This window comes from Podarcis cretensis (genome assembly GCF_951804945.1).
Source record: "Podarcis cretensis genome assembly, chromosome: 16".
Lineage (NCBI taxonomy): Eukaryota > Metazoa > Chordata > Lepidosauria > Squamata > Lacertidae > Podarcis > Podarcis cretensis.
The window spans coordinates 6,066,684-6,322,987 of record NC_137186.1 but is presented as its reverse complement, the minus strand read 5'-3'; the positions used below and the strand labels follow the sequence as shown (position 1 = coordinate 6,322,987).

Here is a 256,304-nt window from a genome sequence, read left to right as displayed (position 1 = left end):
TTTCTATTCTCATCCTGAAGCAAAGTCCTTAACCCGAGGTACTATTTCTGGGTTAGCAGAGTCTGTAACCTGAAGCGTATGTAACCTGAAGCGTATGTAACCTGAGGTACCACTGTATACTGCCACTTGACCACCTCGATCGATGGAACTACTACAGTGGTACATCAGGTTACAGTTACCCCATTCAGGACCAGGGAGTCCTCCATAAATTTCTGTAATGCTCTTATAAAGCCATCCAAGTTGATAGCCATTGCGGCCTCTTGTGGGAGGGAGTTCCAGAGTTTAACTATGCTCTGGGCGGAAAAGGACTTTCTTTTTATCTGCCCCGAGTCAACAAGCTTTGGGCCCCACTCTCTTGGGGGTCCCAGAAAAATGTTAAAGGGGGAAAAAACTGGATGTACATTCCCAAAATATAAGATAAATAAACAAATAAAATAAAACCTACATACAGCAACCGTGTTTTGTGTTGTGTAGGCTCCTATGATGCAAGTCATGGGCCCCACCTGCTAACCTGCTCCCTAAAATATCACTGCTTTGCTCCTTTCTATATATAGGGTGCCTACATTCTGCACGGACTGATTGCATGGCAACATGTGCAAATGGCTTTAGAAGATACCTATTAGGTCCATCACCGGGACGCAGGTGGCGCTGTGGGTTAAAGCCTCAGCGCCTAGGACTTGCCGATCGAAAGGTCGGCGGTTCGAATCCCTGTGGCGGGGTGCGCTCCCGCTGCTCAGTCCCAGCGCCTGCCAACCTAGCAGTTCGAAAGCACCTCCGGGTGCAAGTAGATAAATAGGGACCGCTTACCAGCGGGAAGGTAAACGGCGTTTCCGTGTGCGGCTCTGGCTCGCCAGAGCAGCGATGTCACGCTGGCCACGTGACCCGGAAGTGTCTCCGGACAGCGCTGGCCCCTGGCCTCTTGAGTGAGATGGGTGCACAACCCCAGAGTCTGTCAAGACTGGCCCGTACGGGCAGGGGTACCTTTACCTTTACCTTTATTAGGTCCATAAATTACCATATAGCATATATTCAACACAAAAAACAGCGACAATTTGTTGTTGACAAAGGACAGCTGGACATATAATGGCCCCATTACTTTTGGTAGCTTAGGGCCTCATCAAACCTTAATCCGGCCTGCCCCTGAGTTCTAATCTTCCCAGAGAGGAAGGAAAGAAAACTTTTATCCATCCACTTCCTCTGTATTCGCACCATGAAAAGTCAAATTCACCTCCACTTCATCTCTGGCTTGCCTTTTCTCTAAATTAAAAAGCCCCCAATGCAGCAATACTGTCAGAGAAAGCGGATAGTTTGGACTGGAGGAAATCGCTGCCAGATTAAAGGAGCAGAAAACAGGTTTGGGGCAGTTCTGAGTTCAGGCTTAGAGGCAGGTAGCAGAGAGGGCATTGCGTGGCAGGTTTGTGACGCACAGGGCAGACAAGGAGAGCTGGGGGTCCAAGACGCTTTGGCTATCTTCTTGCGCATGTGGGTCAGTTGCTTCCATAACGGCCACCAAGCCACAGAACAGCTTCCTCCGCTAGTTGCCTGGATTTCATTGGGAAGGAGCTGCTGGGCGAATCCCTCACTTTGCAACTTTAGGGAGTAGATAAGATCAAGGATTAAAAACTAATGGCCTGGTGGCCTTCTCACATCGAGGTATAGTAAACATTTTGTGCCCTGTTTCACCCAGAAGAAATTAGAACTGTTTTGTTTATTCATTTCTTCTTCTTTGGCAATCACCCGTAGCTGAGTAAGATTGACTTCCATAAACTGGGTTTTGACAATGTGTTTGTAAGTGACTGTGGAGGCCAGTTCTGGAGCCTTCCACAGTGGGGATATTGATCAAGTTGATCAAGGTGTGGATTTGCCAAGCGTGCCTTCCTCTTAGCACGTTTCTCCCTTGCATCCTGAGTTCGAGTGTCTGCAAAGCCCATGGCACCTTAGGTAAAGGCTGTTCTCCAATTGGAGCGCTCTCAGGCAAGTGTTTCCCGATCGTTGGTGTTTATACATTTTTTAAAAAATTTGCCATGAGACAGTCTTTAAACCTCTTTTGTTGACCACCAGCATTGCGCTTTCCTTTTTTTTATTATTGCAATTATATCCCACCTTTTCCTCAAAGAAGCCCAAGGTCTGGCATGCAGCACTCTTACCCTCCTCATTTAACCTTCACGACAACCCTGTGAGGTGGGTTAGTCTGAGCAGCGAGTGACTGGCCCCTAAGGTTACACCCAGAGAGTTTAATGGCTGAGTGGGGATGTGAACCGACTGCCTGCTGAGGGCCTGAAGGGCCCTGCCCTTGCCTCTCTCCCCCTGGCTTGGGGCTGTGTTTGTCAGGCTTCACAAGGACTGTGGCTGCTTTTAAATTGTTTTTAATTTTTATCTAGTGGGATGTGGGTGGCACTGTGGTCTAAACCACTGAGCCTCTTGGGCTTGCCGATCAGAAGGTCGGCGGTTCAAATCCTCATGACAGGGTAAGCTCCCGTTGCTTGGTCCCAGCTCCTGCCAACCTAGCAGTTCGAAAGCATGCTAGTGCAAGTAGATAAATAGGTACCACTCCGGCGGGAAGGTAGATGGTGTTTCCGTGCGCTGATCTGCTTTCGGTGTTCCGTTGCACCAGAAGCAGCTTAGTCATGCTGGCCACATGACCCAGAAAAACTGTCTGCGGACAAACGCCGGCTCCCTTGTCCTGTAAAGCGAGATGAGCGCCACAACCCCAGAGTCATCTGCAACTGGACTTAACTGTCAGGAGTCCTTTACCTTTACCTTTTAAAATTTTTATCTGTGTTGTTTTAAATGAGACCATCTTGGCTGTGAGCCCTGGAAGATCTGCACCCTGCCTTGCTGGCCTTTTCCCATCTGGCCTGGGAGAGTGGAGTGCTGACTGACTCCAGCTACAAAAATTGATGCTGTTGAACAGATTCTTGGGCTGGAGTATTGTGTATGGGGGTTGAGAGAGCTTGTTGCTGCAAGCGATATTATTTTTGTATCTTTAGTTTAAGATCTTATGATTTACGTGGGAATTATTTTCATTTGGTTGTGTACTTTTTGATGTGTTTTATTTATTGTTTATAACTTCTGTTATATTTGTAATTATTATGTAAATCCCATCTTGTTGTAAGCCACCTTGAGCATAGTTTCAACTATGGAAAGGCAGCATACAGATAAAATGATGATGATGATGATGATGATGATGAAGGTCTCCGAGGACTTGGGCCAACACTCAAATCACCACACTACAAAAGCTGGGGAGGTCCTGCTTCAGGTGAAAAATAACCCTGGGGAATTTCAAGAGAACTGTAACATTTTGGAAAGATAGGGGCAAATGTTGTTTTTACAGGGGAACTGCTAATCGCACATCACTCTAGAGAACAGAAGCATCATTTTGGAAAATTTGCATGTGGGATCAGTGATACTTCTGACCTTGTATTTTTTATTCCGGAGCCTCCTTCCAGTATTTATTTATTTTTAATCATTTCATGAGAGTTACATCCCATTGCGGATCATTTTGACATCAAATCGGAAGGGGTGCAAATGATTTGTCACCTCGTTCAACAGTGGGCAATCTGGGGGGGGGGGAGCCGTTTCAGTGGGATTTCAGCGTGGGTGGGCCCCCCAATTTGTCCTGCAAAACAAATCAGGGGAGGGAAGAAGATCTAAAATTACGGGAGGGAGGGAGGGCATTTAACGTTCTGGTTTTTCCCCTGGGAACATTTTCTTTTTTTCCTGGGAAGCAAAAATGGCACAAATACATCATCCCCACCAACAAATCCTTCGGAACTTCTATTAGTTATCAGAGCTTTCCTCCCAACCCAGCCACCCCCAAAACTGGGCAGATTCCTGAAGCGAAATGAAATTTATTGATACGCACCAGAAGAATTCTGTTGGCAAATGGAGGGGGCTCCATTAATGACTATCCCCCCCAACCCTACAACACATAAATGCTTTAACTCAGCAATAACAATAAAGCCTTGAATTCTTAACTTTAGGGTTTGTACGTCGTTCCCCATCTATATATGTGATCCGTAACTATAAAGCCTTTAACATGAGGTGGCAGCGGTGCTGTTATTGACAAAGATCATCCGAGGAGGACAAACCAGGCAACTTCTAAGCCCTAGAAGTGGGTCAGGTGGACGGACGATGGCACAAAATCCATTCCATGGGGTTGTTGCCAGCTAAGCCCTACTCAGAGTAGACCCACTGAAATTAATGGACTGGTGCCCATTAATTACAGCGGGTCTCCTCTGTCTTGGGATAGGGCCCACAAGCTGGAGAACTCTGCTGAGAATTTACCACCGACTTTCTCTACTGTCTCTTTCGAGTCTGTTTCTGCTCTGAAATGGTCCTGGGTTCCTACGGTCCTTGGTTACTGGAGAATGAATAAATACTACTTTGTAAGGTCCTTCTACTGGCCAGAGACACCTCTCTCTGTAGGATTAAATGTTTGTCTTGAAAGGACAGTGGGGGTCACACTATGGGCGTCTCTTCAGGAAAATGGGATTAAGAAGTGGAGAGATAGCTCCCTTTCAAAAAATAAAAAACAAACAAACAAGAGGCCAATAATGAATGCTCAAGGCTCTTACCTAATTGAAATAAGTCGCTCTTGGGGCAGAGGGTTTTGTCCAACTATTCAAGAGTAGATTCAGTGAAATTCATGTGCCTAAGTGAGCCCTTTCTATTGTTTTCAGTGAATTTATTTTGAGCAGGACAAAGGCTTGACCTAGCCCAGAATTCCAACAGATATCGTTAATGCTTGAAATAATTTAGGCTGCAACCCCACTTACCTGGGAGCAAGCACGACTGAATTCAGTGGGACTTACTTCTGAGTAGACACAGTTAGGATTCTGCTGCTAGTCTATTAAAAAAAATACATTTATTCCCATCCTCCTTATTTCTCTATCTGCTGTGATTTTTAAATCATGACAGCAGACACATTTTGTCCATCTATAGTTTGATCTTAATGTTTGAAAGTTCTATAGTAGGGACGTGTCGCTGGAGATGATGGGAGAAAGTTTTGTATATGTGTACTGACTATCTGAATTTTTGTGAACATTCTTGTGTGATCACACACACACAGTAATTCCAGATTAATTTAAACAATACTGAATCATAAAATTTCTGTAATGTTGGTTTTGCATATGAAGAATTAACAGTGGTCATATAGGAAAGAAGGAGAATTTAATACAGATGTTGAAAGAGTAAATGAAAGCAGGAGTCCCCGAATATCACCGCATCACAGATTTGGCGTGTGCAGGCAACCCACAATTATGTAGGCAACCCACAATGGAGGAGAAATTTGGCTTGGTTTGTCTCTGAATGCAAAACTGCCCAAGTCTCGCTTCCAGTAACAACATTTGAATTGAAACCACAGCTGCTCTTTGAAAATTTCACTTTGAATTTTGCAAAACAATTCTCCAACAAACAAACGAAACCACCTGCAACCCAAACAACTTTTATAAATGATTGCAGAAATTGTGTGCATGACGGAAAGTGTGCATGAAATACAAAAAATGCATTAAATTAGCAAAAAGCTCTTGCCAAAATATGTGGTTACGGCAAATTTTGTACTAAAGCTGTGATTTTAAATGGAAACAGGTTTTTGTTTTGTTTTTGTTTTATGGAACATATACTTATATACATTATTTTACATGATGAGCTTCTGGTAAAGTACCAAATAACTAAACTGCCTATTAATGTTCATTAGGACTTCTGAACACACAAAGCAAAGTGGAAACTGAAACTGAACTGAACATGGCAAAAATGAGATGCGCAGCAAACCCAAAATTGAGATGATCATCCATTCCTATACAATAATGCAAGCAGTTTCTGGTCATCCATCTAGGGTGTTGTTGTCATCGTCACAGAGCTCGTGATGGAACAGAAAAACAGGTTGATGGAAAATAGCGATAGATAGAGGGAGACGGCAAAGAAAGAAAACCGTTTCACAAGAGTAGACCTCCCGCTGTTCCTTTACCGCCCACCGTTGATGCCGATCAAACAGGTTTTAGAAGCGATACCGAAAACCTGCCTACCCTTTTAGCCACAGGTGGGGAGAAGGATTGGTTCACATGCCCTGGGCGGTGATCCCTCTTTCAAAGCACCTCCAACTCTTTGAAACAATTATTCTCTTTCCTGCAGCTCATTGTTGTTCTTTGTACCTTAGTAAAAAGGCGAGAGAGAGGAGGGGAGGGAACTTCATCAGCTAATGTTATAATAGCAACGAGAGAACTTTGCAGCTACATATATATATTTTTAGCAGAAAAGAGTGGATTCTTTGGTCCATCTGGGGCAGGAGGACAGCAGAGTTTGAGAAATCTCCTCCCATTCTCCATCGATGGCGCCGATCCCCCGGTCGAAGCAGGGAGGAAGATGGCTTAATCGAGATGTTTTGGCCCGTAAAGTGACAGGGCAGTGTGTAACTATTCCACCTCCAAGCCTTTCCGCTAATCCTTCTGCTTCATTTAAAATCGAGTCAAGTAATCCCAGGAGAAGAGGGCTTATCGCTACCCAAAGAACAAGGCGAGAGGCGATAATCCGGTCTCGTTTGCTTATATTATGATTACCCCTAAATCCTACTTAATGGTTTTCACTTTTTTTAAAAAAAAACTGCATCCCCTCCCACCTCCAGGCACCCCCACGTTCAGCAGTACTTAAAAAAAAAAAGATTTTGGTGTGCCTTCCTGCTCACTTAAACACCATTGAACTTGACGGAGTGCCTCTGTGCAATTAGTTTGAGATTAAGACTTGCAACCTCATGTACACACACGCTAGGCATCAGCTCTGGCTAAACACAGCGGGGTTTTACTCCAGAGTAAACATATACAGGACCGGCAGGAGCATGGCACATGTTTTCCTGTGGTTTATATTTGGTTCACCGCTATTTATGAGAACTCACCGTTCCTCTCCGAAAGTGCCAATCTGGTAACATAGCATAAAACGTTGGAAATAGGAAACACGTTAAAACAGCGCCCCAAATTAGTCCTTGTCTCTGCAGAAACTTGCAATGGCTTCTTTTTTTAAAGGAAGGAGTTGACCTTTGCAAGCAAAGAACTAGAATTATTGATTTGTTGGAAGCGATTAGCAATAAACTGTGGTGCGAAGAACAATGTTAAAAAAAAACCAGGCTGCTTTTTTAAAAAAGCTAGTTATGCACTCTTAAGTCTCAAAAAAATTCTCCAGGGTTGGCTTGGGACTTCGGAGTGATTTTGAAAAGAAAAGAAAAACTAACAAAAACCAAGGTGCAAACTGATAGACACATAAAAATGTTGCCTTCCTCGGTCATTAATAACTTGAAACTTGGTTTGAGTTCTTGTTGGCTCGGAAATTATTGTCATGAAGGGAATTAAGAAATATGTTATGTTAAACTCGGACGCAACAGCATGTTTTCATAACAAATGCCAAACTAGAGCAGTTCTTATGAGAGGCAGAATTGTAAAAAAAATCTCTAAATCTCTGCGAATATCACCTTGTCACTTAAATTTGTAATATTTCTTTCCCAGCCAAAACCGCCTTTTTCTGGTCTTACTGTAGGACGTAGAGGATGAAAGGGAATTGAGGAGCTAAAGAGAACTTTAAGAAAGAAAACAAATAATAGGAAAGGAATAAACAGTGCAGAGAGACACATTTTGATAATTTGGGTTGCTAATGAATAATTAGTAGTGAGTCTAGAATGAAGTGTGTTTCTCAAAATCTCCAAAGGGGAGGAACAGCCTTGAAACCGAAATGAAATGTTTGCACAAAATTGCAAATCTTGTTAGTCCTACAGCTGTTTGTGGGCAAACATTCAGGATTTGGGTAGCATTCTTCAGGAACTGAACACAGTGCCCTGTCTTCCCAGAGCATGGTGAAATTTTGATATACCAAATGTTTTAATTAGACAACCATAATTATTGAAAGCAAAGATGGGGGCACTGGGCAGCTACCAAAGTTTTTAGATATGTAAAATGCTATCAAAAACAGAAAACAAAATTTAGGGTGTGGGGGAACCAGTGAAAAACATTACTAGAAAACCGATTTTATTCTATATTACACATTTATTGTATTAATCAACTCAACCAGAGATTTTAACATGTTAGCTTTACAACTCGATCTTTATTGCAAGTGTTCACAGTGGAAAATTCTTCATTATCATCATTTTTAATTTGTATACCGTCTTTCTATCTTACAATACTCGAGGCGGTTTACAAGCTGAAGAAACAAAAAATGTACATCTTATAACAATCTAATGCAATACAAAAAATGTGATGATAAAACAAAACTTTAAAATAAGCAACCTACATCCAGAAAGTAACATTCAACAATTATTAGAATAGTGTAAAATAATAATATCAACATATAAAAGTTAAACAGAAATCCACTCAACAGTTAGAATAAATAGTTTCTAAACTATCATCAATAAAACAACGGCAAGCCACAGTACATAAAATAATATAATACAACTTCAGAATATCAGAGCTGCTGCAATCTATCTTTGGACAACTCTCAGTTTTGGATAAAGGGCTGTAGATTCTTTGCTTTCTATCATCTACGATGTTCAGTCGGGAGAAAAGTAAACCACTTTCTCTCTTGCCCCTGTGTTATCCGATTACTTCTGCTAAGAGCAAGAGCACTCCTCTGATTTTATTTTTATTTATTTTTACTTTTAAGAAAGAACGAAAGTTTTTAAAAGGTTTGTGTGCCCAAGCCCAGACTCCTGACACTGAAATTCGGCACTTGAAAATTAACATTTAAATAACCATCGCTGGAAGGTTTTGAGTCCAAATTGTCCGTTTGGGGATTGAATTTCACCTTTGTGGGGAGAAGAATCTGAGTCCGTAGCAAGCGCGTTGTGGCTCCCTGGAGTCCCGCTGAAATCTATAGGGTTAAGTGAGGCATACTTAACTTGCCCCATTCATTCCAATGGGAAGCATTGAGACTAACCTTCTCTGCTATGTGTGTGCGCGCGAAGATATTATTAAGGGAAGGGCCACACAGCTTGCTGTTAGAGCACCTGTTTTTTGTGCAGAACATCCCCAATTCGATCCCCGGAATCTGCAGGCAGGGCTAAGAATGTCCCAGCTGAAACCCCAGAAAGATGCTACCAGTTGTGGTGGATAATATTGGACCAGTGGTCTGACTGGGAGTAAGGCAGCTCCCTGGGTTTATATTTAAACTAGTGCTTTATTCAGAGCCCCAAAGAGCAGAATCATGCTTCATTTGTAGGAGAAAGGCAGTCGAACACAATGGGTGAGCATCTCTGCCTTACATGCCCTGGAGAGATGCTGCCAGCCCGTGTAGGCAGCACTGAGCCGGAAGGGCCAGGGGTCTGATCCAGTAAAATGCAGCTTCCTTTGTTCCCGTGCGGCAACATCAGCCCTCTTTAACTTGGTGCTTCCCCAAAGTTTTGGATTCCAACTCCTGTAAGTTGGGAGGCAGGCAAGGTATAAATCAGGGGTCAGCAAACTTTTTCAGCAGGGGGCCGCTCCACTGTCCCTCAGACCTTGTGGGGGGCCGGACTATATGGGGGGGTGAACAAATTCCTATGCCCCACAAATAACCCAGAGATGCATTTTAAATAAAAGCACACGTTCTACTCATGTAAAAACACGCTGATTCCCAGACCGTCCACGGGCCGGATTTAGAAGGCGATTGGGCCGGATCCGGCCCCCGGGCCTTAGTTTGCCTACCCATGGTGTAAATGAATAAATAACAGGATGTGCTAATCATCATCATCCCTGGCTGTTGGCTAATTTGGCTGGGCTGAGAGGAGCTGTCATCCAGCACTTATTCTGCAGGGCGTCCCAGGTTGAGGAAGACGGGAGAACATCAATTACTGAAGCTGACCTCTCCGTTTCCAGATTGGTGGACTCGGTGAGGAATTCGGCGTTGAGCTATGATGAAATGTCGTGTCAGTGCGAGAATTTCTGCTCGTCAATCGAAATGGCCCCTCCTTCCTCTGCCCACACACTGTTCCAATTTCTTTCTTTCTTTCTTTCTTTCTTTCTTTCTTTCTTTCTTTCTTTCTTTCTTTCTTTCTTCTTCAAAAAAAAAAACAAAACCTTTATTGTAAAACAATTTACACATGGGTAGGCAAACCAAGGCCCGGGGGCCAGATCCAGCCCAATCGCCTTCTAAATCCGACCCACGAATCAGTGTGTTTTTACATGAGTAGAATGTGTGCTTTTATTTAAAATGCATCTCTGGGTTGTTTGTGGGGCATAGGAATTCGTTCTTCTTCTTTCCCCCCCAAAATATAGTCCGGCCCCCCACAAGGCCTGAGGGACAGCGGACTGGCCCCCTGCTGAGAAAGTTTGCTGACCCCTGAATTTACATATGACATCGACGACACATAACTACATAAACAACATGGACACTCACTAGCAATATATCCATTTCTGATCCATCTCATTATGCTTTTTTACCGTTTGTAGATCTATACGCACTTTATTATTTTACTTTCCCATTATTTATCAACACAATTTTTATTTTATAATTTCTTTATATTTCAGGATTCAGTCTAGGTGTGTCAGGAGTTTGTGCTATCATAATAATTTTTGAGATGTTCTCTAAATATTACCCAATCTTTATTAACTTTCTGATTTGATCTTCCTCTTATTCTCCCAGTCATTTTCGCGAGTTGTAAGTACTCTTATCATTTTTGCTTGCCAGTCTATTTTTGTGGGGATGGTGTCGCCTTTCCAATTCTTTTGCTATTAAAATCCTGGCCGCTGTGGTTGCATACATAAAAAGGGTTCTGTGGAGTTTTATATATATATTTCCATGGACATAATACTTAACAGAAAGGCTTCAGGTTTTTTTTTTTGTTTTTTTTAAATGAGAGTTTAAATATCTTTTTAAGTTCATTATATATAAAGGTAAAAAGACCCCTGACAATTAAGTCCAGTCACGAACGACTCTAGAGGCCGAGGGAGCCGGCGTTCGTCCGCTTCCACAGACAGTTTTTCCAGGTCATGTGGCCAGCATGACTAAGCCGCTTCTGGCGAAACCAGAACAGCACACAGAAACTGCTAGGTTGGCAGGAGCAGGGACCAAACAACAGGAGCTTACCCCATCACAGGGATTCGAACCGCCGACCTTCCGATCGGCAAGCCCAAGAGGCTCAGTGGTTTAACCCACAGCGCCACCCACATCCCTCATGATATACAGTGTCCCAAAATTATCTTCTACACTCCCACCAGATGTGCACAAAGGTTGGAACAGAGTCAATGTTTTCATGGGTGGGGAGAGGGGCTGGACGCCCCATCACACAAGCAGAAATCCCCGCGCTTAAAGGATTCACAAGCTGAATTTTGTCCCTCGGTTGGGACAACACGGCCCAGCCAACATATAGTTCGCATTGAAAGCAAAGGTCCCCGTGACTCATTCTCTTCCCCTTCCTTCAAGGTAAAGTTAGAGAAATCTTACACTTTGATGCACTCAGCATGCGAGTTCCCATTCCCCCACTTGTTCAACAGCCATGACAGAGAACCTCACATTAATGCCTCTTGCTTTTCTGATGTTCACACATTACATTCAGATGAGTTTACACCCTGTGCCCATGTCTGCAGAATGTCTGGGTGCGCACCGTAGCTAAGCCGTACAAACCAACAAGCGTGTACACCTTCACACAAACACTTGTACCCATGTTAACGTAAACGTGTGAAATAGCATCAGATGAGAGGTGTAGGAGGGGCAAATCTCCATGTTTTGTTTTGTTTTATTTTACTTATTAATTTATTTACTCAGTTTATATTCCGCCCTTTATCCAAAGATCCCAAGGTACTGTATTTTTCGCTCAGTAAGATGCACTTTTTCCCTCCTAAAAAGTAAGGGGAAATGTGTGTGCGTCTTATGGAACTAATGCAGGCTGCACAGCTATCCCAGAAGTCAGAACAGCAAGAGGGATTGCTGCTTTCACTGCACAGCGATCCCTCTTGCTGTTCTGGCTTCTAGGATTCAGAATATTTTTTATCTTGTTTTCCTCCTCCAAAAACTAGATGCATCTTATGGTCTCTTGCGTCTTATAGAGTGAAAAATATGGTAACATTAAGGACACGGAGCAATCAATAATAATAATATAATAATAAAATATGTTATCATTGCCCCCCAAAATGGTGGAAGGGATAAAGTCTGATGGGACAGCTTCCGCAGCGAAAGAAAAAGGTGAAAAAATTGAACCAAAGTTCGAGATAAAGGAGTGAGTGACTCAGGATGTTTTGGGGGTGGGAGTTGCCCCAGGATCATACATCCCAAATTACCAGTCATGTTTCCTTCACATAGCTGCCAAAGTAGGACTGATTTGGATGCTTAATTCTCACACCGTGATTGCCAGTTCCATTCCACGTTGAGAAACCGTGACTGAAGAACTGCTGCTTTGCGAGACGGATTGTGAGCATTTACCGCAGAATCGTAGGATGGTACATTGGGAAGGGACACCGAGGGTTATCTTAGGCCCTCAAGAATCCCCAAAATATGGCCATCCAAGCTCTGCTTTTAAACCTCCCAGGAAGGAGAGTCCCCTCCCCCATCATCATCATCATCATCATTAAATAAACCGTGGACACTCAATGCATCTACCCTCCAACCTTTCTCCGATGAAAACAGGGACGTCCCATTCCATTATGATAATCTTATTATTTATACCCCACACATCTTATTGGGTTGCCCCAGCCACCCTGGGCAGCTTCCAACATGTATAAAAACATAATAAAACATTTTTAAAAAAACACATTCGCTGTACAGGATTGCCTTCAGACGGCTCAGGCGTCAGAAAACTCCATACCCTTCAACATTTTTCCAGTGAAAATAGGGACATACCCTCCAACATTTCTCCAATGAAAATAGGGGCATTCTAAGGAAAAGCAGGAAATTCTGGGATCAGATTGGGATGGCTTCTCTAAATCTGGGACGTTCCTGGAAAATAGGGACACTTGGAGGGTCTGTGTCTATTTTGAGTACAGTGGTACCTCAGCTTACAGACGCTTCAGGGTACAGATGCTTCAGGTTACAGACTCCGCTAACCCAGTAATAGTACCTTGGGTTAAGAACTTTGCTTCAGGATGAGAACAGATATCATGCGGCGGCAGTGGGAGGCCCCATTAGCTAAAGTGGTACCTCAGGTTAAGAACAGTTTCAGGTTAAGAACGGACCTCCAGAACGAATGAAGTTCTTAACCCGAGGTACCACTGTATAACCTCACTGGTTATTTTTAACTAATGGTTTGAAAACACAGGCCCATAACAGCACGGGATAACTTGAGTGTTAGTTGAGATTCCGTAGCCTGCAGAGATAGATAGATGATAGATAGATAGATAGATAGATGATAGATAGATAGATAGATAGATAGATAGATAGATAGATAGATAGATAGATGATAGATAGATATAGATAGATAGATAGATAGATAGATAGATAGATAGATAGATAGATAGATAGATAGATAGATAGATGATAGATAGATAGATAGATAGATAGATAGATAGATAGATAGATAGATAGATAGATATGAGAGAATTTGCAGTGAAATGAGAAAAGGAATAGGAAGAGGGAGGAGATTTTAAAACATCATCGCCACTAGGCCTCTGGTGGTCGAAACAGTGGGGTGGATGCGTTTATATATGAGTTCCCCATTAATGTCCATTGCGCAAGAATTTCTACAGTAATTTGCTTATTTCTCCCTCCCTCCCACCCCTCCGCCACCACCTATTTTATGACCCCCTCCCATTCTCCCCTCAATTGCTTTTAAGCCATCAATTCACTAGCGGGGAGAGGGAATCTGGGGTGGGGTTTTTTTTCCCACCCCCAGAAGTAAAGAAAAGCAAAACACACATACACACACACACAAAAAGAGAGAGTGGAAATAATGAAACTACCACACAGGCCCTCCTCCTCCTCCTCCTCCTCCTCCTCCTCTTTTTCTGCTTCGCTGTGTGAATCAACTAACTTTGTTTTCCACCAAAGGCTTTATCCTTAATAGCCTCGCCCCCTCCCCCCCCCTTGCCGGCGTTTGAGCATAAGTGAGGCATGAGGGAGCCTTTGGAATAATGAGGTGTAATTAGCCCTGGCAGCTTTTATCTTCAAAACTCCCTGTTCAATTAGATTGAAATAAAACGAAAGAGGGGGCATTAGAAAGGGAGGGAGGGAGAGAGTATGTGTGTGTTTCGGGTAAGTGGCGATGGGGTAGGAGTACAGGGGGAAGGAATTTGTGTGGTGTTTTTTTTCATTTGCTCTGTCAATTATGGTTTCTCTCTTTCTCTCTCTCCCCCCCACCCAAATCCCAGATCTTCGGTTTGCTCCATTATCACAGCAGTATGCAGGTTTTTTTGCAAAAGAAAAATCCACACATAGATTTGCACAGTTTCCCCCTGATCTTTGTACGCAGTTTTGCCCCTGTATGTGTTTTTAACGTTATATGGATCATATATGCTGGTTTTTTAAAAATTGCATTCTGCAACTTTGCATTACCTTCCCCCATCCCTTGTTACCTGTTGTTGTTTTTCTGTGTCAACACGTTTTTGTATGCAAAAGTATCATAGAATCATAGAATCATAGAGTTGGAAGAGACCACAAGGGCCATCGAGTCCAACCCCCTGCCAAGCAGGAAACACCATCAGAGCACTCCTGACATATGGTTGTCAAGCCTCTGCTTAAAGACCTCCAAAGAAGGAGACTCCACCACACTCCTTGGCAGCAAATTCCACTGTCGAACAGCTCTTACTGTCAGGAAGTTCTTCCTAATGTTTAGGTGGAATCTTCTTTCTTGTAGTTTGGATCCATTGCTCCGTGTCTGCTTCTCTGGAGCAGCAGAAAACAACCTTTCTCCCTCCTCTATTCAATAAAAGGTGTGTGTGTGTGTGTGTGTGTGTGTGTGTGTGTACGTACACACACACACACACACACACACAGTATTTTCTGGCGTATAAGACTACTTTTTAACCCAGGAAAATCTTCTCAAAAGTCGGGGGTCGTCTTATACGCCGGCTACGCAGCAGCTCCTGCAGCAACTCCCCACCAAAGGATAAAACGACAGCAAATTAAATCAGAGGACACCAAGCTCTATAGATGAAGCAGAAATACACTTGAAAATTGGCCCCAGAAGCCCCCGGCAACTGAGAAGTGGAGCAGATTTCCGAGCTGGACTGGAGACTGGTTTTTTTAATTTTTATTTGGTGTGCATTGGAAGAGGGGTAGTCTTATACGGCGAGTATATCCCAGACTCTATATTTTAACTTGAAAAGTTTGGGGGTCGTCTTATACACCCAGTCGTCTTATACGCCGGAATATACGGTATATATGCATGCAGTTGTGTTATAAGAAGCAATTGCTCAGTATGTGGCTTTGGTTAGATTGTGAAGTCACTTTGAGATGCTTTAAAATGATTCATGAAAAAGAAGAAGAAGAAGATAATTATGATGATGATAATGATAATGATAATGAGAAGAAGAAGAAGAAGAAGAAGAAGAAGAAGAAGAAGAAGAAGAAGAAGAAGAAGAAGTTATTATTTATACCTCGCCCATCTGGCTGGGTTTCCCCAGCCACTCTGGGCGGCTTCCAATAGAACACTGAAACACAATAACGTACTTAACATTAAAAGCTTCCATAAACAGAAGAAGAAGAAGAAGAAGAAGAAGAAGAAGAAGAAGAAGAAGAAGAAGAAGAAGAAGAGGTATTAGCCAGCAATTTCCCCCCTAAAACAGCTGTTTCAAAAGTTATTTTCACCAATATTCCCATTTTCCATACAAATTATTGGGTTGGAGAACTTCACTGAAAAGTCCACAGATATAGGGTTTGCGATGCTTTGTTTAAAACTAGGGAACCTTAGATGTTCCTCGTATTGAAATCCAGAGGACTGGAGAATCCCAAAGAAACAAATTTCATTCAGAGAAAAATCCAGAGTGGGGGGTGGGAATCCAAAGGGGACAAGCAGAGGATAACCTAGAGTTTGAAAAATCTGGAATTTTGTTGCACTCTTTATATTGACATCCAAAGAACTGAAAATCAACAGAACTAAAGAACTAAAGAACCCCAAAGAAACAAATTTCATCCAGAGAAAAATCCAGAGGGGGGAATAGTCCAGAGTTTTGAAAACTGAAGTTTTGAAAATCCAGAACATTGGAGCGTTTTGGACACTCTTTGCGTTGGTTTTCTCGCTTTTCATTAAAATACAACCCAAACTAATTTATCACTCATCCCTAGTTGGGAGACGGTTGTTGCAGCTGGGTAGTTGATGCTTCTCTCCAGCACACATCTGTTTAGGCATTTGATCTCTGGCGGCGAATGTTCGTCTCTTGTTGTTGTTTAGTCGTTTAGTCGTGTCCGACTCTTCGTGACCCCCTGGACCAGAGCACACCAGGCACTCCTGTCTTCCACTGCCTCCCGCAGTTTGGTCAAACTCCTGCTGGTAGCTTCGAGAATGCTGTCCCACCATCTCGTCCTCTGTCGTCCCCTTCTCCTTGTGCCCTCCATCTTTCCCAGCATCAGGGTCTTTTCCAGGGAGTCTTATCTTCTCATTAGGTGGCCAAAGTATTGAAGCCTCAGCTTCAGGATCTGTCCTTCCAGTGAGCACTCAGGGCTGATTTCCTTCAGAATGGATAGGTTGGATCTTCTTGCAGTCCATGGGACTCTCAAGAGTCTCCTCCAGCATCATAATTCAAAAGCATCAATTCTTCAGCGATCAGCCTTCTTTATCGTCTCTAGAGAATTAAAAAAGCTGGGTTGTGATGGTTGTGGAGAAGAGGCACCCAAAGTCTATCTCCCATTGTTCTGCCCAGACACTGAGGTCCAGCGCCAAGGGCCTTCTGGCAGTTCCCTCATTGCGAGAAGCAAAGCTACAGGGAACGAGGCAGAGGGCCTTCTCAGTAGTGGCGCCTGCCCTGTGGAACGCCCTCCCAGCAGATGTCAAAGAGATAAACAACTACCTGACATTCAGAAGACATCTGAAGGCAGCCCTGTTCAGGGAAGTTTTTAATGTGTGACATCTTAGTGTATTTTTGGTGGAAGCCTCCCAGGGTGGCTGGGGAAACCCAGCCAGATGGGAGGGGTACAAATAATATATTATTATTATTATTATTATTATTATTATTATTATTATTATTATTGACATCAGAGGGTGACTAAGACATTTTGGTGCCTGGGATAAATTAAAAAACAAACAAACCAAATCGCTTAAATCTTCTGTGCGATCCCCATTGATACAAATCATCAGATGAGGGGTGGGGGCTGCTGATAAAAGAAATTGGCACACTTTTTAACCACTGCTATTTTAAAAGCTCTGTTGCAGTCAGCCCCTTGAAGCCTGTAGTAGTCAAGCACACACACACACACACAACATTAATTTCCCTAATTTTTAACTTCCACCTCTGCAAAGGAATATTACCCCCTGCCCCTCCGCCCGACCTCTCTTGTGTATTCCCAGCTGACCTCCCATCTCTTCTTATTCATGACCCTGATCTTGAGGGATGGCAACTTGATGGATGGTGCGAAGGCCAATGATGTACAACATCCTTAAGGCAGCAGAGAAGGGCAGGACCCCGTGGCGGAGAGAAGAAAGAGGTCAGGGGGCTGAAAGGGGGCAGGCTGGGTGGGTGGAAGGACCTGGCGGATTTGCAAAGCAGGGCGGCAAAAGAGGGCAGGCAAGGGATTTGTCAGCCTTTTGTTGGGAAGGGCGAGTTGGGCGGGCGCTGAGCACCTACGGAATGATTTATGCTGGGTTGCTGCAATTAAATTGACCTTTGCTTACGATAACCAACAAGACCTACTAGTGTGTGCATTGGTGTCTGTGTGCGACTTTTCTGCAATAGCAGAACAACATGCTTGCTCACCTCTTAAGAGTCTGAGCAGTGAAGTGGTACTTAGCTTAGAGGCTGCAACCCTGTGCACCACCAAAATCAAGCCTACTGCGAATAATAATAATAATAATAATAATAATAATAATAATAATAATAATTTATTATTTATACCCCGCCCATCTGGCTGGGCTTCCCCAGCCACTCTGGGCAGCTTCCAACCAAATATTGAAATACAGTAATACATCAAACATTAAAAGCTTCCCTAAACAGGGCTGCCTTCAGATGTCTTCTAAAAGTTTGGTAGCTGTTTTTCTCTTTGACATCTGGTGGGAGGGTGTTCCACAGGACGGGTGCCACTACCAAGAAGGCCTTCTGTCTGGTTGCCTGTAACTTGGCTTCTCGCAGGGAGGGAACCACCAGAAGGCCCTTGGCACTGGACCTCAGTGTCCGGGTAGAACGATGCGGGTGGAGACGCTCCTTCAGATATACTGGACCGAGGCCATTTAGGGCTTTAAAGGTCAGAAATGTACTGGGAGCCAATGTAGGTCTTTCAAGACTGGTGCTATGTGGTCTCGGCGGCCGCTCCAAGTCACCAAACTAGCTGCTGTATCCTGGATTAATTGTAGTTTCTGGGTCACCTTCAAAGGTAGCCCCACGTAGAGCACATTGCAGTAGTCCAAGCGGGAGATAACCAGAGCATGCAGTCTGCGGGCAGGGAGGGGCTCAGCCTGCGTACCAGATGGAGCTGGCCAAACACACATTTTTGCAAAGCCATTTCCCCCAATCTAATGCATCTTATTTTCACTAATATATGCACACCTTTCCTTAGTATGTGCATTTTGGTACACATTACTTCACCGGGAAACTGCCTTGCAAGATTTGGAGAAGTGTGAATTTGGAAAGAAGACTTTCTAAAGAATTGGTGTGTTTCAGTTTTTTCATTGTTTCAGAAAGTACAAATTAGGTTTATTCTCCTTTAAAGATGAATGGAATCGACATTCTCTCCCCATTCCTAGCTTGGTGCCAATGATTTGAGCAACAGAATTATTACTACTACTACTCCTCCTTTATGTGCCCATAAGCATGTGTGAAACACGTGTAGGATTGTGTGCCTGGTGTTGGAAGAAAACATTCCCCCTTCTGCATCTAAATACAGCAGGGACAGTGAGGAGAGTTTGGTGCAAACTTCAGCTGACAAGTCATCATGCCTAATCAATACATTCATGTACTTGAGAGAGATGGTGGTGAGTTTTTAATTTAAATGGAGGGTCTTTGTATGAAGGGCAGTATACATATGTTATTGTTAATAATAATAATAATAATAATAATAATAATAATAATAATAATTGTCCTGCATCAGTAGGAATCTTCTGTTTCAGAAGAAATGTTAAAGACATTTGCTACTGGCATCCATCTATGTCAGCTTTCTCAACCTGTGGGTCCCCAGATGTTGTTGAACTACAACTCCCATCACCCCTAGCTAGCAAGGCCAGAGCTCAGGGATGATGGGAGTTGTAGTCCAACAACATCTGGGGACCCAGAGGTTGAGAACCACTGATCTATCTCAAGAGACAATGAAAGAGTTTGCCATTGGGGATAAAGGCAGCATTGTGGATTATAAAATATTTCTATTCTGTGGGTGGGGGAGAAGTTGCGCTGTGGACAAGCAGCTCTCCATGACTCCAGGCAGCAATTTGTTGTTGTTCAGTCATTTAGTCATGTCCGACTCTTCGTGACCCCATGGACCAGAGCACGCCAGGCCCTCCTGTCTTCCACTGCCTCCCGCAGTTTGGTCAAACTCATGCTGGTAGCTTCGAGAACACTGTCCCACCATCTCGTCCTCTGTCGTCCCCTTCTCCTTGTGCCCTCCATCTTTCCCAGCATCAGGGTCTTTTCCAGGGAGTCTTCTCTTCTCATGAGGTGGTCAAAGTCTTGGAGTCTCAGCTTCAGGATCTGTCCTTCCAGGGAGCACTCAGGGCTGATTTCCTTCAGAATGGACCAGGCAGCAATGGAGAATGAATAAATTAAAACTTTTAAAAGAGATCACAACTAAGGAGTTTTTATTTTGGCTAGGATAGGCAGGTTAAGAAGAGCCTGCTTGTTCCGGCCAAAGGGGGAGCCTTCTAACCCAGAATCCTGTTCTCACAGTGGCCAGCCAGAAACCTGTGGGGAACCCACAACCCGAAACTCAACATAAGAGCAGACCTCTCCCCTTCTGTGGTTTCCAGGAACTCATGTTCAGAAGCATCGCTGCCTAATATCTTTATCAACGACTTGGATGATGGACTCAAGGGCATCCTGATCAAATTTGCAGATGACACCAAACTGGGAGGGGTGGCTAACACCCCAGAGGACAGGATCACACTTCAAAATGACCTTGACAGATTAGAGAACTGGGCCAAAACAAACAAGATGAATTTTAACAGGGAGAAATGTAAAGTATTTCACTAGGGCAAAAAAAATGAGAGGCACAAATACAAGATGGGTGACACCTGGCTTGAGAGCAGTACATGTGAAAAGGATCTAGGACTCTTGGTTGACCGCAAACTTGACATGAGCCAACAGTGTGACGCGGCAGCTAAAAAAGCCAATGCAATTCTGGGCTGCATCAATAGGAGCATAGCATCTAGATCAAGGGAAGTAATAGTGCCACTGTATTCTGCTCTGGTCAGACCTCACCTGGAGTACTGTGTCCAGTTCTGGGCACCACAGTTCAAGAAGGACACTGACAAACTGGAACGTGTCCAGAGGAGGGCAACCAAAATGGCCAAAGGCCTGGAAACGATGCCTTATGAGGAACGGCTAAGGGAGCTGGGCATGTTTAGCTTGGAGAAGAGGAGGTTAAGGGGTGATATGATAGCCATGTTCAAATATATAAAAGGATGTCACATAGAGGAGGGAGAAAGGTTGTTTTCTGCTGCTCCAGAGAAGCGGACACAGAGCAATGGTTCCAAACTACAAGAAAGAAGATTCCACCTAAACATTAGGAAGAACTTCCTGACAGTAAGAGCTGTTTGACAGTGGAATTTGCTGCCAAGGAGTGTGGTGGAGTCTCCTTCTTTGGAGGTCTTTAAGCAGAGGCTTGACAACCATATGTCAGGAGTGCTCTGATGGTGTTTCCTGCTTGGCAGGGGGTTGGACTCGATGGCCCTTGTGGTCTCTTCCAACTCTATGATTCTATGATTCTATGATTCTATGATTCTAATACTGTGGAGCGTATGCCATCGTGGCTAGTAGCCATCGGCTACAAGCTTTTCGAGCGGAAAATGGGGGTGCTCGTTTAAATAACGCCATCAACAATATATTCTAAGAGAAAGGGGTAGTGTGTGTGTGTGTGCGCGCACACACACACACACACACAAAAGAAGAAAAGATGTTAAAAGGAACCTTTTTCTCCCAGGCATCTGATACACACATCAATATCCCCGTCCCAAGTGAGGATGCAATTCACACGGGCAAAATGTATTAGCCGCTACGGCTAAGAGCTGGTCAAGTCTGACGAGGACTGCGCCTTTACAGTAACACAAACTGTAGAGCTAGTGTGTCGGCCGTGACCCCGGGGGTTAAAGGTGAAGGGTTTCCCAGGAGCGTCTTTGATGGAGCCATCTCGGATGAGAAAGGGCCCTCTATACAGATGTCCCCATCATTACCATTAGAATGTGTTTCAAAACGCAGACCCCGAAAGCAAGATTTAATGGAATGTAATTAAAACTGCACTGTTTAGATTTCTCTCTCCGCGACACCCCCCACCTCCCCTCGTTTGCACACACCCTGCATCTCCAAGCCTCTCACTTTCTCTCTCTCTCTCTCTCTCTCTCTCTCTCTCTCTCTCTCTCTCTCTCCCCCCCCCCACCCCGCCAGTCCCGTTTAGACCCTTAACCCTCCACACTGCATTGCTCCGTGACTAGCGTTACGGAGAGGTATCTCCCCCCCCCTTCCCCAATTCTCTGTCCCCATATTGAATTCCCCTTTTTAAAAAAAAAAAAAGAAAGGAAGGGGGGAGAGGGAATATTGTGCCAGCACCTTTGCTTTTCAGAACCAACAAGATCTGGGGTATAGGAGGGCAGCGAACCCATCTTCTCTTTCTGAAATGTACTCCTCACCAATGGCTAAGGCGCTGAAGTATAAACTCTTTAGGAATAGGTTGCAAACTTTGGATGTGTGTTGCTGTTTTTCAGTTTAGAGGAAAGACGAGTAAGAGGCAACCTGATAGAAGTTTATATAATTATGCATCGCGTCGCGAAAGCGAACAAAGTTTCCTTTCCTTTCTCATAATGCGAGCTTGCGGGCCTCCCATGAAGCTGAATGTTGGAAGGTTCGGGGCAGAAAAAAAGAGAATGTTTCTTTGCTCAAAGCGTGCTTATGTACTATCATCCAGTGCTATACCAGCTGCACTGGCTCTCAGTGGAGTACAGGATCAGGTTTCAGGTGCTGGTTTTAACCTTTAAAGCCCTATACGGCCTAGGACCCTCGTACCTACGGGACCGCCTCTCCTGGTATGTCCCACAGAGGAACTTACAATCTTCAAACAAAAACATCGTGGAGGTCTCAGGCCACAGAGAGGTTATGTTAGGCTGGCCTCAACCAGAGCCAGGGCTTTTTCGGCTGTGGCTCCGATCTGGTGGAACGCTCTGTCCCAAGAGACTAGGGCCCTGTGGGACTTGACATATTTCTGCAGGGCCTGCAAGACAGAGCTGTTCCACCAGGCCTTTGGTCAGGGCACAGCCTGACTCCCTTCTTTGGCAATATTCACAGAACTCTAGCCCAATGGTTGCCATCAATTTGATTTGAATTAATTTTATAATGAAATGATTTTAGAATGTTGTATTATTTTATTGTTGTTAGCCGCCCTGAGCCCGGCTTCGGCTGGGGAGGGCGGAATATAAATAAAAATTTATTATTATTATGAAATTTGCTCCCTCGGGAGGCAGTGATGGCTTTAAAAGAGTATTAGAGAAATTCACGGTGGGTAACGCCGCCGATGGCTACCAGCGTCAATGGCTATGCTATGCCTCCACAGCTGGAGACCCTAATGTTTCTGAATACCAGCTACTGGAAGCCCAAGGATAAGAGGCGGCTCTTATGCTTGAAACCTGCTTGCTGGTTTCTCCCAGGCATCTGGTTGGCCACTGTAAGAACAGGATGCTGTGCTACATATGTGGCCTAATCCACCAGGCTCTTCTTAGGTTCTTATGTTCTTAGGGTGTGGTCCAGGCAAGCGGCTTCAGAATTGTCTACTCAACTCCCATTGTGATGTGTGATGGTGAAGTCATCGGTATGGGTTTGAAGGTGAGGGCGCCACCCCGCTGAGCCCATAGGAAAAAATCCCAACTGCCCAGCTATAGGCAAGGGAGAAGATGCCATCACCCCGAGAAAAAATCTAAGTCCTGGTCAGCCAACTTTTTGGTCTTGAAGAGAGGGGAGAAGGCAAAGCAAGACAGAGACACACAGAGAGAGAGGCCAGCAAATCTCTCATGGGATCATCTATCCCCTCCCATTTCTTGGTCAACCTCAACCAAAAAGGAGCCTGACGTAAACAACCATGCCTAAGCAGAATGCCCTGGCCATAGGGATTGACCTCGGCACCACCTACTCCTGCGTGGCTGTCTGCCAGCACGACAAAGTGGAGATTATCGCCAACGACCAAGGGAACCGCACAACGCCCAGCTACGTGGCCTTCACCAGCAGCGAGCACTTGGTCGGGGACCCAGCGAAGAGCCAGGCCTCTCTCAACCCCCAGAACACAGTGTTCGACGCCAAGCGGTTGATTGGCAGGAAATATGAGGACGCCACAGTCCAGGAGGACATCAAGCACTGGCCTTTCACCGTGGTCAGCCACGAGGGCAAGCTCAAGGTCCAGGTGTCCCACAAGGGGAAGCAGCGGACCTTCTACCCTGAGGAGATCTCGGCCATGGTGTTGGTCAAGATGAAGCAGACAGCCGAGGCCTACCTAGGTTGTTCCATCTCCCAAGCCATTGTCACAGTGCCGGCCTACTTCAACGATGCCCAGCGGCAGGCCACCATTGACGCCGGGGCCATCGCCGGCCTCCAGATCCTGAAGATTATCAATGAGCCCACGGCCGCCGCTATCGCCTACGGCCTCGATGTGAGGAACCAGGAGGCAGGTTGCCGGAACATCCTCATTTTCGACCTGGGCGGGGGCACCTTTGACATCTCCATCCTCTCTGCTGAGGACGGCATCTTTGAGGTGAAAGCCACGTCAGGGGACACTCACTTGGGTGGCGAGGACTTCGACAAGAGGTTGGTGAGCTACCTTGCAGAGGAGTTCCGGAAGAAGTACAAGAAGGACATCCGCCAGGACAAGAAGGCCATGCAGAGGTTGAAGATTGCGGCCGAGCGCGCCAAGTGCACACTGAGCTCCTGCAGCAATGCCAGCGTATCCATCGACTCCCTCTACCAAGGCATCGACTTTCACACGGCCATCACGAGGGCACGTTTTGAGGACCTGTGTTCTGACCTCTTCCGGGCCACCCTGAAGCCCTTGGAGAGGGCTCTGAAAGACGCCAAGATGAGCAAGGGTGACATCAAGGACATCGTGTTGGTCGGGGGCTCCACCCGCATCCCCAAGATCCAGAAGATGCTGAAGGACTTCTTCAACGGGAAGGAGCTATGCAAAGGCATCAACCCTGATGAAGCAGTGGCTTATGGAGCAGCCATCCAGGCCGCTGTCTTAACAGGCAACCGGACCCCGAAGATGCAGAATGTGTTCCTCCTGGATGTCACCCCGTTGTCTCTGGGGATCAACACCCAAGGTGGGGTCATGGCGACGATCATCAAGCGCAACTCGCCTGTCCCCACAAAGGAAACGATGGAGTTTACCACCACGGAGGACGACCAAGACACCATCTTCTTCATGGTGTACGAAGGGGAGAGAGCCCTAACCAAGCACAACCACCTCCTGGGCACGTTCACCTTGAAAGGCATCCCTCCGGCCCCCTGCGGGGTCCCCGTCATTGTCGTCACCTTCGCCATTGACGAGAACAACATCCTGACCGTCTCCGCCAAGGACGTGGAGACGGGGAACACCAGCCACCTCACCATCTCGGACACTCAGGGCCGCCTTGGCAAAGAGGAGATAGAGAAGATCATTCAGACGGCGGAAGAGTTCAGGGTGAGCGACGTTTCCCAGAAGGAGAAGATTGAGGCCATGAACTCCTTGGAGTCCTGCACCCTTGAGCTGAAGAGGGTGGCCGAGGAGCAGGTGCTGGATGTGAAGGCCAAGAGGAGGATGTTGGAGATGTGCAACAGCACCACCTCCTGGCTTGAGGGCAACCCTTTGGCCGAGAAGGTGGAGTGTGAGCAGCGTCAGAAGGACCTGGAAGAAGCGTGGGATTCGATCTGCACTTCCCTCACCCAGAGCGAGAGAACAGGAGGGACATCTGGGGAGGACCAGAACGTGGCAGTGGAGAAGAATAATGAGGACCCCAGTGAGGGGATGGAATGAAATCGCCGAAACTGCCAGAGGGCATTGTTCCACCTACAGGGCACATTAAAAAAAAAAAATAAGGGTTGAAAGGAAAAGAAGGAAAGTTGTCCTGCTTCTTTGATGCATGCATTCAGGGTTTGCTTTATTTTTGTATCCCACTTTGCTTATTTAAAAAAAAAATGGGAAAAAGTACCGTGGAACTTTGGTTCTCGAACAGCTTAGCTGACGAACAAAACGTCGAAAACCCAGAAGTAAGTGTTCCAGTTTTCAAACGTTTTTTGGAAGCTGAACGTCCAATGCGGTTGTCGGCTATTGTTTCCGGGGCGCCTGCACCAATCAGAAGCCGCTCCTTGGTTTTCAAACGTTTCGGGAGTCAAATGGGCTTCTGAAACGAATTTTAGTTTGAGAACCAAGGTTCCACTGTTTCCAAAGCAGCATTTGAACAAAAGATGGGGGGAGGTCCATAGTTCAGTTGCTAGAGCACCTGTATTGCATGCAATAGGTCCCAAGTGGCATCTGCTGGAAGTGCTCAGAACATCTCCAGTTTGAAACCCTAAAGAGCTGCTGCCAGTCAGTGTTGGCTGTTCTGAGCTAGATAGATATAAGAAGTAGTCTTATACTAAGGTCAGTTCTATATTCAGAACCATAAGGTGGGCGGGGAGTGAGTTCCCCAGGAAGGGCATCCAGCTGGCCATCTGGGTCAGGCCAGTGGTCCATCTAGTCCAGCATTCTGTTCTCACAAGGCTCTTGCTGTGTTCTTAAGTTTCCAGAACGTTTTACAGGGAACTGTGCTGGGCCCGGGGGTAACTCAAGAACCACGGTCCAGGTCTGGTCCAGAATCCATAGGTTCTGCTAGGCATCAGTCCGACAGGACACAAGGCAGGAAACCAGGCAAGGACAGGTGCAGGATCTCAGGCAGGGCCTGGCATACAGCAACGTTGCTCCCGCAACCTGGGGCAGGGTCTGAAAGCCTTTTATCTTTGCCGGGGTAATGGCCAGTCCTGATCCCCCGGCGGCTCACCTCCCTGTTTTGCCTGAAGGCGAGCACTCCTCCTGCAAGTACTCAGGTCTCTCCTTCTCTCAGACCTCAGTCTCTGCAGCTCGGGAGACGTCAGTGGGTTACTAGACCCAGGGGCTGCCTCAGCCTCCCCTGACCCAACCGGTAGTGGAGCAGCTGTATGTGATGGCCCAGCCGGAGGCAACAAGGTCATCCCTGCATCTGGAGCCAGTGCAGGCTCAGGCCCCGGACTCGGCCCAGCTGGTGCTTGTTGCAGGGGAACCTGTGCAGACGGGGGCTCTTCAGGATCAGGCCCCAGACTTGGTTCAGATGATGCCTGAGGCAAAGGATCCAGTGCAGACTGAGACTCCTCTGGTTCCGAGTCTGAGCCCAAGTCTCAGACCATCACAGGAACTGTCTCAATCAGCTTGCCCCAAGGGAGGGAGTTCTAGAGTCTCTGGTGCTTACAACCAACCATGTACTTACCAAAGCGATGCCAGACCTTGTGTCTCCCTGTCTCCCCAAAGATCTCAATGGGCGGGAGGTCTGAAACTCAGGTTAAGTATGAATAGGAGCTCTGCTGAGGCCCTGAGGCAGAGTTAGTCCCCACAGGGCCTATTGTGACATATGCCGTGATGGGCAGACCACTTGTCCTCTTTGAAGAAAATATCAAGGGCAGAGACAGAGGAAATACCTCCCACAGGAGCCAAGAGCTCTCCCCCCAACCCGGCTTCCCCAGGGTTGCCAATTTTCCATCTTTGGCAGAAGGGCTGGGGGCCTGGGGGAAAAGATCCACTGATGGGAGCAGACCTCAGCCATGAGAAAGTTCAAGACATCACCAACAGCAGCAATGCCTCCCCGCCACAGTCTACCCCCAGGGTTAAAACAGCAGCATGCAGAACTCGCCCCAGGGGCCCAGCCGTGGGCATAGACCTAGGCACCACCTACTCCTGCGTAGCAGTCTGCCAGAAGGGTAAGGTGGACGTCCTCGCCAACGACCACGGCAACCACACCATGCCCAGCTGCGTGGCTTTCACTGACAAGGAACGCCTGGTGGGGGAGCCGGCCGAGTTGCTGCGGGGCCTTAACCCAGAGAACACCATCTTTGGTGCCAAGCGGCTCATCGGCCGCAGGTACGAAGACCCGTCGGTGCAGTCCGACCTGAACCACTGGCCTTTCCGGGTAGCTGCTGGCGGTGGCGGCGAAGCCAAAGTCCACGTGTTGCACAGAGGGCTGGAGAAGTCCTTCTACCCGGAGGAAATCTCTGCAATGGTGCTGTCCAAGCTGAAGCAGGTGGCGGAGGCCCACCTGGGCCGCCCAGTCACTCAGGCCGTCATCACCGTCCCGGCATACTTCAACGACGCCCAGCGCCAGGCAACAATTGACGCGGGTGCGATTGCAGGGCTCAAGGTCCTGAGACTGATCAACGAACCCACGGCAGCTGCCATCGCTTACGGCCTGAACGACAGCAGGCAGTGGAAGGAGAAGAGGAACATCCTCGTATTCGACCTGGGCGGGGGGACCTTTGATGTCTCCGTCCTCACTGCCCAGGATGGCGTCTTCGAGGTGGTGGCCACGGCTGGGGACACCCACTTGGGTGGGGAGGATTTTGATCAGCGGCTGGTAGACCATCTCACCCAGGAGTTCAAGAGGAAACACAAGGAGGACCTCAGCCAGTGCAACAAGGCAAAGCAGAGGCTGAAGGTGGCCTGTGAGAAGGCCAAGCGCGTCCTGAGCTCTAATATCACGGCCATCGTGTCCGTCGACTCCCTCTACAAGGGGATGGATTTCCACACAACCATCACCAGGGCCAGCTTTGAGGACCTGTGCTCTGACCTCTTCCAGTCCACCATGCTCTATGTGGAGAGGGCACTGGAGGAGGCTGGCATCAAGAGGACCCAGATTGACGACGTTGTCCTCGTCGGGGGTTCCACCCGCATTCCCATGATCCAGAGGCTCCTCTCGCAGTTCTTTGACGGGCAAGACTTGTGCAGGGTCATCAACCCAGATGAGGCGGTGGCCCATGGAGCGGCCATCCAGGCTGCCATCTTGACTGGCCACCGGTACCAAAGCTTGCAGAACCTGCTCCTGTTGGACGTGACTCCCATCTCCTTGGGGCTGGAGACGGTGGGAGGCGTGATGGACGTCGTGGTCAAGCGCAACTCTCCGATCCCCACCAAGGAAACCAGGAACTTCTCCACCACGGAGGACAACCAAAACAGCCTCTTCTTGCAAGTCTACGAAGGGGAGCGGACGTTGACCAAACACAACCGGCTCCTTGGAACGGTCACGCTGGGCGGGCTCCAACCCGCCCCTCGGTGCGTGCCGGTAATCGTGGTCACCTTCCACATCGACCACAACAACATTCTCACCGTGACCGCTACGGAGAGGTGCACCGGCAACCAAAACCAGCTGACGATCACAGACACCCGTGGCCGGTTGGACAGAGAGGAGATGGAGCGAATCATCCGTGAGGAGGAAGAGTACTGGGCTCAGGAGAAGGCCGAGCAGGAGAAGAACGAAGCCCTGAACTCTTTGGAGGCCAGCACTCTGCAGCTGAAGAGGGTGGCTGTTGAGGAGAAGGCTCTGGATGACCGGGCGAAGAGGAGGGTCCTAGAGATGTGCGAGGAGACGGCTGCGTGGATGGAGGGCAACCGGAGAGCCCCGAAGAAGGAGTACGAGGAACGGAAGAGGGAACTGGAGGACGTCTGCTATTCCATCATCACGCACTTCAGCTCCGACGGAGGGGATCTGTCGCAGACGAAGGGAAGAGGGAAATCCTAGCTGTGGGCTTAGATCGGGGTAGATGGTGAGGCACATTAAAAGGAGAAGAAAGTGGATGGGTGGGTGGAGATGTTTCTGCTTCTTGGGAGTGTAAAGAGTGTGGTGCTGCAGCAAAGTGTTGCAGCATATCCATCACCCTCCGCCCTGCCCCCAACATTCCAGGTCACAAGTTCCACTAAGGAATCCTTGGAATGTAAGGAGCCTGCTGTATCAGGCCAGTGGCCCCTCTAGTCTAGCATCCTGTTCTCAAAAGTGGTCAACCAGTGGCCTGTGCAATCAGGATCTGAACACAAGACCCTCTCCTTTCCTGCAGTTTGCAGCAACTGGTATTCAGAAGCAATGCTGCCTCCAAGGGGTGCTGTAGAATTGCTTCCAGAAACCCTTAAACCCTCCCCTGTTTCCTGGCGCAGCTTCAATTTCCTACAATTCTTTTGAGGTGCGTTTAGAAGTTCCTGGTCTCATTCGCTGGCCTTCTCTTCATGCTCTCCATGACATTCAGAATGTGTGACCAGGTAGGGCTACCAAATGGGCTTCCAGGCTAGGAACTTTGACTCCTTTGGGTTGATAGGGCTGTGGCAGGAGACGAGAGAGGGGCAGGGAAAAGGCTTCCCCTCCCCTCCTTATGCTCTCAAGCTGGCTGTTTTGCCGAGGGGGAAATTGCCCCAACCACGTCCACCGCACGATCTAATGATATTTAGCAAAGTGATAGTAATGGGCTAATTGCTTGGAAAATGTGAATTAGCCAGGCTGCTGTGGATTGCGTGTCAAACGTTATCTTTCAGTGTTTCTCCTTCAAGGCTGCTCTGAAACAGATTCTGGGGGCGTAATTTGGGATAAGGGTCCTAGCTCATTGGTAGAGCGTCTGCTTTGCATGGTTCAATCCCCGACGACATCTCCAGGGAGTGTTTGGAGAGATTCCTTTGTCTGAAACGCTGGACAGCTGCAGTCGGCCAGTGTCAGCATTACTGAGAGACATGGACTTGGTATACAGTGGTACCTCTGATTAAGAACTTAATTCGTTCTGGAGGTCTGTTCTTAAGCTGAAACTGTTCTTAACCTGAAGCACCACTTTAGCTAATGGGGCCTCTCGCTGACGCTGTGCGATTTTTGTTCTCATCCTGAAGCAAAATTCTTAACCCGAGGTACTATTTCTGTGTTAGCAGAGTCTGTAACCTGAAGCTTCTTCAACCTGAGGTACCACTGTGTAAGGGACGTGGATGGCGCTGTGCGTTAAACCACAGAGCCTAGGACTTGCCAATCAGAAGGTCGGTGGTTCGAATCTCCGCGACGGGGTGAGCTCCCGTTGCTCGGTCCCTGCTCCTGCCAACCTAGCAGTTCAAAAGCATGTCAAAATGCAAGTAGATAAATAGGTACCGCTCTGGTGGGAAGGTAAACGGCGTTTCTGTGCACTGCTCTGGTTCGCCAGAAGCGGCTTAGTCATGCTGGCCACATGACCCGGAAGCTGGACGCCGGCTCCCTCGGCCAATAAAGCGAGATGAGCGCCGCAACCCCAGTGTCAGCCACAACTGGACCGAATGGTCAAGGGCCCCTTTACCTTTACCACTGTATAAGGCATGCTGCTACTTAAATCAGCCCTTTGTTGAGAACAATGAGGACTAGGAAACTCAGCTAGCACAGAATTCAGCCACCAGGTTGCTCACCGGGGCAAGACGGTTTGAGCATCTTACACTGATCCTGGCCCGACCGCACTGGCTGACAATTAGTTTCTGGGTCCAATTCAAAGTGCTGGTTTTGACTTAAAAAGGTAAAGGTACCCCTGCCCGTACGGGCCAGTCTTGACAGACTCTGGGGTTGTGCGCCCATCTCACTCAAGAGGCCAGGGGCCAGCGCTTTCCGGAGACACTTCCGGGTCACGTGGCCAGCGTGACATCGCTGCTCTGGCGAGCCAGAGCCGCACACGGAAACGCCGTTTACCTTCCCGCTGGTAAGCGGTCCCTATTTATCTACTTGCACCCGGAGGTGCTTTCGAACTGCTAGGTTGGCAGGCGCTGGGACCGAGCAGCGGGAGCGCACCCCGCCGCAGGGATTCGAACCGCCGACCTTTCGATCGGCAAGCCCTAGGCGCTGAGGCTTTAACCCACAGCGCCACCTGCGTCCCAGGTTTTGACTTAGAAAGCCTTAAATAGCTCAGGACCGCAATACCTTAAGGACCACCTCTCCCCATATGAGCCAACCCAGACCCTGAGACCCCAGATGCTTCTTCATATGCGCTCCTGCACGAGAGGTCCGGATGGTGGCAACATGAGAACGGGGCCTTCTCTGCAGTGGCTCCGCATTTGTGGAATGCGCCTGGTGCCTTCATTGTAAACCTTTGGGCGCCAGGCAAAAACGTTCCTCTTCAACCAGACCTTGGGCTGATTGACATTCAATGCCCTTTTAAAATGTTTTGGGGAGGGGCGTTATTGTCTGCTTTTGTTCGTGTTTTTATTATGCATTGGGTGTTTATTATTATTAATAATAATAATAATAACAATGTATTTTTATGCTATGAACCACCCTGAAAGCTACGGGTATAGAGACAAAATAAATAAATAATAATAAAATAAATATAATAATAATCTCCAGGTAGGTGTCGCTTGCCAGCAAAGGAATGCACAAGGCAGATAGTTAAGTATTTATTGTCAGAGGTAACACCAGACGCCCCAAGTGTCCCTATTTTCCAGGGAAATCCCTGATTTTGGGAAGCCATTCCAGTTTTCTGATTTGATCCCAAAATGTCCCACTTTCCCTTAAGATGTCCCTATTTTCTTTGGGAAAATGTTGGAGAGTACGGTGGGAGGTCCCTATTTTCTTTTTTATATATATTATATTTTTATTAGTTTTCAAATACAAAAACAAATTTATACATTCCATACATCTTAATTACATCTTACTTCTCTTTTTTTGACTTCCCTCAATTTGTCGGCCATTCCTTCCTTTTGTTACCTTTTACACATTTCTGCCCTTTTAACCCTTTCCCCTCACAGAGCTTCCTTAAAGCTTACAAACGTAATTTTATTATCACTCAGTTTTTGCATATATTGGATAAACTTTTCCCAATCTTCTGTAAATCTTTGATCTCGTTGATTCCGGATCCTTCCTGTCATTCTGTCCAATTCTGCATAGTCCATCATTTTAGTTCTCCATTCTTCTATCGTAGGTAATTCTTCCTGTTTCCATTTCTGGGCCATCAATATTCTTGCTGCTGTCACTGCATATAAAAATAACTTCTTTTCTTTCTTATTTATCTCATTACCTGTAATGCCTAGTAAAAATGCTTCTGGTTTCTTAACAAATGTATATTTCAACATTTTCTTCAATTCATTATAAATCATTTCCCAAAAGCATTTTACCTTCTTACATTCCCACCACATATGAAAAAAGGTACCTTCTTTTTCTTTACATTTCCAACATTTGTTACTTATCTTATACATTTTTGCTAACTTCACAGGTGTTACATGGGAGGTCCCTATTTTCACTGGAGAAATGTTGGAGGGTATGGAGTTATCCGACCCCCAAGCTATCTGAAGGCAATCTTGTATAGGGAAGGGTTTTTTTAAAAAAAAATGTTTAATGATTTATTATGTTTTCATATATGTTGGGAGCTGCCCAGAGTGGCCAGTAAAATTATCGTTAAGGAATGGGGCGTCCCTATTTTCATCAGATAAATGTTGGAGGATATGCAACACTTAACGGTTGCTTTCGCAGCTCTGGACATGGGCGCACATCAATTTCGCCTAGCGCCTGGGCAGCTATTTCCAGGTCCATTTTCTGTGGAGCAGTTGCAGCAACAGGGGGTCACTCTCCACCCCCACCCGTATATGTAGCTTCTCCTAACAGACTGCATGCACACAATCAGAGACTACACCTGTGTGACAACTTCCTCTGCTGCTCTTTTTACAATTCCCTCCTGGTTCTACCTTAAAGGTAAAGGGACCCCTGACCATTAGGTCCAGTCGTGACCGACTCTGGGGTTGCGGCGCTCATCTCGCTTTACTGGCCGAGGGAGCTGGCGTACAGCTTCCGGGTCATGTGGCCAGCATGACTAGGCCGCTTCTGGTGAACCAGAGCAACATACAGAAACACCGTTTACCTTCCCACCAGAGCGGTACCTATTTATCTACTTGCATTTTGACATGCTTTCGAACAGCTAGGTTGGCAGGAGCAGGGACCGAGCAAGGGGACCTCACCCCGTCGAGGGGATTCGAACCGCCAACCTTCTGAACAGCAAGTCCTAGGCTCTGTGGTTTAACGCACAGCGCCACCCACGTCGCAGTTCTACCTTACACGGCGTTTAAAACGAAAATCGCATTTGAATAGAAACTGTTTCTCAGGCAGCTTCGTGACCCCAGGGACCAGAGCAGGCCAGGCACTCCTGTATTTGGACCAAAAGCATGCCCTTTTTTTCCTCCAAAAGGGAACTCAGCTTTGAGGACTAGAAATTTGCTTTTTAAAAACAGAGACAGAGCCATGCTTAAAAGAAAAAAGAACACCTAGCAGAAGTGGCGTAGCGTGGGGGGTGCAGGGGGGGCGGCCGCACTGGGCGCAACATCTGGGGGTCAGGGTTAGGGGGCGCAAATCCACGGGTTAAAAAGGTAAAGGTAAAGGTACCCCTGCCCGTACGGGCCAGTCTTGACAGACTCTGGGGTTGTGCGCCCATCTCACTCAAGAGGCCAGGGGCCAGCGCTGTCCGGAGACACTTCCGGGTCACGTGGCCAGCGTGACATCGCTGCTCTGGCGAGCCAGAGCCGCACACGGAAACGCCGTTTACCTTCCCGCTGGTAAGCGGTCCCTATTTATCTACTTGCACCCGGAGGTGCTTTCGAACTGCTAGGTTGGCAGGCGCTGGGACCGAGCAGCGGGAGCGCACCCCGCCGCAGGGATTCGAACCGCCAACCTTTCGATCGGCAAGCCCTAGACGCTGAGGCTTTAACCCACAACGCCACCTGCGTCCCAATCCACGGGTTAGGGTGCGCAAATTACTTGCCTTGCCCCGGGTACTGACAACCCACGCTACGCCACTGCCCAGCAGCGGTGAGGGCTACAAAAGAGGACTTATAAACCCATCGGATGCTCAATCCTGAAGCGGGGACCATGTTCTGCACTCTCATCTCCTACCCGCACCCGGTGCCTGGGGCAGATGTACCAGAGCTCTGCTGGCAGCCCACGAATCCTTTGCCCCCTCACCCCCAAATGCGCCAAGCCTGCTATTAGCACAGGCTGCTTCCGCCCCCCCCCCCCCCTGGAGAGATTCCAACCAGCCATATTTCTGGCAATCTGCGCCTGAGCTCACTCCAAACGTTAATTCATCTTCTCGACGTCAAAAAGGAGAGGAAGGGGAAAGGGGGGGGGGGGAGAGAGAAAGGAGATCCCACCCTAAGCACACAGCCTCCCCCCTCTTTCCCATTCCCGTAAGTGACCATTAATTAAAGCCGAATTGTGGTACAGGGAAATCAAATGACTTTGCAGTGATTAAAGCCTATTACCAGCGGGGAGCGAACAGGCACGCATGATAATTTGCGGCTTATAGGAAACGGCGGCCGAGGTTGCCAGCTCGTTCCGCTCCTTCGCTGGCTCCTCCGACCTTCCTCCTCCTCCTCCTCCTCCTCCTCCTAGCCGAGACGCCCCTGGGATCGGGGCCAGCCCTGGGCACGTGTGCCCCCTCCGAGCTGACCTTGCAAGAAGAAGAGGAGGTGGTAACACTCGAGACCCCTAGCAGCCCAAAGCAAGGAGACTGGAGTGTAGACTGCTGTCTTATACAGAGGCAGGGCGCAGGGAGACGGAGCGGCAGCAGCTGTCCAGCATTCAGAAGCTGGCCAGTGAAGGAAGAGGCTGGAGTCTGACTTGGGACAGAGGAGCAGTGGTTTGCAGGAACCCGTAGCAGCCAGGAGGCTGGGGCAGGTTTAGATCGAGAGGGGTGGAGCCCAGGATGGGTCAGAAGATAAAGGTAAAGGACCCTGGAGGGGACGCGGGTGGTGCTGTGGATTAAACCACAGAGCCTACGACTTGCTGATCAGAAGGCCGGCAGTTCGAATCCCGCGACAGGGTGAGCTCCCGTTGCTCAGTCCCTGCTCCCGCCAACCTAGCAGTTCGAAAGCACATCAAAGTGCAAGTAGATAAATAGGTACCACTCCGGCAGGAAGATAAATGGCGTTTCCGTGCGCTGCTCTGGTTCACCAGAAGCGGTTTAGTCATGCTGGCCACATGACCCGGAAGCTGTACGCCGGCTCCCTCGGCCAATAAAGCGAGATGAGCGCCACAACCCCAGAGTTGGCCACGACTGGACCTAATGGTCAGGGGTCCTTTAAGGTAGTCTCTATGGGAGTATATTGTATTTAATTATGGGGTATCAGAGTTTTTAGGGGGCTAACCAGGCTGGGATAGCTGGGATAGCAGGCTTGTTGGTTTCTGAATGTCTGGTGCAGATTTTCAGTTTTGTTGTTCTGTCTGGGACAATGACAATAAAGATTATCGTATCGTAAGAGTCGGACACGACTAAACAACAACAACTTGTATTATTTATTTATTTATTTTCGTTTTAAGTAAGATTCTCATTCTCACAGCTAAGTTCCTTTTTTAAACAAAAAATGGCCCATCTAGTCCAGCATACTGTTCCTCCAACCAGATGCCTGGAGGAGACTGGCAAGCAGGACCCAAGCACAAGAAACCGGTTTCCAAAAACTGCTATTCAGAAGCTGGAGGCACAGCACAGTAGCCACCGATAACCCCTCCTCCATGAATTTGCTGAATCCTCTTTCAAAGGTGTCACCCAGAGTGGCTGGATCAACCCAGCCAGATAGGCGGGGTGAAAATAATAAAATAAATAAAAATAAAGCCCTCTAAGTTAGTGACCGTCACTGCCTCCTGCAGCAGGGAGTTCCATAGTTCTAAGTATGCGCTGCATGGAAAATACCCCGTCTTTTATCTGTCCCAAGTCTTCCAGCATTCAGCTTCTGTTTCTGGTGGTACGAGAGAGGGAGAAAACCTCTCCTGTATCCACTTTCTCTACGCCAGGCGTGATTTTATAAGCTTCCATTGTTGACTCGCCGTTCCCCCAAGCTCAAAAGGCCCAAGCAGCCTTTCTTCATAGGGGCTCATCCAGATGGTTGGGCCTCCCAGGACAGGATGTTTATGGAGGCCAAAGGGAAGGAGAGGGCCTGTTTGGGAGTTACTGGGGCATGCTGTTGAGTCAACAAGAGGTTAGGTTTATTAAATTCCTCCAGAGGACTGTAACTGGGGACACGAGAGACATAGATGGATTGGGGGGAATTGAAGAGTTCCTCCTTCTGAGCTCCATGGATACTTTTTAAAAAATGTGCGCGTTCATAGATCTGCTTTCACCATGAACGTACAAAGAGGCTGGCTGCGGAATCATAGAATCAGAGAATTGGAAGGGACCCCAACGGTCATCTAGCCCAACCCCCTACAATTTAGGAATCTCAACTAAAACATCTGTGACAGATCACCACCCAACCTCTGCTTAATAGCCTCCAAGGAAGGAGAGTTTACAGCCACCAGTGCAATTAGATAATAATAATAATAATAATAATAATAATAATAATAATAATAATTTATTTCTAACCTCCCCCCCATCTGGCTGGGTCTCCCCAGCCACTGGGCGGCTTCCAACGAAGATTAAAAATACATTCAAATGTCTCACATTAAAAACTTCCTTCAGATGTCTTCAAAATGTCAGGTAGTTGTTTATCTCTTTGACATCTGATGGGAGGGCGTTCCACAGGGCGGGTGCCACCACCAAGAAGGCCCTCTGCCTGGTTCCCTGTAGCTTTGCTTCTCGCAGTGAGGGAACCACCAGAAGGTACCACTCTGGCGGGAAGGTAAACAGCATTTCTGTGCGCTGCTCTGGTTTCGCCAGAAGCGGCTTAGTCATGCTGGCCACATGACCCGGAAAAACTGTCTGTGGACAAACGCCGGCTCCCTTGGCCTGTAAAGCGAGATGAGCGCCGCAACCACAGAGTCGTCCACAACTGGACTTAACTGTCAGGGGTCCTTTACCTTTACCTTCAAGGAGTCTCAAAGCAGCTAACAATCTCCTTTCCCTTCTTCCCCCACAACAAACACTCTGTGAGGTGAGTGGGGCTGAGAGACTTCAGAGAAGTGTGACTAGCCCAAGGTCACCCAGCAGCTGCATGTGGAGGAGCGGAGACGTGAACCTGGTTCACCAGATTACGAGTCCACCGCTCTTAACCACTACACCACACTGGCTCTCAGAGAGGAAAGATCAGGACCTAGGCAGTGACAATCACTTTTTCGTTTTGAACTGGCCCGCCTACTTCATACCTTCCCAAGGTGCACCCCATGCGTCGGCCAAACATCACAGCCTGCCTGGGTGGGTGTGACAAATGAGGATTCTGCCATCCCAGCAAGGCAGCGGAACTCCACTTTTTCATGTCCAGGGTGGGGAAGCAGGAGCTCTTTGCACAACTGTGTCAGCTCACGAGTTTTAAAAGTGAGTGGCGGCCCCCAGTAAGCAGTTAACTGGTCGCAACTTGGCATTTCCTCTCTTTTTAGCTAATTGGACTGTTCTCTATTTGTGTGAATGCTGAGATCAGATGGGGAAGGGGCTGCTCAGTCGAGATCTTAGAGTTTTCCACGCCTCCCTCCCTCTGCTGACGAAACCCCATGCTGCCCCCGACCCAAGCTGTGAGGTCGACAGCGGAGCCTCGGGAGGGAAGGTGTTAATGGTCATCTTGAGGTTGTCAGGCTGCCTTAACTCTCCTTCCTCCGTGATTCGAAGCGATGGGCTAGACCGCTGACCTCGCCTTCACCTCCCCTTTGCACAAAAAGCACAAAATCTTGCTTTTAAAAAAGGGGGCGGGTTTCAATCATGAGGCCTAGAAGCTTAATTTTCAAAAAACAGAATGAGGACTAGAACTTTGTTGCTGTTGTTTTAAAGGAGTTCAGCCACAAAGCCTAGAAGCTTACTTTTCAGAAAAGAAAAGGGGAATTCAGCTATGAATTGCTTTTCAAAAACAGAATGAGGGCAAGAACCAAAATTTTGATTTTAAGGAATGTGTTCATATGGACTAGAAACTAGCTTAAAATGAAAAGTAATGGTCGCAAGGGTAGCACCTTACTGTGTGTATGGAACACAACACTGAATGTTGGAAACTTGTTGTTGTTGTTTTAGAAAAGAAATGCAGCCATGAGCAGTAAAGTTAAAGGTAAAGGGACCCCTGACCATTAGGTCCAGACGTGGCCGACTCTGGGGTTGCGGCGCTCATCTCGCTTTACTGGCTGAGGGAGCCGGCATACAGCTTCTGGGTGATGTGGCCAGCAGGACTAAGCCGCTTCTGGCAAACCAGAGCAGCTCACGGAAACGCCATTTACCTTACCTATTTATCTACTTGCGCTTTGACATGCTTTCGAACTGCTAGGTTGGCAGGAGCAGAGACCGAGCAATGGGAGCTCACCCCGTCACTGGGATTCGAACCGCCGACCATCTGATCAGTAAGTCCTAGGCTCTGTGGTTTAACCAACAGCGCCACCCGCGTCCCCTCCATGAGTGCTAGAAACTGGCTTAAAAGGGGGGGGGGGAGATGGCCACAACATCTTGAACCTTGTTCCTCACACTTCAAAATACATACAGCCATGAGGACTAGGAACATGCTTTTAATAGTAAAGGAACATGGATATGAGACCTAGAAGCCTTTTCTGGTAGGGATCCTCCAACCTTTGGAGCTGCAGAAATTCAACAGGTACAGCTTTGCCGTTTGGGTAAAATGCATGGAAGTAAGTTGGTGGGCGGGTGTTGCCTCGATGCCCTCCTGCCTGCTCCGAAGGGATTGCAAGCTATTAAAAGCAGAAAACATCACTATTTACTGTTTTAAAAATAAGATCAAACACAAACAGCATGTTCTCAAAAGCAGACTTGCTCCTCTAGGGTGTCACAAGGCAGAAATCTCACCGTTTCTGCACGCAGCAAAAACAGGCACTTCTGAGTACTTCTAAATCATCACCCACACTAGAAGGACCCAGAGAGAGAGAGAGAGAGAGAGAGATATCTCACTGAGGAACTCACATTGCATTGACGACAAATTATCAACCGATTTTTGTGAAGAGGGGAAACAGTGGCAGGGAGAGGATTTTATTTTATTTCTTGAAGAAGCCATTCTTGTCTGACTTAATTGCATAGTAGGTATTTCCATTCAGGCAGCAAGCACGCCTCCGTGAAAATACGAAGACACTGGTATTTTTATTTTAAAAATTAGGGGTGGGGTGGGGAGGAAAGGAACTTAACTGACAGAACAATAAAGGCTCGGTGCCGAACATTCGTAGAACGAGAGAGAAAGGAGCACCTGGAATATACCAAGCAGGGAAGGCCCCACACACCCAAGAGGGACAGGACACGATCCTACCATTTTTGTGGCGTGTGAATGGTGAGAAGGCTATGCTGCTGGAGAGCGGGGAAAATAAAGCTTTTATTTATTTTGATGCGTTCCTTCTTCTTTCCAAAGAGTTTGAGGCGGCGTTACAAAGTTCTCCTCCCCTTGTTATCCCCACAGCAACAACAACCCTACGAGGAAGGATAGGTGGAGAGGCAGTGAACCTCGTAGCCAACTGGGAGGATTGAACTCTGGTCTCTCCCAGGTCCTAGTCCAACACCCTCACCATTACACCACATCGTGGGTGTTAAGTTGTGGGCGAACATAGCAGACGACACAGTGATTTCTCCAGAGCAGCTCTTTACTTGCAAGCTAGACATAACTGAACAGCAAACAGCTCAGCCGGCCTGCTTTTATAGGCAGCCGGCTGTCAACATTGTAGCAGCAACAACCCAGAGTTTCCCACCTAAAATAACTGACGTGGACCTGAGTGAAAACTATCTACAGACCTGAGTGAAAACTATCTACAGTATCCCCCTGCTGGCCCAGGGTGAAACTTCACTACATAACAGTGGGAATGTTCAGGGTGGCAGGAGAGGATATATTGTTTATTAATATCCTTCCTAACTTGCTCTAGCAAGTTCCTTTACTTAGCAGAGTTAACATTCCGCTTTCTTACGCACAGCAGGTAGCTGGTTGCAGCCTTGTGTGAGCCTCTCACTATTATACAATTCAGTCTGTATCAGATTGAATTGTAAATTCCCTTTAACCCCTCTTAAAAAGAATAAAGACACGACAGTCTTATTCAAAGTGAATAAAATAAGTTTACTCACATCACAGTTCACAGTTGAATCCCTGAAGGCAGACTTAGTTACAAATATGTACACGTGGATCTACCCCATATGGGGGAATAATCTCAGTGACTGCAGACTGGAAGTCACTGTGGTTCACAAGATGAAAGAAAGATGGAGACGATGGGAGGGGGGCTGCATACCTTGTCCTTTTGTTACCTGGACAGGTAAGGTCACACCCACTTGTAGTCACATGCAAAAGGAAGGATGCTCCAGCTAGAAGACGACGAGGAGGAGGAGTTTGGATTTGATATCCCTCTTTATCACTACCCAAAGGAGTCTCAAAGCGGCTAACATTCTCCTTTCCCTTCCTCCCCACAACAAACACTCTGTGAGTTGAGTGGGGCTGAGAGACTTCAAAGAAGTGTGACTAGCCCAAGGTCACCCAGCAGCTGCATGTGGAGGAGTGGGGAATCGAACCTGGTTCACCAGATTACGAGTCTACCACTCTTAACCACTACACCACAGGTTTTCAACTGGCTGGACGACATATTCCCCTGTATGTCTTCGCTAGCATTACAAGGAATGTTGTACTTGACTGCTCTCAGTAGATTACATCCCCCACACATAACAACAACAACAATGTTGTTGTTTAGTTGTTTAGTCATGTCTGACTCTTCGTGACCCCATGGACCAGAGTACGCCAGGCACTCCTGTCTTCCACTACCTCCAGCAGTTTGGTCAGACTCATGTTCGTAGCTTCGAGAACACTGTCCAACCATCTCGTCCTCTGTCGTCCCCTTCTCCTTGTGCCCTCCATCTTTCCCAACATCAGGGTCTTTTCCAGGGAGTCCTCTCTTCTCATGAGGTGGCCAAAGTCTTGGATCCTCAGCTTCAGGATCTGTCCTTCCAATTAGCACTCAGGGCTGATTTCCTTCAGAATGGAGAGGTTTGATCTTCTTGCAGTCCATGGGACTCTCAAGAGTCTCCTCCAGCACCAGAATTCAAAAGCATCCATTCTTTGGCAGTCAGCCTTCTTTATGGCCCAGCTCTCACTTCCATCCATCACTACTGGGAAAACGATAGCTTTGACTATATGGACCTTTGTCGGCAAGATGATGTCTCTGCTTTTTAAGATGCTGTCTAGGTTTGTCATCACTTTTCTCCCAAGAAGCAGGCATCTTTTAATTTCATGGCTGCTGTCACCATCTGCAGTGATTATGGAGCCCAAGAAAGTAAAATCGCTCACTGCCTCCATTTCTTCCCCTTCTATTTGCCAGGAGGTGATGGGCCCAGTGGCCATGATCTTCATTTTTTTGATGTTGAGCTTCAGACCATATTTTGAGGTCTCCTCTTTCACCCTCATTAAAAGGTTCTTTAATTCCTCCTCACTTTCTGCCATCAAGGTTGTATCGTCTGCATATCTGAGGTTGCTGATATTTCTTCCGGCAATCTTAATTCCGGCTAGGGATTCATCCAGCCCTGCCTTTTGCATGATGAATTCTGCATATAAGTTAAATAAGCAGGGAGACAGTATACAGCCTTGTCGTACTCCTTTCCCAATTCTGAACCAATCAGTTTTTCCATATCCAGTTCTAACTGTAGCTTCTTGTCCCACATAGAGATTTCTCAGGAGACAGATGAGGTGATCAGGCAAAGCATAACCTTGCTAGCATGTGAAATGAGTGCACTTTTACACCACTACAATGTGGGATGAAGCGGGGATGGGGGCTCCCACGTTTGAGCCCACCCCCCACTTTAGAAATCAGCCAGCTCCCTCACCGGTCTTCCTCCCGTTAAATCAGAGGTTCGCCCATCAATTCTCCCGGAGCAGTTTTGGCACAGGCCCTTTCGGCGTGGCTCCCTGCTGCCCCGCCGGGTGGCGTGAGTGAAGCCGGCCGCTGTCAAAGGGCCGTTCTGCGGAGCATCCATCACTGCTAATACCCTTTTCATCTTCCCGTCCGAGGAGGGAGCCGTGCGTCAGAGGGGGGAGTCCATATCGCAAGGCCGTAACTCAAAGGAGAAGAGAAGGTTATATCGCTATTAAATCTATTAAATAAATAAATTAGAGGAAGTAGCCTGTTTATAGACGACTCGGGAGCCAGATCCATGGCTTGGGAGGTCTGCTTGCTGCTCTTCATCTGGTCTCCAATATATTTTTTTATTTATTGGTTTTATTTATTTACTGCGTGGTTCACAAACACACTCACTCACCCATTTAATCCCCACGACAACCCTGTGAGGTAGGTTAGGCTGAGAGGCTGTGACTGGCCAAAGGTCATTCCTAGTGAGCTTAATAGCCAAAGGGGAGGATTTGGACAAAGGTCTGTATAGTTCAAGCTATGGTTTTCCCAGTAGTGATGTATGGAAGTGAAAGCTGGACCATAAAGAAGGCTGATCGCTGAAGAATGGATGCTTTTGAATTATGGTGCTGGAGGAGACTCTTGAGAGTCCCATGGACTGCAAGAAGATCAAACCTCTCCATTCTTAAGGAAATCAGCCCTGAGTGCTCACTGGAAGGACAGATCCTGAAGCTGAGGCTCCAAGACTTTAGCCACCTCATGAGAAGAGAGGACTCCCTGGAAAAGACCCTGATGTTGGGGAAGATGGAGGGCACAAGGAGAAGGGGCCGACAGAGGACGAGATGGTGGGACAGTGTTCTCGAAGCTACCAGCATGAGTTTGACCAGAATGCGGAAGGCAGTGGAAGACAGGAGTGCCTGCCGGGCTCTGGTCCAGGGGGTCACAAAGACTAAACGACTAAACAACAACAGCTCTCCCAGGCCCTCGTCCGACGCTCTAACCCAGGGGTCAGCAAACTTTTTCAGCAGGGGGCCAGTCCACTTTCCCTCAGGCCTTGTGAGGGGCTGGACTATATTTTGAGGGGGGGGGAGTAAATTCCTATGCCCCCACAAATAACCCATTTTAAATAAAAGCACACATTCTACTCATGTAAAAACACGCTGATTTCCAGACTGTCCGTGAGCCAGATTTAGAAGGCGATTGGGCCGGATCTGGCCCCCGGGCCTTAGTTTGCCTACCCATGCTCTAACCACGCTGCCACACTGCCTGTGCCCCAAGGCATTTTCCTTTTGCCTCTGGCCCTGCCCACCTCTGACGTGCGACCCCCACCCTCGAACAGAAGATATCACTGCTGCTTCAGGCCCATCTGGAACTGGGACCTGAGCAGAACAGCAACTCTTCCCCACCAATGGTTTCCAGCAACTCTGATTCAGAAGCATTGTCGCCTCTGAAAGTGGAGGCAAAGGACCACCATTGTGGCCAGCAGCCATTGATGACCCTTTCCTCCTCCATCAATATGTCCGATCCTCTTTTATGGACCACCGGTATGAAGTTCACGGCATGCAATGCCTTAAGAGAGAATATTATGAAAATGATGTACAGGTGGTACATGACTCCAGTCAAGCTTGCAAAAATCTACCATTTGCCCGATAATAAATGCTGGAAATGTAAAGAGACTGAAGGTACATTCTTTCACCTTTGGTGGACGTGCCCAAGGATTAAGGCTTTCTGGGAGATGATCTATAATGAAATGAAAAAGGTATTTAAATATACTTTCCTGAAGAAACCAGAGGCCTTTCTCCTGGGCATGGTCGGCCAACTGGTGCCAAAGAAGGATAGAACTTTCTTTATGTATGCTACAGCAGCAGCAAGAATACTCATCGCAAAGCATTGGAAGACACAAGACCTACCCACCTTGGAAGAATGGCAGGTGCAAGTAATGGACTACATGGAAATGGCGGAAATGACTGGCAGAATCCGAGACCAGGGAGAAGAGTTGGTGGAAGAAGATTGGAAGAAATTTAAAATCTATCTACAGAAACACTGTAAAATTTTTGAATGTTAATGACGTTGAAATGAAATGAAGTTGTTCTAGTAATAAGGTAAAATAAGAATATGCAAGAATGGATTGATATTAGACGAAAATTTGAAGTTATAATATGTGAGGATAAATAATTAAGGGTAAATTAAGAGGGTATGAATTTGCTGAACGAATTTTTAAATGGAATACAAAAAAGGGAGGTGTGAGGAAGTCAGGAAAATAAGTAAATGAGCGGTAAGATACTAAAAAGAGGGATTTTTATTTTTTCTTTCTATGTTAAATTCTGGTTTTTGTATTTTTCTTGTGTTTTTTGTTTATTGTTTTGTAACTTTTTTCTTGTTAAAAATTTAATAAAATATCATGTAAAAAAACAAAACATGTCTGATCCTCTTTTAAAGCCATCCGAGTTGGTGGCCTTTTTTTTTTTTATACCCCGCCCTCCCCGGCCAAAGCTGGACTCAGGGCAGCTAACACCAATAAAATCACAGTAAAAACATAATAGGGGAAAAAGAGGGGAGGAAACCAATTTAAAATACGAGTTAAAATGCAATTTAATATGCAGCCTCATTTTAAAATAGCTGATAAATCAAGACCATAAGGGGAGGGAAACATAAGGGTCAGACTGAGTCCAAACCAAAGGCCAGGCGGAACAGCTCTGTCTTGCAGGCCCTGCAGAAAGATGTCAAGTCCCGCAGGGCCCTAGTCTCTTGTGACAGAGCGCTTCCATCAAGTCGGGGCCAGTACTGAAAAGGCCCTGGCCCTAGTTGCAGCCAATCTAACCTCCTTGAGGCTCAGGACCTCCAAAGAGTTGCAACGAGGAGAGGAAAACATTTCTCTAACCATGCTCTCCCGGCCTCCTCAAAATGCGGTTCGTGAATTTGGGAGGTGCGTCATGTCTGTGCATATTTGGAACATAGTCTGGAGATAGGGGCCCGGGGGCCATGTGGCTCTCACTTCAAACGTCTGAGGGTGTGGCGTTAGCATTTTGAGAGAGGTTCGGGGGGGGGCGGCCTGCGTTATCGGCTCTGACGAAACCCAGATTCGTCCCGCAAAAACAAAGCCCCCTTTGCCACTGTGATTGTTTCATCCGAAGGACGCCGAGCGAGCCTGTCAGTCTCTGCTCGCGTCTGATGGGCTTGTTTCACGGGGGGTCAGCCGCCTGCGTCGCTAGGCAACCCCAATGACAACGCTTTCTGCTGCCCACCCACCACAACCCCCCCCCCCCAAAAAAGTCCGCCCACTCATTTTGCAGGACCCGACGGGCGTTCCTTAACTGGCTTGTCTCTGTTGACATCCCTGTTGTTCAACGTGAACCCAATTAAAACCGGGGTTACACGGGCAGCTACCGCCTGTTTCCCCACCCCCACCCCAAACCCGTTTTATTAACAGCCTGCTTCAAATCCTCCTCTTCTTCTTCTCCCTTTCCCTTCCCTCCTTCTCTGCCCACCTCTGCCGAAATCTGCGTTCATTCACCTCTCCTGGGTGATAAAATTCGAGTTTTGGAAATGTTTTGCCTGGTCCTCCTTTTGCAAATGCCAGGATTGCAAATTAGCTGGCCGAGAAGCGGGTCACCTTAGATGACCCCCATGTCAGGGGAAGATCTGTCTTTTGGAACAACCCAAAAGATTCCTCCTCCCGCCGTCTCCCCTTTCTAGTGAATTATTGGTTTGTGGTTGTTATTTATTAGCAATGAGATGTGAGCGCAATCGTTTTAATTGTGCTCCTTGGGTTTTTGCATCGGCTATTGTTAAGGTAAAGGTAAAGGGACCCCTGACCATTAGGTCCAGTCGTGGCTGACTCTGGGGTTGCGGCGCTCATCTCACTTTATTGGCCAAGGGAGCCGGTGTACAGCTTCCAGGTCATGTGGCCAGCATGACTAAGCCGCTTCTGGCGAACCAGAGCAGCGCACGGAAACGCCGTTTAGCTTCCCGCCGGAGCGGTACCTATTTATCTACTTGTACTTTGACGTGCTTTCAAACTCCTAGGTTGGCAGGAGCATGGACTGAGCAACGGGAGCTCACACCGTTGCGGGGATTCGAACCACCGACCTTCTGATCAGCAAGTCCTAGGCTCTGTGGTTTAACCCACAGCACCACCCGCGATGCCATTAAAAGTCAAGATAGAAGTGATGGTGGCGACAGCATTTAACACACATGCTTAATTTTGCCTCATCCCATTCAGCCAGTTTTCCTTTCCTTCACTTCTCAGTTGCAACAGGTGTTGCCACACAACTGGCAGGTGGCTTATGCCTGGGAGCTGAACTCTGAAGTGTGGAACTAGGCCAAAGCCCGGTGGGATGAGAAATGCACTTTTCACATGCTCATGTATGCTCTTATCTTTCATTCTCTCAACATAGATTTTTACCCATTTTCTTTTAACTATATAAATATTCAAAGGGGCTAACAAAAAATTGAATGTAACTATTTCAATTATTAAACTAATTATCATATATACCGTATTTTTCCGTGTATAAGACGAGGTGTTTTTTTACTAGTTGTGTCTGTGGCAAGGCATGCAATTGGCAGCGACGGTCAGGCAGGTGAGCGATTGTCGGCCATCTCCCCCCCCCCCAAAAAAAAAAGCTTAACTCTGGGAAATCTCCCCCCATTTCCTTAATTTTGAGTCCCCAAAAATAGGGGTCATCTTATACATGGGGGCGTGTTATACACGGAAAACTACGGTATATTCATATATTCATATACACACATATATGTATATAGAAAGCAAGCAGAGAGCAGGCCAGCAGATTTTAAACAACTCTGTACGTAGCTGTTAGTCAAAGAAGAAATTGCTGCAGAAAGGGAATGATGTTTGAGTGGTTATTATTATTATTATTATTATTATTATTATTATTTATACCCCATCCAGCTGGGTTTCCCCATCCACTCTGGGTGGCTTCCAACAGATTAAAACAGAATAAAACATCCAAGATGATGATGATGGTGGTGATGATAATAATAATAATAATAATAATAATAATAATAATAATAATTTATTATTTGTACCCCACCCATCTGGCTGGGTTTCCCCAGCCAGTCTGGGCGGCTTCAACAGAGACCAAAAATACACTAAAATGTCACACATTAAAAACTTCCCTGAACAGGGCTGCCTTAAAATGTCTTCTAAATGTCAGGTAGTTGTTTATCTCTTTGACATCTGATGAGAGGGCGTTCCACAGGGCGGGCGCCACTACCAAGAAGGCCCTCTGCCTGGTTCCCTGTAGCTTTGCTTTTCGCAATGAGGAGTGATGTGGGAATCTCCCCTGAATGAAGACCGATGTAAACCAGCCTTTCATCGCCATGGTGCCTTTCAGATCTTATACACTAGCTCCTAGAGGCTGGTGCATTTTTGGACTCCCACAAATGTATTTTTTTGAGAGGGGCCTGAGCTCCAGCATCTCTTTGGAGACCATACCCTCAGACTTCAGACCACTGCCTCTGAATCTTATTCGCTGTGGCTTGACACTGGTAAGCAAGTCACTCTGTACATGTGCAGAGACACTCACTTTGTTGTCATTTGGTAAAACTGGAGGGTGCTCAAGCAAATAGCTGAACTTTAACACCAGGCGGCTCTTTTTAAAAAATTACACCACCACTGCAATATCCGCAGCCTTTCTGGTTTGTGAAGAGAGCCAAGAAAATGTGCGTGAACAACTGGTACAGCAAAGGGGGTCACTGAACAAGGTGTCCAATATTTGGGAGGGAGGGTGTCTGCGTCCCAAGATGCCTTGCAGCTCTGTCCATCACAGCATATAGATTTGGGGGCCCCTCTCGAGCAAAGTACATTTCCGAGCACAATTCAAAGTGTTGGTGTTTACCTTTAAAGCCCTAAACGGCATCGGCCCAGTATATCTGAAGGAGCGTCTCCTCCCCCATCATTCTGCCCGGACGCTGAGGTCCAGCGCCGAGGGCCTTCTGGCAGTTCCCTCATTGTGAGAAGCAAAGCTACAGGGAACCAGGCAGAGGGCCTTCTCGCTGGTGGCACCCGCCCTGTGGAACGCCCTCCCATCAGATGTCAAAGAGATAAACAACTACCTGACATTCAGAAGACATCTTAAGGCAGCCCTGTTCAGGGAAGTTTTTAATGTGTGACGTATTAGTGTATTTTTGGTCTTTGTGGAAGCCGCCCAGAGTGGCTGGGGAAACCTAGCCAGATGGGTGGGGTACAAATGAATTATTATTATTATTATTATTATTATTATTATTATTATAAAAAAGGTTGCAGGTTTCTGTTCTTGATGCTGCAGAATTTTCCGTTCTTCTGCTGGAGAATAAATGACCATGCAGAAAACCTAGCAGACCTGAAGATCATGTCTCTGCATCTTCACTTTGTGTTTCAGAACCGTCTTCAGCACCGATTTCTACAGCCCAATAAGCCGCTTTTTGACTCTGGGAGCGGCGACCTCTCGCTCAATGCCGGCCCCCGAAGAGTTAAGCTCCTGCGCCTGGTTCCCCCTCGCCGCCGTGGAATAACCCTTTTTGCATAGCATGTGGCTACTGACCGCAAACTTACCCCCAAATTATCGATCCCTCTCTCCGGCACCCCACTTGGAGCGCTGCGGCCAACTCATTAGGAAAGAGAATCCCCTGTTTCTCCACCCCCCGGCGCGTGTTTTCTCCCAAACAGGAACCTTCGCGCAGATCTCATTAAGAGCTGGATTGCCTTGATATCTGTGGAAAGCAAAAAAAAAAAAGCGGGGTTTGACGCTCCAAGGCTGGGAGCGGAGAGGTGGAATCGGACTGGTCGCAAGCAGGGTTTAACTTTTTCTGCAGTTCATGTAGGACCGTAGGGGAATTTGGTAATCAGTTGCCAAAGCCAAATCGGATGAGAGCATAAGGACATGAAAAGAGACCGCAGGATCAGGCCAATGACCCGCCTAGTCCAGCGTCCTGTTCTCACCTTGGTCACCCAGATGCCTGTGGGAAGCCAATAGGAGTAGTAGTAGTAGTAGTAGTAATAGTAATAATAATAATAATAATAATAATAATAATAATAATAATACTTTATTTGTACCCCGGTCACCTCATGAGAAGAGAAGACTCCCTGGAAAAGATCCTGTTGTTGGGAAAGATGGAGGGCACAAGGAGAAGGGGACGACAGAGGACGAGATGGTTGGACAGTGTTCTCGAAGCTACCAGCATGAGTTTGACCAAACTGCGGGAGGCAGTGGAAGACAGGAGTGCCTGGCGTGCTCTGGTCCAGGGGGCCATGAAGAGTCGGACACGACTAAATGACTAAACAACAACAACAACCCCACCCATCTGGCTGGGTTTCCAACAAAGATTAAAAATACATTAAAATGTTGCACATTAAAAACTTCCCTGAACAGGGCTATCTTCAGGTGTCTTCTAAATTTCAGGTAGTTGTTTATCTCTTTGACATCTGATGGGAGGGCATTCCACAGGGCAGGCACCACCACCGAGAAGGCCCTCTACCTGGTTCCCTGTAGCTTTGCTTCTCGCAATGAGGGACCTGCCAGAAGGCCCTCGGAGCTGGACCTCAGCGTCCGGGCAGAACGATGGGGGTGGAGACGCTCCTTCAGGTCTTCTTGGCCGAGGCCATTTAGGGCTTTCAAGGTCAACACCAACACTTTGAGTTGTGCTCAGAAACGTACTGGGAGCCAGTGTAGGTCTTTCAAGACCGGTGTTATGTGGTCCCGGTGGCCGCTCCCAGTCCCCAGTCTAGCTGCCGCATTCTGGATTAGTTGTAGTTTCCTGGTCACCTTCAAAGATAGCCCCACGTAGAGCACATTGCTGTAGTCCCACAAGCAGGATTCAACCACTAGAGACCTCCTACAGTTTTCAGGAACTGGAATTCAAAAGCTTTACTGCTTCCATGAATGGAGACACAGCATCGCTATCCATCCAGCTATCATCCGTCTGGTACTGGGCGTTTTCTGGATCAGGAGAACATGGCCTCTGTGGCCCATGCTTTGGTAATCTCAAAAGTGGATTGCTGCAATGCGCTTTATGTGGGGCTGTCTTCAGGCCTGGTCTCAAAGCCCCAGCTGGTGTAGAACGCAGCAGTCAGATAGGGGACAGAGGAGCTGTGTGTGACAGCTCTATTGAAACATCTGCAATAGTTGCCCTTAGGCTATGGGGCCAGCTTCAAAGGTCTTGGGGTGATCTACGAAGCCCTGGACAACTTGGGTCGAAGACCCATTAAGAACCAGACTTGCGTTTCCTGAAACAATTCGCAAATTGAAAAGTGGCTCTCCAAGTGAAATTTGCACTCGGAGATTCTCCAGTGTCCAATACAGATTCTCCCATCCTTCCCCCCAAAAAAGTACAGAAATGTGCACATTATGAGGAAATGTGCCTTTAAAATGCATGCGTCAGTGAAAACTAACATGTAAAGAATATTATAACATGTTATAATAGGGAAAGTTGCTTTCCAAAAATCCCTGTTTGGCAAAATAACATATGACGATGCGTACAGTGATACCTCAGTTTACAAACTTAATCCATTCCTGAAGTCCGTTCTTAAACCAAATCCATTCTTAAACCGAGGTGCGCTTTCCCTAATGAGGCCCCCTACCGCCAGTGCCCTTCCACCGTTCGGCTTCCGTTCATAGACCAAGGTAAAGTTTGCAAACCGGAACACTACTTCCAGTTTGGCGGAGTTCGTAAACCGAATAGTTCGTTAACAGGGCTGTTCATAAAACGGGGTACCACTGTATATGAGCATAACAGTGCATACAGTCGTACCTCAGCTCCCGAACGCCTCAGGAGTCGAACATCCCAGCTCCTGAACAATTGAAAACCGGAAGTGAGCGTTCCGGTTTTTTAATATTCTTTTTGAAGCCAAATGTCCAATGGGGCTTCCGCAGCTTCCGATTGGCTGCAAGAGCAGCCAATCAGAAGCCACGCTTTGGAAGTCGAACATTTTGGAAGTCAAAAGGACTTCCGGAATGGATTCCGTTCGACTTCCAAGGTACGAATGCATTTTATTTTAGTGAAAATAACTTGTAAAAATTCATAGGGATGGATTCTCCTACAGAGCGCTCACAGAAGAAGCCTTTTGCAAGGACGTCCAGTTTGTGACAGGGATTTCCCCCTCTCCTCCCTCCACAGGCCCCCACACTGTCCAAAATTGGCTTGTGGGGAGTCAAGAGAACCCCTGTAACAGCCTGCAGGGGGAGGAGCGGGGAATTGTTCCATCTGGCAATCCGAAATGCTTTTGTAGGCAGAGCGTTTCATCATAGCGCAACGCTGAATTCCTCCCGTTATAATTGCGGGAAACAGCTTTTGAAAACCGACTATATTAAAAAAGTTCACATACAAAACAAAATGTCCATAATTGAAGAAGGATGCACTGAGGTGTTGATTCTAATTTTCATGAGGACTTCTTTTAAAGTTTTTTTTTTTTTAATTTTAAAAATTGTATCACAAACCAATGCGGAAACTCGATGAACCGAATTTCCGATTGAAGAAAAGGTAAACTGAAACAGAGATTTGCCCATCTCCAGCACCTTGGTGATGGCGACTGGGGAAATAGCAGCTGGTGGACTCCTGTTGTACTGAAAAGGTTGAATGTGTGGCGCCCACGCCTGTTGCAATCTTGGGTGCATTTCACATGGGAACAGAGGAAACAGCCTGATCCAGAGTCCATCCACAGCCCTTCCCTTTCAGATAAAGCATACCCTCCAATATGATGAAAATAGGGACGTCCTCTTCAGTAATAATAATAATAATAATAATAATAATAATAATAATAATTTTTTATACCCTGCCCATCGGACTGAGTTGCCCCAGCCACTCTGGCCAGCTTAAACCTGTACAAAAACATAGTAAAACATTAAACCCTTCCCTATACAGGATTGCCTTCAGATGTCTTCTAAAGGTTGTATAGTTACTTATCTCCTTGGCTCTGGTAACTCTATACCTTCCAACATTTCTCCAATAATAATAATATAATAATAATTTATTATTTATACCCCGCCCATCTGGTTGGGCTTCCCCAGCCACTCTGGGCGGCTTCCAACAAAATATTAAAATTCAGTAATGCATCAAACGTTAAAAACTTCCCTAAACAGGGCTGCCTTCACATGACTTCTAAAAGTTGTTTTTCTCTTTGACATCTGGTGGGAGGGCGTTCCACAGGGAGGGTGCCACCACCGAGAAGGCCCTCTGCCTGGTTCCCTGTAACTTGGCTTCTCGCAGGGAGGGAACCACCAGAAGGACCTCAGTGTCTGGGCAGAACGATGGGCGTGGAGACGCTCCTTCAGGTATACTGGACTGAGGCCGTTTAGGGCTTTAAAGGTCAGCACCAACACTTTGAATTGTGCTTGGAAACGTACTGGGAGCGAAATGTATGTCTTTCAAGACCAGTGAAAATCGGGACATCCTAAGGAAAAGTGGAACCCTTCAGGATCAAATCAGAAACTGGGACTGCTTCTGTAAATCCGGGACAGGCCCTGGGAAATAGGGACACTTGGAGGGTCTGCTAAAGTAAGATTCCAGTCCACATTGTTCTGAATAAAGGATTGATTTGGACAGGGACATGGCAAACTGATCTTCTACTCGCCTTGCCTACTGATAAGTCTAGCTCAGTATTGCCCACACGGGTTGGCAGTGGCTATCCAGGGTTTCAGGCAGGGACCATTCCCAGCCCTACCTGGAGGTGCCAGGACTTGAACCCGGACCTTCTGCTTGAGAAGCACGTGCTCACCACTGAACGGCAACCCTTCCCCTCCGAGTTGGGCACCACGGGAAGCAAAGGAGGGCAGCGTGGGAAATAGGTAGGTGGAAGGGCACAGCCTTATAGACCCTTAAAAAATATAACCCGCCGCACTGAAATGAATGGGAGCTGCGTGAAGGGTTATCGGCGGCTCCTAGCCATGGTGGCTGTGCTCTGCGGTGCCTCTGGATCCCAGACCCTGGAAACCACAGGAGGGCCTGTGTTCGAATCCTGTTTGCAGGTTTCTCGTGAGCAACTGGCTGGCCACTGTCTGAACAGGGTGCTGGTGCAGATGGGCCAGATCCAGACTCTCCTTGCGTTATTACAGGAGCATCTTTAAAAAAGGGCAATGACATTTCCCCCCAGACAAAGAAGGGTCATCGTTTGTCAACAGTTTGCATGCTTTGTCGGTCGTCGGTTCAATCTCCAGGTACACAACCTTGGCATATGGAGACTTGGTTTAGCTTCGAGCCTCGAGGCAGGAGGTTGCAAAAATGGAAACTGAATTTTCCTTTGGATTTGATTCCCGAAGGATGGCTAGCGTTAAACGTTTTCTCGCCGCACCCCAATTCTCGGTTTCTCTTTCACCCCTCACTCTTTCTTTCGCTCTTTCTCTCTCTCCATGCGAGGCTGGGTGGTTCCCCCCCCCCTTTCGCTTTTGGATTTTTCTCACAGATGGTGCCTCTAATTATCTGCCCGTAACACCCCCACCCCCACCCGCTTTCCCAGAATAAAACCAAATGGGTAATGTTTGAAAAGAGTTGAGAAGGGGAAGGAGAAGAGTGGGGGGGGGGTGATGGGGGGGACCAGCCTGCCCTTCCGTAAGGTGTTATACAGAGCCCACAACTATCTCCACTGATTTTCATTTTATTTTAAGTGGAGGCACTGCGGATCGGGAAAAGGAATGGCGGCAGAGCCTCAGAGTGGGCTGCAAAAAAAACCATATTAACCCCCCCCCCAAAAAAATAACCACTATTTCATTCTGAGGTGCCCGCCTGGGTCACTCTCTCGGATCCGTCCCCCCCCCCAGTCAATTTCGCATGCAAACACCTCCCACATATGGTGTTGACACTCTAAGTGTCATTGCCAAGGGCCTTCTATTGAATCCCCCCCCCCTCTTCTTTTTTAAAAAAGCCCCCCCCCTCAAGTGGGTCTGAGACCAACAAAGGAAGGATGAGAACACAACGGGTTTGATTTAAGGCCCCCTTCTCCCTTCTTTCCTTGTTTTTTAAAAGTAAAAATAAACTCTCACAAATATTTATTTTTAACTGACTTTTACTGACAGGCGATGTTTCACTTAGAGATATATATATATTTATAAATGCTCGAACGTTCGCAGACTCTCTGCAGACTTGCCAGCGGGTTCTGATCAAAGGGAGAGGGCTAGAGGGAGAGAAAAGTGTGTGTGTTAAGAGAGATAAAGGTAAAGGTAAAGGTACCCCTGCCCGTACGGGCCAGTCTTGACAGACTCTGGGGTTGTGCGCCCATCTCACTTAAGAGGCCAGGGGCCAGCGCTGTCCGGAGACACTTCCGGGTCACGTGGCCAGCGTGACATCGCTGCTCTGGCGAGCCAGAGCCGCACACGGAAACACCGTTTACCTTCCCGCTGGTAAGCGGTCCCTATTTATCTACTTGCACCCGGAGGTGCTTTCGAACTGCTAGGTTGGCAGGCGCTGGGACCGAGCAGCGGGAGCGCACCCCGCTGCAGGGATTCGAACCGCCGACCTTTCGATCGGCAAGCCCTAGGCGCTGAGGCTTTAACCCACAGCGCCACCTGCGTCCCCAGAAGAGAAGAGAGAAGGCTTGGGCTTCTCTCTTGTTCCTCCTTTTCCCAGATTTCAGTCGCATTTTCCCTGGTACAGTGGTACCTCGATTAAGAACTTAATTTGTTCCGGAGGTCCGTTCTTAATCTGAAACTGTTTTTAACCTGAAGCACCACTTTAGCTAATGGGGCCTCCTGCTGCCGCTGCACCGCCAGAGCACAATTTCTGTTCTCATCCTGAAGCAAAGTTCTTAACCCGAGGTACTATTTCTGGATTAGCAGAGTCTGTAACCTGAGGCATGCCTGTTGTCTTTGTCCATGGAGTTTTCTTGGCAGGGATACTGAAGTGGCTTGCCGGTTCCTGCTCCTGGTGGATCACGTTTGGTCAAAACTCTTCACTATGACCTGTCCATCTTGGGTGGCCCTGCACGGCATAGTTCATAGCTTCTCTGAGTTATTCAAGCCCCTTTGCCACAGCAAGGCAGTGATCCATGATTCTTAAGGAAATCACGATTCTTAAATGATCCATGATTCTTAAGGAAATCAGCCCTGAGTGGTCACTGGTAGTGATGTATGGAAGTGAGAGCTGGACCATAAAGAAGGCTGATTTCCGAAGAATTGATGCTTTTGAATTATGGTGCTGGAGGAGACTCTTGAGAGTCCCATGGACTGCAAGAATATCAAACCTCTCCATTCTGAAGGAAATCAGCCCCGAGTGCTAATTGGAAGGACAGATCCTGAAGCTGAGGCTCCAAGACTTTGGCCACCTCATGAGAAGAGAAGACTCCCTGGAAAAGACCCTGATGTTGGGAAAGATGGAGGGCCCAAGGAGAAGGGGACGACAGAGGATGAGATGGTTGGACAGTGTTCTCGAAGCTACCAGCATGAGTTTGACCAGACTGCGGGAGGCAGTGGAAGACAGGAGTGCCTGGCGTGCTCTGGTCCATGGGGTCACGAAGAGCCGGACACGACTAAACGACTGAACAACAACAAGGCATGCCGTTTTTGCCTAAAAGACAGGCAAACCGTTTTCTCTAGTGCAACACAAGTCTTGCCCATTCATTTTCATTCGTGTACATTTTGTGCTTGGAGAGATGCACGCGCCAAAATCCAGAGAAGGCAGTGATGCTTCCGAGTGACAGGAGAGGAGAGTTGTGCTTGGGAGCTGCTTGCCAGCTTTGCCCCTGGGGCATCTGATTGGCCACTGTCACAGCAGGAGGCTGGACTAGATGGGCCCCCATTGGCCTGACCCAGCAGCCAGGCTTTTCCTTGTGGAACCTCCAGCTCCAGCTGCAGTCTATCTAGATGATTATTGTAACTCACTCTACGTGGGGCTGCCCTTGAGACTGACCCAGAAACTCCAGTGGGTGCAGAATGCCGCGGCGAGACTCCTTATGGGGTCCATGCCGCAGGATCACATTCACCCAGTGCTATACCAGCTGCACTGGCTCCCAGTGGAGTACAGGATCAGGTTTAAGGTGCTGGTTTTAACCTTTAAAGCCGTATACAGCCTAGGACCCTCGTACCTACGGGACCGCCTCTCCTGGTATGTCCCACGGAGGGGTCTTCAAACAAAAACATCTTGCAGGTCCCGGGCCACAGGGAGGTTAGGCTGGCCTCAACTAGAGCCAGGGCTTTTTCGGCTGCGCCTCCGATCTGGTGGAACGCTCTGTCCCAAGAGACTAGGGCCCTGCGGGACTTGACATCTTTCCGCAGGGCCTGCAAGACAGAGTTGTTCCACCATGCCTTTGGCCATGGCACAGTCTGACCCCCTCCTTCTGTAATCCTCATAGAACTCTAGCCCAATGGTTGCCATTAATTTGATTCTGAATTGATTTTAGAATGAATTGATTTTAGAATGCATTTCAATTAATTGATTGTGATTTTATGCAAACTGTGTGCGGAATAAATTATTATTATTATTATTATTATTATTATTATTATTATTATTATCACCATCACCATCATCATCATCCCCAGGTCCTTAGGGATATTTGGCCATTGTGGGAACAAGATGCAAAACTAGATGGGCCATTGGTCCAATCCAGCAGCCCCTTCCTATGTCCTTATAGAGAAGTGCAGGTGTTTCGGTGTCAGATGAGGCATAGCTGGAAGGAAACTTCTCTTCCTTTCCCAGGTTTAAAAGGGCACCTGGTTGTCAATTGTCCTGGATCAAAAGGCACTGGTGAAAGGAGGAAAAGTAAAGTTACATTATATTAAGATAATTTACAGGACTAAAATTTTAAAAGAGGGAAAGGATTTGCTGAAATGGATAATTGATCTAGAATACAAAAAAGGGAGGTGTGAGGAGGTCAAGGAAATAAGCTAATGAAAGATAAGTAATGAGAAGATTTGCTGTATTTTTCTTTGCGTTTTTGTTTCTGTTTAATGGATTTTATTTTTCTGTTTTTTCATATTGTGATGTGTTGTTTTGTTTTTGTTTAATGTGGTATTTTCACATTTTCTTTCTGTAACCTTTAAAATTTTAATAAATATTATTTTTTTAAAAAAAGGCACTGCAGAGATGCAGTCAGGAGACTTAGGCCCATGATTACCCTTCACACACACACCCAAGAATGAACATCATAGCCAGGAGGAAACCAACTTGCCCCCATCCATTGGCCAATGAGAGAGCAGTTCCTCCAATGGTTGCTTTCCTCTTCCCTCCATGTTCCTTTTTCCTTTTGTGCCGTGCCTGTTAAGGTTGCAAGAAGGGTCCTGCTGGATCAGAGCCAAGTCCTGCATCCTGCTCTCACAACCAACCAGATGCCCCAATAAGCCCAGAAGCAGAACCTGAGCACAACGACAACAGAAAAATAGCCACCATGATTAGCAGCCACAGAGAGCCTTGTCCTCCATTAGTTTCTCCAGTCCCCTTTCAAAGTTGGCATCTTGTGGAAGTGAGTTCCGTAGTTCAATTAGCCCTCCCAAAGGAACCCTCCCTTTTCTCCGTCATAATCTCCCAACATTCAGCTTCACTGGATGTGATCTCATTGGGCTCACGGATTATCAAGATGGGGATTCAGAGCAGACAGAAAGGAAGGGCTGCTTCACACAGTGCATAGTTAGAACTGTGGGACTCACTGCGGCATGATATAATAAACAAGGCCATCAAGTAGGACAGCTTTGAAAGGCTTTTTAACATATGTCCGACACTTAGAGAAATGTTGGACACTGTGAGTTTATTGTTATTGTTGTTACACGCTTGTTGTCTTATCGTAATTGTTCTTAGGAATTATAGGCAACTCGCAACTTATGTGCATTTAACTGGAGTGCATTCAGCCTTAGAGATTTGGCAAATTTGTTTGTTTGTTTGTTTGTTTGTTTGTTTGTTTATTATTTAGGGGAGGCAGGCTTCTGGGGAAAAAGACTTTCGCAATTCCACCCATCCTTGAACCTATTGTGTTTTGACCAGGGGTCAGCAAACCTTTTTCAGCAGGGGGCCAGTCCACTGTCCCTCAGACTTTGTGGGGGGCCTGACTATATTTTGGAAAAAAATAATGAACAAATTCCTATGCCCCACAAATAACCCAGAGGTGCATTTTAAATAAAAGGACACATTCTACTCATGTAAAAACACGCTGATTCCCAGACCGTCCACATTCTGGATTTAGAAGGCGATTGGGCCGGATCCGGGCCCCGGGCCTTAGTTTGCCTACCCATTGTTTTGACTGTACACAATTTTGGCTTCACGCACGATCCCCAGAATGTAACCCCAACCTAAGTTGAGAGCTCCTATAGAAACAAGAGGAAGAACATTCGGAAGGGAAGAGATGTCCGACAGTGGAATGGATGACATCAGAAAGTGGTAGAATCTCCTTCATTGGAGGTTTTCAAATGGAAGTTGGGTGGTCGTCTGCCAGCGATTCCCTAGCTGTGATTTCTGCATTGCAGGGTGTTGGACTAGACACCCCGTTGCGGTCTCATCCAACAGTACCATTCAATTATTCTGTTTCATTTTTCGATCCTGCAAAATGGCAACAACCTGCACACAATTTGGGGGACACACACACACACACACACACACACACACACACACAGAGGCAGCCAATCAGTCCTTATCGTTTCTTGCAAGGGGAGAGGAAATAAATTCCTCCATTTTACTAAAAGCCCCACGCAGACAGACAGACAGACAGACAGACAGACAGACAGACAGACACACCTCCCTGAAGGCTTCACATTCCGCCTGTCCACTGGGAATAGGGTGGGATTTTAAAGTGACACTTTTATCCGATAAACGACTCTTCGCAATATTCCTGGTGGCGCGGTTTTAGGCTGCATTCCATCCATTAGCACTTTAAAAAAAGAAACAGAGGAAAAAAACATGCGTCTTGTTCTTTCATATCAATCTTTCCCCCCAACCCTACCTTAAAAAAAGGTAATTGCTGAAGACACACCTCTTTAAACCCAGACGTTTGACAACTGAGGTGTGCCATTTTATTTCTGTAACTGTTATATATATATGGATGGGTGTGATATGTATGTATGCTGAAAATATCCCAGAACTAAGGTGGGTAAAGAAGGAGACTTCCTAGGTCTCCCATCCATTTCCTGACCTGGCCTGTTCCTGCTTAGCTTTAGCAAAACACAAGTCTCTTTTGCCTCCCGAGCACACCTGGGGAGATAGAGAAGGAACCCTCCCCTGTCTTTAAACCCCCTCTTTTTCCCCCCTTTAAGGCTATTTGTGGCTTAGGGCCCTCATATTTACGGGACTGCCTCTCCTGGTCTGCCCCGCAGAAGACCTTAAGGTCCATGAATAATCATAGTTTAGAGGTCCCGGGCCCTAAGGAGGTCAGACTATCCTCCACCAGGACCAGGGCCTTCTCAGTGATGGCTCCGACCTGGTGGAATGCTCTGTCCCATGAGACCAGGGCCCTGCAGGATTTAACTTCCTTCCACAGGGCCTGTAAGACAGAGCTATTCCGCCTGGCTTTCAATTTGAACTTAGCCTGATCTTTTATTCCCCTTCCTTCCCTCCCCCTCCCCTTTTTATGAAGATTACCCGCTCTGGGATCCCACAGCTCATTCTCCCCTGGTCTCCTCGCTGGCCCAAATAGGACTAACTTAGCCAGCTAGCCCTGATGATCATCTAATGTTTATTGGATGGATTTCCACCCTAAATTGATTTTTGAATTCTGAATTTATTGTTATTCATGTTTTATACTGTATTTTATGCTATTTTTGTTGCATCGATTAAGTTTTTTAAATTTGTTGTTAGCCACCCTGAGCCAGGTTTTCTGAACCGGGAAGGGCGGGGTATAAATTAAAAATTATTAATTTATTATTATTTGGACTTGAAACATTAGTTCCAAATAGGTCCTTTCAAAAACTGGAATGTCTCAGTGGGGAGAAGACCCTGGTTTCAGAGCCAGAGTCTTCGAGATCCAACACGCACTCATGCCTCCCAGGAAAATGGGCTAGCTGGCTGGGGAACGGCGCTGCAAAAAAATTCAGAGAAGCACAGATTTCAAAGGACAGCTGCGTTCCAATTTCCTTCTCGTTTCGGGAACTGCAGATTGGATCGCCTCCCTTCTAACTGTAAACTGAATCAAATTTTGCAAAAAATAATAATGCAAAAATTACTCACAAAAATGGAAAAATTGCAGCAAAATGTAGATGACTTTTCACGAGGGTTTCGTGGGGGGTGGGAGAGAATTGCAAACGGATGTGGAAATGCAGAGAAATGAACTTAAGATTTTTGGAGGGAGGGATGACAAAATGAAATAGATGGATTTGCTCACGCTTAGTTCTATCACCTCGTTCCACTGCGTGGGAAAACCCTGTGCGAGTCCCGGTTCCAGAAGATCTCTAACATATGCAAATCCCTGAGCAAATGGCAGCACAAATCGGATTTAAATTATTATTTTGTTTATTTGTTACTTGTATCCCACCTTGTTCTCCAAGGAGCTCAAGGTGGCCTTTTCATGGATCTGCCCCTCCTCATTTCATCTACACAAACCACCCTCCGATGGAGCTTAAACTGAAAGAGGTCCAATGTCACCCAATGAACTTCTGGGCCAAGCGGGGATTCGAACCCTAGTCTAACACTCTAACCACTACACCACACTGGCTCTCAAATCAAAGTTTTTATTATTATTATTATTATTATTATTATTATTATTATTATTATTATTACCCTGCCCGTCTGGGTGGGTTTCCCCAGCCACTCTGGGGGGCTTCCAACAGAATATTAAAATACAGTGGTACCTCGGCTTAAGTACTTAATTCATTCCGGAGGTCCGTTCTTAATCTGAAACTGTTCTTAACCTGAAGCATCACTTTAGCTAATGGGGCCTCCTGCTGCTGCTGCGCCGCCAGAGCATGATTTCTGTTCTCATCCTGAAGTAAAGTTCTTAACCCGAGGTACTATTTCTGGGTTAGCGGAGTCTGTAACCTGAAGCGTATGTAACCTGAAGCGTAAGTAACCCGAGGTACCACTGTACAATAACCTATTAAATATTCAAAGCTTCCCTAAACAGGGCTGCCTTCAGATGTCTTCTAAAAGTCTGGAAGTTGTTTTTCTCTTTGACATCTGGTGGGAGGGCGTTCCACAGGGCGGGTGCCACTACCAAGAAGGCCCTCTGCCCAGTTCCCTGTAACTTGGCTTCTCGCAGGGAGGGAACCGCCGGAAGGCCTTCAGAGCTGGACCTCAGTGTCCGGGCAGAATGATGGGGGTGGAGACGCTCCTTCAGATATACTGGGCTGAGGCTATTTAGGGCTTTCAAGGTCAGCACCAACACTTTGAATTGTGCTCGGAAACGTACTGGGAGCCAGTGTAGGTCTTTCAAGACCGGTGTTACGTGGTCTCGGCAGCCGCTCCCAAGTCACCAGTCTAGCTGCCGCATTCTGGATTAGTTGTAGTTAAATTATCTTGTGGCTTTGGAAGTCAGGGAACTGGGAGCTAGTTCTCCCCTCCCCCCCCAAAAAAAAAAAAAATGTTCACGAAGCCCTCCTTCTTCTTTCTGACAATACAAATGATATTGTGCCACACAAGATGGACAGATTTGGGGACTGGATACTTCTTAAATGCCTTCCTCCCCCCCCCCCCAAAAAAAATGCTATTTTCCTTTGGCAGACACCGAGGGCTGAGTCCTTCCTTCTCTCCCCCCCCCCCTTCTTTCCATGCCTAAAAATGTGCAGAAATTTTGATGCAAGGCATTGAGGCATCTCCAAAATTACACCTGCTTCCTTAGTCGTCTTTTTTTAAAAAAAAATCTTGCCAATGTGTTAATTAGCCCCTCAAGCAAGCCTGTTCTCATTTGACAGCGCGAGCCAGCGCACTTCAGGAATATTATGGGCTGCACGAAAGCTTGTGACAGGGGACATGTGTGCACCTGCGATGCTGTTAGCCAAGCCCCATGCTGAGCTCGGACTCTCTTGCGGCATAGGGCGGGCGAGTATCTGAAGAGCCCTGCAGGATCGAGGCCACGTGGCGGTCTAGCTCGGTGCTCCGCCAAATGCCCTCAAGCAGGGCTTGAGCGCAGCAGAAACACTTTCCACTCTTGTGGTTTCTGACAGCTAAAATTCAGAAGCCTTTCTGCCTCCAAGTGTGGAGCTGGACCATACAGGTCAGATGACAGCCTTCACCTCCACGCATTTGTCAACTCCTCTTTTATAGCTTAGAAGTAGCGAGTTGACCTGCACACTGTGTGAAGAAACCCTTCCTTTTGTGCAGAGGCATTGTCCTTGATGAGAGACAAAGGGGCGATTTCTAGCTCAGGAGGAAATCATTCGTTCCGTGCACAGAAAGTCCGCGAGTTCAATCTCCAGTTAGGGATGAGGAAAACTTCTCTATCTGAAACCCGCTGCCAGCTAGCGAACGCTATTATGCTGAGCCGGATGAACCAGGCTCTGACTCAGAATAAGACAGCTTCCTATGTTCCCAATTGAAACATGAGGACTAGGGCCTTACTTTATTTTAACAGGGAGATCTCCGGCTCAGAATGCGGCAGCTAGACTGGTGACTGGGAGCAGCCGCCAAGAGCATATAACCATAGTCCTGAAAGACCTACATTGGCTCCCAGCACGTTTCTGAGCACAAATCAAAGTGTGGTGCTAACCTTTAAAGCCCTAAATGGCCTCAGTCCAGTATACCTGAAGGAGCGTTTCCACCCACATTGTCCAGCCCGGACATGGAGGTCCTGCTCCAAGGGCATTCTGGTGGTTCCCTCCCTGTGAGAAGTGAGATTACAGGGAATCAGGCAGAACCAGGGAACCAGGGCCTTCTCGGTGGTGGCTCCCGCCCTATGGAATGCCCTCCCATCAAATGTCAAAGGAATAAACAACTATCTGACATTTAGAAGACATCTGAAGGCAGCCCTTCAGGGATGTTTTTTAATGACTGATGTATTAATGTATTTTTAATCTCCTGTTGGAAGCCACCCAGAGTGGTTGGGGAAACCCAGCCAGATGGGCGGGGTATAAGTAATTCAAGGAAATAAGCAACTATCTGACTTTTAGAAGGCATCTGAAGGCAGCCCTGTTTAGGGATGTTTTAAATGTCTGATGTTTTATCATGTTTTTAATATTCTGTTGGGAGCCACCCAGAGTGGCTGGGGAAACCCAGCCAGATGGGCGGGGTATAAATTATTATTATTATTATTATTATTATTATTATTATTATTATTATGTGGCTGCTACCACAAGGTCTACTGACAGCCTCTAGAATGGATGCTTCCGAAAGAGGGCCAAGCTACCAGTGGTTATGTGCGATATTAACAATGCAGTCCAACCAACAATGCACATTTGCTAGATAGGCAATGATATTAGCCGAAGCTCAAAGTTTTCTTCTAAATTTGCTAGAGAACACTCTGAGCGCCACTCCCACCTGTGCCCTGGCAGCGGGAGGGTATAGCCACATATAAAATCATCTCACCTGGTTGCACACTCTTCTTCTTTGCTCTTCCACCTCATTCCATCTTAAGACAGACTTTGAACTAGCTGAATTACCATTTTAAGCCTGCCTGAACCAAACTGCTGTGTCTGTTACTCTTCAGCAGGCATTCTGGGCGAGTAAACGTTATTTTTTACCTTTTACAGGATTGTTTGTGTGGTTTTTGTTTTAAGGGGGGAGAAAAGAGGGAAATACCAGGAGACTCCAGCCTGCCTTAAAACATCTTGGATTACTTGAACTGAAAGGCTAAAACTCACCTACCTAAGCTTCCCTTTTCAGCTAGAAAGTGACGCATTCTGCTGAACACAAAAATGCGAGAAAGGAAGGATAATATCTAATAAATATATCCTCTCCTAGCATTTATGCACATCCCTACAGGTTAGTTCATGGGTAGGCAAACTAAGGGGGCTGGATCCGGCCCAATCGCCTTCTAAATCCGACCCGCAGATGGTCTGGGAATCAGCGTGTTTTTACATGAGTAGAATGTGTCCTTTTATTTAAAATGCATCTCTGGGTTATTTGTTGGGCATAGGGATTCGTTGTTTTCCCCCCAAAATATAGTCCGGCTCCCCACAAGGTCTGAGGGATAGTGGACCGGCCCCCTGCTGAAAAAGTCTGCTGACCCCTGGGTTAGATGGCTGTGCACCTCCTCCCATATTGGAAAATAGGAACATGTCTTACATCAACTCAGACCATTGGGTTCATCTAGCTAGTATTGTCAACACTGGCTGGCAGCAGCTCTCCAGGGTTTCAGGCAGCGGCCTCTGCCAACTCTGCCTGGAGATACCCAGGGATAGACCCTGGGACCTTCTGCATGCAAAGCAGGTGTTCTATCAGTGAGCTGCAGGGCTCTCTGCCAAAATCTCTTTTTTAAAAACACTGAGTTCTTTGGAGCAGGGTCTCTAGATTTCACCGGTGATGACCCAAGTGGCGGAAATTTTATTCCGGTATCTGCAGAGTGTGCAGGCAGCCTGAAATACGCAGCATCCTTCCAAACCACCCGTAAAGAAGTAGATAACAAAGGCCACCTTTACCGCTGTGTAGACAAGCAACTGCCGTGTGAAAACCAGCTGGCAACTTCTTCATACACCCCCCCAAAGATTGTCCTTGATGGAAATTGTCCTGACCGCCCTCCCTCCCTCAGCCTCAGAGATCTTCTTCTGGTATATAACTCAAAGCCAGTCCTGGACATATTTAAATGATTCCTCCACTTTGGAAGATATTTATAGGCAGGTCAAATGCAAACTTGCCCCGTTCCTTCACTGGGAAAAGGCCATTTTTGACGGCTCTCTAATGGGCTTTTGCAAAAAGAGTCGTAAACCAAAGCTCTCCCCGTCGCAACAGCACTGCAAGCGAGAGATCTCTCAAAGCATGGAGGTGATCTCAAGAGTAGTGTTCTGTCCTTGTATTCTCAGCACGCAGCGCCGTTTCCATTCTGCTGCAGCCCGCCTTCTGTGGAAAAAACTACATTATTTATCTCCCTGTCCCGTACAAAGAAAGGTCGCATCGTTTGGAACTTACGTGCCTTTTCTCGAAACGGAAGAGGTGGCACGAGAGGGGTTTATAGAATCCGGCATGCCGTGAAGGAAGTTAGAAAAGCCTTTCCCAGCTCTCTCGTAACACTGGAACTTGCAGACAATAAAGCTGAACATTCAAGAGTGATGGAAGAAAGCCCTTTTTCACACAGCACATAGTTAAACTGTGGAACTCGCTGCCACAAGGCACAGTGACGGTCGCTCACCTGGACGGCTTTAAAAGGGGATTGGGAAAATTCATGAAGAAGGCTATAGTACGTTTCCGAGCACAATTCAAAGTGTTGGTGTTGACCTTTAAAGCCCTAAACAGCCTCAGCCCGGTATACCTGAAGGAGCATCTCCACCCACATCGTTCTGCCCAGATGCTGAGGTCCAGCACCAAGGGCCTTATGGCCGTTCCCTCATTGCGAGAAGCAAAGCTACAGGGAACCAGGCAGAGGACCTTCTTGGTGGTGGCGCCCGCCCTCTGGAACACCCTCCCATGAGATGTCAAAGAGATAAACAACTACCTGACATTCAGAAGACATCTTAAGGCAGCCCTGTTCAGGGAAGTTTTTAATGTGTGACATTTTGATGTATTTTTAATCTTTGTTGGAAGCCGCACAGAGTGGCTGGGGAAGCCCAGCCAGATGGGCAGGGTACAAATAAATTATTATTATTATTATCATCATCATCATCATCATCATCATCATCATCATCATTATCATCTCTGGAACTCACTGTCACAAGACGCAGTGACAGCCGCCAACTTGGATGGCTCTAAAAGGGGGATTGGGGAAATTCATGAAGGAGAAGGCTACTAGCTCTGCCCACCACAACTTCTACCAAGTTACAGGGAACCAGGCAGAGGGCCTTCTCAGTAGTGGCGCTCGCCCTGTGGAATGCCCTCCCACCAGATGTCAAAGAGAAAAATAACTACCAAACTTTTAGAAGACATCTGAAGGCAGCCCTCTTTAGGGAAGCTTTTAATGTTTAATAGGTTATTGTATTTTAGTGTTCTGTTGGAAGCCGCCCAGAGTGGCTGGGGAAACCCAGCCAGATGGGCGGGGTATAAATAAATAAATTATTATTATTATTATTATTATTATTATTAATTAATTATTATTATTATTATTATTAATACCTATCGCTGGAAACCACAGAAGGAGAGAATGCTCCTGGATTTGGGTCTTTCATGTGCATCTGGTCGGCTACTGTGAGAAGAGGGTACTGGACTAGACGAGCCATTGGGCCTGATCCAGCAGCAAGCCTCTTATGTTCTGAAAAACCTCATCCAAGCTCGTAACAGTCCCTGCGCACACCGCCTCCGTGGACCAGCTTCTGACGTGAGCATCACTCCATATGGTGGCGACTGAACACGTTTTGAGCCCATTTGTATGTCGAGGAGGGAATAAACAGCAAAAATGCACAAGCGACACCCCCCCCTTCCTTTCCCTCACGCCTGCCTGCCGCTCCCCCCCCCCCTTTGATGGAAAACATTTAACAGCTACGTTGAGGTTCCATTTCCTGAAACTACATACGCGCACACACACACACACACACACACACACACACATTGTCTTGCTTTACCTCCCGCAAACCATCTTCCTCCTACTTGGCCACACCATCTGTCCTAATCGTCCTGGGCAAATGTTTTCTGAGAAAAAAACCGGGGGGGAGCTCATCTTTCCCCAAACCCACAGATTCTGGGGCATCATAGATAGGGAAAAGGTGGAGAAAGGGAGGGAAGTGAATTTAAAAAAAAAATAAAAAATCTGGAAGGAGTTCAGCAATCATCAGTTTTAATTATAATGCCAGCTCCATCATTTTTTAAAAAAAAAATTAAATCTACTTGATGGATGCTGCAATTTTCCTGGTTTTTGTTTTTTTTTTCATCGTCTCCCCTCATCCCCCCATCCAAGGAAGGAACCCACAATCCATAAGATGAGATCTTCCGCCGCTGCACTTACAAAGAAACCATCCAAAATTAAAAAAATTATGGGTGTTGAAATGTATTTAAGTACATTTAGCTGGGCAACGGGGGTAGGATATAATCTGAGTTTATTTTATTTTATAAATAGCATGTTTCCCCCTCCAGGTTAGAGACATCCCAAATCATTTTGCCCCTCCTTTAGATTAAAAAAAGAAGTAGTAGTCGTCTCGCCCCTGTCTATCTCCTCTTTTTTGCACATGAATGGAATCAACTGCCCCCCCCCCCCGACTCCAATTCTGGGTTTGTTCGTTTTTTTTCTGTATCTCTTCCGCTTCAGTTCATGTATAGGGTATGATAGTCACCATCACTCCCAAACATCATAGATTGTAGACAGTTCCCTAGGCTGTAAAGGCCCACGGGGAAGGAGTCTTGGAAGATATGTGGGCTTTTTGCAGTATTGTAAAGGACACTTTCACACATATTGGCCTGAAGAAGGAAGTCCTTGTTATAAAAAGAAAAAGAAAAGAAAAGCAGGCTGAGGAGGCAAGTCTTTTCTTTTTGATCGGTCTGAAGAGGCAAGTCTTTTTTTTCCCAATTGCCCCAGCCCTTTTCTCCCTCTTTACACATTTATGCACAAACGCAAAAGGGAAAGTTTGAGGATTGTTTGAGGTGCCATTGCACAACTGAGGCTCAGCAAGCCACATGTGTTTTTGCGCGTCGCCAAGTTTGTATCGCAATCCACTGCAAACCTTCTCCTAGGCGGGCCGTTCAGCCGACACGCTGTCAACAAAACATTCACCAGTTGAGAAGGTGGGCCCAAGGAAGACCCACCAATGAAACTATAGAAATCTCTTAGACATGGGACAACGAAAGATCTCAGGTTCTCGATCCATAATGCCATTGTTCCAGTATAATTCCTTGAGGGGCAAGGACATTCTTGTAGAAAAAGCACATTTTTAAAAATAATCATCCAAGGATCAAGCTCATTTTAAGAAAACGGCTGCCATTTTGTTTTGTCTGCGATATAAATATGGAAGGGCAGGCTTTTCCAAAGTCACTCCCACCCCCCTTGGGGGATTAGAAGGAACCAGGAAAGCGACCTCAAGCTCCACCTCCTTGATGTCATTTCCTGGTTGTCTCGAGGGCCGCCATTTTGGAGGGAGCACAGGTGAGACGCTCTGGCTCCCTGAGTGACAGCCCACCGCTGTCTGCGCACCAATAAGGCCCCCGTCGCCCAGTTTGGGGGGCAAAGGCAACGGCAAGGCTGCAGTCACGGCCTCCAACCCCCGGCTGCTTTCACTGCATGGAGATGTAGGGCCAGTTGAAGCTGGACCCGGAAAGCAGCATGTCTCGAATCAGCGTCTCGATGGGGGTCTTGCCTACCAAGCGCACAAAGAAAAGCTGCTCAATCACAGGGGCGGAGACGATGCGCAGCGAGGGGAGGCGAAGGAGGAGGCGCCCAAATCGGCTGGGCTGGTTGGGGTACTGGTTCCGGACATACTCCTCCAAGGCACACTGGGACTTCTCCTGGACGTTCTCCACGTGGCACAAGTCCGTCAGCCCCACCGCATCTGCAAGGGGGAGAAGGAAAGAACATTCGCAGGGGAGATCAACTGATCGGTGTGAGAGCCAGCTGATGGATCTGGCTAGAGAAGATCCCATCTGGGCCAGCACCCTATTCTCTTTTTTATATATATAATAATTTATTATTATTTTCCTTATACATACTTTTACACTACAATACAATAAATCACAGGGACGCGGGTGGCACTGTGGGTTAAACCACAGAGCCTAGGACTTGCTGATCAGAAGGTCTGCGGTTCGAATCCCCGCGACGGGGTGAGCTCCCGTTGCTCGGTCCCTGCTCCTGCCAACCTAGCATTCTGAAAGCACCTCAAAGTGCAAGTAGATAAATAGGTCCCGCTCTGGCAGGAAGGTAAATGGCATTTCTGTGCGCTGCTCTGGTTCGCCAGAAGTGGCTTAGTCATGCTGGCCACATGACCTGGAAGCTGTACGGTGGCTCCCTCGGCCAATGAAGCAAGATGAGCACCGCAACCCCAGAGTCGGCCACGACTGGACCTAATGGTCAGGGGTCCCTTTACCTTTACAATAAATCACATAGATACTATTAGCTCTGCCGAGCTTGCGACTTCCCTCCATCCCTTCAGCAAGTACCCCTTATTTTCTTATATCGCGAATTCCATTTATAAACCTTGTATCTGCCGTACATTGTAAAAGCTATTTCAGTCCTGCCAGTGTTTTTAAAGTTTTGCATTTATCCTTTATATACACCATAAATTTACTCCAATTTTCTTGAAACCTCTGATCGTCCTGGTCCCGAATTCTTCCCGTCAGTTTGGCTAACTCCGCATAGCTCATCATTTTCGTCTGCCACTCCGCAATGGTGGGAACTTCTTGCAATTTCCAGTTTGGGGCAAGCATGTTTCTTGCCGCTGCTGTGGCGTACATAAAAAGTCTTTGGTCCACTTTCTTAATTTCCTTCCCCATCAAACCCAATAAAAAGGCTTCTGGTTTTTTTTTGGGGGGGGGGGGAGGTATATTAAATATTCTCTTGAGTTCATTGTAAATTAACTCCCCAGAATTCTTAACTTTATCACAAGCCCACCACATGTAGTAAAAGTCACCTTCCGCTGGCAGTTGAAGATGATGGAGTTTATGAAGCTGGCTGATCTCACCAGGAGAATCCGCGACCAGAAAGAAGAGGAATACCAAGAAGATTGGAAGAAATTTTAAGAGTATTTGAATAAATATTGTAATATTAAAGATATGTAATCACCTGAAAGAATCAATTAGGCCTAGGATTAAATTGGGATTAAATAAATAAATAAGAAAATGTACGATAAGAAAAGTTAGGAAATATGATTTTGACTGTGATATAGTTTTATGAAATAATGATATTGGAAACGGCTATATATAATTACTAAGAAACTCAGATGGAAGAGATTTGAGGAAGTCAAGTAATTTTTTTATAAAGATGGATTTTGATTGATTAATTTTTAGCTTATGTGGTGATTTGATGTATTTTATGTTTTATGTTCTTTTTCCTTTTTCCGTTTCATTCTTTTTTCTTTATTATTGTTGGCTTTTTCTTCTGTTATGTTTATGTATGGAAAATAATAAATATTATTTTTAAAAAAAAAAAAAAAAAAAGTCACCATCCGCTAGGCCAACATCCTATTCTCACAGAGGGCAAAAAAATGCCCAAGGGGAAGCCCACACCAGGGCCACAGCACAATCGAAACTCCGGCTCCTCCAGCCCTGGACAACCCTGGATTTACAGAAGCCGTCCCAGGGCCAGGGAGAAAAATACCGTATTGGCCCGAATATAAGCCGCACCTGAATATACGCCACACCTTTAAAATTTCGCAGGCACTCACACCCATTCCATTTTACCGTATGTCTGTTTCAGCAGCGATATCGCAAAAGTCAGTTTTTGTAAAGTCGCGAATTGAAGCAGCACTTTAACTTTTCACGGTCGGAATTTGGAGGGGGGAAATGTGCGGCTTATTTTCGGGCCAATACGGTAACTTTACAACCTTCAGAAGACATCAGAAGACAGCCCTGTACAGTGGTACCTCTGGTTACGTACTTAATTCGTTCTGGAGGTCTGTTCTTAACCTGAAACTGTTCTTAACCTGAAGCACCACTTTAGCTAATGGGGCCTCCCGCTGCCGCCGCACGATTTCTGTTCTCATCCTGACGCAAAGTTCTTAACCCGGGGTACTATTTCTGGGTTAGCGGAGTCTGTAACCTGAAGCATATGTATCCCGAGGTATCACTGTATAGGGAAAGTTTTTTCAAATGGTTCAAGTTTTATTATGTTTTTATATATGTTGGAAGCTGCCCAGAGTGGCTGGAGCAACCCAGTCAAGATGGGCAGGGTATAAATAGTAAAATAACAACAGCAACAATAAGGGAATAGAGCATCTCTATTTTCACAGGAGAAATGTTGGTGGTTATGCAACTTTCCCCATCTGTGATTCCTAGCCCCTAGTATTAAGAGACATACAGTCATACCTTGGTTCTCGAACGCCTTGGTACTCGCATGTTTTGGCTCCCAAATACCGAAAACCCGGAAGTAAGTGTTCCAGTATCGAACGTTTTTCAGGAGCCGAATGTCCAGTGCAGCCTCCACTTAAGCTCCTGTAGCCAATCGGAAGCTGCGCCTTGGTTTTTGAACAGTTTCGGGAGCCGAACGGACTCCTGGGACGGATTAAGTTCAAGAACCAAGGTTCCACTGAACTACCCCTAACAATGGAGGTCAAATATATCCATCATGGTTAGCAGCCGTCGATAGCCCTAGTATGCGCTATGAATTATAAAAACCATACAAGCTGGTGACCACCATTGCCTAGAGTCTGGCTGTGCACTGTGCGATGGTATCCTTCCATTTTCCCCACCCTGAGTCATCATTTCATCATTCAGGACAGACAAAAGGAAACCTTTCCTGCAGAGCATAGGGGAACTATGGAACTCCACAAGAGGCAGGGATGGCCACCAACTTGGATGGGTTTAATAGAGGATTGGCACATATCAGCCTAACATCAATCTATAAATGGCTGTCACTGAAACTGCTCCCCCGTGGTATAGCTCCACTGATCCTTTGCGACCAGTTCCAGTCAGGCTGGCAGACAGCAGCCCTGAACACACTTCAGAAACTGGGTTTTGCCCCTCAAGCCCTTCTAAGTCTGGGCTCGGGCCAAGCAAAAGCAATGGATAGGCAAAGAATTATAGACACCGAGAGACAACAGGACTACTTAAGGTGCCCCGACTACAAAATTGTAGAAATCGAGAGAGATATAGATGCACCAGCAGCAAATCTCTTTTTTCTTGTATCCAAAAATGGAAGAAGGGCTTTTACACTTGCCAGAAAGCTCGGCTCTGCCCTTGCTGGTCTTGGAAGGATCCTTTAAAAAAGTCCCATATGACCAGAGAATTTGCGCCTGTCCTTTGGGGAATATAGGTAAAGGTAAAGGGACCCCTGACCAATGGGTCCAGTCGTGACTGACTCTGGGGTTGCGGCGCTCATCTCGCTTTATTGGCTGAGGTAGCTGGCGTACAGCTTCTGGGTCATGTGGCCTGCATGACTAAGCCGCTTCTGGCGAACCAGAGCAGCACACAGAAACACCGTTTACCTTCCCGCCAGAGCGGTACCTATTTATCTACTTGAACTCTGACGTGCTTTTGAACTGCTAGGTTGGCAGGAGCAGGGACTGAGCAACGGGAGCTCATCCCGTCACAGGGATTTGAACCACCGACCTTCTGATCGGCAAGTCCTAGGCTCTGTGGTTTAACCCACAGCGCCACCCGCGTCCCAATGGGGAATATATAGGAAGCCCTGAACACATATTTTTTAGATGTTCCTTTTACAATGAAGCACGTAGAGAAACCTTTGACCCCCTGCTGGTGAGGCTTGCTGACCTCCCGGTAAAGCAAAAATTTGATCTTTTCCTCTTAGGCAAAGACCCCAAGACGACCCGGATGGTTGCCAGATTCTGCGCACAGATCTGTATGCGCAGACCATAGCCCGATTCAATCTAGTTTGAAAATTCCCAACCCGGATCCACAGGCGATTTTGGGTCATTTCTCTAAGGTAGTCTATTTTAAAGTTTTTATGTGTTTATATGCCTATCTGTGTTTATATGCCTATATGTCCCCTATAGGGGACGTGGGTGGCGCTGTGGGTTAAACCACAGAGCCTAGGACTTGCTGATCAAAGTGCAAGTAGATAAATAGGTACCGCTCTGGCGGGAAGGTAAACGGCGTTTCCGTGCGCTGCTCTGGTTCGCCAGAAGCGGCTTAGTCCTGCTGGCCACATGACCCGGAAGCTGTATGCTGGCTCCCTCGGCCAATAAAGCGAGATGAGCGCCGCAACCCCAGAGTCGGTCACGACTGGACCCTAACAGTCAGGGGTCCCTTTAAGAGAATGAGGGACCTTTGTCCTTTGTACCCCCAGACGGTGCCTTTAACCTTATGAGCTTGCAGCCTTAGCAAGAATAGGTTGGAGCAGAACCTGCATCTCATGTCCCCATATCTGCTCTGGTCATCTAGCATTTGCTAGGGGGCGAGTTCACAAAGGTGCTGGAGAAACTTTTTGCTTTGATTCCCGGAGTAATGCACCACGACTGGCAGATAAACACCCCGCCTCTCTTTATCTCTGTTTTTTTTTTTTTAATTAACCAAATCTAGCTGCCCCCCCCTTTCTCTCCCCACAAGCACACATCCCGGTGCTCCTTTCATCCCTTTGGTGGCCTGTGACACAGCATGCCCAGAGTAAGCGTTTTCAAGTCCCGGCTATTGACGCCGGCGACGGGCGGCCCATTCTCCCCACGCAGCTAAATGTCTGTTGCGTTAGGCATGCCGCGTTAGAAAAAAGCGGCGGCTGTGAATGGATTCTTGGTGAGGTCCCTTTTGGGGGCCTCTGTCAATAGCGGCGGCGTTCGTGGCCTGAATAGCCACGGCGCTCATTTGAGGGGCTCTGAATGGAGCTGTTTTGTGGCTCCCGCAACGGGGGAGAGGGATGAACTCAGCTTGAGGGTTGCGTTCAAGCTGGGAAACAGCAGCCCTCGGAGACGTATTTCACTGGAGTGCTGGGTGTGTGTGTGAATGCTTCTCAATAGGCATGGGGGGGGGGGAAACACAACAACCCTCAAATGTATATTCTCTTAATTGAATCCTGGAATTATGCTCTGTGGATTTTTTTTTGGGGGGGGGGGGGAGGTGATGTTAAAAATAAGTAAATAAATACCGTATTTTTCGCCCCATAGGACGCAATTTTCCCCCTCCCAAAATGAAGGGGAAATGTGTGTGCGTCCTATGGGGCGAATGTAGGCTTTCGCTGAAGCCTGGAGAGCAAGAGGCATCGGTCGGTGCGCACCGATCGCTCTCGCTCTCCAGGCTTCAGGAAGCTATCCGCAAGCCTTGCAAGCCCGGGGGAGTTCCCATGGGCTCACAAGGCTTGCGGGCCGCAGCCTGCCGCCCGAAGCACGGGGAGCCCTCCGGAGGACTCCCCGTGCTTCGGGCGAGTGTCCGCAAGGCTTGGGGCGGCAGCCGCAGCTGGGGGGGGGGAAATAATTTTTTTTATTCATTCCCCCCCCCCAAAAAAACGAGGTGCGTCCTATGGGCCGGTGCACCCTATAGGACGAAAAATACGGTAAATATTATTTATATCCCGCCCTCCCCAGCCGAAGCTGGGCTCAGAGTGGCTAACAGCAGTAAAATAATACAGCATTCCAAAATCAATTCATTATAAAATCAGTGGAAATCAAATTCATGGCAACCATTGGGCTTCTGTAAAGATTACCAAAGGAGGGGGTCAGGCTGTGCCTTGGCCAAAGGCCTGGCGGAACAGCTCTGTCTTGCAGGCCCTGTGGAAAGATGTCAAGTCCCGCAGGGCCCTAGTCTCTTGTGACAGAGCGTTCCACCAGATTGGAGCCACAGCCGAAAAAGCCCTGGCTCTGGTTGAGGCCAGCCTAACTTCCCTGTGGCCTGGGACCTCCTTTGAAGACCGTAAGGTCCTCCGTGGGATGTACCAGGAGAGGCGGTCCCGTAGGTACAAGGGTCCTAGGCCGTATAGGGCTTTAAAGGTTAAAACCAGCACCTTAAACCTGATCCTGTACTCCACTGGGAGCCAGTGCAGCTGGTATAGCACCGGGTGAATGTGATCTCGCGGCGAGGACCCCGTAAGGAGTCTGGCCGCGGCATTCTGCACCCGCTGGAGTTTCTGGGTCAGTCTCAAGGGCAGCCCCACGTCGAGGGACTTACAATAATCCAGTCTGGAGGTGACCGTCGCATGGATCACAGTGGCTAGGTCAGGGCGAGAGAGTAAAATGACTGAATTTGGCAAAGTGAGGCTCACTTCAAGAATCACCTAAGACAGAAGAAAGGAAGAAGACCCTCAGTCTAGCATCCTGTTTTCACTGAGGCCAATACCTGAATGGTAAGATCACAAATAGGACTTGAGCACAAGAGAATTCTCTCCTTTCCTGTGTTTTTCGGCAACTGGAATTTAGAAACATTGCTGTCTCTGACCACAGAGGCAGAGCGCAGCCATCGTGGCTACAAGCGATCAGTGGCACTCATGAACACGAAATTTATTATGGTCAGAGACCAGCTTGAGAAACACAAATGGAACTACAATCCCAATATATACAACAATGGATTTTGAGTTTAAAGTGCGATAGGCATAGTAAAGGAGGTAAAGGGACCCCTGACCATTAGGTCCAGTCGTGGACGACTCTGGGGTTGCGGCGCTCATCTCGCTTTATTGGCCGAGAGAGCCGGCGTACAGCTTCTGGGTCATGTGGCCAGCATGACTAAGCCGCTTCTGGCGAACCAGAGCAGCACACGGAAACGATGTTTACCTTCCCGCCGGAGGGGTACCTATTTATCTACTTGCACTTTGACGTGCTTTCGAACTGCTAGGTTGGCAGGAGCAGGGACCGAGCAACAGGAGCTCACCCCGTTGCGGGGATTCAAACCGCCAACCTTCCGATTGGCAAGTCCTAGGCTCTGTGGTTTAACCCACAGCGCCACCCGCGTCCCTCTCACTCTCTTAGCTCTGTGCAAAGGCTGTGTGCCCAAACTTCCGACAGTTTCCATCTTGCGATAGCAAAGGCAAACTGGCCTGGGGGTGATTTCAGAAACCGACGTACATTTTGGCAAGGCGAGCTCACTTAAGACGCAAGCAAAAACCCCACACACGCGCCCTGCCATCGCAAGCTCAGCTACCTGATGCCTTCAAGAAAATAGCCGGCAGTGGTCGATGGCAGGAAGGAATCAAGGAGGTTGCCATTGAGATTCAACAAGTTTATAGACCACTTTGCAAGACAATGGCGTGAAAGCCATGTACATGGTTGAAACAGAATGCAAACAAAACACATGCTCAGAGGGCAGATAGAAACATAAGAAGGCTCTGCTGGATCCTTCTAGCCCAGACTCTTGTTCTCCCAGCGGCCACCCAGATGCCCTAATGGGAAACTCAGAAGCAGGATTCGAGCACAAGAGCAAATGTCTTCTCCTGCAGTTTCCAGGAACTGGTCTTCAGAAGCATTGCTGCCTTTGACTGTGGAGGCAGAGCATAGACAACATGGCTAGTAGCCCTCAATAGCCCTCTCCCGCTCCATGAATTTGTGTCATTCTTTTTTAAAGCCCCCAAGGCTTTTGCCCATCGCTGCTTCCTGCAGGAGGGAGTTTAACTATGTGCATTGCAAAGAAGCGCTTTCTTCTCTCTCCCCCGAACCTTCCAACATTCAGCTTCGTAACACGGCTTCCAGAACTTTGGGAGAGGGAGAAAAACTCTTCTCTATCCCCTTTCTCCTTGACATGCATGCAGTTTATTAAGCTCTGCTTCTGCAGAGGCCAGCTCTAGGTAGCGGGTGCCAAGAGAAAGGTGAAGGGGAGGGTCACAGCTCACAGCACCTGCTTGGCATGCAGAAGGACCCAGGTTAACACACACACGCCCAGCAGCATCTCTAGGGAAGCTCCTGGCCTGAACTCATGGAGAGCGGCCACCAGTCGGTGTGGACAACACTGGGTTTGAGGGATATACAGTGGTGCCTCGCAAGACGAAATTAATCCGTTCTGCGAGTCTCTTCGTCTTGCGGTTTTTTCGTCTTGTGAAGCACGGCTATTAGCGGATGAGCGCTATTAGCGGCTTAGCAGCTTAGAAAAAGGGGGGGAAGGGAAAAAACTCGCAAGAACTCGCAAGACGTCTCGTCTTGCAAAGCAAGCCCATAGGGAAATTCATCTTGCGAAGCACCTCAAAAGACGGAAAACTATTTCATCTAGCGAGTTTTTCGTCTTGCGAGGCATTTGTCTTGCAGGGCACCACTGTATAATAAATTTATTATTATTATTATTATTATTATTATCATTATTATCATTATTATCATTATTACTATTACCCTGCCTATTATTATTACTATTACATTGGTGTCCCGCAAGACGAATGCCTCACAAGACGTAAAACCCGCTAGACGAAAGGGTTTTCCGTTTTGGAGGAGCTTCACAAAACGAATTTCCTATGGGCTTGCTTCGCAAGACGAAAATGTCTTGCGAGTTCCTGCAGGTTTTTTTTCCTTTCCCCCCCTTTTTCTAAGCCGCTAAGCCGCTTATCTGCTTATCCGCTAAGCCGCTAAAAGCCACTAAAAGCCGCTAATAGCGCTAATCCGCTAAGCCGTCAATGGGCTTGCTTCGCAAGACGAAAAAACCGCTAGACAAAGAGACTCGCGGAACGGATTAATTTCCTCTTGCGAGGCACCGCTGTACTATTACCCTGCCTACCCTGCCTATCCACTCTGGGTGGCTCCCAACAGAATATTAAAAACACGATACAACAGCATCCTGTTCTCACCGTGGTCAGCCTGTGGGAAGCCAATAAAATAATTATTATTATTATTATTATTATTATTATTATTATTTATTGTTTGTACCCCGCCCATCTGGCTGGGTTTCCCCACACCACTCTGGGCGGCTGCCAACAAAGATTAAAAATACATTAAAATGTCACACGTTAAAAGCTTCCCTGAACAGAGCTGCCTTCAGATGTCTTCTGAAAGTCAGATAGTTGTTTATCCCCTTGACATCTGATGGGAGGGCGTTCCACAGGGTGGGAACCACCACCAAGAAGGCCCTCTGCCTGGTTCCCTGTAATCTCACTTCTCGCAGTGAGGGAACCACCAGAAGGTCCTTGGTGCTGGACCTCAGTGTCTGGGCTGAATGATGAAGGTGGAGATGCTCCTTCAGGCCTACCGGGCCGAGGCCATTCAGGGCTTTAAAGGTCAGCACCAACACTTTGAATTGTGCTCAGAAACGTACTGGGAGCCAATGAAGATCTTTCAGGGCTGGTGTTATATGGTCTTGGCAGCCGTCCCAGTCCCTAGTCTAGCTGCTGTGTTCTGGATTAATGGTAGTTTCCGGGGGGGTTGATCCCCCAGGTCTGATTGGCCGCTTGGCCTGGTTCACAGCAGCAGACTGGTGGTTGTGGGAGGCAGGTCCTTTAGTTCAGAAATGGATTGTGCTCTCCTATTCTTCCCAAAGCGGCAAGTCGCTTCTGTTTCCCTCCAGCAGGAGGCGAGAGGGAGTCACTCCTCCACCCTCTGCTGGCATAACACAGAATGACTCCAGACCTTGGTGGCTATTTTGGCCATGCAGGTGTTCATTAGTGTCCCAGGGGTCACTTGTCTCACCTCCCTCCAACTCAGATGTAGGCAGGTGACCACCCCAAACTCTGCTTGCCAGCAAAAGGGGCCCCATGTATGCTCTCTTCATCCAGTGGGCCAGGAATTGGCCCACCGACACCAGGATAGCAAGCCCACCTTGGCTTGGTAACTTGTTCGAGCTCCTTGCTTGAACCTCTTGAGGAGCTTCCCCCATGCCTTTCTGCAACCTCCATACCTTCCTGGGGCATGGATTCCTTCATTAGAGGAAAAATCAAGCAAGAGGGGGAAGAAGACTTTCTCATAGGTCATCCTGGGACAGAATATGGCAGCTAGACTGGGGACTGGGAATGGCCACCGAGACCACATAACACCGGTCCTGCAAGAGCTACATTGGCTCCCAGGACATTTCCAGGCACAATTCGAAGTGTTGGTGCTGACCTTTAAAGCCCTAAACGGCCTCAGCCCAGTAGACCTGAAGGAGTGTCTCCACCCCATTGTTCAGCCCAGACACTGAGATCCAGCACCGAGGGCCTTCTGGCTGTTCCGTCCCTGCGAGAAGCAAAGCTACAGGGAACCAGGCAGAGGGCCTTCTCAGTGGTGGCGTTCCCCTGATCTCCCCTAACAACCGCTCGCCAGGAAAGGAAGGTGTTCCTGAAGCCATTCAGCATTGCAGCCACCTTTGAATTAATTGCGCAATCAGATCCAACACGATCAGAAGAGACCGGTATCCTGTTCTCACTATGGCCAGCAAAGAGCTGCCCCCTGCCCCCGCCTCCATGGCAAACCCACGGGCAGGATCCGGGCACATGAATCCTGTCTCCTGCTGCTGTTTCCAACAACTGGGTATTCAGAAGCATTGCTTCCTCTTGACTGTGGAGGAAGATCACAGCCATTAACCAACGACAGCCTTCTGTTCAGGCCATCCAAGATGGCAGATGTTATGTATTGAAGTTCTCACCCTGGCCACCAGGGGTATTGTGTATACAGTGGTACCTCGGGTTACAGATGCTTCAGGTTACAGCCGCTTCAGGTTACAGACTCCGCTAACACAGAAATAGTACCTCGAGTTAAGAACTTTGCTTCAGGATGAGAACAGAAATCGTGCTCTGGCGGCAGCAGGAGGCCCCATTAGCTAAAGTGGTGCTTCAGGTTAAGAACCGTTTCAGGTTAAGAACAGACCTTCGGAACGAATTAAGTTCTTAACCCAAGGTACCACTGTATAGTTTTCACTCAGGTCCACGTAAGTTAATTTAGGCAGGAAACCCTGGGCTGTTGTTGTTAAAATGTTGACAGCTGGCTGCCTATAAAAGCAGGCCGGCTGAGCTGTTTGCTGTTCAGTTCAGTTCCAGCTTACTTATAAAGAACTACCGTATTTTTCGCTCTATAAGATGCACCCCCCAAAAAAGTAAGGGGAAATGTGTGTGCGTCTTATGGAGCGAATGAAGGGTGCGCAGCTATCCCAAAAGCCAGAACAACAAGAGGGATTGCTGCTTTCACTGCACAGCGATCCCTCTTGCTGTTCTGGCTTCACTTCACTGGAGAGGCACTGCACAGCTTTCCCTCTCTGCACAGTGCCTCTTCAGTGAAGCGGGAGGAGAAACGGAGCCCCTTCCATTTCTCCTCCTGCTTTGCTGGAGAGGCGCTGAGAGAGGGAGAGAATATTTTTTTTCTGGTTCTCCTCCTCTAAAACTAGGTGCGTCTTATGGCCGGGTGTGTCTTACAGAGCGAAAAATACGGTATTTGGAGAAATCTCTGTGTCGTTTGCTATGTCCACCCACTACTTAATAGCAGACATCGCTGCCTCCTGCAGCACTGAGTTCCATAGTTTAACAATGCCCTGCATGAAGGAGGACTTTCTCTGGCCTGCCCCGAATGATGAAATGGTGAGTCAGAGCATGGCCATCATGGCCACCGATAGCCCTCTCCTCCTCCAATCCGGCAGCGCGCGATGCTCACCTGGGGTGAAGAGGACAATGGCCTTCAGGCAGGAGTACTCGGCCGAGTCGACGTGCAGAGCCTTCAGCTTCTCCACCTGCTCCTGGAAGACGCGGATGTGGTCCATGAAGGCCACCACGCGGTCGGCGGACATGGGCGAGGCGTGGAGGCCGGCGGCGGCCAGGAGGGGAGCCACGTGGAGAGGCATGGAGCACTGGGCGGCGTTGAGGACGAAGAGCTCGCTCCAGGTCATGCGCAGAAGGCAGACCTGGTCGGCCAACTGGAAGTCCGGGAAGAAGGGGATGTTCTTGGCCCACTCGATGGCACTGAAGAGGAGGCGGGCAGCCAGCTCACAGATGTTCTCGATGCCCATGATGTTGTTGGGCTGCAGGCACTGGGCCCCATAGCGGGAAGTGGGGTAGGGCTCTGCCCGGAGGAGGAGGGAGATGAAGCCCGTCAGGTAGGAGTGGCAATTGTAGGGGTCTCCGTTGGTGAAGGGGTACTGGCCCGGGCTGGGCTGCGCGGGAGCCATGCGCCCCCGTTGCACGGCTGAAGGGAGACAAGAAGGGAGGGAGGGAGAAAATGATGTATAGGTTGTTTTTATATGCAATGGCGGCAGAAAGAAGAACGGAGGATGAAATGGATGGACTATGCAGAATTAGATAAACTAACAGGAAGGATTCGAAACCTGCGGGACCAGAGATTCTCAGAAGGCTGGAGTCAATTTACGGACGATTTGAAAAGTAATTGTGATTAACAGATTGCGCTAGCAGGTCGGCAAGAAGTTTTGTAAGGTGAATTATTTGAAATATTGCAAAAAAAAATAAAAAGACAATGAGGAGAATTATTAGTTAAGGATAATTAAAGGTAATATGGAATTAAGAAATGCATAATAAGTGATAAAGAATAGAAAATCATCAGAGGCGTTGACGGAAGTCCAAAAATATTGTATAAGATGAGGTTATGTTGTATGAATGTTGGAATTAATATGTTAAAAAAATTATAAAAATGTATATAAAAAAGAGAAAATGATGTATAGATAATAAATAATAATAATAATTTATTATTTATACCCTGCCCATCTGGCTGGGTTTCCCCAGCCACTCTGGGCAGCTTCCAATAAAATATTAAAATACAATAGTCTATTAAACATTAAAAGCTTCCCTAAACAGGGCTGCCTTCAGATGTCTTCTAAAGGTCTGGTAGTTGTTTTTCTCTTTGACATCTAGTGGGAAGGCGTTCCACAGGGCGGGTGCCACTACCAAGAAGGCCCTCTGTAACTTGGCTTCTCATAGGGAGGGAACCGCCAGAAGGCCCTCGGAGCTGGACCTCAGTGTCCGGGCAGAATGATGGGGGTGGAGATGCTCCTTCAGGTATCTAACTGGTTAAACTAGCAAAAAATGTACAAAACTAGAGAAAACAAGTGTAGGAAATGTAAAACAAGAGAAGGTACATTTTTTCATACGTGGTGAGACAGCAAAATTGTTAAGAATTATTGAGAAATGATTTATAATGAAATGAAGGTGTTTAAAATAACCTTTGCCAAAAAAAACCCTGAGAAGCTTTCCTGTTAGGTATTACAGGAATGGACTTACCAAGATCACAAAAGAATTTGTTTATGTATGCAACCACGGCTGCACAAACAGCACAACATTGGAAAGAAGAAAGCGTCGCGGCTAAAGAAGGTTGGCAAGTTAAATTAAAAGAATATGCTGAAACGGCAAAGTTGGCAATGAAATTAAGAGGAAGAGACGACAATTTAAGGAAGAATGGAAGGACTTTATTGGATATGTTCAGAAGCAATGTACACAGGTTAATACATTGGCAGGGTTTTGAGAATACATGTAAATTTATTATGAGTGGACAATAAGTAATTCAAATGGTTAAAACTTTATAATGGATATATAGTACATTGATATACAATGGAACCAAGGAAGGGATTGGGGGAAAGTCAATTTGTTTTGTTTTGGTTTTTATTGTTGTTTGTTTTGTTTCTGTTATTGTTGGAAAATTAATAAAATGTTATGGGGGGGGAGAAGGGAGAAAGCACATGATTCTCGTCTCAGCATTTATTTCGTGAAACCAATATGCCGTTACGTTGTCCTGGGGTGGGGAAAATTTTATTTCCTGGGCTTCTGACTTAAGATTCTCTGTACTCACCACCCAAGCCTACTCGGGAAACGAAGGATGCATATGTTTCTATTTCATTTCCTTATTATTATTTTTCCATTGTGATTGCCAGTATGTGGTCTTTTTAATCGTTTTTATTTGGTTTTAAAAATGAAGAGTTGTAACAATACCAAATATACATTTCTCTGAATCTATTGTCAACATTTCCAACTGCGTATTATTTCAGTCTATATTTTGTATCACCTTGCCAACAAAGGTCCGTATAGTAAAAGCTATGGTTTTCCCAGTAATGATGTATGGAAGTGAGAGCTGGACCATAAAGAAGGCTGATCGCCAAAGAATTGATGCTTTTGAATTCTGGTGCTGGAGGAGACTCTTGAGAGTCCCATGGACTGCAAGAAGATCAAACCTCTCCATTCTGAAGAAAATCAGCCCTGAGTGCTAATTGGAAGGAGAGATCCTGAAGCTGAGGCTCCAAGACTTTGGCCACCTCATGAGAAGAGAAGACTCCCTGGAAAAGACCCTGATGTTGGGAAAGATGGAGGGCACAAGGGGAAGGGGACGACAGAGGACGAGATGGTTGGACAGTGTTCTCTAAGCTACCAGCATGAGTTTGACCAAACTGCGGGAGGCAGTGGAAGACAGGAGTGCCTGGCGTGCTCCGGTCCAGGTGGCCACGAAGCGACGGACACGACTAAACAACAACAATATTTTGTACCTGTCCATATTATCCATCATATTTGTTCCATTACAAGCATTATTAGAATCCTGGTAATGTTTTCACCTGCTTTACGATGGTGTCCTAAATAAATTATAATTTCCACCCCCCCCCCCCATTCTTTCTTGAAGTTCACGTCTTCTTGATTCCTGAGCTTCCCAGTCAGTTTTGCCATTTCGGCGCAGTCCATCAGCTTAGTTTGCCATTCCTCTGTCGTAGGGAGATTGCCAGTATGTTTTTAACAGAATTGTAAAGTTGGAAGGGACCCTTCTGGGGCCATCAAGTCCAACCCCGTACAACACAGGAATCTTATAGACAGATAGGTAAAGGTAAATGGACCCCTGACCATTAGGTCCAGTCGTGACCAACTCTGGGGTTGCAGCGCTCATCTCTCTTTACTGGCTGAGGGAGCCGGTGTACAGCTTCCGGGTCATGTGGCCAGCATGACTAAGCCGCTTCTGGCCAACCAGAGCAGCACACGGAAATGCCGTTTACCTTCCCGCCGGAGTGGTTCCTATTTATCTACTTGCACTTTGATGTGCTTTCGAACTGCTAGGTTGGCAGGAGCAGGGACCGAGAAACGGGAGCTCACCCCGTCACGGGGATACAAACCGCCGACCTTCTGATCGGCAAGTTCTAGGCTCTGTGGTTTAACCCACAGCGCCACCCGCGTCCCCTATAGACAGATAAGTAATTTTAATTACATTGTAATTGTTTTTTTAATGGTTGCGCCCCTCAAAAAATAATAATAATTAGCAGTTCTTATTTTATTTGTAAGCCGCCTTGAGTCCCTGTCAGGGAAAAAGGCAGGATATAAATTGACCTATTATTATTGTTATTATTATTGCTATTATTATTATTACTTTGTTTGCTTTGTATATAGTATGATGCAATACCATGCCCTTGGGGTTGTTAGTAATCACAATGAAAAAGAAAACTGAAAATTAAGTAAGTAAGAAGCGTCAAAATCAAGATGTGGAAAATATGGAAACAATGAGGAGAAACAGGACTAAGATGTGGAGATATGCTTCAGAGATCCAGACCCTGGGGAGCCCCGAGAAATTAATAATTATAATTTGGACTATAATATGGTCTCGTTTTATTTTAGTTTTTTATTTTAATTGGAATATTTTGATTGGATATATTAACTGGATGTTTTTTATTGGAAAATCAATAAAAATGATTGAAAAAAACTTGTGTCTAGGCAAAGGGAACCTGCCCTGCATGATTGGCAGGGCCAGCAGATCAGAGGGCGCTCAGCTCTGGCCCCACAAACAAGGCCGCTGGATCACGCCAAGGGCCCATCTTGTCAGAAACCCATAAGCTGGACTTCAGCACAAAAGGCCCTCTCCTCTCCTGCAGTTCCTGCAGCAACTTGCATTCAGAAGAATTGCTGCCTCTGACTGTGGAGGAAGAAGCACAGCCATCGTCGCTAGTAGCCACCGATAGCCCTCTTCATGAACCAGCCCAGTCCTCCTTTAAAGCCATCCAAGTTGGTCGCTGTCCCTGCCTACTGTGGCAAGGAGTTCCACAGGTTGCGCTGCGTGAGCAAGCTCCGAAAACGCTGTCTCAAATCTTCCCGCATTCTCTCTCCTCCAAGGAATCCTTTGCCCCCTCCAGACAACTTTTTTTTTAATCATCTAGCCATGATTATTTGGGTCTCTACCTGCTACTGGGGCGGTCAGACACCGTGCTGCTTTAACACTGCTGGGGGCTCAGTTTAATTCTGCCAAGATGTTTCCTTTTACTCCATAGTTTTCTAAATTTGTAGGGAGGAGGTAAAAAGAAAGTATAGAAGTAACTGGGCGGTATAACGTAATGGATAGACAAAGTACAGCGAGATTAATTGGAAGTCAGTTTTAAATTTCTTTTCTACAAATTTTATAATTGTGTTCAATACCAGGAGTATATATGATGATAATTATATTAATCTTCTTATAGTGCGGTGGTTTGTTTGATTTTTCTGTTATTTGTTTGATTGTATGTTTGTTTACTTATATGCACGTCTGTTTTTCATAAATGTATTTATTTTAAATTAATAAAGATATATTAAAAAATAAAAAAGTTTTTAAAAAACACTGCTGGGGGCCTGCAAATATTTTGAGGCAGCTGCACTGGTTTCCTTTCTAATCTGTGCACTTTTTGACACCTGTCCCAGAAATCCTGTACCTTTTTATCCTGCAAATGTTCCCACAATGGCCAAGCAGATGCCCACAAGCCAGACCCAAATGCCATGGCACTTTCCCCCCCATGGTTTCCTGGAACTGTTATTATTCAGCGGCTACTGCCTCCAACATCAGGGACGCGGGTGGCGCTGTGGGTTAAACCACAGAGCCTAGGACTTGCCAATCAAAAGGTCAGCGATTCAAATCCCCACGACGGGGTGAGCTCCCGTTGCTCAGTCCTTGCTCCTGCCAACCTAGCAGTTTGAAAGCATGTCAATGTGCAAGTAGATAAATAGGTACTGCTCCGGTGGGAAGGTAAACGGCGTTTCCGTGCGCTGCTCTGGTTCGCCAGAAGCGGCTTAGTCCTGCTGGCCACATGACCCGGAAGCTGTACACCGGCTCCCTTGGCCAATAAAGCGAGATGAGCGCCGCAACCCCAGAGTCGGCCACGACTGGACGTAATGGTCAGGGGTCCCTTTACCCTTTACCTCACTGCCTCCAACATGGAGGCAGAAAATAGCCATTGCAGTTAGCAAATATTGGTAGCCTCATCAGCCATTAATGTGTCCAATAGTCTTGCAAAGGAGCCCCTCTGCTTAAATGTGGAGAGGAAGAAATCGGACGTTAAGAAGCGATTCCTTAAAAAAAAAAAAAAAAAAAAAAAAAAAGAGGAGAATAAAACGCAGAGGGAGGACAGAGAGAAGGAAAGGGAAAAGGTAAATAACTTTGAAGGGCAAAGATGAAAAGGAGGAGATGCTGTCCTACCCTGGGAGGTTCTTGGGAAGACAAAGACGGGCATGAATCAAGGGGAACGAGGGATGAAATTGCAGGAGCAGAGAGGAGGATGATTCAGCAATGGGAATGTGGTTGGGCACGGCTAGATAATCAAGATCTCCCTTTGCAAAAGCGTTGCAGAGGAAGAGGAAGGCAAAGAAAGGGAGAAAAGGAGGAGAGAAAGCAAAGAGTAGGGAAGAGGAGGCGTGGAGGGAATTGGGTGAAATGGAGAAATGGGGAACTGGAGGAAAGCAGGATAGAAAAGGGAAAGTCACAAAGGAAAACGGAAGGCAGGAAAAGCAGAAGAGGGATGGAAGGAAGATGAAGAATTAGGGTCCCCGCATAGGCACTTTTTATAGCGCTCTCGTAAGAATGCAATGGGACGCGGGTGGCACTGTGGGTTAAACCAAAGAGCCTAGGACTTGCCAACCAGAAGGTTGGCGGTTCGAATCCCTGTGACGGGGTGAGCTCCCGTTGCTCGGTCCCTGCTCCTGCCAACCTAGCAGTTCAAAAGCACATCAAAGTGCAAGTAGATAAATAGGTACCACTCCAGCGGGAAGGTAAACGGCGTTTCCGTGCGCTGCTCTGGTTCGCCTGAAGCGGCTCAGTCATGCTGGCCACATGACCCGGAAGCTGTACGCCGGCTCCCTCAGCCAGTAAAGCGAGATGAGCGCCGCAACCCCAGAGTCAGCCATGACTGGACCTAATGGTCAGGGGTCCGTTTACCTTTACTTTTAAGAATGCAATAAGAGCCCGCAGGATCAGGCCAAAGGGGTCCAGTCTAGTCCAACATCCTATCCTCACCAAGGCCAAATACCTGTAAGGAACTAGGGATGTAAATAGACTTCCTCCGGACCGTAAGGACATCAGAAGAGCGCGGCCACTGGGTCACGTCAAGTGGAGGCCTTGTGGTCCTGCCTCCTCTTTTCACAGTGACCATTCACATGCCCCTTTGGAAGCCCAAGAGGGGGTCTGGGTGCAACAGCAGTGCTCTCCACGCTTGTGATTTGCAGTAACCGGCTTTCAGAAGCTTGGCTGGGGCAGAGCAAAGCCACAGCAGCTGGTAGCCAACAGGGGCTAGTGCTAGCGATAAATAGCTCTCTCCCCTCCATCAATTTGCCCAGTCCTCTTTTCAAGCCTTGGTGGCTGCCTCTGCCCTCATGTGGGAGGGAGTTCCAGAGTCTAGCTATGTGTTGTGTGAAAAAGCTCTGGCTCTGGTTATCTCCCGATTGGACTACTGCAATGTGCTCTACGTGGGGCTACCTTTGAAGGTGACCCGGAAACTACAACTAATCCAGAACCCAGCAGCCAGACTGGTGACTGGGAGCGGCCGCCGAGACCACATAACACCGGTCTTGAAAGACCTACATTGGCTCCCAGTATGTTTCCGAGCACAATTCAAAGTGTTGGTGCTGACCTTGAAAGCGCTAAACGGCCTCGGCCCAGTATACCTCAAGCAGCGTCTCCACCTCCATCGTTCTGCCCGGACGCTGAGGTCCAGCACCGAGGGCCTTCTGGCGGTTCCCTCACTGCCAGAAGCCAAGTTACAGGGAACCAGGCAGAGGGTCTTCTCGGTGGTGGCGCCCTCCCTGTGGAACACCCTCCCACCAGATGTCAAAGAGAACAACAACTACCACACTTTTAGAAGACATCTTAAAGCAGCCCTGTTTAGGGAACCTTTTAGTGTTTGATGTATTGCAGTATTTTAATATTTTTTTGGGAAGCCACCCAGAGTGGCTGGGGAAGCCCAGCCAGATGGGCGGGGTATAAATAATAAATTATTATTATTATTATTCTTTTATCTGTCCCGAAGCTTCCCCGCATTCAGCTTCAGGGCAGTGGCAGGGCAGCTATTTCCCTTTCGACAGAGTTTGCTGCTGCAAAGGTTTCGGACCAGAAACTCTGCTTTGTGCCCAGTCGCTGCAAGTCCCAGAACTCCCTGCTGAAATCCTCCTCACTTTTAATGCCACAAATAAATTGAAATTAAACCAGGTTCACCCAGAGAGCAGAAATAAATTAAATCAGGCCAGGGGTGGAAGTAGCCGGTGCGCAAATCTGTCGGTTTTAGTTTATCCTTTTCTCAGCCTTTAACTCAAATGGCCTGATTTAATTATTTGCCCTGCTTTTCATAGAATGGCAGAGTTGGAGGGGCACCCCCAAAGGTCATCTAGTCCAACCCCCTACAATGTAAGAATCGCAGTTTGCCCCTCTGGGTGGCAATAATACACGGACATTGAGGAAGCACTGCAGAACGCAACTAATAAGGCAGAATGATGTGCGGATGGTTCAGGAAAAGGCTGTAGCTCAGTGGCACAGCAAGGACCCTGCATGCACAAGGTCCTGAGTTCAATCCCTGCTATCCCCAGGTACCACTGGGAGAGACCCCTTGCCTGAAATCCTGGAGAGCTGCTGCCAGCCAGTGTAGACAACACAAAGCTAGATAGATCCAAGGGGCTGGCTTGGTGTAAGGCAGCTCCCAATTAAAACCAACCCTCTATTCAGAACCATGAGGACTAGCGTCTTCTTTTTTAATGGAATGACAGTAGCTCAGGAGTAGAGCGATTGCTTGGCATGCCAAAGATCCCACATTTAATCCCTGCTTGAAACCCCAGAGGGCCTCTTCCAGTCAGCGGAGACAATAGTGAGCTAAATGGATCAATGGTTGGACTCTGTATAAGACAGATTATTATGTTCCTATGCACAAATCTGCCATTAACGCACCATTGGCCACTAAGGCACCAGTACCTTTTTAAAAAGCACCTCTCCCAGTATCAAGCATTTCAGACCAGCAGAGGAGGCCGTGGTAGTAAGGGTGCCACCACTGGAGGCTGCCCAGTTGGCATTGACAGGGCCTCCTTGGTGGTGGCTCCCCATTTGTGAAATGCCTTCCCGAGCGAGTTGCGCCCACCTGCCTCGTAATTGACTTTCAGGAGGGATTTTAAAAACACCCCTCTTTATCTAGGTTGCCATTTGGTGGCTGAAAGACGACTGTTTCTGGCGACCCTCAGATCCCTGGACAGAGAAAAGGGGGAGACTTTTTCACCCAGTGCATCATTAAACTGCAGAACTCCCTCCCACAGGAGCCACTGGTGCATCTGATCGGCCACTGTGAGAACAGGATCCTGGACTACATGAGCCATTGGCCTGATCCAGCAGGCTCTGCTTATGTTCTTTCTCTTCTCAAATGCTTTTCTACATGATTGATAGGTTTTCCACCCTGGGCTCCTTCGAGAGGAAGCGTGGGCTATATAAACTGAATGAAGTGCTTTTGACACTCAAGCCGTATCCTTTTAGGATCCACGTTATTTTTGCGATTGTTAGCCGTTTCAATACTGTGTTTTCGTTGGTAGAACCTGCCCTGGGAACTTAGGTTGAAGGGCAAGGTAACAGATGAATACATAAATAATAGGACTATTGATGCACCGATGACATTTCGCAGAATACATCCAGAGAAAAAGAAAAACCAGGATTCACAGGAAACTCAGTACTTTTGGCACTGACTGGCAGTCGCTCTCCAGGGTTTGGGGCAAGAGAGCCTCTGCCAGCGGGGATGGAACCTAGAACCTTCTACATGCCAAGCAGGTGTGCTGACCACTGAGCTACGCGATATACTCAAGTTAAGACATTAGCAGGATTTTAAAAAAACACTTGTAATGTTATAGACAATGTTTAAAATTGGAAGCTTTTAATGTTTAATAGACTATAGTATTTTAATATTCTGTTGAAAGCCGCCCAGAGTGGCTGGGGAAACCCAGCCAGATGGGTGGGATATAAACAATAAATTATTATTATTATTATTATTATTATTATTATTATTATTATTACTCTCCAGAGGAGCCCTAAGGCAGCAGGGAGGAGGCGAGCAAGAAAAGGGATGTCACAACTTCCACAAAAGGAAAGAGTAAGAGAGATCCGAACAGGAAAAAACAGGGGAAGAAGAAGAAATGGAAGACTGGCCTCTGGAGAGCGAAGGGAGGAGAGGGAGATTGCAAGAAAGCAGAGAGAAAGAGAGAGAGGAGGGCGAGATGCATGGGACACCCGCCCCCCTCCTCGGGCAACCCACCTTCACGGCGCATGCCGACCTTGAGGCACTTGGTGAGGCGGCAGTGCTGGCACTGGTTGCGGTGGTGTTGGTCGACGGGGCACTGGCGGCTGGCACGGCAGGTGTAGCTGAGGTTGCGCCGCACGGAGCGCTTGAAGAAGCTCTTGCAGCCCTCGCAGGTGAACTGGCCATAGTGCTTCCCGCTGGCCTTGTCCCCGCACACCAGACAGTCCATGGCCGACGCCGACGCCTTGCCCTCCCCGCTGCTGCCCCCGCTGGGCTCCTGGGGGGCTGGGGCTGGCACCTGCGGGGAGACCCCCGGGGGAACGCCAGGAAGCTCTTCCTGCCAGGGGGTCACTACCAGAGCCATCCTGGGAGAGGGGTGGTAAGGGAGGGGCAGGAAAGGAGGGGTGTGGGTGGGGAGAAAGGGGGTGAGAATTGCAGGGGGGCTAGAGAGAGATCTAGCTAGGGGGGTTGGTTGGAGGAGGTATGGGGCTGGCTGCAGAGGCTGGGAGGTCAAGAAGGGGCAGCAGTGGGCAAGAGAATGACGGCTAGGGAGAGAAGGAAAGGATGAGATGGGCAGGAAGGCTGGGGAACGGGTGGACTGGAAGCGGACAAGAGGAGGAGAAAGGAGGGAGAGAAGGAAGGAAAGGAGGAGGAGGAGGAGGGAAGAGGAATGGAGAAGGGCAGGGGGTGAGCGGCTGAAGTTTGGGAAGGAGGAGAGGGTGGAAAGGACCAGCCGTGAAGGAGCGAGAGAAAGAGGAAGCAGGTAGAAAGGAGGAAGAGGAAAATGAGGATGAAATAGATCCCAAAGAAAGCGGGGTTATAAATCTACTTTCCAGCAGAAGAGCAAACAACTGCATGCTTTGCAGGGTGGGGGGGGGCGGGGTAGGGAGAAGAATAAGGAATGAAAGGAGGGGCGTCTTTGGCAGCTTCTCCCCCCACTCCTCGCCCCACAAGACCGAGCAGGCAACTGTAAACGAAGGTTTTCTTCCAGGAAAAGCGGCAGAGGGAATCCCAAAATCCCCACTAGTAAGAATCAGTGCCGGGAGGGGAAATTGCAGTCGCCTCCCTCCATTTTCCTCCCCGTGCGTCTGTCTTCCCAAAGAAGCGGTCTGCCTTCTTTGCTGGAGAAAGAAGATCACAATGCCTCGATTTGGCAGAAGCCCAGCAGAGAGAAGGGAAGGAATCTCGGGTCTTCAGTTGCCAGAGGATGGAAAGCACACAGGGTTATAACGACTCCGAAAAAGGTGCCCATAACCAGAGAGAAAACTTCTTCCAGTGAGGCGGCAGCTGCTAGCAGGCATTCAAATCCTGACAGATCTGTGCATGGGGGTTTTATTTTTTTAAGGAGAGGAAGGACAGGGAGAGAGAAAAGGTGCGAGAGGTTAGTTTATTTTTAAGAAGAGAGCTCAGCAAACATTGTGCAAGAAAGGCGAAGGAAAAACCAGAAGCCACACAACTCCCATCCCGGTTGTCTAAAGTTCACATTCCCATCGAGTGTAAAATATACGACATCTTAAGATAGCCTTTTGGGGCTGTTCATCTGCCTTTTAAGGCAGTGGCGTCCCAAAAGGAACAGAAAATGCAACTAACAAGTCTTTGAGAGGTAGTTCAAAGTCAGTCCTCCCCAAAAAAATATTCTTTTAAAAAATGATGGTGGCTCCAAAGGAACGATCCATCAGATTTTGATGGGCTTCCGAAAGAGAGGGAGAGCCTTCATCCTAAACTGTCTCTGGGATGGGTGTTTCATCACCAGAAATGCCCGTCTCTGGGGTTTTAGGGTGCTTCTGCCTTTGGGGTGTGGGCAAATTGAAGCCATCTAAGCCAGGGCAAAGACTCCAATCGATCCTCTGTTTCTCTCCCCATTCTGTCCTTTCTATGATCAAAATCAACAGGCAACAGAGAAAGAAAGTAGCTTGCATGAATGAGACAGATCTATTCCGGTGAACTATTTTTAGGATCAGGGAGCATGTGGGTTTAACTCTGAACCCCTGTATATATCTTTATTCTCCTATTGACCCCTGATCAAGGTATTAAATACAGCTGATGAAGATCATCTACAGATCAATGAGGGATTTGGGGGGGCGAGAGAATTTGTCTTTTTCCAAGCGTAGCAAGAATTAAAATGATATTCCTTTTTCCAACCCTCTGAAGAATTTATTATCTCCAACCATCTCCTAATAATATATTTATGAATAAATGTCATTTCCCACTATAGCAAGGAATGTCCATTGAATAATAAATAATATTTCTTAAAAGCTTTATGCAAGAAGAAATGGCATGCAATTGTATTGATATTGCTACCTGCAAAATCTGTAATATCAGTAATGCAATACTGTTAAAAGCAATACTGTACATTATTAGCAATATATTCCTATTAATACGCTGCTATTTTTACAGGTAATGGTAATTGATACATCATGATTAACAGCATTAGATTGCTGTTAATAAAATTACTAGTGATTACTGTTGATAACACTATTGTTTCTAATATTATTAGATCCTGTTTCCTTCTCTAGACATTAACGGTCATTAGTAACAACAGTCAATATTTAATAAATATTCATGCCACTGTCTATACACAATTGTGTTAAGCTTTCACCCTATTACAATTAAAGCAACTTTATTAGCATTAGTAATATTTTTAACAGATGCCAAATCCTGCTACCGAAATTACATATAATTATTTCTTTAATTATAACAGAATATTTAGTACAATTAAACTCGTTTTGAATTACCATAATTTCATCCCACAGAAATAATAATTAATAATCCTAGAAAGTGATGCCAGTACAGATGAGTGGGCAAGTTTTTTGTTTTTCAGCTGAACACCAAAAGCCATCCTTAAACATCATTGCTGCAAGCAGCTAACATCAAATCTGTACTGTTTAAATCGTGTTGTTTTTTTTTAAAGAGAGCAAAAATCAATTTGTGAAGTTTCTGCTTGTTTTGCAAATTCTCATACATTTTCCCCCAACGAAAGTTCTTTCTTTTTAATTTTTCTTTTCCGGGAGTCCTCCTTATCCCGGGTTGCGGTGGGGATAAACCTCTCCTGACACGGCACAAACCTTCACCCGTTTACTCAGGAGTAAGCGCGCGCCCCTGCAGTCAGCGGAGGAGCCCGCTACTTTAGGAGGGAGTAAAACTCACAGGTAGGTGTGCCTATAGCATGATGTTGCCTCGTGTCACTTGCTACCTGAAAAGGGGAAAGTACCCCAAGAAATAAGGGAAAGCTCTTCTTCTCCAACAGGAAGACACAAAAAATAGGCGCGCTCCTTTGACTTACCACTGCACCCCCGAATAAATTCAAAAACAAACTCCTATCTGTCAGAGTGGGCAGCAATGACTTAACCACAAGCAAAACCACAAAGATAAAATATGGTTTAATAATAATAATAATAATACCCCAAAGCGGGGAGGGGAGGGGCATCTCCTTTATCGGAAAGGAAGAGGAATAAGGAGGGCAGTACCCAGACCTGCTCGAAAATCGCTTTTAATTCTCCTTCGGAATCCTGGAGAAGAAATTGGTGGTTTTCTCTCTTTTCTTTTCTTTGAAGCAAATTCCGCCTGGGGGGGGGGAAGGGGGGGCTCTCGAGGCTGCTCCTTGCGCTTCTCCCTCCAGCGCAAAAAAAAAAAGCAGCAGTTTCTTCTTTTTGCGCGCAACGCGGCGGCCCCGATCCTGAAGTTGCGCCCGCGCGCAGCTCCCGCCCGCGCAACAATGCTTCGGAATTTTTTATTTTATTTTTATTTTTTCCTCCCCCGCTTCCCTCAAAACTGGCTTTTTTAAAAAATAAATAAATAAATTTAAAATCCTAGGGACAAGGGAGAGGCGGAGCGGGCGAGGAACTTTTCTTTCCCGAGAGATGCGGCGGCGGCAGCAGCAGCAGCAGCAGCAGCGTCGCTCCTCCGTCTCCGCTTGTCAATTTCGCTTCTCCGCCGCCGCCGCTGCTTCTCCTGCTGCCTCGGGTCACGTGCTCCGCGGGAGGGACGCGGGAGGGGTGGGGGTGGGTGGGTGTGTGCAGAGATAGAGACCCATTGACAACGTGGCCATGGCGACGAGGCGGCGCCTTATAAGGCGCGGCGCTCCATATAAGGAAGCGAATGTAGCGCTCCGGTGAAAGGGGCGCCGCTGCCATTGGCTGGGGCGGGGAAGGAGGGGCGTGGCTCCGGCCGGGAATGGTTTTTAAAAGGGAGAGCGTGTTCCTCGCGTTCCGTGCCCATTGCCTCAGTTTCCTCTCCGTCTTTCTTTATTCTTATTTAGTCATTCATTCATTCTATTATTGTTATTACTATTATTATTAATTACCCAAAGCATTACAAAGTATCGCGGGGGTTCGTTCTTATTTATTTATTTATTTATTTATTTATTCTTATTATTATTATTATTATTATTATTATTTGTTGTTGTTGTTGTTTTGTTGTTGTTGTTTAGTCTGCTTGGTGTAGTGTCAGACCAAGAGCTTGCAGACCAGGGTTCAAAACCCTGCTCAGGCATGAAGCTTGCTGGATGTGTGTCCTTGGGCCAGTCACAGTTGTTGTTGTTGTTTAGTCGTTTAGTCGTGTCCGCCTCTTCGTGACCCCATGGACCAGAGCACGCCAGGCACTCCTGTCTTCCACTGCCTCCCGCAGTTTGGTCAAACTCATCTTCGTAGCTTTGAGAACACTGTCCCACCATCTCGTCCTCTGTCGTCCCCTTCTCCTTGCGCCCTCCATCTTTCCCAGCATCAGGGTCTTTTCCAGGGAGTCTTCTCTTCTCATGAGGTGGCCAAAGTCTTGAAGCCTCAGCTTCAGGATCTGTCCTTCCAGTGAGCACTCAGGGCTGATTTCCTGAAGAATGGAGAGGTTTGATCTTCTTGCAGTCCATGGGACTCTCAAGAGTCTCCTCCAGCACCAGAATTCAAAAGTGTTAGGTTGTGGGTTGACATAGCAGACGACACAGCGATTTCTTCAAAGCAACTCTTTATTTTGTAAGCTGGGATAGAACTGAACAGCAAACAGCTCAGCCGGCCTGCTTTTATAGGCAGCCGGCTGTCAACATTGTAGCAACAACAACCCAGAGTTTCCCGCCTAAAATAACTGACGTGGACCTGAGTGAAAACTATCTACAGACCTGAGTGAAAACTATATACAGTATCCCCCTGCTGGCCCAGGGTGAAACTTCACTACATAACAAAAAGCATCCATTCTTTGGCGATCAGCCTTCTTTATGGTCCAGCTCTTACTTCCATACATCACTACTGGGAAAACCATAGCTTTAACTATACAGACCTTTGTTGGCAAGGTGCTTTTTAAGATGCTGTCTAGGTCTGTCCTTGCTTTTCTCCCAAGAAGCAGGCGTCTTTGAATTTTGTGGCTTATTATTATTATTTATTACCCAAAGCATTGCGGGGGTTATACTAGATGACCTCGAGGATCCCTTCAAACTCCTCAGTATACTATGAGCTTATAACAAAAGTAAGTTGCGTTCTAAAAAAAAAAGTTACATTTACATCTCACCTTTTCATGCTCCAGGTGGCAGACACGGCTGGGTGGAGGAACTTGAACCCAGGGCCCCCAGATCCTGGTATAGCAACTCTAACCACTACACCGCACTGTCTCTTTCGTTCGTTTCCCCCTCACTTTCCTGCTGTTTCTTCCTCCCTGCCTCATTCCCCCCATTTCTTCCCCCTTTCCTCTCTCGGCACTCGAAGTGCATATTTATGGACCCGCCTAAGTGTAAGTTGCTTTTAAACTCATCTTCGTATTGTGGTTTAATTGCTGCAATCCACCTGAGGATCTTTAGGGTGAATGGCAGGCGGAGCAGGCCCAAGATATTTTGGCACCTGAGGCAAACACCGAAAAACGAGGCCTCCCCCAGCAGGGGAGAAGCAGGGACTGAAGATCTACATCGGGAATAAGCATGGGGGGGGTATAAAAAACTGCATATGATGCATTCCTTGGAGGTCAAATCGGCTGCCCCTGTGGGTCTTGCCACTTGAGGAAACCTTACCTTGCCTCATGGACAGGCCGGCCCTGAGAGTGGACAATAAGGTAAAGTAAAGGTAAAGGGACCCCTGACCATTAGGTCCAGTCGTGGCTGACTCTGGGGTTGCGGCGCTCATCTCGCTTTACTGGCCGAGGGAGCCGGCGTACAGCTTCCGGGTCCTGTGGCCAGCATGACGAAGCCGCTTCTGGCGAACCAGAGCAGTGCACGGAAACGCCGTTTATCTTCCCGCCGGAGCGGTACCTATTTATCTACTTGCATTTTGACGCGCTTTCGAACTGCTAGGTGGGCAGGAGCAGGGACTGAGCAATGGGAGCTCACCCCGTCGCGGGGATTCGAACCACCGACCTTCTGATCAGCAAGTCCTAGGCTCTGTGGTTTAACCCACAGCGCCACCCGCGTCCCTTGAGAGTGGGCAATACATTATGATAAATTATTATTAATTATAAGATTTTCTCTTTCCGTCTGTGTTTTTTACCCTGCCTGTTCTTTCTTTTTTTCTTTTCATTTCTCTTGTCTTCATTTCATTGTTCTTCTCTGGCCTGCCTCAGTTTCCCCACCGTCCCCCTGCCTCCATTTCCTTCCATGCCTGCCTTATTCTTTTTTTGGTCCCTCCTCCCGCCTCAGCACCCCCCCACCCCGCTTTTCTTTTGCTCTACCTCCCCCCTCCCCATTCAGCTGTCATCCGCCTTCAGATCAGCGATTCACTCAGACACAGACAAAGCAAGATCCTCCATTTGATCTACCTTCTTGTTGTCACCACTAGATTTGCGGTTTTTTGGTTTGTGTTTTTTTTTTTAAAAAAAAAGCAAGCTGGTGGTTGTTTCTTTCTTCCCTTTTTTAATCTGTAAACATTCCAGGTGGCTTTAGAATGATCCGATTTACAATACAATGCAATAAAAGCAACATGTGATAATATTCACTGATCCGATTGAATAAGGAATCCTATGCGGTGATCCAATTATGTAATAATGTTCAGCGATAAGATCATGTAATAATATTCCGTGAGCCCAAGCTGTGAGGGAGGTTAGGCTGAGAGAGGCTGTGATTATCCCTCAGGGTCATACCCATTGAGCTACATGGCCAAGTGGGAAGATTCGAACCCTAGTCTCTCACAGATCCTCCTCTCCTCCTTCTTTGGCGATCACTCGTAGCCGAGTAAGATTGTCTTCCATAAACACGGTTTTAACAATGAGCCCATAAGTGACTGTGGAGGCCAATTCTGGACCCACACGTCCTTCCACAGTGGGGACATTGGTTTCCAGGCGGGAGTTGATAACGGTGTGGATTTGCCAAGCGTGCCTTCCTCCTAGCACATTTCTCCCTTGCGTCCTGAGTTCGAGTGACTTCAGAGCCCACAACACCTTTGGTAAAGGCTGTTCTCCAACTGGAGCGCTCGCAGGCCAGTGTTTCCCAGTTGTCAGTGTTTATACTACATTTTTTTAGATTTGCCTTGAGACAGTTTTTAAACCTCTTTTGTTGACCCACCAGCATTACGCTTTCCATTTTTAAGTTCGGAATAGAGTTGTTGCTTTGGAAGACGATCATCAGGCATCCACCAGCCCAGCAAAGTTGATGTCGAAGAATCATTGCTTCAACACTGGTCATCTTTGCTTCTTCCAGTACACTAATATTAATCGCCTTCTAAACCACTGTCTCAAGGCATTTTACCCGCAAGATAATTAAAAACAGCCCAAATCACAAAAGCGAGGAATGCATTTAAGACTGTCGCTCGTGGGGAAAGCCCCTTATTGCTGGAAGCCGCTGAGAGATGTTTTGTATTATGTAGGCCTCGGATGCATCAAAATAATGAAAAGGATCGATAATAGTTAAGTGTCCTTTTCGAAATAAGATTTGTGGGGGCTGGAATCCCCAGGCTTGGAAAACACAGATGCAGCAGGCTTTGCAGGCTGATAATAACCTGGTAAAGTTGGGGAGGAGAAGGAGTGGAAAAAACAATAAAGCATGATTCCTGGCTCAAGGTAACGGGCTGCTTTGTTTAAAGAGAGACACCCCATTGTTAAGGCAAAGGGAATAAATCTGTGCAAAGGCTTGTCAAAAGCTGTGACAATCTGAATTGTAAAAGAGGGGGAAACGGGGGGGGGGGGGAGAGAATGATTGAGAGGAGCTAATTGTAAAAAAAAAGGATGTGTCACGTCAAGTAGGAAGCAGCGGCTCTAAGAGGATACGGAAAAAAATCCGCTTGATAAAGGATTGAGGCGTAACGGTGAGCCAACCGTGTGATGCAGCAGCGACAAAAGCTAATGCCTTTCTAGGCTGCATTGACAGAAGTCTAGGGTCCAGATCAAGTACTGCTCTCTTCTGCCTTGGTCAGACCCCACCTGGAGTCCTGGGTCCAGTTCCCAGTATCGCAGTTTAAGAAGCGTTTTAATCACAGTTCAAGGCAGCAATGCCAATTACTGGGAACGGCAGGAGGTGAGAGTTGCTCTTGTGTTCAAAACCTGCTTGCTGGTTTCCTACTGGGGGCAACTGGGGGGGCGATGACGGACTAGATGGGCCCCCTGTGGCCTGATCCAGTAGACACTTATTTTGTTCTTATGACACGCTGGAAGGTGTGCAAAGGAGGGCAACTGGAATGATCAAGGGTCTGAAAACCAAGCCTGATGAGGAACGGTTGAAGGAGCTGGGCATGTTTAGCCTGGAGGAGACTGAGATCGTCACGTATCTCAAGGGCTCTCCCGTGGAAATTGGATCAAGTAAGCTTTCTGCTGCTCCGCAGGGTAAGACCCAAACCAATGGATTCCAACTAACAATAAAAGGGGATGACCCCAGTACGTTTCCGAGCACAATTCAAAGTGTTGGTGCTGACCTTTAAAGCCCTAAACGACCTCGGTCCAGTATATCTGAAGGACTGTCTCCACCTCCATCGTTCTGCCTGGACACTGAGGTCCAGCTCTGAGGTCCTTCTGGTGGTTCCCTCACTGCGAGAAGTGAGTTACAGGGAACCAGGCAGAGGGCCTTCTCGGTGGTGGCACCCGCCCTGTGGAACGCCCTCCCACCAGATGTCAAAGAGAACAACAACTACCACACTTTTAGAAGACATCTGAAGGCAGCCCTGTTTAGGGAAGCTTTTAATGTTTAACAGACCACTGTATTTTAATATTTTGTTGGAAGCCGCCGAAAGTGGCTGGGGGAAACCCAGCCAAATGGGCGGGGTATAAATAATAAATTTATTATTTTGTATTATTATTAGGTTATGGTGCTGGAGGAGACCCTTGAGAGTCCCATGGACTGCAAGAAGATCAAACCTCTCCATCCTGAAGGAAATCAGCCCTGAGTGCTCACTGGAAGGACAGATCCTGAAGCTGAGGCTCCAAGACTTTGGCCACCTCATGAGAAGAGAAGACTCCCTGGAAAAGACCCTGATGTTGGGAAAGATGGAGGGAACAAGGAGAAGGGGACAACAGAGGATGAGATGGTGGGACAGTGTTCTCGAAGCTACCAGCATGAGTCTGACCAAACTGCGGGAGGCAGTGGAAGACAGGAGTGCCTGGTGTGCTCTGGTCCATGGGGTCACGAAGAGTCAGACATGACTAAACGACTAAACAACAACAACGTTATTATTAGGAATAATTTTCCAACATTAAGAGCTGTTCAACAGTGGAATGGGCTCCTCTGGGAGGTTGTGGAGGTCTTCAAGGAGAGGTTGGGTCATGGATGCTTCAGTTGAGATTCCTGCATTACAAAGGGTTGGACTAGATGACTCTAGTGTCCCAGGAGGAAGAGGGTAGGCCAGATGGTGGGGTTCTGTCAGGGCAGAATGGAAATCACAAAAGATGGAGAGGAGGACCCCAAACCAAAGACCCTCCTCCCAAATGGCCGTGAGCTAACCCACTGGGGTCTTTGGCTAAGTTACGATCTGCCTCCGTCCCAGCTCAGCTATGAATAGAATCCCCTTGGCCTAGACCTCTCTGGAAAAGGGCCTTCTCAGTGATGGCTCCAACCTGGTGGAATGCTCTGTCCCATGAGACCAGGGCCCTGCAGGATTTAACCTCCTTCCGCAGGGCCTGTAAGCCAGAGCTATTCCGCCTGGCTTTCCATTTTGAACTTAGCCTGATTTGAACTTACCCGCTCTGGGATCCCACAGCTAATTCTCCCCTGGTCTCCTCGCTGGACCAAATAGGACTACCGTAATTTAGCCATCTAGCCCTGGTGATCATCTAATGGTTATTGGATGGATTTTCCTCCTGAATTGATTTTTGAATTCTGAATTTATTGTTTTATACTGTATTTTTTGCTGTTTATTGTTGCATCAATTAAGTGTTTTAAATTTGTTGTTAGCCGCCCTGAGCCCGGTTTTCTGAATCGGGAAGGGCGGGGTATAAATAAAAATTTATTGTTTATTATTATTATGAAAATCTGGAAGACGTCCCCTGCAGATGGGGCACTCGGAGCACAGGGTGGAGGAGGGAAGGGTCAAGAGATGTCCCACCTGTCCCTATGTCCTTTCCGCAGAGCCAAAAGGAACACAAAGACCTTGGAGGGATGGGTTTTGGCTCGCAACCCAGGTGAGGATGGATGGACGGCCAGCCGTCGTGGGCCTGTCACAGAGACATTAAAAAAAGAGGGAGCGGAATGGGGGAACGACAAGCAGTGTGTCAAGATCAGGTCAGGCTCCAACAGGAGAAGGGGAATTGGGAATAATTTATGGCCCGACCTGAGGCTGACACTTGGCTTTCGGAGTCCTGAGGAAGATGGGGTTTTTTAAAATAAAGGGGATGGGAGGAGAGACGCAGGAGAACGTCAGGAGAGCTGCTGGATCAAGCCCGAGGGGGCCCGACTAATCCGGCATCCTGTTCCCACATTGGCCAAACAGTGGCCCCAAAGGGAAGCCCAATTTGAGCAGAAAAACCCTCCCATCTCCAGCAACTGGTATTCCAAAGCGTTGTTGTTGTTTAGTCGTTTAGTCATGTCCGACTCTTCGTGGCCCCCTGGACCAGAGCACGCCAGGCCCTCCTGTCTTCCACTGCCTCCCGCAGTTTGGTCAAACTCATGCTGGTAGCTTCGAGAACACTGTCCCACCATCTCGTCCTCTGCTGTCCCCTTCTCCTTGCGCCCTCCATCTTTCCCAGCATCAGGGTCTTTTCCAGGGAGTCTTCTCTTCTCATGAGGTGGCCAAAGTATGGGAGCCTCAGCTTCAGGATCTGTCCTTCCAGTGAGCACTCAGGGCTGATTTCCTTCAGAATGGATAGGTTTGTTCTTCTTGAAGTCCATGGGACTCTCAAGAGTCTCCTCCGGCACCAGAATTCAAAAGCATCAATTCTTTGGCGATCAGCCTTCTTTATGGTCCAGCTCTCACTTCCATACATCATTCCAAAGCATTGCTGCCCCCAAATGTATAGGGCAGAGCACAGCCAATAGCCCTCTCCTCCTCCTCCATGAACTTGTCCAATCCTCTTTTAAAGCCACTTGGCCATGGCTGCCTCATGTGGGAGGGAGTTTCACAGGTTAACAATGCACCACATGACGACAGAGTTTCTTGTCTTTGTCCTGAGTCTCCCAGCATTCAGCTTCTTTTTCGTTTCGTTTTTGTTTTGTTTTGTTTTTTTGATACAGCAAGAAAAAAGGAAAAAAAACACAAATACCAAATTACACACAGGAATAACCATGGACACATAATTTTCTTAACAAACAATAAAACAAATATTGGTCTTAACACTAAAGACCCATCTATTCCATATTTCGATTTCATATTACTTATTGCTAATAATTAACATAATAATTAACATAAAAGTTTAACATAATTTAACTTTTTCTTAATATATCTAATTTCTTATATCTACCTTGCAACCATTACTGAAGTTCCTCGAATGCTGCAACAGAATTTAAACTACTATATTTATTTTTCAGATATTCTTTGAAAACCTCCCATTTTGAGACAAATTCCTGTTTTGGTTTATTCTTTATTTTTTCTGATAGACCGTCTAATTCAGCATATTCTCTCAGCCTTTGGATCCAATCTTGTATAGAGGGGATTTCATTACTCTTCCATTTTGCCACAATCAGAACTCTTCCAGCATTCAGCTTCATTGGAGTTAGGAGAGAGAGGAAGACGACCTGTATCGTTTTATGTTGTGGTGCCTTTTCTCTAACCTTAATATCTCCATCTACTGCAACCTTTCCTCATAGGAGACTCCATAGCGATGGAGCGGAGGGGAAGCTCCCCTCGTTTTGTACCTGGAACCCCTGGAAGAAAGTTAAGGAACAAACACACACACCCAAAAAAAAAAATACCCCAGGAGCCTGGGATTCTTAACTGTGGTTCCCGCATTGCAAGGGGCTGGCCTAGATTCTGGTTCCAAGATTCTCTGACCTTGGAACTCTCCGCCACTGGAGTTTTTAAAGCAGCAGCTGTGTGGCCATCTAAAAGTAAAGGGACCCCTGACCGTCAGGTCCAGTTGTGGCCGACTCTGGGGTTGCGGCGCTCATCTCGCTTTCTTGGCCGAGGGAGCCAGCGTACAGCTTCCAGGTCATGTGGCCAGCAGGACTAAGCCGCTTCTGGCAAACCAGAGCAGCGCATGGAAACGCCGTTTACCTTCCCACCAGAGCGGTACCTATTTATCTACTTTCACTTTGAGGTGCTTTCGAACTGCTAGGTTGGCAGGAGCTGGGACCGAGCAACGGGAGCTCACCCTGTCACGGGGATTCGAACCACCAACCTTCTGATTGGCAAGTCCTAGGCTCTGTGGTTTAATCCACGGCGCTACCAGGACTTATTTAGCTTGCGATCCCTGCATTGCAGCAGGGGGTTGAGCTAGATGCCCCCTGGGGGACCCTACAGTTCCCGTGTCCCAGATGGAGTTAGAGCAAGGAGGGGGGCTACCGCCTGTGGCCTGGGAATCCAGGAAGTGAAGGCGAGAATGTGGCTCCATCCAGCCGCGGCCACGTCCGCGCAAAAGAGCCGGGTCCGGGTGACACGCGACCCTCCCATTTCCTCGTCCGGGAAGGAGTTAATTATCCGCATAAAATTATGGCCGGGCCTGGCGTCACGCAGGCAGATTAATAAGTTCCTGCGTTGACCTTGTGTTCTTGTTTTTTCGAGTCTGGAGGCCCAAGAAGAGTCTGGAGGGAGGGAGGTCTCGCTCCCACCCCCCCTCAACGCTGCTGCCACCTCCTTGCACCCCCCCCCCATAGTATTGTTTGGGAACATCCTACTCTTAACCCCTTGCTGGCTGGCTGCCTGACGTCCGCAAGGAGAGGTCTCAGGAGGTTAGCCCAACTGGGATTTGAGACCCTGAGAAAAAGACAGGGAACTGCGCACAGCACATTTTTCGGCACAGCTGTCGTCTCCGGCGCACAAGGAGGAAGGCCACCAGTTGGGAGGGAGCCAGAGAGTTTAGCCAGAAAGCATCAAGGTTCTAGCCCTCATCGGAGAGCAGGGTCGAGCAGTGGGTTTTCTTCAGCAATAATAATAATACAGTGGTACCTCAGGTTACATATGCTTCCGGTTACAGACTCCGCTAACCCAGAAATAGTGCTTCAGGTTAAGAACTTTGCTTCAGGATGAGAACAGAAATTGTGCTCCAGCGGTGCGGCGGCAGCAGGAGGCCCCATTAGCTAAAGTGGTGCTTCAGGTTAAGAACAGTTTCAGGTTAAGAATGAACCTCCAGAACGAATCAAGTTCTTAACCCGAGGTACCACTGTAATAATTTATTATTTGTACCCCACCCATCTGGCTGGGTTTCCCCAGCCACTCTGGGCAGCTTCCAACAAAGACCAAAAATACACTAAGATGTCACACATTAAAAACTTCCCTGAACAGGGCTGCCTTCAGACATCTTCTGAATGTTAGGTAGTTGTTTATCTCTTTGACATCTGGTGGGAGGGCGTTCCAGAGGGCGGGTGCCACCACCGAGAAGGCCCTCTGCCTGGTTCCCTGTAGCTTTGCTTCTTGCAATGAGGGAACCGCCAGAAGGCCCTCGGCGCTGGACCTCAGTGTTTGAGCAGAACGATGGGGGTGGAGACGCTTCTTCAGGTATACTGGGCCAAGGCTGCTTAGGGCTTTAAAGGTTAGGGTTAGGGTTAGGGCAAATCACACCTGTTACAATGTTGAAAGGCAGCTTTCATTGGCTAGAACGGCGACTGCTGGGGGAGCAGAGCACATTCCCTTCTAGGCAGCTTGGTGGGGGGAGCAAAGGAAAAGTGTGCGGGGTTGTGAAGTTTGTCTTGTGTACAGAAGATGAAATACACCCCTCTCTGTTCTCTATCCAGGTAAGCAAGAGGTGCGGAGGAAGGCAACACAGTGCCTTCTCTGCAGTGGCTCCCTGCTGGTGCGATGCTCTTTGAATATCTTTAGGGGGCAGGTAAAAACATTCCTCTTCTCCCAGATCTTTGGCCGATTAAAAAAATCTATGGTGTTTTAAACTGTGTTCATGGGGGGTGGGGTTTATGGGTTTGCTTTTCTTTCATTATGAATTTTGTATTTTTATGTTGCAAACTGCCCTGCGATCTTTGGATGAAGGACAATGTACAAATCTCATTTATCATAGGGTTGCCATATTTCAGAACGTGAAAACCAAGCTCGTTGGGGTTTTTTTTTGGGGGGGGGGTTGGCAAAGCTGTTTGAGCTGTTTTCAAGGAAATTCGCCAAAATCTACATGCATCTAGATTTCTCCAGACATCTCAGCGATTTCCACCGGCTATATCTGCGAAATTACGGGCACATGGCAACCTTTACATTTTACCAAGCATGCATTTGGGGCAATCAAAAAACACTCAAGAGGGGCTGGCTTGAGGAGTCGCTTGGGGAGAGGAGGCGTGGTCTAGGGGAGTGGGTGTGGCCTGAGAAGAGTTCCAAGGGCCTGATAGGTCTGGAGGGCCACATTTACTTCCTGGTCCTGAAATGTGTATGTGTCGTCTGATCTAGAAGCTGTCAATCACACACACTTTTAACATGCCATTTAATTCTGCATCATTATCTCAAAATTGCAGGTTTTGTTTATATTTAAACTCTCTTTTATCGGTTTTTTTAATGAAGGTTTTGGAGTTGCGAACTGCTCAGGGGACTCATATCAAGCATTTTTACCAGCTAAGCAATTAACTAGTGGAGGGGCACTGTGCATGCTCAGAGGTACCTGTCACCCTGAAGAACCGGCCCAGAAACGAAGGTCTACGCAAGACCAGCCTTGGTTAAAAATGGCCTGAATGCGTCTCAAATCTGCAATGCAGCCACACAGACAAATTAAGATTTCCTCGATTTTCACTCTCCGAGAGAGGGGAAAATATTTGGCAGGCCCTTACATGATATTTTTAAAACGAGGAGCTCCTCAGCTGTCTTGGAAGAGGCTGGGAGGTTGTGGGGAGCAGGAGAAAAAGGCGTCTTTCCAGAAACTGCCCCCTCTGACCTCTTTGCCTCTAGGTACGCCCTTGGTGACCCTCGAAAGACCACCCGGAACAGGTGAGGTCAGAGGCAAGCGAGGGGCTGTTTTAAAATGTCGGCTGAGCAGAGATTTCCATGGACAGGTGGTGTGGTCATTAATCAGAGCTTGGGAAACCAATTTCTCCAAAGTCAGCTCCCCTTAGAGGGGTACAGCTCTCTCTCTCTGTGTATGTTGGTTTGTTTGTTGGTGGTGCTCTGCCAACAGCCACGCGGGAGGGGTGATACAAGCCATCCCACTAAAAAAAATCTAAGTCCTCATGGGCTGAACTAAAATGCAAAGCTGTCTCACACTGAGGCAATCGGTCCTTCGAGTTCAAATCTTTCCCATCTCCCCAGTACTCCCAGAGGTGGAAACTCTGGCCGCATTAACACCATCCATTCTGTTATATACTGAAGTTCTCACCCTGGGCCAGCAGGGGGATACTGTAGACAGTTCAGGTCCACATATGCAAATAAGGGATTGAAAGCGACGTTCAGTGATTGGATAGTTACAGAAAGTTGTTACAGTTACATTGTACTGGAGCTCTATATAAGCAGGCTGGCTGAACCCTTCAGTTCAGTTCTGTTCTGGCCTATGAATAAACAAGAAGAATCGCTGTGTCGTCTGATATGTTCACCCACAACTTAACACTGGCGATGAGGATGGGATCGATGGACATCAGAGCACAGCCAGATGCGCCCACTCTCTGAGATTAGCTAAATCACTGAACTGAAACACCGAGCGAAATCACTGAACAGAACCAATTCAGAGCTGACTGTTCTGGCTAGAGCACTGTGTTCCATCCATCGCCCTCTATGCCGGCATCGGAATCATGGCTTCACTTGTGCCTCTACCGCCGTTTGCGCCAGCCTCTGAATCATGGGACTCCTACCTCGCTCAGTTTGACTGCTACATCCAAGCCAACGAGCAACAGCCACGCGGGAGGGCTGATACAAGCCATTCCACTAAAAAATCTAAGTTTCTAGTCCTCATGGGCTGAACTCAATGCAAAGCTGACAATCGGTCTCTCGAGTTCAACTCTTTCCCACCTTCCCAGCACTCCCTAAAGGTGTAAATTTTGGCCGCATTATCACCATCCATTCAAAGCACTGTGATACTACTTTAAATGGCCCTCGCTTCTTCCCCCCAAAGGATTATGGGAGCTGTAGTTCAAGACTTCTGAGATTTGTTAGGAAACCCCTCTATCCCTTGCTCCCCAGAACTACAATTCCCAGAGCTCCCTGTGGAAAGGGATTGCTTGCTAAACCCCTCTGAGAATTATAGGTCTGTGAAAGGAATAGGGATCTCCAAAATAACTCTTCGCACCCTGAAGAAACTACAGCTCCCAGGATACTTTGGGGGACTGTTTAAAGTGGCAGCATGGTTCATTAAACACGCAGGGTGTGAATGTGGCCTAGAAAATGCACTCGATGGAAGCTTTCATAAAAATGCAGTTACTGTATATTAGGGGAAATTTGCTTTTCAAAAATTTGCTTTTCAGAAATGTCAAAAATAAGCAAAATTGCATATACTTGGAACTTTGTTAAACTGGAAATATTAAGTCGCATTGGGATTTTGCTTCTTAGTTGTTTATCGGTCCTGTTTATAATGATTTTGTCATTTTTGCACATTGTTTCTCTCTCTGTTTGTTTGTTATTGCTTTGTTCCCTCTCTGAGGTTGAAAACTTTCAAGGAAGAGCAGCTTAGAAATAATGTACCATATTTTTCACCCTATAGGACACACTTTTTCCCCTCCAAAAATGAAGGGGAAATGTGTGCGCGTCCTATGGGGAAATGCAGGCTTTCGCTGAAGCCTGGAGAGCGAGGTCAGCGGTTCGAATCCCCACGACGGGGTGAGCTCCCGTTGCTCGGTCCCTGCTCCTGCCAACCTAGCAGTTCGAAAGCACCTCAAAGTGCAAGTAGATAAATAGGTACCGCTCTGGCGGGAAGGTAAACGGCGTTTCCGTGCACTGCTCTGGTTCGCCAGAAGCGGCTTAGTCATGCTGGCCACATGACCCAGAAGCTGTACGCCGGCTCCCTCGGCCAGTAAAGCGAGATGAGCGCTGCAACTCCAGAGTCAGCCACGACTGGACCTAATGGTCAGGGGTCCTTTTACCTTTTTTTATGTTAGAGGAAAGTGTTACCCAAATACTGATGGATTTTCACAGAGACTTTAATAATAACTGCAAATTGTGGTGGGAATACAGGCAACTGAACAGAAAAGTGGAAAAATGAGAACTGAAACCAACCGGTACGCTAATACCTTCTTAGACCACTGTCCTGATGCCTTTATTTCCACGCTCCGTTTCCTGGGCACCTGGTCAATTTCAAATCTCTATTTCTCAATTTATATCAGTTTATTAACCATAGCACAGTAATCTCCCTTCTTTCTCAGTCACAGCAGTCACTAAAGAGAAATTATCTTAATGCTCTAGATATAAGTGGAATATAGTACTTATGGAGGCACTTAACTCACCATCGGACGGTGATCAGAGGAAAAACAAAGGACGATGGGTTTGTTGTCATCCTGAAGCAAAGTTCTTAACTTGAGGTACTATTTCTGGGTTAGCGGAGTCTGTAACCTGAAGCGTCTGTAACCTGAAGCGTATGCAACCCAAGGTACCACTGTAATCTCCCTTCCTTCTCAGTTGCAGCAGCCAATAGGGAGAAATTATTTTAACGCTCTAGAGATTGAAGCGTATCCTTTGGGTGTGGACTTAATCTGCAATATCAGAGATTTCCTTAGTCTGTTTCAATGTCATGTGAATGACTACATATAAGACTTTGCATCTGCATTTTTCCTGGAAGACGCTTTATTTTTGGCCTTTGTTGTTGTTGTTTTAATTCAATAAAGTTTGCAATTAAAAAAAAAATCACCACCAAAACCTCCCCCCAGAAAACAAAGCCTAGAAGAAAAAAACGCTCCTAATTTGGGGTTGATTTCTCTCTCTGAATATTGCATTTGCCAATGTGATGGTGAAGGAGGCTTGCCTAGTTAGGGGTTGGGGGAAAGACAACACCCCCCCCTCTCTCTCTCTTGGCTTCTCTCTGGGGAATCCGGAATGTCAGTTTTCTGGAATGCTGCAAAGGCGTGACCGAACGTGTCACGCAGAGGGCAAAGGAGGTTGCGACCTTTGCTGGGGAACAGAGGCGAGCAGGACGGGACAAGGGGATGTCTTGTTTGGAAATCGAAAAACAAGGAAAAGTTATTTTGCAGAGGAGGGGGGGGGAGGAAGGGGGTCATGTGGCGAAAGGGGAGGCGGTAGAGGAGCAGCGAGCTGCAAAGCGCCAAGTTGTTTGGGGGCATATCCCACAGGGCTCCGAAACACCACCGGAGTGTGCTTTTGGGGGCTGATACGGCCTGCGAGAAAGTTCAAGAATCAAGTTGATTGCAAAGTGGGACGACAACACACACACATCAACCCTGTAGCCACGTCCAGAAGGACTCAGGCATCTGAGATTTGGGTAGCGCAACCTCACAGCCTTACGAAAAGGGCCTAGAATGCATCATGGGAGCAAAGATGTTCTCCCTCCGCTGAGGAATATGTAACAGTTGCTGGAAAGTTGCATGGGTGCTGCTTTAGAACTCGGGCCCTGCTTACAGGATCGGGGCACCTGGTTGGCCACTGTGAGAACAAGAGGCTGTGGTGGATGGGGCCCCTCGGGCCTGACCCAGCAGCCAGGCTCCTCCAATGTCCTTATGGAACCTCCAGCTCCAGGGGCAGCCTATCTGGATACCTAGGCTCCTTGGGGCATTTGACCACTGCAGGAACTATGCAGGCGGACTGTGGTAAACCCCCTTTTACCAGATGCAGTGGCCCAGTGGCTCTTCTGCTGTTAAAACTCATTTCAGACCAGAGACACGTGTGTGTGTGTGTGTGTGTGTGTGCGCGCGCGCGCGCGCGCAGTGCTTCACATAAATATATGCAGTGGTACCTCTGGATGCGAATGGGATCCATTCCGGAGGACCGTTCGCAACATGAATAGAACGCAACCTGCAGTGGCGTGTCTGCGCACGCGCAGGTTGTGATTCGCCACTTCTGCGCATGCGCGTGACATCATTCGGTGTGTCTGCGCATGCGCGAGCGGCGAAAACCGGAAGTAACCCTTTCCGGTATTTCCAGGTCACTGCGGGACGCAACCTGAAAAAACGTATCACAAAGCAAACGTAACATGAGATATGACTGTACAGTGCTTTTTTTCCTAAAAATGTTTAGGGGTTTTGACTCAAGAAAACCACCATTTTATAGATCAAATTGGGGGAAATAAATACAGGAAATGGACAAAAGTACAGAAATTCACAAAATGTTTAGGGGTATGCGTACCCCTTTGTACACCCCCCACAACAAAGCACTGAATATATAACTATATAAATAATAAAAATCTGTGGCTTTAGGCTAAATTGTAAATGCAATAAATAAACAGGAGGAAATTCACGCTAAAGTACCCGACGAACCTTTGCAAGCATTTTGTCAAGAAGGAATTGAAAGCTGATGTGGAGAGCCGAACTGGAAGAGGAGGAGCTGAGATAAGCTGAAACTGATGGATTCGTCTGTTCCTACTGGCGAATTCCTCTCCCACGACGACGTCTCTTTAATAAAGAGCCCCTGGACGAACAGAGAGGTGTTTGGGTTGTTTTTTTCCTGAGCCCCTCAGCTAATCTCTGCCAGCGTGGTCACTGGAGGGAAACATAACCCAGGATTAAACCGGGAGGCTCAGGCGTCATGTCAGATCCAATTGGCTTTGCTGGATGAGTGCGAGAAGCGGGGGAAGGGAGGGGAAGGGGGCCGAAGAACCAGCTGAGGGCCAGACCAAGCGGAAGGTGCAGGCTGGAGTTTGCAACAAGTGCAGAATCACCGGGAAGTCCTTGCAAGGGATGTTGCCAAATCAGTCTGAAAGCTCATTTCTTAATTTTCACTTGCAGTCAACAGTGTGACGCAGCAGCAAAAAAAACCTAACACTCTTCTAGGCTGCATCAACGGAAGTCTAGTGCCCCCGTCAAGGGAAGGGACAGTACGACTCTTATCTTGCCTTGGTCAGACCCCCACCTGGAATACTGTGTCCAGTTCTGGGCGTCTCAATTGAAGATGGAGGTTGACAAGCTGGAACCTAGGATCATAGACATGCAGTGTTGGAAAGGATCCTAAGATTGCCACCCGCGTTCCTTGTGAAACTAACCATAATTACCTTGAATTTCTGCTTAACCCTCAAGAAAGGGCATTTTCGCTGGCCAGGTTTAATTCAAATCCATCAAACCTCCTTTGGGGAAGGTTCTCAGTCAGGGTGGAAGGAGAAAGAACTTGCCCATGTGAAGACCACCTGGTGGAAAAACTTACAACATATGGTTCTTAATTGTAAACTATATGCCGATCTGTATGGAAGTGAAAGCTGGACCATCAAGAAGGCTGATCGCCGGAGAATGGATGCTTTTGAATTATGATGCTGGAGGAGACTCTTGAGAGTCCCATGGACTGCAAGAAGATCAAACCTCTCCATTCTGAAGGAAATTAGCCCTGAGTGCTCACTGGAAGGACAGATCCTAAAGCTGAGGCTCCAAGACTTTGGCCACCTCATGAGAAGAGAAGACTCCCTGGAAAAGACCCTGATGCTGGGAAAGATGGAGGGCACAAGGAGAAGGGGACGACAGAGGACGAGATGGTGGGACAGTGTTCTCGAAGCTACCAGCATGAGTTTGACCAAACTGCGGGAGGCAGTGGAAGACAGGAGTGCCTGGCGTGCTCTGGTCCAGGGTGTCACGAAGTGTCGCACACGACTAAATGACGACAACAACAATATGCTGATCTCCATCAGCAATTACTAGATCAACTCTGTATTCCCAAATGGAAACCCGAGTCGGAGGTCATACATTTTCTATTACTGGGGAATGATTAGGAGCTCATCAAGTTAGTGGCTAAATATCTCTGTTTGGTTTTTTGTCGTCAAAATACACTGCAGTCGTCTGATCTCCCTGGAGACCTAGAGATATGACGATAGACTGCTCTGCCTCCATTTTTTTAGCAAATGTTTTGTGCCACTGGGGATGTGGTAATTCTGTACTGATTTGTTTTGGAAGTTTGGATGTGATGCCAATAAAAGGTTTGATGATGATGATGATGATGATGACTCGATGAGCTATTGGCCTGATCCAGCCGGCTCGTCCTATTGTATTCTTATGCCTCCCTCTCCGAAAAATTCCACAACAACTTTGAGAAGCTCTCCATCTTGCCATAATGATCCTGTCCTCAACCCACTTCCCTCCCGTCCAAAATAAAATAAAATGTGGGGTGGAAGAGGAGGGGGGAAAGCTTGACCCACTTCCCTTCCTGAAGGTTGTTTAAGTCCTGAATGAACATTTTCCAGGACGCACCATATTAACCCTTCGGTGACCTCCCATCTTCACCCCGGGCGGCAGAGCAAACACTAATGTCATTCAAAAATAAGGTTGTGGGGTTTTTTTCTATTTTTTTTTTTAAAGCCCTCTTTCTCTCTCCCCACCCCACCCCCCTCCCAGGCTCTCGGGGTCAAGGGTGCCCTCCTGCCACTTTGATACATTCTGGCAGGCGATATAATTTTGAAGAACTGGCCTGTTAGCAGAGGCCTGACCCAAAGCGACCCCACTCTGCCTACAGATCTTGGGTGGGATGTCTCCAAAGCCGAGGTCAACGAATGGTCAAAGGATTGCAAAACCAGGGCAAGAGGAAAGAGAGGAAACAATGCCCTGTTGGATTTCTGTCTGCCTGCATTGAATGCAATTATTGTTTGTTTTTTCAACCTGGGGTTTAAAGTATAAAAGTGTGAGCGTTTAACAGCTTTGCAACAGGCAGGAATCCAGAAGAGGTAATTTCCCCTGGAGGGGGGCTGAATGGGGGGAAAGGCTCACCCGTTGAATGCCTGCCTGCCACACAGCAGAATCCAGGCCTTGAACGGCCTTTAAGAAGGGGAATTAAACAAATTTGTGGAAGGGGGTTTATGGGTCTCTCAGCAGCCACTATAGGTTGGCTAAGCAGAGCCCCAGATTCACGGGCAGTCTACCTCTGAGTAACAATTCCTGGGGGGGGGGGGGGACACAATGGGGAGGACTTACAGGGTTGCCGTGGGAGATCTTGAAATGTTCCAAGTTCCAATCCGCTAGAATAATCCCAGTTTTACTCCAGAATACCACAAGTAACTCTCCACTTTTCATGGAGGGGAGAAAGAAGGGGATTTTGGGAAGGAGCCCCCCCCATCCTGAGAGCGAAATGGGTGTTGTGGGATAGCTGAGCTTCAGCAGAAAACTGCAACTTTCAAAGCATCCTTGTTGAAAGATGCTTCTATCCCTATATTCTGAGAATAAAGGTAAAGGTAAAGGGACCCCTGACCATTAGGTCCAGTCGTGACCGACTCTGGGGGTTCGGCGCTCATCTCACTTTATTGGCCGAGGGAGCCGGCGTACAGCTTCTGGGTCATGTGGCCAGCAGGACTAAGCCGCTTCTGGCGAACCAGAGCAGCGCATGGAAACGCCGTTTACCTTCCCGCTGGAGCGGTACCTATTTATCTACTTGCTCTTTGACGTGCTTTCGAACTGCTAGGTTGGCAGGAGCAGGGACCGAGCAACAGAAGCTCACCCCTTCACAGGGATTCGAACCACCGACCTTCTGATCGGCAAGTCCTAGGCTCTGTGGTTTAACCCACAGCGCCACCCACGTCCCTCCACTGTTGGTACTTCTTGTAATTTCCAATTTCTGGCCAACAAAACTCTAGCTGCAGTTGTGGCATACAAAAACAATCTAAAATGTTTCTTGGGCAATTCCAAGAAAGTTAGCCGATCTGACCGGAAGAGTCCGCGACCAGAAGGAGGAAGAGTACCAGGAGGAATGGATGAAATTTAAAGACCATCTAGCTAAATATGTTAAGATAATTTAAATAGAAACACTTGCAAGTACCAGATTGGCTTAGGATTTAAATATGTGATGTTATAGAATAATAGATCTAAAGTTAAAATGAAAAGAAAGAAAGATGTTAATTGGTTAAGTGAATTTTATGAGAAATTAGTTTTGGGAAACTGTTACAATGATATACATAGAAACTCAGCTAGGGGGATTTGAGGAAGTCAACAAAAAATGTTTACAAAAATGGAATTATTACAGTTAGGATCTTTGTTTGTTTTTTGATGTTTGCTATAAAATTTGGAAAATCAATAAAAATTTTGAGGGGGGGGGGAGAATGTGGAACGCCTGGCGTGAAGGTGTTTGTGGTGCCATCCCTGCTGCGGCAACAAAGGTGTCAGCGGGGCACAATCGTCCCCTGATTTTGCCCCTAATCTGCAACCTCTCCAACTTCCACTGAAGGCTCGGCCCACCTCCCACAACAGCTTAGCCCCGCCAGGGAAGATAATTCCCCCCTGGATTTTTGAACACAACACATAATTACAGGTGATTAGCAGCTTAGGTGCAGGGGGCACCCCAGGGTGCATTCCTTAAAGGCTTGACTTCACGCTCCATCCATAACCTGGCAGGTGTTAGCCAGAGGGCACCCTACCCCTTTGATGGTGGAGAGGGCAGAGGGGAGTGGCTTTGTCCAGGTGTGGCCGCTTAAATCCCCCCTCACCATCTCCAGGTGTGCAACCCCAGAGCTACACTCCTTTGTGGCTTCCCAAAGGCCTTAACAGATTGGACCCAGGCGAAGCAGCTTCAGGAAGCTGGGGAGTTATTCTGCTCCCCCTCGACCGCTCACTCTCAAATGAACTTTCTGTTGGTTCCCTGCCATGCCCCTGAGGTTTGGGTCAGCTTTTGCACAGGAAAGACCCTTTAGCGTGGCAGGTCCTGCGCCCTGCGGAACTCCCTGCCACTAGAGGTTTGGTAGGAATTGCCGCCGCCCAGTTTTAGATGTCTCTTTAGATGTCTCTTGATCACACAGAGACTGCTTAGAATTGTAATGTTGGAAGGGCACCCACGAGTCATCTAGTGAAGTCCAACCCTCTGCCACGCAGGAATCACGGCTAAAGGATCGCTGGCAGATGGCCACCTTAAAAACCGTCAACAAAGGCGAGTCCACAATCCTTTTCACTTTCACCACCAGAAAGTTATTCGGGTTTAAGTCGAAATCTCCTTTGTTGCAACAATTGAATCCATTGGTTCGGGTCCTACCGTGAGGAACAGCAGTGTGGGTCCAAAAAAATCTGACATTTATGGATGAGGGCATTCAATTGGCTTAGTGATTTGCAACCAGTTGATTCTCACCCAACTTTATGCCAATCTAACTCTCAACATGTTTGACGGAAAACCGTCAGCAGGGAGGTCACTGCCCCAAGGTGCTTACAAACCATGGCGCAAGCGAGGATGCGTTTGCTATAAGCTGCATCTTAACTACCTGGATTAAGTCCTGCATCAGATATTCTTCCATTGTCTCTTAAACACAGAACTCCGAAAGGTCTATTTGTACAGTAAATACTGGCAGAAAGGCTCTCAGGAGAGAAGTTTGCGCCACTCCGTGGTCAAGCAGCAAACTGCAGCTTGATTCCAAAACACCATAAGCTTAAAAGCACGTGGCTTCTCCCCTCACAGAATCCTGGGAAATGTAGTTTTCCCGGAGCCGGACCGAGCTACAATTCCCAGCGCCCTTAAACTACAGTTCTCGGGGTTCTTTCGGGGGGGGGGGGTTTAAAGACAGGCATCCCCAAACTCATCCCTCCAGATGTTTGGGACTACAACTCCCATCATCCCTAGCTAACAGGACCAGTGGTCAGGGATGATGGGAATTGTAGTCCCCAAAACATCTGGCGGGATGAGTTTGGGGGTGCCTGATTTAAGAAAATCTTAAAGCTAGGGTTGCCATATTCCCAAAAATGAAAATCCGGACAGAGTTGTTCTTGTTGTTTTGCTAATAAAGTGTGCAAGTCAAATCCTGTTGCATTATAGGGTGTAAGGATGTGTTACTCTCAGGTAACACGCAGCCGCCACTTCCCTGCGCATTCAGAGGTCCCGCATTTTGCAGAACAAAAAAAAACTCGGATCCCTTTCCCATTTCGCATTAAGAGACCCGCTTTTGCCAAATGGAGCAAAAAAAACTACAATTCCCAGAATGCACCGAGGAAACATGGAAGAGGGGTGGGGCGAGGGAGGGCCCCGAGGCATGCTGGGAACTGTAGTGCTGTTGACGCTTCCTAGAATCCAATCCGAGGAGAGAGAAGGTCAGCGGTGCAGGAAGCGCAGTTTGGAGACTCTACCTTGAAGGACAGGTGGGGGGGGGGAGGCGACTGTTTTTTGGAGGTTGGGGTGGGGGGAGCTTTGGGGGTTTGGACCCCGGGGCTGCAGGGATGCTGGGGGCGGGATGGGGGGGAGTGACAGGCTGTATTTTTCTTGCACTGCGTGTAAACTGGAGCCACCTCGCGCCCCGTTTTGCAATGCGCTCAACTAGCAACACCGCCCTTGTTTTTGCAATGCATGGGTAAAATTCCATACCAATCATTTGTTTGCATGCTCACTAATAACCATTCCAACCCCGCCGCCTTCCCCTTTATTTGCAAAAAAGCTTCCGTTCCTGCAAGCCACCTCTCACCGGTAATGACCGCCCGCCTCTCCAGAAAGCCCCCTTCTGTTTTCGCATCTGGCCCGCTAGAGCCATCATCGCCCCCTCGTCCTTTCTCAAATCCCCTGGTCCGGATGCAACCCCGGAGTTTTAATTTCGGAGGCAGACTTCCCTGGAAACTTACCTTGATTACTTGTTCTGGGATGCGGGGTGTGTGTGTGTGTGTGGAAAGGCACTTTGCACATGCTCAGGGGAGCAGCCGCTCTTCCAGTTCTGGGCTTTTTGCCCAAGAGATGGATTCCAGGACTTAAACCCCACGTAGAGGGCCCTCATTTTGCTGTTTCACAAACCACATATGTTGTTTATTTGTTGCATCTGTATTTATTTATTTATTGCATCCCCAAAAAGCTCAAGGGGGTGTATCAATAGTTTCCCTTCCACCCCGATTTAATAGCTTCTGGATGCTGAACCACAAAGTGGTTCATTTATCTCTCATCCTTAACCTGATTTATATAAGAATAATAATTTATTATTTATACCCCGCCCATCTGGCTGGGCTTCCCCAGCCACTCTGGGTGGCTTCCAAAGAAATATTAAAATACTGCAATACATCAAACACTAAAAGGTTCCTTAAAGAGGGCTGCCTTCAGATGTCTTCTAAAAGTCTGGTAGTTGTTGTTCTTTTTGACATCTGGTGGGAGGGAGTTCCACAGGGTGGGCGCCACCACCCTGGTTCCCTGTAACTTGGCTTCTGGCAGTGAGGGAACCGCCAGAAGGCCCTCGGTGCTGGACCTCAGTGTCCGGGTAGACCGATGTGGGTGGAGACGCTCCTTCAGATATACTGGACCGAGGCTGTTTAGGGCTTTAAAGGTCAGCACCAACACTTTGAATTTGCAGGATTTTTACGGGGTTTTTAAAACAAAACAAACCTAGCCCCCACATCAGTCTTCTTAAGAAAAAGGTCAGAATATATAAAACAATAAATCAACCATAGAAGAGGGAAAGAGATTTTTCCCTCCCAGCCAGTCATTGCAAGAACCCCTTAACTAGGAAATAGCTCCAGAATTTCCCCTTTCCCCTCTCTTCCCTACCCCTCTTATTTTCCTTTTGGGCTGCATCTTTTTAAATATTGCAAACATGAACCTGAGGACTGCCTTGCTGCCGCCGACATTTGTAACAGCTGTGGTGAGCCAGCTAAAATAAACAAACAAAGTTGTGGATAAAAATAAAAAATGATTCAATGATAGAAGAGGGAAAGGTATCTTTCCCTCTCAGCCAGTCATCACAAGAACCCCGTAACTTAAGAAACAGTGCCAGAGCTCCCTCACCTTTTCCCCTCTTCCCTCCCCACCTGTTTTCCTTTTCTGCTGTGCCCTTTTTAAGACTGAAAACATGAACCAAAACAAACAAGCTACCTTCTGCGCCGCAGCTGCAAGGGAAACAATTTCCCTTCTGACCGGTCGTCGCAAGAACCCCGTAACTAAGAAAAACTTCCTCCTTTCCCCTTCCTCTTCCCTCCCTGCCCATTTTCCTCTTTTTCTCCAATTTTTTAAATTGATTTTCACAAAATTATAAACAAACAAACATAAATCAAACCTTATTAGAAATTACACTTATTAACATTGCTAAGTGACTTCCTCACTTCCCCTTGGTTGAATTTCAATGTATATCCTTTTAACAGTTTTCCAAATCATAGTTCTAATGAATTAACTTGAGCATTAACATCCTTAAATCTTTTCAATTTGTAATTAAACATATTAGTTCATCACTTAGCTTATATAAAATCCTAAGCCAATTAAATATCTGCAAGCTGTTTCCCATTAATTTAACTTAACATATTTAACTAAATACTCATTAAATTTTGTCCATTCTTCCTGATACTCCTCCTCCTTCTGGTCGCCGACTCTTCCGGTTAGGTCAGCTAGCTCCGAAAAGTCCATCATTTTCACCTGCCATTCTTCCACCGTTGGTAATTCTTGCTTTTTCCACTTTTTAGCTAATAAAATTCGAGCAGCAGTTGTGGCATACAAAAATAATTTAACATCTTTCTTGGGCGATTCCAAACCTGTTATTCCAAGAAGAAAGGCCTCTGGTTTCTTGATAAATGTATATTTCAACATTTTTTTTTCCAATTCATTATAAATCTTTTCCCAGAAGTCTTTCGCCTTGAGGCAGGTCCACCACATGTGATAAAAAGTTCCTTCCTTTCCTTTACATTTCCAACATAAATTATCACAGTTATGATATACCGTATTTTTTGCTCTATATGACTCACTTTTTCCCTCCTAAAAAGTAAGGGGAAATGTGTGTGCGTCTTACGGAGCGAATGTAGGCTGCGCAGCTATCCCAGAAGCCAGAACAGCAAGAGGGATCGCTGCTTTCACTGTGCAGCAATCCCTCTTGCTGTTCTGGCTTCTGGGATTCAGAATATTTTTTTTCTTGTTTTTCTCCTCCAAAAACTAGGTGTGTCTTATGGTCTGGTGCGTCTTATAGAGAGAAAAATACGGTATTTTCCCTAATTTAACAGGAGTCAAGTACCATCTAGGGACGCGGGTGGCGCTGTGGGTTAAACCACAGAGCCTAGGGCTTGCCGATCAGAAGGTCGGCAGTTCAAATCCCCGTGATGGGGTAAGCTCCCGTTGCTCGGTCCCTGCTCCTGCCACCCTAGCAGTTCGAAAGCACGTGTAAGTGCAAGTAGATAAATAGGTACCACTCCGGCGGGAAGGCAAACGGCGTTTCCGTGTGCTGCTCTGGTTCGCCAGAAGCGGCTTAGTCATGCTGGCCACATGACCCGGAAGCTGTATGCCGGCTCCCTCGGCCAATGAAGCGAGATGAGCGCCGCAACCCCAGAGTCGTCCGCGACTGAACCTAATGGTCAGGGGTCCCTTTACCTTTACTAAGTACCATCTGTACATCATTTTCATTATATTTTCCTTTAACACAGTACATGCAGTGAACTTAACCCCCCCACCCATTTTCCTTTGGTGCTGTGCCTTTTTTTAAGACGGCAAACACGTAACTGAAATGAGCGAACCTCCTTGTCTCTTGCAGGCCTCTCTCGATGCTGTCCTCGGGCCTGCTGGTCCTCCGCCGAGCTCTCCGCCGGCCGATCTTCTCCGCCGGCTACTCAGCGCTGGGCGGCTCGCCCATGGAGAACACCCCCGTAGAGGCCTCTATCCGGGCCAAACTGAAACAAGCCCTGGAGCCCGTGCACCTGGAGATCATCAACGACAGCCACATGCATGCCGTTCCGCGGGGCTCCGAGACGCACTTCCGGGTGGTGGTAGCCAGCCGGCACTTTGAGGGCCTCTCGCTCATCCACCGCCACCGCCTGGTCAACGACATTTTGCAGGAGGAGCTGGCCGGGCCCATCCATGCCCTCTCCATCCAGGCCAAGACCCCCCAGCAGTGGGAGAAGAACCCCAAAATCATCCAGAGCCCCGAGTGCCTGGGGGGGTCCAAGCACGACCCCCAGATGGCCGGGAAGATCGGGGGGACGCCCCAGGCATGAAGCGTTCTGCTACCAGAGGCCGGATCTGAGCATGTTTCTGGAGCGAATAAATGAAACACCTGTGTTCCGGTTCATAGCTGCAATTCTTGCAATCGCAGGGGTTTGGGGTTAGGTGCCTGCGTCTTCTACAATTCTGCGATTCCCTCCCCGCAATAGACACTTCGCACTATTCCTTGGGAGTGTCATTCTGGCTTGTTCTCATATAAAAAAAGAGATTATCATGTGTGCATTTTGGAGCTTCCATTTTTCCGCTGATGACCGATGTTTCCTGGGGAATCGCTTGAGTTTCTCAACAGTTCATTCCGGCCTGGCTTTTTGTAATTTGAGCAAATTAAACTTTGCAAGGGGCATGGCTTCTCACGGTGGTTTGTTTCCCCTTTTGGGGGGGGGGATTACAGTGCCGCAGCGGGTTGGGTCCCTTCCAACTTTACAATTATGTGGTTCTGCCTTGGGGTTTCAAAAGGAGGAGTGGCAATTTGTGTGATGGGGGTGATGTTTAAATGACTCTTGCCTCCCCAGTTTTGAGGCTGTCCCAACAGAGGCTGGTTTGGGTCATCAGTGGCTGAAGAACCTGTTTCGCACCTGGAACGCCTTCTCTCTGAGATAAGCTCTCAGGTCTTGGCACCTGGTTGGCTACTGAGAGAATAAGGTGGGCCCCCAGCTCCAGAGTCAGTCTATCTGAATTCGTATCTGGTTCTTTGGGATACAGTGGTACCTCGGGTTAAGTACTTAATTCATTCCGGAGGTCCGTACTTAACCTGAAACTGTTCTTAACCTGAAGCACCATTTAAGCTAATGGGGCCTCCCGCTGCCACCACGCCACTGGAGCACGATTTCTGTTCTCATCCTGAAGCAAAGTTCTTAACCCGAGGTACTATTTCTGGGTTAGTGGAGTCTGTAACCTGAAGCGTATGTAACCTGAAGCGTATGTAACCCAAGGTACCACTGTGTTATTATTGCTGAAGAAAACCCACTGATTTCTGTTCTCATTCTGAAGCAAAGTTCTTAACCTGAAGCACTATTTCTGGGTTAGTGGAGTCTGTAACCTGAAGCGTATGTAACCCAAGGTACCACTGTATTTGACTACCATGCGAACAGGAGGCTAGGTTGGATAAAACACCTTTGGCCTGATCTAGTTACTGCAGGGGTGATGGTCTGAGTTGGTCAGCGGACCAGCTGAAGGCCAGGATTGTATTTATTTCAGATCTGGCCAATCCAAAAGCTCCACTCCGCTAGCGAATCTCATAAGCTAGTTCCTTATTCGTGGCCTACAAGGCCTAAGTCTCCAGAACGCATTCCTTGCCTACAAAACCCATGGTTCTCCTCACCTCATTTAATCTTCACGAGAGTCCTGTGAGGTAGGTTCAGGGCTGAGAGAAGGCAGGGACTGACCCACAGTCACCCCTGCGAGATCTTCACGTGGGGGGATTTGAACCCGGGTCTCCTGGGTCCTAGTCTGACACTCTAGCCCAGAGCTTTCCTCCTGGGGCTGGTAAAGGGTTACTTTAACCTCCTATTAAATAAATAAAAAATAAAAATTGTCCAGTAGCACCGTAAAGGTTAAGGTACCCCTGACCATTAGGTCCAGTCGTGGACAACTCTGGGGTTGCAGCGCTCATCTCGCTTTATTGGCCGAGGGAGCCGGTGTACAGCTTCCGGGTCATGTGGCCAGCATGACTAACTAAGCCGCTTCTGGCGAACCAGAGCAGCGCACGGAAACGCCGTTTGCCTTCCCACCGGAGTGGTACCTATTTATCTACTTGCACTTTGACGTGCTTTCAAACTGCTAGGTAGACAGGAGCAGGGACCGAGCAACGGGAGCTCACCCCATCACGGGGATTCGAACTGCCGTTTACCTTCCTGTCAGAGCGGTACCTATTTATCTACTTGCACTTTGACGCGCTTTCGAACTGCTAGGTGGGCAGGAGCAGGGACTGAGCAACGGGAGCTCACCCCGTCGCGGGGATTCGAACCGCCGACCTTCTGATCAGCAAGCCCTAGGCTCTGTGGTTTATACCACAGCGCCACCCGCGTCCCTTGCATGCACACTTCTTCAGAGACATGCACACAAAAGCTTATACCCACAACAAACTTAGTTGGTCTCTACGGTGCTACTGGACAATTTTTTATTTTTGTTTTATTTATTTCGACTGTCAGACCAACACGGCTACCTACCTGAATCTTTAACCTCCAAGTAAAACTGAATTGTGAAATGATGAATGTCTAAAAAGTGCGTCACCAACATGAAAAGTTTGGGAAGCTCTGCTCTAACCACTACACCACCGCTGTCTCTCAGTAGAGCACCCCAGGGCTAATGGATAAGGAAAAGTTAAATAAATCACTTAAATCTTCAGATACAAAATGTCGCAAGGACTCCAAGGTGGATCTGTTAATGGCCAGATCGGTTCCTTATACACCTTGGGAAATGAAGGGCATGTCGTGTTCTTCAGCAGCTGCGCTGCAGCAAAATCCAACAGGTGAATACTCCCAGGCACTAACTAAGCCATCTGTGCACCTGTTGGATTTCTGGCTCATCAGATGGAAAAGGAGGCAAGGACACCTCGCTGGGCTGGAAATAATCCAGAAGAACCTGTTTGGGTGAAAACAGTTTGCAACTTTTGCACTTTCAGCTTCTAGGTGCAGAGAAGTGAGAGGCCAGCAGAAATCTGCAGATTTGTCCTCGTGGGGCTCTATAGCATTTGATCGCCCTTGTCTCCCACAGCACAATAACAGATTTATTTGATTTTGCTAGATTCAGTGCTTCCACAACATTGTTTTATTTACCTTTAAATGTATATCCCACCTTTCCTCCCAATGTGGCCCCTTGCCTTCGTTTCATAGCGCTTTCAAAGTTTATCCAATGGTCCGTTGCAATTTTGCAAACGGGCGCCTGTCTTGATCCAGGGTGCGAGGAGGACCTTTGCAAAGCTTAGTCAGTGGAGCATGAGACTCCTAATCTCAGGATTGGAGGTTTGAGCCCCATGTTGGGCAAAATATCGCTGCATTGCAGGGGGTTGGACCAGTTCAGGCATGCCCAACTTGAATTATGCTGTGTGGTTACACGCGAGCAGCACCATAACATAGCTGTCAACCATCCCTTATTTGGCGGGAAAGTCCCTTATCCCAGCGCCATGTCCCGCTGCTGTCCCTTATTGATGATGTCCCTTAAATTTCCCGGGTTTCAAAGGAAGCAGCTTCTCTCCCTCCCTCCCTGCCAGCCAGGGAGGAGGGAGAATCCAACTGTGTTGCTTGGCTGCGTTGCTCACCCAATAAGGAGTCTGAGAACGACTGGGGGGTGGAGCTTGCATGCCTTGTGCCGATCAAATTGGTTGCATTGCCTGGGGACTCGCCTTTGCTCAGCGCTTCCCAGCGGAGAGGTGACGGTGGTTTTCCTTGCTGCATCCCCTTTACCGGGTTGCTGCGCTGTGGGAACCACTGCTTGAGGCTTCGTTTGGCTGCTGGCTGGGCTTTCTGCCGTTGGCTCAGAAGTTGAACATACCTGTGCCCGGAAAATCCCTTATTTTGGCTGCTGATCCCTTATTTTTGAGGCTGGTGGTCCCTTATTTTCAAATCTGTAAGTTGACAGCTATACAGCCTGCTTCCCCTGAGCTCAGGACGAGGTACAGTGGTGCTCCGCAAGACGAATGCCTCGCTAGACGAAAAACGCGCAAGACGAAAGGGTTTTCCGTTTCTTGAGTTGCTTCGCAAGACGAATTTCCCTATGGGCTTGCTTCGCAAGACAAAAACGTCTTGCGGGTTTGCTTCCTTTTTCTTAAAGCCGTTAATACCCGGGGAATCCGTGCTCCGCAAGACGAAAAAATTGCAAGACGAAGCAACTCGCGGAACGAATTAATTTCGTCTTGCGAGGCACCACTGTAGTGGTTGCTCAGGCCCGTCACCAGCGGAGGGGGCATTGCGATCAACCATAATTCAACTCAGGATTGACTGGTCAATCGCAATCGATGCCTTGGACGTGTCTGGACTAGATGACTCGAGAATCCCAACTATAATTCTATGAACTTTTCATTATACCCGAATTTCTTTGCACAAGAATAACGAAAAGGAAAAACTCAACAACTTAAACTCGCACAATCACCGTTTTTTCAATCTTTTATTTTATTTTTTTCATTTTTACATAGATTTTTTTTTTTTACTTTTTTTTACTATGAGTTCATAATTCCAGAGGGGGGGAAAGATTCATGTGTAGGGCCAGAGCCAGACTTACATATATTTAAATCCTTTCCCTAGCGATCAAAAACTATGCACACACCACCTTTTTTATTTTTTAAAACCTTAAATCATCATCATCCGCAGCACCTTTAGGAATATTTATTTCTCGACGCAGCATTTAAAACAACCGTCTCATCTTGTCGTCATTCTTGGCTTCTGTTTTTTTATCTTTTTTTTTTTATTAATACAAAATGAAACAACCTGGAGACGACAACTGAAGTTAATGACTATTATTATTTTTTTCCTGATTTTTTTTCTTCTCAATTGTTCTTTTACAAACACCTAAAAACAGCTAAAACCACAACACAAGGTTTTTTGTCATTTTTTTGATTTTATTTTGCATACAGACAGAACTACGTATGGTTTGGATGTGGGGGGGGGGTTGTTTGTTTTTAAAGACCAGCTACACTGTAAAGGATGGAGAGAGACTGAAGGGTTGAGGTGGGGGGAAGCGTCACAATTTTGGGGAAAGGCGCAAAGGAGGGGTGTGTGCTTTGATTGATAAATACTTCCCGTGTGGATCTGTTACTTCCCAAAAGCAGCTGCTTAAAATAGGACCTTAATCCAGAGGCGTCAAGATTCACAAAGGAGGAGAGGAAAGGTTAGGTTGCATGTAAATTTATTAGCTGCGTTGTCGTTCAACGTTGCAAGGAGGCGTGGCTTCAGCAGGGCACCGCTTTAACCAGTGGAACTCCCTGCCTATTGATGTTAGGCAGCCTCCCTCTCTATATTCAGATAACTTAAGGGCTGAGGGTCTGTGTGTCTCGGAAACTCCCTATTCTGCTGCAGCCAGAGGGAAAGACCGTTTGTTTGTGCTTTAGCACCACCCCCTCCAGCTGGCCAGAGGGAGATATTGCAGCTGCCGGGGGCCAGGTGACAAAGGGGAATAACACCTGGAACTTTGAAGATGCTGAGTTTGACTTAGTGCTTCGTTTATGACACAGGGTTCCTCTGTGCCTCCCCCCAGACTACTGACCAACTCTCAAGTAAGGCCAAAAAAGTATTAGCCCTCTCCCTCCTGGGGAATTGGGGAAGCAGAATTATCCTAAATGGATAATTCTGCAGTGTGAGCCAGGGGTTGTTGGGACTCCAGCTCCCACCATTGGTCATGCTGGCTGAAGGCTTAGAGTCCAGCCGATCCTCGCCACTTGTGGTATTTTTTCTTCAAAGGGGAAAAAAACCACACCAAAAACAGAGAGATTGGAATGAACGAGAAGACCGCATTCGCTATCCTGCTGAGTTAAAATGTGCTTATTTATCAAGCTTTGCTGGGCAGTTTTTGGTCCACAAACGATAAATTGGAACAGCGATTCTCCCTCCTTTCTTCTTGGTCGTGAAATAAAGGGCTAAGGATCTCTCGGTTTGTATTAAGAGACCTGGCCCCCAGCTCACAATGAGGCCCCTGAGTGGAGATGCAAAGGCAGGGATGGGAAACATCTAAGACCATAAGAAGAGCTTGCAGGATCAGGCCAGCGGCCCATCTAGTCCAGCATCCAGTTCTCACCACGGCTGAGCAGGATCTGAGCACAGGAGCAACAGTCTTGTCCCTCTGTGGTTTCCAACAAAACAACACCACCACAAACTGGCTTATAAGTATAGAACCAAATTTACTAGAATAGAGATAGACTTGTAACCATTCAAGCAACAAACATACTAAGGTGCCATGTGCAAAACAAAGCCTGGAGATACTGTAAACACGGAGTGGATAAATGTACAACTGTATCTTAACAAGTTAAAAAGGTAAAGGGTAAAGGGACCCCTGACCATTAGGTCCAGTTGTGGCCGACTCTGGGGTTGCGGTGCTCATCTCGCTTTATTGGCCGAGGGAGCCGGTGTACAGCTTCCGGGTCACGTGGCCAGCATGACTAAGCCGCTTCTGGCGAACCAGAGCAGCACACGGAAATGCCGTTTACCTTCCCACTAGAGCGGTACCTATTTATCTACTTGCACTTGATGTGCTTTTGAACTGCTAGGTTGGCAGGAGCAGGGACCGAGCAACAAGAGCTCACCCCGTCTCGGGGATTCGAACCGCCAACCTTCTGATCGGCAAGTCCTAGGCTCTGTGGTTTAACCCACAGCGCCACCCGCATCCCATTAACTTGTTAAGATACAGTTGTACATTTATCCACTCCATGTTTACAGTATCTCCGGGCTTTGTTTTGCACATGGCACCTTAGTATGTTTGTTGCTTGAATGGTTACAAGTCTATCTCTATTCTAGTTATTATTCTACTAAATTGGATTTTATACTTATAAGCCAGTTTGTGGTGTTGTTGTTTTGCTGCATTATTATTACTGTCACCACATTTGGTACTTTGTGTATATCCTCTGTGGTTTCCACTAACTGGCACTGCAGCATCTTAATTTGTCTTGGGGCCTCAAATAAAATCAAAGTCACATGAATACATGTCCCTCATCTGAGAGCAGTTGGTGGCAGTCAACCATGAGGCGAGATGTTCCAAAGGCCTGGGCCAGAAGATGGTGAGTTCTTCCGTCTAGATAGGAAACAAGACCAACCAAGCGAAAGGCAAGCTCTCCAATTAGACTGGTGGTACTTTATTGTCACCATCTCTGGGGAAAGGGCCATCATATTGTGATAGGAATTTTATGGTCTTAGATATATGGTAATGTTCATAAGTGTACCAACCAAGCACATACATAGATCAGCACAGGAAGACCAACCTGGAACCATTTTGATTCCTAAACTGAGCAAATGTTTTCTCTGCGAGGTCAAAGTGGGAAACCTCCCATTGTCTCTTTCCTCATAAATCCTGTCTTAAGGGTATGTCTGTGTTTGAATAGGGTGTGAGCCTGTGACCTGGCCCAGGAACTAAGTATTTATCATTACAAAAGACTGGCCAGGCTACCCAGGCAATCCAATCAAGTAACCTGCCAGACAGGAGATAAAGAACGACAGGAGAAAAACAACATTCAAATTTCTGTTTTAAGACCGCCTTTTCTGTGTTGTAGGTATGATGTATCCGAGGGGTGGTCTTAGGTTACACCCCTTCGGTGATGTATGTATGATGTTTCTGGGGGTGGTCTTGATCTACAGGGTGGCAATTTCAAAAGTCTTTATAAGGCCTTGCGCGCCATTTTCCTCTCCTGCATGTGGTGTGAGGACCCTGTTGCAACAGATCAAGAAAGCTTACTCGCTGCTTTGCTTCTCAATATTCTCTGGTTGGCCTCTGTTATTTTCTCCTACCAATAGGGCACCTGTATAAGGACTCTATATGGGCTCTTGGATACCCCATAAGGGAAAAGGGCAATTTTTGTTTACAACAATAGCTTGGCCTTGCAAGCAGAAAGTCCCAGCTTCCATCCTTTGAAGGCATCTCTCCAGGGAGGGCTGAGAGCCCCCCTACCTGAAATCCGGCACAGCTGCTGCCAGTCCGAGCAGACAATACTGACCTCTTGGGCCAGTAGTATATGGCAGTTTCATATGTTCCTATATCTTGGGGAAGGGAAGGGGCAATCTCAGCAGAGGAGAACCCCAAAAGGCCCAGGCTCCAATCTCCAGGTAGGCCTGGATGAGACCTGACACCCCCGGAGCGCCGCTGCTGTTGGTCAGTGTCAGCAACACTGGACTAGATGGGCCCAAGGCCCCTGGCTCGGAATCATGGCAGCTGACTCGAGTCCCAAAGCAAAACAGATCCACCAGCAGCCAATGACACAGATGCACAATGAATGTACAGGTTGTGGAGAGGCTCACAAGAGCGAAGCCCGGTTTGCGGGACGACAGGGCCTGTTTGGCACCGCACCCAGAAACCCGAAGGCTCTTCCACCCTCCCTCAGCGGCGCCAACCCCATCCGGAGCCCTGAAACGTCAAGCTAAACGAAATCACACACCCGAACCGACGCTAGTTTTACACACCCAGAAACGGACGCTATGATTTGGGGGAGGTTGTTTTGTTTGTCTCCCCCCGCTGTATATATTTACACACACACACACACAAGTGGGGTGGGTGTGCACCGAGACACAAAAGCGTGCCTCTTGAGAACCCCTTTTTTAAAAATAAAAAAGAAGAAGGAGATGAAAGGAAAAGGGGATGTTTGGAGCACGTTAACACACCCGAGATCTGTGAGATTTACTGTTTTGTACAAGCTTACACATTGGTGTAAAACATCGTCACATGTCCTCTACCAGATAGTTGGACACACATGCACACATACCCCAGCTTGGATTGGTGAAGTGGTTTGCGGGGGGGGGGTCACACACCCTGAAATGCCATGGGTTCGGGAGGGGGGTCACACCGCCGCCCCCCCCGATGTTTGACCTCTGACCCGTCTGCGTCCCTTTTGCGCAGAGAGACAGAGAGAGAGAAAGAGAGAGAGAGGCGACTTTGCGCCTCATCCGGTCCCCCTGCTATTTCATTGGGGTCATTTTTTTGGATGGGTGGAGGCGGGGTGAGGATTCACACGTACACCGATAACCACAAGAGGAAATTGGGGAGAAGGGCCGGGGGTGAGATTTGTCTGCGGGCGAAAGCCCAGACCACGGTTGGTTCCCCCCCCCCCGGTTGAAATGGTACGACAAGACAGTCACAGTGTCTACAACTCTAGATCTGCCACTTGCCCCCCTCCCCTGGCAAGTGGGACGGGGCAGGCGCGGATGAGGGCCGAGTGCGAATATCTCTCTCTCTTTTTCACACGCTCGCACGGACGCACGCTCACTGCAGCACCTGCCCCCGTGTCTCCGGCAGCTTGAGGGCCAGGGAGCTCCCCACGGCCAGCGCCGCCGACGCCAGAAGGATGGGCACCGCTTTCGTGATGCCCACAAAGGACGTGAAGATGCTGATGCCCAGGACGGCGGCCAGTTTGCACAGGGCATTGAGGAAGCCGAAAGCAGTCGTCCTAGAAGCAAAGGAAGAAATAATAATAATGTTATTATCAGAAGGTCGGGGGTTTGAATCCCCGCGATGGGGTGAGCTCCCGTTGCTCGGTCCCTGCTCCTGCCAACCTAGCAGTTCAAAAGCACGTCAAAGTGCAAGTAGATAAATAGGTACCGCTCCGGTGGGAAGGTAAACGGCGTTTCCGTGTGCTGCTCCGGTTCGCCAGAAGCGGCTCAGTCATGCTGGCCACATGACCCGGAAGCGGTACGCCGGCTCCCTCGGCCAATAAAGTGAGATGAGCGCTGCAACCCCAGAGTCGTCCACGACTGGACCTAATGGTCAGGGGTCCCTTTACCTTTACCTTTAAGCCCAGCCATCTGACTGGGGTTGCCCCAGCCACTCTGGGCAGCTTCCCACAAAATATAAAAACACAACAAAAGGTATTGTGTAAGGTATTGGTTGTCTTTAGAATAGATTTATGAAAGATTTAGAAAACTTATTGATTAGAATATTTGTATGAGATTGTATGGGGAAAATATGGAATAGCAGATACAATTTTGCTTAAAATGTATATGGGAAGTACAGTGTAAGCGGTGGAAGTCAATCAGTGAAATTTTATTATTGAGATATTTGTAGAATAAATTCTTCCAATTTTTCTTCCAATTTTTCTTTTTCTTTTTTCTTTTCTTCCTTTTTTCCTTTTTGTTCCTTTTTATATATGTGTGTGCTTATCTGAAATATGTATGTATTTGCAGTATTTTGCTTATACTGTATTTTGTAATAATTATGTTAAATAAAATTTAATAATAATAAAAAAATCAAACTTCCCTTAGGATGCCTTCGGAATATCAAGAAAAAGATGCAAATAGGGGTTGTGGTTTTTTTTCAGGGAGAGAATTTGTTCTCCAGGCAGCTGCATCTCAGAATCAGGAAATAACTACAAGTTATTGACATCCACGGCCTCTCTTTGGGCACGATAAGTCTGCCAGGCTTTGAGGTAGCATCTCGCCACGGGGAATCTCCTGTTTTAAAAACACAATCTTCATACCAGTTGCTTGCTGATCAGGAAAAACCTGACTCCTCGCCCTAGCTGTGCAAGCCAGCGACACAAATGGAGGAAACCAGAGCCAGTGTAGCGTAATGGTTTGTGTGTTGGACTAGGTAGGGCCTGGAAAAGTTGGGTTGGAATCCCCCGCTCAGCCACGAAGCTCACGGGGTGACCTTGGGCCAAGTCACTGCCTCTCAGCCTCACCTACCTCACACAGCTGTCGTGAGGATAAAATGGGGAGAAGAACCATGTGCACCAACTAGAGATCATAGCTGTCAAGTGTCCCTTACTTGGCGGGACAGTCCCTTATCCCAGCGCCATGTCCTGCTGTTGTCCCTTATTGATGAGACTTCTTTTGGCTGCTGGCTGGGCTTTCTGCCTTTGGCTCAGAGGGGCTCAGAAGCTGAACATACCTGTGCCCGGAAAATCCCTTATTTTGGCTGCTGATCCCTTATTTTCGAGGCTGCTGGTCCCTTATTTTCAAATCTGTAAGTTGACAGCTATGCTAGAGATCCCTGGGGGGGGGGGTTGTTGTTGTTGTTGATGATGATGATGATGATGATGATGATGATGATGATGATAGAAAGAGGAAACGGAAGAGGGAGGAAGAAGGGCATTTAAAACAACAACAACAACAACAACAACAACAACAACAACTTGATCTATACAGTGGTACCTCGGGTTACAGACCGCTTCAGGTTACAGACGCTTCAGGTTACAGACTCCACTAACCCAGAAGTAGTACCTCGGGTTAAGAACTTTGCTTCAGGATGGGAACAGAAATTGTGCGCTGGTTTAGGTTAAGAACCTCCAGGACCTCCAGGACGAATTAAGTTCTTAACCTGAGGCACCACTGTATTTTGTAAGCCTTCGCTTTCAGGTTTTTTGCTACCTCCAAGCAGCGTATAAATTCTTACTAATAAATAATCAAGAAAATCAACACGTCTTGCTGATTTTATTACAGCTGCTCCATTTTTGCAAAGCCTGTTTGTGCTGCTGCTTCGAAACAGACCTCAGCCTCTGTGACCTGACCTCTAAGCTTTCGCCCCCCCCCTCTCCTTCACTGAAAAAACGCAGAACTGGGTTTCTGCTCCTCTCCAGGAGCCATTCAACCTGCCTTCTCTCTCTCTTTTTCCCTCTCTCTTCCCCCTCCTCCTTTTCTCCTGTGCTGCCAAGGTCCCTGAGGGCAGCCTGGGCTGGCGTGTGACTGGCAAGCTGGATGCGTCACTTTTTCTCGGCTTGATCTCATTTCCAATGCTAGGCAGCCTCTCGCTTCCCCCCTGCAAAGTGTTTATCCCTGAAAGGACATTGGAGGCGCTGGGAGGGAAGGGACAGGACCGCACCGTCATGAGATTTGGATTTTACACTTTCTTCTTTAAGATGTTGCAATGCAGGGAGGGATGCAATTAACCGCTTTGGGCCACCTCTAGAGTCCTTCGCAATCTAGACAGCTCCCATAGTTCTGGCATCGCAGAAGCATTCAGGCAGTGCTTCTGAACCCTCCTGTCCCTATTCCCCCAAAAATCATATACATTGTTGTCCTTGTAAACCATGAGGACTATCAACTTGGGATCTGGGGGTTCTTTTAAGCAAAATTCTCCATTCGCAACAGGAGGTTTTGCGGCGGCATCTGAATTCATAGGAGCCAAAAGAAAGATCCGTGACACACTTTGCGAGGGCAACTTCCCCCTACTTTGTACTATCGTAGAGTTTGAAGGGACCGCAAGGGTCATTTAGTGAAGTCTGACTCCTCGCAAATGTTCTGGATTGCAGCACCCATCACCCCTGCTCAGATGATGATTGCAAGGGATGTCAGCTGGTGAGTTATGATTTCGGGGAAATAGCCTCAGGGGCCAGGATTATCCTCCGGGTTCCCCACCCCTGCAGTGAAGGACTGTCTTCTGCAAATGGACACCCTGCCAGGTGTCAACTGCCGATGGACAACAGCAAGATCTCTGCAAGAAACCTCCGCACCTTAGAGATCTTGGACCTTCCAGTTCAATTTCCTCCTCCGTGCTTCCTCCTTGTGATGGCCTGGGACTCGGACTCGGAACCAGAGGAGTCTCAGTCTGCACCGGATCCTTTGCCTCAGGCATCATCTGAACCAAGTCTGGGGCCTGATTCTGAAGAGCCCCAGTCTGCACAGGTTCCGCTGCAACAAGCACCAGCTGGGCCGAATCAGGGGCCAGAGCCTGCCCTGGCTCCAGATGCAGGGATGACCTTGTTGCCTCCGGCTGGGCCATCACTTACAGCTGCTCCACTACCGGTTGGGTCAGGGGAGGCTGAGGCGGCCTCTGGGTCTAGTAACCCACCGACATCTCCCGAGCTGCAGAGACTGAGGTCTGAGAGAAGGAGAGACCTGAGTACTTGCAGGAGGAGTGCTTGCCTTTGGGCGAGACAGGGAGGTGAGTTGCCGGGGGATCAGGACCGGCCGTTACCCCGACAAAGGCAGTCAGACCCCGCCCCAGGTTGTGGGAGCAACATTGCTGTATGCTAGATCCTGCCTGAGATCCTGTACCTGTCCTCAGTGGCGTAGTGTGGGTTGTCAGCACCTGGGGCAAGGCAAGTAATTTGCGCCCCCTAACCCGTGGATTTTAGCACTCGAGTCTCTTCCACTAGATTAGTTAAAGAAACCCTTACCCCCTAAGCACATGTATTGTTTGCAGTGAGAGTGAGTGAGCCAGGTAGGGGCAGAGAGCTGCGAGTGCGAGCGCCCCCCCCCCAGATGTTGCGGCTGGCCCCCCCTGCATCCCCCATGCTACGCCACTGCCTGTCCTTGCCTGGTTTCCTGCCTTGGCCCTGTTGGACTGACTCCTAGCGGAACCTACGGTTTCTGGACCGGTCCTGGACCACGTTTCATGGGTTACTCCCCAGGCCCAGCACACTCCTGCCCAACTTCTGCAGGGTGACCCTAGGAGCAAATCCTCAGTGGCTGACCCACCTCCTTTTGGCTCCAATCAGCACAAAGGGAAAGAGGGCTTCTTCTCATTGGCTAGGAATGCTCCCCTTTCATGCCGATGGGTCGGCTCCAGGATGGTGGAGGCGGGGTCTCTGCTGCAGAAATAGCCTTTGGCCACCACCCAACCGCAGACCCCTACAACTCTGGTAGGCTTCCCCCAAGAACTGGGGTTCCTGCAAAGAGGAGGATGAAAGGCTTACCTTCTATCCGATGGGTAGAGCTCCACCGTGAGGACATCCAGGGCGTTCCAAGAAGCTATGCTGACCCCACCAAATAGGCAGAGGAGGGCGATCATGGCGGACTCGCTGTTCCCGAATGAGAGGAAGAAGCAGCTCACGCAGGACATGACGCTCGACCCGGCTGGATGCGTCGGGGAGAAGGTGGGAGGGGAGAAAGTGAAGAGAGAGGAGTCAATGGGATAGTCCTAATTCAAGGTTAGGCATGTCTGACTGCGCCCGTTGCCCTCTGCGTCCATCGCAGAAGCCGATCTCTTAGGAATCGTCAAACAAGTTTCTAGACCTCATGAGGGGAAAGGTTCAAAACCCAGAGGAGGACTCGGTATTACTGGCAGCCTTTTGAGTACTGCTAAAAATAAGAGTTTCTGCAATAGTGTTGATTAACAGGTGGTACCCAGCTAAGTGCTACTCAGAGTAGACCCATTGGATTAATGGAGCCCAGTTAGCCATGCTGACTTAATTCAACCGGTCTGCAATTTCAGTTGAATACAGCCAAATAATAAGAATGTAGCAAACTTTGTTATTAGTTCTTTCCTGTATACAAAGTGTGTAAATATGTTTATATTTGTCTCAATAGAGTAAAAGAAAATGCTCTCTCTCTCTCCAAAGCTGTCAACTTTTCCCTTTTCTTGCGAGGAATCCTATTCAGAATAAGGGTAAGGTAAAGGGACCCCTGACCATTAGGTCCAGTTGTGGCTGACTCTGGGGTTGCGGCGCTCGTCTCGCTTTATTGGCCGAGGGAGCTGGTGTACAGCTTCCAGGTCATGTGGCCAGCATGACTAAGCCGCTTCTGGTGAACCAGAGCAGTGCATGGAAACGCCGTTTACCTTCCCGCCAGAGTGGTACCTATTTATCTACTTGAGGCGCTTTCGAACTGCTAGGTTGGCAGGAGCAGGGACCGAACAACGGGAGCTCACCCCGTCACAGGGATTCGAACTGCCAACCTTCTGATCAGCAAGTCCTAGGCTCTGTGGTTTAACACACAGCGCCACCTGCGTCCCTAAGGGAAAAGTTGACAGCTATGCTCTCTCTCTCACACACACACTCATTGATTTCCCAAGGTATCTGGGTAACAATCAGATGCAATGGACTTAACCTGTGCCTGGAAAAGCGTCACTCTTTCAGCTCTATGTGCTTTTCAAGGGAGAAGAAAGGTCGTCATCCTCACTAGCTCATGTCCAAAGAGGTGGAGGAGCTCAGGGAATTTGGGGGGGCGGAGGGCTCAAGGGGGGGCGGAGGGCTCCCAGGTGCCACGATGCCATCCCTCCCACCGATGTAAACTGTTCATCAGAAATCCTGCCCACGCACCAATTTGGTTCCTAGTTCTCCAGAAGCTTTGTTACTCATTTATTCAAAATCAGCAACTATTCACACAAATGAAAATGCAGCCTAGTAGGGTCTTTTAAGCAAATCACACAGGCTCTTTCATGGGGGAAACATTAACTAATGAGGCCAATTAGCACGAAAGTCAAAAGGGCCACAAAGCAACAGATTCCCTGCCCCTCCGAAACCTTTCTTTGCACCAAAATGCACTGCCACAGAATCACAGAATCGTAGAGGCGGAAGGGACCACGAGGGTCATCTAGTCCAACCCCCCGCAATGCTGGAGTCTTTTTGCCCATGGGTAGGCAAACTAAGGCCCGGGGACCGGATGCAGCCCAATCACCCTTCTAAATCCGGCCCGCGGATGGTCCGGTAATCAGCGTGTTTTTACATGAGTAGAATGTGTCCTTTTATTTAAAATGCATCTCTGGGTTATTTGTGGGGCATAGGAATTCATTCATTTCCCCCCCCCCTAAAAAATATAGTCCGGCCCCCCACAAGGTCTGAGGGACAGTGGACCGGCCCCTGCTGAAAAAGTTAGCTGACCCGTTTTTGCCCAACGTGGGGCTCGAACCCACAAGGGTCTCACGCTCTAGTGACTGAGCTGCATTTTGTGTGCAGTGCAAGGACTGAGCGGAGTCCTAGTCTACATCAGAATTGCAGCACACAGCTGGGGCAATCATCCCCCCCCCCCCCCCGTGCCCTTTTCTTAAAGAAAACGCCCTCCTCCTTTGCTCCTGAAAAGAACCTGTCATTTACACTCATGGAGCAACTTAAAATTCAGAGTGTGGGGGAGCAGTTTTCAACAGGAAAGCAGCACAAAGGACTTGGCTCTCACCTCTTACTCATGCCACAATCCTGCTCTGGATCTGTGGTCCCTGCAGCTGGCAAAAAAATAATAATACAGACACACTAAGGCATTGTCTGTTTTGGCCATAAATATCCTGTGATCTGACCGGTGCCTTTTCCCCAGTAATTAGGTGGGAAATTTCTAGACAGGACATTCCTATCCGTATATAAAGCCTTTAGCAACTTGGCGGAAGTTTGCCTGCAAGATTGCCATACTCCTCAAACCACTTGCGACCAACAGAACTGGCACTTCTAGAGGCACTACATAACACCCGTTTCTCATTTGTAAGAACTCAATCTTTTAGTGTGGCAGCAGCTACACTGTGGAACTCCCTGCCTATTGAAATTAGGCAGCCGCCTTCGCTGTGCTATTGAAACTGTCCCAGAAACTCCAGCAGGTGCACAATGCTTCAGCGAGGCTCCTCACGGGGTCCCTGCCATGGGAGCATATTCACCCAGTGCTTTACCAGTTGCACCGGCTCCCGGTAGAGTATAGGGTCGGGTTCAAGGTGCTGGTCTTGACCTTTAAAGCCCTTTGTGGCTTAGGGCCCTCATATCTACGGGACCGCCTCGCCTGGTCTGCCCTGCAGAGGACCTTAAGGTCCATGAATAACCATAGTTTAGAGGTCCTGGGCCCTAAGGAAGTCAGACTATCCTCCACCAGGGCCAGGACCTTCTCAGTGATGGCTCCGACCTGATGGAATGCTCTGTCCCATGAGACCTGGGCCCTGCAGGATTTAACCTCCTTCCGTCAGGCCTGTAAGACAGAACTATTCCGCTTGGCCTTCAATTTGAATTCAGCCTGATTTTTTATTTCCCTTCCCTTCCCCTTTTATGAAGATCACCCGCTCTGAGACACCACAGCTAATTCTTGCCTGGTCTCCTCGCTGGCCCAAGTAGGACCAATTCAGCCAGCTAGCCCTGGGGGTTACCTAATGCTTATTTCCCCTAAACTGATTTTTGAATTTTATTGTTATTCATGTTTTTATACTGCATTTTATGCTGCTTTTATAATTAAGTGTTTTAAATTTGTTGTTAGCTGCCCTGAGCCCGGTTTTTGAACTGGGAAGGGTGGGGTATAAATAAAAATTTATTTTTATTTTTATTTTTATATCTCTTTAATCTGTGAATGGCGACAGGACTACCTCTAACCCTTACCCAGCATCCGAAGTCGCCCGATTTTGTCCATCAGGAGCGCAGAGACTATATTCCCTGGCAGCACGGCGAGAGTGCCCAGGAAGCTGACAAAATAAATCATGTAGGCATTGTTGTCATCGCTGAAGTCCAGCTGACAGCCTTCTTTGTTGTGGAGAAAGGTACTGTTGATGATCCGGCTGTTGATGAACTTGTACTCAAAGAGGTCTGTGGGTCAAGAGGAGACAGACAGAGGGTTATTTTATTTTTATTTATTAAATGAACTGCAGGGGGGTCAGACTAGATGATTCTTGGTGTCCCTTCCTACTGTACAGTCCTGTGGTTCTACATGGGCTTCCACAATGTATAAAAGAATAAAAGGAAACTCACTTAAGCAACTGGTCCTACCAGGAGGTGGCATGACTTAACCATAGAATAGGAAGGAGCACCAGGATATACCGTAGTTTTCGCTCCAAAACACGCACTTTTTTGCTCCTAGAAAGTAAGGGAAAATGCCTGTGCGTGTTAAGGAGCGAATGCACGGATCGGAGCCATGGCTGCCGTCAGTCAAGCAAAGCGGGAGCCGCTTACACACTCTACTAGGCTCTCGCTTTGCTTGCTTTAAAGTGACCTGGAGCGGAGGGAGGGAAGGAGAGCCATGGCAGCAAAGCGGGCAGCAGCCGCTTACACGGGAGGAGGGACAGACGCTAGCAAAGGTCCGTGCGCTCTCTAAACAGAGCAATGAGGCTGCAGAGGGACGGCAGGAAAGATAAAATTTAAGCAACCAGCAGCAAAATAAAACCAACCTCGAGCTCTGAGCCACGCAGTGAAAACCAGGAAGTTAAAAAAAAAAGGCTGGGGATGAGGGAGAGGGGAAAACTTCACAAATCCCCGCGTCTCAGCTGATCCGATGGGAGGGAACAGCTTGTTTTCAGGCAGGATAGATTCGAGCATTGTCTGGGTCCTAGTGCCCCTACTACTTTTTTAGACCCGGCCAATTTGGCCAACTATCGCCCAGTCTCAAATCTGCCATTCTTGGGCAAGGTGATTGAGCGGGTGGTTGCTGAACAACTCCAAGCACGCCTGGAGGAAACAGACCATTTGGATCCCTTCCAGTCGGGATTCAGGCCTCATCATGGGACTGAAACTGCCTTGGTCGCACTGGTTGATGATCTCCGGCGGGCTAGGGACAAAGGTGAGAGCTGTCTCCTAGTTCTGCTGGATCTCTCAGCGGCCTTTGACACCATCGACCATAACATCCTTCTGGACCGTCTAGAGGGGCTGGGAGCTGGGGGCACTGTTATACAGTGGTTTCGCTCCTTCCTCCTGGGCCGTGTTCAGAAAGTGGTGGGGGGGGATGAGTGTTCAGACCCCTGGGCTCTCACTTGTGGGGTACCTCAGGGTTCCGTCCTCTCCCCCATGCTTTTTAACATCTATATGAAGCCGCTGGGAGAGATCATCAGGGGGTTTGGACTGGGTGTTCATCAGTATGCAGATGACACCCAGCTCTACCTCTCCTTTAAATCAGAACCAGTGAGGGCGGTGAAGGTCCTGTGTGAGTGCCTGGAGGCGGTTGGAGGTTGGATGGCGGCTAACAGATTGAGGTTGAATCCTGACAAGACAGAAGTACTGTTTTTGGGGGAGAGGAGGCGGGCAGGTGTGGAGGATTCCCTGGTCCTGAATGGGGTAACTGTGCCCCTGAAGGACCAGGTGCGCAGCCTGGGAGTCATTTTGGACTCACAGCTGTCCATGGAGGCGCAGGTTAACTCTGTGTCCAGGGCAGCTGTCTACCAGCTCCACTTGGTACGCAGGCTAAGACCCTACCTCCCCGCGGACTGTCTCGCCAGAGTAGTGCATGCTCTGGTTATCTCACGCTTGGACTACTGCAACGCGCTCTACGTGGGGCTACCTTTGAAGGTGACCCGGAAACTGCAATTAATCCAGAATGCGGCAGCTAGACTGGTGACTGGGAGTGGCCGCCGGGACCACATAACACCGGTTCTGAGAGATCTGCACGGCTCCCAGTACGTTTCCGAGCACGATTCAAAGTGTTGGTGCTGACCTTTAAAGCCCTAAACGGCCTCGGTCCTGTATACCTGAAGGAGCATCTCCACCCCCATCGTTCTGCCCGGACACTGAGGTCCAGCTCCGAGGGTCTTCTGGCGGTCCCCTCACTGCGAGAAGTGAGGCTACAGGGAACCAGACAGAGGGCCTTCTCGGTAGTGGCGCCCACCCTGTGGAACGCCCTCCCATCAGATGTCAAAGAGATAAAGAATTACCTGACATTCAGAAGACATCTTAAGGCAGCCCTGTTCAGGGAAGTTTTTAATATGTAATGCTGTACTGTTTTTAACACTGATTGGGAGCCGCCCAGAGTGGCTGGGGAAACTCAGCCAGATGGGCGGGGTATAAATAATAAATTATTATTATTATTATTATTATTATTATTATTATTATTATTATTATTTGTGCTCCATTCTATTGCTGCTGGTGGCTGCTTATCACTCAGGCTACAAGGAGGAGCGCTTTTACACAGCTAATGGTGAATCCCCTGCAATCCAAGTCCTCCTCACTTGCTCAAATCTATTCTGCCTCAAAACAAGGAGCAGAAGGAAAAGGCTGCAAACTGTTAAATGGGAAAAAACCCAGGCACAGGGCAAGTACCTTAAGTATACCTTTAAAGCAACAGTGCTCTTTCCCTCCCTCCTCCCCGCTCAGCTCGCCGAAAAGCTCCTTCTCCACGCGTGCTCCTTGTCCCTTGAGTGCTTTTCCTTCCCTCCCCACTTAAAACGTGGTTACAAAGCACGGATCCACATGGATCCTCAGGATTTTTGCATTGGGCTACCCCAAACTCACCATCAGATCACATGTCTGTGGCCACAGCATGAACCATAAAAATCATGCACCCACTGTTTCGTTCAGAATATTTTTTTCTTGTTTTCCTCCTCTAAAAACTACGTGCGTGTTATGGTCAGATGCGTGTTATAGAGCGAAAAATACGGTATATTTTTTTCTTCAGATGTAATTTTCATTGTAGGGACATTTGAAAAACTGGAAAAAGAAAATATTTTTTAAAGGTTTTTGTTTGCTTTTTTGGCACGCGGCGGCCTCAGACTTTACCCGTGTTGTAGAAGACGGTAGAGATGAAGGTGCAGTTCTTGAAGAACGTATTGCTAGTTGTGATGTCCTCAAAGTAACATTCTTCGAACAAGGAGTCAACGAAGGACACAGACTTCATTTTGAGGCTTATAAACCTGTCGTAAAACAGAGAGGTTATGGGTTTGAGTCGGGTGAAAGATTCCTGAATTGCCAGGGCTTGGACTAGACCAAGGGTAGGCAAACGAAGGCCCGGGGGCCAGATCCAGCCCAATGGCCTTCTAAATCCGGCCCACGGATGGTCCAGGAATCAGCGTGTTTTTACATGAGTAGAATGTGTCCTTTTATTTAAAATGCATCTCTGGGTTATTTGTGGGGCCTGCCTGGTGTTTTTACATGAGTAGAATGTGTGCTTTTATTTAAAATTACAGGGAACCAGGCAGAGGGCCTTCTCAGTAGTGGCACCCTCCCACCAGATGTCAAAGAGAAAAACAACTACCAGACTTTTAGGAGACATCTGAAGGCAGCCCTGTTTAGGGAAGCTTTTAATGTTTAATAGGTCATTGTATTTTAATATTCTGTTGGAAGCCGCCCAGAGTGGCTGGGCAAACCGAGCCACAGATGGGTGGGGTAATAATAATAATAATAATAATAATAATAATAATAATAATAATAATAAATGCATCTTTGGGTTATTTGTGGGGCATAGGAATTCGTTCATATTTTTTTGCCAAAATATAGTCTGGCCCCCCACAAGGTCTGAAGGACAGTGGACTGGCCCCCTGCTTGAAAAGTTTGCTGACCCCTGGACTAGATGACCCTCATGGTCTCTTCCAACTCTGCAGTTGTATGATTCTATCCCTAAAATTCTCATCCAAGGATACGATAAGGACAAGTCATAACCCCGCCCCACTGAAAATTGAGCACCACCGTCGAGGGTAGTGTAACCACCAAAACAGAAAGGTATTAGTCTGGCATTAAAAGATAACCATCTTGGTGCCAGGCGTGTTTTCCCAGGAGAAAGCATTCCATAAATGGTAGAGACGGGGGCCACCAGTGAGAAGGCCCCGTTCTCCCGCACAACCAACCAACAAGGAACAAACTCCCAATGGTCTCGGTCATGACCCATCTGGCGAACCAGAGCCTATCATATTGTAGGGCTACCACATTTTGCAGAGCGAGAGAGAGAGAGGCCACCTACTTGTCGTTGAAATACTCGCTGCGGGTGTGGATCTGGTTTTCCAGCGTGAAGTTGAAGGTGATGTGGCGCACCGACTCGTTGTTGAACACCTTGGTGCGAGAGGCGTACTCAATGTTCTGGAGGTGCTTGATCATGTCTGGGAACCAGACTGTCAGACCGTAGTAACTGCCGGAGGAAGGGGAGGAAAGAGTTAGGAGGGGGAGGACTGAGACAGAAGGGAAATCTCTGGAGACTTGAGTCAGATTGAACCACAAGCGTTCGATGCAGAGAAGATCCCGGAGCACTTCATAGTTGTTTGCACCAGTTTGTTTCTGAACACAGTTCAGAGACCCCCCCTATAAAATCCCCGATATTGGTTGGGGGTTTTGTGGCTGTCCGGTTGCAAGACTAATTCAGGGGCTGGCAATTTTTTGGTGTTTTTAAAGGTGTTTTTTTAATTATTTAAATTTCAAGTTTATACATTTCATTAGTTCTACAATCAATTTAACATTTCAAAATTTGACTTCCTTCCCCCTCTTTCTGCAGTATAAGTTTTTTTTTTTAATATCTTCTGCATATCCAGATTCATTTCATTTGCTCATTTAATTACCTACTGTAAATATATACTCTTGTGAAACTACAGGTTATTACAATAATCCTGCTAATGATTTTATCTGTTTACAATTTATCTGCAAATATTCAATAAACCATTTCCATTCTTTTATAAAAAGTTTGTTATCTTGATTTCTTATTCTTCCAGTAAGTTTCACCATTTCTGCATATTCCATAACTTTTTGTATCTGTTCTTCCTTTGATAGGACTTCTTCCTCTTTCCACTTTTGAGCAAGTAGCATTCTTGCTGCTGTAGCAGCATGGAATGAAAAAAAATTCCATACAATTTAGGTAGTTCTGGACTGGCAAACTCTGAGAAGCCACACCACCTCTATCCCACAAACTCACCCCCGGTGCTCCCTACGCTACCAAAAAACATTATTCAGGATAGCGGTTTCCACAACCCACTAAGGAATGTAAAGGTAAAGGGACCCCTGACCATTAGGTCCAGTCATGGCCGAACCTGGGGTTGCGGCGCTCATCTCGCTTTATTGGCCGAGGGAGCCAGCGTACAGCTTCCGGGTCATGTGGCCAGCAGGACTAAGCCGCTTCTGGCGAACCAGAGCAGCGCACGGAAACGCCGTTTACCTTCCCGCCGGAGCGGTACCTATTTATCTACTTGCACTGGAGTGCTTTCAAACTGCTAGGTTGGCAGGAGCAGGGACCGAACAACGGGAGCTCACCCCATCGCAGGATCGTCAGCCAAGGAAGCTTTCTCCCCGCACACCTGCAAACCAAATCTCCAGCCTCCAGCCATGACTGATCCACGAGCCGTTTGCAATTATTTCCTCTTTGAAAATTATTTCACTGACAGCTCCAATTAACGAGAGCTGCCTGGAGATCAGTCATGGAACTGCGCCTTATGACGCTGCCTTTTTCACTCTCTCTCTCTCTCATTCTCTTTCTCTCATCCGTCCCCCTGAGTCATATCAGCAAATGAGTTCGGTGGTTATGGGCTTTGGGAAGAAAAGGGAAAAAACATAAAAAAAATATTTTTAAAATATTCTCCTTACGCCGCTGCACAAACTGGTAGCCTTTGATTCTGGCCGCACGGCAGTCCTTGTTGCATAAATTAAATATCAGCTCCGTGTTTAACTGTTGCAGCAGCTGGATATTCGCCTGCTAATGAGCTTGCAGGCGAGTTAGCGAGGTGGGAAGTTGAGGGTATCAAAGCCTATAATCATAGCTGTGCAACCCCAGAATTCAAGGGGGCTGTTTCACAGGGTAAGTGGACTTTAACAGGGGGGAAATTAGAGTACTGTGGTACCTCGGGTTACAGACGCTTCAGGTTACAGACTCCGCTAACCCAGAAATAGTACCTCAGGTTAAGAACTTTGCTTCAGGATGAGAACAAAAATTGTGCTCTGGCAGCGCAGCAGCGGCAGGAGGCCCCATTAGCTAAAGTGGTGCCTCAGGTTAATAATAATTTCAGGTTAAGAACGGACCTCTGGAACAAATTAAGTACTTAACCCGAGGTACACAGGTGGTGCTGTGGGTTAAACCACAGAGCCTAGGATTTGCCGATCAGAAGGTCGGCGGTTCAGATCCCTGTGACGGGGTGAGCTCCCATTGCTCGGTCCCTGCTCCTGCCAACCTAGCAGTTCGAAAGCACGTCAAAGTGCAAGTAGATAAATAGGTACCGCTCTGGCGGGAAGGTAAAGGGCATTTCCGTGTGCTGCTCTGGTTCACCAGAAGTGGCTTCGTCATGCCTGCCATATGACCCAGAAGCTGTGCGCCGGCTCCCTCGGCCAATAAAGCGAGAGGAGCGCCGCAACCCCAGAGTCGGCCACGACTGGACCTAATGGTCAGGGGGCTCTTTACCCTTTACCTTACCACTGTAGCTGGAGATTGGGGTAGGAGGTGAAGGAAGCAGTTTTGCTGAAAGAGGAATGGAGCTATCAGGCACAGCACTGAAAAAACTATGACCCCAACCTGGATTACAGTGGTACCTTGGTTCTCAAATGCCTGGGTACTCAAACACTTTGGTTCCCAAATGCCGAAAACCCGGAAGTAAGTGTTCCGGTTTTCGAATGTTTTTCAGAAACCGAACGTCCAATGCAGTTGTCGGCTATTGTTTCCAGGGAGCCTGCGCCAATCAGAAGCTGCGCCTTGGTTTTCAAACATTTTGGAAGTCAAACAGACTTCCGGAACGGATTAAATTCAGCGCTTTTGTTTTTGCTATTTATTTTGCGGTTTTTGAGGCTTTTTCAGTTAATGTTTTTGTGACTGTGTGGACCCAGTTCAGCTACTGATTGATTGATTGATTGTGTGACTGTGGAAATGGATAAAAGCCCACCATCCAAACAATGACCATCATCAGTGCAGTTAAGAAAAAATAATAATTTTAATTTTTATCATCTACAATACTGTCTTATTTATTTTATAGTACAGCACATTGATTATTGCTTTCCTTTTATGTATCAATGGTCTCGTTAGATAGTAATATTAATGTTAAATTGCTGTTTTAGGGGTTGTTTTTAAAAGTCTGGAACGGATTAATACGTTTTGCATTACTTTCAATGGGAAAGCGCACCTTGGTTTTGGAATGCTTTGGTTTTGGAACGGACTTCCGGAACAGATTACGTTTGAGAACCAAGGTACCACTGTATATGTTTTAGTCTATTCTATCACAGCTTTAACTTTCTGTACGGTTTAAATTATTGTTGCAAAAAAAAAAAATGTGATAATTTTATTGTTTTATATATTCTTTGCCTTGAGGGTTTTTTCTCCTACGATCAAGCAGTACAGTGGTGCCCCGCAAGACGAATGCCTCGCAAGACGGAAAACCCGCTAGACGAAAGGGTTTTCCGTTTTGGAGGCGCTTCGCAAAACAAATTTCCTATGGGCTTGCGAGTTCCTGCGTTGTTTTTTTCCTTCCCCCCCCCCCCCCGCTTTTTCTAAGCCACTAAGCCGCTTATCCACTTATCCGCTAAGCCGATAAACTGCTAAAAGCCGCTAAAAGCCGCTAATAGCGCTAATCCGCTAAGCCGTCAATGGGCTTGCTTCGCAAGACGAAAAAACCGCTAGACGAAGAGACTCGCAGAACGGATTCTTTTCGTCTTGCGAGGCACCACTGTATATGAAGTTTATGAAATAAATAAATGGAATAAAGCTATACTAGCCCCACCTGAAAGACATGGTGAACCACACCGCCATCATCATCAGGGTCACCCGACGGTATTCGGGAACAAAGCACTGGTGGAAATTCGCCCAGACCTGTAAAAAGAGAGAAACATATTTTGAGCCTCTCCGGGGTGGGGCTAAGGGGAGGGAAGAGGGTAAATCAGTGTAGGTTTTCCACAGTTGGGCAAAAGATTTTGGATATAATATACAGCTAAAAGTATGGTAGAGGTTGTGGAAAGAAAGAATAAAATTTTCAGCATGTAATGCTTTGAAAGAGAATATGCTGAAAATGATGTATAGATGGTATATTACACCTGTGAAACTAGTCAAAATGTATAAGGCAAGTAATAAATGTTGGAAATGTAATGAACAAGAAGGAACATTTTATCATATGTGGTGGGAATGTAAGAAAGTAAAAAACTTCTGGGAAATGATATATAATGAGATGAAAAAGATGTTGAAATATACTTTTTTTAAAAAAAAATCAGAATCATTTTTACTTGGTATTATAAGCGAGGACATTAATAGACAGGATATTAAATTGTTCTTATATGCAACAACAGCGGCAAGAGTATTGTTAGCCCAGAAATGGAAGCAAGAAGAAATACCGATGAAAGAAGAATGGCAGACGAAACTAATGGACTTTGCAGAATTGGACAAGATGACAGGAAGGATTTGAAACCTGCAGGACCAGAGATTCAAAGAAGATTGGAAGAAATATACAAACTATTTGAAGAGCAACTGTAATCAACAAATTACGCTAGTAGGACTACAAGAAGTTTTGTAAGGAGGAATATATGAAATATTGCAAAGAAGAGAAAGGAGAGAGATATTAGTTATGATATTTAAATGTAATAGTGGTAGTAAGAAATGTAAATTAAGTGAAAAAGATTGGAAAATTTTCAGATGTGATTGATGGAAGTCAAAAAAATTGTATAAGATATAAAAGTATGTTTAATAATTATTGAAAATGATATGTTAAAAAAAACTATCTATCTATCTATCTATCTATCTATCTATCTATCTATGAAGTGTGCAGGATCGGACTCTGAAGGCACTGTCTGTCTGTCTGTCTGTCGGCAAATCGTTGCCAGAGTCAGGGAACAGCGACGGAATGTGGCTAAACAGTGCAACCTTTGTGAGGGAAGTGAGAGGGCCATTTGGCTGGGCCCACCAAACCTTCGTTGCTCCGGAAGCTAACCTGCTGGGAAAGGTTCAAGAAGCGGACCATCCAGCGCCGGTACCAGGTCCCCGTGTCAGACTGGATCTCTACCAGCTCGTCCTCCTGTTTGATGGTCTTGATGTGGGTCACCTGTGGAGTAATTTAAAAAAAAGTTGGAGAGGGAAAGTGACTGGGGAAATGATGACACCTTTCTCTTCCAGGCTTTTTAGAGCATGGTTTCCCCCAAAATCTAGGGTTTTGGACTACAACTCCCATTGTCCCTAGCTAGCAGGACCAGCGGTCAAGGACGATGGGCATTGTAGTCCAAAAACGGCAGGAGATCTAAGTTTGGGAAGTGCTGCTTTAGATTCAGGGCAGGACCTTGCAAGTTTGTATACTGTGAAAGATTCCCAGCAGGGGCGTTGCAAGGTGTAAACACAAGAACAAACAGGTGCAAATTTGGATTTTTAATGTCACAGAGGCGAGCCCCTCACCCTGCAAAATCACCACCCAAAGCAGTTAGAACCTAAGTAGATAAGAAGAGTCCTGCTGGATCAGGCCAGTGGACCATTTAATTCAGCATCCTCTTCTCACAGGGGCCAATCAGATGCCTCTTCTGGGAAAGCTTCAATAAACACACAAGACATAACCGGCTGTACGTTTGAAAAAATAATATATACTATTCATTGTACTGAATTGTAGATTTCAACAGAAGTAGCTCATAAAGTTTAATGGAAAAAGTAGAAGAGCCAGTGGATCAGTTCATTCTCTAATCAGTTTAATATGTGAAAATGTCTATTCCACCTGTCTGTTCATAGAGTCCAACAATCCATAAGAAAGGTTGTTGCAGTTCAGTATCAATCAATCCTTTATTAGGCATAGCAAACCACACACTATCAAACAAACACCGTATACAAATTGTGGAAAATACAAATTCAGCATAACAATTTGCATAAATAATACAGTAAAACACTACCACATCACCGACCGGTCACGAACCACTAAATCTCTCTATGACGGCCCAGTCCTTCCACAAAAAATTAACCACTATTAAAGTAATTTGATCAATCCTGTCCAAGAGCAGGTCCTGAACCTGCGGCATAGAACCGAGCCTGTTAAGTTGTAAGGCCTCCAACAATTGTCTTCTGGCATAAATGCCAAAATCACAAGAAAAGAAAATATGCTCCAACGTAGTTATAATAATAATAATAATAATTTATTATTTATACCCCGCCCATCTGGCTGGGCCTCCCCAGCCACTCTGGGCGGCTTCCAAAAGAATATTAAAATACTATGATACATCAAACATTAAAAGCATCCCTGAACAGGGCTGCCTTCAGATGTCTTCTAAAAGTCTGGTAGTTGTTGTTCTCTTTGACATCTGGTGGGAGGGCATTCCACAAGGAGGGCGCCACTACCGAAAAGGCCCTCTGCCTGGTTCCCTGTAACTTGGCTTCTCGCAGTGAGGGAACCGCCAGAAGGCCCTTGGTGCTGGACCTCAGTGTCCGGGTAGAACGATGGGGGTGGAGACGCTCCTTCAGGTATACTGGACCGAGGCCGTTTAGGGCTTTAAAGGTCAGCACCAACACTTTGAATTGTGCTCGGAAACGTACTGGGAGCCAATGTAGGTCTTTCAAGACCGGTGTTATATGGTCTCGGTGGCCGCTCCCTGTCACCAGTCTGGCTGCTGCGTTCTGGATTAGTTGTAGTTTCCGGGTCACCTTCAAAGGTAGCCCCACGTAGAGTGCATTGCAGTAATCCAAGCGGGAGATAACCAGAGCATGCACCACTCTGGCGAGGCAGTCCACAGGCAGATAGGGTCTCAGCCTGCGTACCAGATGGAGCTGGTACACAGCTGCCCTGGACACGGATTTAACCTGTGCCTCCATGGACAGCTGTGAGTCCAAAATGACTCCCAGGCTGCGCACCTGGTCCTTCAGGGGCACAGTTACCCCATTCAGGACCAGGGAGTCCTCCACACCTGCCCGCCTCCTGTCCCCCAGAAACAGTACTTCTGTCTTGTCAGGATTCAATCTCAATCTGTTAGCCGCCATCCATCCTCCAACCGCCTCCAGACACTCACACAGGACCTTCACCGCCTTCACTGGTTCTGATTTGAAAGAGAGGTAGAGCTGGGTATCATCCGCATACTGATGAACACCCAGCCCAAACCCCCTGATGATCTCTCCCAGCGGCTGCATGTAAATGTTGAAAAGCATGGGGGAGAGGACAGAACCCTGAGGCACCCCACAAGTGAGAGCCCAGGGGTCTGAACACTCATCCCCCACCACCACTTTCTGAACACGGCCCAGGAGGAAGGAGCGGAACCACTGTAGGACAGTGCCCCTAGCTCCCAGCCCCTCAAGACGGTCCAGAAGGATGTTATGGTCGATGGTATCAAACGCCGCTGAGAGATCCAGCAGAACTAGGAAACAGCTCTCACCTTTGTCCCTAGCCCGCCGGAGATCATCAACCAGTGCGACCAAGGCAGTTTCAGTCCCGTGATGAGGCCTGAATCCCGACTGGAAGGGATCCAAATGGTCCGCTTCTTCCAGGCGTGCCTGGAGTTGTTCAGCAACCACTCGCTCAATCACCTTGCCCAAGAATGGAAGATTTGAGACTGGGCGATAGCTGGCCATCGTGGCCGCATCTAAAGATGGTTTTTTAAGAAGTGGTTTGATAACCGCCTCTTTCAGCGGGTCTGGGAAGGCTCCCTCACGGAGGGAAGCATTCACCACCCCACGAAGCCCATCGCCCAGTCCTTCCCGGCTAGCTTTTATAAGCCAGGATGGGCAAGGATCAAGGAGACAGGTGGTTGGTTTCACTCGTCCAAGCAGCCTGTCCACATCCTCGGAGGTAACAGATTGGAATTGATCCCATGCAATTTGACTAGACAGGACTCTAGCACTCTCCCGCCCCGGCCCTGCTCCCACGGTGGCGTCTACCTCTTCCCGAATCTGAGCGATTTTATCTGCAAAAAACTTTGCAAAATCATTGCAGGAGATCATGTGGCCCGTACTGGGCCCTGATGTAGCAGGTGGTTCCGCTAAATTGCGGACCACCTGAAAAAGTCTCCTGCTGCTGTTTTCTGCAGATGCAATAGAGGCGGTGAAGAAAGTCTTCTTCGCCGTCGCTACCGCCACTTGGTAGGCTCGACATTGAGCTCTAACCTGTGTCCGGTCAGCTTCAGAATGAGTTATCCGCCACCGGCGCTCTAGCCGTCTCAACGATTGTTTCATTGCCCTCAGATCCGTGGAAAACCACGGGGCTCTCCGGGCTCCTTTCACAGAGTCTAAGGCAAGGATTTCTGGAATATTAGCCTTGTTTCGCCATCCTGGGCTTCATCAGTAGTACTAACTCATATATGATATCACAGGACTGCTGTGTCAGCAGCTACTATGCGATAAGATCCACTGTCCTGTGATGTCATATATGAGTTTGTACTACTGATGAAGCCTAAGACGGCAAAACAAGGCTAATATTCCGGAAATCCTTGTCTTAGACTCTGCGAAAGGATTCTGTGGAACTGTAACAACCCTTCATGTGGATTATTGGACTCTATCAACAGACAGGTGAAATATACATTTTCACATATATGGACCTTATGCATAACCTGATTAGAGAATGAACTGATCCGCTGGGTCTTCTACCTTTTCCGTTGAACTTTATGAGCTGCTTCTGTTGAAATCTACAATTCAGTACAGTGGTACCTCGGGTTAAGTACTTAATTCGTTCTGGAGGTTTGCTCTTAACCTGAAACTGTTCTTAACCTGAGGTACCACTTTAGGTAATGGGGCCTCCTGCTGCCGCCATGCGATTTCTGTTCTCATTCTGAAGCAAGGTTCTTAACCCGAGGTACTATTTCTGGGTTAGCGGAGTCTGTAAGCTGAAGCGTCTGTAACCTGAAGCGCCTGTAACCCGAGGTACCACTGTACAATGAATAGTATATATTATTTTTTCAAACATACAGCTGGTTACGTCTTGTGTGTTTATTGAAGCTTTCACGTAACCAGAGGTTTGTTGTTGTTGTTCTTCTGGGAAAGCAGCAATCAGGATTCGAACACACGAAACCTCTCCCCTTCTGTGGTTTCCAGCAACTGGCGTTCAGAAGCTTTGCTGCCCCTGACTGTGGAGGCAGAACATAGCCATCCTGGCTAGTAGCCACCGATAGCCATCTCTGCCTAACCCTCTTTTAAAGCCATCTAGGTCGGTGGCCATCATTGCTTCCTGTGGCAAGGAGTTCCACAGTCCGATTATACACTGTTCATCCATTTTAGTTTGCTGGAACGGTGGCCAGGATGATCCCTCACCGAGAAGACTCGCTCGGGGTGACCCTTGGCTCTCATGTTGGTGTCGTGGACCTGCTTCAGTACCATCCAGGCTTCGTCGTGTTTCCCGTTCTATAAAGGGAAACGTTACAGTTTAAAAAATAACAAAGCCATTAACCGAGATTCTGCCCTGTGTGTGTTACGTCAACAATGTTTAGGCAACACGATGACGATATACATATGTAATAGACCATCTTTATAGAATTCCTTCAAACAATAACAAATTCAAAATGAAATCTTAGGTCTCTGAAAGTCTTTAAATGAAGAGAGGTACCGAACTTTCCACGATGAAAGATAAGCTGTGAAGCTTTGTGTATTCAGCAAATATAATGTCCAACACTGAACAGAGATTCCGGATATTGACGGCTGTTTCGTAGATCTTCGTCAGCGTGGTGGGAGAATATAGAATTATTTCATAAACTGAAAATAAAATTTTGTAAAGTGATATGTCATGCAGGTCATCGTCTGTAAAATTTTATTTTCAGTTTATGAAACTCTGTTCAAAGGGTAGACAGAGTAAATCACCCATAATTAAAATATACAATAAACAAGCCCATTAAAACAGTGTGCTAGTTAAAACTTAATAATAATAATACTTTATTTGTACCCTGCCCATCTGACTGGGTTGCCCCAGCCACTCTGGGTGGCTTCCAACATATATAAAAACATAATAAAACGTGAAACATTAAAAAGCTTCCCTGCACAGGGCTGCCTTCAGATTCCTTCTAAAGGTTATATATCATGTAAGTTTTGCTATTTCTCCACAGCAGACAGCTGTATGAATAATGTCAGTTTGACTCTGTCTCGCCAGAGTGGTGCATGCTCTGGTTATCTCTTGCTTGGACTACTGCAATGCGCTCTACGTGGGGCTACCTTTGAAGGTGACTCGGAAACAACAACTAATCCAGAATGCGGCAGCCAGACTGGTGACTGGGAGCGGCCGCCGAGACCACATAACACCTGTCTTGAAAGACCGACACTGGCTCCCAGTACGTTTCCAAGCACAATTCAAAGTGTTGGTGCTGACCTTTAAAGCCCTAAACGGCCTCGGCCCAGTATACCTGAAGGAGCATCTCCACCTCCATCGTTCTGCAGGGACACTGAGGTCCAGTGCTGAGGGCCTTCTGCAGTTCCCTCCCTGCAAGAAGCCAAGTTACAGGGAACCAGGCAGAGGGCCTTCTCGGTAGTGGTGCCCGTCCTGTGGAACACCCTTCCACCAGATGTCAAAGAGAAAAATAACTACCAAACTTTTAGAAGACATTTAAAGGCAGCCCTGTTTAGGGAAGCTTTTAATGTTTAATAGGTTATTGTATTTTAGTTTTTTGTTGGAAGCCGCCCAGAGTGGCTGGGGAAACCCAGACAGATGGGTGGGGTATAAATAATAAATTATTATTATTATTATTATTATTATTATTATTATTATTATTAATATTATTATTATTCCCTTGAGAGAGCTTGACCAATCATGGAGCTGTCTCCATGCCTCTGTATCACCAGGCAGACTTACTCCTTCACACTGCCTTGGCTGTCTGCCAAACCCTAATTGACTCTGTGTGTGTAGCTGCACGTATGCAGATTCACCACTAGGTGGGTGCCATTTTGAGGTTCACCTCCGGTGCCAAAATGTCTTGGGCCAGCCCTAGTGACACCAACCCACTGGGTCTTTCCCCTCCCCTATCACCACATTCCAGCCTTGCCCTGATGCCTTCCTCCATCTCTTCCCCATCTCCCTTAAGCCGTTCTGTTCCTATTACCTCCAAGAAAAAGCGGGGGCTCTCCGGCATGGTGGTGAGGGCTCCGATGGCGAAGACGGACGGGAAGGCACAGACCAGGACGAAGACACGCCAGCTGTGGAACTGGTATGCAGACCCCATTTGGAAGCTCCAGCCTTCGGATTGGAAAATAAAGATTTGTTACACCCACCTCTCTCCCCGCACGTGCCGCAAATCTCTTCCATTTCACAACATTCCAGAATTGTGCACCTTCCAAAGTGGAAACATGCAAGCTCAGAAATTTGCACTGGGTTCAGAATGCAGATCCCAAGTTTCCAGCCCCTAAGATGGATAAGGGGTGCCAAGAAGGCGATATAAAATGTCTAGCGCTTTTTGAGACAAGGTGATTTGCTCCTTGCATGAATCCCCTTCACATATATGCAAATGAGCCCCATATGCATAATCAATGCATATTGATTATGGGTAAAATCCTGCTCTTTTCATGGGTAAAATCCAGCTCTTTCCCCAGTACAGGATTTGTGCACGATCAGGGCCAAATGGAGAGAGAAAGCCCCCGCTCTCCTTTGTCTCCTTCGTCCCTGGCGATTTCCCATCCCTTACCATAATGGGGGATGATCGCCCACGCCATGGCAGACGCATAGATGCCCCCAATCATCCAGAACATGCACAACCAGCTGAGGTGCTCCCCACGCTTCTCCTGGGCCAGGAACTCTGAATAGTAGGAGAAAACGATGGGAATCGACCCGCCAATACTAGAAAAAGGAGAGAGAGAGAGAGAGAGAGAGAGAGAGAGAGAGAGAGAGAAGTGAAAAACATGCTGGTGGGGTCTGAACCACTTCCAAGTTCAAGCTGGGCGGAGGGCAGAGGGTAATTTTTGTTTGACTTTAGGTAAAAAGGTAAATATAAAGGTAAAGGACCCCTGGAAGGTTAAGTCCAGTCAAAGGCGACTAAGGGGTTGCAGTGCTCATCTCGCTTTCAGGCTGAGGGAGCCAGCGTTTGTCCACAGACAACTTTCCGGGTCATGTGGCCAGCATGTCTAAACCGCTTCTGGCACATGGAGGATCGTGACAAGTGCCAGAGTGCACAGAAATGCCATTTACCTTCCCACCACAGTGGTACCTATTTATCTACTTGCACTGGTGTGCTTTCGAAATGCTAGGTAGGCAGGAGCTGGGACAGAGTGTGGATTCGAACCGCCAACCTTTTGATTAGCAAGCCCAAGAGGCTCAGTGGTTTAGACCACAGTGCCACCCGCATCCCTTGTTTGACTATAACCCCAATTCGAAAAAGCAAAACCCAGACAACCCACTGGATGGTGTCAGAGGGAGAATCAGGTCAGCAGATCCGTTAGCTGTACATTTCTTTGTTTTTTAGTTCTAGCATAAAATCCAGACAAACCAATGCGTTTCGAGCAGGTGTGTGCAACCACTTGCATGCCCCCCGTTCAGTCTTCAAGGACATCATCCTCAGAATTTATTCCCCAGAGCCAGAAGTTCAGCACACGGTTGTGTGAGGATATCTATCTCTCTCACACACCTCCCTTCATTTTAAAAACAATTTGGAAAGGCTAAGTTCCTAGTTCTCATAGTTTGAATCCCCACGATGGGGTGAGCTCCCGTTGCTCGGTCCCTGCTCTTGCCTACCTAGCGGTTCGAAAGCACATCAAGGTGCAAGTAGATAAATAGGTACCGCTCCAGCGGGAAGGTAAATGGCATTTCTGTGTGCTGATTTGGTTCGCCAGAAGCAGCTTAGTCATGCTGGCCACATGACCCGGAAAAACTGTCTGTGGACAAACGCCGGCTCCCTCGGCCAGTCATGTGAGATGAGCGCCGCAACCCCAGAATCGTTCATGACTGGACTTCACTGTCAGGGATCCTTTATCTTTCCCTTTAAGTTCCTAGTTCATGGTGATAGAAAAGGAGGAGAAGGAGAGGAGGAGGAGGAGGAGGAGGAGGAGGAGGAGGAGGAGATGTGCTGAAGGTTCTAACAGAGACCCAATGGGATCTCCCAGAATCTGGGGACCAAACACAGAACACGCCTTACCCCACGCCAGAGAGGAGCCGGCAGAAGAGGAAAGTGCCATAACCCTGGACAAAGGAGGAGAAGAAGGCGAAGACGCTGTTGACGGAGAGGGACATCAGGAGGCACTGCCTGCGCCCAAGCCGGTCCGCCAGGCCGCCCCAGAGGAAGGCACCGACCATCATCCCCAGGTAAACAATGAGTCCTAGAGGAAGACAAGGAGAGCACATAGCAGAACTCTCATCAGCTGCAGTTAGGGAAGATTCGCTGCCAGGGATGGGGAACCATTCCTCTGCCCAAGGGCAACAATTGCATATGGGAAACCCTTTGGGGGCCACGACTGCCCTCTCTTGTACAATAGGCTACTTTTCTGCAGAACTGGCCCTGTCACAAGCGAACATTAATACTTGTTCCACATTCGTAAAGCAATCGATCGTTTATTGTGGCAGCACCAATGCTTGGGAACTTTCTGCCTGTTGACATGGTGCAAGCCCCTTCACGGTACAGTCATACCTCGGAAGTCGAACGGAATCCATTCCAGAAGTCCGTTCGACTTCCAAAACATTTGGAAACCAAAGCACAGCTTCTAATTGGCTGCAGGAGCCACCAGACGTTCAGCTTCCAAAAGAACGTTCAAAACCAGAGCAATCACTTCTGGTTTTCGATCATTCAGGAGCCAGAACGTTCGACTCCCAAGGCATTCGGGAGCTGAGAGGTACGGCTGTACTTTTTTCGGATCCTGCTAAAAACACTTTTGCTTAGACAAGCCAACTTGGACATGGAGATGCATGCTTCAATGTCAGGGAACTGACATCAGAGCAAGAGGCGGAGGCAGGGCTCCAGAGCGATGCCGGAGAGGGGACCAGCAGGGGGGAAGGAATTCAGCGTAACACCAGTAGAGAAGAGAGGGAGATGGAGGAATTGGAGACAGCTCTCCAAGACCCTTCACCAAAGACTAGTGGAGAGAGCGCTGACACGCCCCTGCCTTCCCCGTACTTGCGCAGACGAGTTCCGCGCAGGGAAAGTAGGAGGAGACTAGGCGTCAAACAGCTCTTATGCTGGAAGAGGTTCAAGAAACGCCCACTGACGGATTCTGCAAGTGACTGACCGGTCACGGAGTGTGAGCTGTCAGCCAAAGCATGGTTGGCCAGGCAATATAACTAAAACTGAAGGCAACTTACAACCATTACATTCAATCTGCTTTTAGCATGTTGCTGGCTTTTTTCTTTTGAATATATTACAGGGCTGTTTTTAATAATAATTTGCGCCCCCTAATCCGTGGATTTCCGCCCCCTAACCCTAACCCCCAGATGTTGCTCCCGGTGCGGCCGGCCCCCCCTGCACCCCCCACGCTACGCCGCTGCTTCCACTGAGCCTAACCTACCTCAAGGGGTTGTTGGGACAAAATGAGGAGGAGGAGAACTGTGAATGGCACCTTTAGCTCCATGGATGAAAAACAGGTAGGATATAAATGTAAAAAATAAAATTTAGATGTGAGGATCCCCGCCCCCTCCCCCCAGATACAGCCAGGCTGAAGTCCTGACTTCCCCATGCAGTTTCATGAGTTCTCAGAGAGAGCTGGAGTTTGGGAACTCTGCTCTCCTATATACAGAAAAATGCAAGGCTGTCGTCACACAGCCAGCATTGGAGGACTTGCATGAAGTCAGAGCGCAGTGCCCATTGGCGGATTTGCAGCGCCGCATCACAAATCCGGATTTGCATAGAGAAGGCGGGGAGAGGGGAGCAAATGAGAATGTTGTTATTTAGTTGTTTAGTCGTGTCCGACTCTTCGTGACCCCGTGGACCAGAGCACACCAGGCACTCCTGTCTTCCACTACCTCCCGCAGTTTGGTCAAACTCATGCTGGTAGCTTCGAGAACACTGTCCCACCATCTCATCCTCCGTCGTCCCCTTCTCCTTGTGCCCTCCATCTTTCCCAACATCAGGGTCTTTCCCAGGGAGTCTTCTCTTCTCATCAGGTGGCCAAAGTCTTGGAGCCTCAGCTTCAGGATCTGTCCTTCCAGTGAGCACTCAGGGCTGATTTCCTTCAGAATGGAGAGGTTTGGTCTTCTTGCAGTCCATGGGACTCTCAAGAGTCTCCTCCAGCATCATAATTCAAAAGTATCAATTCTGCACAATACCCTTGGTCTGACTCAGTACTGGGCAGCTTCCCGTCTTTCTAGACCCTTTGGCCTCATCCAGCAGGCTCTCCTTATCTTCTCCCACCACTGCCCAAACTGCAAGGGCTTTCTGGCCACAGTGCATCATCCTCAGGGAGCACCTGGCAAATGAAAGACCCTCAGTTCCTTCCCTTCACTGGGGGTGATGCAGAAGGGCCATGGAGAATATGCCAGGCTCAGCAGGGGGCTCTGGTGACTCAGCACGTGGGTGTCGTGCGGCAGCTGGAGTCAAACGATGGCAACAGGGCCTGGGCGGTTTTCACTGCAGTGGGACTCGGCCTCCGTGCGTAAGCGTGCTTTGCTCTGGGCACACAGGGGTGGGGAGGGGGCGGCCTAAAGAGAGGAGGAGTGGGATGGGAAAGGCCATCGCTGCCTCTCGCCCTCCTGTGGGCGGGGGGCAGATAATCCCTCCAGCCGTGCTGAGAACTGGGCACCCTGCGGCGGCCAAGTGGCTCCACTAAGCCGCTTGCCACTGCGTCCAGCTAATCCCCGGATTAAGCCACCAGATATCAGGCCAACTACGCAGCCCTGACAGATGCAGCGGATTTCGTTTCATTTGGCTTCTTTCCCTGCAGAGATGAGATTCCTCCTTGCAAACCCTTTTACCTGCACCAGTTCACTCATATATTCATTCATATAGATGTGTGTGTGTCAAAAAGGGATTACCAGCGTCCCCTTTTTGCATCAGGCACTGTATGCATGTTCAGGACTGCACTGCGACATTCAATGCCCTCCCGCCTCCCCCACCAGACCACTTTGTGCCCCAGAGTCACTTCCAAAAACTAGGCGCCTCTCGCAGAGGCTGTGGGATTTCCGGTGCTCAAAATATGGCAGGCGTCACCGGCACCCTCATTTCTCACCTGCAAGGGAGATGACCATGGATCTCATAGCATATCATAGACAGGGCCGGATTGGGGTTTCATGAGACCCTCAGCTACTGAAGGTAATGGGGCCCTTTGTATGTCCAGCTGTCCTTTGTCAACAACAAATGGTCGCTGTTTTTTTTGTGTGTTGAATATATGCTATATGGTAATTTATGGAGATAATAGGTATCTAAAGCCTTTTGTGCATGTTGCCATGCAACCAGTCCATGCAGAATGTAGGCACCCTATAAAGGTAAAGGGACCCCTGACCATTAGGTACAGTCGTGACCAACTCAGGGGTTGTGGCGCTCATCTCACTTTACTGGCCGAGGGAGCAAGCATACAGCTTCTGGGTCATGTGGCCAGCAGGACTAAGCCACTTCTGGCGAACCAGAGCAGTGCACGGAAATGCCGTTTACCTTCCCGCTGGAGCGGTACCTATTTATCTACTTGCACTTGACATGCTTTTGAACTGCTAGGTTGGCAGGAGCAGGGACCGAGCAACGGGAGCTCACCCCGTCGCGGGGATTCGAACCACCGACCTTCTGATCAGCAAGTTCTAGTCTCTGTGGTTTAACCCACAGCGCCACCCATGTCCCATAATTGTTTTCGGAGTTAAGTTGAAAAGGTCTCTCTCTCTCTCTCTCTCTCTCTCTCACACACACACACACACACAAATGCCATAAGCCATGGCTGAACGCAGGGCAGGCGCTATGGCCTGGGTAGCTGGGGCCACCGAGATGAAACCCCCAGATGCCAAGGGACTTCTGCTGCGACGGAGAGGATTTTTACAGGGAGAAGCGGGAGGGAGAGCCGGGAGGCAGAGTGTACGCAGCAGAGAGTGAGGTCTATTTTTATCCTGCCTTCTCCATAAATCTGAACTGCAGTCACAGGGCTGGAATGCAGCTGAGCGATGGGAAGTGACAAACGGGAGGAATAAGACAGCAGTTTTTCAGCCGCCCAATCCCAGCAGGGTGAAATAGGGTTGGGGGGTGTGTTGGGAAATAATGACATCAGCAGAATGAGAAGTGCCTTCATCTGGCGCACAAACACACACACACACACACACACACAGAGAGAGAGAGAGAGAGAGAGAGAGAGAGAGAGAGAGAGAGACCGTTTCCCACCTTCAGAAACACCTTTCAAAAACACGAGGCCAGTGGAAGCATGGACTTACTTCTCCCTTTTTCTCTTGGAAAAAGGGCTCGCTCTAAACAATTTGCTGAAGTTTGGCAGCGCACAGGGCTGTGGGAAGCTGCATTTCACTGAGGCAGACCATTAGGGTGCATCTAGCTCAGTATTAGGGACACAGTTGGCGCTGTGGGTTAAACCACAGAGCCTAGGACTTGCCGATCAGAAGGTCGGCGGTTCGAATCCCCGCAACGGGGTGAGCTCCCGTTGTTCAGTCCCTGCTCCTGCCAACCTAGCAGTTTGAAAGCATGTCAAGTGCAAGTAGATAAATAGGTACCACTCCGGCGGGAAGGTAAATGGCGTTTCCATGCGCTGCTCTGGTTCGCCAGAAGCGGCTTAGTCATGCTGGCCACATGACCCAGAAGCTGTACGCCGGCTCCCTTGGCCAGTAAAGCGAGATGAGCGCCGCAACCCCAGAGTCGGCCACGACTGGACCTAAAGGTCAGGGGTCCCTTTACCTTAAGCTCAGTATTGTCCACACTGACTGGCAGCAGGTTTCCGGGTTTCAGGCAGGGAGGTCTCTCCCAGCTCTACCTAGAGATGTCTTTCGGGGTTATGGCTTTAGCAGAAATATTATAAAGGACTAAGTAAAAATAGACTGTTAATGGATGAAAGGAGGAAAGGTAAAGTTATATTATATTAAGATAAATTATAGGATAAAAATTGGGAAGGATGGAAAGGATTTGTTGAAATAGCTAACCGAACTAGAATACAAAAAAGGAAGGTGTGAGGAGGTCAAGGAAACAAGCAAATGAAAGATAAGTTATGGGAAGGTTTGTTGTGAGGTTTTTTCTGGTTTTTTTTCTAATTGTTTCTATTTTTCTATTTTTCTGGGGGTTTTTTACAAGTTTGTGTTTAACTTGGTGTGTTTTCTTTTTCTTTTTGTAACCTTTAAAACCTTAATAAATATTTTTTTTTTTTTAAAGAGATGTCTTTGGGGGTTGAACCTGCTGCTTGTAAAGCTTGTCTATCAAGACCTGAGCAGCTGTCATTGCAATTTTAAACCCCCTTAAATCCTGCCCTGTGTTATACGTTTCTTAGGCTTCAAGGACGTTTTCATGATTTTTACAACAACCCTGTAAAATGTGTTGTTGCTGATGGTGCCATCCCTGGGAGATTGCAGTCAAATCCCACACATACTATTCTTGCTAGTTAGTAAGTTTAGGGGCTAATGGCCACAGACCTGTATTGCTGGTAGGCAGAGACCCAGACCATAGAAACGTGATTGGTAGAAAGGGCTCTGTGTGATGTCATTTCCCCTCATCTCTTGAGCAGGAAGAATCAAAGAAGTATTTCAGTTCCCTTTCGCTCTCTCCTTCTCCTCAGTCAGCCAAGGACCTCCCTCCGACTTTTATTTCAATATCAGTATTTTACCTGCATAGTTTTTACTGAAGAAGCAGCTGAGAACCAATGCATGGCTATGAGTAAGTACATCATACTTGAAACTTCTCAGTTTGTTGTCTGATTCTTTGTTAAGCAGGGTAAGAATACCGAGAGCCAGCTTGCTTCGCAGCGGGACTTAATTAAAAGAAGACTTTGCAGCCTGTTCATATTTGCTTTCCATTTTTCTGCTAAGGATGGGACTTTAAACTCTGCTCAGTGCATGTTCAACCCACACACGTGGGCGCCTGGAAGGATAAATTGCAATTAATATATCCTCTCCTATCTATTAAGGGACGCAGGTGGCGCTGTGGGTTAAAGCCTCAGCGCCTGGGACTTGCCGATCGAAAGGTCGGCGGTTCGAATCCCTGCGGCGGGGTGCGCTCCCGCTGCTCGGTCCCAGCGCCTGCCAACCTAGCAGTTCGAAAGCACCTCCGGGTGCAAGTAGATAAATAGGGACCGCTTACCAGCGGGAAGGTAAACGGCGTTTCCGTGTGCGGCTCTGGCTCGCCAGAGCAGCGATGTCACGCTGGCCACGTGACCCGGAAGTGTCTCCGGACAGCGCTGGCCCCTGGCCTCTTAAGTGAGATGGGCGCACAACCCCAGAGTCTGTCAAGACTGGCCCGTATGGGCAGGGGTACCTTTACCTTTACCTTTACCTCCTATCTATTAAAACCCACCCTGCACCATCTTCATCCCCAAATTGCAGATCTGGAAGGGGCTTGGTGCTAAGAGAACTGCCGGTGGTTTGGATAAATCCTTAAGATGGCCCTTTGAAGTAGACTGGCGTTGTCATTCTGAAATTTCAGGCTGAGGCTGAGCAGCAGCATGGCTCAGGGATGACCACAGAGGTCCATGGCCCAGTCACGATCCTAACTGCAAACATCTGGAAGCCAACTCATGCTCACTGACATGTTGGGGAGTGTGGCATAAACTCCTTTCTTTTTTTCCCTCTGTTGGCCAGTGGCCAACCAAATGTTCCAAAGGGAAGAAACGCAAGAAGGGTTTTCACTCTTGCTAGAAGCTCAGCCTTGCCCTCACCAGTTCTGGAAGGCTCCTATAGAAGAGTCCCCTACGCACAGAGACTTTGCGCCTGCCCATTAGGGGAAATAGGAAGCCTCGAACATACATATTTTTAGATGTCCTTTTTATGTTGAGATCTGTAGAGACACCATTGATCCTTTGCTGAAGAGGCTCGCTGATCTTTCAGTGTGGTGTAGTGGTTCAGAGCAGTAGACTCGTAATCTGGTGAACCAGGTTCACGTCCCCGCTCCTCCACATGCAGCTGCTGGGTGACCTTGGGCCAGTCACACTTCTTTGAAGTCTCTCAGCCTCACTCACCCAGTGGCGTAGCATGGGGGGTGCAGGGGGGGCCAGCCGCACCGGGCGCAACATTTGGGGGGGGCGCTCGCACTCGCAGCTCTCTGCCCCTACCTGGCTCACTCACTCTCTCTCACTGCAGTGCTGGCTGTGCGAATCCGATCCGAGCTGCCGGGTCGCCACCCACTGTGGAGGGGGAGGGTGCCAGGCGTGCGTTGCGGTGCGGTGCGGTGCGGAGCGGAGAGAGAGCGAGGGAGGGAGGGACTATCTGGGGGAGGGACAGTGCAGCGGCCGCCCAGCGCAGCGCTGATCGTGGGAGAGAACCACACCCGACCAGCCCAGGCAGCAGCAAGAAGAAGCTGGCAGCGGCGGCAGGTTAGGGGCGCAAATTACTTGCCTTGCCCCAGGTTAGGGGGCGCAAATTACTTGCCTTGCCCCGGGTGCTGACAACCCACGCTACGCCGCTGCACTCACCTCACAGAGTGTTTGCTGTGGGGGAGGAAGGGAAAGGAGAATATTAGCCACTTTGAGACTCCTTAGGGTAGTGATAAAGCGGGATATCAAATCCAAATCCAAACTCTTCAGACAAGTCTAAACTTCATTCTCTCCTCTTAGGCAAAGATCACAAGACGACCTGGCTGGTAGCCAGATTCTGTGCCTAGATTTATAGGCCCAGATCATCCTCTAGAATAAAATAGCTTACTAGGGAAATGCTGAACTTGCCATTTGGGGCGCCTCAGGGTCAATTTTTTATGGTAGCCCAAATCTCAGTTGTACGGGTGTATGTATATATCTCAATTTTAACTCATGAGCTATTGCTGCAATCTACTCCGACTGTATATTTTATCTTTATGAACACTGTTTTTATTGTGTTATGTTATGTGAGCTGGTCTTTGCCCGTAATAAATTATCTATCTATCCAAAGGGAAACCAAGCAGGACCTGAGCAAAGATTCCTTGAGTACAAGATCCCTTTGGTGTTCAGCAACTGCTGTTCAGAAGCATCGTTGCCTCTGATGGTTGGAGGTAAAGGTAAAGGGACCCCTGACCATTAGATCCAGTCGTGGCCGACTCTGAGGTTGTGGCGCTCATCTCGCTCTATAGGCCGAGGGAGCCGGCGTACCGCTTCCGGGTCATGTGGCCAGCATGACTAAGCCGCTTCTGGTGAACCAGAGCAGTGCACGGAAACGCCGTTTACCTTCCCGCTGGAGCGGTACCTATTTATCTACTTGCACTTTGATGTGCTTTCGAACTGCTAGGTTGGCAGGAGCAGGGACCGAGCAACGGGAGCTCACCCCATCATGGGGATTCGAACCGCCAACCTTCTGATCGGCAAGTCCTAGGCTCTGTGGTTTAACCCACAGCACCACCCACATCCCTGATGGTTGGAGGTAGAGCATAGCTATTCTGGCTAGTGGCCATCAGTAGCCCTCTTCTCCTCCATGAGTTTGTCCAATCCTCTTTTGAAGCCATCTAGATTAGCAGCCAGTGTTTAACTCTGCGCTGCATGAAGAAGTCCTTTCTTTCGTCTGCCCCGAATCACTCAACATCCTTCTTCACTGGAGCTCCTCGGTCATCCAGCCCTCCCTCCCCCAGTGCCACCCCACCATGAAAGGACAAATCTCTGCCTTTTCGGAGCATCCCTCTAGTCTCATCATTTGCATGAGTCATAGCTTGCTTTTCTCTTTCTTTCTCTCTCTCCCTCCCTCCCTCCTGCTCCAAACCATGCTGATTAGGAATGGCAGGTTGCTCAGGGCTTGCTAAAAAGCAATTTAGGGGCTAAGGGTGGGTGGCAGAGAGGAAAATAGAAAGAGAAGAAGACGTGCGTTTTCTCCTCGCCCTTAATCAACTGCTGGGAGAAATCCCCTCCTGATGAACTCTTGGCTTGGCAAAACATTGTCCCTTCTCCGCCCAGAAATCCACCTGATGCAGCCACAGCGCTACAAATAAGTTTGGGGGCAGATCCATGCCATATATTCAAAGCACACTCAACGCGCATTTAAAGTGCACAGGGAAATCTCTTGGGGTGAGAGGCTGGGGGGGGGGAAGAGGGACGCTCCCTGTGTGTGAGCTGGGAGCACACGCCCTTTTCTGTATGGCTCAAAAGTTAAGATATATCTGCGAGAGAAGATTCTGTGCTTATCTATCCCTTCTTTCTTTTCTCTGTTGCTCTTTTTCTTTTTGTTATTTTTGTATGTGTAATTAGTTGGCCTTTCATTGTAATGGGGAAAGTGTAAATAAGACTGTATCAAAAACGCGCACGGCTTTTCCCAAAGAACACTGGGAATTGTAGTTTCACCCTTTGCGGTGCTACATTTCCCAGCGCTCCCAGCAAGCCACAGTTCCCAGGATTCTTGGGGGCGGAGAGGTAAACTCTACTGTAAATGTAAGACATGGCTTCACTTTGAGGCTGACCACTGGGAAGGAAATATTGACTGTACTTGACTGTGTTGACAGACTGTGTTGACATAAGAGCTCTTGTGCTCAGTTCTTGCTTGCGGGTTTCCCAAAACATGCATCTGGTTGGCCACTGTGAGAGCAGGATGCTGGACCAGATGGGTCATTGGCCTGATCCAGCAGGGCTGCTCTTATGTGATTCTATCACCTGCAGAGGATGACGGGGTCTCCTGCCAATCAGCTGGTCGCCAGTATCTCCAAAGGCGCTGTTGCTTTGCTGGGATGGTTTGATTTCCAGCGGGGCAGGCAAAGGAAAAACAGGCCGTCCTTGTGACACCAGGCGACTGACATGTCAGTTGCCCGACTACATGGGACACAGGTGCACACACAACCTGCTTGTGATCTCTGCTGATGGGGTGATAAGGGCAAGCCTACACAGCACCCCCCAAACTGGTTAAACAATTCTCCCCCTTCAGCCACATCGCCTGACAGAGGCAGAGGAGTCGCCATCCATCCAACTCTCCCTGCTTCAGAGCCAGCTATTCCCGGCATCTGCTCCCTGGCAGGAACGCAAGCGGGTCATCTTCGGTCGAGGACGCTCCGAGTTCAGGAAGGGAAGACGGAGGAGGAGGAGGAGGAGGTGATGGAGAGCAGGCAGGCAGAATCCCAAGAGGGTTCCCAGTTGCTGCCAGGCCAAGTTAGTGATGGCTTGAAGGACAGGCTCTCTGCATGGATCTTTGGCAAAGGGGAGCTGCGGCTGACTTGGCCCCGATCCGCGAGGCATGCCAGAGCTCAGCCTTCCAAAAAGATGTTGGCAGGTTCCTATTTAAATCAGTCCTTTAATCAGAACTGTGAGGACTGGGATCTTGGCTTATTTTTTTAGAGGAAAGGCTGTATGCGGCTTCCATCCCCAGCATCTCTCTGGGCAGAGATGAAAACCCAGAGAGCTGCTGCCAGCACGTGTAGGCAACACTAGATGCGCCAATAGCCAGATTAGGTATAAGGCAGCTTCTCTTGTCCCTGTTTTAAATCAGCCCTTTGCTCGGAACCATGAGGACTAGAGTATTGCTTTTTAGGGTAAGGGCTGTAGCTCAGTGGTAGAACACCTGCTTGGCATGCAGAAGGTCCTGGGTTCAAGCCCCATTTCCAGGTAAGCACTGGAAAGCGGTCTGTCTCCGAAACGACGGAGAGCTGCTGCCAGACCAAGCAGACAACACTGGCCTAGATGGGCCCTGTTGCTCTGACTCACTTCTATGATTCGATGAACAGAGAGACAGTGCAGACCCTCTCTCTCTCTCTCTCCATAGCCTCCAGGCCAAAGGGAACCCCCTCCCCGGCCCCAATTTGGGGGCCTGTGGGAATGCGATGTCCTGTCTCTGCAGGCGTTCAGCAGGGGACATCAGTCTTGCCGCAGTGCAGTCTGTGCGGAAAAGCCGGTGTCAGTTTTGCCTCGAAATGCCAGCGTTCTCCCCCATGCACATCGCCCCCGTAGGCCCTCCTCACTTTGGCGCCCCCGCAAAAAAGCACGGTTTCCTCTGCTTCCCCCTCCCGCCCGCCACAGTTCCTTTTCAGAGGGATATAATCCTGCCTAAGCTTTTCCGCCACAGCAACCAGGGCCTCCGCAGTGCCTTGTGAGGCAGGGAGATAAGCTGGGGGCCACTGCGATTCTGACACATTATTCCTAAATTAGGAATGGGGAGGGGGGATCGAGAGAGAGAGAGAGAGGAGGCGATGAGTCACAACCTTGCCGCATTCCGCTCTCAAGCCTGGAGCAGAAATCCGGACTGATCACACCAGTGCAAAACTCAGCCGGGCCCAATTCACCCCCTGCCTCTCAGGATCGCTTCAACCCCGGCCTCTGAGCATGCAGTGATGTCTCTCTGCTTCGAGCCAGTTTTGCCACATGAGATGGCCGAGTTGGGGATTAAGGCTGCATTGGTTTTTTTTTGTCGTCGTCACGATTCTACGGGGCTGCCCGCCTTTCAGTCCAGGCCATTGGGAAATGGCTGCTGTGAGGTCCGGCCTGTTTGCCAAAGCATTGTTGCGTTTATCGCTTTTTAAGATGCCGGTGATGTATACTGCGCTTCTACTAGGTTCTTGAGGTTGGTGGCTGCCTTGCGTTTTAATGAACTGTATTATTGTAGCAGAGACATCACCTTGCCAACAAAGGTCCGTATAGTTAAAGCTATGGTTTTCCCAGTAGTGATGTATGGAAGTGAGAGCTGGACCATAAAGAAGGCTGATCGCCAAAGAATGGATGCTTTTGAATTCTGGTGCTGGAGGAAACTCTTGAGAGTCCCATGGACTGCAAGAAGATCAAACCTCTCCATTCTGAAGGAAATCAGCCCTGAGTGCTCACTGGAAGGACAGATCCTGAAGCTGAGGCTCCAAGACTTTGGCCACCTCAGGAGAAGAGAAGGCTCCCTGGAAAAAACCCTGATTTTGGGAAAGATGGATGGCACAAGGAGAAGGGGACGACAGAGGACGAGATGGTTGGATAGTGTTCTCGAAGCTACCAGCATGAGTTTGACTAAACTGCGGAAGGCAGTGGAAGACAGAAGTGCCTGGCGTGCTCTGGTCCAGGGGGTCACAAAGAGTCGGACACAACTAAACGACTAAACAACAACAACAACAATTATTGCAGCTTAATGTGGTCTCCCATGCTTGGATCCCGCATGCTAAGGGATGGGTTGCCAATGCAATAAATAGTCAACGGTGATGTTAAAATTCCCACAATCCTGCGTGTGATAAGCGAGCTTGACAAGGAGAAGGCACTGACTTCAGAGGTACACCAGAAGAGCCCAGATGCTGGAACAGCTGCCCAAGGGGGCCTGCCTAGTCCAGCATCCTGGTCTCACAGAGGCCAAATTCACCAAAGAACCTAGAAATCCAGATAGACTGCCTCTGGACCTGGAGGTTTCATAATGACCCAAGAAGAGCACAGCTGCTGAATCAAGCTGAAGGGGCCCATCTAAGTTCAGCATCCTTTTCTCACACTGGCCAACGAGATGCCCAAATGGGGAATCCGCAAGCGGGGACCTGAGTGCGAGAGCCGTCTCCCCATTTGTTACTCCCAGAAACTGGTATCCAGGGGCATGCTGCCTCCAACAGCCATTGTGGCTAGTGGCCCATCCTCCTCTGGGGAATTTGTCTAAGCCATCAGGCCAAAGGAGGCCCATCAAATTCAACCTTCTCACAGTGGCCAAAGCCCCTAAGAATCTAGGAGTTTGGATAGACTGTCTCTGGACATCGAGGCTCCATAAGGACATGAGAAGGGCCTGATGGATTAGGCAAATGGCCCCCTTTCCCTGTTCTCACAGTGGTCACCCAGATGCCTCTCCTGGGAAGCGCATAGGCAAGACCTGAGTGCAACAGCCATGCTCCCCCCCGTCTGTGATTTGCAGCCGCTGCCCCCGATAGAGAAGGCAGAACTTCACCATCACGGCTAGTAGCCATCAGAAGCCTTTTCCTTCCATCAGTTTTTCTGAACTCCTTTAAAAATTGTGTCCACTGATACACCATGCGGCAGCTAATTCCATACTCCAGACTGTGTCTCTGTGTCCAGACTGTTTAACATCATGGCACTTGAAGGCAGTTCCGCAAAACGAGCTGGTCAGGATTCAGGATGACCCGTTTTGAACTCCATGTGGAGTAGAGGGCGCCTATGATTTCAGAGCAATTCCCATGTAAAAACCAAAACAAGAATGCCCTGAACATAGTAAGCTAGCACATCAAACGGACGGCTATACAAAGCCAATGTCTTCCTGAAGTCCTAGCTCACTACAGGTTTTTATTGTTAAGAGGTGGAGGAGAGGGGATCGCATGTAGAGGAGTGTTTACAATTAATTAGAAGCTTCATCACTCACACACACACTGCCCAACATCTGCCGACTTACTGTGCCTAATGGTAAGACCAGAGTTTGGACGTTGTTTCAGTGCCAGCCATGCTTCAACTAAGTGTCCTCCTCTCCGCAGTGTCACTTCCTGGGATCAGGCTCCCTTTACTTATTATTTGTATTTATTGTATTGTATTTCTCTCCCACCTTTTTCTCCAAGGAGCTCAAGGTGTGGTACGTGGTTCTCCCTTCCTTCTCATTTAATCCTCACAACAACCCTGTAAGGTAGGTTAGGTTGAGAGGCAGCGACAAGCAGAAGATCACAGCCAGTGAGCTTCACTCCTGGCCAAGTTGGGGGCTTGAACCCTGGTCTCTCCCAGGTCCTGGTCCAACACCCTATCTGCTATACCACCACTAGCACTTCTCCTTCAGGGGATGAGGCAGGGGGGTGGAGTTGGAGAGGGAATTCCCCTAACCTGCCCCAGATGGGCACACTGAACCAGAAGAAGCCCTTGCTCAAGAGGAGGCTGTTGGGACGGTAGCTATTCAGCCCAAGGAGATGGCGGTGCTCTCCTATAGTTACTGCTCTAAAGACCCAAGCAAAACCTCACCCTCCCCTCCCCTGCTCTGTTGGAGTTGATGTCTCCTGAAACATCTTGGGCCCCTTTAAATAAAGTGGCTCCTCCCACAGAAGGCGGGAGGCAGATAGAGCTGCTCAGATAGAGTTGCCTATTTATGTATCCTTTTGGCTGGTGCTGAAACAACATCCGAGCTTTGCTCTCATGCATCCCTGCATGGAGCTGTCCAGGGTGCTGCTGAGACCTCATCTCCATATTACTGAGGCTGTCACACAACACGGCAAGTGTCCTTGCTTTTGTGCCAGAAGCAGGGATAGCCAGTGGGTTGTCTTACAGATGCTGTTGAACTATGACTCCCATCATCCTTGACTCTTGGTCGCTCTGTCTTGGAAGGATGGGAGCTGTAGTTCAACAACCCCTAGAGGGCATCATGTTGGATATCCCTGTGCTAGGGTCAGCCTGTTTACCCTCTGCCTAAAACCCATGCAAACAGCTTACAGAGACTGTCAGTGAGGCTTTTTCAAACTTGAATTTCGCACTTGTGTGCTATCTTGGGGCAGGTGGCGTTGTCTGAAAGGCAGCGTACAGTGGACGCTCAGCTTGTGAACGTGATCCGGGTGGGAAGCACATTCGCAACCCACAGCGCCGCATCTGCGCACGTGAAGGTTGCAATTTGGCGCTTCTGTGCATGCACAAAGCGTGATTTAGCGCTTCTGTGAATGCACAAGCACTGAAACCCTGAAACCCGGAAGTAACCCATTTTGGTACTTCCGGGTTCGGCGTGGTGCATATCCCAAAATCGCACAACCCAAAGCATCTGTAACCCGAAGTATGACTGTACACATAAATGCCAGCTTATATCCCAGCCCCTTAAATCCAACATCAAGCTGCCGCCCCCATCAGCAGCCCATCTTCTCCTTGGTTGGGGAGACTTACCCAGCATGCCTTTATTGGAGTCCGACAAGCACATATCCTTCTCAGCGCTGGGAAGGACAAAGCCCACCACGAAGATCTCCACCCCGTCAGCCATGAGGGCCAGACCCAGCACAAAGTACAGCGTCCACTGGAACCTCCCGTGTCCACATTCCTGGAGGATCAGCTCATACTGCTGGGCCAGCTCTTCCTTCTCCTTCTTCTTCTCCCCTTCCAGGTCGTCAAAGTCCCTGAACTCGCTCACCACCTCCTGGTTGGCCGTCAAGTGGTCCCCACCCTTGAGGGAGTCGTTCCGGGGGATGCCCTGGTACTCCCCTTCGTAGATCTCGTCGTCCTCGTCGTGGCCCTCGGTGGCGTCACTAGAGGCCCCCTCGTCGTCCACTGCCGGCTCCCCTCGATAGTAGCCATCCTGGGGCTGGTAGTCCTCGTCGTCATCGTCCTCCTCGAAGCGGGCATAGGAGCGCTTTGTGTACTCATCCTGCACCCGGTCCACCCCTTTGCCTACCTTCTTGGTGGCGTGCTTCTTCACTTCCTTGGCAATGTCTTTCGCCCCGCGGATGAAGGCGGTCCGGTCTCTGAAACCTTCATCCATGGTTTTCTGGCGCTTTGGGGGTCAAAGGGAGAGGAATATGCTCGGGAGGTCTTCTCAGTTCAGCACCCAGAATGGGTGGACAGCTCCTTCTGAATAAGAGAATTCTGCAGGGTCTTCCCAGTTCAGCACCCAGAAAGTGTGGACAGCTCCTTCCCTTTGTTGGCAGAGAAATGCACTAAGCTTACAGTCTTCTCAGTTCAGCACCCAGAAAGGTTGGACAGCTCCTTCCTTCCGAATAAATCTGCAGGGTCTTCTCAGTTCAGCACCCAGAAAGGGTGGATAGCTCCTTCCCCTTGGAGGGTTATCCACCCAAATTACAAGGCTAACTTGAGGCCTTCCAGCAGGTGAGTAAGAGCCACTTCGAGGGCTGCCCTCTGCCAGGCTGAAGCCCCCATCCGTCTAAGTCCAAGCTTGCCTTTGGGGAGCCAACAGGCCAGTGGAGGGAGTCGCTCCTTCTGCGTGGGTGGTGATGGGCCTGCAAGGACGACAAAGCAAACACCAGAACACTTCAGACATGGAACGAAGGACAGGAGCAAATTCACACAGAACGGAGGCTGTAAATCGTTCTGCCCGGACACTGAGGTCCAGCTCCGAGGGCCTTCTGGCGGTTCCCTCACTGCGAGAAGCCACGTTACAGGGAACCAGGCAGAGGGCCTTCTCGGTGGTGGCACCCGCCCTGTGAAATGCCCTCCCACCAGATGTAAAAGAGAAAAATAACTAACAAACTTTTAGAAGACATCTGAAGGCAGCCCTGTTTAGGGAAGCTTTTAATGTTTAATAGGTTATTTTATTTTAGTGTTTTGTTGGAAGCCGCCCAGAGTGGCTGGGGAAACCCAGCCAGATGGGCGGAGTATAAATAATAAATTATTATTATTATTATTATTATTAATCAAACTAGCATGGCCAAACTGGCCAAAGGAGGAATGAGCATTTAGTGGATCTAGTGACAGCAGAGCATAACAAAAGCCTGTATATGGGAGTTCCATAGTTTAACTATACGGTGGCAGTGCTAAGTGCATTTTTTAAAAAATAATAATTTTTATTGAATGATTTTATGTTACAAAAAACATTACAACCACACTACCACTAAATATAATTGAGAAATAAAAATTACATACAGTGGTACCTCAGGTTAAGTACTTAATTCGTTCTGGAGGTCCGTACTTAACCTGAAACTGTTCTTAACCTGAAGCACCACTTTAGCTAATGGGGCCTCCTGCTGCCGCCGTGCCGCTGGAGCCCAATTTCTGTTCTCATCCTGAAGCAAAGTTCTTAACCTGAAGCACTATTTCTGGGTTAGCGGAGTGTGTAACCTGAAGCGTATGTAACCTGAAGCGTATGTAACCCAAGGTACCACTGTACATCAATATTTAGCTTGTTATTTGTTATTTACCGTCTTATTTCCTCCCAAACATTCCATACGAAACACACAAATAAAAAATAATAATAAACGATAATAATGAAAGTAAATATTCCCCCCCTTTTATCTTACAAAATCTTTTCTTCAGTTTTGACTTCCTGTCAAGTCCCTTCGCATATGTTTTATCTTACAATCGAATGTACACAAAACAATAAAACAATACAAAGCAGTGTTAAGTACATTTTTTGAAAGCTCCAGACTTGTCCCCAGCCCCCCCTCCAAAAAATTATACCTCCAACACATAGTTAAACTATGGAACTCCCTCACACATGAAGCAGGGATGGCCAGCAGCTCTGAATACCAGTTGCTGGAAGCCACAGGAGAGGAGAGTCTTGCCCTTGTGTGAGGTTTTCTCACATCATCTGACTGGACCAGATGGACCCCCTTTGGCCTAATCCAACAGGACTCTTCCTATGTTAATAACATAGGATGGGGACCACCCCCCCCCCGACAAAACCCAACCCTGAGAATGCCCACCTCCCTGTGTTAAAGGCATCTGTTCTTCCTGCAGGGGAAGAACCATTTTAACATCCCCCAACAGGCAGCAGGCAAGCCCCAATTTCCAAAAACAAATCAAGCGTGCAATTTGCCAGAATGAAAAGGCCCAGACAACGAAGCTCCCTTGCTGCGGCAAGGGAGGAATAAACCTGCCGTTGTATATTTTTAATATGCTTGTTATTCGTGAACTATGGCGCTGCACTCCTGAACTGTGAAAACTCAGCTGTTGTAAATAAAACTGATTCTGGAGTTTTCGTTTTAGCAGAAGGGGATGTGTGGGGTGTGTGTGTGTGTGTGTTGGAGAGTGGGGAGGTACAGTGAGAAGTATTTGAATGGTAAAGGGAAAGGGACCCTTGACCATTAGGTCCAGTCGCGGCGCTGATCTCACTTTACTGGCCGAGGGAGCCGGCGCACAGCTTCGGGGTCATGTGGCCAGCATGACTAAGTCGCTTCTGGCGAACCAGAGCAGCGCACGGAAATGCCGTTTACCTTCCCGCTGGAGTGGTACCTATTTATCTACTTGCACTTTGACGTGCTTTCGAACTGCTAGGTGGGCAGGAGCAGGGACCAAGCAACGGGAGCTCAGCTCGTTGCGGGGATTTGAACCGCTGACCTTCTGATCGGCAAGCACAAGAGGCCCTGTGGTTTAACCCACAGCGCCACCCACGTCCTTCATTTGAATGGTAGGGCTATGCCATTTGACTTGTAGCACAGACAAGTATTCTCAGAGTGGGCAGATTCCTCCAGGAAGACCACAGCCCAGTCATGGAGACAAGAGTTCTCACTGTGACTCAGCAGAATAGAGAATCATATAGAAGGGACCCCAAGGGTTATCTAGTCCAACCCCGTGGAATGCAGGAATCACGGCTAAGGAATCCCTGGCAGATGACCACCCAACCTCTGCTTACCACGTACCTACGGGACCGCCTCTCCTGCTATGCCCTGCGGAGGACCTTATGGTCCACAAATAACAACATTTTGGAGGTCCCAAGTCGCAAGGTGCTTAGATTGGTCTCAACTAGGGCCAGGGCCTTTTCAGTACTGGCCCCGACTTGGTGGAACGCTTTGTCACAAGAGACTAGGGCCCTGCGGGACTTGACATCTTTCCGCAGGGCCTGCAAGGCAGAGCTGTTCCGCCTGGCCTTTCGTTTGGACTCAGTCTGACCCTTATGTTTCCCTCCCCTTATGGTTTTGATCTATGGGCTACTTTTAAAATGAGGCTGCATTTTAAATTGCATTTTAACATGTATTTTAAATTGGTGGGGGTTTTCCCCCCCTATTGTTTTTGCTGTAATTTTACTGGTGTTAGCCGCCCTGAGCCTGGCTCTGGCCGGGGAGGGCGGGGTATAAATAAAATTTGTTGTTGTTGTTGTTGTTGTTGTTGTTGTTGTTTATTAAAAACCTCCAAGGAAGGAGAGTCCGCCATCTTCCAAGGGAGTCCGTTCCACTGTTGAACAACCCTCAGAAAGTTATTTCCAAGGTTGAGTGGGAATCTCATTTCTTGCCACTTGAATCTATCGGTTCAGACCCTGGCCCTCTGCAGCAGCCAAGCTTGCTCCATCTTCCAGGGAGCAAACCTTCAGATATTTGAAGATGGCTGTCATATGTCCTCTGCATCGTCTCTCCTGCAAGCCTTCCTGATATTGCTGGACCCCAACTCCCGGCCATTGCCTACGTTCTCTGCTAAGACCGATGGGAGTTGGAGTCCAGCAACAATATGGCCACATTACAAGTGAACAGTGAAGCCAAGCAGCCCATAACAAGCCCCATGTTTTATAAAAATTAAGTGGCAGCGTTTATCCAAGATGTTTGCATCGGGCTCTCAGCCAGACAGGCACCCAGGCCGGGAGCCAAATGGCACCCGAAGGGGAGAAGGCGGGGAGATCTTTCCACAGCCTTGTTCAATGTCAGCCTTAAAACAAAGAGGAAGTGTTGTGTAGTGGTTAGAGCATTGGCCTAGGAGCTGGGAGAGACCACGGCTCAGATCGCACACACTCAGCCATGAAGCTCACTGCATCTGACCTTCGGCCAGACACTGTCCCTCAGCCTCACAGGGTTGTTGTTGGGAGGGGGGGTCGTAAATGACAACAGGGACCTGGGAGACCAGGGTTTGAATCGCCCCACTTAACCAACCTTGCAGGGTTGCCGTGAGGATTGGAGGGGAGGGGAGATCCATATACAGTAGTACATCAGGTTACAAACGCTTCAGGTTACATACGCTTCAGGTTACACACTCCGCTAACCCAGAAATAGTGCTTCAGGTTAAGAACTTTGCTTCAGGATGAGAACAGAAATCGTGCTCCGGCGGCACAGCGACAGCAGGAGGCCCCATTAGCTAAAGTGGTGCTTCAGGTTAAGAACAGTTTCAGGTTAAGTACGGACCTCCGGAACGAATTAAGTACTTAACCCGAGGTACCACTGTGCACCACCTTGAGCTCCTTGGAGAAAAGGGTGCGGTAGAAAGGCCATAAAATAAATGAACTGGGATTTTGTTGTGGTGGCAGTGGCAGTGTTTGTTGCTGCTTTCAATATTAACTTTTTGTACCTCTATTTTAGATCCTGTGCTTTACGTGGAAATTGTTTAATTTGGCTGTGTACTTTTTGGTGTTTTATTCATAGCCTGTTATTACTTTTGCTACACTTATAATTATGTGATTTTTTGTTTGTGCCAATAATAATAATAATAATAATAATAATAATAATATAATATTATTTTTACCCAGCCCATCTGGCTGGGCCTCCCCAGCCACTCCGGGCGGCTTCCAACAGAGTATTAAAATACAGTGGTCTGTTAAACATTAAAAGCTTCCGTAAACAGGGCTGCCTTCAGATGTGGTGTAGTGGTAATAGCGGTAGTCTCCTAATCTGGGGAACCGGGTTCGCGTCTCCGCTTCTCCACATTCAGCTGCTGGGTGACCTTGGGCCAGTCACACTTCTCTGAAGTCTCTCAGCCCCACTCACCTCACAGAGTGTTTGTTGTGGGGGAAGAAGGGAAAGGAGAATGTTAGCCACTTTGAGACTCCTGAAGGGGAGTGAAAGGCGGGATATCAAATCCAAACTCTTCTTCTTCTTCTTCTTCTAAAAGTCTGGTAGTTGTTTTTCTCTTTGACATCTGGTGGGAGGGCGTTCCACAGGGCGGGTGCCACCACCGAGAAGGCCCTCTGCCTGGTTCCCTGTACCGTGGCTTCTCGCAATGAGGGAACCGCCAGAAGGCCCTCGGAGCTGGACCTCAGTGTCCGTGCAGAATGATGGGGGTGGAGACACTCCTTCAGATAAGCCATCTTGAGCATGGTTATAACTACAGAAAGCAGGCAAGCCAATAAAATTATGTTCACATTGTTATGTGAACCTTGGCTAAGACTTTACCGTTCTTCCAGACATCCTTACATAAGAACAGCCCTGCTGAATCAGGCCCATGGCACCCACCACCAAAACGCCTCAAATGGAAGCCCATGAGCGGGATTTGACCACCCGCCCTCCTCCATTATTTTATCAAAACATTTGTTACCCCTCCTCAGAGGGCATCCCCCTGTTTCTAGACAGCTGAGCATTTAGGACGTTCGCTTATCAACAAACAGTTGAAACTGAAATGAAAAGGAGGAGGGGAGGAAACACGAGAAAACACGTCACTGATAAATCCTGTGGGCCGTGAAATGGATTTTTAAATTTTATTGTAAATAGACCAACCGGCTGGTTCAAAGAATCTCAGTCCCACTTTTTTTATATATAATCGCCTGCCCCAGGGAAGAGGGGAAGCAAGGGGAGTCGGGGAAGGGATTTACGAGGATGAATGCAAGTAGCCCACAGTTTGCCAAGCAACCCTGCTCCCTCTCTCTCTCTCTCTCTCTCTCTCTCTCTCTCTCTCTCTCCTCCGCTTGAAATAGGATGCTATTTTTAAGCACTGGTAGCAGAAGCATGTCTGGTAGGAAGAGGAACAGGCAAGTTATGCATGAACAGATGTCTGAGTATGGATGTATACAAGGTTTTTAAAAACACAAAACAGACACTTGTCCGGTCGCCTGTAGCAAGCTGAAAGGACCGGCCAGTGAATCTTGGAGCAGAATACACCTTTCTGATTTGTTACGTTCCCATTTACATGTCTCTAATAACTGAACAGGGGCACGGGTGGTGCTGTGGGTTAAACCACGGAGCCTAGGACTTGCTGATCAGAAGGTCGGTGGTTCAAATCCCCATGAAGGGGTGAGCTCCCATTACTCAGTCCCTGCTCCAGCCAACCTAGCAGTTCGAAAGCACGTCAAAGTGCAAGTAGATAAATAGGTACCACTCCAGCGGGAAGGTAAACAGTGTTTCCGTGCGCTGCTCTGGTTCACCAGAAGTGGCTTCGTCATGCCTGCCACATGACCCAGAAGCTGTGCGCCGGCTCCCTCGGCCTATAGAGCTAGATGAGCGCTGCAACCCCAGAGTCAGCCACGACTGGACCTAATGGTCAGGGGTCCCTTTAGCTTTACGTAATAACTGAACAAAGAAGTATATCATAGAATCATGGGATTGTAGAGTTGGAAGGTACCCAAAGAATCATCAAGTCCAACCCTCTACAATGCAGGAATCCTGCTCATAGCCATCTCTGGGTGGGCTTGAACCAATAACCTTTTGGTTAACAGCCAGATGCACGACCCATTGTACCTGTAAATGCATGAATGGATTTATGAGTGTTGATATATATATAAGGTGGGTTGGCTGGGTTTCTATAAGCCACTTGTCTGAATGTCTGCGGTGAGTCGAAACTGATTCCAGAGAACCAGACATCTTAAACTAAAATATGCCTTTTTCCGTTGGTTATGTCCCCATTTCCAGGCCCTCATGGATACTAGCCAAGCAGAGCCAGCCCTAGCTTTCACTCGGGAAACCAGAGTTTAATGGGTCAGAAAGGGATAGCTAAGTTGCTAGAGCATGAGAATCTTAATCGAGAGATCATGGGTTCGGGCCCCACGTTGGGCAAAAATATCCCTGCGTTGCGGTGGGTTGGACTAGATGACCCTCAAGGTCCCTTCCGACTCTACAGTTCTGTGATTCTATGATAATGCACCCTACATGGTTTTGGACTACAACTCCCATCAGCCCACAGCCAGTATGGCAAAACTGCCCGCTCTGGCAAACCCATACTATCTGGGGGCCTGATGGGAGTTGTAGTCCGAGAAGATCATCTAGGGGGCACCAGGTTGGGAATAGGTGGTTGGATGAGTGGGTTTCCTCATTTGGGAACTGAAGTGTACACATAGATCATCCCTGGGGTTGCAGAGATATTTGGAGAGGTCAGGAGAGCCCGAACCAAAGGATTGACTATGCTCAATTACAGATATGCCTTATCTATCTATGGGACGCGGGTTGGTACTGTGGGTTAAACCATAGAGCCTAGGACTTACCGATCAGAAGGTCGGCAGTTCAAATCCCCGCGACAGGGTGAGCTCCCATTGCTCAGTCCCTGCTCCTGCCAACCTAGCAGTTCGAAAGCACGTCAAAGTGCAAGTAGATAAATAGGTACTGCTCCGGTGGGAAGGTGAACGGTGTTTCCGTGAGCTGCTCTGGTTCGCCAGAAGCAGCTTAGTCATGCTGGCCACATGACCCGGAAGCTGTCTGTGGACAAAGGCCGGCTCCCTCGGCCAGTAAAGCAAGATGAGCGCCGCAATCCCAGAGTCGGTCACGACTGGACCTAATAGTCAGGGGTCCCTTTACCTTCTATCTATCGATCTATCTAACTATATCTCTTTATCTAGAGCAGTTGTACCCTGCTGTTCAGCCAAAAAGCCTCCTAGTGCCTTACATATACTCAAAACAATACAGTCCCTGCCTGCACAGCCTTCCATTCTGAAAAAGAATAACACAGAAGAACTGAGAGCTCGGTTGGCTAGAGCATGGCAGTGATAAGGCCAAGGTTGCAGGTTCGATCCCTGTACGGAACAGCTGCATATCCCTGCATTGGAGGGGATTGGGTCCCTTCCAACTCTACAATGCCAGGATTCTATGAAAAAGGGACTGGGAAAGAAATTTTTTTTAAAAAAAAATAAAAACTCAGGCACTAGTTTCTAAATATTTGTTCCTCTAAGGAGAAGCTGGTCCAGTTCATTTAGAGAAAACGGGAGATGCCAATGATAGACGTGTATAAAATTACAAGTGTGAGAGAAGTTCTTCTCCCTCTATCAAAGCGCTAGATCTCCTTGGACATCCACTGAAGGTAAATATGGGGAGATTCAGGATGGATGAAAGGAAGTCCTTCTTCATGCAGGGCAGAGTTAAACTTTGGAACCCCCTCCCACATGAAGCCGTGATGGGCACCAATCTAAAAAGGTAAAGGGACCCCTGACCATTAGGTCCAGTCGTGACCGACTCCGGGGTTGCGGCACTCATCTCGCTTTATTGCCCGAGGGAGCTGGCGTACAGCTTCCAGGTCATGTGGCCAGCATGACTAAGCCGCTTCTGGCGAACCAGAGCAGCGCGCGCCGGAGCAGTACCTATTTATCTTTTTTTTAAAAAAAAAAATATTTATTAAGAATTTAAAGATTACAAAAAGAAAGAAAAAGAATTAAACAGATCAATATAGCACAATACAAAAACAGAAACAAAAACACTACATAAAACATTGAATTAACAAAGCAAAACAAGAACAATTAAAAACACTTCCAATATTTTCAAGCTTATCTTTCATTCACTTGTTTCATTGACTTCCTCACGCCTCCCTTTTTGTATTCCCACTGGAGTGGTACCTATTTATCTACTTGCACTTTGACGTTTTTTCGAACTGCTAGGTTGGCAGGAGCAGGGACCGAGCAACGGGAGCTCACCCCGTCGCGGGGATTCGAACCGCCGACCTTCTGATCGGCAAGTCCGAGGCTCTGTGGTTTAACCCACAGCGCCACCCACATCCCTAGATTCAGGATAGATAAAAGGAAGTCCTTCTTCGTGCAGCGCAGAGTTAAACTTTGGAACTCCCTCCCACATGAAGCAGTGATGGGCACCAATCTAGATGGCTTCAAAAGAGGGTGGGGCTATCAATGGCGACTGGCCATGAAGACTATGTTCTGCCTCCACAGTAAATGCTCCTCAATACCAGTCGCTGGGAACCCCAAGAGGGGAGAGCGGTCTTGTGTTTGAATCCTACATCCGGGTTGGCCACCGTCAGAACAGGAGGCTGAACTAGACGGGGGGGGGGGAGCCTTTGGCCTGATCCTGCGGGCTCTCCTTACGTTCTTAAAGCTAATAAAATGAAGTTTCCGCTTCCTATCTCTCCCACAGAGGCAGCATTCCCCAGGTGACAGGAGAGGAGCCCCGGTGGAGCTGGGCTGCCAGAGAAAAGCTCCCATGTAGAAGAAATTGCAGTTTGGGGAACAGACGGGCACCAAGCAAGACAGGGAGCAGATCAGAGAGCTGAGCCATCATCTGCTAGGAAATTCTCTCTTTTTCTCTCACGATCCAATGTGGGGCAGTGGGTCTCTTGCCTGCTATGAGCACAAGGTGTCTGCCTCCAATGAGACCAGAGTTGTGCACATGTAAATAAAACCAAATAATTACAGACAGGCCGGAGGCCAAATCCCTGGTCCCAGGGGCTTTCTGCTGCTCGGGGAACAGGTGGAACAGCAGGTATGGTTTGAGCCAGAGGGAAAGTATGTCTTGGCTAGTAACTCTAGAGTTACTGGGAAGCTAGTGTGGCGTAGTGGTTAGAGTGTCAGGCTAGAGCCTGGGAGACCAGGGTTCGAATCCCGCATTCGACCACAAGACTCATTAGGTGGCCGTCACTGCCTCTCAGCCTAGCCTACCACACAGGTTGTTATAATAATAATAATTTATTATTTATACCCCGCCCATCTGGTTTCCCCAGCCACTCTGGGTGGCTTCCAACAGAATATTAAAATACAATAATCTATTAAACATTAAAAGCTTCCCTAAACCTTCAGATGTCTTCTAAAAGTCTGGTAGTTGTTTTTCTCTTTGACATCTGGTGGGAGGGCGTTCCACAGGGGCGGGTGCCACCACCGAGAAGGCCCTCTGCCTGGTTCCCTGTAACTTGTTGTGGAAGTTACTCCAGGAGGGGGGGAACCATGTACACCACCTTGAGCTCCTTGGAGGGGGGGGGGGAGGTAGGATATGAAGGCAGTGAATGAATAAATAAAATTTTAATGGACTTTGGCGGGGTGCCTCCAGGCTGTCGGAGTTACTTGGGAGAGATACCAGCGAACGCTGCAAATTCAGGTTTGCACAATTAAAGTGGGTCAAGGCTCATCCTGTCACCGCAGCACAACAAATCCATTCCTTTTAAAAAATAATAATAATAAAGAAACTGACATTTTGTAGTTTGGACGAATGACTTAACAGGAAGATGTGCAAATGCCCCATAAGAAAATCAGAGTGGAGGCTCGTTGTCACATGGCCAACCCCGTAAACAAAATCAGAACAAACGCTCAATAAATGCTGTGTGTGGCCTAATCTCCCTGTAAGCTCTGGTCAAAGAGGGTTATTTATTTGTTTCATAAAATTAAACACCACTTGGTGTTAAACAAAAAACAAACCGCCAAACTTAAAGCAGTTTACCAAAAGGATAAAGCGATTAAAATGATCGGTAAGAAAAGGGAAGGATGCCACTAATGTCCATCTGCCTATTCACAAATAGAAACATGCTTTTTAGGGATGTTCAGAGATATATGCTGAAATTCTGATTTCCAAGGAATGCAAATAAGCGCAGGAGGTTTCTAGTGGAGATGATGGGAATCCAAAACGGGGTGGTGAGTGGAGGAACGAGAGGGAGAAAATGCTGACACAAATGGTAAGAGAAGGGACAGGAATGCGCCATAGAGGATGTCAGAAGATGCCTAGAAACGGGTCCCTTTCACAGACCCTCTAAGTATCCCTATTTTTCCAGGGTTGTCCATCCCTGTTTTAGAGAAGCTGTCCCGGTTTCTGATTTCATCCCGGAATGTCCCACTTTTCCTTAGGATGCCCCTCTCCTTCAGCCTCAGCTGTTGTCCAGCCTTTAAAATGGGAACATAACACTGTCCTCGCCTCTCAACAAAATATAAAATAAAATAAATCCTAGATTTGCCGGGGGGGATGAACTATCAGTTGCTAACGTTGGGGCTGTGTATTTAGCTAGCAAGGTGCTGGCAATCCTTCTGGGCCTAGCAGGTGAGACAGCATCCTGTAGACACACACACACACACCCTGGGCATGTAGACAAAGAGTTTTAAGGACCCCCTCCCTCATTTCATAGGGGGTGGGGGGAGGAAAAGGTCTGGGCATCTAATGTCAAGACCATGGGTAGGCAAACGAAGGCCCAGGGGCCGGATCTGGCCCAATCGCCTTCTGGTCTGGGAATCAGCATGCTTTTACATGAGTAGAATGTGTCTTTTTATTTAAAATGCATCTCTGGGTTGTTTGTGGGGCCTGCCTGGTGTTTTTACATGAGCAGAATGTGTGGTTTTGTTTAAAATGCATCTCTGGGTTATTTGTGGGGCATAGGAATTTGTTTATTTCCCCCAAAAAATATATATATATATATATATTGTCCAGCCCCCCACAAGTTCTGAGGGATGGTGGACTGGCCCCCTACTGAAAAAGTCTGCTGACCCCTGGTTAAGAGGGTAGGTGCAGTTTGGACCCCAGCCTCCCAAAATCCAGCAGCCGCTTTGCTTTCTATTATATGGAGGAAATATGTGGAAATATATGGAGAACCAGTGTGGAAGAGGGGTTTAGAGTGCTGAACTAGGCTCTGGGAGACCAGGAGCAGTGGAAGACTTTGGCGTCTCAAATTTCAGCAGGGCCCCGAATTTGTGCCATGCCGAAATTCGTGCAAAATTCGTTCCTCTCGTGCTGCATTCTACACCACGGTTGTGGCAGCCGAACAGTGAAACCACATCAGCCGCTCTACCCTAAAACTGCCTCTGCTGGGTTCAAATCCCCACTTGGTTATAAAGCAGACTTAGGCTGTGGTATTGGGAGCCGGGCACTGCCTCTCTCGGTCTCACCAAGGTGTGGCGCTGTGGGTTAAACCACAGAGCCTAGGACTTGCCGATCAGAAGGTCGGCGGTTCGAATCCCCGTGACGGGATGAGCTCCCGTTGCTCGGTCACTGCTCCTGCCAACCTAGCAGTTCGAAAGCACGTCAAAGTGCAAGTAGATAAATACCAGTAGGTACCACTCCGGCAGGAAGGTAAACGGCGTTTCCATGCGCTGCTCTGGTTCGCCAGAAGCGGCTTAGTCATGCTGGCCACATGACCTGGAAGCTGTACGCCGGCTCCCTTGGCCAATAAAGCGAGATGAGCACTGCAACCCCAGAGCCGGTCACGACTGGACCTAACGGTCAGGGGTCCCTTTACCTTTAGGCTGACGTCTCACCTACCTCACAGGGTTGTTTATTTTATTTTTTAAAAATACCTTTCAATAACAAAACTTAATATCTTTTTTCCATATATATATATATATATATATATATATAAAACCAAACCAAGACTTTTATCTAGATAAAATCAAAACACAAAAGGGAGGGGGAGGGTCAATAGAGAAATAAAAAGTAATGAATAAAAAAACGTGGAAAAGAGAGTTTAAAAGGGAAAGGTAGAAAAATGTTGCTGTGGGGATTAAATGAGGAGGGGGAGAAGAATCGCATGACCCACCTTGGGCTCCTTGAAGGGAAATGATGGGATACCAGTGCAATAAATAAAAGATAAAATAATAAGTTGAGTACTTGGGAACTGTGGCTCTGTATCTGGAATAAGGTTCTTGGGGGGGGGGGGACTCAGAGCCACCCACCAGCTCTCCAGCTGCCAGCTCTCATATCTGATAACTTAAGGTGGTTATCCAACTAAGTTCTGCTTAGTGAAGTCAGTGGGCCTACATGAGTCACACTCATCAACTTCAGTGAGTCTGCTCTGCATAAGACTGTCATTGAAGAGACAAGCCTTAGCATTCATCGGGGTTTTGATTTTGTCTGGAAATCCCATCTGCCATTGAAACTGCCCATTTCTTTGCTCCAGATCCACAGATTACATACAACCTGTCTGCCTTGTGTCCCACAGAACTCAATGAGAGCCATTTGGAGCTCAACCTGTCTCTCTTATCCGCATGACCCGGACACCCTTAAATCTGCATGGCCCCGCCCAGGGCTCCGTTCATCACACTGAAGTGTAACACCGAGACCAGAAGCGGGTTTTGAAAAGAGGGAAATCGTTGCACATGCATTGCAATGGGTTGGTCTAGAGGATCTTTGAGGGTCCCTTCCAACGCTACAATTCTCTGATTCCATGTCCCCCTATCCTCGCTTGAATTAATTCTGAGTGCAGAGGCGTTCATTTTTACCTTCCCTGACCCCTTTCGAATGTCACAGCACCTCCTCCTGAGCCTACGTATTTATTCATTTATTTATGTAGAATTTATAAAGCGCTTGATTGCAGACCAAAAGCTCAAAGCGGTTTACAAAAGAAGAGGAAGATAAAACCCTAACATCATCACTGGAAAGAAATTAGCAGCAGTGATTTCAAAGTCTTTTGAAAAGTGAAAATAGCAATAGACCAAACACGGGAATTAAAACTTGCATCAACTGTCTAAACACCTGAGCAGGCCTGGGTTAAAAAAAAAAAAATGTTTAGCAGGTGCCAAAAGAGTGCAGGGAAAATGTCACTGCTTGATATCAATAGGCAGGGAGTTCCAGGGTATAGGATGAATTCTGAATAAACTGGTGGTATAGAAAGGGCCTTGGTTGAAGAGGCACACACACACCTGTGCACATATTGAAACGAACACATACTCAGAAAGAAACCAAAAACGAGAGCACAGAGAAGGCCCCACTGCATGATATCAAGTGGCAGGGAGTTCCAAAGTTTAGGATGGTTGCTGAATAAACCGGTGGTCTAGAAGGGTCCTTAGCTGCAAGGCACATACACACATGCACCTGTGCACAAATGCAAACAAACACTTATGCAGAAAGAAACCTAAACGTGTGCAATGAAAGTGCTTGCCCGATATCAATAGGCAGGCAGTTCCAAAGGTGCTAAGTGCATTTCCTCCCTGCCTCTGCACATTCAGGATCCTGAATGGGCCTCTGAAGCCGAATTAAGCCCATTCAATGGTGCCTGCATCAGCTCTCTCCTCCACTGGGATATGTTTGTACGTGTGGGTCCTTTGCAACCATCTCTGTGTGTTACCAAACCCAACTTTTGAAACCACAATGAAAGGAAGACAAACACAGCATCTGCAGGGCCTAGTGTTTGGCTTGACAAGGTCACCCACTGAACCACAGCTTTTTAAAAAAAGAAAAACCACATCTTTGCATTCTCCCTCCCTAATTCATTGCCCTCTGATGACTGATTTAAAAGCACACAACACGGATCCAGAGAGAGAGAGAGAGAGAGAGAGGACACGGGATATTTATCATGTTGTATTGACCGACTCGGCCAGGAAAGAACTGGCTTACAAATTAAAATTAAAACATCAAAGTAGGAGCAGTCACGTGTGGGCTCCCCCCCCCCCCAGCCAACATCTACCCCCACCCAATTCTTCCATCCGTTTTGCAATCATATTTGGAAATCGCGATCTGTCTCAATCTTCTCCTTCACCCACCAAAATGCTGATCAAACATAGCTTCCCCCCCCCATGACCTTATTTCAATATCACAGCAATATCCCCCCCACCAAAAAAAAAAAAACCCTGTAAGGATGCTAACGAGTCAAGGGACCTGGGAGGGGAGGTTAAAATAATATATAATGGCTGGAAATGATGGGGGGGGTTGAGAGAGAGTGGTGACCCCCTTTAGGAAATCTTTCCTCCCCGCTTTGTTAGCGTAGCAAAAGAAAGATTCCTGAACCCACCAATTTTCAAAGGCAGCGGGGTAAAATAGTTTTTAAGAGATCTGAAGCGGGGGAGGGGGGAATGAGAGGTTCTCAAAATTCGGAAGCCAGAGGAAGACCCCCAACTCCCCACCCCACGCCTGTCCCACATTTTCCTCGAATGACATATCATAAGCTTCAATTCCAGCCTCTAAATGTCAAAACGCCCTGATTTTCTTTAAAATAAGGGAACCATCTCCAGAAGGCTGAAATTAAAACCTTCCTCAGCACATCCCACACAATCCAGCCTCTCTTTTTAAAAAAAAAAAAAAATGGGTATTTTTAATTTCTGGCATTTCCTTTCCGCCATCCGTTCTCCAGGCTCATCCCGTTCATACAGATGGTGTATGTGGCAAGGAGATTGTTGCCGGGGGCGGGATATCAGAAACAACCTCCCCTGAGTGCCCCCCACACCCCACAATCAAATTATTTGGTGGGCCCTGGGAAGACGGGGGGGGGGGTGTCCAGTCTGCAGAAAGATGAGCGCAGAGTTAAGAACAGCCGCTACCACTAAACACCCCGAATTTGCAATTCTGAACACCCCCAAGGTCATTCCGAGCTCTGTGTGCAAACACTTCGGTCCTTCCGAATTTCAATATCCCCCCCCCCTCCTTTGCAAAGCCGGATATAAATAAAACCTCCCGTAAAACCGAGATGCCAAAGTCAGAAAGCCTTATCTTCCCTTTGCCAACTATGGCTCCCTACATCCTGACAGCCAAGAAAGATGAAGGATGCCATAAGAAACTGGCGAGGGGGGAGGCGAGAGGAAGAGAGACTTGCAGAAATTCAGGCCGAACCCAAAGGCAAGGTTTTCCAGGACAAAATGGCCACAGCACCGAGGGAGAGATGTGGTGGTGTAATTTGGGGGGGGGGGGTTGCCACGCCACCCACCCTCAACAAGGTGGCGGGAAAAGGCAGCCAGGCAGGCACCTTAGGAAGAGAGCGGAGATAACCCTGCTTACCTGCTCCTGTGGTACCCAGACACAGCTCTCCTCCTATCTCAGGCGCTCACCATCAGCCGGCAAAGGATGCTACTGCAACCAGGATGCAGGAGGAGGGGAGGACCAGAGCTGGCGGGAGGGAGCAGCGTTAACACTGCAGCTTCCAACGAGGAGAATGAGGATGGGAGAGTCCATTGTGGCAGGGAGAGGAAGGGAGGGGCGGGCAGGCAAAAGAGAAGGGGTTGGTGGGGTGTGTGTGATGCAGTAAGGGGTTCAGGACCAAGCAATATTGGGCAGATTTGAGGGGAGAGAAAGAGGAAATAATCGGCTCTTCCCCACCCCCTGCGCTCAGTTACCTTCGGTCTCCGTGCTGGAGGACCTTTGCAAGCTCAGGTTTCTGCAGGCTCGGAGATTTTTTTTTTTTTTTTTCGTTTTAACCCCAAAAACGGGAGTCCAAGTGACTAATGGCCTCGTTAGGCAGTTCCAGCTGACGGTGTGGTTTTTCCTTTCTTTTTCTTTCTTTCTTTCCCGGTGGTGCGAAGGGAAAAGCGAAACAGAACAAAAAGGGGGGAAAGCTTTTTGCTGGTAGATTCCCTCCGAAAGTCCCCAGAATGGGGAAGGAAGGGTTAAATGGTGAGGACTTTCCATAAGGACTTATGGAAAGAAATGGAAAGGAAGGGTTTAAATGGATGCGGGTTTAAATTAATCTCGTTTTCTTTTATTTAAGAAAAGATGTTATTCGTTTATTTGTTGCATTTCTGTCCCACCTTTTCGTCTCCAAAGAGCTCAAGGTGACGAACGTGGTTCTACCTTCGTCCTCCTTGAATTCCACACAACAGCCCTAGAGGTAGGTTGAGGTGAGGGGCAGTGACTGCCTCAAGGTCACCAGTGCTGGATTTAGGGCAGTGTGGGCGGTTCCCATGCATAAGGCGACGAGCCGAGGGGGCGCAAAATTGAGAAGACCCATAACTGAGAAGATCCATTTGGGGGTGACAATTTTTGGCTGCACTCAGGGCGCCATATTATGGTGCTGGAGGAGACTCTTGAGAGTCCCATGGACTGCAAGAAGATCAAACCTCTCCATTCTGAAGGAAATCAGCCCTGAGTGCTCACTGGAAGGACAGATCCTGAAGCTGAGGCTCCAATACTGTTGCCACCTCATGAGAAGAGAAGACTCCCTGGAAAAGACCCCGATGTTGGGAAAGATGGAGGGCACAAGGAGAAGGGGGCGACAGAGGACAAGATGGTTGGATAGTGTTTTCGAGGTTACCAGCATGAGTCTGACCAAGCTGCGGGGGGCAGTGGAGGACAGGAGTGCCTGGCGTTCTCTGGTCCATGGGGTCATGAAGAGTCGGACACGACTAAACGACTAAACAACAACAACAGGGCGCCATATTACCAGAGATTATCAAAGTCTGCTCCGAGGTCACCCAGGGTGCGCTTCATGGCCAAGTGGAGATTTGAACCCTGGTCTCTCCTGGATCCAAGTCCTACACTCTAACCACTGCACCACCCTAGCTTTCTGGTTGCGGGGAAGGAAGAAAACAGAACAAGGAAGTTCCTTGGTTGATGTCAGTAGGAATTGATACATAGCCACAGTGCCTCCTCCAACAGGATATTTTAGCCTGCCAGCGGAAGGGAGCCAGTCTAACCTGGTTTGGGAGGCAATCCTATAATCTGGGGCAGCCACAGAAAAGGCTCTGTCCCTTGGGTCACCACCCACTGTGCCTCTGATGTAGATGGGACGAAGGGGAGAGACTCATCCGAGAATATTTGGGCAGGTTTGTATAGGAAGATGCAATCTTCCAAGTAGCCTGGGTCCAAGGCAATATATGCTTAAGACCATGGGTAGGCAAACTAAGGCCCAGGGGCCAGATCCGGCCCAGTTGCCTTCTAAATCCGGCCCGCGGGCGGTCCGGGAATCAGCGTGTTTTTACAGGAGTGGAATGTGTGCTTTTATTTAAAATGCATCTCTGGGTTATTTGTGGGGCATAGGAATTCATTCTTTTTTTTTTTCCTTTCAAAATATAGTCCGCCGCCGCCGCCCCCCCAAGGTCTGAGGGACAGTGGGCCGGCCCCCTGCTGAAAGAGTTTGCTGACCCTTGCTTAAGACCGTCTCTAAGCAGTCTACAGAATAATGAATACAGTGGTACCTCGGGTTAAGTACTTAATTCGTTCTGGAGGTCTGTTCTTAACCTGAAACTGTTCTTAACCTGAAGCACCACTTTCACTAATGGGGCCTCCTGCTGCCGCCGTGCCACCGGAGCATGATTTCTGTTCTCATCCTGAAGCAAAGTTCTTAACCCGAGGTACTATTTCTAGGAGTCTGTAACCTGAAGCATATGTAACCCAAGGTACCACTGTATATTGAAACTGAGAAACTACAATATAATGCACTGCTATCTTAAACAGCACTACAATGCAATGGCTTTAAAGAAGATAATCCCCCCCCCCAAACATTTTGAAACTTCAGAAGGCACAGCATCCTCAGAACCACTCCACTTTGTCATTTAAAAAAAATCAAGTTCCTAGTCCCTGTTGCTCAAAAGAACAGCAGTGAAGTTTCCATTAAAGTGTGAGAGGTCTTCAACCACTGCTATTGAACACCTCTTTGCTCTCTGACTCATGAAACCAAAACAAGACAAAGTCTCCAACTCCACTTCATCCGCATAGTTCGCCCAGATCCTCTGAATTAATCCTTGCTTTCCTGGTGCAGAAATCTTGTGCCCTTGGTATACTACGAGCCTTTGGATGCTCTAAAATGAGAGATGGGAATCCTCTGTCTGGAGGATCCACGTTTCCACAAATAAGATCCTGAATGCTGAAAGCATTTGGAAGATACATAAAGGGGTTTTTCTTCTGTGGGGTTTCTTCCGCGAAGTGGTTGTGTGTGCGTCTTGGCATAAAGGTAAAGGTAAAGGTACCCCTGCCCGTACGGGCCAGTCTTGACAGACTCTGGGGTTGTGCGCCCATCTCACTTAAGAGGCCAGGGGCCAGCGCTGTCCGGAGACACTTCCGGGTCACATGGCCAGCGTGACATCGCTGCTCTGGCGAGCCAGAGCCGCACACGGAAACGCCGTTTACCTTCCCGCTGGTAAGCGGTCCCTATTTATCTACTTGCACCTGGAGGTGCTTTCGAACTGCTAGGTTGGCAGGCGCTGGGACCGAGCAGCGGGAGCGCACCCCGCCGCAGGGATTCGAACCGCCGACCTTTCGATCGGCAAGCCCTAGGCGCTGAGGCTTTAACCCACAGCGCCACCTGCGTCCCTGCGTCTTGGCATAGCCGATGGAATAAACCTGCTTCCCATTTCTGCTGCTAAGTGACAGCTAGGGAGAACCAAAGGTTGGTTCTCTGAGCCGAACCGATGGACTAGTCCTGCCTATCTTTCCCTCCCTCTGCACTGCAGCCTGGTTGGAACTTCAGCCCTCAAGTTCGGGATGGAGAACGATATGATACAATACGGTACAATACAATACAATACAATACAATACAATACAATACAATACAATACAATACAATACAATACAATACAATACAATACGATCGTCTTTATTGTCATTGTCCCATACAGAACAACCAAATCAAAATAAAAATCTACATAAGACATTCAAAACCAACAAGCCTGCTATCCCAGCTATCCCAACCGGGTTAGCCCCCTAAAAACTCTGATACCGCATTTTAAAAATACAATATACTCCCATACAGACTCCTTAAAGGTAAAGGGACCCCTGACCATTAGGTCCAGTCGTGGCCGACTCTGGGGTTGTGGAGCTCATCTCGCTTTATTGGCCGAAGGAGCCCGCGTACAGCTTCCAGGTCATGTGGCCAGCAGGACGAAGCCGCTTCTGGCGAACCAGAGCAGCGCACGGAAACGCCGTTTACCTTCCCGCTGGAGCGGTACCTATTTATCTACTTGCAGTTTGACGTGCTTTCAAACTGCTAGGTTGGCAGAAGCAGGGACCGAGCAACGGGAGCTCACCCAGTCGCGGGGATTCCAACCGCCGACCTTCGGCCAGTCCTAGGCTTCATGGTTTAACCCACAGCGCCACCCACGTCCCTATAAGAGACTCCTTAGGTAAAGGTAAAGGGACCCCTGACCATTAGGTCCAGTCGTGGCTGACTCTGGGGTTGTGGCACTCATCTCACTTTACTGGCCGAGGGAGCCAACGTACAGCTTCCGGGTCATGTGGCCAGCATCCTGAAGCAAAGTTCTTAACCCAAGGTACGATTTCTAGGCCAGCGGAGTCTGTAACCTGAAGCGTATGTAACCTGAGGTACCACTGTATCTGAATCAAGTATTTCCATGGCTTCCCTTGACAGCGTTCTAAGATAGGCTTCCTCAACCTTGGCCCTCCAGATGTTTTTGGCCTACAGCTCCCATGATCCCTAGCTAGCAGGACCAGTGGTCATGGATGATGGGAATTGTAGTCTCAAAACATCTGGAGGAGGGCCGAGGTTGAGGAAGCCTGTTCTAAGATGTCAGCTAAAGGGCAGAATGGGAAACAAGCTTGGAGCTTGAGGACTAGAATCCTTGCTCCGTTTTGAGCTGACTGTGCCCACTCCCTCGCTCCCACGCCATTTATTTGACCCTCCACCTGCTGCGGAGAGTGCGTGGGTAATCTCCACACCCACTCTCCGCTTTTATTTTATTTTAAAGAGCGGTTCTGAAGTGTCGGTTCCGTTCCGAGCGGTAAAACCCCACGGGGGGATTCGGAGCGGCTGCTTTCTCGGCGTAACGAGGAATTATAGCATCCGTGCATGGCCGATAATCGCTCGCTTAATAGCTTTTCCTTCTGCCGCTCGAGGGAGAGGATCTTTAAAGAGCAGCCCTGGCAAAGGAGCCATTTGGCTGCCTTCGCTTGGCTGGCGATGACTCATGGAGGCAGCGGAGATGGATGTCTGGGCTGGGCCAAGGAGGTGGTTTGACGGAGAGGATCTGTCGACGGCTGGCAACAGGCTCTAGGCTAGCGGGAGATGAATGGATGGGGCCTGCAATGGGTCCACAATCTACCGAGGGAATCCCTCCAGCTGTACAGCCTACCAGCAAAATCCATGGTGGGAGGCAATGGAACAGATTGCCTTGGAAGGGACACAATCTTCTTCCTAAACAGAGGATGGCTGGCCATCTGTTGGGGACCTGTTAGCTGTGATTCCTGTGATGACCTTCGAGGGTCCCTTTCATAGCTATGATAATACTAGAAAACTTATTTACAGACATTAGTTTACATGACATTTCCTCAGGCTAAGTTCCCGTTTCCAATCAAACTTCACATTTAACGCTGTCTGTCACTGAGGCAGCTCCTGAACATGCAAGCAGACGGCTCCTTGATAGGCCCATGACAGGGCTGATGTAGAATCATAGAATCCTAGAGTTGGAAGAGACCACAAGGGCCATTGAGTCCAACCCCCTGCCAAGCAGGAAACACCATCAGAGCACTCCTGACATATGGTTGTCAAGCCTCTGCTTAAAGACCTCCAAAGAAGGAGACTCCACCACACTCCTTGGCAGCAAATTCCACTGTCAAACAGCTCTTACTGTCAGGAAGTTCTTCCTAATGTTTAGGTGGAATCTTCTTTCTTGTAGTTTGGATCCATTGCTCCGTGTCTGCTTCTCTGGAGCAGCAGAAAACAACCTTTCTCCCTCCTCTATGTGACATCCTTTTATATATTTGAACATGGCTATCATATCACCCCTTAACCTCCTCTTCTCCAGGCTAAACATGCCCAGCTCCCTTAGCCGTTCCTCATAAGGCATCGTTTCCAGGCCTTTGACCATTTTGGTTGCCCTCCTCTGGACACGTTCCAGTTTGTCAGTGTCCTTCTTGAACTGTGGTGCCCAGAACTGGACACAGTACTCCAAGTGAGGTCTGACCAGAGCAGAATACAGTGGCACTATTACTTCCCAGATGGTCATCTCTCATGGGTGCTTTAGCTGAGATTCCTGCATTGCAGGGGGTTGATCTAGATGACCCTCCGGATCCCTTCCAACTCTACATTTCTATGAGTCTACAAACCCATTGTTCCATACGAGGCATGGTTAAGAGAATGGGGTACATTCTGCCTGATGGCTGTTTGTTCCACCCTGTGTCTGTCCAAAGTAGCACTGTTTCCCTTTCACTGCAGCTCACCTTCTGCGAAAACATCCTATGCGTTTTCCTGTTCGCTATGGCAAAACCGCGTGACTTAATTTCCTCTGTGGGGAAAGGCTGCAGCATTTGTGTCTTCTTAATTTAGAGGAAAGTCGAGGAAGAGGTGACGTGATTGGAGGTTATAAATATGTGCCTGCATGCAGAAATAAAAATAATAAATTTTATTTATACCCTACCCTCCCTGGCCAGAGCCAGGCTCAGGGCGGCTAACACCAATAAAATCACAGTAAAAAGCATAATGGGGGGAAACCAATTTAAAATACAGGTTAAAATGCAATTTAAAATGCAGCCTAATTTTAAAAGTAGCCGATAAATCAAAACCATAAGTAAGTGGAGAAACCCCTTATTCACACGGTGCGTAGTGGAACTCACTGCTGCAGGAGACAGTGATGGCCACTAATCTAGATGGCTTTAAAAGAGGACTGGATAAATTCATGGAGGAGGAAAGGGCTTTTTGTTGTTGTTGTTGTTTAGTCATTTAGTCGTGTCCAACTCTTCGTGACCCCCTGGACCAGAGCACACCAGGCCCTCCTGTCTTCCACTGCCTCCCGCAGTTTGGTCAAACTCATGCTGTAGCTTCGAGAACACTGTCCCACCATCTCGTCCTCTGTCGTCCCCTTCTCCTTGTGCCCTCCATCTTTCCCAGCATCAGGGTCTTTTCCAAGGAGTCTTCTCTTCTCATGAGGTGGCCAAAGTCTTGGAGCCTCAGCTTCAGGATCTGTCCTTCCAGTGAGCACTCAGGGCTGATTTCCTTCAGAATGGAGAGGTTTGATCTTCTTGCAGTCCATGGGACTCTCAAGGGTCTCCTCCAGCACCAGAATTCAAAAGCATCAATTCTTCGGCAATCAACCTTCTTTATGGTCCAGGTCTCACTTCCATACAGGGCTATTGGTGGCTATTAGCCAGAAAGGCAATGTTCTGCACCCCACAGCTGAAGGCTAGAAACCACAGGAGGGGAAAGTGGCCTTTTGCTAAGGTCCTGTTTATGGGTTTCCAGTTGAGGCCCCTGGTTGGCTGGTGTGAGAACAGGTCGTTGGATGAGATAGACTGTTCCAGCAGCCTCTTCTTTTATTCTTAAAATAAAAGAAACTCTTCACCCCTGTTCTCATTTTGGCATTTACACCTAACCAGGAAATTTGAAAGATCCCATCACCACCAGAGGTTTAAGGTTTCTCCCTTTAATTTTATTTTTTAATCCTCATATTCCGTCTGCCTCTCAACCTGCAAACATCCATTTCTGAAAACAGCAGGGTCTTAGCAACATCCTTCTGCCTGGCTGTGAAATTAACGTGCGAGGCGAACGGATGTAAATTGCAGCCCTTCGTTGTACTGTCAGCAACAGCTCATTTCGTGGAGGGTGTTTTTCCCCCCCTTTCTTCTTGCGTTACTCAGAGTTCTCAGAACAGAGAACACCACGCAACACACTCAGATCCTGGAGGTGTGTGTGTGTGTGTGGAGAGGCTAGCTTTTTCAATGGCACCGCAGTCGCTGGAGCAGATCTGAAAATTGCAGGGTAAGGAAACAGATACAGTGGGGAACTTACAAGGCTGTGCTCACGGTGGGATGGAGAACGGCTGGCTAGGGGGAAGAGAGACCCTATCAGCTCAGGTATACAGCCAAGGGTCTGAATGATCAATCCCTGGTGTGTGGTCAGAATGCAATCAAGGATGGGCGGAGTGTAGCTCAGTGGCAGTGCCTGTTTTGGGGGGGAAGGGGTTTCCAAAAAAAATTATTGGTTTTCCAAATTTATAGCAAACATAAAAGAAAAACATTACAATATAAAACAAACAAACAAACATTTACCCTAACTATTATAATCCCACTTTTGATTTCATTGTTAGACGACTTCCTCAAATCCCCCAGCTGAATTTCCATATAACTCATTGTAGCAGTTTTCCAATACTATTTTCAAATAAAATTAACTTAGTCAATTAACATCTTTCTTTCTTTCTTTTCATTTTCACTTCTATCCATAGTGTTATGCAATTTAACATATTTAACTCCTAAGCCGGGGACGCAGGTGGCGCTGTGGGTTAAAGCCTCAGCGCCTAGGACTTGCCGATCGAAAGGTTGGCGGTTCGAATCCCTGCGGCGGGGTGCTCTCCCGCTGCTCGGTCCCAGCGCCTGCCAACCTAGCAGTTCGAAAGCACCTCCGGGTGCAAGTAGATAAATAGGGACCGCTTACCAGCGGGAAGGTAAACGGCGTTTCCGTGTGCGGCTCTGGCTCGCCAGAGCAGCGATGTCACGCTGGCCACGTGACCCGGAAGTGTCTCCGGACAGCGCTGGCCCCTGGCCTCTTGAGTGAGATGGGCGCACAACCCCAGAGTCTGTCAAGACTGGCCCGTATGGGCAGGGGTACCTTTACCTTTTTAACTCCTAAGCCAATTTGGTACTTACAAATCGTTCTACTTATGTTATCTTAGAGTATTTAACTAAATACTCCTTACATTTCTTCCATTCTTCTTGGTACTCCTCCTCTTTCTGTTCGCGGATTCTTCTGGTCAGGTCGACCAGCTCCAAAAAGTCCGTCATCTTCTTGGAAACAGAACTGTTAGAACCTAAGACTAAATTACTTTCAAGAATGTATAACTTGCTGCTGAGGTGGAATACACAGGATGAAACGGTTAAATCAGCTATGATAAAGTGGGCACAGGACATTGGGTATAATATCATGTTTGCTGACTGGGAAAAGTTATGGACCACCGGTATGAAGTTTACGGCATGTAATGCCTTGAAAGAAAATATTATGAAAATGATATATAGGTGGTACATGACCCCAGTCAAGCTAGCAAAAATATATCACCTGTCAGATAATAAGTGTTGGAAATGTAAGGAAACTGAAGGAACGTTCTTTCACCTCTGGTGGACTTGCCCTAAGGTTAAGGCCTTCTGGGAAATGATATATAATGAGCTGAAAAAGGTATTTAAGTATACCTTCCCCAAGAAACCAGAGGCTTTCCTTTGGGGCATTGTCGACCAGAGGGTGCTAAAGAATGATCGAACATTTTTTATGTATGCAACAACGGCAGCAAGGATACTTGTAGCGAAACATTGGAAAACTCAAGATTTGCCCACGCCGCAAGAATAGCAGATGCAACTGATGGACTACATGGAGCTGGCAGAAATGACTGGCAGAATCCGAGACCTGGGAGAAGAAGCAGTGGAGGAGGATTGGAAGAAATTTAAGGACTATTTACAAAGACACTGTAAACTATATGAATGTTAAGAAGGATGAGAGATTTGAAAACAACAGGGCACCATAAAGTTAGTCGAAAAGAGTATGAGAATGAGTGGATTCTATCAGAATAATAAATTTTGAACAAATAATATGTCAAAATTAGGTATTTAAGATTTAGATTATATTCAAAGTTAGGGACAAGTTATTGAAAATGTGTATAATAAGATTGGAAATAAGGTGACAAATTGCTGGTTAAAGTTTTATTAAATATGGAATGCAGGAGCGGGAGATGTGAGGAAGTCCAAAGATGAAGAAAAGTTGGTTATTACATGATGCTAATTATTATGTTTGTTCATGTTATTTGCATATGTTTTTTCTTCTTTTTTTGTATTTTAAAGAAAAAACCCTTAATAAAAAAATTTATTAAAAAAAAAAAGTCCGTCATCTTCATCTGCCATTCCTCCACTGTTGGTATTTCTTGTGATTTTCAATTTTTGGCTAACAAAATTCTTGCTGCATTTGTGGCATACAAAAACAATCTAACATCTTTCCTGGGCACTTCCAAACCTGTTATTCCAAGTAGAAAGGCTTCTGGGGTTTTTTTAAAATAAAAGTCTATTTCAACATCTTTTTCAATTCATTGTAAATCTTTTCCCAGAAGCCTTTCACCTTGGGACATGTCCACCACATATGAAAAAAGGTACCCTCCTTTTCTTTACACTTCCAACATAAATTATCACCCGTGTGGTAGATCTTAGTGGCAATGCCTGTTTGAATGCAAAAGGCGATGGAACCTCCAGGCCCAGTGGCAGTCTATCTAGATTTCAAGGTTCTTAGGGGCATTTGGACTCTGTGAGAACAGGATAATGGACTGTGATGGCCCAGTATCCAGCCGGGCTCTTCACATGTGGAAATTGCCAGCTGGCAGGCTGTTGTGATGAATGAAAGACAACACCTGCTGTATGCACTCGTTCAATAGGGCTTGAGTGGCTCCCTTAGCAAAGGACAGCAGCGATCGCCTCGCTGTGTGTTGAACCTGGCGGAGCCCTGCCGATATACCTCCATACTGTTGGACCGGTCAGTTGTCGTCCAAGGACTGAAGGAAATAAGGATAACCTGCAAGACCTGGCCATCCTATCCCCGAGTCCAGCATCCTATTCTCACAGGGGCCAACTGCCCTAAGAACATAGGAATCTGTGTCTGGACCTGGAGATTCTACAGGTGAAACTCGAAAAATTAGAATATTGTGGGAAAGTTCATTTATTTCAGTAATTCAACTTAAAAGGTGAAACTAATATAGGAGATAGACCGCCCACACTGCCAAAAGTACCAAAAGCTGGTTCAATGCCCATGGGATTTCTGTGCTTGATTGGCCAGCAAACTCGCCTGACCTGAACCCCATAGAGAATCTATGGGGCACTGCCAAGAGAAAGATGAGAGACATGAGACCGAGCAATGCAGAAGAGCTGAAGCATCCTGCTCTTCCATAACACCTCAGCAGTGCCACAGGCTGATAGCATCCATGCCACGCTGCATTGAGGCAGTAATTGATGCAAAAGGGGCCCAAACCAAGTACTGAATACATATGCATGCTTCTACTTCTCAGAGGTCCAATATTGCTCTATTTGCAATCCTTGTTTTGCTGATTTCATTTAATATTCTAATTTTCTGAGATTGTTAATTTGGGGTTTTCATCAGCTGTACGCCATGATCATCACAATTATAACAAATAAAGGCTTGACATATCTTTGCATGCCATGAATCTATCTCATATATTAGTTTCACCTTTTAAGTTGAATTACTGTACTGAAATAAATGAACTTTTCCACGATATTCTAATTTCTCGAGTTTCCTTTTTTAAAATAATATTTATTACTTTTAAACCTTACAATAAAGAAGAAAAAGAAAGGAAAAAAAGAAGAAGCAAAAGAAAGAAAGAAAACAATACGATACAATATATAAACAGTACACAACGCAACATTAACACATTAGACTAAACAAAACAAAGCAAAAACAATTTAAAAACATACATCATACCATTTCAATGCCTTATCTTTCATTCCCTTGTTTCATCGACCTCCTCTCACCTCCCTTTTTGTATTCCACTTCTATTGTTTCAGCAATTCCTTTCCATCTTTCTATATTTTCTGTCATATATTTATCTTAACTTATTTTAACCTTATTTTCCATTAATACTATAATACTTATTTATGCTTAACTCCTTATAACATTTCTACTAAAGCCTTATAATTTCATTCCAACATTTTTCTGACACTCATTAATTTTACAGTATTTCTATAAATAAACTTTAAACTTTTTCCAATCTTCTTCCACCGTCTCTTCTCCCTGGTCTCGGATTCTGCCAGTCATTTCCGTCAATTCCATATAGTTCATCAACCTGGTGATCTTCTGTCCGAGGCTCTTAAGTCTTTTCCAAGTCCCTTCTGCAGGTCTTCTTCATATTTATACATGCACTTTACTTTGTCTTCTGCTGATCTTGTTCTTAATTTCCTTCCTTTGATGCTGAAGAGTAGATCTCAGGGAAGCTCCGACCTAGCAATGTTTTTATTCCGTCTCGACAGGTCAGCCAAATCTCCATAATTAAAACTAAAATCCAAAAGATATTTCAGGACGTGTTTCAAAATCCCTCCAAATCTGAAAGTCCCCACAACTCCAATCTCCTCCTGACCCAGGTCCAGGTCCCAAAGGTCAGTAAATCCCTGCACGAGGTGATCTATCCAACTTTCCTTCTCCAGTCCAAGCAGGGCTCCAATCCTCAAAATCTGACCTTCTCTGAATTCAATCATAGAAGGCAACAACTTATAGTCATCAAATTGCCTCTGTAAGGCTGGGGCTCTCTCCCTCTCCACCCATATTACTTTAGGTTCAACAACAACAACTTTCTCCCCCGCCTTCTCCACAGCCTGCCACGTCTCGAGTTTCACCTGTATAAGGACATTTGGAGAGCCTGGCTGCAGGATGAGGCCAGAGGGCTCATCCAGTCCAGCGTCCTGATTGGCCCAAAGGAACCACATAGCAACTGCATAGCAAAGAGCAGGAACCTCATAGCAAGCAAGGGCACTCTCTGCTCCTGCAATTTCCTGTAACTAATATTCAGAATCAGCTGTTGAGGCTGAGCATAATTCTCTCCTAATCCATGGATTTGCCCAATCCTTTTTAAAAAGGAATCTAAATTGTTGGCCATCACCAACTGCTGCGGAAGTGAGTTCCACAGTTTAACGACGGACCACGTGAAAAAGTTCTTCTGTCCCGATTCCTCCATCATTCGGCTTCCTGTGGTGCTGCTCCAAGCAAACTGGAGTTCTTTCAGATGAGCTGCCTATATCAGGCTTCCTCAACCTCGGCCCTCCAGATGTTTCGAGGCTACAATTCCCATCATCCCTGACCACTGGCCCTGCTAGCTAGGGATCATGGGAGCTGTAGGCCAAAAACATCTGGAGGGCCGAGGTTGAGGAAGCCTGGCTTATATAGACTGCTCCTCCTGCATCTGTTTGCAGGGAGGCTAGATGACACCAGCTAATTACTTAGCTAATTTCACTCCGCTATAATTGCAAGAGCAGATTATATGTTGCAGCAAGGCAACATACATACCCCCCCCCCCCCGCTGTGCAATTCCTCATCACTTTTCTTATCGCAAAAGCTCGGGTCTTTGGACGGGGGAAATGGGTTTGTTGTGCAACACTCAGCTGCAACTGCACCACCGGAGCATGAATGACTCCCACCCCAGAATAGCGGCAGTCTGGAAACGTCCCCTGGGAATGCACGTGAAAGGAATCCAGAAGAGTTCTCAAAAGTTTGGTTCTTTGAGCTGCGACCTCTAGTGGAAGGAAGCTGCGGCACAGTCCTTCGTGTTTAGGGGTGTATATCATCACAATTTGGTTCACAGGTGACCCATTTGGGATAAGGTAAAGGGACCCCTGACCATTAGGTCCATTTGTGACTGACTCTGGGGTTGCGGCGAACCAGAGCAGCGCACGGAAACGCCGTTTACCTTCCCGCCGGAGCGGTACCTATTTATCTACTTGCACTTTGACGTGCTTTCAAACTGCTAGGTTGGCAGGAGCAGGGACTGAGCAGAGGGAGCTCACCCCGTTGCAGGGATTCGAACCACCGACCTTCTGATCAGCAAGTCCTAGGCTCTGTGGTTTAACCCACAGCACAGGTGACCCATTTGGGATAGTTGAGGCCCAATCTTCCTGCTTCCAGCTTTAAAAACGTAAGAGGAGCCAGTTGAATCAGGCCAGTGGCCCATCTAGTCTAGCATCTTGTTCTCACAGCAGCCACCCAGATGTCCGAGGGAAACCCACAGGCTGGGCCCAAGCACAAGAGCAAATCTCCCCTCCTTTTCTTTCCCACAACTGGCATTGAGAAGCATTGCCGTCTGCTGTGGACAGTCATGGACAGTAGTCTTTGATAGCCCTCTCCTCCATTAATTTGTCCAGTCCTACAGGGCTATCACTGTCCCATGGGAGCTAGTTTCATAGTTTAACCACATGCTGCATTAAGGACTTTCTCACCCCTTAAATGTCAGGCAACCTGGTACCCACAAGAAATTTTGTGCAATTCCCCCAAGCGAGGACTGGTGGGAGTTCCGGTCCAAAACAGCTGGGGAACTCCTGGGGTGCGTGAAAATGATCTGTTTTAAGGCAACAACTTCTGAAATCGAAACTTCGGTGGCAGAGAGACCCTTTGCATAATGTTAAATTTGAACCCTCTCAGGCTGTCAAGGAAGGTGTCAAGTTCTCCATGCACTGATTCTTCTTCTTTTAATTGAATTGCTGGCTTAATTATCAGTTTCCCTCCCTGTGATTGCACCGAGTGAGTTGTTCCGGAAACTTGTCAATCACGTTCTGCTCCGCACAGTAACTAGCATAGGGTTTCCACCCTACTTTTCTCGCACAAACTTCAAAAGAGGGGAGCGTTACCCTTCAAAACTGACCCTGGGAAGGCAGAGAGCAATTTCCTCCCAGGACCTGGCATGGCTGGCATGTTCTCATCCTTGTTAAGTTGCAACATCAGCACCAAACGGCTTAAGAGCAAAAGTCAAGTGGCCTATCCTGCAAGTTCCCCATGCGAACTGATTGCATTTTAAGCCATAGCTCAGTGGCAGAGAATCTGCCTTGCCCCAGGTTCAATCCCTCAATGGCATCTCTGAGTAGCGCTGGGCAACAACTCTGCCTGAAACCCCTGGGAAGCGGCTGCCAGTTAGTGCAGACAATCCTTAGGTATATGGACCAATGATCGGACTCTGTGTAAGGCAGCTTCCCACGCCAGCTAGTCTGGGAGCCTTTTTTGGCAGGGTGAATAATAATAATAATAATAATAATAATAATAATAATAATATTTATACCCCACCCATCTGGCTGAGTTTCCCCAGCCACTCTGGGCAGCCCCCATCGAGTGTTAAAAACAATACAGCATTAAATATTAAAAACTTCCATCAACAGGGCTGCCTTCAGATGTCTTTTAAAAATAAGATAGCTGCTTATTTCCTTGACATCTGATGGGAGGGCATTCCACAGGGCGGGCGCCACTACCGAGAAGGCCCTCTGTCTGGTTCCCTGTAACCTCACTTCTTGCAATGAGGGAACCGCCAGAAGGCCCTCGGTGATGGATCTCTGTGTCTGGGCTGAACGATGGGGGTGGAGATGCTCCTTCAGGTATACTGGGCTGAGGCCGTTTAGGGCCTCGTTGAATTGTCTTTCAGGACCGGTGTTATGTGGTCTTGGTGGCCGCTCCCAGTCACCAGTCTAGCTGCCGCATTCTGGATTAACTGCAGTTTCCAGGTCACCTTCAAAGGTAGCCCCACGTAGAGCGCATTGCAGTAGTCCAAGCGGGAGATAACTAGAGCATGCACCACTCTGGCGAGACAGTCCGCGGGCAGGGAGGGTCTCAGCCTGCATACCAGATGGAGCTGGTAGACAGCCGCCCCGGACACAGCATTAACCTGCGCCTCCATGGACAGCTGTGAGACCAAAATTACTCCCAGGCTGTGCATCTGGTCCTTCAGGGGCACAGTTGCTCCATTCAGGACCAGGGAATCCTCCACACCCGCCTGCCTCCTGTCACCTCAATCTGTTAGCAGCTATCCATCCTCCAACCGCCTCCAGGCACTCACACAGGACATTCACCGTCTCCACTGGTTCTGATTTAAAAGAGAGGTAGGATGAATAAGGGGACGCAGGTGGCGCTAAAGGTTAAAGCCTCAGCGCCTAGGGCTTGCCGATCGAAAGGTCGGCGGTTCGAATCCCTGCGGCGGGGTGCGCTCCCGCTGCTCGGTCCCAGCGCCTGCCAACCTAGCAGTTCGAAAGCACCTCCGGGTGCAAGTAGATAAATAGGGACCGCTTACCGGCGGGAAGGTAAACGGCGTTTCCGTGTGCGGCTCTGGCTCGCCAGAGCAGCGATGTCACGCTGGCCACGTGACCCGGAAGTGTCTCCGGACAGCGCTGGCCCCTGGCCTCTTAAGTGAGATGGGCGCACAACCCCAGAGTCTGTCAAGACTGGCCCGTACGGGCAGGGGTACCTTTACCTTTACCTTTTAGGATGAATAAACGCCCCCCCCCCAAAAAAAAGAAATACTCACACCCCTAAGCTGCAGGTTTTGGAGGTGAAGCAATTTTTCACTGAACACACCCAGAATAAAATCAGCATTAAGGATTAGGGTGCCAAAATGCTGAACTCCACAGCCAACCACCTATGACAGACTGCACATAGCCCCGAAGGCATTCGTAGACAGTGCCTGGCACCCTGTTGGACCTTTGTAGGTGTGGTGGGAATTATAGTATATCTTTCATAAGACAGCCTACATGTGAAGAGCTGGGGGGGGGGGGGAGTGTGAAAGGGTATTCGTAAGAGAATTTGCTTACTCAGACTGTCTTTAAAGTGTGTCATGCAAATTTGCACAGGAAAAAGAGCCTTTGAGAGCAGACATCCTGTTCATCTTGCTGAACCAGGCATCCAGATCAGACATTACCCGCTTTTCCTCTGAGAATGTGACTTAATTTCTATACATGTGTAAATGGAAGGTGGCGGAATGCCTCTCTGTAAGCCTGTGTGATGCATAGGCCTCTAGACTCCACTTCTGTGGGTTCCCCAGCAGCTGTTGTTGTTTTTTACCAAGTAAAGCTTAGAGATCACAACTGGTGTGGTTAATTAAGAAAAAATCCACCACAGAAGCTTAAAAATAACCAGCCGGAGCCCTAAGGATGGGTGGGTGCTGGTAAAAGGAACTCTAGTTATTTTTTCTTTTTTTAAAAAAAAATATATAATAATATTAGGAGCATCTTCCCAGACTTTTATTTGCAAATCACATGGCTAAGTTGGGTGTCACAAAGAGGAATTGTAACAACGGTATTAAAAAAATAATGTTAAAACCCTGTTCCGTCTTCCAGGAGGCGATGGAGCTAAAAAAAATATTAATAACATGAATGATAAGCAAAGACCCGCCACACTGCCAAGTTGGTGGGCAGCCTCTTTTCACGCAGGGAAAGCAAAAACACGAAACACTGGAATGTTTGTCCGGCGAGAAAAGAAAGAAAGTGATAAATCTGAGGAATCCGTAGAAGGAAGGAAGATCCTTTTCTTACGCTGGCCTGCGGTCGGGCTGTCTTGCCTAGGGGGGCATGGGCCCCCGCATGGGCCCCCTGGGCGGCACCATGGGTCTCTGGGTGGGCCGAGGGGGGAGAGGGATGCGCTGGTAGCCGTAGGGCGGAGGCCGAGGGGGGCCGTTGTATCCGTGGGGAGGCATCAAGGGAGGCGGCCCACGCATCCCGTGTGGGGGCATGGGGCCGGGATGACCTGGTGGAGGAAGAAGAGGAGGTATCTGGATTAGACAACAGCCCGGGAGAAACAACGGACAGCACAGAATGAGCAAGTGCCCCCACCAAAAGAAGCAGCACGTGGGGAAAGGTTTAACACACACACACACACACCCGTCTGGATTTGAGATCTGTAGTTCCACTTCTTGCAAATGAAAGAACAGGGCACAAGGAAGAAACCAGCTGAAAAGATTCACCTCCCAAAGGAGTTTCTGTACTAAAACAGAAAGAGAAACTTGGAAGGATCCTAACTGCCCCAAGGCTTGTTGGCACTTACCCATCGGCGATCCAAAGTGAGGGCCCCGGGGCGGCATGCCCATGGGCGGGGGTCCAGGGTGGGGCATGCCTGGGGGAGGGCGGGGGGGCGGCTGGCCTCCTGCCCCCGGCGGTCCTGGGTGATGAGGGCCCATCCCGGGCATCCCGTGATGTACCTGCATCTGTGGCATTCCTGGAAACGCAGGTGCAGAAGTTAGTAGGAGTATTCGCAGCAGCATTATTTGTTATCTGCCCTCCACCTGAAGATCCCAGGGCAAGTGCAACATCAAAACACAACGTTAAGTTTGAAACTACAGTGGACGCTCGGATTGCGAACGTGATCTGTGCAGGAGGCATGTTCACAACCCACAGTGCTGCGTCTGCGCATGCGCGGGTCGCAATTCGGCACTTCTGCGCATGCACAAAGTGTGATTTAGCACTTCTGTGCATGCACCAAAACCTGGAAGTAACCCATGTCGGTACTTCCGGGTTCAGCGCGGTGCGCAACTCAAAAACACACAACCTGAAGCGTCTGTAACCCGAGGTATGACTGTACTTGCAATCGCAAAAATAAGATGGGTCCTGAAAACTCAAGCATCAAGAACCAGGGTGAAGAGGTAAGTCTTCAGCATTCGCGAGAAGGTGTGCAGTGAAGGTTCCAGACACACCTCTGCGCATCTTACAAGACCCTTAACTATTTAGCTCCAGGGTGCCTCAGGGACTGCCCAATCCCTCATATCCCTGCTCAATCGCTAAGGTTTTCGGGGAAGTCGCTATTAGTGGTTCCCCATGACCCAGGTGCTGTGCTGCAGTCAATATCAAGGGCCCAGTTCCACAAAATAAAAAGGGAATAAAATAAAGAAATAAAAAGCCCCCGCTGGGCACCAGAAGTTCAGCAGGTAAAGGGCCTGTTCGACCTCAGCTGGAAGTGAATTCCATAGGTCAAACAAGCCTGCGCCCTCCTGACATTCCAGTGCCCAGTGAAGATTTTACTCCAGCAAGCAATTTTAACTGAAGTCTGGTTCTATGATTTTAATCAGATTATTATTTATACAGTCGTACAGTGGTACCTCTGGTTACGTACTTAATTCTTAACCTGAAACTGTTCTTAACCTGAAGCACCACTTTAGCTAATGGGGCCTCCTGCTGCCGCTGCGCCGCCAGAGCACGATTTCTGTTCTCATCCGGAAGCAAAATTCTTAACCCGAAGTACTATTTCTGGGATAGTGGAGTCTGTAACCTGAAGCTTATGTAACCCGAGGTACCACTGTACCTTGGAAGTCGAATGGAATCCGTTACAGAAGTCCGTTCGACTTCCAAAACGTTCAAAAACCAAACTGCGGCTTCTGATTGGCTGCAGGAAGTTCCTGCAGCCAATCAGAAGCCCCATCGGACGTTCGGCTTCCAAAAATAGTTCACAAACCAGAACAGTCACTTCCAGTTTTGCAACATTCGGGAGCCAAAACGTTCGGGAACTAAGCTGTTCGAAAACCAAGGTACAGCTGTATTGTACATTGTTAAATTGCATAGAGACTACAGTAAGCAGCATAAAAATTGTTTAGTTAAAATGAAAACAGTAAGTGCCCTAAGAGGAAGGCAGAGGTCCACTGCAACTAAGGGTGTTGTGGTTATTTTGCAGAGAGAGGGAGGAAGAGTTGCCCCCAAAGGCAAAACGTACCTGGATGCATCCCACCTGGGGGGAAAGGATGCGGGTGGGGAGGGTGTGCCCCTCCAGGAGCACCTCCGGAGGGAGGTCCTGGGGCACCGGCGCCAGGCGGCATGGGTGGGGGTGGCATGGCTGGCGGCATCCCCGGGGGCATGGCTCCTGGTGGCGGCACTGGCGGAGGGAACGATCCAGGTGGTGGGATGCCTGTGGAGGGCGGAAAGGAGAACTGTAAGAGACACTGAAGGAAGAGAAACCCTGAAATTCTGTACAACAAAGATCTGTTAAAAGGAAAGGCATGTTCATAAGCAAAGTTGGCTGGATCAGGCCAATGGCCCATCTAGTCCAGCACCCTGTTTTCACAGCATAGGAGCCAACTCCTAGGATCCTACAATAAAATATTTGTGGGGCTGGGCCCCCACAAAGTTGATGGACATTCGCATTCAGATGGGTGTGTGATCGATTATACAGCAGTATTTTACCTAGGCCCAGCAGTATTTTATTTAAGTTCTCACCCCTGTTTCACAGTGACCAAGCAGATGCCCATTTTGAGAAACCCAGAAGGACCTGAGCAGAAGACAACTCTCTTCTCTCCTGTGGTCTCCAGCGACTGGCGTTCAGAAGCTGGAAACCACAGGAGCAGGGGAGACAGAGCAGAGTCCTCGTGCTAGAAGCCATTGATAGCCTTCTCCTGCTCCATGAATTTGTGCGATCCTCTTTTAAAGCCATTTGTGTTGGTGGCCATCACTGCCTCCTGTGGACACGAGTTCCACAGTTTAATCCTGTGCTGTGTGAAGAAGTCCTTCCTTCCATCTGCCCAGCATCTTCCAGGCGCAGAGCTACAACAGCAAACCACCAGAACAACAGAAAACTGGTGTGCCCTTGAGCCTCGGCCTTGCCAGTTAAAACGAAGCCTACCACCCAACTGATCAACTGAAGCTTGACCTCAAGGGAGAGGGACATCAACTTCCATTACCTTGCATCTAGACAATACGACCAATAGTCTGAGATTATGTGAGTTGGGTTCCAGGTGTCTCCCACTCCCACAAATCCCTGTTTTAACAGATTACTCTACTGATCAAACCTTGTAGCCGTTTAAGGTAAACCATGTCAGAGAAGTAGGAGCATTCATCTTTCGTGCAGTAAAACGGTTTTGGGGTAACTATAAGAACATCATAAGATGACCTGCTGGATCAGGCCTGGGGGGGGCTCTTGTCCACCAGCATCCCATTCTCGCAGTGGCCTATTGCCCCCCTAAGAACCTAGAAATCTCAACAGGCTGCTCTGCTCCTAGATTCCATAATCATATTATTATTTATACCCTGCCCATCTGGCTGGGTTGCTAGATCAGGTCAAGGGCCCATCTAGCCTAACATCCAGTTCCCACAGTGGCCAAACAGATGCCCCCAAAGGGAAACTCATGCAACACGCTGGCGATTAATATACACAGAATTATTATTATACATTCTTTATCAACCTTCTGAGAAAAATACAAAACATTAAACAAAGCCACAGAAACTTGTGAACTACCCAACCCAAGATGAACTTATAATGTGTGGTTTCAATAGATTTTTCAAATGCTTAACTCAGTCTTTTAGATAAGTTCATGAAGATACCAACAAAAGGTAAGTTCGGTGATATTCTCAATACCCCCGATGAGATGTTCAACTCCCAAGATAATACTGTATCCCTTGGGGGTGTGCTACCTGCAAGCCCCAGTAAAAACTTGGACTGCCAGGGTGAAACAGGTACAAAACGCCGACACCCTTCATCTACAACTTCATTAACATCTATCTACAATTCCACTAGCATCTCTCGGTATTGAGAATAACACTGAACTTAACCTTTTGTTGGTATCTTCATGAGCTTATTTAAAAGACTGAGTTAAGCATTTGAAAAATCTATTGAAACCACACATTATAAGTTCATTATAAGAGAGCCAGTGTGGTGTAGTGGTTAAGAGGGGTGGACTCATAATCTGGGGAACCGGGTTCGCTTCCCCGCTCCTCCACATGCAGCTGCTGGGTGACCTTGGGCCAGTCACACTTCTTTGAAGTCTCTCAGCCCCACTCACCCCACAGAGTGTTTGTTGTGGGGGAGGAAGGAAAAGGAGAACGTTAGCCGCTTTGAGACTCCTTCGGGTAGTGATAAAGCGGGATATCAAATCCAAACTCTTCTTCTTCATCTTAGGCTGGGTAGTTTGCAAGTCTCTGTGGCTTTGTTTAATGTTTTGTATTTTTCTCAGAAGGTTGATAAAGAATGTATAATTATTATTCTGTGTATATTTATCACCAACGTGTTGTGTGAGTCGCACTACTTCTATCAGGAGCACCGGTTGCATTTTTCTAGCCCAAAGGGAAACAGGCAAGCAGGACTGAATCACAACAGCACTCTTCCCTCTTCCAGTTTCCAGCAACCAGCCACTGATAGCATTACCCTCCATGACTTTCTTTAATTCGATAAGTAGAGCCTGGCTGCTGGATCAGGTGAGTAGTCCATTTAGTTCAGCCTCCTGTTCTCCCAGGGTCCAAATACCCCTAAGGAGTCTAGACTGCCTGTGGGTCTGGAGGCTCCATAAGAACATCAAAAGAGCCTGGTTGCTGCAGCAGGCCTGCATCCCATTCTGGCAGTGGACGACCACAATGGGAAGCCCACAAGCAGGAACTGAGCTGAAGAGCGTTCTCCCCCAGTAGTTTCCAGCTCTTCTGAAGCACTACTGCCTGTGGAGGCAGAGCATTGCAATCGTGGCTACCAGCCAACTCTCAACATTCTCAAAACCCATGAGACAGAGACACAGGGAGAGGGATTGGGGAGAGAGAGACCTAAATTGAAAAACACCAGCCAGTTTAGAATATCGGAAGGAAAAGAGGGGGCTGCATACCTGGCGGGGTGACGCCTGGCCCCAAGGTGGTGACCACTGGAGTGGGCACTGAGGGCGGAGGAGGGGCGTCGGCGAAGAGCTGGTGGGGCCGGTCGGCCTGCGAGAGGGGGTTCTGGGCGGCCAGGAGGCGCTCGGCCGCCGAGCCGTGCCTCTCGCCCTTGGAGTCCTTCTTGAAGGCGTAGGAGACAGTGATGGGGCGGTTGCACAGGTACTGTCCGTTCATGGCCTCGATGGCGGCGTCGGAGGCGTCAAAGCTGGCAAAGTTGATGAAGGCGTACCCCTTGGAGTTGCCCGTGTCCGGGTCGCGCATGATCTTGGGGGTCTGGAGGATGACACCAAAGGCGCTGAACGTGTCGTAGAGGAGCTTCTCGTCAATCTCCGGGTCCAGGTTGCCGATGAAGATGTTGGCGCCCACGTCCAGGTTCTTGTTGTGGGCCGAGGCCTTGTTCACCCGGATCGGCTTCCCATACAGCTTGATCATGTTCATGATCTTGATGGCGTAGTCGGCATCCTCCTCGCTAAGGAACTCCACAAACCCATAGCCTGGAAGGAGACAGAACGAGAAAGACACTTAAAATAGGGTTGCCATGAAATCAAGTCTAAGCATCTGCTCAGTAATTTTATCGGAACCAAGTGAAGATGGCAGCTGGCAGCAGCGAAAAGTCATTTGGATTGATTCGGCAGAAACACCAGTGTGTGAGGAGATGCTGTGAGCTTATAGAGGGGAATCATAGACATAAAATCCACACAGAAACACATTATTGTTTGTTTGTTTTAACTCGGGAGGTGCTAGAGGTATAAATCATTTAAGAAGCTGGTACTACTGGATCAAGTTCATCAGTTTTGCTGAATTATTATTATTACTACTGGATCAAGTTCATCAGTTTTGCTGAATTATTATTATTATTATTATTATTATTATTATTATTATTATTATTATTGCTGCTGCTGCTGCTGCTGCTGCTGTTATATTTATACTCATGTCTTTTTTCCTGATGGGAATCAAGGTGGTTTACAGATAATAAACCAAGGATTGCTAAAAGCATTGGGGGGATGGGACCATATTTAAAAAACAGTTAAGAACTGATAGAATTCAAACTATATACATATATAAAATTTGTTTAAAACATACAAATAATTACAATAAAAGCAGCCCAGCACCAGCCCTTTCATTAAAATAAGTTAATTCCCCAAAGCCTGTTGGAATGGGTTCTTCATCTTCCTGAGAAAGGACAAGGAGAAAGGGAGGTCCAAAGTCTGGGAGCGGCCACCACCAAGAAGGCCCTTTCGCATGTCCCCACCTGTCAGGGTGGCAGTATTCAGAGAAGGGTCTCCCCCAGAGACCTCAAAACCCAGGCAGGTTCACATGAGGAATTGTGGTCTTGCAGAGACCTAGGACATGCAGGGCTTTATAGGTGATACGCAGCACTTTGAATTGTGTCCAGAAACAGGCCAGTGGATCTCTTCTAGCAAGAGAGTCGGATGTTCCTTATAACCAGTCCCAGTTAGTTTTAACTGGGTTTTCAGTAAGTGTGCAATTAATCGTAAATGCTCTGATTTTATTGTTATTATCTTCATCGGTGTGACATGGAAACCGCTATTCTGAATAATGCTTTTTATAAGGTAAGGGGCACCCGGGATAAGTTTATGGAACCAGGGGGGTGGTGGTCCCAAAAGATTCAGGAGCCACTGCTTTGCTGGGTGGGGGAGAGGGGTTATTTGCTTGTTTCTGTTTGCACTGTAAGCGACCTGGGATAAATATCATGGAAGGAAGGCATGTGAATGCTTTAAATATAGAAATTGTCCCAGTCTGCATTTGTACTGCATCATTTTTACATTGTAATTGTTTTTAAACGTGCATATTGTTTTTGTATATTTAGAATTGTTTTTGTCCTTTTCTTGTTTTGAGGTTGCAACTGTTTCATTTGTTTTATAATTAATTATTTTGTTGCTGCAGCCCACAGGGGCCTTTTTAAAGGGTGCGTTAAGAAAAGCTAATTAAATACGCAAACCTACAGGGTAGGCGCTCTGCCATAGCCTAGTGGAAGAGCACCTGCTCTGCATGCAGAATGTTCCGGGTTCAACTCTCAGTGGCATCTCATGGTAGGGTTGGGAGAGAACCTCTGCCTGAAATGCTGGAGAGCTGCTGCCAGTCAGTGTAGACAACACTGAGCTAGATGGGCAAATGGGTCTGACTCAGGAAAAGGCAGCTTCCTATGATGCTAGGTGCACCTTATGTGCAAAGAAATTACTGACTATTCACCCCCCAAGGAGACAATTCTTATGCACGCGAGTGAACTGGACTTTTCTGCAAGATAGGTGGGACCATCGCTCGCTCATGAGCAAAGCCAAAGGAAGATTTATGGCTCAGGTTGGCCATCCTGGCTGACAACACATGGGAGCTGGAGTCCAACAACATGGAGGGCGCCATGTTACATCCGCTGACAAATGTGCTCCCTTGTTTCTCAACTTTGGGTCCCCAGATGTTGTTGGACTACAACTCCCATCATCCCTGAGCTCTGGCCTTGCTAGCTAGGGATGATGGGAGTTGTAGGCCAAAAACATCTGGGGACCCAAGGTTAAGAAAGGCTGCTCCAAAACAACACGCTGCCTTCGCTCCGTCCTCTTGGCATCGCTTACCTTGATGCTGGCCAGTGACTCTGTCTTTGGGCATGTGGGTATTGACGACCGGACCTGCCTGGAGGAACAGCTCCCACAGGAGAGGTTCGCTGACCTTTTCGTCCAGGCCTCCAACATACACAGTGGCATCTGGAGCAGAGAGGAAAGGAGACACACACACATCAGTTGCATGGACAGAGAGAGCAGGGTCTTCAGAGATCTCTCCACCAACTCATCCAAACGAATGCACTACGGGCGGGTTGGACTAGATGACCGTTGGATCCCTTCCAACTGGCCTATGCAATTAATGGACATATAAGCTAGACATATACATTGATTTTCACTTCAAGTATTCCTGAAGTTAGTTGCAACTTAATAACATTTCAGTAGACACGTGCACTCGCAAAAGCCGAATTATTAACAATAATTAGCATCCATTACTGCAAATAAAAATAGCAGCTTAAACTTAATAATATAAACCAAAGTAGCTTCTATATAATAATAATAATAATAATAATAATAATAATAATAATGGTGACTTTCATGTCGCCCACGCCGTACAAAAAGGGGAAGCGACCCCAATGTAGACTGGCCTGACAGTAAGGGTGATGATAAATATAGCCACACACACTTGTGAAATGTTTCAGTTACAGATAGGTAGCCGTGTTGGTCTGCCATAGTCAAAACAAAAAAAATTCCTTCCAGTAGCACCTTAAAGACCAACTAAGTTAGTTTTTGGTATGAGCTTTCGTGTGCATGCACACTTCTTCAGATACACTGAAACAGAAGTTTCCAGACCCTATTATATAGTGAGAAGGTGGGGAGGGGTATTACTCAGAAGGGTGGTGGGAATGGGTGATTGGCAGATAGCTGTGATGAGCCTGTTGACGACTCTTAACGACTGCAATAGGTCTTACAGGAAAAAGCAAGGGGTGAGAAGGTGAAAAATGGCTTTGTCATGTATAATGAGATAAGAATCCAAGGTCTTTGTTCAGACCAGGACTCTCCATGGTTTTAAGTTTGGTGATAAGTTGCAATTCAGCAGCTTCTCTTTCCAGTCTATTTCTGAAATTCCTTTGTAGTAAAACAGCTACTTTGAGATCTTGTATAGAATGTCCTGGGAGATTGAAGTGTTCTCCTACTGGTTTCTCTGTCTTGTGATTCCTGATGTCTGATTTATGTCCGTTTATTCTTTGGCGTAAGGTCTGGCCTGTTTGTCCAATATAGAGAGCTGAAGGACACTGTTGGCATTTGATTGCATACACAATGTTAGACGATGAGCAATTAAATAGTCCCGAGATGGTATGTGTGATGTTGTTGGGGCCAGTAATGGTGTTTAAATAATCTTCCCAACAATACTATACTAGCTACTATGGATGTGGAATCTCTGTATACCAACATCCCACACAACGATGGTTTACAAGCTATAAAGAACACCATTTCAGATAAAACCACAGCGGACTTTGCCACCAAACTCTGCCAATTTGTTCTTACCCACAACAACTTCAAATTCGGTGATGACCTGTTCCTTCAGATCAGCGGCACAGCTATGGGCACCCGCATGGCCCCACAGTATGCCAACATCTTCATGGCAGATTTAGAACAACGTTTCCTAAACTCCTACCCACTCAAACCTCTCTTGTACCTGCGATACATTGACGATATTTTTATCATCTGGACACATGGTCAACAGACCCTGGACACCTTCCACCAGAAATTCAATGATTTTCACCCCACAATCAACCTAACAATGAATCAATCTATGCAAGAAATACATTTTTTGGACACTACTATAAAAATACAGGATGGGCGCATAGACACCACCTTATACCGTAAACCAACTGACCGACAAACATATCTACATGCCTCTAGCTACCATCCCAAACATACCAAACAGTCCATTGTATATAGCCAGGCACTACGTTACAGCCGCATCTGTTCCAATTCTACAGACAGAGACTCTCACCTAAGAGATCTACAACAAACCTTTTTAGAACTAAAATACCCAGCAGATGAAGTTAGACAACAGATCAACAGAGCCAGACTGATACCCAGAGAGAACTTGCTGCAAGACAGACCCAAAAAAGAAAATAACAGAACACCTCTAGTCATCACATACAGCTCCCAAGTTAAAACAGTACAACGCATCATCAGAGATCTACAACCTCTCCTGGACAATGACAGTTCTCTTTCTCAAGCTCTGGGAGGAAGACCTTTCATTGCCTACAGACAGCCACCCAATCTTAAACTACTCCTAACCCACAATAATACTACAACCGGACCTAACACGGACACTGGCACCAGAGCCTGCAATAAACCCAGATGCCAACTTTGCTGCCACATACACCCGGACAACACCATTACTGGCCCCAACAACATCACACATACCATCTCGGGACTATTTAATTGCTCATCGTCTAACATTGTGTATGCAATCAAATGCCAACAGTGTCCTTCAGCTCTCTATATTGGACAAACAGGCCAGACCTTACGCCAAAGAATAAACGGACATAAATCAGACATCAGGAATCACAAGACAGAGAAACCAGTAGGAGAACACTTCAATCTCCCAGGACATTCTATACAAGATCTCAAAGTAGCTGTTTTACTACAAAGGAATTTCAGAAATAGACTGGAAAGAGAAGCTGCTGAATTGCAACTTATCACCAAACTTAAAACCATGGAGAGTCCTGGTCTGAACAAAGACCTTGGATTCTTATCTCATTATACATGACAAAGCCATTTTTCACCTTCTCACCCCTTGCTTTTTCCTGTAAGACCTATTGCAGTCGTTAAGAGTCGTCAACAGGCTCATCACAGCTATCTGCCAATCACCCAATCCCACCACCCTTCTGAGTAATACCCCTCCCCACCTTCTCACTATATAATAGGGTCTGGAAACTTCTGTTTCAGTGTATCTGAAGAAGTGTGCATGCACACGAAAGCTCATACCAAAAACTAACTTAGTTGGTCTTTAAGGTGCTACTGGAAGGAATTTTTTTTGTTGTGAAATGTTTATTATTAAATGTAATTAGCCTCTGTTGCTATTAACAAGATCAGCTTCAACTTCACCCACCCACTTCCAAAACGGGAAGCTCCCCCAATATAGAGACTGTTCTGTTGGCAATAATAATTAGCAGCTGCTACCACTACTAATTATTATTATTATTATTACTACTACTAATACTACTACAGCATTAATCCCTCCCTATGCAAAGCCAATGGTCCTGCCACGCCAAGAGGGGAGGGGAGGGGTTTTTTTGGGGGGGCTACAACCCATAATAGTTCTCCACTTCAACAGCCTCCGCCCTGAAGAAGGGGGACCTGCCCCCCCAGCCCCCCCAGCCCTCACCTTGGTTCCTCTCGGAGATGGGCCCAGCCGCCATCTTGGCGCCACTTTCCAACCACCTCGCGACCCCAACGCCTCAAGCACGACGGCCTCCCAGGAGCCGCTGCCGACGCCGCCCCGCCCACCGGAAGCGTCGCGTAATACCGGCGACCCAAAGGCGCTGTCGGCCATCTTAGGAGCGGGCAGTTAAAGAGGGCGGGAAACCGGACGTGACGTTGTGAAAAAGCAGTTCGGCCCTCGTCAGGTTTAAACGGAGGAGGTGAAATGCCCGGTCCGGCCGTCTTAAGGTGAAAGCGGCGGCGCCATTTTGAAAGAGGGCGGGCGGAAGTTGCGGTACGTAAGAAGGTTCTAACGGAATAAACACACTATGAGGTAATTCTAATATCGTGTCGTAATAAGATGTATATTATAACACATATATTTTATATAATATACACACACACATATATACATTTGTGTGTGTGAATGTCATTTGTTTTTTCACCTCAGGGTTTTCTCCTCAGAAATTGTTAGTTTTGCGACTGTTAATATATTCCATATACAGTACTGTATTTGGAGTATAGTACGCAGTATCGTACGTTAATTGTACGCAAAAGGAAGCGATAAGGTCAAAATGGCGGTTGGTTGGGGACGTCACTTCCGGTACCATCCCGAGCGTGGCGTGTCCATTCCCTCCCAATACAAAACACACGGCGAGGGAGAGAAAGCTGCGCTCCTTGCGCGCAAGAGGAAAAAAGGCCAAAAGCGCGAGCAAATCAGCGTCGGCGTAGCTCCACCTCGTCCCTCCCCTCCCTCCTGATTGGGTCACTTGCTCTCCAGCATTCGAAAAAGACAGGACTCTGTTTCCCCCAGATTTAGCAGGAGGGTGAATTTGGGATACAGTATATGCACATAAACCTTTTAATGAGGGTGAAAGAGGAGAGCGCAAAATATGGTTTGAAGCTCAACATCAAAAAAGCTAAGATCATGGCCACTGGTCCCATCACCTCCTGGCAGATAGAAAGGGAAGAAATGGAGGCAGTGAGAGATTTTACTTTCTTGGGCTCCATGATCACTGCAGATGGTGACAGCAGCTGCGAAATTAAAAGACGCCTGCTTCTTGGGAGGAAGGCAATGGCAAACCTAGACAACATATTAAAAAGCAGAGACATCAGCTTGTCAACAAAGGTCCGTATAGTTAAAGCTCTGGTTTTCCCAGTAGTGATGTATGGAAGTGAGAGCTGGACCATAAAGAAGGTCGATCGCAGAAGAACTGATGCTTTTGAATTCTGGTGCTGGAGGAGACTCTTGAGAGTCCCATGGACTGCAAGACGATCAGACCTCTCCATTCTGAAGGAAATCAGCCCTGAGTGCTCACTAGAAGGACAGATCCTGAAGCTGAGACTCCAATACTTTGGCCACCTCATGAGAAGAGAAGACTCCCTGGAAAAGACCCTGATGTTGGGAAAGATGGAGGGCACAAGCAGAAGGGGACGACAGAGGACGAGATGGTTGGATAGTGTTCTTGAAGCTACCAGCATGAGTTTGACCAAACTGTGGGAGGCAGTGGAAGACACTGGCGTGCTCTGGTCCATAGGGTCACGAAGAGTCGGACATGACTAAACAACAATATGCACATATGCAGTGGCTCAAACAATTGGGCTGCTCGCACACCATACATTTAAAGCATGTATTTCCCTCCACCCCAAACCTTGGGAAGTTGAGTTTACCCCTTGCAGAGCTACAATTCCCAGCACCCTTTACAAACTACAGTTCCCAAGATACCTTTCGGGGAGCTATGCATAGCTGTCAACATTTCCCTTTTTTAAAAGGAAATTCCCTTATTCCAAAAAGGATTCCTCGCAAGAAAAGGGAAAAGTTGACAGCTATGGAGCTATGGGATGCGGGTGGCACTGTGGGTTAAACCACTGAGCCTAGGACTTGCTGATCAGAAGGTCAGCGGTTCGAATCCCCGCGACGGGGTGAGCTCCCGTTGCTCTGTCCCTGCTCCTGCCAACCTAGCAGTTCGAAAGCATGTCAAAGTGCAAGTAGATAAATAGGAACCACTCCGGCGGGAAGGTAAACGGCATTTCCGTGCACTGCTCTGGTTCGCCAGAAGTGGCTTAGTCATGCTGGCCACATGACCCGGAAGCTGTCTGCAGATAAACGCCGGCTCCCTCGGCGCATAGAGCGAGATGGGTGCCACAACCCCAGAGTCGGTCACGACTGGACCTAATGGTCAGGGGTACCATTACATTTATGGAGCTATGGGCTTTAAAATGTTTGCCGTGTTGCAGTCCCATTGAAAAACAGCAAGATTCTAGTCCTCATGGTGAGTTTTACCTTTTGTGCAGAAGGCTAGTCTCAAAACACACTCCCACATCCATTTTCTTCTTCGCGTTTTTACCCCACCTTTTTCTCCAAGGAGCTCATGGTGAAGTGCCCAATTCTCCCTATCTTCTCCTTTCATCCCCAAACCAGAGAGACATCACCCAGATTACACAGCTAACTATCAATATATTTCCCCGCTTAGCACAAACGCTTGGCTTGGGTGAGCAGCATAACATGAAGAGAGCACATAAAATGGGCAGCGTCGGCATAACAGTACTTCCCCAAAGCCCATTGTAAGTTGGGCTTCCACAAATGGGACACATTTGGGCCTGAGGCAGAGATGTCCAAACTTTATTCAAAGAGGGCCGGATGTGATGAAGTGAAGGGCCGTGAGGGCCGACTAAATTTGTTGACCTTTTTTTTTTAACGATTGAAATTGTTGAGCTTTCTTTATGATTTTACCCCAATGTTATTGAGCTTTTTAGGATTGAAGTCGTTGAGGTTTTTTTAGGATTTTATCCCAGGAAATAAACTGCCACAGGGGCCGGATTGAACCGACTGGTGGGCCAGATTAGGCCCCCAAAACGGACTTTGGACATGCCTGGCCTAAGGTGAGTCACACCTGTGGCACCTGTGGCACCATTTTCCTTTGCGTGGCGGGGGGGGGGGGCGGTGTTCCTGATTCCAGGGACATACGACAGATGAAAAAATAGGAGTGAGGATCTTCCATATGGCATATTTACTAAGAATTCATCCTGGCTTCTTTGCAGGGAGATTAGACATTGGCTATTTATAGAAGATTCATTCCAATGTTTTTGCAGGGAGGTTAGATGATGTCTCGAAGCAGATGTCATCCCACAATTTTGCAGTGTATTTCCCATCTCTTTCATTTCCCTCAAAAGTTCGCTCTTTTAGGGAGGCAAGCTTGTTACTTCAGAGCTCATCATCATCCCCTAACTGTGCAATCTGGATTTGAAAATATGTGATTGATTCCCGCCAACAAACAGTCTGGAAGCACCCAGACACACACATTTTATCCGCCATATCGGAATGATCCTTCCAGTTTACCTTTCTGGGGTGGTAGTAGCAATTACAGAACTGAATTACATGAAGCTGAAGATGAATTTAAGAGCAGCCATGAGGCTGTCTCAGAGCGGTCGGGAGCAGAAGGCTCGTCCCATCAGCTTTGCAGAAAGACGAGCTCCACTAGGCACCTGTGAACTGTTTATTTGCCAGTTGGCCTGATTTTCGTTTTTCCTCTTCCCTCCGTGGCCTTTTACCCTTGTATGTCGTAGCTATGTTTTGTTTTTTGTTTTAAAAAGATTATGAGCCTGTGGGCACCAGGGACTCTTGTTTCAATTGATAGTGCGTAAACCACTCTTGGGAGACTTTGGGGCTGAAAATCCCAGTGGCAAATGCTGTAAATAAATAACTGAATCAACAAACAAATATATTTTCCCCAGCAGCAGAAAACCAGGTGCTTCTGGGAAGTCCACAAACAGGGCTTATGAATGCAACAGTCCAGTGTTGTTTTTTCCTCAGCATCTGGGATATATAAAGGGGGTTCTTTTCTTTCTTTTAATCTCGTGTCTGTTTAAGGAGAGAAGGTTGCAGTGTCACAAGCCCTGACCATATATTATCCCCTTAAACAGCTGTAGGACAGTTTGTAGCCAGCCAAAGGATGGGGGGGGGGGGAGACCATTTTCCTCCAACTTACAAATGTCCCTGGGAGCAAATCCATTTACAATTACCTGCAGAATTGTATTCACAAGGTATTTATTTATTTATTTATTTGTTTGTTTGTTTGTTTGTTTGTTTGTTTGAAATTGTTCTTTAGCTTAAAACTGCTTGTTTCCCCATTAGCTCTAAAAGGCTTCTGGACCAAAGCTTATAAAATGGAAATGGAAACATTTAACAGCAAATATGTAACAGCAGCATTTTAACCCCCTTTGCTTGGGTGCAAAAGGAAAAAACAAAACAAAACACATATCTTAAATGGAAATACTTTCCCACTATGGATTTTCTCCTGTTAGCGAGGGGGGAAAAACACGACAACAAGACAGTGCAAACATAATATACAGAAATGGATGGAGACGTATTAAGTTCCTAAGTACCAGCATCGCATTTCGGCGTTCCCAGGCAACGGCGTACCGAAGGACTCCGCTTTGATGTTTTATAGATACCAGACATATGAAGCAACATTGAATGATGCCTGACGAACACTGTTAATGAATTTCCAGGTAACCTGTTATAGGGTGGGGGGCCTCCTGTTTTTTTAACAAGCCTTGAGGAAACCTATTCTTGAGTATAGAGAGGCAGCAGCAGCAGCTGTTCTACAGTGGAACGGACCCCCTCAGAAGGTGGCAAACTCTCCTTCCTTGGAGGTTTTTAAGCAGAGGTTGGGTGGCCCTCTGTCATGGATGCTTTAGCTGAGATTCCTGCATTGCAGAGAATTGGACTAGAATGGTCCTTGGAGTCTTTTCCAAATCTCTGATTCTGTGATTCTAGGATAAAGTCCTCTAGAGGACTCTCCAACACATGCACACAGCTGTACCGTGTTCTTTCGTTTCTGAACAGTACACACAGCAGAAAATTCCACCACTTCTGCCTAGGGGCCAATAATTTGTTGGAGCAGACCAGCTCTTTTTTAATTCATTGTCCTGTTTGCAACCAGGGTGGTCCCTTTATTTAACCACAGGGCAATATCTCAGGCCAGTAAGCAGGCTAGAGGCAGGGGTGGGATTTCTCTCACATACGTAACATGCCATTTCTCAATAAGTGCTATATTAAAAAAAAAAACTGCTCTGAACATCTGTTTTGGCACCTCTTATCTTCCACACCAAACTTTTTTTTTAAAAAAGTGACTGCGGAAATGACCACTGAAAGTGCTAAAGAAGAACAGGGGTGTGTACGTACCCCAGAACTGGCCAGAAAATCTGGTTTACCGATTGCGAAAGCATGATTTCCCAGTTTAATAATAATAAAGCTTCCCGTCAGTTCTGTCCAGAGCTTTGAGGCCGTTAGATTTATTGCTCAGCTTGGCAGGAAAGAAAAATCTGCTGTCGGGAGAATCCTTGGAGAATCCTCCTGAACATTTCATTTTCCAAAGTTTGTTCAAACTTATTTTCAAGCCCCTGTTGCAGCTATGTGGATGCAGATCTAATGAGGTTGGGGCCCGCTCAGCACTGGATCCCAAAGCATCAAAATATTGATTACTCAGCAACAGTTGAAAAGGAAAAGTCACCCCACCATCTCTGATAGAGGAGGAACAACAGGGAAGTCATTTCACTTCTATTCCTCTACAAAGAAGAGCAAGATTCTAATACTCCAGGGTTGATGTTTGGTTTTTTACAGACTGCAAAGGAAAGCTCATGCCTAACACTGCAGTCTAGGGACTGAAGGAGGTGCCGGTCCACTAGCCCATTTCTTGTGGACTGCCTGACGCTTGCAAATATGCCTAGACGAAGGAGATATTCTGTGCAAAAAGAGTCTTCTGGATGAGGCCAAGGGGACTCAACTAGTTCAGAATCCTGCTCTCATAACCAGATGCCTCCAATGAACCCGCAAGCCGGATTTAAGCACAATAGCACTGCGCCCTCCTGCGATCTCCAAGCAGCTGGGGTTCAGAGGCATTTCTTCCTCCAACTACAGAGGCAGAGCATAGCCATCCTGGTTAGTAAAGGAAAAGGTAAAGGGATCCCTGACCATTAGGTCCAGTTGTGGCCGACTCTGGGGTTGCGGCGCTCATCTCGCTTTATTGGCTGAGGGAGCCAGCGTACAGCATGTGGCCAGCATGACTAAGCCACTTCTGGCGAACCAGAGCAGCGCACGGAAACGCCGTTTATCTTCATGCCGGAGTGGTACCTATTTATCTACTTGCACTTTGACATGCTTTCAAACTGCTAGGTTGGCAGGAGCTGGAACCGAACAACGGGAGCTCATCCAGTCGCGGGGATTCGAACCGCCGACCTTCTGATTGGCAATTCCTAGGCTCTGTGGTTTAACCCACAGTGCCACCCGCGTCCCTATATCCTGGCTAGTTGTCCTCGATAACTCTCTCCTCCATGAGCGTGTCTAATCCTCTTTTAAAGCCATGTGGGCTGGGGGCCATCACTGCCTCCTGTGGTGCTCTCAAGGTGTTGTTGATCTCCAAGCCCCCTTGCAGCTGCAGCAGTCAGGGCAACCAGTGGTTAGGCACGACAGCGAGAGCCAAAGCCCTCCAACATCTGGAGGGAACTGTATTGGCTACCCCACATTTTAAGTGTTACGAGAAATGGACATTTTGGGAACATATAGGTTAATACCCCTTAGTGGGTTCTAGGAGTCAGAGAGAGTGAAGCAGACTACACAGAGCTGGTCAGCCCACTCTGGGCTTCCAGGCGCTTCCAGGCAGGTGTTTATTATGGGATGGTTGCTGCTCGAGCATTCAGGCCTTTTGGGGAGGGCATCGTGACAGCAACATCAGAATGCCAGCAGCCCATGTTATTCCCCGCTGCCCCCCACCCACCAAATTTAATCTGGATCAATGACATGTCACACATTTAAGGCACATGACTTCTCCCAAAGAATCCTGGGAACCGTAGTTGGTGATCTTTAGCGCACCTGACAAACTACATTTCCCAAGATTCTTTGGGGGGAGCCACATAAATGTATGTGGCTTTAATAAGTTTTTTAATTTTTTTTAAAAAAGACAAAGCAAACACCTGATGGCAGGCACCCAATATCGCAGCGATATTAAGCCCCACGTCGCTTTGCAATCAGAACATTTGGGGCGAATATAAATTCAGGACAGAACTGCAGGCGGGTCAATAAGATCTGTTTGCTGAGCCAGGCAACTTCAGAACAGCCACTTCCGATGATTCGGGGTACGGTTGTCCAGCCACAAACATCAATCCCATAGCCTGAGTGCATCAGTTTTCTCCCAACTGGGTAAGATTTCCAAATGGAGCTCTGTGAAAATTGCAGGGGGTTGGACTGGATGACCCTCGGGAGTCCCTTCCAACTTGACGATTCTAGGAATCTCTGAAATGTGCATATTGCAGCATATTGCAACTGTTGTCTCTTCTTGGAAAGCGGGATGCACCAGGTCTGCGTTGGATACGCTGAGGACCCGCCCTGTTCTTGATGGGGTGGCAGGAGGGAGCTCCAGGCAGTCTGCTTGGGCTCTGCATGGAACGCTTTGGCCTTCTCGAGCATCGTGCCGCTAGCTTCCTCTGGCTTGCCAGTAGTTCAGCCGCTCTTGGAGCAGGTCCAGTTCCTCAGTGAGGCCCACAATGCTGGGAGCAAAGAAACCAGCCTGAAAAGAAAGGCAAGACTGCTGTTTCTACAAAAGCAATGCCTAAACCACATTGTAACGGCAGCAGACAAGACTTCCTAGCTGTGGAATTAAGAATAAGAATAGTAATAATAAATTTTATTTATACCCTGCCCTCCCCAGCCAAGACTGGGCTCAGGGCGGCTAACACTAGGTAATAACAATCGATTAAAATACAACTTAAAAGCAAGATGAAGTACAACGTTAAAATGCAGCCTCCTTTCAGTAGAAACTATCCAAACTGGTCCTACGTGGGCCAGAAAAAAGCCAGGGAAGTCCCCAAATAAGAGTTTCATCACAGAAGGAGAAAGGAAAAAAGAAGAGGGGGAGGGAATCAAATTGATTCCAAGCCAAAGGCCAGGCAGAACAACTCTGTCTTACAGGTCCTGCGGAAAGAAATCAGATCCTGCAGGGCCCTGGTCTCATGAGGCAGAGCGTTCCACCAGACCTAAGCCAGTGTTGAAAAGGCCCTGTCTCTGGTTGAGGCTGATCTGACTTCCTTAGGGCCTGGGACCTCTAGGGTGTTGCTATTTATGGACCTTAAGGTCCTCCACAGGGCACACCAGGAGAGGCGGTCCCTCCCTACAGGACAGGGGACTGGACGAGATGACCCTTGCAGGTACATTCCAGGGTCGTCTTAAGCATCTCTGGCGCCGTGGTGCAAAGATTCCTCCGCCCACCTACCCCCCACCTCGTTTCCCAGAGTTGCTGATCTTTTTTAAGGAGGACAGCGCTGCCGGCGACGCACCCAGCTTTGCAGGGCTGGAGGAGGCGGGCAACAGCTGGAGGGCAGCTCCTCTGGCAGGGAAGAGGCGGAGGCTGGATGCAGCAGCTCCTGGCTCAGCTGGACGCTTCATGCCGTGGTGGCCACGGCATGGCAGAAGCGGGCGAGGGCAGCGATGTTGGGAGGCACCGCGTCCAGACTCTGCCTCTTCCCTGGTACCCTCCAGAACTTGGCGCCCTGGCACCCCGTGCCACTAGCCTCTATGGGCAAGATGCCCCTGGTCCCTCCCCACTCTACAATTCTCTGAAACAGCAGTGTTTACATCTGTAACCCTGCCCATTTTTTGCCTATCACAGACACGTGACCTTTGCAAGTCACAGAATCATAGGGTTGTGATCCTAAGGATCATCTGGTCCAATCCCCCGCAATGCAGGAACATGCAGCTGTTCCTTACGGGGATCAAACCTGCAACCTTGGCGTCATCAGCACCACACTCTAACCAACCGAGCTATCCCACCTTGAAGATTGGCAAGAAGAGGAGGCAGCCCCTCGAGCTGGGAGAAAGGTTCTCCATCTCTGCGCTAAGCGGAAAGAGACTTGACGTCACCAGCAAGGACCACCGCTGGCTTTGGGGGAGAGGCTTTTCATACCCTCCTTTTAAATTGGCTCACTTGTATAGGAATAGATCAGAGGCCTGCTTGGATCAAGCCAAAGGAGGCCTATCTAGTTCAGCCTGCTGTTCTCGCAGTGGCCAACCAAGTGTCCTGTTCAGAAGACCACAAGCAGGACCTGAAGGCAACATCAGCAAACTCCCTTCCTGCAGTTTCCAGCAACTGAGATTCAGAGGCATATACAGTGGTGCCTCGCAAGACGAAAAGAATCCGTTCCGTGAGTCTCTTCGTCTTGCGGTTTTTTCATCTTGCGAAGCAAGCCCATTAGCGGATTAGCGCTATTAGCGGCTTAGGGGCTTAGCGGATCAGCTGATAAGCGGCTTAGCGGATCAGCTGTTAAGCGGCTTAGCGGATCAGCTGTTTAGCGGCTTAGCGGATCAGCTGATAAGCGGCTTAAAGGCTTAGAAAAGGGGGGGAGGGGAAAAAACCCGCAGGAACTCGCAAGACATTTTCGTCTTGCGAAGCAAGCCCATAGGAAATTCGTTTTGCGAAGCACCTCCAAAATGGAAAACCATCTTGCGATGGTTTTCCATCTTGCGAGGCATTCGTCTTGCGGGGCACCACTGTATTGCCTCTGATCATGGCTGGTAGCCACTGATAGACTTTTCCTCCATAAATTAGTCCAGTCCTCTTCCAAAGCTATCCCTGCCTCCTGGGGGAGCGAGTTCCATAGCTGGACTCTGCACTATGTGAAGAAGTCCTCTTTTTAATCTTTCCTGAATCTTCCAACGTTCAACTTCAAGTCCTGACGTTAGGAGAGAGGCAGAAAGACTTTTCTGCATCGACTTTCTCAATGCCAGGCCTAATTTTCTAAGCGTCTAGCATCCCTTGTTCCTATTTCCACCCACAGGACTTTTGCTTCAGAACTCGTTTCCAAATCCCTGTTCTTTATTTCCTCTTTTAATGAACTGGCGCAGGCTGGAAGGGGCAGGATACAGTGGCTGCCTAATAGACGTGGCGCACGCTGGCCTCCGGAGACCTAGCTGTGAAGAATCTGTTTCTAATCGTGAGCTGCTAAAGGCAGCTATCAACATCAGGAAGTCATCCTCACTTCATCTTCTGGTTTCCTCCTCACTGCTTCCACAACTGACGGTAGATTTGAGGATCACTGTTTGCAGAACGGTGGGTCTAGCTGCTGCCGAGTCCTTAACTCAGAAGCAAGGTCTGCAACTTCAGCACAGCTGAAGATCAGCTGATTGAAACTGTGCAAATTACATCCAAGCAAAAAGCTCTTATTTGTCCATGTCTCCTGGGGTTTCCTGGCGCGGAAAGAGCTTTTAAGCTCTCTACTTTGCTTGCTGGGCAAGACCCTTCGGCACGTGAGCTCCGGAAGTGCTGGGGATTCTCTCCTGCAGCGCCAAGGGTTTTGGTATACGAGATTTTCATGTAAATATGGAACCCTTGCAACCGAAATCCCCCCTCCCCGCATAATATGTGCTTATAATGAGGGGGGAAACCCTTTTATAAAAGAATCCAAAAGTAGTTTGGACGCTAGATGGCACCACACAGCTACAAACCTCTACCTCTTGGGATTCCTACCCGTTAGCCCCTCTGTATACATTCTCCTCCCCACACCATGAAATTATCATTAATTTTTATTATTTTCATCACCACCACCATTGGTTTATTAATCGCCTTCTAAACTTCAACCTCGAGGCGTTTTGTGCATAAGGTAAATGAAACCAAAAACACATTTAACGAATTGGGTTGTCGTTCAACATATCCTCCTGCCTCATTTCTGTCCATCTTCTCAGAAGTTGGAGTTCTTTATGACATTTTATTTAGTTAGTTAGTTTTTTAGATTTGAACTGCTGCTAGGAGGCCAGTTGTGGTGGGATTACAAACTGTAAAAGTTTTAGAACGAACATACCATACTTTTCCGTGTATAAGACAAGGTTTTTTTCTGAGAAAATCATGTCAAAAATGGGAGGTCGTCTTATACATGGATAGTGCAGAGTGGGGACAAAAATCCCCCCCCCCCAAAGTCTCAACAACTCTGGGCAATCTCCCCCCTTTTTCTTAATTTTGAGTCCCCCAAAATAGGGGGCATCTTATACACAGGGGCGTGTTATACACAGAAAAATACGGTATAAATAAATCACGTCCCTCTGCTTGTGGAACAGCTTCTATTAATGGCGGGACTTTTTGAACCCAAGAAAGATGAGGAAGTGTTTTTTTGCAGAACGCAGGTTGGGTTCTCTAATGACTACCTCCCAACCTGCCCGCGATTCTGTTATTTTGTGCTACGCCTCTGCTGTTTCGTACCTGGGTTTCCGGGCTCCCGCGAAGGTAGCACCTTCTCCACAAGCGGATGGAGGGCCCTGCATATGATGGCAGAAGGAGCAGCCCGTCGTGATGGAGGAAGAAGCTTCGGGTTTTGCACCTCCGCGACCTGTCCTGCTCCCTGGGGGCCTCCGACCCCTGAGACCGGCGGGAACCTTTCTTGGCGAGGGAACCGTTTTTCCAGGGGAAGAAGTGGGCTTGCAGAGAGAGGGAGCCCTTGGAGAACAAGTACAGGGTCCTTTTCCCAGGAGGAGCGTTTTCCATCTGGAGGAAGGAAAGGGGAAAGCTCAGAACATCGGAAGAGCGAAGGAACCAGGTCTTGGATCTGATCCTGGCAGCTCAAACAGTAATTGCAACTCCCTGGAAAACAGTCCCAAATCTTACACAGGGCGCTCGGTGTGCCGCTCACTCTGGAATATAGCTTTAAGGGAGAAAATTGCACATAATTTGAGATTTTGACGAGGGCTAGAACCTCCAGACACTTTTTATATGATTTGGCATTCCCTTAGTACATACTGTACGTATGCGGCGGAGCAGTCTCAAGACAACTCTGATCTCAAGCCTGGAAAATATGGAACTAGACTTGATAACGAGATGGCGCTGATATTCTTTTTTGTTTGTTTCTTTTGCCTATTTAATGCAGAAACAAAAAACACACACATATTCTTTTCTTGGACCTGGTTATATTAAACCATGTGCAACTGTGTGCATTCTATGTGCCTGTTTTATAGTTTTGTTTTTCATCTTTTAATTTCTATCTGTTGTTATCATAGAATCATAGAACTGTAAGGGTGGAAGGGACCCACAAGGGCCATCTATTCCAGCCCCCTGCCGTGTAGGAATCTTCTGCCCAGCACATACGTTTCAAATGCATGGGTCAGACTAGAAACAGGGATGATGAAAGTCAAAGCTCATATTAGTCTAACATCAATAGGTGCTACTGGAAGGAATTTTTTTATTTTGTTTTGACTATGGCAGACCAACACGGCTACCTATCTGTAACTGGATCAATAGGTAAGTGGCTAACTCTGAAACTGCTCCCCCGAGGAATAGCCCCATTGATTCTGAGCAACCAGTTTCAGTCTGGCTGGCTGGCAGCAATCTTAAACACTCTTCAGAAACTGGGCCTTGCTCCCCAAACCCTCATAACTATGGGCCTGGGCCAAGCTAGATCCGTAGTTAGGCAAAGAATCGTGAACATAGAGAGACAACAGGACTGTACAAGGGATCCCCGATTATAAAATCATAGAAAACAGGAGATACGCAGCCGCTCCAGCAACATATCTATTTCCTCACATCCAGAAATGCAATAAGGGCTTTCACTCTTGCTAGAAGCTCAGCCTTGCCCTTAGCGGTTCTGGAAGGCTCCTATAGAAGGGTCCCATACGCACAGAGACTTTGCGCCTGCCCATTAGGGGAAATAGGAAGCCTCGAACATATATATTTTTTAGATGTCCTTTTTATGTTGAGATCCATAGAGACACCATTGATCCTTTGCTGAAGAGGCTCGCCGATCTTTCAGAGAAGTCTAAACTTCATTCTCTCCTCTTAGGCAAAGATCACAAGATGACCTGGCTGGTAGCCAGATTCTGCACCCAGATTTGTAGGCACAGATCATGCTCTAGAATAAAATAGCTTACTAGGGAAATGTTGAAGTTGCCATTTGGGGCGCCTCAGGGTCAATTTTTTTATGGTAACCCAAATCTCAGTTGTACGGGTGTATGTATATATCTCAATTTTAACCCATTAGCTATTGCTGCAATCTGCTCTGATTGTATATTTTATCTTTATGAACGCTGCTTTTATTGTGTTGTGCAAGCTGGTCTTTGACCGTAATAAATTATCTAAATTATCTATGTATTTGCCCAGCACAGGGCTCGGAGCCACAAGCCTGAGATTAAGACGCTCACGCTCTACCCTCTGAGCTAGCCGAGGTTGGCATCCTGAGCTAGCATCCTGTTCTCACAGTGGCCAAATTCTCCTAAGAACCTAGAAGTCCAGATAGACTGTCTCTAGACATGGAGGTTTTATAAGAGCAGTGTAGTTTCAAATTGGATGGGAGACCGCATGTTGAGATTCCTGCATTGTAGGGGGTTGGACTAGATGACCCTCGGGACCCATTCCGACTCTACAATTCTGTGATTCCTTCAGATGAGCCCTGCTGGATCACGCCAATGGGCCTTCAGCTCCAGCATCCTCTTCCCACAGTGGCCACCCAGATGCCTGTTGAAAACCCACAAGCGGGATCTCAACACAACTCTTAACAACAAGGTTCCAGATTCAAACGGGGAAACTGAGTGGTGCTGGCAAAAAGGCTTCTTATCTGAGAACCTGGAGAGCCACTGCCAGACAGCAGTGAGCTAGATGGGCCCCCAATCGCTTGATCAGCATAAGATATAAGCTTCCTGCTTTCTTAAGTCAACGCTTTTTTTGGAACCATGAGGACTGGAACCTTGCAAAGGCAGCTTCCTGCATTCCTGTGGGTTGCAAAGTTAGATCTAAACAGGGAAAGGTTCTGCTGGAGCCTGGTGCCCTACCAAACTGGGAGATGCCAAAGATTTCTACACGTCCTCTGACTCTGAATCCACCAGCCCAAGTTGTGGAAACGACCTCCATGCCTTCCCAAACAAGCACAAACCTTGCCAATGTTTTGGGGAAGGAAGTTCCCGTTCAGAGCCCCGCCGTTGCTGCCGCCATTCCCGCTGCGCCTGTAGCAGGGGTTCCGGAAGCGCGCCATGTGCCGGGGGTTGTATCTCAAGGACCAGTCCCAGATGGTGGGCAAGGAGGCGCCCGTGGCTTCCTTAACCGGGCAGCCGTCTTTCTCCAGAATCTCCAGGCAGAGGGGTTCTCGCCAGCCGTTGATGGGAGTGTAGAGCTGGGTGAGGAAACGGTTCTGTGGGGAGAGAGAGGGGTGGCGGTGGATTAACTGACCCTTCCCAAAAATGCATTTCTTTTCCATTTGTATGGATTTTATTGGCCAAAGAAATGTTGCAACAATAGTGGCCTGCTCTCTATAGCAGGGGTCAGCAAACTTTTTCAGCAGGGGGCCAGTCCACCGTCCCTCAGACCTTGTGGGGGGCCGGACTATATTTTGGGGAAAAAATAATAAACAAATTCCTATGCCCCACGAGTAACTCAGAGATGCATTTTAAATAAAAGGACACATTCTCCACCTCCATCGTTCTGCCCGGACACTGAGGTCCAGCGCCGAGGGCTTTCTGGCAGTTCCCTCACTGCGAGAGGCCAAGTTACAGGGAACCAGGCAGAGGGCCTTCTCGGTGGTGGCACCCGCCCTGTGGAACGCCCTCCCACCAGAGGTCAAAAAAGAAAAACAACTACCAGACTTTTAGGAGACATCTGAAGGCAGCCCTGTTTAGGGAAGCTTTTAATGTTTAATAGGTTATTGTAGTTTAGTGTTTTGTTGGAAGCCGCCCAGAGTGGCTGGGGAAACCCAGCCAGATGGGCGGGGTATAAATAATAAATTTTTATTATTATTTATTATTATTCTACTCATGTAAAAACACACTGATTCCTGGACCGTCCGCGGGCCGGATTTAAAAGGCAATTGGGCTGTATCCAGACCCTGGGCCTTAGTTTGCCTACCCATGATGTACAGGGCTATTGTGAGGATTTCCCCCATCCTTCAAGAGGAGGAGCTGATTCCTAGAGAGGAGAGGCAGGCCACAGAGAAGAGAATGGATTCAGCAGCCTTCCCCAACCTAGTGCCTTCCAGAGGTTGCAGCACACCACCTTCCAATGGGTCATCACAGCCCATGACCCGGGGATGGTGGGAGCTGTAGTCCAAAACAGCTGGAGGGCCACAGGACCGCCATCTTTAAAGAGAAGGAGTTGGTTCCTAGAGTGGAGAGGCAGGCCACAGAGGAGAGAACGGCTAGAGCAGCCATCCCCTCCAGATTCTGTTGGGCTCCAGCGACTGGCACAGTGTCAACACTTGGGGATGATGGTGATGGGAAATGGCAACATCCTGAGAGTACCATTTTGGCTATCCCTGGTCGATCAGCTCAAGTCGTCTTGCCTCTCCTTCCCACCCAGCATCGGAACAGAGCTCAAGAGACCCAGCAAATTTGGCCCCACCCTTGTCCCTTTTCAAAGCCAAGCAGTGCTTTTCCCCGTTTTCCCCTTTTTATTGTTATCGATTCATAAGCAAAAGAAAAGAAGTGCAGACATAACGAAGAGGAAGAAGGCGAATAATGAAATATTGAAGTCCTGAGCCATCATAGCCTTGAGGACCAGCAATCTGAATTATTAAGATTAAAGGTTTTCCAGGGTTTGGCAATACAGCCCCTAGGCTGCTTTCAAGAGGTGAGAGAGGAGTGCTTTACTTTCCAAAAATCCCATTCTGTTTCTGTGCAATGGCACAGAAATACAATAAGGTAAAGGTAAAGGTACCCCTGCCCATACAGGCCAGTCGTGACCGACTCTGGTGTTGTGCGCCCATCTCGCTTAAGAGGCCGGGGGCCAGCGCTGTCCGGAGACACTTCTGGGTCACGTGGCCAGCGTGATGAAGCTGCTCTAGCGAGCCTGCACCAGCACAGCACACAGAAATGCCGTTTACCTTCCCGCTATAAAGAGGTACCTATTTATCTACTTGCACTAAAGAGTGCTTTCGAACTGCTAGGTGGGCGGGAGCTGGGACCAAACGATGGGAGCTCACCCCGCCACGGGTATTCGAACCGCCGACCATACAATTGGCAAGTCCTAGGCGCTGAGGTTTTACCCACAGTGCCACCCGCGTCCCTCAGAAATACAATAGGTAAAGGTACCCCTGCCCGTACGGGCCAGTCTTGACAGACTCTAGGGTTGTGCGCTCATCTCACTCTAGAGGCCGGGAGCCAGCGCTGTCCACAGACACTTCCAGGTCACGTGGCCAGCGTGACGAAGCTGCTCTGGCGAACCGGCACCAGAGCAGCACATGGAAATGCCAGAAATACAATAAATCAGCTCAAATACACAGGCTCGCAAGTGCCAGAACAGGCTGGGTGTCCATCCCCTGTCCCCCAAGCGCAACTCACCTGGTTCCTCCGCCCTCTCTCCCACTGGCAGTTGAAGAGGAAGGTGCTGGAGAATGGGACATAGCTGCTTTCGTGTAGAGCCACCAGGTAGGCCTCGGTGAACTGGAAGGACCCGGGAAACTGCTGCAGGAGCTGCCAGGTGCAGTCCAGGAACAGCAGGAAGACCGGTGACTGCAGAAAGGGGTGAAAGGGGGAAAGAGATGCTCCCATTTCTTTTCCCTGAGCACATTTATTCTCTCTCCTCCTCCTCTACAGAGAAAGGCTTCGGGTCAGGGATGAAGCATCTGAGGCTTTCTGTGTTCTTCTTTCCATGGGAACCTTACTCAGAACAATGAGGACCAGAACCTTACTTTGATTTTAGGACAAAGTCTGCAGCACAGCACTAAAGCATCACTCGACCACTTTGATTGGTGGGACACCCTTACAGGGGCCACATAATACCCGTTCCGCATTTTGTAAGAATTTGATCTTTCAAATTCAGTATCCGTGAAGGAGTGTCTCCATCCCCATCATCCAGCCCAGATGCTGAGGTCCAGCTCCGAGGGCCTTCTGATGGCTCCCTCACTGTGAGAAGTGAGGTTACAGGGAACCAGGCAGAGGGCCTCCTCGGTGGTGGGGCCCGCCCTGTGGAACACCCTCCCACAGTATGTCAAGGAAATAAACCAACTACCTGACTTTTAGAAGACATCTGAAGGCAGCCCTGTTCAGGGAAGTTTTTAATGCTTGATGTTTTATCGTGTTTTTAACTCTGGGAAACCCAGCCAGATGGGTGGTGAAGGAAGGAAGGAAGGAAGGAAGGAAGGAAGGAGGGAGAGAGAGAGGGAGGGAGAGAGAAAGTGTGGCAGCACCTACACTTTGGAACTCCCTGCCTAAGGACACCAGGCAAGGGCACCTTTGCTGCACTGTTTTTGGCGCCTGCTAAAAATGCTCTAGGGACGCAGGTGGCGCTGTGGGTTAAAGCCTCAGCACCTAGGACTTGCCGATCGAAAGGTCGGCGGTTCGAATCCCTGCGGCGGGGTGCGCTCCTGCTGCTCGGTCCCAGCGCCTGCCAACCTAGCAGTTCGAAAGCACCTCCGGGTGCAAGTAGATAAATAGGGACCACTTACCAGCGGGAAGGTAAACGGCGTTTCCGTGTGCGGCTCTGGCTCGCCAGAGCAGCGATGTCACGCTGGCCACGTGACCCGGAAGTGTCTCCGGACAGCGCTGGCCCCTGGCCTCTTAAGTGAGATGGGCGCACAACCCCAGAGTCTGTCAAGACTGGCCCGTACGGGCAGGGGTACCTTTACCTTTACCTTTTAAAAATGCTCTTGTTTAGACAAGCCTACCCAGCTGTTTAGAAAGTGTCAACCTGTTTTTAGGCTATTGTTATTCTAACTATGAAAGTTTCAGATCATTGTTGCTAGACCAGGTGAGGGTAGCGGATGGGACTCAAACCCTCGGGTGAGTTGACTTGCCCTTGCATGCAAAGGGATTGAGTGGACGAGACCAGTAGTGGGTCCAGCGGTCAGGACGGCGGTTTCTGCGTGTTCTGTGGAGGGAAGTGAGGGGCAGATGGGGCTCGTCCACCTGGGAAGGAGAAGCAAAACCCTGATCCTAAACGTCAGCAAGCCCGAGAGGGGGGTCTCATGATCTGGGTATCGCCAGGCACATTGCCCATGTTTATACCCCGGGGAGGTCACTGGTGGAGCTAACACAGCAGTTTGACTTCCTCCGTGGAGATGCACTCCATCGTCTCACCGGACAAACAGATGCCAACAACATATCTTACTGATAATATTATTGTTTTATGTTTTTGGTGCTGGAGGAAACTCTTGAGAGCCCCATGGACTGCAAGAAGATCAAACCTCTCCATTCTGAAGGAAATCAGCCCTGAGTGCTCACTGGAAGGACAGATCCTGAAGCTGAGGCTCCAAGACTTTGGCCACCTCATGAGAAGAGAAGACTCCCTGGAAAAGACCCTGATGTTGGGGAAGATGGAGGGCACAAGGAGAAGGGGACAACAGAGGACGAGATGGTGGGACAGTGTTCTCGAAGCTACCTGCATGAGTTTGACCAAACTGCGGGAGGCAGTGGAAGACAGGAGTGCCTGGCGTGCTCTGGTCCAGGGGGTCACGAAGAGGCGGACACGACTAAACGACAACAACAATGTTTTTGGTAAGCTGCTTTTAGGTTTGTTGAGGTTCAATCCCCAATGGTAGGACTGGAGAGAGACTCCCTGGTCTGAAATCCTGGAGATTCGATGGCCCTCAGTGTAGACAATACTGAACTAGATGGACCCGGTGCTCTGACTCAGTACGAAATAGCTTCTGATATCCCTCAGCGATAAATTGTAGGGTAGGAAGGAACCCCCAGGGTCAACAATTACACACAAACACACCCTTGCAATGCCAGAATCACCGTTAAATGCAGGGGTCATCCCATTTTAAGGGGTCCAGCTCACCTCATCCCGGTCGTTTTTCTGGAGGAGGTTCAGGCGCTGCAGGAACGGGTGCCCGGTCGCCACCCACTCTTTCTGGACCAGGCTCTGGAAGCCGGAGATGGTTCTGGCGTGTGGGTCTGAAATGACTTGCACCAAGGAAGCCAGCAAGCAGTTCAAGTCCCTGTCATCTGATTCTGGGAGGGGGAAATGAATGGAGAGTGAGAAAGAGGAGCTTCAGGGTGATGGAAACTCCAAGGTCACTGAGGCAGGGGGTGGGCAGACCAGGGTTGGTCCATCTCACTGTCACTGGAAGAATGTCCCATTGGGGACACCATACATCTTGCAGTGGATCCCCTCTGCAGAAGAAACACAGAGCAAAGAAAACCCTCTCTTTACCTTGGAGGAGGACAGAGCGGCTCCTCTCAGCCAGCAGCACAGCCACTTCACTGGCCTTCTTTAAGCACACCCTAGAAAGAAGGAGGAAGCAATAAAGGACACAAGAAGAGCCTGCAGGATCAGGCCAAAGGGAGGCCATCTTGTTCCCTCAGGGAGCCAACCAGATGCCCCAATGATAAGCCCACAAACAGGACCCAAAAGCAGCAGCGATTCTCCGCCCTGCGGTGCCCAGCAGCCAGCATTCAGAAAAGCATTTCTGACTCCAACCTGAGGAGCATGGCCATCACGGCAAGCAGCCTTCAGTCGCCTTCCACCACTACAAATTTGCCCAAGCCTCTTCAGGCAGAGAGAAGGGGAGACAGAGGTGGGAGCCTGTCCTCACTGTAGCCAGAGGGACCGGCTGGGGGGCGGGTGGGAAGAGACGCAGCTCACCTCACGTGATCCAGCCACCGTGTCCCTTCGAGGCTCGAGAGCCACTTCTCATCGGAGGACGAGACGAAGGAATCTAGAAGGGGAATCGAGAGCACACAGGAAAGGGCTCCGTGTTGTGCAAAAACAGAGCACAGACTTTTATCAGTGTGCCTTAGAATCACCAGAAGAGCTTGGCTGCTGGACGAGGCCAAAGGGGACACGTCAAGCCCAGCATCCTGTTCTCACAGTGGCCAACCAAGTGCCCTAAAGGGAAACATTCAAGCAGACACTGAACGCAAGAGCTATTCTCCTCTCCACCAGGAAGACCAAGCAGGACCTGAGAGCTACAGCAAACCCCCCACCAGTGACTGCCAGTAAAATTCAGAGGCATTTACAGTTGTAGCTAGGAAGCCAAACAGAATCCGTTCCGGAAGTCTGTTCCGCTTCCAAGGTGCAGCTTCTTGCAGCCAATTGGAAGCTGAAGAAGAATAATAATAATAATAATAATAAGAAGAAGAAGAAGAAGAAGAAGAAGAAGAAGAAGAAGAAGAAGTTATTATTTATACCCTGCCCATCTGGCTGGGCTTCCCCAGCCACTCTAGGCGGCTTCCAACAAAATATTAAAATACAGTAATGCATCAAACATTAAAAGCTTCCCTAAACAGGGCTGCCTTCAGATGTCTTCTAGAAGTCTGGTAGTTGTTGTTCTCTTTGAAGCCCTGCCAGACATTCAGCTTCCCAAAGAAAGTTCTCAGACTGGAACACTCACTTCCGGGTTTGCAGCGTTTGGGAGCCAAAATGTTTGACTGCTAAGGCGTTCGTCAACCAAGGTACGACTGTACTGCCTCCAACAATAGGGGCAAGACGTAGCCATCACAGCTAGCAGCCACTGAATTTGCCTTATCCTCTTTAAAACTACCCAGGTCGATGGCCACCCCTTCCTCTCGTGTGAGCGAATTCCGCCTTTTTAATTATTATTTTGTCTTGGGCAACCTAATCCGAAGGGCTAAGAATAGGGCGCCAGGCTTCGAAATCCCTAGGAAACCAGCTGCGCCGTTCCTCCAAAAATAGGATCCCCAGCGGAGGTCTGGAAGAGTCAGCCGCCAGTTTCGAGGCAGCTGTGCAAAAATAAAAAAGAAAGATCTTGTGTTATTTTTATTCCGATTCCTCATTTGTGGCTTCTGGAGGGCAGGAAGATTCCTCTCCGCCCTGTGAGTCACGCAGCATTCTGGAGAAGCATCAGGAACGTCCACAGAGGGATTAACATGTAGCCCAGTAGAATATCTCTGGGAAAGAATTAGGGCTGGTTAGTACGGAGGTACTAACCAGTATAGTTAAAGTCATGGTTTTCCCAGTAGTGATGTATGGAAGTGAGAGCTGGACCATAAAGAAGGCTGATCGCCAAAGAGTTGATGCTTTTCAATTATGGTGCTGGAGGAGACGCTTGAGAGTCCCATGGACTGCAAGAAGATCAAACCTCTCCATTCTGGAGAAAATCAGCCCTGAGTGCTCACTGGAAGGACAGATCCTGAAGCTGAGGCTCCAAGACTTTGGCCACCTCATGAGAAGAGAAGACTCCCTGGAAAAGACCCTGATGTTGGGAAAGATGGAGGGCACAAGGAGAAGGGGACGACAGAGGACGAGATGGTGGGACAGTGTTCTCGAAGCTACCAGCATGAGTTTGACCAAACTATGGGAGGCAGTGGAAGACAGGCGTGCCTGGCGTGCTCTGGTCCATGGGGTCACGAAGAGTCAGACATGACTAAACGACTAAACAACAACAAAATATGGAGGTGTTCATCATCTCAACACCTCATCTGGTACTATCTAAAACTGGTGGCCGGCAGTGGGGAGGGAGACTCCTTGGCTCAGTTGGTACGCTCTGTGTGGTTGGACCCAGGTTTGAGGCTCAGATCAATGTCTTGGATGATTTTTCTGCCACCTCTGCAGCTCAGAGAAGGTAACCCTTCTGCTGAGTGCTGCATCTAGCTTAGTATTGTCTACACTGACTGGCAGAGGCTCTCTGGGCTTTCAGACCAAGAATCCTTTTTAGCCCTGCTTGGAAATGTCTTCAGGCATCAGATCCCCCGGGTCAAATTTCTGCAGTACCCTGTGCAGTGCAAAAAATTTGGTACCTCACCACCACCTCTCACGCTCCATGCTAATAGTTGCGGCTTCCCCTGCAGCACCCCCCAGGCCTCATGCGCACGGGTTGTGCTCTCCTAAATCCACCTCTCCTGGGCCCTTCCAGTCTATCTTGGAAGATAAGTTACAGGGAACCAGGAGGAGGGCCTTCTCGGTGGTGGCACCCACCCTGTGGAACACCCTACCACCAGATGTCAAAGAGAAAAATAACTACCAAACTTTTAGAAGACATCTAAAGGCAGCCCTGTTTAGGGAAGCTTTTAATGTTTTAATAGGTTATTGTATTTTAGTGTTTTGCTGGAAGCTGCCCAGAGTGGCTGGGGAAACCCAGCCAGATGGGCGGGGTATAAATAAATAAATAAATATATTATTATTATTATTATTATTATTATTATTATTATTATTATGTGGCCATGGAGGCAGAGCAAGCCACTGTGGCTGGTTAGTCTAATCCTCTTTTAAAGCCGCCCAAGTTTCAAAGCCAGCACTGGCTCCTGTGGCAGTGAGTTCCGTAGTTTATCCACATGGTGCACGAAGAGGTACTTTCTTTTACCTAATAATAATAATAATAATAATAATAGTAATAATAATTTATTATTTATACCCTGCCCATCTGGCTGGGTTTCCCCTTGGCTTCTTGCAGTGAGGGAACCGCCAGAAGGCCCTCGGAGCTGGACCTCAGTGTCTGGGCAGAACGATGGGGGTGGAGACGCTCCTTCAGGTATACTGGACCGAGGCCATTTAGGGCTTTAAAGGTCAGCACCAACACTTTGAATTGTGCCCGGAAACGGCAGCGATGCTTCTGAAGAAGGGGGGAGTTGCTCTTGCACTTGGGGGTCCTGCTTGTGGGTTTCCCTCTAGGGCACATGGCTGACTGCTGTGGGCAAAGGCTGTTGGGCAAGGTGGGCCATTGGCTTGATTTAGCTGCAGGCATCTTCCTATGTTGAAGGCCGGGTGCTCTTCCAGAGCTCCAGCCCTTCCCCTAACTCAAGAGCGACCCCTGTCAAGAGGGCGGCCCCACGGCTATCTCCTCTTCTCACCGGCCAGGCAGAGGGTCAAGTTCCAAAGCTTGGAGTAGGACTGCTGGATCTCCGGGGGGCTGGGGAGGTCCGCCGTCACCTCGACGATCACACACTGGGGGTGGCCAGCGAGCATCAGAGTTTCCACTGACCTGCAGAAAGAGAGAGATCATAGAATCATAGAATCCTAGAGTTGGAAGAGACCACAAGGGCCATCGAGTCCAACCCCCTGCCAAGCAGGAAACACCATCAGAGCACTCCTGACATATAGTTGTCAAGCCTCTGCTTAAAGACCTCCAAAGGAGGAGACTCCACCACACTCCTGGGCAGCAAATTCCACTGTCAAACAGCTCTTACTGTCAGGAAGTTCTTCCTAATGTTTAGGTGGAATCTTTTTTCTTGTATTTTGGAACCATTGCTCCGTGTCCGCTTCTCTGGAGCAGCAGAAAACAACCTTTCTCCCTCCTCTATGTGACATCCTTTTATATATTTGAACATGGCTATCATATCACCCCTTAACCTCCTCTTCTCCAGGCTAAACATGCCCAGCTCCCTTAGCCGTTCCTCATAAGGCATCGTTTCCAGGCCTTTGACCATTTTGGTTGCCCTCCTCTGGACACGTTCCAGTTTGTCAGTGTCCTTCTTGAACTGTGGTGCCCAGAACTGGACACAGTACTCCAGGTGAGGTCTGACCAGAGCAGAATACAGTGGCAGAATACAGATGAGGGAGGCAAAGCTGAGCGTCTAGCAAACTGATACAAGTTTGAATCTCACCTTTAAGAAATATATGCTTTAGTGCAGTGTTTCCCAACCTTGGGCCTCCAGCTATTTTCAGACTACAATTCCCATCATCCCTGACCACTGGTCTTGCTAGCTAGGGATGATGGGAGTTGTAGTCCAAAAACAGCTGGAGGCCCAAGGTTGGGAAACACTGCTTTAGTGGCTTAGGGTTAGCTGTGGTTCCGGCATTGCAGGGGTTGGACTAGATGACCCTTGGTGCCCCGACTCCCACAATTCTACCATTCTATGAGAGATGGGAAGCTGAGCTCCGTCTGTCCCTCTGCTGTGGCAGACCAGCAACGCCAGAGGCCTCCTCTCCCTCGACTGCCAGCTTTCTATCAAGGAACTACTTTCTAAGAACCAAGGCCTGAGCTTGAGTTTTTCCTCTTCCCTCCCTGTCCCTTTCCCCTTGTATACAGAACAGGCGTCAGCAACCTTTTTCAGCAGGGGGCCGGTCCACTGTCCCTCAGACCTTGTGGTGGCCTAGACTATATTTGAGGCATCTAATCATAAGCTTGCATTTTTATTAAAGCTTATATGTTTAATCAGGGCTTGTATTTTAAAAATGAGCTTAAATATCTTCAAATGTTTCATGCCAGGCAGAAGAGCAGCTGCCTAGAAGAACCTTGGCAATGTTTTACTTCTAGACAAGGGGCCCCCCTGATTTATAGCAGAAAACAATTCTCAAAGTCGTAAAAAGGGAATTACAGGCTGAGAGCCAAGGTTACACTGACCCTACAAATTAAGGGTGGATAAATAGTAAAATGAGCCATATCTTCTTCCTAAGGTTAAAAAGGTCAAGAACAGTGAACAAGCAACTGGTCTGGCTGGCAGAAACAGAACATTTTTGGGAAATCTTTTCTAAAGCTGTTTCTTTCTTAAACTAAGATCCTTTTAAGATTTCTTTTCCTTTTAAAAGGTTATTTATGTATTAAATATATTAGTTTAAATATAATTATGCAAAGGATTTAAGAAATGCTAGATTCTTATTTCATATAGTTGTAAGAGTTGTAACTATCCTGAAATTAAGTCAGCCACCAGCCCCCCCTTGCCAGACAGGAGACGCCATCGAGCACTCCTGATATATGGTTGTCAGGCCTTTTGTTTAGAAACCTTCAAATGAAGGAGATCTCTCAATGTTGATGTGAACTCAAAATCCTTGACATATGTTTAAGATAAAAATTCAAGATTAATCATCTGTTTTGGAAGGCAATAGGGCAAGGAGGGCAAGAGGTGAGCTGGTAATTAAGATTCCTTGTTGAGACACATGTAAGATATATTACTACTTATTTGTCATTTATAGATAGAAGAATATATAGCTTTTTGTTTCCCAAAAAGGGCAGAAGGAAATGGGTGTATCTGTTGTGATTGGTTCTAGCAAACAGCCAATAGGAATTTCAACCAGGCTGATTGGACAGAGGCAGCCACAGGAGGAGCAAGGGGGCTGGATTAAGGAAATATAAGTGCTGGCCAGAATGGCAAGAGGCCAGGCCAGAGCTTGGTAACCATATACCACTGTGCCTCATATTTATTTGTCTGACAAATAAATTACTATTTTAATTTCTCTATTGCTGCGTTGAATATTTCATTCCAGCTAAGCGTTAACCACAAGCAGGGTGCTACATATTGGGGGCAGGAATGAACGAATTCCTATGCCCCACAAATAACCCAGAGATGCATTTTAAATAAAAGCACACATTCTACTCATGTAAAAACACACTGATTCCTGGACCATCCACAGGCTGGATTTAGAAGGCAACTGGGCTGGATCCGGCCCCCGGGCCTTAGTTTGCCTACCCATGGTCTTAAGCATATATTGCCTTGGACCCAGGCTACCTGGAAGATTGCATCTTCCTATACAAACCTGCCCAGATACCAAATTTCTCAGATGAGTCTCTCCCCTTGCTCCCATCACCATCAGAGTCACGGTCGGTGGTGACCCAAGGGACAGAGCCTTTTCTGTGGCTGCCCCAGATTATAGGATTGCCTCCCAAACCAGGTTAGACTGGCTCCCTTCCGCTGGCAGGCTAAAATATCCTGTTGGAGGAGGCACTGTGACTATGTATCAATTCCTACTGACACCAACCAAGGAGCTTCCTTGTTCTGTTTTCTTCCTTCCCCGCAACCAGAAAGCTAGGGTTAGAGTGTAGGACTTGGATCCGGGAGAGACCAGGGTTCAAATGTCCACTTGGCCATGAAGCGCACCCTGGGTAAAAACACCAGGCAGGCCCCACAAATAACCCAGAGATGCATTTTAAATAAAAGGGCACATTCTACTCATGTTTTCGAGCACAATTCAAAGTGTTGGTGCTGACCTTTAAAGCCCTAAACGGCCTCGGTCCAGTATACCTGAAGGAGCGTCTCCACCCCCATCATTCTGCCCGGACGCTGAGCTCCAACGCCAAGGGCCTTCTGGCGGTTCCCTCATTGCGAGAAGCAAAGCTACAGGGAACCAGGCAGAGGGCCTTCTCGGTAGTGGCGCCCGCCCTGTGGAACGCCCTCCCACCAGATGTCAAAGCGATAAACAACTACCTGACATTCAGAAGACATCTTAAGGCAGCCCTGTTCAGGGAAGTTTTTAACGTGTGATATTTTACTGTATTTTTGGTTTCTATGGAAGCCACCCAGAGTGGCTGGGGAGGCCCAGCCAGATGGGCGGGGTATAAATAATAAATTATTATTATTATTATTATTATTATTATTATTATTATTATTAAAAACACGCTGATTCCCAGACCGTCTGCGGGCCAGATTTAGAAGGCAATTGGGCTGGATCCGGCCCCTGGGCCTTAGGTTGCCTACCCCTGATATAGAATCATAGATTTGTAGAGTTGGAAGGCCCCCCCCCCGAGATGACAGTTAAATAATCTCTCAGAGGTGGAGTCGGAAACCTTCTGAGGTGGTGTTTAAAGTGGCAAGCCTGTGGGCAGGTGTAATAAACCTGGGTAGGTGTAATAAAAAAATAAAAGTGGCCTGGAAATTCCCCAAGACTGGAAGTGCTTTTGAGGGCAGGGACCCCCATCTCTCCCACAAACCCCCTTCTCTTCACCCCCAGCAACTTACCTCATGTCTTCCTTCTCTGGGTCTGAATCGGGGTGGAAGCTGGCCGCTCGAAGGAGATCGCTGCCTCCAGGGTGATGCCAGCACAGCCTCTGGGGGACGGAAGAGGGAAGGAGCTGAATGGGATTCCTCGTGATGGATTTGCTGGATTTGGGGATTGGGAGTCATGTACAGTGGTGCCTCGCAAGACGAAATTAATCCGTTCCGTGAGGCTCTTCGTATAGTGTTTTTTTCGTCTTGCGAAGCAAGCCCATTGACAGCTTAGCGGATTAGCGCTATTAGCGGTTTAGCGGCTTTTAGCGAATCAGCTGATAAGCGGTTTAGGGCTTAGGAAAAGGGGGGGGGGAGGGAAAAAACCCCGCAGGAACTCGCAAGACATTTTCGTCTTGCGAAGCAAGCCCATAGGGAAATTCGTTTTGCGAAGCGCCTCCAAAACGGAAAACCCTTTCATCTAGCGGGTTTTCCATCTTGCGAGGCGTTCGTCTTGCGGGGCACCACTGTACGCTGTTTAAGACACACACACCCACCCAACCAAGCCAAGCATACTCACCGGGATGCGTCTTTCGTTGAAATGGACAAAGGCCCTCTTCAGCTCGTTGTCCAGAAACCAACTGGGCACCCACAAGTATTTGGGGAGGCTGCAGAGAGAGGAAGCAGATAGTTGACAAGGGAAAGAGGAGAGAGCCTTTTACAGAGCCAAACCATTTGAGTTCCTCATGTTCAGTCTCATCTAGACTGATGGGCAGCAGTCATTCCCAGCCCTACCTGGAAATGTTCTTGGGGCCATTCTGCATGCGAAGCTGATGTTCTTTCACGGAGCTGTGACCCTTGTCCTATGCATAAATTAAGGTTCCAGTTCTTGTGGGAATGTTGTGGGTAGTAGGGGAGGATATATTGATTAAATATTCCTCACTCACGCTGGTGAGCTAGTAGCAGAGTACATTCCCCTGTACGTTGCAGGAGGCTAGTTGGTAGATTCGTCTCAATCTCTTGAGTTAAGCAATCCAGTCTGGCTTGTCAAGATTGGATTTGTTCCTGGTAAATTCCCCTTTAAAAAGGTAAAGGGACCCTTGACCATTAGGTCCAGTCGTGGCCGACTCTGGGGTTGCGGCGCTCATCTCGCTTTATTGGCTGAGGGAGCCGGCATACAGCTTCCGGGTCATGTGGCCAGCATGACGAAGCCGCTTCTGGCAAACCAGAGCAGCGCATGGAAACGCCGTTTACCTTCCTGCTGGAGCGGTACCTATTTATCTACTTGCACTGTGACGTGCTTTTGAACTGCTAGGTTGGCAGGAGCAGGGACCAAGCAACGGGAGCTCACCCCGTCGCGGGGATTTGAACCGCCGACCTTCTGATCGGCAAGCCCTGGGCTCAGTGGTTTAACTCACAGCACCACCCACGTCCCGAAGAAGTCCTCAGAAAAAAGCACCAATTTTTGGGACACAGGGAGATGCCTTAAAACAGAGTCACACCCCCATTGTGACACCTGGCTCAGTACTATTTAGGGTCCCTCCCCGCCACCTCCCTCTCCCCAGAAAACCAACCCCATAGGCCATATATTACACCTGGTGGACATGTCAAAGCGCTCGTTAACAGGGCTGACCCGCCAACCCACAGCCCCGATTCTCTGCAGCTCCTTTTCCCAGTCCCAGAGGGTCTGGAACAAGAGGGTTGGGGACCCGTCCTCCTTCTTCTCCTCTTCCTCCTCCAGCACCTCCTCCTCCTGATTCGGCCGGCAATTCCCTGCAGTGGCAAAAGAGGCATAAGGATCGATCGACCCTCAAGGCAGCCAGCGTCTCCCTCCCCCTCGGCCAGCTGGACTCACCCAAGTTCTTCAGGGTAGCATCTTCATAGGAGCCATCCCTGGTGCTGCTCTCGTGGGCCTGAGCGATAGCCATCGAGACCTAGAACAGCATGGCAGGGAGAGGGTTAAGCCCAGCAGAGGGCCACACTCCCTTCTGGGCAGGCATCTGGGGGCCGTATTCCAGAGGTGGGCAGGGTCAGAGGCAAAAGCGGCCAGAGCCATTTCTGCATATTTTACCTTTGTACAGTTGGCTAGTTTCTTTCAAACACAAACACACACACATATATATGCACACTTTAGGCACCTTTTATCATATGTGGTGGAAATGTAAGGTAGTAAAAGAATTCTGGGAAATGATATATAATGAGTTGGGGGGGGGGAATGTTTAAAATAACCTTTTGTTAAAAAAACCTGAAGCCTTCCTTTTGGGAATTCTAGATGCCGAAATCCCAAGGGAACAGAAAAGACTATTTATGTATGTGACCACAGCTGTGTGGATGTTATTGGCCCAGAGATGGAAAGAAGATAAAGTCCATAGCAGAGAAGAATGGCAGATCAAGTTGATGGATTATGCCGCTGCTGAATTCTGTGTCTCCCCCCTTCCCGCGACTCACCCGGAAGGCCTGAGGCTCCAAGCCGCTGTCGTGGAACCTGAACCGCAACACCCGGAAATCCCGGCAGCAGATGATCAACTCCTCTGGGATGAACTTCAGGGTCGAGGTACTAGTGAGCACTTTAGCCTTGGTGAAGCTGTTGACTTGGAGGGTAAGAAAAGCAGAAGCCATGTGTTAACTACAGGGGAAAGGAGTTACAGGGGTTACAGCAGGATCAGAGGTCTCTGCCCCGAGGGGCTTACAATCAAGGACGGAAGGAGATGATTTAAGGCAGCCCTCTTAACCTTACCGGCGAGCAGTCTCCCGATGCAAGGGAGGGCAACGTCGTAGTCGCTGTGCATGAATGTTTGGCAGGAACAGTCCTGGAGAAACAGAAAGGAATTGCTCTCAGCCGGGTTTACTGCACCTAACATGCCTTCATCAAAAGGTCCCAGGTTCAGTCATCTCTGCCATCTCCAGATTGGGCTAGGGGTGAAACCCTGCCTAAAACCCCAGAGAGTTGCTGCCAGCCAGTGTGGGCCATATCTAGCTAGATGGGCTAGTGGTCTGACTCAGCCTATGGCATTTTACTCCAGAATCAGTGGAAACTGTTTAAGGGAAAGAGCCGTAGCCTGTTGGTGGGACAGCTGCCTTGCAAGCAGAAGGTTCAGTCCCTGAAGGGGTCTCTAGGTGAAGATGTCTGCCCAAAATCCTGGAAAGCCGCTGCTGCCAGTCAGTGTAGACGGTACTGGGCTAGATGGACCAGAGGGGTCTGACTCAGTAGAAGGCAGCTTCCTAAGTCAGCCCTTGATTCAGAACCATGAGGACTAGAATCTTAGCATTATTTTAAACTTAGTGGCATTTCCATGAAGGTCTGGGGAAATCTCCTCTCTGAAACCAGGGGCAGCTGCTGCCAGCCAGTGCAGGCAGTCCTGAACTAGATGCACCGATTGTCAGTATAAGGCGGTTCCAATTTAAATGAAGTTCCCTCCCCTCCCAAATCTTAAGGTCTGGAATCTTGCCTTGTTCTATGATAAGACCAATGGTCTGACTCGCTTTGAAGAAGGTACCCACTTCTTTTCTGGACAAGGCAGCGTTGCAGAAACCCACCGGTCAACTCACCTCTGTGTTTGGAGACGGGTCTGGTAAGAAAGCCACTCTCAGGTTGGTGCAGTAGAGGGTGCCTGGGATGTAGGTCGCTTCTCCATCTTGGGAAGGGATGCTTTTCCGCACGTGAGCTGCCTCTTCTCGGATATATTCGCCTGCAGGAAAGAGTTAATTCACAGTGAAGGGGACTTGGGAGAAACACCTTGCAATGGGAGCTTGCAGAGGAAGCTTTTAGAAACTCCTGGAGAAGAGAAAAGGAGAGAGAAGCGTGTGTGTGTGTGTGTGTGTGTGTGTGTACCTAGACCTTTTGGTCTGGGGGAAGGGGCACACCTGGAAATCTAAGAGAGTTGTCACTGGCATCTGGAAATACAGTGGTACCTCGGGTTACATACGCTTCAGGTTACATACGCTTCAGGTTACAGACTCCGCTAACCCAGAAATATTACCTCGGGTTAAGAACTTTGCTTCTGGATGAGAACAGAAATCATGCTCCGGCGGCACGGCAGCAGCAGGAGGCCCCATTAGCTAAAGTGGTGCTTCAGGTTAAGAACAGTTTCAGGTTAAGAACGGACCTCCGGAACGAATTAAGTACTTAACCTGAGGTACCACTGTACCCATTTCACAGAAGAAAAACTGGTGGTGCTCAGAATGTCCCCCCCAAAAAAGGCAAAAATCCTACTTATACATGAATGCATAGCTAAGCTATGGAACGCCCTGCCCTGTTGGCCACCAAAAGTGATGGCTTTAAAAAAGGACTGGCCAAATTCATGGACCAGATGCTCGTGGTCCTTTCTAACTCAGCTACTAGCCGCAGTGGCTTTTCTCTGCTTCTGAATCCAAGTTGCCGGAAACCTCAGGAGAGCAAAGTGACCTTGGGCTCTGATCCATCTTGCAGGTTCCTCACAGGCATCATGATCCAGAAGACTGTTCATATGTCCACACACTCCAAATAAAACGCAGACCGAGAAAAAAAAAAAACCCAAGCAGGCAGCATTTCCCCCAAAGTAGGCAATCCATCCAACTAAACAGCAAGGCAAAAATAAAGATTTGCATTCTTTATTTTTTAAAAAATCAGGAGGTGCTGGGAGCACCCATGGGGGATTTCTTGGGGTGAAAAAGTGGTCCATGTGCATCCTGTTCTGGAAGTTCCCCCTATCGCCTTGCTCCTCCTTCCTGTTCACCTGGCCAGGTTCCCAGTCGCCATGCAAAGCCTTTGCCAAGCAGGAAAGCACCCAGTGTTTGCCCTCTAGGGCTGCTACAACCCCCAGGCAGGACTCCCTGAGAGCAAAGCCCCGGCTGCTTCAGAGACGCCAGGCTGGCTGCCCTTTTTCTACTAAGGTCCCACTCTAGTTAATCATTTGCCACGCAAACACTTCCCTCCCTCTCTCGCCTCTAAAAAGGTAAGCGGGGAAGACAAAACGAGTTGCGGGGAAGACAAAACGAGTTTCTCCTTCCCCGCTAGTTACCGTATTTTTCGCTCTATAAGACGCACCAGACCACAAGATGCATCTAGTTTTTGGAGGAGGAAAACAAGAAAAAATATATTCTGAATCTCAGAAGCCAGAACAGCAAGAAGGATCGCTGCGCAGTGAAAGCAGCAATCCCTCTTGCTGTTCTGCCTTCTGTGATAGCTGCGCAGCCTGCATTCACTCCATAAGATGCACACACATTTCCCCTTACTTTTTAGGAGGGAAAAAGTGAGTCTTATAGAACAAAAAATACGGTAAATGTTTTTGTGTGACTTCAACAGTGCAAATCTGCCTTTCCAGAACACGCTCAACTTCCTCTCACAAAATACTGACATTCTGGTTCTCCCTTCCACAAACACACCTGCAGACATCCATTCCTAGTGATTAATGCAGGGGTCAGCAAACTTTTTCAGCAGAGGGCCGGTCCACTGTCCCTCAGACCTTATGGGGGGACTATATTGGGGGGGGGGTGAACAAATTCCTATGCCCCACAAATAACCCAGAGATGCATTTTAAATAAAAGGACACATTCTACTCATGTAAAAAACGCTGATTCCTGGACCGTCCATGGGCCAGATTTAGAAGGTGATTGAGCCGGATCCGGCCCCTGGGCCTTAGTTTGCCTACCCATGGATTAATGTGTTTGACTCGGACCTTGGAGAGACTAGGGTTCAAATCCCCCCAACTAGGCCCCTCAGCCTAACCAACCTCATAGGGCTGTTGTGGGGATTTAATAATAGTGGGGAGAGCAATGTCTGTCACCCTGAGCTCCTTGGAGGATGTGATAAATGTGATAAATAAGCAAATAAGTCATGGGTGCCATAAGCAAGCCTGCCTCTGCAAAGAAAGAATGAAAGAAAATATATTCTACTGCAAAGAGGTGCCTGCCCACCTTTTTTCCCTGGGTGTCTCCTCGCCTAACCTCTAGGGCTTTTGGAACAAAATTTAAAAATTCCTTCCAGTAGCACCTTAGAGACCAACTACGTTTGTTATTGGTATGAGCTTTCATGTGCATGCACGCTTCTTCAGATACGCACTCTAGGCCAGTGTTTCCCAACCTTGGGCCTCCAGCTCCCATAATCCCTAGCTAGCAGGACCAGTGGTCAGGGATGATGGGAATTGTAGTTCAAAAACAGCTGGAGGCCCAAGGTTGGGAAACACTGCTCTAGGGCAGGCATAGGCAAACTCCGGCCCTCCAGATGTTTTGGAACTACAATTCCCATCATCCCTAGCTAACAGGACCAGTGGTCAGGGATGATGGGAGTTGTAGTCTCAAAACATCTGGAGGGCCGGAGTTTGCCTGTGCCTGCTCTAGGGCTTTTATCACTGCCTTATGGCGAGTTCAGTGGACCACTTTCTACCTACCATATTTTTCGCTCTATAAAACGCACCAGACCACAAGACTCACCTAGTTTTTGGAGGAGGAAAACAAGAAAAAATATATTCTGAATCTCAGAAGCCAGAACAGCAAGAGGGATCGCTGCGCAGTGAAAGCAGCAATCCCTCTTGCTGTTCTGGCTTCTGGGATAGCCTGCATTCGCTCCATAAGACGCACACACATTTTCCCTTACTTTTTAGGAGGGAAAAAGTGAGTCTTATAGAGCAAAAAATACGGTAATTCGCTCTTCAGCATCAGAAGCGATAATAACAAACTCTCTCCAGCCCTGCGAGGCATCTTCTAACACGGCCACTCTTTTAAAAACACACACAAATGATATCCAAATAGCTCCCGTCTTGTGCTAATACAAGTTTCAGCTTGTTTTGCATACCGAAACGCATTTGGAAACCAAAAGCGCTTCCCACCCCCTTATGAAGGAAGACTCATCGAGCTGGAAGAATTGCAACAACTCCCAGCTCTTCCCAGAAAGACAAAGCGCACTTAAACATACAAACTGGAATCCAATAATATAAAACATTGTCTCCCACTGCCCACCCCACAAAGGAATCAGCCATCGCCTGTCAGAACTCGAAATAGACTATGGCTTGAAACGTGTTTTACTGACGCTCTCGAGTATTGCTATTTTTGTACACAGCTGAAAGCTCATTTTAGCACAATGCAAATACTCGGCTGGATTGTCTATTCATTATTATTTATCTGTTCCGTTTAAACCCCACCTTTTCTTCCAAGGAGCTCAGGATGGTTGTGCCCCCACCCCAACCTCATTTAATCCTCACAACAACCATGAGAGGTAGGTTAGGTTGAGAGAAGTCGTGTCTGGCCTGAAGTCATGCTTCATGACTGGGTGAGGATTTGAAACTTGGCCTCTCCCAGCTCCTGGTTCGAAACTCTAACCATTACACCACACTGCCTTTCATCTTTACACAGTCTGAGGGACAGTGGACCGGCCCCCTGCTGAAAAAGTTTGCTGACCCCTGTTTAAGAACATGGGTAGTCAACCTAAGGCCCAGGGGCCGGATGTGGCCCAATCACCTTCCCAATCCGACCCACGGATGGTCCGGGAATCAGTATGTTTTTACATGAGTAGAATGTGTGCTTTTATTTAAAATGCATCTCTGGGTTATTTGCGGGGCATAGGAATTCATTCTTTTTATTTCTTCAAAGTATAGTCCGACCCCGACAAGGTCTGAGGGACGGTGGACCGGCCCACGGCTGAAAAAGGTTGCTGACCCTTGCCTTAACTCTTTGTGGCTCCCTCCTGGGGGGTCGCCGCAAGCTTGCATTCAAATAAAAGACCCAACAAAGCATATTTCTCTTTCTCAGGAAAAAAAAACCACCAAAGTGGGGTGGGTGGGGGCTAACCCTCGCTGCAACATACAAACACAGGGCACCTGGTGTTTTACACAACGCTGAGCCGCATTTAAACGAGGCGTCATGCTTTAATGTTTGGGATCGCACGAAAGAGGGTTGAGAAATAAAGCAAAATCGGAATACCTGGGATGCATTGGAGAGCATGGCAGAATTCGTTCCTCTTGTCACTCATGTCGGGGGACTTTGGACCCCTCGTCTGCAAAGAGAGAAGAGAGGGGGGTGAGCAGAGCTGCCACAGCGACTGGCCGGCCGGGACCTTTGATCCGTCAGGAAAATACAGTGTCATTCCGATGTTCTTAAGCTGCAGGGCAAGGAAAGAGCCTAGCTATGGATTTTGCAAAGTGCACGGTTATTTCCTTCCTCTCCCCTCTGGGTCTCTGGGATCTTTTTTTTAGCAGGAGTCCCCGGTTGTTTACAAGACTTTCTGTCCCTCTAATTTTGCCAAGGGGATGTGGCTCTATGGTAGGGCACCTGCCTGGCATGTAGAAGGTCCCAGGTCCTGCTGGCATCTCCAGGTATTTTTTATTTATTTATTTTATTATTATTATTATTATTATTATTATTATTATTATTATTATTATTACAGTCATACCTCGGGTTACAGACACTTCAGGTTACGTTTTTTCAGGTTATGGACCACTGAAACCCAGAAGTACCAGAACGGGTTACTTCCGGGTTCCAGCGGTCGCACATGCGCAGAATGACTAAATCGTGCTTTGCGCATGCACAGAAGCGCCGAATCACAACCTGCACGTGCACAGACGCACAGCTGTGGGTTGCGAACGCTGCGGGTTGCGAACATGCATCCCACATGGATCACATTCACAACCCGAGCGTCCACTGTATCATTATTATTATTATTATTATTATTATTATTATTATTATTAATTGAATTTATATACCGCCCTATACCCGGGGGTCTCAGGGCAGTTCACAGAACAAAATCAAGATATAAAACCACAAAATACACAAGAAAAATAAAAACTACAACCCAATAGCCCCACCACAACAAAAAAAAACCACTACATTTTAAAAGGGTGTAATCAGATCAACCAAAGGCCTGGTTAAAAAGGAACGTTTTTGCCTGTTGCCTAAAGGTGTATAATGAAGGCACCAGGCGAACTTCCCTGGGGAGAGCATTCCACAGAGGGGGAGCCACTGCAGAGAAAGCCCCGTTCTCGAGTTGCCACCCTCCAGACCTCTCAAGGAGGAGGCAAACGAAGAAGGGCCGCAGAAGATGATCTCAGGGTCCGGGTAGGTTCATTTGGAAAGAGGCGGTCCTTGAGGTATTGCGGTCCTGAGTCATTAGGGCTGGGAATGCCTGACACTATTGGCAGTTCCCCGTTTGTAGGATTCCCTCCCTGGCAAGGCACACCTGTGCCCTTCAAGACTGGCCTTCAGAAGGGATGGTGAAACATCTCCGTTTTCCCTGGCGGCTGAAAAGCACCTGCTACTGGCAACCCTGAGATCCCGGTTTTTAGAATTTTCCAACGTTGCTTTGTTATTGACACGTTTGCCTGCCTGGTGCCTTTCAGGAGGAAAAAGGTGGCTGAAGACTGTGAGCTGCTGAATCGTGAGGGAAGAGGACACCTCACCCCGCACCGCTCAGTGGTGGAGGGGTCTCCACTTTGCATAGGGAGGCCACCGGTTTAATCCTTATGTACTCCAGTGAATTATAGGCTCCCAGGTAGCAGGTGGAAGGAGATCACCTGCCTGTCCACTGTCATTGTACACCTCAGGCGAGAGCTTTGTGCAGAGCAAAACACTCGTTCCTCCTTTCCGACAGGAGGCTGCCTTAGAATGCTCCCAGGTGAGAGAAAGGAGGGTGCATCCTTCTCTGTGGGATAAAAGTTTGGCTACATCCGTGAGAGGGGACTCTGTATTCTTCTATCTCTTTTCTTCATTCAGCCCGGACACTGAGGTCCAGCTCCAAGGGTCTTCTGCCGGTTCCCTCCCTGCGAGAAGTGAGGTTACAGGGAACCAGGCAGAGGGCCTTCTCGGTGGTGGCGCCCTCCCTCTGGAACACCCTCCCATCAGATGTCAGGGAAATAAACAACTATCTGACTTTTAGAAGACATCTGAAGGCAGCCCTGTTTGGGGAAGTTTTTAATGTTTGATGTTTCGTCATGTTTTTAATATTCTGTTGGGAGCCGCCCAGAGTGGCTGGGGAAATCCAGCCAGATGGGCGGGGTATAAGTAATTTGTTATTGTTATTGTTTCTTTTTTTCTACTATTTTTTGTTTAGTTTGTTTTTTTATCGTGATGCGAGATGTTTTAATAAATCTATCTATATAGATAGATGTATGCAGGGGTACCTCGGAAGTCAAACGGAATCCGTTCCGGAAGTCCATTTGACTTCCAAAACATTTGGAAACCAAGGCATGGCTTCCGATTGGCTGCAGTTCCTGCAGCCAATCAGAAATCACGTTGGACGTTTGAGTTCCAAGGAACATTCGCAAACCGGAATACTCACTTCTGAGTTTGTAGCATTCGGGAGCCAAAACATTTGACTGGCAAGGCATTTGGGTTCCGAGGTACGGCTGTATATGGAAGCTGCCTTATACTGGATCAGACCATTGGCCCATCTAGCTCAGGTCTGCCCACACTGACTGGCAGCCTGGCTCTCCAGGATTTCAGATTCAGAAGGTATCTCCCCTACCTGGAGAGGTTGGGAATGAACCTGGGACCTTCTGCATGCAGTGCAGGTGCTGAGCTACAGTCTTAAAAATACCCTAGTCCTCATGAGTTTAGAATAAAGAGCTGGTTCAAATATGAACAAGCTGTGGCAAGGCAGGCCATTGGGGTCCCTAGTCTAGCCCAATATCTCCTACACTTGAACTACGGCAATGCGCTCCATGCGGGGCTACCTTTGAAGGTAATCCGGAAACTGCAACTAATCCAGAATGCGGCAGCTAGACTGGTGACTGAGAGCGGCTGCTGGGACCACATAACACCGGTCTTGAAAGACCTACATTGGCTCCCTGTACGTTTCCGGGCACAATTCAAAGTGTTGGTGCTGACCTTGAAAGCCCTAAACGGCCTCAGTCCAGTATACCTGAAGGAGCGTCTCCACTCCCATCATTCTGCCCGGACACTGAGGTCCAGCTCCGAGGGCCTTCTGGTGGTTCCCTCTCTGCGAGAAGCCAAGTTACAGGGAACCAGGCAGAGGGCCTTCTCAGTGGTGGCACCTGCCCTGTGGAACGCCCTCCCACCAGATGTCAAAGAAAAACAACTACCAGACTTTTAGAAGACATCTGAAGGCAGCCCTGTTTAGGGAAGCTTTTAATATTTAATAGGTTATTGTATTTTAATATTCTGTTGGAAGCCGCCCAGAGTGGCTGGGGAAACCCAGCCAGATGGTTATGGTATTATTATTATTATTATTATTATTATTATTATTATTATTATTAGACAGGCAACATTCGGAGGGCTACCTGAAGAAGCCTTCTGAGATCATGCAGGTGTTCTGTCCCACTGAGCTCCAGGCTCCCTTCGGCTGGGATCAGCAAACCAAGCGACTTGGCTCCCTCCCCGCATTCTTTTCTTTTCTTTCTCAATTCGAAAAACATTGTTTGATGACTATGCAAAGAATGCAGAAGGGCAGAGGGAGCCAGATCATAGAGGCCAGGAAGAAACTCAGACCTAACTTAGAAATGCATTCCATCCGAAGGAAGGATTGTATAGGCATAAATCACTTTTTATTTTTATTTTTAAAAATCAAGGCGGTGCCCCCTTTCGTCAAGGCTCAGAGCCACTGTCTCCAACCTGTTTTCACTTTTTTTTCCTGGCCTCGTGTTCCCGGCAAGATCCCGCCGCTACTCTGGAGTAAGCGATTTCGAAGCCTGCAGCTAGCTAGGTCGTTGCTGGAGCAATGGAATGAGGCGTTCAAGCCAAGCCCGGGTTTCCTAGCTACCAGCTGGAGAGCCAGGACAGAGGCACAGAGGGAGAGGAGGTTTGTTTTTGTTTAAAGAAAGAAGAAACTTTGAAAAGAGGGGGGAGTTTGTGAATCATTAATGGGAAAGTTGCCCTCAGCAGCCAAGGACACTATGTACGGCGAAAAAAAACCACCCACTTCTAAAATTATCGCTGGTTTTTGTTTTTTTTGTTTTAAAAAAGGGAAAGCAGGGAGAAAGAAGGCTGTGTTTGGAAACGTGTTTGGAAACAGACGTAGAAGTCTGGGCTCCAGAGTGGGGGAATCCCCTCGGCAAAGTTGTCCTCAAAATCCTATATAAACACAAGTCAATGCAGCGTGCGTGCGTGTCTTTGAATGCAAGCGATGCTTCTTTTAAGGCTGTCAAAAGAAAAGGTGCCACGAGCAATTGGGGGTGTGTGGTTTATTTTATTTTTTTCTAAAAAAAATTAATTCCGGTTTTGACGAGGTGAAGTCAGTGTGTTGAAAGGCCGGTTTTGCATTTGCATTCATCAATGGTTAATTTGCAGGGGGTGGGGGCAGGGATTTCTTTTCCTGCGCAAGGATAAGGACATCAGAAAAACCCTGCCGGATCAGGCCAGGGGCCCATCTAGTCCAGCAGTGGCTAAATGCCCCTAAGAACATAGGAATCTAGATAGACTGCCACTGGATCTGGAAGTTCCACAAAACATCAGAAGAGCCCAGCTACTGGCTCTGGCCCATGGCCCATCTAGTCCAGTGTTCTGATAGTGGACAACTAGCCTGTGGGAAACCCCAAGCAGGAGCAGGTCCTGAGCACAAGAAGCTCCTTCTCCCTTCCTGGAGTTTCCAGCAACTGGTATTTGCAGGCATTACAGCCCCCCAAAAAGTGGCTCATTTGGAAGATGCTTGGATGAGACAGCCTCTGCCAAATCCAGATGTTTGGGGCTACAGCTTCCATCAGCCCCAACCAGCGCCGGGTGCTGGGAACTGTAGTTTCTGGAATTCTTATTGTGTGTTTTGAATGTGCTTTAAAGGTAGGGCATGCACAGTGGCGTAGCGTGGGTTGTCAGCACCTGGGGCAAGGCAAGTAATTTGCGCCCCTTAACCCGTGGATTTGCGCCCCCTAACCCCAGATGTTGCGCCCGGTGCGGCCGGCCCCCCCTGCACCCCCCACGCTACGCCACTGGGCATGCACACAATGCGCAGAAGGGCTGTGCCCTGAAGCAAAAGCAAGTCTGCAAAGTTTAATTCAGAAAACTAGATAGTTAAGAGAGAGGTGCCCTAGATATCTAGTTGACATAAGTCCATTATTCACGGCCAGCATTTCCCAACCTCTTGGAACATTTAGAAGAATCTTTTAGAATAATTGTCTGTGGGAAATGGCCAGTATCCAATATCATTTCCTATGGTTCCAGCGCGGGGTGACCCAGCCTCAAACCCCACCGCTCAACACACACGCCCCCACCCCCGTTCACCCCGCCAGGGGAACCCCCTTCCTCCAACCCCTTTCAGCGTCGCAACGCCAGAGAAGTCGACTTACCCCTGGGTCCTGGTGTTGCTTAATTTTAAAAGACGTCTTGGACATGGACAGCATTGCGACGTCGCTTTGTGACCCATAAAAAAATAAAACCGGTGCGTGCGTGGAGTATTGATCTTTCAAGGGAGGGAGGGGGCGTGCAAGAGCCGGCGAAGGGGTGTTGGTGTGTGGATGTGCCTTCAGAGTCAAAGCGCCAAGAGGGAGAGGAAAACCCCTCTCCAATTCCCAGGGAACCCGGTGCGCAAAAAGATGCGCAAAAAGAGGGCGCAAGGTCCTCTCCGCCCAGGTTGTCTCCAGAAGCCCCGCCCCTCTCCAAAATGAAAAAAAGGCGTCTTGTGTTCTTTAGTTTGGCTGCAGGGTGGCAGTGAAGGGCCCTCCTTTTTGGGATGGGGGGGCGGGCGGCTTGGCAAACTGCCTCTCCTGGCTCTGCGAAGTGGGGAGGAAAGAAGCGCAGAGGCGATCGGGCTGGTGGAGGGCGCGCGCGTAGTGGGGGCTCCTCTTTCGCCCCCCGCTGCTGCAATGCGCTTGGCTGGGCTTCGTCCCCCCTCCCGGGTCTGTCTGTCTGCCTTCCTTCCTTCTCCTTCCTTCCTTCTCCTTCCTTCCTTCTCTCTTCCACCGCTGCTGCTCTGCGGGTCCCCCTTGCTAGCCGATGCAGATGGAGATGCGCGAATGGTCCTTGGCGAATCCGACACCCTCCTCTTTCTTCCCCGGCGAGCCTGGGCGGGTGAAACTGACACGGCGCCAGCTCCTCCTCGGCGCGGGGAAAGCAGGGCAGGCTCCTCACCAGCAGCGGGCCCACGTGGCTGCTTTAAAGGAGAAGCGCTCCCCTTGGCAAGGCTCGCCCGGCAGCAGCGGCGGCGGACCAGGGAACCCCCCCCCCATCCTTCCCGGGAAAGGGCGCAAGGGGGAGCTGGTCAGCGGCACAGACGACAAGGGGCGGCCCCTGCAAGCCAGGGAGGGGGTAGTCAAGCCAGTCGAAGGCAGTGATGCTCAGCTCAGATTCCTGCCTCGCAGTGGGTTAGGCTAGATGACTCTTGAGTATCTTCCCAACTCTGCAATGCTATGAGTCAATGAATCTAGTCCAGCGACCAGACAACCAGTTGCCTGTGGGGAACCAGCAAACAGGATCCAAGCCCAGGAGCTCACGTTCCTCCGGTGGTATCCTGCAACTGGGATTTCCCTCCCAGCTGTGGAGGTAGAGCACAGCCACCATATCTAGTAGCCATCAATAGCTTTCTTGTCTCCCGTGAAATTGTCCGATCCTCTTTTGAAGCCATCCAAGTTGGTGGCCATCGCTGCCTCCCGAGGGAGCGAGTGCCATAGTTCCATGAGCCTTGATGTCTGGTGCCTACTAGCTGATGAACACACTCTGGCCTTCTTTGGGGGCTGTGGCTGAGTGGTGGGGGGGCAGCCTTCTGGAGGTGGGGAGCTGGCCAAGGAAGTGAAATTCTGGGGCTTTGTGGGAAAGGGGCATGTTGGTGGGGGCCATGTGAAGAAAGGCCCCCGTTTGGGGCTGGTGGTTCCCTCATTGGGAGAAGCAAAGCTACAGGGAACCAGGCAGAGGGCCTTCTCGGTAGTGGCACCCACCCTGTGGAACGCCCTCCCACCAGATGTCAAAGAGATAAACAGCTACAGTGGTACCTTGGGTTACATACGCTTCAGGTTACAGACTCCGCTAACCCAGAAATAGTGCTTCAGGTTAAGAACTTTGCTTCAGGATGAGAACAGAAATCATGCTCTGGCGGCTCGGCGGCGGCAGGAGGCCCCATTAGCTAAAGTGGTGTTTCAGGTTAAGAACAGTTTCAGGTTAAGAACGGACCTCTGGAACAAATTAAGTACTTAACCCGAGGTACCACTGTACCTGACATTTAGAAGACATCTGAAGGCAGCCCTGTTCAGGAAAGTTTTTAATGCGTCACATTTTGATGTATTTTTAATCCTTGTTGGAGTGGCTGGGGAAACCCAGCCAGATGGGCGGGGTACAAATAATAAATTGTTGTTGTTGTTGTTTGCCTTGCCATTTCTCGAAGCCGGTCTGTCACCTCTCAGATGCAGAACAGTGTTTCAGGTGCCTGCCCAGGAGACCTGACCGATTTGGCCGGCTGATTTGGGATCTCATTACCCCACTGCCAGGCCCCTTATCCATCTGAGCTGCAAGAGTAAGTGGAAGAGCAGCAACTCCCGGAGAGTAAGGCCTGCTGGCAGCACCGCAGGGCTGTCATGTTGCAGCTGCAAGAGGAAGAGGGAGGGAGGAAGACATGCTACTCTTGGGCGCCCTTCCTTCGCCGCAGGGTCTCATGCTGTTTATTTGGGTGGCGCTGAGGACGACCTAAGGCCAGCCCCCGCCTACCTGTTCGCTCAAGGCTGCGAAGGAGGTCCCATGACAAGTGAAATTCTTTCCTCCTCACACACAGAAGTGAAAGGCTCTTGCTCTGAAGCCGCCACTCCCAGGCTGGAGGATTTCATGATATCAAGGAAAGCGCCAGGGATTAAGCGGGGGAAGAGAGAGAGAGAGGAATGCATGATGAAATGTGGACCGGCAGCTTGCCTCTTAAACCTTCAACCACTTTTACGGCCTTGTCGGAGTCCCAGGATGGAGTCAAATATCAGAACATGCAGCAAAGTGGTTCTTTCCATTGACTGGAGAGAGAGAGAGAAGCCTTTGGGTAGCCTTTGGGGCCACCTTTGAAGGTGACCCGGAAACTACAACTAATCCAGAACGCAGCAGCCAGACTGGTGACTGGGAGTGGCTGCCAAGACCACATAACACCGGTCTTGAAAGACCTACATTGGCTCCCAGTACATTTCCGAGCACAATTCAAAGTATTGGTGCTGACCACCTTTAAAGCCCTAAATGGCCCCGGTCCTGTATACCTGAAGGAGCTTCTTCACCCCCATCGTTCAGCCCAGACACTGAGGTCCAGCTCCGAGGGCCTTCTGGCTGTTCCCTCACTGTGAGAAGCCAAGTTACAGGGAACCAAGCAGAGGGCCTTCTCGGTAATGGCGCCCTCCCTGTGGAACGCCCTCCCACCAGATGTCAAAGAGAACAACAACTACCAGACTTTTAGAAGACATCTGAAGGCAGCCCTCTTTAGGGAAGCTTTTAATGTTTGATGTATTACAGTATTTTAATATTTTTTTTGGAAGCCGCCCAGAGTGGCTGGGGAAGCCCAGCCAGATGGGCGGGGTATAAATAAATTATTATTATTATTATTATTATTATTATTATTATTATTATTGCTTCATTTGCTCAGTCAGGCAGCACCCAATCCATCAGGCTGCATTAGTGGGAGAGTTGGGAATCAGGGTTCATTCCATACAGCTCTGCCTGAAATCATTGAATTCTAGAGTTGGAAGAAAGTTCTGCAATGCAGGAATACGCAGCTGTTCCCTATGGGGATCAAACTTGCAACGTTGCTGTTATCAGCAACATACACTAACCTACTGAGCTATCCAGTCTCCCAATGCCAGCTGATCTTCATGAGAACTGCTTTTTTCCTCCTCTGCCCTCCACGTGCTCTTTCCTCTTGTGTGTCATTGTCTTTTTAGATTATAGGGTTGCAGGCGGAGACTGTCTTGCTCGGATGGATTGTTTATACGGCAGTTTGGGGCATCTTTTGGCCAAGGAGCCTGGTACAAATTCTCTAAATAAACAAAGCAAAAAGCTACATGTCCCTGATATCGCCTATCCACCCATCATCTCATATAAATAAAGGCAGAAATCAGGAGTGTGGATGGAAACACAGCCAACTTTTGAAACACGTACGTTTCTTTATTTTGCAATGCCATTCTCCAGCAAAAAAGCAAACACCAGGGTGTGTGTGAGTGTCTGTGCAAAAGAAAAATAGGATATGATACGCAGTTTACCTGGGCGAAAATGGATTTGCAAAAATGTGTACTTTAGGAGAAACTCGCCCTAAAATGTGGGTGAAATATCATGAGGACTTTTTGCAGGGGCAGGGATTGCAAGCAAATTGCAACTCATAGAGTTGGAAGAGACCCTGAGGATAATCTTTTCCAACCAAATATGCAGCTGTCCTGTATCAGGATTGAACCTGCAACGCTCAACATCATGCTCTAACCAGCTGAGCTATCCAGGATGACAGGAGAACTTGCGGAAATCTGGAGAACTTGTTTTTAAAAAGAAAAGAAACAGAGAGAATCTAAAATGGACAGATTTGCCCATCATGTTTGCTCAATGCCCCTATGAACCTAAGAATCTAAATAGACTGCCTTTGGAGCTGGAGGTTCCACAGGAGCAGAAGAAGAACCTGCTATATCAGGCCGGGGGGGCTCATCCTGTCCTCACAGTGGCCCAATGGGAAACACTTGAGCAGGATCCAAGCACACAACCCCTCTCTTTTACACCTTTGCCCGAGAGAAAGAGAATGAAAAGTCCTTCCGAACTTCTTGTTTCCAGATTGCCTGACAGACCCTCATAAAAAGAAGAAAGCACCGTCTTGGAGAATCACCAGCTTCCCTTGCGGCAATTTGCTCTTTCTCCCCATCCTCTTAAAAGACAAATTTAGCTCCAAACCAGGGGAGAAAAAGACTGTGCTTTCTGTTTGTATTATTTATTGCTTCTCCCGTCTCGGGGCCTCGGGGCACCTTCTGTCAAGCAGAAGACATTATCAGAGGGCAAATGAGGTGCGCCGTGAAAGTGGGTGAGAGAAAGCACTCCCTGCATGTGGTTTTTTTTAATGGCTGGGCCGGGAATGAGGCGTTTCGGGAAGGAA

General features: G+C 47.9%; 6 protein-coding genes, 1 long non-coding RNA gene and 1 pseudogene across 11 annotated transcripts; 4 read left to right on the top strand and 4 right to left on the bottom strand.

Moving 5' to 3' along the window:
• The first annotated feature begins 23,009 nt into the window (after positions 1-23,009).
• Positions 23,010-25,309, top strand: LOC307205291 (heat shock 70 kDa protein 1-like). Its single transcript, XM_079957491.1, has one exon. The coding sequence runs from the start codon at positions 23,302-23,304 to the stop codon at positions 25,222-25,224; it is 1,923 nt and encodes a 640-aa protein (XP_079813617.1). The 5' UTR covers positions 23,010-23,301; the 3' UTR covers positions 25,225-25,309.
• A 1,555-nt stretch (positions 25,310-26,864) lies between these two features.
• On the top strand, positions 26,865-29,043 carry LOC307205259 (heat shock 70 kDa protein 1B pseudogene; annotated as a pseudogene). The gene has a single exon. The product of its transcript is annotated as a heat shock 70 kDa protein 1B pseudogene (transcript).
• Positions 29,044-66,859: 37,816 nt separating this feature from the next.
• Positions 66,860-93,432, bottom strand: LOC307205641 (COUP transcription factor 2-like). 2 transcript variants are annotated; one of them, XM_079958287.1, is made up of 4 exons: positions 93,175-93,432; positions 89,717-91,018; positions 79,888-80,415; positions 66,860-68,319 (listed from the first exon to the last, which is right to left on the bottom strand). In XM_079958287.1, the coding sequence occupies exons 2-4, from the start codon at positions 90,063-90,065 to the stop codon at positions 68,045-68,047; spliced, it is 1,152 nt and encodes a 383-aa protein (XP_079814413.1). In that variant the 5' UTR covers positions 90,066-91,018; positions 93,175-93,432; the 3' UTR covers positions 66,860-68,044. The 2 variants fall into 2 exon arrangements, with proteins under 2 accessions (XP_079814413.1, XP_079814414.1); XM_079958288.1 differs by lacking the exon at positions 93,175-93,432 and having other exon boundaries at positions 89,736-90,139.
• Positions 93,433-115,168: 21,736 nt separating this feature from the next.
• Positions 115,169-119,301, top strand: BOLA1 (bolA family member 1). Of its 3 annotated transcripts, none has more exons than XM_079958531.1 (2): positions 115,169-115,277; positions 118,619-119,301. In XM_079958531.1, exon 2 carries the CDS (start codon positions 118,629-118,631, stop codon positions 119,076-119,078), a length of 450 nt encoding a protein of 149 aa, XP_079814657.1. In that variant the 5' UTR covers positions 115,169-115,277; positions 118,619-118,628; the 3' UTR covers positions 119,079-119,301. The 3 variants fall into 3 exon arrangements, with proteins under 3 accessions (XP_079814657.1, XP_079814659.1, XP_079814658.1); XM_079958533.1 differs by having other exon boundaries at positions 115,208-115,229; XM_079958532.1 differs by lacking the exon at positions 115,169-115,277 and adding an exon at positions 117,450-117,536.
• Positions 119,302-127,818: 8,517 nt separating this feature from the next.
• Positions 127,819-168,382, bottom strand: SV2A (synaptic vesicle glycoprotein 2A). The gene is made up of 12 exons (XM_079958025.1): positions 167,622-168,382; positions 152,966-153,146; positions 151,523-151,674; positions 150,944-151,077; positions 149,172-149,261; positions 144,901-145,011; positions 143,704-143,792; positions 139,986-140,150; positions 138,809-138,942; positions 135,713-135,916; positions 132,347-132,506; positions 127,819-128,161 (listed from the first exon to the last, which is right to left on the bottom strand). Exons 1-12 carry the CDS (start codon positions 168,208-168,210, stop codon positions 127,978-127,980), a joined length of 2,193 nt encoding a protein of 730 aa, XP_079814151.1. The 5' UTR covers positions 168,211-168,382; the 3' UTR covers positions 127,819-127,977.
• A 32,145-nt stretch (positions 168,383-200,527) lies between these two features.
• SF3B4 (splicing factor 3b subunit 4) lies at positions 200,528-211,990 on the bottom strand. The gene is made up of 6 exons (XM_079958254.1): positions 211,835-211,990; positions 208,504-208,632; positions 205,864-206,406; positions 202,998-203,189; positions 201,342-201,512; positions 200,528-201,044 (listed from the first exon to the last, which is right to left on the bottom strand). Exons 1-6 carry the CDS (start codon positions 211,866-211,868, stop codon positions 200,860-200,862), a joined length of 1,254 nt encoding a protein of 417 aa, XP_079814380.1. The 5' UTR covers positions 211,869-211,990; the 3' UTR covers positions 200,528-200,859.
• Positions 211,991-214,069: 2,079 nt separating this feature from the next.
• On the top strand, positions 214,070-218,818 carry LOC307205884. The gene is made up of 2 exons (XR_013834152.1): positions 214,070-214,752; positions 216,005-218,818. It is a non-coding gene; the product is annotated as an uncharacterized lncRNA (long non-coding RNA).
• On the bottom strand, positions 216,933-252,351 carry MTMR11 (myotubularin related protein 11). The gene is made up of 17 exons (XM_079958026.1): positions 251,572-252,351; positions 246,263-246,335; positions 241,916-242,055; positions 241,104-241,176; positions 240,815-240,957; positions 240,222-240,300; positions 239,962-240,139; positions 238,947-239,034; positions 238,400-238,488; positions 234,578-234,708; positions 231,414-231,486; positions 230,982-231,052; positions 230,607-230,779; positions 228,167-228,337; positions 225,772-226,026; positions 223,116-223,397; positions 216,933-219,437 (listed from the first exon to the last, which is right to left on the bottom strand). Exons 1-17 carry the CDS (start codon positions 251,623-251,625, stop codon positions 219,345-219,347), a joined length of 2,166 nt encoding a protein of 721 aa, XP_079814152.1. The 5' UTR covers positions 251,626-252,351; the 3' UTR covers positions 216,933-219,344.
• Between the last annotated feature and the right edge of the window lie 3,953 nt (positions 252,352-256,304).

Excerpts from the sequence above, each read along its gene's own strand:
- LOC307205291 (XM_079957491.1), top strand. The coding sequence starts at position 23,302 with ATGCCTAAGCAGAATGCCCTGGCCATAGGGATTGACCTCGGCACCACC.
- LOC307205641 (XM_079958287.1), bottom strand. The coding sequence starts at position 90,065 with ATGGCTCTGGTAGTGACCCCCTGGCAGGAAGAGCTTCCTGGCGTTCCC. Across the intron at positions 80,416-89,716 it reads GGTCGGCATGCGCCGTGAAG|CCGTGCAACGGGGGCGCATG; the intron begins GTGGGTTGCCCG and ends GTCTCCCTTCAG. Across the intron at positions 68,320-79,887 it reads CATTGTCCTCTTCACCCCAG|ATGCGGTGGGGCTGACGGAC; the intron begins GTGAGCATCGCG and ends TCCCCCTTGCAG.
- BOLA1 (XM_079958531.1), top strand. The coding sequence starts at position 118,629 with ATGCTGTCCTCGGGCCTGCTGGTCCTCCGCCGAGCTCTCCGCCGGCCG.
- SV2A (XM_079958025.1), bottom strand. The coding sequence starts at position 168,210 with ATGGATGAAGGTTTCAGAGACCGGACCGCCTTCATCCGCGGGGCGAAA. Across the intron at positions 151,675-152,965 it reads CGGCTCCTCTCTGGCGTGGG|TATTGGCGGGTCGATTCCCA; the intron begins GTAAGGCGTGTT and ends TCCTTTTTCTAG. Across the intron at positions 143,793-144,900 it reads TCTTGAACCTTTCCCAGCAG|GTCTGGGCGAATTTCCACCA; the intron begins GTTAGCTTCCGG and ends CTCTTTTTACAG.
- SF3B4 (XM_079958254.1), bottom strand. The coding sequence starts at position 211,868 with ATGGCGGCTGGGCCCATCTCCGAGAGGAACCAAG. Across the intron at positions 203,190-205,863 it reads GCCAGGCGTCACCCCGCCAG|GCATCCCACCACCTGGATCG; the intron begins GTATGCAGCCCC and ends CGCCCTCCACAG. Across the intron at positions 201,045-201,341 it reads TCACTTTGGATCGCCGATGG|GTCATCCCGGCCCCATGCCC; the intron begins GTAAGTGCCAAC and ends TTCCTCCACCAG.
- MTMR11 (XM_079958026.1), bottom strand. The coding sequence starts at position 251,625 with ATGCTGTCCATGTCCAAGACGTCTTTTAAAATTAAGCAACACCAGGAC. Across the intron at positions 241,177-241,915 it reads ACCCGTCTCCAAACACAGAG|GACTGTTCCTGCCAAACATT; the intron begins GTGAGTTGACCG and ends CTGTTTCTCCAG. Across the intron at positions 223,398-225,771 it reads TTCCCCAAAACATTGGCAAG|ATGGAAAACGCTCCTCCTGG; the intron begins GTTTGTGCTTGT and ends TCCTTCCTCCAG.